At 43.5% G+C, this 227,575-nt stretch overlaps 2 protein-coding genes and 1 pseudogene across 5 annotated transcripts; 2 read left to right on the top strand and 1 right to left on the bottom strand.

Moving 5' to 3' along the window:
• Positions 1–42,593: 42,593 nt before the first annotated feature.
• On the top strand, positions 42,594–207,017 carry RASGRF2 (Ras protein specific guanine nucleotide releasing factor 2; the record flags this gene model as incomplete). Of its 2 annotated transcripts, none has more annotated exons than XM_081132240.1 (27): positions 42,594–42,881; positions 95,176–95,282; positions 104,431–104,578; positions 107,465–107,554; positions 112,175–112,428; positions 113,461–113,540; positions 113,931–114,124; positions 119,366–119,475; positions 120,112–120,230; positions 126,699–126,859; positions 127,711–127,777; positions 128,309–128,445; positions 133,201–133,283; positions 137,533–137,781; positions 138,343–138,605; positions 146,327–146,452; positions 149,001–149,090; positions 175,962–176,068; positions 189,638–189,750; positions 193,572–193,632; positions 193,878–193,981; positions 196,035–196,119; positions 197,827–198,024; positions 199,264–199,343; positions 200,465–200,582; positions 201,078–201,146; positions 202,757–207,017. In XM_081132240.1, the coding sequence occupies 27 exons, from the start codon at positions 42,594–42,596 to the stop codon at positions 202,847–202,849; spliced, it is 3,594 nt and encodes a 1,197-aa protein (XP_080988366.1). In that variant the 3' UTR covers positions 202,850–207,017. The 2 variants fall into 2 exon arrangements, with proteins under 2 accessions (XP_080988366.1, XP_080988365.1); XM_081132239.1 differs by having other exon boundaries at positions 138,343–138,731.
• On the bottom strand, positions 75,867–76,608 carry LOC308554738 (ferritin light chain-like; annotated as a pseudogene). The gene is made up of 2 exons: positions 76,405–76,608; positions 75,867–76,172 (listed from the first exon to the last, which is right to left on the bottom strand). The product of its transcript is annotated as a ferritin light chain-like (transcript).
• A 2,729-nt stretch (positions 207,018–209,746) lies between the features above and the next one.
• On the top strand, positions 209,747–225,902 carry CKMT2 (creatine kinase, mitochondrial 2). Of its 2 annotated transcripts, none has more exons than XM_081131746.1 (10): positions 209,747–210,392; positions 213,916–214,087; positions 215,381–215,579; positions 216,948–217,043; positions 217,516–217,737; positions 219,671–219,756; positions 220,685–220,808; positions 221,009–221,143; positions 222,375–222,500; positions 225,639–225,902. In XM_081131746.1, exons 1-10 carry the CDS (start codon positions 210,260–210,262, stop codon positions 225,756–225,758), a joined length of 1,413 nt encoding a protein of 470 aa, XP_080987872.1. In that variant the 5' UTR covers positions 209,747–210,259; the 3' UTR covers positions 225,759–225,902. The 2 variants fall into 2 exon arrangements, 1 of the variants encoding a protein (XP_080987872.1); XR_013998411.1 differs by having other exon boundaries at positions 210,337–210,392; positions 222,375–222,903; positions 223,184–225,902.
• Positions 225,903–227,575: the final 1,673 nt, after the last annotated feature.

Raw genomic sequence — 227,575 nt, 5'->3', positions numbered from 1 at the left:
AAAGCCCTGGACCCAAGAGAAAGTAGTGTGAGGCAATTCTTGCCTTTCACCACCATGCAGTCTTGAAAAACACATTATAAATTCCCTCATGGAAGCAGTTTCGTGTCTATTAATCTGCTTCCAAAGTGACACGAGGAGCTTCTAAGCTGAAACCCAGTGGGATAAACAAAACAGTTCACCAAAAGGGAAGGGTCAGCGATAAGCCTCTGATGTGAACTGACTACTAACCGGAGCCTTGCATCTTGTGTTCTGGCGTTTGATTTCACTGATTTGGAATTTTATTCGTGGACATAATTGTAAAAAGTAAATGATGCTTAAAGGCTGCCGCTACCAGGCAGCAGTCCCTGCCTCCACCCGTCACTCCGCCCTGTCCCCATCCCGGTCGGAAAGCACCTGCTTTCAATTCTTCTCTCCATTTCTTCCATTTATTTTCCTCTCTCGGTTCATCAACTTGAGTGAGTGTTGACTGACTTTTCATTGTGTCAGGTGGAGTCTTCGGCTTTCCCCTCCTCTGGCGTCCCAGTATAGTTCACATTTTTTACTGTTTCGTTCATATTCCTTGTTTTCACTATTATTGCCGGTAGGTATTGCTTACTCATGAACCAGGTGGGAAGACAAGTGCATTTTGTTTCTTTCACAACATTTTCTGTTTTCTTAAAGGTAATAATGGACTTGTCTTCATTTTTCATTTCATTGCTCTGTTTGCGTCTGTGGTTGAATCTCCCTGTATCTTCCAATAGCTCTGCAAAGCGCCTCTAGACATTGCTCTGTGTGATTGAACCTGCTGGTTCCACCTTTCCCCAGGGGTCATTCCTCCCGAGTCCTCTGTTCTCCTCACCTGACCTGATTACCCCCTAGGCCCCCAGCTGTTGTCCTGAGACCTGCCTTACCACCATCCTAGGAATTCTCTTACCCTCTCTACTGTGCGTTTGATTGCAAGTAACAGAGCACTGGACTCACACTGGTTCAAGCAATATGGATGAATGCAATCTCCCCTTACAGAAACCTCCAAGGAAGAGTAGGCCTCAGCTCCTCTTTGCAGTTCTCCAGGCTCCGACCTCCTACCCTGCTGGCTTCATCATCAGGCCAGTGGCAAGAAGGCAGCAGCCCTTTCAGGCATGGCATCCAGACTTGACAATGTCCAAAGGCAGAGAAGGGATCAGCATCTCCTGTGACTCTGTCTTAGGAGCAAGGGAACTTTTCTCAGATGCTCACTAGCATCTCATCATTGTCCCATCTCATTTTCAGAATTGAATCACATGCTCATTCTTTGAAGTGAGAATGGCAGGGGTGACTTTGATCTGCCTAGACTGTAATCAGGGTCAACTTGTGGAGCTGGGTAATAGAACGCTTCCCTGAGTTAAATGGTCAGGGAGTTAACTCCTTGATAAATCAGGGTTATCTTATGGGTGAAATAGATGCTAATAATGTTATTCTTGGCTGTATCTATGCTTTATCTGTTACTCTGACCTAACTCCTCTGCTGTCTAAATGAGAGGTCATTACATAGCTCATCAGTAAAATGCCCCAGATACTCTTTTGGGTGGTTTCCAAGGTACTATATTTATCTATTTCCCATAACATGGTGGATAAAGCAGTGGACCTGCGAGAAACCTGTGTTTTAGGCCATTCCAGTCTCTAAAATCTTCGACAAGTCACTCACCTCTAAATTTTAATGAATCAATCCTCAAAGTGACTTCAGAATCTATGTGATCAGGACACAACTGCCTGTAGAAGTTTGGCTGTAAAACAGATTTCGTTGTTTCCCTGGAACTGACAGAAATATGAGTTATTACTTTCACTGACTCTAAGCTGTGTCAGATAAGCTTTTCAATGATATCCATTTAAGAAATGGTCATAGCTTATAAGTACAGTTCTTACCAAGAATTTTTATTGTGAGGCTATAAAGAAATGCATTGTTTTTATCATCTTCTGTTCACCTGGTTCTCTCTGCCTCCACATTTCCACTGTACCCATCCCCTCCCTCCCTCCCTCCCTCCCTCCCTCCCTCCCTCCCTCCCTCCCTCCCTCCCTCCCCTCCCCCCCTCCTCCCCCCATCACAGAGGAGTGAAGAACGGGGCAGAAGACAGTCTTGAGGTAGGATGTAACTATAAAAAAGAGTTGCCCCAGGCGATTATGGAAGAGTGGTCACTTTATTTACTTTGATGGTGTGAAAACTACCATAACTAGTACTGAGGTATGTGAATAAGTTATTCAGAACAGTATAATATTTTATATATTTAGCTGTTTGATAGCTATATTAAATGTAAAAAGCATTTTAGAGCTATATGTATTATATGTAAAGAAAAAAAATGTCCTCAGCAAGGCAACGTTTAAATAAGGGGGTTTTGTGGCACTTAGTAGGCTTTCAGGATAGGATGGATGGATTATAAATGGACAGATGGACAGGCAGATGAATGAATCTTTATTTGGAAAGACCAGCATGAGGCTAAATTATAGAAGTGAGTCCAGAGGGAGGGAGATCAGGTAGGACTAGCCCAGTTGGAGTGATAAAGAGAATGCTTGTCTTAAAGATGGGAAGGGTTTGCTTTTCTGCCTGCCTGCTGCTGTTCACTTCACGTTTGGTCTTGTGAGCATTGTAGAGAAGACATCACCCCGGTTGGTAGGCACTGGTCTCGCCATGCTTCTTTCCCTTGTCTGTTCCACCCACTTCCTCACCTGCTCTTTGTGTTCCTTAAGTTTTATTTGGAGGCAAAAGGTATTCTTCGTGCTACGTAATGTAAGTTTTAGTCTCTGTATTCCCGGGGTTCAGCATTCTTTTCACCTCCCATTGCCAGCACCCACCCTTAGGAAGGTGTTATTTGCTTGTTGCTGAATTCTTAGAGGAGGTTAAGGAAAATTCCATTATCTGGCTTCTCTGTTGGGTTCACTCTTTTGATGTTTTAGTTTTTAGCTGATAAAAGAATAATGCACACACATTTATTATCAAATGAAATAATGGAGGAGAAGAGTCTCTTGATAAACTTACAATAAGCATACTAGGGTATCAGAAATCAAGGTAAATCTGGTTCATGTCGGACATTTTTGCAAAACAGTGCAATGAATTACATTGAATTTTATAATAAGAGCTGCATAATCCTGAGGTGCTTTAGGCTCATCAAAGATTAAACTGTATGCAGCATTGTGTTTGTATTATTGTATTTCATTACGTCCCAATTCTTTAAAAGTCTTTCATTCATATCTGTGTACATGTGTGGTGGCCTGGGTTCCCCAGGAAGCTGACGCTGAGATTTGCGTGCCAGAGTTACTGAGGAGTCCTGGCATGATCCACACCTAGGGCAGGACTGGGCAGGGCGGGGCTGTGAGGCAGCCGTAAGGCTTCAGCCAGCCCTGCAGAGCTCTGAGCCTGGGATGGTCCTTCAGAGTTCCCTCAACTTGGGGTGAGGGAGTCAGGCCTTAAACGCGTTATTAGTTATCCATTGTAGCATAGCAAATCACCCCAAAACAGCATCTTAAAATAGCAAACACATATTATCTCCTAATTTCTGTGGGCCAGGAATCCATGGACAGCTGAGCTGACACCTCTACCTCACAATCTCTCACAAGGCTACTAGCAAGGTATTGACTGGGGCAGCAGCCACTTCAGGGCTTGACTAGTGAAATCCACTTCCCAGCCCCCTCACGTGGCTGTTGGCAGGCCCCCAGGCCCTCAGTGGGGACATCATTTTCTTTGGCTGGAGACATCAGTTTCTTTCCATATGGGCCTCTCCATAGAGCTGCCCACAACAGGTCAACTGGCTTCCCTCAGAGCAAGCAAGCAAGAGTGCCCAAGACAGAGGCCACTATCTTTTGTAATCTATTCCCAGAAGTGACATCCCATCATTTTTGCCATATTATATTCTTGGGAAGCAAGTCACTGGGTCCAGCCTGCACTTAAGGAGAGGGAATGACACAGGGCGTGAATACTAGGAGGCAGGGATCTGTGGTGGTCATCTTAGCGGCTGCCTACCAACTGCATAGCAACCAGTCGCTGGATGCAGGCTGCTCCGGACAATGGATCGTGACCTTGGGTGAAGCAGCTCTCCTCAGCGAAGGCAGTTTCTAAAGAGGGCATAGAGCTGAGGGTTGTGGGCCAACAACTTTTCTAACGGAGCAATAAACCCATGAGTCCTAAGTGAGATCTGGGTGGTACTGAACAGCATTCACTTCTGTATGTATTACTCTTGGCTACTAGGATATTTAATAAACCAGAATTTCTCAATCTTATTTAAATTGTGTAACATGGAATAGCTCCTTATCTGTTTTTGTTGTTGTTTTGTTTTCAACTTTCCGGCAGTTGTTACTTTTAAGGTTTAATTATGGAACCAAGATTGCTCTCCTACAAAATACATGGAACTGAGCTCATTTTAAGTTTTGGACCTTTCTATGAACCGGTATACAAATGTACGATCTCCGTATTGAATTACATCCTGTTGATTGATAGCAGCGCTCCTGCCCTGCGTTTAGCACAACACATGCTCAACTGTGTCCCTGAGATTTTTACAGCACTTACAATCTGGCTTCTCATATCTATGTACATTTTGTTTCTAAAGATATGATCTTGCTTGAAGGCTCTACATCCTATTTCCCACACATTTATTATTGCTGCTCAGTTAAATGTCTTCGACACATTTGATAGGCATATTTCTAATTCCTCCTTTAGATTATTTCTTGCAGGGGCCCTAACAGTGACCCCTGGACATGGGAGTCAATATAACCCCCCTTGTTGGTGAAGGATAATTGGTTGCTACACTTCTGAGTCGCTCACACTTGAGCCCTGTGATTCCCCACCTTTTTGGAGTTAGAGTGTGATGTAGTTTGATGAGTCCACCACCCCTCTAGAAATCCTCAAAAATGTTTCAGAACAGATTTAGTTGGAATTCAATCTTTAAATTAAAAAAAGGACAATACTTGTTAAACAGTGTTTCAATAACCTGTGAGACTGTGAATGTTTTATATTCTTTCTAACAAGATTTCAAAGGTAACCTTACTGGCAAGCCAGCAAGAAAAGGAGATGAATCCAGGAGTGTCACGCCCATGCCTGAGGGAGCTGCAGGGACCAGCAGACACTGCTAATGTCCAGGTGGACATTCTGGGCCATGTCTGGCTTGCCCAGGCCAGTGTTGACATTCAGGCAGGTGAGGGTTCCAGGGGCATTATCTCCAGACAGTGGCAGTACATAGTGTCTGGCAGGTGACAGTGTGGAACATTATGAGGTAGATTCTCTAACATGACGGGATGTTAGCCAGCCAGTTTGCAGGAGGTCAGACCTGCTCCAAATTTGGGAGGAGACAAGCACTGCTAACTGTATTTCCAAGTGAGGCTCATTTCCAGTCAGGCTACAGAGCTGTTGAAGAGAAAGTTGTGGCACAGTCCCCATCGTGAAGATGGCACAGATGCCATAGAGACTGGCAGGAAAGATGCAGTCACTTGGGTCCACACTCCACGTACCAAACTTGGACTACAGTTCTGAAGTTAGATATGCATCTTCAAGATACTGAATTTATTTCCTTGGGAGATAAACCCAGAATTGGGATTGCTGGATCATATGGTAGTTCTGTTTTTAATTTTTTGAAGAACCTCCATACTGTTTTTCATAGAGGCTGCACCAATTTACATTCTCACCAGCCCTTTTCTCCACACCCTTGCCAACCCTTGTTATCACTTGTGTTTTCGAGAATAGCCATCCTAACAGGTGTGAAGTGGTATCTCATCGTGGTTTTGATTTGCATTTCTCGGAGGATTATAGTCAGTTTTAGAACATTTTCATGAGGCACCTGTATTCATTAGCAGTCACCCTGCAGTCCTCCCCAGAGGCCCCAGTCCTGGACAGCCACTAATCTGCTTTCTGTCTCTATAGCTTTGCCCGAATTGGACATTTCACATGGATGGAGTCATACAGTACATGGTCTTTCATTTAGCACACTCTTTCCAAGGTTCATCGTCTGGCACGTAACAGGACTTCACCCTTTTTATTATTCAAAGTGATTCCATTTTATGTATGCGCCACACTTTATCCATTTGTCAGCTTATGCACATTTATGGGTTGTTTGTATTTTTTGGCTCTTATGAATAATTCTGCTGTACTGGTTTTTATGTGGCGAGGCACAGGATTTTTGTTAACGCTTCCCCAAGTAATTCCAATGGGCAGTCAGGTTTGTGCACCACTAGTCTCAGTGATTACAAGTGACAACAATGTTTGTCATTGGATCGACAGTTATTTGGTCAATCTCTCCTCTGCTTTATCTGTCACTTAGGACAAAGCATGGCATACCATCGATCCTAATAAACATTTGTTGAAAGAGAAAAGAAAAACCAAACCCTTTCAGATTAAAAACCCGATGAGAAGACTCATCTTTTCATAACTAAGACACCATTTCACTAAGGAATCAAAATTCAACCAGAAGTGTACCATATCCTTAAAAAAAATTTCTTCTGACAATTGGTGTAAGTTTGAGGCTATTATGGTTGTCAATGGCCGTGGAGCTAGTGAAACAATGCCCACGACATGAATTCCAGAGTAAAGACTAGATCAAATCCAGTGTGGCCTACAAATTAGTGTTGACCTTTCCTAAGTTCCAAGATCAATATTAATTACTGCTGTGCTGTGTAACTATAAAAGTGCTATTTAATGTTCCACACCAGGGATATAGGTGGGGAGAGAAATGAACTTGAATTAATGCCACCTGTGGTTTCTAACTTAACTTTATAATTACGGTCTCTTCTTCTGTGGAACACTGTAGTTAGTATATATAGTCATCCTCTACTGTAGTTAGTATATATAGTCATCCTCTACTGTAGTTAGTATATATAGTCATCAGCTGCTTTCCATGGTTTCAGTTACCCATGGTTAACTGCAGCCCGAATATATTAAATGGAATATTCCAGAAATAAACAATTTATAAGTTTTCACTTGTGCGCCCTTCTGAGCAGCCCGCGAGGTCTCTTGCTGCCGTTTCGCGCCCGGGGTGTGAGCCATCCCTTTGTCCAGTGCACACTGCCTGCCTGCCAGGCACGGGGCAGCCGCCTTGGTTGTCACACGGGCTGTACAGGTACTGTGGCCCCAAACCCAAGAGTAGCGATGCTGGCCCTTCGGATATATCAAAGTGAAGCTGTAAAGTGCTTCCTTTAAGTGAGAAGGTGAGTATGTGTAGGAAAAGCATAGTATATATAGGGTTCAGTACAACCCGTGGTTTCAGGCATCCACTGGGGGTACTGGAACGTGTCCCCTTTAAATGAGGGGGACTGCTGTATATGATTCTTGTTAGGTTTGCTATCCCCCTAATGGGGGATATCCATTCTGCTTTGCCTGGGACAGTCCTGATCATAACCCTTCTCCGAGATTCTGTCTGATTCAGTAGGTCCGGTGTGGGGCCCAGGAAACTATTATTTTTCTAAGTAGACTTTTTTCCTAGGGCAGAAAGCAGAGCGAGTTCCTGTATACCCCTTCCCTCACACGCACAGCTCCCCCATTAGCATCCGTCACCGGAGGGGTACGTTAGCTACAATCGGCACCCTACATTGCCACATCGTCACTCAAAGCCCATAGTATATACATTAGGCTTTACTCCTGATCTTATACATACTATGGGTTTGGACAAAAGTGTAATGGCCTGTATCCAAAGTATCATACAGAGTAGTTTTACTGCCCTCAAAGTCCTCTGTGCTCTGTCTACTCATCTCTTCCTCTTCCTCTTCGCTAATGCCTCATAACCAGTGATCTATTTACTGTCTTCCTAGTTCTGCTTTTTCCAGAATGCCATATAGTTGGGATCATGCAGGATGTATCTTTTCCAGATTGGCTTAGTTCACTTAGTAATATGCATTTAGGTTTCCTCTGTGTCTTTTCATGGTACGATAGCGCATTTATTTTTAGCACTGAGTAATATTCCATTCTCCAGATGAATTAAGCTACTATAAATATGTGGGTTTTTGTGTGGATATAGTTTTCAGTTCATTTGGGTAAATACCAAGGCTTGTGATTGCTGGCTCATATGGTAAGAGTATGTTTAGTTTTGTAAGAAACTGCCAAACTGTCCTCTGAAGCGATTGTGCCATTTTTGCATTCACGACAGCAATGAATGAGTGTTTCTGTTGCTCCGCACCCTCGTCAGCATTTGGTATTCTCAGTATTTTGGATTTTGGCCATTCTAACAGGTGTTTTAATTTGCAATTCACCAATGACATATGATGCTGAGCATCTTTTCATAGGCTTTTGGCTATGTGTTTGTCTTCTTTGGGAAGATGTTTATTCGGGCCTTCTGCCCATTATTAAAATTGGGTGGTTCATTTTCTTATTGTTGAATTTTAAGAGTTCTTAGCATATTTTGGACAATGGCCCTTTATCAGATGGGTTTTTTGCAAATATTTTCTCCCAGTCTGTGGCTTATCTTCTCATTCTCTTGACAGCATCTTGCAGAGAAGTTTTTAATTTTAATGAAGGCCAGTTTACCAATCATTTCTTTCATGGATTGGGCCTTTGCTATTGTGTCTAAAAAGGCATTACCTTGCCCATGGTCATCTAGATTTTTCCCTCTGTAAGCGTTTAGGAGATTTATAGTTTTGCATTTTACATTTAGGTCTATGATCCATTCTGAGTTACTGTTTGCAAAGGGTGTAGGGTCTATAGGTTCATTTTTAAAATTTATTTTATTTTTAGAGCAGCTTCTGGTTCACTGCAAAATTGAGCAGAAAGTAGAGAGGAAACTTTATTTTTAAAATGAATATTATAAGTGATCTTGATACAGATAAAGAATCGAGTTTTGAGAAGCATGATCATAATGCCTTCAAATTATTATTCTTCAGAAGCAGCAGTTCTGCAAATAACAGTGGGTCTTTAATTTCTCCAAACTCTTTGGACTTCTTTTTAACAGAATATCAGGCAAAAGCAAGCATTTAAAGTTCATTTTTGTGTTAGGAGATTTAAAGGAATGTCTGTAAAGAACATGCATGATACCTCAAACTGTTCGTAGGTCTCTCCTATCATGATATTTAATAATTCTAAATAATATTCAAAGCAACATATAGCATCATCAGGAAAAGAAGTAATGAAAATATTCCCAGGCACCAACTCTGCGTCATGAACTGAGCACTATAATTTTTCAATGATCAGTAGTAGCTTTGGTATTAGTACACAAGCTAGGTTCTAAAATGTTCTCTTGCTGTAGGTACAAAATCATGAGAGCCTTAGATAGAAGAGAGTTATTGAGGGACCCAGTAGTACTAAGCCTTTCTTTAGGCTCTAAGGACATTCATCTAATTATGGCGTGCCTGATCATTAGTTGAAATATGAGCGGCACTGCATATGATGTGCACACAACTAAAGGCTCCGTGGTTCAGTGTAAAGAGCACTTGACAGAGAGCCAGCAGACCACTTCTGGTGCTGGTTCTGCCATTTCGTACCTTTAAAGAAGTCATATAAAACATTTCTAGTACTCTATATTTTCCTCTGTAAAATTTTAATCAGAATAGTAATAAAAGCCTTGCTTATTTCATAGGATTGGTCTGAGGGTCCCAAGGAAAATGAACAGGAAAGAACTTCATAAACTATAAACTGCTTATGGATATTAAGTAGTTGTTACAAAATGGTAGATTGTAGTTTGGTCCTGATAGAGATGACTAAATAACCCAGGTAAGAAATCATACGATACTGGTATTAAATGTATTATGAACATACTTAGCATTACGTATTTTGGGGAGATTTAATTCAACCTAATTTTGGATAGTCTCTAAAATAATATTAAAACCTCTCCTGCAGAATCAGGAGATTCTAACAGAAAAATCCTCAAGGATTTTTTCCTGGGGTGAGCTCCACGATTCTTTCTTTGCTTAAAATAGGTTGTGACAGTCCTGGAGCCTACTGAAAGCAAATGAAGAGCAGATATGGAATTTCCTTCATTGAGAAAATTCCCAAAATGTGTAGCTCCCCATATTACTCTCCCTTCCCTTTGTCTTCCCCTCGAGAGAGAGACTACTTTATGCTTTTTTCTAATTTCTTATAGTCATGCTTAACATTGCTTGAGTGATCACTGCATGCTAAGTGGTAAGCTTATTACTCATTTAACCATCACAACAACCTCCTGACGTGTTATGTCCATTTTCAAATAAGAAAATAAAAGCTTACAGAGAAGAAAGTAACTAGCCCATGATCATACACAACTGGGCTCTGAGCACTGAATAAAAGTATTCAAACCAAGGCAGTTTGTCTCCAGAGTCCTCATGTTTAACAACAGCACTTGTAAGTAAACATTTTTTAAGGCTTTGAATTTTCCTCTAAATACAGCTATGGGTATAATCCTATAAGTTGTGATGTTTTTATTGTAGTAAATTTCCAAACATGATACAATTGATTTCTTCTTTGATCTAAAGTTGAGACAGTTTTAAAATCATCAGGTAGATGGGATTGTTTTTGCCAAGTTCTTAGTTGCAGGCAACACCTTTCCTTTGCTATTAACAAAGATAATCACTAGATGGTCTAGTACAACTGCTCCAGAGAAACCAGATTACAAGGTGATATCTGCCTGAGGAGCTATGTGGCAGAAGCCTTCTAAGGCTCACATAGATATATCTTCTTGGTGAAAGGCAATCTCATAGAGACCTACTGTCACTTTCAGGGAATGGGAGAAATGCAGGCTTTGGCGTTTCAGCTCTTGTCTAAACGAGAGAATGCTAGAAATGGTTTTAAGTCATGTTGATTGAGCCAGTTTTTAGAATCTTCTGCTGCAGTTATTTATATAGTTTGCAAAACCTAAAATATTTACTATTTTATTGGCCTCTGTATTAAAACCTAGAGAAATTATTTGATTATATTAATAACATCCTCCATATCCTAATTTACAATTATTATTTTAATCATCAGTTATGCTTTACAGATTCTCCATGTAATTGACAAGTTTGTTCAGTTTGTCTAAAACTGAGAAGCATGTTGAGTTGACTATTTTCTTTTTAATTTATGAATTTTTTGTTTTATATACTTTGATGCTCTGTTGTCAAATAAAGGTTTATGACAGCTATATGTCTTCATCCTGGATTATACCCTTTATCATTCTAAGTCATTCACATTATTGCTTTTTGTTTTGAATTCAACTTTGCCTGATATTAACATGCTGAGACCCACTTCCTTTGGATTTGCATTTGCCTGGTCTATCTGTGCCACTCCTTTTATTTGATGAGTCCTAGTGATTTAGGTATGTCTCTTGAAAACAACATATAGTTGTTTTATTCTTAGACCTTTTTTTTTTTGTAATAGATGAGTTTATCTCTTATACAATAACTGATATGTTTGAGCTTCTGAATCTTCCTGTTTTTCTTCCTTTACATATCTTTGTGGATTTTTTCTTTTTCTCCATAAAGTTGCCTTTGCTTTGTTCATCACCCCATTCCCAGTGGTAACTTGTTTTTAGTTGTATTGAGATTGTCTTCATAACTGAAAATGATATGTTTAAACTTTTATTTCTCAATATAATACTACAGAAAATGTTTGGTGCCAGTTCTCTTACACTACCTTTCATCCCCCTTCACCTTTTTTGCCTCTTTTCCTGCTGGTGTATTCTGGAATTTTTCTTAAAGTGTATTATCATTAAATTCATCCTCTTATAGGAAACATTATTTAGCTTTTCTTGAAAAATCATAACAATTATAGTTGTTTGCTTACCCTTACCACACATATTTGTATTTGTTTTGTTGTCTAACTGGAAACTATGCTTATCTCCAGCTTTTTCATACCAGCACTTTCCTGTGAGTTCTGTATTATGATGCATCAGCCTAGATTATATTTTCAACAATATTGGACACAGGACAGGGAAGGGAGCACTGAAAAGGCTTGGAAAATTCAAGTGATAAAACCACAGCCCACTGATGGCAGGTCAGAATGTATGGCCTGAGCCAACAAGGTTGATCAGCAGCTAAAACTACAGAATAAACACTGACCAAAGGACTTTAACAGAACCCAGTGAATTATAATATGTAAAACATTTAGGAATAAAAATTTGCTCAATATACAAAGAATCAGGAAAATCTCAACAACTTGCAAGAAAAGATGGCTCAAATGTTATATTTATCAGACAGTGACTTTAAATCACTATTACAGCTAAGCTCCAAAAATTAAGAGAGAACATTCTTGCCCTGGCCAGTGTGGCTCAGTTGGGAAGGTGTTGTCTCATACACCAAAAAGCTGCTGGTTCAATTTCTGGTTAGGACACATGCCTGGGTTGCAGGCTTGACCCCCAGTAGGGGGCATGCAGGAGGCAGCCAATTGATGTTTTGCTTAAAAAATACATATAAGCTATAAGAAAGAACCATGGGGGTACTGGGGAATGGGGAATTGTTTAATGGGTATAGTTTCAGTGTTGCAAGACGACAAGAGTTCTGAAGATTGGTTGCACGATAATGTAATTAATTAATGATTAATTAATTAAGGTAATTAATACTTCTGATCTGTACGCTTAAAAATGGTTAGGATGGTAAATTTTATGTGTATTTTATCACAGTTTTTTTTTAAAGAATAAAGGAAATTAATATGTACTTACCTGGGAATATATCCATAATATATTCCTAAGTAAAAATAAAACATGTTTCAGACTGGGGGGAGAAATCGAATTGATATGTATGAACTGAAAACTGCAATAGTTGCAATAAAATATTCACTAGATGGGCACAGTTACAGAATGGAATTGACAGGAAAGAGCTAACTTTAAGTTCGATATCAAGATTAATATATGTTACCCAATCGAATAACAGAGAAAAGCGACTGAAAAAACTTATCAGAACTTCATGTACCTGTGGGACAATTTCAAAGATGTACATGCATGTCTTTGGAGCCCCCAGAAGAGAGGAGAGATTGGTGCAGCTAAGTGTTGAAAGAAATAAAAGATGAATTAGCAAAAGACATGACAGGAAGGATTCAAGAAGCTCAGTAGGTCCCAAACAAGATAAACTAAAATAAGCAAACAAACAAAAAGCTGTCCGGATGCATCATAACCAAACTGCTGAAAATTAAAAGTTTTTTGAGAGAGAAAAATATCACATTACATATAGAGGCAACATGATTTTAATGATTATGGATATCTTATCAGAAATCATGGAGGTCAGAAAGCAGTGGAACAAATTTTTTTCAATGATGAAAAAAAAAAAAGAATTATCAACCTGGAATTCTACATTCTGTTAAAATATCCTTCAGGAATGAAGGCAAAATAAAGGCATTCTCAGATGAGGGGAAAATGAGAGAATTTGTTGCCAATACGCCTGCTCTAAAAAAAAAAAAAAAAAAAAATGCTAAAAACAAGTTGTTCAGGCAGAAGGGAAATGACACCAGAGGGAAACTTGAACCTTCAGGAATGAAGGAAGAGCAACAGAAGTAACAAACGTATGGGTAAATATAATACCTTTTACTTCTCCCGAGTTCTTTAAAATATGTATAATGGTTGCAAGCAAACAGAATGGCAGGGTTTTTAGTGATTATAGATGTGGCACATACGATATCTATAACATAAAGTGTGGGATGTAAAGGGACCTATGTGGTTAAAAAGCTTCCTGAATTTTATTTGGAGTGATAAAAGATTAATAAGTAGACTCTAAAAGTTAAGTATGTATATTTTAATCCTTAGAGCAATCATAAAAATATTATACAAAATGTATAGTTTTAAAATCCAAGAGGTAAATTAAAATGGAAAACTCAGAGATATTTAAATAGTTGAAAAGAAACCAGGAAAGGAGAAATAGGAATAAGAAAAGGAGGGGACAAACTGAGAACAAATAATAAAACAGTGGTTCTAGAAACACCAATTAGAGTTTGTCACTTTCTAGAAACACCAATTAGAAGAGTTTGTCACTTTGGTTAAAGAAATTAATAGATTGTCCAGCCATCGTGGTAAAGCAATTGAGCATCAACCTATAATCTAGGAGATCGAGGTTCGATTCCCGGTCAGGGCACATGCCTGGATTTCGGGCTCGATCCCTAGGGGGGCCCAGCAGGAGGCAGCCGATCAATGACTCTCTCTCATCATTGATGTTTCTATCTCTCCCCCTCCCTTCCTCTCTCTGAAAGCAATAAAAATATATTTTAAAAAAATTAATAAATTGCATAATGTTTACACAGGCCTTGATTTAGAATTACTGGGGAAAATGTCTTATGTATGCCCTATTTAAGTTCACCTGGAGTTCTTTAAAGAACAAAGAACTTAATCTATTACTGTTCAAAAAAGTCATTCATGATTTCTGTATAATATGTTGCCATAGAACTTAATCATGAATAAATTAAAATAAGCTCTAAGTGCAAAAAGCTTGGTTTAAATGCTTCTGCCAAACCCTAAGCAGCACAAAAAGCAGTGTTTCCTCCCATAATTGATTACAGAAAAATCACAGTTACATAATTACCCCAGTTCTCCTCCTGAAGATACAGGAGCAGAACGTGAAGGAAAGAATGCTGTGGGAGAGAGTGCTTTGCAAAGACTTTATCAGGCTGTGTCCTGGGAGGGCTAGGATAGAACTTTAGAAGGTGTGGGGTTTGTTCTCAGCATAAACAATCTTCTCAATAATAAAATATTATGCTTTTTTCCAAGTAGGCCATACTTGAACTGTGAAAGATTAGGCTGTTGTGGTTGTGTCAGAACTATCCCTTGAGCCAGCCTAATCCTAGATATAAAGGAGAAGCTGGGGTGTTAGGAAGACAGTTAAAAATCCTTTCTGCACTCCGAAGGGCTCAGAGCCGAGGAGGGAAAAGGGGAGATTGTGCTCAGGAAATGGAATTTTTTATGGGTGTTTTATATTGTTTTTAATTTGGTTGTATTGTTTATTCTATTGTAAAAAAATTACTATAAGGAAAACAAATGCTATTGTGTGTTTAATTGGTTCTTCAGGTGGCTTATCATCATAGGATAAATGGTCAGGTCTGGCTACTGTGCTCTTAATGGCAATAGAAAAATTCAAGCAAGGCTGTAGTTCTACAGAGGGTTAGTGCTGAGTCACGACTGTATGTGACCACGGTGAAGTGAATAATGACTAAATGACGCTCACTTTACTTTTCTGGTGGATCGCGTTGTCATTCAAAGTATTTGTTTCCCTCCTTGAGCTCACCTTCCTGCAGAAGGATTTATTTCCCTGGCTGTTGAGCTCAGATGCAGCCAAATGATTTGCTTTGGGCAATAAATTGTGAGCAGAAGTGACATGTGTCACTTTGGAGTAGAGACACGAAGAACTAGAATTTGTTTCGCCATGTCTTCCTTCCTCTGCTACAAGACCAGCAGCGTTCAGTAGCTGCTCTATGAGCCTGGGTCTGTGAGTAGAGCAGAGTTGTAGCAGATGCGTGATAAACATGTAGCATGAGCAGGAAATAAACTCCGGTTTACTGGGGGCTGTTTGTTCCTGCAGCGTTACTTAGCCTATCCTTACTGTTGCAGGTTTTCATCCACATAACAACAACATCATTAACATTTTGCTTAGTTTTTATTTTTAACCTATATACCCTTTCCCAAAGGCCAGATTTACACAATTTTCTCTGACTTCCTTGATAAGAGAATCCCAACTTCCTTCTAGCTGCAATGTGCTCAACCCCAGCAATGTGCCAAACTAAGTAGTTTGATTAGTCTAAACCAATCATGGCAACTCCATTCCTCCTTGAGAGGAACTGAGCTAAGGATGAGTATGTGACGTAGTTTGGAACCATAAGATTTAAAGGGAATGTGCCAGAGAATTCAGGGGAAATTTTCCTTTCTGAGAAGAACAGCATGCAAAGAGAAAGTAATTTTGTCCATTTTCTTCCACTTTTAGCTTTGAAAGCTGTAAAATAACAGTGTGATGCTTGAAACTGTGACCATGAAGATTCACACCAGTGTGCTGAGAGCAGTGGAGTTGAAGATAGAAAGAGCTGGGGTTCTTGATGACATAATCGAACCACCGAATAAATCTTTGGACTGCCTACCTGGGCTTCTTAGTGAACTACTAATGTCCTTATAGTTTAAGCCATAAGTCCAATTTATCTATTGCTTGCTGCCAAAACCATCCTAACTGATACAACATGTGTGGATGAAGCACTGTTCACTTGGCTTGTTTCACAAGGGGCTCATCTTTTTGGCTGCCCTAGATAGGCCTTGGATTTTTTTAAAGCTACAGTGGAAGTCAAAAGAATTTAGAGGTTTCACTTGATTTAGCCACCCTTGTGCAGCTCTAACCTTAATGAAATCCTCTTTGGTGTATGAACCGAAAGCAGGTCTCATCTCCCTGTGGCCATTTGGTATAGGGTCCTGTTTCTCTAGGTAGTTCTAGAAGCTACCTGGGCTTAGTTTTTCCCCCACAATGGGGAAATAGGATTTTTGACCACCAAACCCCAATATGAGACTTTTCCAACAAAAGATAGTCAAGCAAGAAGAACTACCAAGGCCATTGTTTTGAGCACTCTCTGTACGCTGTATATAAAGTCTGCCTGAAATATCACTGGAGGCAAAAATGATGAAACTGAAGCTGTCCTACTTCAGGAACATAGAGAGAAGGCAAAGTTCTTTGGAAAGACAGCAATGCTGGGGGAAACAAAGGGCAGCAGGAGAACAGGAAGACCAACTATGACACAGATCGACTCCATATAAGGCGTGAGCCTGCAGGAGCTGAGCTGGGCTGTTGAGGACAGGATGTTGTGGGCATCACTCACTCATAGGCCGCCAGGAGTCGGAGCTGACTCAACAGCACGTAACACACGCGGCTGCAACATAAGTGCTTGGGACCTCGTGGCTTAGCCTCAAGGAGTCTTCTGGGTGTCGCTCTGAAGCAAGGATGTGCCTCCACTCCCGGTCACTGTCACGAGCAGCAGCAACCGCCACAGGGTAGGTTGTGGGTTTAGGCAAGAAGGCATCTGAATGCTCAGCGTAAGTTTGGTCTTTTCATAGTTTCTTTGAACATCCTCCATTTTGGCCTTCTGTTATCATCCATTATTTCCAGATGTTCCTTGTTTTTATTCCAGTTTTCTATTTCACAAGCCATGTTTTGCTTTTTTAATCTTTTTCTTATGTCTGTGTTTGTGGATCCTAGAAAAGGTCTCAGAAATGTGATCGTTCTTTAATTTTCCCAAGTATCGTTTTGTTGTTCTCAGAGTGGAGTGTGACTTTTGGACATTATATAAGAATGTTACTTTAATTTCAGGCTCCTGGAAACAGAATTATCTCAACTGTTTTAACACTATTTTCTTTTTATCTCCATTTTACATATATTTCACTTTTGCTAAGAAATGTTTTGATACGTAGTCTCCCTTTTTATTGTCTGTGCTACCATGTACTTATTTTCACCTTCTAAATAAGAGAGAAATCTACGAAACTTGTGCGCTTACTTAAATCAGTCCTGGTAGATATTTTGAAAAATTCCACTAAAAACAGTTCAGTTGCTTTTAAGCTAATACAATTTTTTCTTGAATGGTCCAAATTTATATTCATCTAAATGACTTTCTGTTTTTTATTTGTGTTATCCAATTTTAACTTGCTTCATATAAATTGGATGGTAATTGGCCATATCTGTAGTTTCTCTCCACTTTTTATACTGTATTTTATAGTTAGACTGCCCTTACGTAGGTCAAGTTTTGTTGCTGCTCAGCACCTGTGAGTTCTTAGCATTCTTTCTTAGATTTATGCCTTGAATTAGAAAAGTTTTACAAAAAAAAAAAATGTTCTGCACCATTGTCCCATAAAATTTTCTTTGGATGTACTAACACGCTAAGCTCTTGAGGAGTTAATGGTTATTTCACCTTGTTGATCCAGTGTGATTTTTTTGTTGTTGGAACATTTCCATTCTTCCATCAGCTCACAGAAGCCTTGAAACATCTGTGCTTGGGAGAAGGGTGGTCACGTGGAAGTAAAAAACGCATGTAACTGCTTTGTTGCTGCATATTGTGTGACAAAAATCAGAGGCCCTTGATGTTCCAGACAGCCAATAGCGTACAGTCGGCTTGGTTTCTAACAGTCTGTATATCAGCTGATTATCTGAAATGCATTTCCCCATGGAAACAAGGTTAAGAGGGGCACTCAGGTTGCCAGGTTAATAAATAAAAAGCTCTTTCACCCAGGATATAACTAAAATTCTGTACGTTGCAATGAATAAGAGCAGACTATCGCTATTCTTAAGCAGCCAGAAAAACAATGCAATTAAATAAGAAAGAAGCTTAAAAACATGCACATGTTGAATGCCGATTGTCAAGGAAAACCGCATTTAACTAGATGTAGATGTAGAGGAATACTCTTGTGATAATTCCAACAGGGGCAATGGAAGGATAAATGGCACTAGATTTCTTTATTATATATATGTTTCCCTTTATAATAAACAGCTTGACATAGTTTCAAAATACTCTTCAATAAACATTCTTTTTCAATTTTTATTTATTGATTTATAGGGGGTGGAGAGAGAGAGAGACATCGATTTGTTGTTCCACTGATTTATGCATTTGTTGGTTGATTGTTGTATGTGCCCTGACCAGGGATTGAACCCACAACCTTGGTGTATTGCGACGACCCTCTAACCAACTGAGCTACCTAACTAGGGCCAATGAGCCTTATTTTTTAATTATCAAGTCAAAGATACTGTTAATAAGAAAGTTTTAAGAAGCAAAAATCATGATGGCTTTCTTTTTGCTTGAGATGGTTGTATCGCAGCCACTCTTGATTGAATCGAGCAGGCGTGACTTTAGCCTCCTGTGGGCCTTTCACCGGTGGAACAGATGGGTGTGGATGGGCCTGCTCTAGCTCGGAGGGTGCAGCAGCAGGCACGGAGACAAGGGGCTGTTTGGTGGCTTGTAGCGAGAATGCAGAACCCCTGTGGGAGGGATTTTCCGCTGAAATGTGGAGGGAAGGAAAGCGTGAAGGAGGAGGGGGTGACTGAAGAGTGCGGGGAGAGGGTTCCCTGAGGAGGAATGAATCACCTGGGAACAGAGAGGGCAAGAGGGAGAAGGGAGCCCCAGAGTGCTGGGCGCCCCGGAGAGAAGGAAAGAGAGGGGAGGAGAGAACTGGGGTCACAGTGATGCGCCCAAGCTGAGGGGTGAGCCGTCCACCCCTAACAACTTGTGTGACCTAAGGGGGGACAGTGAGAAGGGGCAGGGGCCAATTTCAGCCCGAGGAAAGCGGAGCGGCCGTTTTGCAGAATGGACGTTAGAAACTACAGGGAGTGAAGCACAGGGAAAGAAGGGCAGGCTGGTTTAGCAGAGATTTTACTCATAAATCCCAGGGATTCAAAGAAGAAATCGTAAGGGATAATGTGAGATATGTCCAGAAGTGTCAATTCAAATCTATTTTTTCACAGTAAAATGCTATTTTATATTTGCGATAAAGCGATAATGTGTGATTAGGAATTGTCAAGTATAGTGGGAGGGACAGTTGGAGAGAGCTAGCTAAGTGACTGGGACCCCAGGAATAGTCAATAAAAAAAGAAGTGGCTCCCCATGCAGGGTGGGTTGGAACCAGCTTACCAACTGATAACTTGCTCACCCCGTTTGCAGCTTCCTATAATTGCATTGATTTTTATTGATATATACTCATTTTCACTTTGAGGAGTTCCTGAGATTTTACAAAATGTATTAAAGTAATGAAGATTCACCCACCCAGCTCCTCCACCCCATCACAGAGTTCCTTCGAAGGGTCAGAGAAGCACAGGGGTTAAGAGCATAGACTCTGGAGTCAGAACATCTGGATTTGGTCCTGACTCAAAGGACACAGTCATTTCCTAGCTGTGTTGTGTGACTTCTGGCCATTTACTTAACTTCTCTGGGCCTCAATTCTTCATATGTAAAATTGCTTAACAGCACCTCGATCATTGGGTTACTTTGGAAATTGAATGGGTTAATGTATGTGACGCTCTTAGAAAAATGTCTGGCTTCAAGCAGTGTTAGTTTTATTTATTTTTATTTTTTATTTTATTTTTTTTGCTTTTAAAAAATTAAATTATTGGGGTGACAGTGGTCAATATGAACATATAGGTTTCAGGTGTGTGTTTCTGTGTAACAAAATCTGTATATTGCTCTGTGTGCCCTCCACCCAAAGTCATATCTTCTCCCGTCACCATATATTTAAGTGTTAGTTTTAAAAAGCAAAATAGAACTTCTCCTCAATTACTTGTATTAAGGAAAACAAGAGTGAGTGTTGCTGCATGCTTGTTAATCTGCCTTCAGAAACATTCTAGTAAATGCTTGTGATGGTGTAAATGACTAGAAGTTGGCTCAGCCCGCCCCTAGCACCGACCGTCAGAGGAGCTCACATCTGGCACATCTGAATCTGGTTCACTTCAGGTCCTTGACTAGGACACAGTTGTTGACTGCACTTTGCTACAGCAATGTTAGGAACTACATACAGAAGTGCTCGTGGCCTTCCTACTTAAAGATGGTGAAGATTTTTATTCGTGTGTGGATGTAGCTGAATTTCTTTTAAGTAGGTCCATGGAAGGGGAAAAAATGCTCAGAACTCTCCCTTTCTTTGGATGCCTTCCTTTTAGCAGAGTTTATCTGGAACAAAAAATGGATTCTCCAGCCAGATATGGCCCCACACAAGCCAGTGATGTAATCGAGTTCATCCTTGGGGCATTTTCCACCTGGGCTTCAACCCCCAATCAGAGCCCTATTGCCACACACACCCTGTAACCACCCTCATCCTCAGCTTTGTCTTAAGGAAAACCTATGTTTGAAATTATTTTAAGTAGGTAAATTTAGAGGCCAAACTTACAGCCCCTTACCTCTGAGAAGCATGCCTGTCTCTTGCTCTTCTCCCATGGAAGGCCTCCCCTACTTCCTCTCTCTAGATAAAATATGCTACCAATTCCAAAGGGATTTTGAGGGGGAAGGTCACCAGTAATGAAGACACCAAATGAAATTTTTTTCATCATAGTTGGGGAAGGAGGAAAAGGTAGAAAAAAAAAAAGCAGTGAAGTAGTGGGGAACCAAAGCAGAAAAGGCATTAGAGAAAGAAAGAGAGTGATTGGGAGTAGAGAAGAAAGTTAGTTGCTTTTGTGGTTGGTGTCACGAGATGGAGGTTGAACATGATAGGATTTAGTAAAGAAGGTTCCACTGGCGGATTTAAGAAGTCAGCATGGAGGGTTACTAAAAACCTTAGTCATCAGCACGCTGAGGAGACAGCATGTTCAATCAGATTGGGGCTGCAGTAGAGATATTGGGTCAGTAGAGGCTATGGCTTAATGGTTGGGCAGGCTCTCACTACTTAAGCCAACGGGGCGAAGGTCAGAACCATGGAAGCTTGGACTCCGGAAAGATGCAAAATAAACCCTAGGTATTGGGAGATAGACTGGTTTATTTTGTTTTTGTTCTGTTTTGTTTGTATATTTTACATTTGTCATTCTTATGATATAAAACATAAGCAGGGTGATTACTTACAAACTGTCCACTCATTCATTCATTCAACAAATATTTACTGAGTCTCGCTATGTATGCCTTAGTGTTCTACAGGCTTGAAACATTTCAGTGATCAAAACATAAAACAATACCTGCCCTTATGTAGCGTGTAGTCTAGATATTGAAATTCCATGAAAATGTCTCCCAACACTATCCTCACCATCGAGACGGCATGTCACTTCTATGTCAATGTAAGTATACGAGTGCTTTTGTATATAAGCCATACAAATACTCTTTGAAGGTTTTTTTGTTTGTTTGTTTTTGACTTTGCCCCTGTCTTATTCTGTCTATATTCAAAACCAACAAGACATTTGTTAAGCACCTACTGTGTGCCAGGCACACTTACTAGTGCTGGAGAATGACAGAGGGATAAGATAAAGCTCTCTGCCCTCAAGAAGCTTACAACCCCCTGGATAAATTTGAAAGGAAAAGACAACAATAATGATAGCTCATATTTTATTGATCAGTTACTGTGCCAAACACAATACTAATTGCTATAGATAAATTATTTTAATTTTTCAACAACTTTATGCAAAAGGTGTTGTTATATTATAGATGAGGAAGCTGATGTGCAAAGAATTTAAGAAACTCATTAAGCCACATAGCTCATAAGGAATCAAGGCAGAATTTAAATCCAAATGTTCCAACTAGTGTCCTTACTATCAGCGACCACACTATATTGTCTACATGTCGTAACAATACCCCATAATAAATGCCACCTATGGCAGAGGGATGCATAAAGTATAGGAGGAACACATGGGAGATACACTTGAATCAAAACGGGTTGGGAAGGGAGGAAATTCAGGAAAGTCACACAGTACAGGTGCCATTGGCTTAGTTTTGAAGAACAAGGGGCAGTGGGTTATGGAGGGTACACAGCAGGGGACACAGCACGCTGGTCTTCCAGGGCCAGGCCCGCTGCAGGTCTGGAGCCGGTCACCTGTCCCCTCTGGTCCTGATTCTAAGTGGGGGACAATGGACTCAAGGAACTAAATGAGGACCAAAGTGTGAGGTTTACCTAATTCCTTCCGAAGTGCAGGGCCGCCTGGCGGAGGTTTGGAAAATACAAATGGAACAGAGAGCATGGGAGATAGGCCCTGCTGCTACTGCATTCCTGTACCCTGTCAAAAGAGTACTGAGATTTCAGTATAGTTTCCGGAAATAAGGTCAGTATTCAATACCAAATACCTTCTAAAGAATCCTCAGCAAAGTATTAGCAAAATAACTTTAAGAATATATAAGAAGGAAAATACAACATGGCCAAGAAAGGTAATGAAGTAATGATGCTGAGCATCTTTTCATGTGCTTATTGGCCATTTGTATAACTTCTTGGGGAAAATGTGTTTTCAAATCCTTTGCCCACTTTTTAATTGGGTTGTCCTTTTATTGTTCTCTGTGTGTGTGTGTGTGTGTGTGTGTGTGTGTGTGTGTGTGTGTGTATATATATATATATATATATTCTGAACACTAAGCCCTTCCAGATACATAATTTTGTATAATGAAGAATTGGGCTGGCCTTTGCCCTAGTTCCTGGGATGTAACCTCTAACCCCTTGGAACTTCCCAATGATAGCAATGTCTTTGTTTTTCATGGTGGGCCCCTCAGACCACACCTGATAGTTTGTGCTAATGAGGTGACTATAGTGGGCTCCTTAAACTAAAATAAACTGGAGCATGTTGATAGGAACCATAGGATCAGATATATCTATTATTAGCTTAGTGAAATTATATTCCTTTTCCAGTTACACGTTCAAGTTTAGAGATATTACAAATTACATTTAACTAACAATGGTTTGCAATTCATAAATATGATGGGTTCACCACAGTTCGTTAATGTTAATTAAACAGGGAGGCCATGGTCTGAGGGGTTCTAATACCTTAGCTGCCTAAATCTAAGCTTGTAGAGTATAAAGGCTTCAAGATTAAGAAACTGAAACCTAAGGACACCAATCACAAGCAGCTGACTAGGCTTTCCCAATAAGGCAAATGCTTAAGCCATAGCCAATCTGATAATTCCCAAGTGTTGCTTCCATCACTTCTCGATAAAATCTTCCTCTAGCTCCTGTTGGTGGAGTGCTCCTAACCACTTCCAGTTTGGCACTGCTTTAAGATTAAAATGGGGTTTTTGCTCAAGACTTTTAATATGCTTCAGTTTATCTTTTAACAGGTCCCCTTTATATCTCAAAGGCAGTTGGGATCATCACTGAGCCTTCTCAATTCAGGCCAAATAACTCAAGCTCTAAAGGCTCTTTCAATTTCTTTAATAATCCTGGTGTCTATTTTTCAATGCTTAGATGATGATATCCTGTTAAATAATAAAGATGGGCTCTAAATTCATGTTATGTAGCAATTCCTTAGTAGCGTATGTTATGAGAGGTAAAATACACCTTTTTCACATAACTGGCATGTTGGTGGGATTATAGGTGCAGTTAGCCAGTAGCATAAGTAGAAAACATGTATACTTGATCTTTTTTTTTTTTTGCTTCTTAGACTTAATATTCAATAGCAGTCAGTTGTCTATAAAAAAAATAAAACTTCTGTTTACATGAGAACAGGACAACTTCACTGAGTTTAGCACATTTCCCACCTGCACTGACATTCGGAGGCATCCTCCTTTCCCTGACGTGCCCTGTTTCTTTTGGTTACCTGACTGACGCAATGATACTGCATTCCGGGTGTAAAGGGAGAAACTGTCAGTTCGGGTGCACAGAGCAGTTTGGAGTGAAGATTACAAAAGATTTGTGTGAATTTGCCAATACTTTGACTTTAATCTTCTTTCCTCTCAAAGATCAATGAAACTAAAATAAAAATACAGCAACAAATTGGCCAAAAGCTAAGTATGGCATTCACTGTTAACATTTCTGAGCGATCCCTGTAGATCTGTGATAATGCAGAGGGGTTTGAGCTTGTTGAAGAACTGTCATTAATGGGACCAGACACTGCTGCGGCTCTCCTGTTTTCAGAGGGCTGGGAAGGTCACAGACATTCAGCCTGTGTGCCTCGGAAGGCAGCCGCCGCCTTTTGAAATAAGAAGGCCAGGCTGGGAGAAACTGGCAAGGAGAGGCTCCCATGACATGACAAGAACATTGGTCCGGGCTTCAAGATGCCCAAGGTGGCCACTGAATTCACTTACATGGAGTAGAAAGGCCCCATTACCGGTGATGCTGCCTCCAACAGAGGACAGATCCTGTCTGGCGTGATGACCAAGATGAAGATGTAGAGAACTCTTGTCATCCATCGAGACAGCCTCCACTGCATCCGGAAATACAACCGCTTCAGGAAGCTTCACCAGAACACATCCAGGCTCCTGTCCCCCTGCTTCTGGGATGTCCAGATTGGCAACATCGTCACAATGGGGGCATGCCCATTCCTGAGCAGACCTTGTGGTCACCAAGGCCACTGGCACCAAGGAGCAATTACAGAAGTTCTAAGATTGGATGCTTGCCCACTCGTCCAAACAAAATTAGTTTTCCATTGGAAAAAAAGAACCCTCTTTTGAACCCTTGTGAACTGTTGGTGGGAATGCAGATTGGTGCAGCCACTATGGAAAATAGTGCGGAGGGTCCTCAAAAAATTAGAAAATGGAACTATCTTATGACCCAGTGATTCCACTTCTGGGCATAATACCCCAAACACAAGAAACCCAAAACAAAGTAAAAAAAAATGCACCCCTATGCTCACTGCAGCATTATTTACAATAGCCAAGCTATGGAAGCAACCCAAGCGTCCATCAATAGACAAGTGGCTAAAAAAGCTGTGGTACATTTACACAATGGAATACTACTCTGCTGTAAAAAAGAAGGAAATCTTACCATTTGCCACAGCATGGATGGACCCTAGAAGGTATTATGCTCAGGGATAAAAGAGAAAGACAAATACCAGATGATTTCACTTACATGTGAAATCTAGAGAACAAAGTAAACAAACAAACAAAATTGAAAGAGACTCATAAATACAGAGACTGGGCTTATGGTTGCCAGATGGGAGGCGGGTTGGGGATCTGGGTGAAAAAGGTGAAGGGATTAAGAAGTACGAAGTGGTAGTTACAGATGGTCCCGGGGATGTAAAGTACAGCATAGGGAATATGGGCAATAATATTGCAATAATTATGTATCATGCCAGGTGGGTACTGGAAATATCAGAACACTGTAAAGTATATGATTGTCTAATCACTATGCTATACACCTGAAACCAATACAAAATAATACTGAAAGTAAACAGTAATTGCAAAATAAATAAAGTTAAAAAGCAGAACCCTTTATTATTAGTCATTCCCAGCTAGGAGAAGATTACCAGTGATTTTTATTCTGCTCATTTTATTTGTGGTACTATATTTGTTTGCTTTTACAATGAGCATCTACTTTTTTGGTGATTTAAAAAAATTATGGTAAAATATACTCGACATCTCTTATAATTAGAAAAAGTAAGTTCCCATTTTAGAATAATTAAAACCTGTATCAATGGAAGACTATCTGCTGTGATTTACATTAAGACAAGTTCAACAGAGGCATAATGGAGTAAACCTAGACATATAGGTTTACTATATGTAAACCGACTTGCAGATGACCCTGAAAAATGGAGCTCTTTCATTCTGTCTGGGAAAGACCATTTGTTTGTTCATTTACATACATGGTCTAATACAGAATTTCATTCAGCGTTTTGGATTCTGGACACTACTTCCTATATTTGATGTTTCCTAATGGTCACAGCCATCAGGTTTCCTGACAATATCTTTTTATTTTTTATGAGGTCTTGACAACTGTATTGTAAAAGAAGGAGTTGCTATAACTTTGATGACATTAGAGCTGTTCACTCAACAAAGATTTACAGTGACACATCTAGGCTATGCAATGGTCTGATTTGCAGAAAGGGACTGTCAGATTCCCAGGTGGCAGTTTGCCTGTCCCAGGGCTGCCCAGTGCCTGTGTTTTTCCCTCTCCTGCCTGAGGCTGGAAGGTCTGAGCACCACTGGACCCGGCGCTGGGGCAGGCCTGGGCCTGGGCCTGGGGCTCCTCTATTAACAGGCGGGTAAGGTGAGAAGGCCACTAACCTTCTTGGAAAGAGGTGATAAGCAGGACATGTGAGAGGACGAATAACAGAGTCATGGGTCATCTCATATATTAATTGTGTGTAAAGTACTTGTGCTAGCTGCTTGGGGATCTACAAAAAATATATATATAAAGAGCAAGTCCTACCCTTCAAGAAACTTAGTCAAGATGGGCATCAAGGATCAGATACATGAGATAAATAGAGACCAGATTTAAATACTAACACTAACGATCCCGGTAGACAGCCTCTGAGTGCAGCTGGTTGACAGGGACACTGCGAAGGTCATCCAGAGGGGAGGGAGCTGTGGGCGGGGGATCTGCAAAAGCTTCACAGAGAGAGGGAACTGGACGGATGGTAGAATTCAGACAGACGGAGGACAGGGATGTCTTGAGAGCAGGCGGGTCAGGACATGTTTTGGTAAAGATGTCAGAGCTTCGTGAGAGGAAGCGCTGGGGTAGGAGTCTATAAAGATGTCAGGAGCCCATCTATGGCTCTTTGTGTAAGTCAAGGGACCTCAGTTTCCTCATTTTCCTGAGAGGGTGGAGCACAGGCTCCTCATACCTTCTGTGATCCTGAGCACTGACCTGGGGATAACAACTCACTCGACAAAAAGGGGATCACTGGCTCGGGTAACAGAGAAGGATGAGAGTGGATGTAGGGAGGCTCTGTTAGGGCCTGTTGCCTCCTGTCCCTTCACCTTGCAGGGCAGGTATGGGCTCCTCCCAGACAACCAGGCTTCCCTCTTAGCTCTTACTGTTCGAGCTGTGCCTCAGTTTCATCCGCTGACAAATGAGGATGACAGTAGCAGCACTTGCCTCCCAGGGAGGTGCTTAGAACAGAGCCCGGTGCCCAGTGAGGACTCAGTAGATAAATGTTAGCCACTTGTCTTACCTCTGCTTGGTTGGCTCCCTCAGGCTCCCACTGCAGAGGCTTCTGCTATACAGAGGAGAAAGTGGCTGCTGGCCCCACACCGCATCTTTGGGACCCAGTCTTATAGGTAGGAGGTGGGGACACTGTGATTGGCTCCCCCTGAGTCATGATGGGAGACAGAGAAGAGTCTGGGATGGGTTGAAGTAGAGTGCTTGGCAGACAAAGAGTGGTCCACTGAAAGCACGTCTGATCTCACAACCGAGGCCATGGAGAAGCAAAGCACATGTTATAGTTAGCAGTTTGGGGGGAGGGTATCCATAGCCCAAGCTTCAGAGGGTCATGCGGAAGTGACAGCAGCAGGAATTCACCCGTGCCTGTCACTCCGCCTCCCTTTCCACTCTACTTCACGGGTATAACCCCATCTCAAAATATTTTGTTTTCACGAAATAAAGGTTGCCTTCTATTTTCCCTGGAGGTATGAATGGAGGGTGCTTCATTGTCAACACAGCAAACATTTATTGAGCCCTACTGCATGAAAAGTGCCAAAGGAAACCAAAGCAGAAAGACAAGGGAAGCGTGGCTCCTGTCCTTACAAGGCTCTTAAATACAGTGAACACAGCACACCAGACTGACTTGGATGCAGTCAGTGTAGCTTGTGAAGAGAACAGCTCAGTGGATCCGAAGATTTTTTTTTAATAGAGGTTGGAGAGTAGAAGACAACTTGGGTTGTCAATTATTTTGCTAAAGATATTTTTTTTAAAAAAAATCTACTATGTATGATTACTATCATTTGATATAAAAAAGGCTATTTTAATTCCTAAAATAGGAAGAGCAAACATTTCAGAATGAAGGACAGGCTTTTACATTTTAATAAACGCAGAGTATTACAAACTTACTACATGGTCCTTATTTTTCTCATTTCACTTTTCATAAACCAATGTATTGAGAACCATGGCCTAAACGGCTCCCTAAACGTCTCCTGCAAGATGGCATATGGCACATTTTGATATTTTAAATAAAAACCTGCTAAATATACAGGGAAGAGCGATTGCATTATTCCACTGCCCAAGCAGGGCCCTGGCAGTTGCTCTAACGGGAACATTCCAGTGGGCCAGGCCTCTGTAGGCAAGGCTCTTGAGGATGGGCTTAGCATGGTGCCACTGATGGAGCTGGAGGTGGCCCAGGAGAGGTCTAGCTGCTTCCTATGAGGACAAGTCAAAGTTAACCAGAGTAGTGTCTGTGACAAAGGACTTTGGAAAACAATTTGTGTTTTTTTTTCTTTTCTTTTTCTTGACCATTGCAACAATTTAGGATGGAAAATGCTCAAGGGATAATGTTACTATGTCAAATGGTAAAATTAGTAATCAAGTTCCAAGGGGGTCTCAATGACTGGAAATCCAAAATCCCCCCACTTCTCAACATCTATTGAACTGTGCTAATTCTAATTAGCAAAACTCCCTTTCCAAACACACTGAAATCCACCCTGCACAAGTATAGTTTCTTTCACATTTTGATTTCAAAGTAATTTCAATATTAATTTTTATTCTTAAAAAACATATTCCTCACCACTAAGACAACTGAATGTATTTTAAAAGTCCCTGTGATCTTTCAAGTTTATTCCCACAGTAATCTGACAAACTGCAGTCACAACACAGGAAATAACACCAAGAAATCATGAGCTGACATTCAGCTCTTTAACTCCAAAAACAGCATCATCAAAATTGAAGGGTGGAGGTTATCATCAGAGTTGGGGCAGTTTTCCTCAGATGCTATTAGAAATAAGGTTTAAGGTATCTCTAGGATATTTCGTTTTCCACGAAAGCAACCTATAATCCACTTCCTTGTTTGCTTTCTCAATTACAGTGCTTGCCAATTTGTATTTGAGATTAAAATAGCACAAACATAGATGTACTCTGAGGGAAAACTTGCTACATTTATCAACAGGAACTAATTTCGTCATAAATAATGACCGCAGCAGCAGGTAACAGCAACTACAACACCCAAAGAGCCACCTAAATAAACTCATTGACAGTTAACGTCACACGACTCATGCAAACAAAAGCTCATGAAAATGTACATGCAACACAGTGTAACAGCTCTCAGGCTTGAGAATTCTGAGGTTTTTCCTCTTCCAGCCCAGGACCTATGGATTTCTGAGGTTTCCTTTTTAATCTCTCTGGTTCACATTGCTTTGTTAATAGAAACATCACAGAATTTATGGACTGGGTCAAGCCCTAGACATTGCTGCTACGTAGAGACCACAATTTTGTAAAACGAATGTGCATTCCAGTCCTAATTTTCACATTCCATTCCAGCTTAAAGGAGAGCAGAACTATCATTTGAATGAAATATGACTATTGAAATCTACAAGAGAAAATGAAACTTACTCCCGTGCCAACTGCCAGGCAATATTTGTGGCTCCAGACGATAGCCTGGGGCCATGCCAGATGGTTTTCCCAGGAAATTGAGCTTGTCCTCAGCATGGGAAATCTCAGTGACTCTATCAAATAGGAAATGCTTTATTGTCCATTATAAAGGAATGAGGGTGGCAATGGCTACAGACTGATTAAAGGAAGGAGGCTGTTAAATAATTGAGACTTCTGCTGATTTCTTGGCATTTTGGCTAAGACCAGGGATTGTGGTCTTAGAATAATAGGGTAGAATTATTATGTGGGTAGAATAATAATAGCTAACTAATGAATACATACTGTGTCCCCAGCGCTGTGCTAAGATTTATATACATCAATCCTTGCAACAAACCTATGATGCCAGTGTCATTATTGTCATCATTCCTACTTACTGATGACGAAACCCGTGGACACATGCGCAGTGGATTCTGAGGTGCCAGCTCATAGTCTTACTTTAATAAGCGGCAGAGCAAAGATTTGAACCCTGATGTGTTTGACTTTAGAGTTGGAGATTGATATTATGCCTAACAGTATCATTGCACCCCCAGCGTTTATATAAAACAGTGCTTCCTCAGGTGTGTTATCTCTGGAGCATTAGGAGACTCTACCATGGTTTGCTTTCCTTGCTCAGATGAAATTTACTGGGGAGCTTCTCTATCTCGCACTTTGCTCCCCAGATCCTTCCTGAGGAGTCTCACCCAGGCTTGTCTTCTTCAGTTCCAATTACATGTGCTCTGGTATCTGCTGACAACAGGATTATGTCCATCGATCATTTAAAAAAATGACTTCAGTAGTGACATTTCTCCTCTGCTGAAAGAGCCTTTTAATTTTCATACTGCTGTGGATGGGCCGCAGCTCAGCTTGACAAAAATTAAAACCTAAAGTCAGCCAAACCCTACAATTCTAATATTATTTGGTCAATTGAATTGCTACATAAATTCTAAAAGGTCATAGGAAGGGCCAGATTGATAATATTGATCAATGTAGGGCCTGGAGCCTGCAGGAGAGGTATGAACAGGGCTCCTTCAAGCTGCCTTTCGTCTCCCTTGAACGTTTCCCCAGCAAAGCTCCTTCTCTTCCATGTGCAAAGTCAGGCTTCTCATCTTTATGTTCTGAGACCCAAGGTTCCTAGGGAACTTTTAAAAGTGCTCTAGAGCCCTGGCTTGTATGGCTCAGTGGTTAGAGTGTCAGCCACCAACCGAAGGGTCTCCGGTTCAGTTCCCGGTCAAGGGCACATACCTTGGTTGTCGGCTTGATCTCCAGCCCAGGTCGGTGCGTGCTGGAGGCAACCAGTGGATGTGTCTCTCTTATGTCAATGCTTCTCTCTCTGTCTCTCCCCCTCCCTTCCACTCTCTCTAAAAGACCAATGGAAAAAATATACTTGGGTGAGGATTTAAAATAATAATAAAGTAAAAGTGCTCTAGAATTAAAAACTGGAATGAAAAGATACTATTAACTATACCTAACGTGCATGGTGCACTTAGTCTCCTGGGCTGAGTATAAGTTATCACTAACTACCCTTTCAAGGAAGCTTTATGATCCTGAGCAGTTGCCTATCTCCCTTGAATCATAGCCAGCAAGTGGCAGAGTTGGGGTTTGAGCTTTGAACTTTGAGCCTTGAACATGGGCTTTTTTCCAGAATCCATGTTTCTAAGTTACCAAATACTTCCTGTACAACGCCTTGCAGCAAAAATAGGTAATAGATCAATCAGTTATTATCACTTCAAAAAGTCTACAATCTGGTTAATAAGATGAAATATAAATATACAAAAGTTAATGACACAGAAAAGCTAAGTGAGAGTTTGCTTAGAATACAAAATTGGTTGTCAAGTAAATTTTACTACTCCTAATTGAAGTAGAAGTTCAGAGGAGGCAGAAGGGGTCTCAAGTTGAGGGTGGGTGGCCTCAGGGTGGAGGTCGGTTTTGTGGGCCCTGCAGGAAGACTGGGTTTACCACAATTCCCAGGAGGGGCCCTCCAGGTGAAAGGGGGGCCAATGCCAGGGTTAGGGCAGGGCAAGTACACACTAGGATGCAGGGGTTGAGGCTGGACTGGGAAGGCTCTTGCAGGACAGATTAAGGGGTTTGACATTATGCCAACAGCATCACATCAACCCCAGTGTTTCCATAAAACAGTGCTGCCGCAGGGGTGTTCTCTCTGAGCATTACTCAGAAGGTTCTGAGCATGAGATGGAAGCATGCAAAATGATTCACTTGCTCAATCGCTCAGGATGGCAACAGGACACTTGGTGATGTTTATCACTTATGTAGCTGCCCAGCATACATTTATAAGTAAAGTTGTAATTGAAATATAACACACATACAGAAAAGTGCACAACCATAAGCGGATAGCTCTTATAATTTTCATAAAGCGAGAAGAACTGTGTAACTGGCAAATGCATCATGATTTAGAAAATTGCTACACCCTAGGAAGCTCTCCCAGTTAGCATCTCCAGAGATTACCACTATTCTGATTTCCATCACCATCCATTAGTTTTGCCTGCACTTTAATTTTGTATAAATGGAACCATATACCACATACTCTTTAGTGTTGGGCTATTTTTCTCAACATAATGTTTTTGACATTTATCTAGACTGCTTCCTGCAGTGTGTTTCATTCATTTCACTGCAGTATATTATTCCATTGTATGAATATACCTCAATCGATGTAGCTGTTCTGATGTTGATGGGCATTTGCGTTGTTTGCAGCTTGGTGTGATCATGAATCCTGCTGCTGTGAACACTCTGTGTGCAGCATATTTTGCAGACCCTTTCCCATGGAGGAGAGTTTCAGGTTATGAGTTCTGCCTTCCCAGAGTGGAAGTCGGAGCTCAATTGCCTGCTTCTCCAGCAGCACTGGCATGTGATCTAGGCTCTGCCAATTAGATGCCCTGACCTGTGACTTCAATTTGAGGGGGAAATTGTGAGGAAGAAGCTGGTGAGGAGTGGTGAGGAGTGGCTGAGACTCTGACCTTCTGGGGGCAGAGTGGCCCTGTAGCTGCCGCCTGTGATGCCAGCACCACATGGACATCAGGCCTCCTGGGAGGTGCCCAGCTAGTGTTCCCATGCCCTGAACTTCAAAGCCTGAATCTTTCACCAGAATTCTTTGCTCCCCTTTATTAAATTCTTATTCTGCTTAAAGGACCAAGGGAGGGTTCTGTCATCCCTGAAGAAGGGAAAGTGTTAGAACAAGGCTGGACAAGCCTCATTCGACCAGTATGGGAACAGGAGCTACAATGCCTCTTTTAGAAATGTGGGCAAACCCCATTGAATGCTTAACAGCATGGATTCTAGAGCCAGTCTTCTGGCTTCAAAATCTTTATCACAAGCTGTGTGACCTTGGGCAAGTTACTCAACCTCTCTGTGCCTTAGTTTCTTCATTGTACAATAGTGATAATTGAGCACAGGTTGTTGTAAGGATTAAATGGGTTAATTTATGAAACAGCATGGCCCAACCCCTGGCACATAGCAAGTGCTACATGTGTTTGCTGCTGTCACTATTATTACCTATGACAGGCCCCTGGGCTCTCTCAGATAAAAGCGTAGTCAGCAGGAAAATGCCAGCGGGAGTAAGTGACTCACTTGAGCAGTGTTATTTGCACAGTGGGAAATTTCCAGGGTGTTTAGTTCAAAAGAATGGAAGGAGGGAACTGTAGTGGTCAAAGAGGGTGGGCAGAGATGGCCTTGACCGACTTGCAAGCCCTACTTCCAGGGTGCTGAAGGCTCCCTTTGCTCCTCATCACTCCCTTCTCTTTATTTCTGCTCCCCTCAAACACTAGTGTCTGTTTTCTCTCTGTGAAATTGAGTGTGTGTGTTCCTCCAGGCCTAGGGTCTTACATTACAATCCGGGGTCCCTACTATTCCACTGAAGCCTGATTCTTTTTTGGTAATTTCTAAACCCACAGAGGGGAGACCTTTGTGAGATGCAGAGGTTTGCACAGCAGATTTTTGCCTCTGAGGCTGGATGCCTCTCATTTTGCAGGGTAGGGTAGGTGGGGCTTGCAGTAGGAAAAGCCTGAGAACATCAGAGACCCCCTTCCTGAGAGCCAGGGAGCTGCACTGCAGGGATTGGCACCAGCAGGGCAAGTCCTGCCACATGGCAAATCTGAGCCAGGGTGCAGGCCTGGGATTTAGGGTTGGAGCGTGTGCTCCCTTCTCTGAGTTCCTCCCTTGGAAGTGGTCCTACTGCTTGCAGATTCAAAGTAGTGATTGAGCGATGAATATAACCCTCTGTGTAGCCAGGACTGTCCCTACTTCAAACATTCGGCCCTGTTTTCCCTACTAGTGAACTCCAGTGTCTTAGCCCGAGTGCCCTGATTTCTGTTTCTGTAAACATGGTCCGCCCAGGTGGGAGTTATCAGTCTGGGAGAGCAGAAGAGGGTAGGTGGTCCTCCCTGAGCCTAACCTGGGGTATGAGCTGCACCAAATCCTGTGGAACAGAAGGGGTAGGGTACATGCTTGGAGAAGCCTGGGGGTGGTCCCCAGAGCCCTCCGTGCCAGCAGGTCTTAGCTCTATACGCCCAGATGCTCCTTTAACTACTGAGACACACATCCCTGGGACCCTGAGGACATTGTGCTGGGTCAGGAGTGTCAAAGACGAGTGCCGCTGAGGCCTTGTCCTGGGGGAATTCACACTCCGAGGAAAGGATTGGACAAGCACACCAAGAGCTACAACAGGAGATAGAAAACAGAAGTACCGTGAAGGCCTGGCTACGGATTGGCACATCTCTTATTTATCTTAAGAATCATGCAATTTTCTCCGAGGCTGCCCTTCACCATCACCTGATTTTGTGCTTAGCTCTGGCGGCACTAATCTTTCCTCATGTGTCACTCAAACCTTGTTACACTGCACGTGACAGACCCCGGCTGAATGTGCAGCCGTCAGTCCTGGCTTCACCCAGAGGTGCAGCACGTCAGCAGCCCCCTGTCGCCCCCACTTCCACCCTTTTTGAAACATGTCTTTCCATTCTGTTTTCTGCAGTGTCGACCTCACCCTATGACTGGCTCTCCTCATGGTTACAGGATAGATGCCACTTGGCTCTCATCCGCATTTCAGTAAAGAGAAAGCCTTAATCTTTGCCCTAGAATTTCAAGCAAGAGCCCTTTTGTTTCCACCATCACCACCACAACTTGTCGGGATTTGATAAATGTTTAATTGACCTCTTCATGATCAGGGTCGCGCAGGCCATCAAGCTGGTTATGGAATAAACTTGTTTCCAGTTTGGGAAAAAGGGGTTGGGAAATTTCGGAGAGCTGGCTGCAAGGTTGTGTTTTGGAGCCCAGGGCTGGAGCGCTCCAGTGCTGGGAACACTGCACTGCCGAGGCACAGTCCTTCCTGGTCTCAGTCATGGGGCAGGAAAGTGGGTGTCTGTCTGCCAGGCTTGGGCTTGCTTACCCTTACACCCATTTCTTGCCTTCCCTCTGCTCTGCATGTGCCTCCCAGGCTCAGGGTGAGTTCAGCCAACAAGAGGCATTGGTTAATTTGAGCAGAGAGAGTGAAGCCAGTTCTCTCTCTCTCAACCCGTCTCTGCCTTGGCTGGTGTCTGTAGCAGTGGCTGAGTCTGCCCCATGGCTTTGGCTTCTGCCAGCCCAGCCCATGCAATTCTAGCTTCTTCCAGGTGACTCCAGGTGCCCAGGAGTTCACCTGCTCCCCTTGTCTGTTCTGCCCACAAGGTGTAGTGACTTCCTTTCCACCCTGAACAATTTGGCTCTTTTGGTCTTCCATCCTGAATTAAGTTCTTTGTATTTAAACTATTTAAATTTTCCTTACTGGGTTCTGCATGACATAAGATCTCCTCATGTCCCCTCTCCAGTTCTATTAAATATATATTTTGCCCAGAATCTAGTATCACACTCCACCTACTTTTCTCTCCCTCCCTCCAATATTCCCTCCTCCTGATCCAGGGCTTTTGCACTGCTCCATTTCTCTTGTTAAGAAGGACTAGAAGCTGGTAAATCCATTCACACAGAGACGTGCACCCTAACTGGGAGTGTGCATTTTCATAAACACAGGGGTGCAGAAATGATGTGTCATAGCGTGAACTCACAGACTGTGGGATTTCTCTTTTTCAGTGTCCGTCTGAGGCCTGCTTTGTTCGCGCACACTGCCACTTCTGCGTTTCATGTAAACCAATGGCATCTCTCTGTCCCCCACAGCATTCGCTGGTCCAGATGTCCCTCCTTGGCCCAAGTGGGGCTTGATGAAGGAATATGCATGAGCACCGAAGTCCATCTCTGCCGCTGGAAAATCAACTCAGAGCACGTGCTTTGCTAGAGGTAGGCACGTAATGTCTTTTTAAAATTTAACAGACATACACATTGTTATTCTTTGTGTATATTTTTACAATCTTTACCAAAGCCTGTACAAACAATAATAATCCACATTTTAAAATTACATTCCCATACTACATGAGAACTAAGCATAGCAGTTATAGAATGTCATTTTATTTGCCTCAGGCAAACATATGCTACTCTGTGTGTGCTTTTTTTTTTTCTACTCTGACACATTTACTGCCTCTGAACATGACAATCTTACCATTTAAAAGAAACTGAAAATTTAGCTGCATGAAGATTTGAGAATAAGCATTAGGTCGTCTGGTAACTTGCCACTCCCACCCTCACATGCTCAGATGGACTTGAACCTTCAATGGGCTTGAAAACAAACCTAGGAAACCAAGAAGTCATGCATTGGCACCAAGGGTAGAGAGATCAGCCTTTCCCATTTGTCAGGGATGGTGGAGTTTCCCAGGATGGAGGACTTTCAGTGCTAAAACCAGGAAAGTCCTGGGCAACCTGGACAAGGTGGTCGGCCTGTGAAGTCCAGATTGCAGGAGAGAGGCAAGCTCCGAACCTCACTGCCAGTGTGCTGCGGCAACCAGGCTTCAGGCAGAAGGAAAGCAGCTCTCTGGCTGTGGAAGTTGACCCCCAGAAAGAAAGCACTTCTTTGATAGGCTGTCCATGGCTGCTGCTTTTGGGCTTTTAGCCCACAGAGCTGTGGGTACAGGTGAAATAACCCAATAGAAGAGAGAAGAATAAGAAAAGAGAGAGCATGGTTACCAGGCTGCTTGCAGTGGACCCTGGCCCTGCAAGCTGCTCTACCTAGCCAGCCCAGGTGAGAGAAAGGTTATGTACAGCTCAGTAGCATATGCCCCAAAGACCTAAGGCAGTGGTTTTTAACCCTGGCTCGCCATTAGAATTACTTCAACACTTTTGAAAATGCATATGCATACACCCTAGACCAATTTGAATTAGAATTTCTGAATGTGGGCACAGTCATTGGTCTTTTTTGTTTTTAAGCTTCTAGGGGATCCTAATATTTAGCTAAGGCTAAAAACCACTGGCCCTGTACACCTGTGTGTATGTGTGTGTGTGTGTGTGTGTGTGTGTGTGTGTGTGTGAGAGAGACAGCTTGTTAATATCTAGACTAACTACCGTCTAGACTAACTGCCCCAATCAGGTTGACTGTAGAGATTTTGCCATCTCAAATTGTTTCCTCATTATTGGGAGGAGGCCACTGTGTGCTTCCTTATGAAAGTTCATGAAAGTCTGTACATGCTCCCCTGCTCTAGACTCCCCATTGGATTGCCAGATGCAGGGGCCTTTGTCTGTTATCCCCTTGAAGCTGGAATCACCTCCTTTCAACTCTGGGCCTCAGTCCTCTCTCAGGCCACTGGGAATGAGGTTGGCAGGAGGAAGCACCACTCACTTTATCAGCCTATCACAGGCATGGAATAGGTCCTGTCTTTAATTTCCTCAGAACAAGGGAGAACTGTGGGTTTGGAGAAAACAAGGAAGGGAGATGTTGACAAGGAGACTAACTCGGGAGTTCCCTGCTAGAGAAAGAGCTTCTCCCTCCTTCCAGTCCAAGCCTTTCCTCTCCAGTACTCGCTTCTCATCATAGGAGTGAATACTGCGCTTCTGAGACAAAACGCCTGCCTTCAGATCCCTTCGCCTTTCCCCCCCAGAATGACAGGAGACATTTGCTTTATATTTCTGAACTGAGGAGCCTGTCCAGTTCTCAAGAAGGTCCAGTTCCTGCACCAAAGGGGAAGCCAAGCCTCCCAACTTCTGGGAGAAATAAAATTGGTATAGTTTTCAAATCACTCCCACAGCCTCCCCCACTCCTTTCCTACTTTTACCCCCAAGGTTTCAAAACTTTTAAACGGTCTAAGCAAGAGCATCAGCTTGTGCCCCCACCATCTGCACCTGCACCCACAGCACAAGGAGAAGCTGAGTCCAGCACCGTGACACACAGCCCCCAAGAGAATTTGCTTGGGGCCTTTGGCGCTCTTGCAGCAGGATAAAGGGATTCCTTGCCTAAGCTGCCAGGTAGCCTCAGTGTACGACAGTTCGGACAGGTCGTGACAGTGACAAGATATGGATTCAAGAGCATATACCCAGTCGTGTGACCTTCACAAGGTCACACCCTCTTTCTTGGAACACTTCCTTCACCAAGCTCCCGGGACACCACACTCTCCGAGCCCTGCCGGCCTCCCTGCTGCTGCGTCCCTTTCTCATCTGCCACCTCCTGCTCTTCCTAACCTCCGAATAGCAGTTTCCCTCGGGGCCTTCTCCTGGACCAGCTTCTCACATGTGATTAGGAACTTTGCAAAACTAGGGATTAGATTCTACACTTGTGGAATCAGTTCCTCCCAACCCTAATAGCTTTGGAAAATTCATATAAAACTTCCCTTCCCTTCCCTTCCCTCCCCACTCCTCCCTCCTTTCTTCCCTTCCTTCGTTTTTTTTGTCAAATTATCTGCATTTTTTTTCCACTGAAGTAGTAATTAGGGTTTCCAGATATGACAGTTAATTGCTAACTTTTTTCTCTTAACTTGCCTAGAAGATGACAAAGAGGACACTTTCACTGTTATCGGTGAGAAATGCTTTGCTGCCCTCCAAAATCAACTTAAACTGGCCCTCTTGGGAAAGAGTCCATGAAATACCAGAGGGGAAAACAATGAATTCACAGAAGAGCTTGTTCCCACCCACTTGGAACAGAGTCCCTTTTACCAACCTGTTTGATCAGCTGGGGCAAAGGCATCCTCATTTACATAACCTCCTGGCCCTTTGTGTTTCAAGGTGGCACCATTCCAGGGGTGCAGCTTCTATATGAATGAAGGAGGCCAAAGGCCCACAAGTGCCCATCAGACTGGATATAGCTTCACGAGATTGTCCAGGGATTTCTCGGCGTTTTCATCTCTTACAATCTTGTGTGGGATGATCTAGTATTTGCAAATGTGTATGCCGTCTTTAACAATTCAATCGCCAAGTGTTAGATTAATTTAGGAAATAGCTGTGCATCATTTGTGTGCCTACTGCATATACATTTCCCTACTGGGTGCTGCAGGGGTTAGGGAGACAGCCCTGCCTTGGAGAAGCAGATGGCCTGGTGAGACGCAGCACCTAAATGTGAAACCCCATTCCTAACAGACCGGACACACCAGGTGGTCTTTTCTCTGTCTTCTACCTCGCTAAAAGTTGTGTTGAGGGCATAACAGATGATCAATAAATAGTTCTCACAGTGAATTTCCATAATTAAAACCCACAATGATTACCAGCAAAATTTAAGGGAAACCAGTTACCTTTTGTCACTGTCAGGGGTCAAATGACAGCCACAACACCTTACAGGGTAGGAAGTGATGACAGATAAGAGACTGAGAAGAATAATTCCTGTGGTTCAAATCAAAAGGACATTTGAGTAGACAGGATGAACAGCACTGAGATGAGCCTCAACACCATAGATACTGCTTATCGGGGAAAAGAATGTGTCACATCTGAAAAAACAAGTGTTTAGAAGGTTTGAATACTCATGTAAAATTGTTTTTGTATGAATTCACACCCTTAATGGTTTCCTCTTAAAACCGGAGCTCATCAGCTAAACAGGTGTCAGCTCACTTCGGATCTCAGAACTGGAGTTTGGCCACAGAAAAAGAAATAAAAGGTCTCCTGGGGCACTTGCCATCTCCCCTGCATCTAGCATCTGGCTCAAAACCTTGTTCTCATTTATGTATTGTCTCCATACTTGTGTCTCCTTTAAAGAACAACCCAGCTGGGTTAAACCCAAATTAGCACAGCACTGTCTCTTACACATTTAAAAATATGTAAAGAGAAAAAACCACTGTTCTCATGCTAATTTCAAATGGCAATTTCCCTATTATATAGTTTTTAATAGTGAGAGGTTTTTGTTTTTTTTTAGGTAAAATGGAAAAACACTCAGCTGCTCAGTGAGGCAGAGTTAAAATATTCTGTAAACACAGCACTTACAAAACAAGCTGAACCCCTGGGCTACCAATTTACGAACATACAAGTAGTGGTACAAGACAGGTGTATTGTCACAGATTCATGGCCCAGAAAAGGATTTTATTATTATTATTTTTAACAATAAGCACTTTATAGCAAACCATTTTATGATAAGTGACTAAGGGGAATAAAGAAAGTGTGTATAGCAGAATCAAATACTGGTTTTCCCTGGGGCTTTCAGAAGCTTTCTCCCACAGCTGCTGGGCACATCATTTCTCTTCCACTTATATTTTATAGTAGGGGGTCTTGTTTCCTGGCTGTATCTGCAAGATTTGTTAATCAAATGAATTCCAGTCCTAGCAAGGGGACAGAGTAAACCTAGGACAGCATGGATTCTGGGGATGGATTCTGCCAGGGGTAGTAAGTCTCCCTTGTTTGGGTATTTTTTTTCCTGGTTGAAAACTCCATGCAGAAATTTTAGCTTCTTTTACCTTAGTCTTGAGAAATGGCTGTTATAGATAACCATAGTTTAATATGAACTAGTGTATGACAGGGCGGAGCCTAGCAAGGTCCATTTGATCAAAGTCTCCTCTGTCCCATTGTTTCAAATGGCCCAACACGTTTGTTTACCAAACATTAACTCTTCTCCCTGTGAGTTGTTTCCCTGACTTTTGAAGTTTCAAAGCACAGTCCTCACCCCCTTTTCCTTAGCTCAGAATAGCATATAAACCTTAGCTGACAAGTTTTCCTGGGTCTTACACTCCTGTGTATTTATTACATATGTACATATGTAATAAATTTGACTATTTTCTATTGTTAATCTGTCTCGTGTCTATTTAACTTTTAGACCAGCCAGAAGAACAGAGAAGGGTAAAAGGAAAATTATTTTCCCTCCCCTCCAGAGCCCACAGCGTCTGATACCTTCCGGGAACGGGGGCAGGGTGGGGTGCACTCATTCTCCTTCATTCTTGTTTTTCTGATTCTCATCCCAGGGTACTTTCCCACTGCTTTTCAGAGAGAGAGACATCGACGTGAGGGACACATGAATTGGTTGCCTCCTGCATGCGCCCCCGGGGAACCGAGCCTGCAACCAAGGCAGGTGCCCTTGACCAGAATGAACTCAAGACCCTTCAGTCTGTGGGCTGATGCTCTAACCACTGTGCATAGCGCCCCAGGCACCCTTCATTCTTGTTTTAAATACAATAGCACAGGTACACAGGGAAAAGTCAAGGTTGCCGTTATGCAAAGCCACCCTGTGACTCCACCCACCACCATGGAGACACATTCAGGGATGAGTGAGTGCGTGGATGTGGCAGACAAGTATGGGGTATGTGCCAGCGGGCTTGGGAAGGGTATGAATCCACAGGAGTATGTGCTCGCATGTCTGTGAGTTCTTGTGCGTATGTATTTGTGTGTGCGAATGCTTTTGTATACCTGTCTGTGTGCTCATGTGTGTATGTGTGTTCGTGTTTATTGTGTTTGTGTATTTGCCTGAGTGTGTGTTTGCCTGTGTGAGTTTGTATGAATTGTGTATGAGTGTGTTGAGTGTGTGTGCAGGTGTCTGTTGTGTGCATGTGTGAGTTTGGGTGTGTGTATGAGTGTGGTTTGTGAGTGTAAATGTGTTTGGGTGAGCATATCAGTGTGCGCATGTGTGTAGTTGCCTGTGTAAGTGTGTTATTTGTATATGGTTTGCACGTTGTGTGTAGGAGTGCACTTTGTGGGTGTATTTGTGTATATGTGAGTGTATACTTACACAATACTGTGTAAGAATTGTGTTTTTGTGAATGTGTGTTTGAGTGTGTTCTGACTAGTGTGTATGTGTATTTTTTGTGTGAGCGTTGTGTGTGTAATTGTGCAAATGTGAGCATTTGTGTGTTGTGGCTGCGCGGTGTTTGAGTGTGCATTTGTGTATATCTGAGTATATATATTTGTCTGTGTGTGTGTGTGTGAGCGCGCGTGGGAGCGGGTGTGTGCCGTCGCCACGCGCCTCCACCTCCCCACGATCCGCCCCACCGGCGCGGGAGCAGAGGCGGCTGGGGCGGGCGGGGGCCGGGCCAGGCCGGGGCAGGGGCCGCGCAGGGGCAGGGCAGGGCAGGGCAGGGCAGGGCAGGGCAGGGCAGGGCAGGGCAGGGCAGGGCAGGGGCAGGGCCGGGCGGGCGAGGGAGGGACTCGCGCGGGGGGAGCCGGCTGCACAGGCGCCGTCGCCGCTCCGACTTCGCCCTTTAAATCGGTCTCCAAGCCGATTACGGCTGATCTCCCACGTGACGTCCTACCTTCTGTCTCCCGGAGCGCGGTGCCCGAAGACAGTCCTCTACAGGCTGCCGCGCGTCGCGCCGCCCCAGCCGGCGGCGGGGGCTCGGGCTCCCGCAACTCCGGGCGGAGCAGCGGGTGGCCGGGGCGCGCTCCCCGACCACTCTCCGCGGGGCGTCGGGGGCTCGCTGGGCTTCGCTTCGCCACGAGGGCGGCAGTCGCGGCGGAGAACGTGCCTGGGCGCAACCCGGCGCCCCTCCGACCCGCGCGGCGCCGCGCCCGGAGGCCAGCGGGGTGCCCTGTGCGCAGCGTCAGGAAAGGGGGCGCCCTTTGCCAGCCTGGACCCCAGCGAGCGAGCTCTGGGGGGCGCCGCCGGCGGATGGCCGCGAGGCAGGGCTGAGCCCCATGCGCCCTCGCCATGCAGAAGAGCGTGCGCTACAACGAGGGGCACGCCCTGTACCTGGCCTTCCTGGCCCGCAAGGAGGGCACCAAGCGCGGCTTCCTGAGCAAGAAGGCGGCCGAGGCGAGCCGCTGGCACGAGAAGTGGTTCATCCTCTATCAGAATGTGCTCTTCTACTTCGAGGGCGAGCAGAGCGGCCGCCCGGCGGGCATGTACCTCCTGGAGGGCTGCAGCTGCGAGCGGGCGCCCGCGCCGCCCAGGGCCGGGGCCGGGCCGGGCGGCTCCCGGGACGCGCTGGACAAGCAGGTACCGCGCGCCCTCCTTCCCCGCCCTCCGCCCGCGGCCGCGGCGCTCCCCAGCCCTTCTGACCCCAGAGGTCCAGGCGGGGCTCGGGGCCCCTGCTCCGGACCGAGCTTCCCCTGCTGCGTTTGCGGCAGGGCGTCTCCACGCGCCTCCGCATCTCCATCCCTCCTCCCCACGCGTGTAACCGCTGGGAATGGGCGCGCGGCTCGACCCTGACAGCGGGGTCGGGGGGCTTTTTAGCGTCATCACTAACCACCCAGTGCTCTGGAGACTTTCGAAAGGATTTAGTGTGGTGACAGGTGTTGACACCTGTTGGATTAGACAGCAAGAGGGAACTAACTTACTGGGGAAAGTTAGGTTCCTCCCTGCCCCAGCTGGAGCGCGTAGGCTCTTTGCCTGCAGGTGCTTGGCTCCCGGTGGTGCAGGGAACCGGCGGGCTCCCGGGGCGCACAGGCGCTTTCTGTTGCCCTTTTCAATCTGTCTTTGTGGTTTACGTCGGTTTACCTTGCTAGCATTTCACATGCTGGGTCTAATTACGAAGGGAAATGTGTATCTAATACCCTCAGGATTAGCACTGGTACCGCGTTCCTGCTATGTTTAAACCTGTGGGTATTTTAAAAAGACCTCTTCCCTGCACTTTTAAATGAGTGCTTTGAAAACTAATGTGACCTTTCTATCCTGGGTAATACTTTTTTTTTAGTTTTGCTATGTACGACTCAGGGAGGGAAAAAGCCCCTCTAGATTTAGTAACTCCTGCAGCCCATTCCTGAAAATGTGAAATTTGTATTTTTTAATACCACCATTTGGTTATTAAAGTTAAAACAGACTAATTTTATATTCCCAAATGTTCTCACTTTGCTTCTGGGTCTTCACCTTGGGAAAAAAAGAGGCGGGTTGTCTTTGCCATTGCGTAAAAACATTTCGCAGCTGAATTTTACCTGCAAGTCAGACTCCAGGCTTCTGCTGCAAACCGCCAGGGGCGGCTGTGGGAGGCGCTAGCGAGGGAACGACCATGAGGTGCCTGCCTGACCCCTGGGGCGCTCAGAACAATGCCTAAAATTAAGACGAATTCAAACTAGATCACCAGAAGTTTGATTTTTTTTTTTTTTTCACTTTGGTTTCACTGTAAATCTTTAACAGACTTAACTAATTAAACTTGTTATAACAACACTTAGAGATCTGAAATTTTAAAAATATGCCCTTTGGTTTTAAGGGCAAGTTGAAAGTCATTTGAAAAGCTGATTTCCAATTTTGTAGATATGCATCCTGGAAATATAAGTTTCAATTTCAGTTCATTCACTTTAGAATTTAAATTGCGAGCAGGAGAAGGGTTTTGAGGAAACATTTTTTTTTCCAAGGTGAGAAAAAAATATATTTTTTCTTTTGGTGAGATTTTATTTAAAGCTATGTCCTCCAAGGCCCCATGAGCCACAGCTAAAAGGCTTTTTAAGTGTTATTATGTCTAAATAAAATAGCATACTTTAAATTACTCTGAATACATAATTACAAACTATGTTTCTCATTGTATTTACACTAATATCAGGAGATAACCTCTTTTATTTATGTATTTTTTTGAGTTGGAGGTGGGGAACTGTTACCTATTGCAATTTATACGGCTGGCTGTTAGTTAGTATTCTTTGAAAACCAACATTTTTCTACTTGGGAAATATTTGAGCACTCATCTTCAGAACGGTTTCTTTTACCCCAAACTTTGTGAAGAAATGTAATCTCCAGATAGTTTGACTTTTATGCCACTTTCTAATGAAAGTCTTAAACAGGTCGTCTTATGCAAACATAATTCTGTTTATCATACAATTTATGAGCATTTCTCAATCATTTTATACATCTCCAAGAGGTTAGAAATGAGAACCTTTTGTGTTTGTAGAAAAACTGAGATAAAGAGAGGCCAAGCCATCCAAATGGATTAGGAGTTGGACTGGGAAATCTGTCAAGTTTTGTCTTTTCTTAGGCATGCTTCTGTGACTTGGGCTAGTTTGGCAGATTGATGCTTTTCTCCACCACTGCCTGTCTAGGTGTGTTTGAAGAATTCAGATGAAACTGTGAAGATAAGAGACAAGAATAACGTCCTATCTTAAATCTTCGCTTTATGCAGTTGGTTCCCTTTCAGTTAATTTGTGTTGCTAATGTGCTCACATCAACTCTCGCATCTAGACGGCAGGACCTTGTGAACCTGGGGAGGCGGAAGGTGGATGTGAGGCACTGAGCAGGGACCACCTCAAGGTTCGCCTTTCCCAGTGTGATTCTGGAGCTTTCCACATAAATATCTCCATCAACCCCAGGAACAAAGTTGAAGGTTAGGGCTTGAAATAGGACTTAGGGAGGCAGCGTGGGTTTCTTCCACCAGGCTTCTATGTGACTTCTTTAGGCATATCTCTTAATGTTTTCTCTATTTTTTTTTTCATCTGTTAATGAAATCTGTTTCTTAATATGTAAAAATTAAGGGTTTAGCTAAGGTGATTTCCAAGTTGCTTTATAATAATGACATCTGTTTCTGAGGTTATGATAGGGTGAGCTTTTTGCTGTGTAGAGGATGTGAAAGATAATTTCACAAGATTTAAAGATTACCAGTCTCCAGTAAAGACTGCGTCTGAGAAGCTGAGGACGAGCAGGTGACCGAAGTGGACATCCAGATGTGCAAACCTCTAGAAACGTCACTGCCTGAGGCAGAGACACATCATTCACAACGGAGAGCAACATATTGTAATGTCGTTGACAGTGACTATAGTTGATATAATTTTTGCTATAAAATACCTCTAATCATTCTTGCCAACTTAAATTCTACTCCTTCAACTAAGATTAAAATGCTAATTAATTGTATTTTTAAGTGAGTTATAAAAAGAAAACACTCCTGGTTCATCTAAAAAATAACTCAAAGTAATTCGATTGACAAAAGAAAACAATTGTCTTTTTAACCACTTTGCCCTCGACTGTTTCCAGTCAAGAAGAAGAAAAACTTTTTCACCTTCCAAATGTGCCTCGGTTGAAGGAATATTTGCATTGCTCTTTTTTTTTTCCATAGTGTCCCAAGCTCTTAGTTCGGTAGGTCTTTGGGAGATTGCAGGGCTCTCTTATCAACCTACCATAGTGGCTACTACTTAGCGGTAGTTATGGTGATACAATCCAAACGAGTTTAGTTAAAAAATTGTAAGTGGTGTTCCTTTTCTCGAAAATGTATGTTGTTGGTACTTCTTTCTACGACAGCTCCGTTTATGGAAAATAAAAATAACGTACCTTTCATTGCAGGTGAAGGTGTTTCAGAAAGAAGGGAATTAGCATTAGTAAGTGCATCCTACGTGCTAGGCCTGGTGTAATCCTCCATGAGCTCATCTGATTTGAACCTCACTTTAGCTCTGAGAGATTAGTAGTATTCCATTTTTGCCTGTGGTAACACTGAGACTCAAAGAGTTCTTGGGAGATAGTAAAAATCCTACTCCAGGTATGAAGACTGAATAATCTTGCTGATTGACCTACTAAGGAGACAATTTAAATACACTGAGCTTCAGGAAATTTCAGATCTGGGTGGGCTGGGATTGAAGTTGTTGTAGGTGAACCAGTTTTCTGTTAATTTTTACATTCCTTTTGGGAGCTGTTTCAAGGGCTGTTGGGATTCCTGAGGAATACGATCGCAGACCATTACATTTTCAAAGAAAAACGGGACTTACTAGTTTACATGGCGCTCATTTTCTTCAGTAGGGATCTTAAAAACATCTGCCCTTCAGGTGGCGGCGCACAGCTCAGTCTGTCTAAGTGGCTGTGTCTGTCTCCCTGCTAGTAGGAGAGACATTTAGGCACAAAACCATCTTTATTCTCATTTTTCAGATAATGTTAAGTGTTCTCTTCAGCCTGCTTTTTGGGGAAAATGTCTCTCCAGTTCTGGAGGTTTAAAGTAGTAGGTGCTTGTCATATTTGTACTGAATTAAACGTGTTGATTTAATGTAGAGGGATGAAAGCGATGTGATTTCCCTGTCACCTCAATGCTAGCCAGTCACTTTAGCCTTCCCTCCTGGACCACAGGCAGAGGATTTTAGTCATCCTATCGAACTGAGCAGAGCTCATGCAGGCCCTGAAACATTTGCAGAGGGTGGGGAGTGTGGGTGGTGGGTTTTCATTCTAGTTCATGGTGTTTAATTGATGTGTAGCCAACTCGGTGTTTTCTTTCCAACCATTGCTTATTGAACACAAATAAAGGAGAAATGGAATAAAATATTTGCTAAGTCTTATAAAAAGTTTTAAAATATACTTTAGGGAAGAAAATGATTTATTACTGGAAGTTTGTAATCATTCTTCCATTTAAACTTAAATGAAGAAAAATAATTTATGAATTAGAAAAATTTAGTGATTTTACTTTTGGCTACAATAAACATTACTATTTATATTATTGTACTTATTAAGAATTCAATATAGAAAAATCCATCTTTGACGTGGCAGATATAGATAAAAATACATTTTTATTGTGACAGTACTTTTCTGTGAGTTTTAATAAGTGAGAGCTAAATGCACTGTTAAATGGTGGAACCTGTTTGTAGTGTGATAACATAATTTTTCCCCTCTTTCAAGAATTAAAAAATATGGACACATACCTTTTATTGGATGATGATATGTCCTAAAGTAAATGTCATAACCAAATGTTTCTGGTTTTAGTGAGCCAATGCTAATAGTTTATTAAAACAATTGTTGAGATCACAGTTTGTTTAAGGCAGGTTATATTTTAAATTTGATTTTGTACATATTTTCCCACAAATTTTACTTCTGTAGTCAATATAGTTTTAATTTTGTGGTATACAAAAATTTAGTCTTTAAGATTATTTTGTAATGAAATAAGCCAGAGCGATAAACAATATGGACTTACTTAGGTCTTAAATCCTAATTTCCAAATTTTAAAGTTCATTTTTCCTATAAGAAAGAGGTATGTGTGTGTTTATTGAGTGTGCTATCTTCTATCATTAAATATTAAACATTTGTTATGCAATTATGTGTTGGAGTGTACAGATTTTTATTTGTATCATTAATATTTCAAGATTTGAGTTGTAAATCCAAACTGTTTACAATTTGAGTAGCTTTGGTTTTTAGGACTAAGGATGTATAATGATTCCATTAAATTAATCGCAGTATAAATTCCTCTCTGAAATTAGCTTACCTTAATTTAAGACTGTATATAGTAAAATCTTAGCTAATATTTAAATAAAACTAGAAATTATATTTATTAGGTATCAATATAACACTATGGTAAATGTTTGGTTATTTTATAACATTTGGCCATTATTTCAAAATTAACCATTATTCCAAAACTATTCATTCATTTCAATTGGTGTAATTTTAAAATATTAGCTGATTGAGAAATTATAAATACATTATTTTGGCTTCACCAAAGGGTATATTTTAGCATTTTTACCCAAGAAATTAAAATATGATTGTGTGTATATTTAGGAGAAAAATAGTAGCAGGTTTTTCTTTTTCTTTTTTTCCTTTCATTTGAGAAAACACTGGTGTCAGTAGGTGGAATGGAGATGCAGAAAGCCATGCTCTCACAGTTTTCCTTTTTACTGGCACTTGAAAAAGGTATGATTCAATGGAAAACAAGGATTCAAATTATTTTTCCTAAACCTCCTCACAGTGAATGCAAAATACCCCAAATATACTCTTAGTGAGATGGAAAAAAAAAATTTGAGTTGATCTGTGTTTACTTAAATTTTTCTTTTCAAGCTGTGAAAGAAGAAGTGAGAAAATTGGGGAGGCCTGTGTAAGCGTAATATACAGCATCAGAGTAGAAGAAGCTAAGGAGAGAATTCTCCTAAGATTGAGAAGATACAAATAAACTTGTGGTAATAAAAGCTACTCTTAAAAATAAAATTTATTGATCCTTTAGTACTGTATTTTCTTTAAATGTAGGCCACAATTTCTTTTATTACCTCTTCCCATACTACCAGTGTGACATTGCTGAGCTGTATGGTGATGGGAACAGCAGGGATCTGAGGGACTTTGGTTACTGTATTTTGCATTCTTTTCAGGATCCTGAAATGTTTTATTTTGTCATTGTCTGATTTAATTTAGACATTGCCTGATTCATTTCCTGAACTGTATTTATGAGCCCATGCCATTTGTGTGACTAATTTAAACAGTGGGTTTAGTGCTGTCAAATAGACTGCTGATTAGAAAGGAGGAGGTTTCTTGGGGTTAGCTCTGTGGGAACAGGGAGCTGGTAGCCTGGGCCAGGCTCATTGTGTCACATCATAACTCCATTACAAGAGAAGTCACGACGAGATAATGCCAGTGATGCATAGGAATAGGAGACTGCTCATATCCAACATGAATTTCCTTTCTTTTAACTTTAAGAATATCAGTTTCCAGTTCAGATGGTAGTATGGTGTATGGTTCAGTTCAGGAATTACACTGTGGGGGTTTCAGTCTTGATGCAGCTACTAAAAGATATATGATGTTGAACAATTTCTCTTTCTTAACCTGGACCCTGACCTGTAAGCTGGGGATCCTGACAGTACCTATATCATCGGGTTGTTGCAAGGCTCGCAGGCAATGGTCCACGTCAACCTCTTACCCTGGGGCCTGGCCCATGAAAAGTCAGCACATTTGCCAGCTGGTGTTTTTATTACTTCTTTCTAATGTAATTCTTCTTTGACTTCTTTTTGTTTTCATTACTAGGGTCACTCAGGAAGTATTTTCCTCCTTTCCTCTTTAAAAAATACTTTTAACACACACAAGCTAGAACAGTTCAGGGAACGCCAATATACCCATCACCCAGCTTCCACAATCAACTTTCTGCTTTCTTTTTGTGTCTGTTTCCTCCACGCATTTTTTGGTTTGTTTTGATTTTCTTTTAGTCTATTTTAAAGCAAGTCCCAGATATCAGATTATTTCTCTCGTAAATAAGGAAGTTTTCCCTTTTTGGCATAGCCCTTGTTTGGCACCGAAGATTGCAGTAGATGTGGCTCTGAAAAGAATGGCCTTGGAAAGAGTTTGTCATGCATTTCTGTTTTAATGTGTGTTATTATAAGGGTTATAGTCTTTTTGTTTCTTTGAAATTATTATAAAGGAAAAAATTTAAGATAGTAGTTGTGAAGACATAAAGGTGGTGGAATTCACTTTTAAACAAGTTCAGGCATATTAAATCCTAAAGGGAAGGAATTAGAAATCAGTTGTTTAACCCTGATCATGGTGTAAAGGTATTTCCATGATTTGTTTTAAGTCACAGGGAAATTAAATGATCAGTGATCTCTGGCCGAGGACTCTTCTTTTCCTTTTCGAAGTCCATTCACCGAACTCTCTCAGCTGCGCAGATGGAACGGTCTTGTTTAGAGTGAAGGACAGAGCTTCTGCCTCTGATGCAATTAACGGTGTCAGGATTTTACATAGTTTTGCAACAGCCAGGACGTCTTCCATAAACCAATGTTTCATCCATCTTTCAAAATCAATTCCGAGAGCCAGCAGCTAGTCAATGTTATTTTAAGGCAATTACTAAGGTTTCATTAATCAAGTGTGTAGTCTGCTTTTTCTGGTGTTGCTAAACCTTTCTAGGGTTAGTCGGTTTCTGTCAGATGATGATTTGCTTAGGCCCTTTTCATCGCAAGGAAGACATACGGACTCAAGTTGTCTTGAATTATGGTAGCCTCTGTGTGTGGTCGGGGAACAGTGGGAATATTATAAAGCAACATAAGGGCGAGTCCCACTCTACTCTTCTCGTGCCCTAGCTAGTCTTTGGATGTTGGCACGGGCTGACCTGTTTTTCAGCATGTTTATACCTTTCTGGTTCCTCGCAGCTTCTGTTTTCTCACAGCTTCTGCTTTCCCTAACTTCAGGCGGCCATGCCCCTCGTGGTACTGAATCGCACTGCTCTATTCTGTTTTAATTCTCACTGCAGCATCTCTTCTTTACTCAGTATATTCAGGCTCATATTCTAATGAAAGTATCTGATTTCTCAGTTCACATTTTGGGGCCAGACAAAACCACCGGTCTCTACCAGCCCAAGGACTGGCTGGCAAAGAGCAGGGGCCATGGATAAGGGTGTTTCATGGAAAGTTTGGTGGGTGTGATAAACATTATTATTGACATGTCTGCATCAAACTAATTAATATTTATAACTATTTATAAATATAGGTACAGTAGTATTTATTCATTCTGAACTACATTCTCTTTCCTCAGTAGCAGTTTTATACCCTCCCCTTATCCATATCAGATCTTTGCATTAATATAATTTCTGTCTTCTGGTCCTGATTAGCCTCCTTTATTACTTAGGGTTCATGGTCATATTTTTCTTTACTTTTTAATATTTTAATATTCAAACATTTGAACATTGTTCTGTTAACAATAAATTAAATATAAAACTATTTTTCGAAGTATAGCATACATGCAGAAAAGTGCACAAATCATAAGCGTGCCACTTGATGAATTTTCATAAAGTAAAAATATTTTTGTAAGCAGCACCCAAATCAAGCAATTGATGTGCTCTTTCCTCCAGAAACTAACCTCTTACCTGTTCGTCCTCACGTCTCCTAACCTCGGGTAGTGCCATCTTTACTTCTAACATTAGTGATTGCTTTGCTCTGTTTTTGAACTTTAGCATGGACTCATGCAGTAGGTACTCTTTTGTGCCAGGCTTCTTCCCCTCAACATCATATTTTTGAGATTCATCCATGTTGTTGGGTGTTGCAGTTCATCCCATTACCTTCCTTTGTGGTATTTCCCTGGATGAGTATACAGCAGTTTCCATAGCCATTCCTTATCTGCTGTTTGATGGACATTTGGATTGTTTCCAGCTTGAGGCTATTACAAACAATATGGCTATGTTTCCATAAATTCTTGTACAAGTCTTTTGTGAACATACATGTATGCATTTCTGTTGAGTATATACCCAGGAATGAAATTGTTGATTCATAGGATATACACGTATTCAGCCTCAATGATTACCGCTAAATGTCTTCCAAAATAGTTATATCAGTTTGTGTTCCCACCAGCAAATTCCTGTTGCTCTACATCCCTGCCAACACTTGGTATCAGTCTCTTCAGTTTTAAACATTCTAATGAGTGTGTAGTAGTATCTCGTTTGGCTTTTATTTTCATTTCTCTGATAATGATGTCGAGCACTGTTTCAAGTACTTATTGACTGTTTGGCTGTTCTCTGTCTCTAAGTGCTTGTTCAGCCTTTTGCCCATTTTTTTTTTTTGAGCTATCTTGTCTTATTGATCCATAGAAGTTTTAATGTTAAGTTTAATTATACAAATTGTCATTTTTGTATGTAAAAAATTATTGAATATCAGAATTTCATATTGTTCATTCTAATATTTATGAAGACATGAGTCTTTTGTCAGTTATATGTATTGCAAATATTTCCTCCTATTCTGGCTTGCCTTTCTACTCCCTTAACGGTGTCTTTTAATGAAGAGAAGTTGAAAACTTTAATGTAGAGTAAGCTACCTTTTTCTTTCTGGCATCTATCTGCCCATGACATGGATGGGAATGGGACAACATCCAAAGGTACTTTTTGTGAAAGGAGCTGGGGCGCTCCCCTGCTGCTCTGTGGTCAAAGCAATCTCATGGATCATAGAAGATGCAGCAGTAAGCAAAACAGAGTCTTCTCTCTTGGTTTGTTACATGGTATGTTTTCCTTTTGGAGGAAGGTTCCAGGGGCAGTTCTAAAAGACAGAAGGTATAATGTTCTTCCTTTCCTCACACTTCCTCAGGTCTGAGGTGTTCTCTCCCCAGCGCTGGTATTGCTCTTCCCCTAGAAATGCAGTTGTAATATGCACCAAAAGACCTGCACAAGAATTTTCATACCATGATTATCCCATTCCAGTAGCTCTAATGTCACCCCCATTTATCGCCTATTTGCACCTACATGTCTCATCCGGAAGGCTCAGGTCCAAGAGGGGCAAGAGCGCTTTTGTAAAACTTAACCAGAATTAAGTTTAAATCCCTGACACCCCCTTTCAGCTATGCTACCACCTGGAGGCTGTGCCTACCAGGCTGGCCTGGGGATGCTGTTAAGAGTGAGAAAAATGCTTAATGCCCAGCGCTGGTCAAGGCAGAATCCTCAGTTTCAAAATTTATCTATATAATGCCCTATAACCCTCGCAGACTTTGTCCAGATCATTGCCCAGGAAGTGGCCAAGAAGGGATGACTCCTTCCTCAGAATACCTGCATTCGGTGATCAAACTGCCTCACTGAAGTGTATGGACCGGGAGGGAGTGAGGGGAGGGAGTGGGACAGTCAGTCCACTGCTGAGTACACAGCTTGGTTTCAGGGGCCACAGCGGCGTGGCTGGAATAGCTAGCCAGTAACCTGAAATATCAGCATGGTGAGGCGGCACTGATGGCCCTGAGAGGGGTGCGAAGGTCTGATGGCAGCCGACCTGCCAGGAGCGGGAACAGCTCGACCCCTTGTGACCTGGTCTCTCCATTGTGAGACAAACGGGTCAACTTTTGTCAAGAGTCGCAGGTCTGCCCTGTGTGGTAGCCTCTGCATTAGATAGAGTCAGGTGCCATCAGCAGCTTCCTTCCAATTGGTTCCAGCAGAACCACCCCTTCCCATGGGCTTCTACACGAGTGTTCCAGAAAGTTCAGTCAGCAGTCGTGGTTTGTCCCTGGGTTCATGTTTCCTAAGAAGGGTCTCTTTAATCTGCCAGTATCTAGTTTTCCAAGTGGCAGACCAAACAGCTATGCCATTGGCAGCAGCCCCCAAGTCTCAGTGTTGCCCCCTGACTGGATCAACTACATGTGCTTTTGCTTCTGTGTAGCTGACACTGAGGCTGAAGAGCCACAGGACCCCAGCGGGTGCCACTGGGTTTCAGCTTAGCCAGACCCCAGTGAGCCAGGCCCAGACATTTAGGGAATCTCTGTGAATTGATGGCCCCATTGAGTCGGTGGCTTTACTGCAAGTAGCTGAGCAGATAAAGTCTCCCCACAAAGGGATGCTTGCTATTTTTTATGCAAGGGTAAGATGCTGCTGAACACAAACTAGCCATGTTCTTGAATATATTTTTCCATTTGACAAGCAAGGTTTGGCCCTTCCTACTTTGTTAGTTCTTGAATCTGAGTTGATTCATCCTAAAATGGGAATTTCTGGCTGGAGAGTTATAAGGTTTCTCTGGGTCAGTTTCAACAGGGACTCAGCAGTAAGCTAATAGTTGCCCGCATATCTTAGAATTTTGTTTGAATGCTGGACAATGTGTATGAAAAATCAAAGAGATAATTGGATGCTCTGCATGATATTTTCCTTCAGGGAGAATTTCCTTTTGCCTTCTCGCAGGTGTTAGCATGGGGTTGTCTTATATTAATCAGTTCTGGGGTTGAGCTGGTGAAAGCTAGGTTTCAGGATTTGTGAGAATTTGTCTATTTCCAGTTAGCCCTAATTTCTAAAGTATAGTCTTTCCGGGGTCTCATCTGTAGTTCTGGGTGTTTACAAATCCCTTTACCTCTTGGTCTCCCCCCAGCTCCACAAGACTGCTAAAAACTCAACACCGTGAGTAAAACAGCTCAACATGCTGCCTCTTAACCGCTGCCTTCCACTTAGCCTCTTGGCTCTCTACCACTTAGAAATCAGCAAATTCCTTGAAAGGAACAACTTCCAAGACTGTCAAACTCACTAATTTACTTCTCGAAGGTGTCTTTACTTCTTAGGTTCTGGCTGTCTTGTGCGCTCACTGATACTTTCAAATGGATTTTTTGGTGTGTATGTTGTGTCCAGCTTTTCTAATTATTAGTGTGTGCATGGCAGGGTGGGGTTGAGGGGGTAAGGGGAGGGTCTGTAACAAGCTATTTGGCTGTTACCACTTAGGAATGAGTGTTAATAGACAAAAAAAATGAGTGAAACTCCTTTCAAACAGTGGAAGAGGTGTTGTGTGTGTTTTTTCCTGGAAATTCATCTGTTAGTTACTTCTAATTCAGTAATGACAAAATACTAATCCTTATTTTATCAATTTAATTCTGAACATCTTTGAATATGGCGCTTTTGGACAAAATAAAGCAAAAATATGATTTTATATTCTTAAAATTTTTACAGATGTTTATCTTTATCCTACTACTGAGTGGTGAGGTATATTTTGAGGTTACTAATGTATAAGTTCCATTTTGTGCTTTACATAGAGGATTTAGTTTAAACTTTCCTTTTAGGTAGTTTCCTCATCTGATGTCTGTCTATCTATCTATCTATCCATTATCTATCTATGTATCTCTCTTCATTGATGAACATCTATCATTTGTCTGTCTAATCTGTCCTCTTAGTTAATGAGCATTTAGTATAAAGCAATCATCTTTCTCCAGGCATAAGTCATCCCTTTCTGGTTAGAAAGTAAAACAAAATAAAAATTAGACTATTCCATCTAGGGTACTAACTTGTTAGATTTTTATGAACATTGTTTTGTATTACACAATTATAAGATCTGCCATTTAGTGAGTGCTGATTTGGGGTTAAAGAGCCAACCACTTTGCATATATTATCTCATTTAATCTTCATGACCACCCTGAGATGAGGGTGTCTTTTGTTTTGTTTTGCAGATGAGGATACTGAGGTTTAGAGTGGTTTAGTAATTAACGTAGGTAAACCTTTATTAAGCAACAATAATAATAGAGCCTGGTTTAGTAACTTAGTATTTGCTGAGCTCGGCCCTTACCTAGGAGCTAGAAATACAGCTTAATCAAATTCAGTTTCCCCTTTTTAACCGAGAGGGGACAGCTCTGTATTATTCAGTCTTCCTCTTCTTCCTCTTGGTACATTTGCAGTTTGAGTGGAAAACTTCCAGTGTGATCTGGCCACCTTCATAAAGCCTATAAGACAAGTTACTGTTTCCACCCCCGATTCATGAAAATAAGTCAACAAAGCAAAGCTATGGGTCCGTATTTATCTAAGGGAAGCATTAGAACCAGCTTATGCAACCTCCATAACCTCTGTGTGCTTGAGCCTGTGCTGAGGGCCTGAGAGTTGGGATGGTAGAGAGTGGGGTTCTGGGGACAGGTCAGTCTGTCTCCAAAGCACTCGATCTTTCTCTCGTTCTGCTCACGTCCTGTGCAGGCTTCCTTCTTGGTGTCTGTCCCGACCAGGAAGGACTCAGCACTGAAGATGCAGGAGACACAGCCCTCCCTGCCATTTCAGACTTGGCTATGCAAGGGCTCATGACTCAGAGAAAACTTCTTTGTGCCTTGATTTATGCCACCACTTTTTGGCCACTAGGTCTAACTAGGTTGTAGTCTTCTCTGATCCAGAGCAGTGAATACTGTTTTCTAAAACATTGGGCAACCGAGAATGATACTTGAAACCTGTTCCATCCATGTAAATGTTACCAAATGAGAAGGGGCATTTATATGTACGCTGTCTTTCTGTTCTGAGCCAAGGTACTTTTTTGTATTTGTTTTGTTGGCAATTTTCACCTGTTGTCTCTGGAACTGTTGAAGCAAAGGGTTGAACAGTAGCATCCTGTGACTGTAGTGCCTTAGCTGTAATTTCCTGCTGTGAACATTATTATGAAAGTTCACTTTCAGCATGCCAGGTGGAGCTGGAAACACCCTCCTTCCTGCTCACCTGCCACGTCCTCGTCTTCTAGCGCTGAAGATGCAATGGCATTTCATCTGGTTCAATGGTGCAGAACGCCCACTATATTGAGGCAAAGTTCTTGAGTTCCAATTTGGGATCCACTGTTAACTGGATTGTCAAGCTTAGTCATTTTCTCATCTGGAAAATGGGCACAATAATTCCTACCTCATAAAAAAAGAGGAAATATTAAATTAATTAATAATCTAAGTGAAAAGTGTCTTGTTAACTAAAATGCTACAAAGATACCATTTTAAGTACTTCACAATTACATTTTTTTCATTTAAATGATGATGATTTAAACAACAGGTCAGTTGAAAGGTTGGTTACCACAGATGTGTATTCTGTTCATTTTTATGGTCTATTTTGAGAACCTGCTAGCTTCTCTGCCCAGTTTGTTAGCATCTTTATGAGTTCAAGTTTAAAAAATTCTATGGAGAATATTTAGTGGATGACAAATTCCTTAAGAAATAGTTGGAAGATTACTTTTACCAAGTGCAGGAAAATATTAAAAGAATAGATCAGTGAATGGGTTTCCCATTGTCATTTAAATCCTTTCTGTTGAATAGGTCTTTCTGACTGTAATAACTATTAAATATATTGAAGTGAGATTAATAAGTAATTTATTCAGAAGGAAAATGTAGCTAAATTGATTTTGTGCTTTAAAAGTTTTCTTTCTTTCTTTCTTTCTTTCTTTCTTTCTTTCTTTCTTTCTTTCTTTCTTTCTTTCTTTCTTTCTTTCTTTCTTTCTTTTTTACAGAGAGTGTTTTAAATGTGTACTGAAAAGTAAATAAATTTTTCTCCCTTTTGGTATTAACTGCCATGTTAACAGAACATTTTTAAAAGCAACTTTTTATTTATAAAAGTAATGTTTCTGGGGATCTACGGTACAGCGTGATAACTCTAGTTAACAATACTGTATTGTATCGTTGAAGTTGCTAAGAGAGTAGATCTTGACCACACACATGCACACACGCGCACACACACGCGCACACACACACCGGCAGTGATGCTCAGTGATGGATTTGCTAACTAAACCTTAACAGAGTAACCATCGCACAGCATACAGTGTATAAAATCATCATGTTCTTCATTAAACTTACACTTTAAACTCAAGCAATGTTATTTGTCAATTTTATCTTAGTAAAGCTGGGGCGGAAAAGGAAGTCAGTGAATGGGTACAGAGAGTGTATAGTTTTTGATTCCACGAGTTATATATAGAAGCGATCGGTTGTTCTGGCACCACTGCAGCCCGAGAAGATGCCAGTCAGACACCTGCATCGTATCCCAGTTTTGTGAAAGAATATCGGAGGCACATTCGGTCGGGGATAAACAATAGAGCTTGTTTGTTTATAAATAATTGAGTGTCAAGACTGAAGTTTGAGATCTTGAATCTGTCCAGGTGTCTCAGACACTAGCTCAAGAACCCAAATAGATCTCTGCCGTAACTAGCATCTAACCTTCCATTTCTATGCGGTTGCAATGGAAATTAAAATAGTAGGTATTATTCATATTTTAAAATTAAATGACGATATGTGTATAATTCTACTTAGCTTTCAAAATGCTTTCATATATTTTATCCATTTGATTTCTTAATAATCTGTTACTTGTGTGTCTTTTACAATTTCTAACTTTTTAAGACATTATTAAAATTTATTCTTTAAAAGGAGTAATGTTTATTGTGTAAAATTTGAAAATCACAAAGAACTATAAAATAAGAACACTGAAATCTGAAATTCCATCCCTCAGAGAAAACTATGTGTTGAACTGTTGGAGGATTTCCTTTAAGGGTTTTGTCTGTGTACGCACATAATAAATACATAGATACCTTTTTAAGGGGGCATACTTGGGATCATATTGTATGTAGAGTTTTGGATCCTGCTTTGTTGTCGTTATTGTTGTTAATGCTCACCTAAGGATATTTTTTCCATTGCTTTTCAGAGTGGAAGAGAGGAAGGGAGAAGAGAGAGAGAAACTTTGATGTGGGAGAGACACAATGCCTGGTTGCTCCTGGTTGCCTCCCTCGCCCTGCTGGGGAATGGGAGGGAACCCGCAACCCAGGTATGCGCCCTTGCCCAGGAATCGAACCCGGGACCCTGCAGCGGGAGGGCTGACACTGTAACCACTGCCCACACTGGCCAGGGCAGGTTCCTACTTTTTAAATGCATCATTATTATCATTTTACTTGCCAGTAAATATTTTTTCAAAAATATATTTAATTACCACACAACATTCTTTCTATTACACAGATATAAAAGAAACATTCTCTTACTGTTGGATATTTGGGTTGCTTTAATATTATAAAGTTTTGCTTTGCTGTTGTAAGTAATGCTGCAGTGAACAGCAGAATGACATTTGTGGGTAAATTGTCAAGGCAGGTGGAGGCACATGCAAAAAAAAGAACAAACAGAAAAGGAGGAAGTGACGCATCTTCTTAACCAGCAGGATGAGGGTGTTTCCTCAACTTCTCCACCTTAATGAAAAACTAGCCTCTCTAATAAATACCCCACTTGCATTGCAAGGTAGTTTGTAACTGGTTGGAAACCCAATGTTAAATGTAAATTTCTGGAATGAAAGTATGGCTTTATCTGTGAATAAAATACAGAAATAAATATGGCCAAACATGGTAATCTAATTTCTGGAAATACAGCTAGACTATGAATGTTTGTCAGTGGAATTTGCTCTCCCTAGGGTTGATGTTTGTTCTGACTATAGTGAGAGTGCTTGGGGCCATGATCAATGGGCTCCATTAGAATGCACAAAGTAGAAATGCCTGATCTGACCATATTCCATTGATTTCAAGTATATTTGGATTATAATGTTTTCCATTTTCTGAAATTCAGATATTTTCGATCATCGTGCACATTTGATTGATGTGCTAGTTCTTAAACCTTTTTACTAACTTTGGTTGCATTTTATAATACCATCTAGAAGCAAAAGTGGTAGCTTCCAGACCGAGACACTTGGCACTTATTTGTGTTTTCAAAACCCTTTGCTGTGTGTGCATTTGCAACACCATAGAGGTGTGTGGATGTCTGTATAGCGTCATGTTCTCAGGGCCTTTGACCTCTGGTAATAATTAATATAAGGACAGGGGAAATCATGATCGTGTGAGGAAGAAAAACTCAGTGCTTGGCTTTCAAAGTGAAAATCTACTTGGAAAAATGGCAGATATTGCTACCAGCTGATCCTTACTGCGATTGGTGTTTATCTTTTCCTGCAGCCCCCTTGGGCCATAAGATCTTCGGTCACTAAAATTCAAGATGCTGCTGCTTCATACAACCACAACATCTTCTATTTTTTTGGCAGTGGGTTTTCATAGTTTTCCATTGTGGTTAGAAAATGGCAAATTTGACTGTTTGGTCATTTTAGCCGTCCTTAAATTTGATTATGTTACCTTTTGTGATTTAAAAAGACCAAAACAGAACAATTAAACCCTCCTGAGTTAGGATACTCATTCTTTCCTACCTTTAATGTTGCTAACAGCTGCCTTGACTCCTTGGGATTATTGTCAGCCTTTCCACTGAAAGTTTGGCCACAGTCAGAACTCCTGAAGGAACGCCACTGAACTGTTTACCCACGTGAGTTTCAGTAAATGGGCTTTTCGTTGAAGATTATTTTAGGATCCCGGAAGGCAGATTTGTTGGGAGATTGTCACTTTGAGTAAGGGAAGAAGGCCCATTGGCTTTGCACCTGGCTGCCTTGCTGGCTGGCGAAGTGGAAGCTTCCAGAGAGCCTCCTCGCCTGCCACATCCCCTGTGACCCCAGTCCCCAGATCCCTCAGGATTGCTGCTAATGACATCCCAGTAAAATCCAGGCAGGCATTTTCTAGATACTTCGTAATCTCTTTTGCACATTTGTCTGAAAGCCACTTAAAATTTTGGAACTGTGTATTTATATATTGACTGTGTTGCTGTAGTCCCAATACACCAACACTAGTTACTTACACAGCTGCTGTTAAGACGTGAAAATCTCCCATTTTAGGTTTTATTAAGACTTGTTGTTATTCTTACTATTATTTGGCTTGCCACTGCTTAATTGATACTGCAACATGGGCCCCAAGTTGTCCAGAACAATCTTGATTTAAAATATTCTCCTCTATAGTTCCATAAGAGCATCTGGGCTTTCAGGACATGGGGTCATGATTTGCTTTGGAAATTATGGTACCTGTACTTCCTGATAGCTTTGAAAACATTAAAAAGTGCTGGTTAGACTCTTAAATGGGATGTTCAGCAGCCTGGGTGGTACCACTGAGATGGAAAGAGACTTTCTTACAATGAGGCGTGCTGCTTCTTGTTGCTGAGGCCTGTGAGTGCACCTTGGGGGGTGTGTGTGTTGTGGTGCTCTAGTAACAAACCTCCTCTTTAGGAGGTATCTCAGACATACTAAAAAGTGGTTTTTTTTAAAGCATCTAGTTTCAATGGGAAAATTGCAATGTATGAAATATCTTTCGAGAGCAACTAAGCATTAACAATGACGTGCGTTCCGAGGGAGGCAGAAGTCTGGCCGTGGCTGAGCCCCTGAGAGTGGAGCAGCACAGCGGCATGGCCCCCGCTAACCCAGCAGGCCGGGCTGGGGTTAGGGCGGCTCTTCGCCTGAAGGTTGCATGCTCACCCCCATCTCCCTCCGGAGCTTTCAGGAGGCCTGGAGGTGCTTCTGTGCCGGGCCCCTGCTCAGAGCCCCGGCGCCCGGCCCTCCTTTACTCACTAAGCAGGTGTGAGACTCGCTGGGCGGCACCGCAGTGAGGCCGAGGGGCGAGCGTTAAGGTGCATCCCGTGCAGGCCTGAAGTCCAGTCCGTGGGGGACATGAGCTGTGCGCTCGGAGGACATCTCTGATGACGTGTGAGGGGGACAAGGACCTGTCTGACTGTGTGTCAGGGAGGCTTGTAGGAACATCCGAGGTCCTGTCCTTGCTCCTTGACGGAGGAACCAAGTTTAGCTGGTAGGAAGAAGGAAGAGCTAAACTCATTTCGGTTTACGTTGGGGACGTTTAGGTTCAAACTGGAAGTAATGTTTGGGCAAGACAGGCAAGGGGGACAAGGCAGACCACATTCATTGGCTTGTGAGTCGTGGGGAGACTTGCAGGGAGGGGAAGGGGGGTGATTTGAAAATGTCAGCTGGCATAGTGTTCCGGGACATGGGAACAAGGAAAGACGGGAGCCTGACGAGGAACCTAGGAATTTGCTTCTATTATGAATAAGGTTTACTGTGAGGGATTTTTCCCGATATCAAACAGGGCTTTACAAAATTAGCTTAGAGCAGAGTTTCTCAGAGTGAGCCACCTGTTATGAGGAATATTCACTTGTGTGCCTTGGTGTTGGCCACTTGTTAAAATGGGTTCACACCAAAAAAGTGTAGGGAAAATCTGAGTTACCCAAAGTGAAGCAAATAGGATTTCTTAGAACCTAACGCAATTTTTTTTGTTACTCTTCTCTTGCTTGATAGTCTATTCTAGAACCAGGTGGGCTGGCACACCAAGCTGCAGAGACCAAGCTGTGGCCCAGGCTCTCCCTCCACCCTGTTCTGTTCCCACTCTGGGCCCCTCTGGTTACCACCAACATGTTGGAGTCTCTGTGGCAAATTCAGGGCATGGAATGATGGAATCTCTGTCTAGGAGTCTCAGTGGCTGAGTCTCCACTTTTCTGGCCACCTGGCCAAGTTGCAATTACCTGGGCCCTCAGGAGGTGACAGGGGCTCTCTGGGATCCAGGTTACAGCAGACCTTTGGACCAGTTGCTCTGTATCCTGAGCATGTCTTCACCTGAGAGCACTTGGGTGCAAAGCCACTCACTACCTGGACGGGCCACCCAGACAAAAGGTGCTATTTAAGTAACTACACAATATCCTTGATTTTGCCTCTTGGCCTGCAAAGCCTCAGATATTTTCTACCTGGCCCTTTACAGAAAAAGTTTGCAGACCTTTGCTCTAGCCTTGTACTGTCCATTATGGTAGCCACCAGCCGCACGTGGCTTTGAGCACTTAGAACAAATTGAAATGTGTTGCTAAGTGTTTACTCTTATACACGTTGGAATTTGAATAAGAAAAAGAACTTAAAATATTAACTTTTAAAAATTTGATTAGATGTTAAAAGGATATTTTGAATACACTGGGTTAAATAAAATGTATTATTAAAACTAATTTTACCTGTTTCTCTTTACCTTTTTCCATGTAGCCACTAGCTAAATTACATACAGGGCTTGCGTCACATTTCTGTCGCATAGTGCTGATTAGAGTATGGCACCCATGTTTTTTGCCCACAGAGCTCTATTTTCAAGGAGCTTCTTGAGTAAACTTAGCTGATATTTCTTGGGGCACAAGTGTCATATTAGCAAATATGACAGAGCCCTACACATACGCTATTTTGAGAGTCTGTGTTTTGTTGACAGCTGAGCTGTAGTTTAATAGATGTAAACTCTTACCTCTAAATAATGTTACATACTTTCCTTTGTGTTTTTCAAATACAGATATGTTTATTATTTTATGTTTTATTTTAAATCACGTATTTTTTATTCTTCTCATTATGTATGTTTTAAAATCTATGAGCTAAATTTTTCCTGTGCTGTAAAAATCATGACTTCATCATGTCTACGCTGATCCAGCAAGTCCACTTGTAGGAGTCTGTCGTAAGGATACAGTAGCATGAGTGTGCAAAAATGTGCATGTGAGGATGCTCATTATAGCATTGCCTTTAATAATGAAAAGCTGGAAATAGCCTCGATGCCAGCTATAATGATTGAGTACTTCAATTATGGAATATCTACACAGTGATATTGCTCATATAATTATGCCAATGAGTTATTAAAGAGTATTTATAAACGATCAGTATTTTAAAGAGAAATATATGAATTTATATTTCCAATATTCTGAAAGAAAACAAGTTCTAACTGTTCATACTGATTCTGTTTGTAGATTTTAGGTTATTTTAATTTTCTTTATGCCTACTTACATGTTCTAGTTTTCTGTAGTTCACTTGTATATCTTATATAATTAATTAGAACAATTGTTTTGCCATTTAATAACTATGCATGAAAGAGCTCCTTGGAAATAATAAAATTCAAAATTCTAAGTGAACATATTTATGTGGCGTGGGAATTCAAAAAGTAGATTTTATTGTTCTATAATAAGAGATATTAGATAAAAAGCATTTCCCCCCAGACTACTCACATGTCATAAACAAGTGGTTCTAATAATAAGGTAAGTAGTCGTTGGTAGGGAGGGAAGAAGTTTGTACTACCTAAAACATAAAGTTCTTATTCAAAAATCTTCCGAGATCCACCCTGGGTTCTCCACGTCACCACAATTGTGATGGCCAGTGATTTTTCCACTAAAATAATTTCCTGAGATTTTCAAATGCTTCGTGGGTAGTTATTTTTAAGTGACCCAGCACAGGAAGGATGTGGAGGGCGTGGAGTACAATGGGAACTCCTGCCAGTTAGCGGAAAACTTGTTTGAAAGTGAACTAAGGCCACCAAAAGTAGTCTGAAGAGATTGCTATGTACAAAGCTAAGTTCTTTAAAAAGACCTTTATATTTATAAAATTACATTTGTTATTAAAAACCTCACAAAAACCTCTGGCCCAGATGTTTTCACACATTTTTTAATATTAAATTTATTGGGTGACATTTGTTAATAAGATCATATAGGTTTCAAGTGTACATTTCTTTGACACATGACCTGTATATTGCATTGTGTGCCCACCGCCCAAAGTCAAATGATCTTCCCTCACCATATATTCGACCCCCTTTACCCTTTACTAACCTCCCACCCCCTTCCCTCTGGTAACCACCATACTGTTGTTTGTGTCTCTAAGTTTCAGTTTTATATCCCACATACGGGTGAAATCATATGGTTCTTAGCTTGAGCTGACTGATTTATTTCGCTTAGCAGAATATTCTCAAGGTCCATCCATGTTCTCACAAATGGCAGTGTTTCATCTTTCCTTATGGCTGGGTCGCATCCCATATTATACGCAACACATCTTTATCCAGTCCTCTATCGAAGGACACTTGTTGTCTCCATGTCTTGGCCACCGGGACACACATTAATTCTATAAATGTAGTAATGGAAAAGAGGATAGCTAGAATTGGGTTATTAAAAAGTCAGCTCTGCCCGGCCGGGCGTGGCTCAGCGGTTGAGCATGGACCTAGGATCCAGGAGATCGCAGTTCGATTCCCAGTCAGGGCACATGCCCGGGTTGCGGGCTCGATCCCCAGTCGGGAACGTGCAGGAGGCAGCCGATCAATGACTCTCCCATCACTGATGTTTCCCTCTCTCCCTCTCCCTTCCTCTCTCTGAAACCAATAAAGACATTAAAAAAAAAAAAGTCAGCTTTCTCATCCACAGGAATAATGGCCAGGAGTCAACGTTATGCAGGCTGTAAGTGCTAGACTAGAAAGAAGTAGGAGATCAGCTCAGATGGAATTCATTTCTTCCTCCCTTTCAAAGACTTGCCCGATGGAACCGGTCCCTTTGCTCCTGCGCCAGTCCCGGGCAGAGGGAGCCTTGCTGCGGCTCCCGGGGAGCCCGCTCAGCCCGGCCGTCGGCGCACACCTGCGCTTCTCCAGGCCCAGCAACTCCGCTTGGGCAGCGAGCTGAGTGGCAGTCAGTCTGTCGGTTCCTGACCAACAGCCGTGTTCCGTAGCCCGCTTTCCTCCAGCGTGGCGACGGGAATGTCCCCCTGTCTCCTCTGTGGGTTCCCCGGCGGTCATCTCTCATCCCTCTCCGTCCAGCCCCAGCGGCGGCCTTCTCGCGGGTCCTCAGCTCCCTGCCTCCGTGTTCTCCGGGTTCCCTCTGTTTCTGCAGCCACCTGCCTTTCCACGCCCCCCTCTACAGGGGGGTGTCGCCCCCGGCTGGCACAGTGGCTTCTGAAACAGTTCCCAGAGGCAGCCCCAGGGCTCTGCAGCTTTCCTGGTGAGCTACAGGCTGTGCTCAGCGCTCTTGGCCTCTGAGAACTACTGGGAAATTCGGCTGCCATCTCCAGGGCCTCACTGTCACTTTTGGAGCAGGAGAGCGCACTCTTGCAGGGCTGGGTGCCTCTTCTCTGTCTCCTTTGCACAGCTCTGGACCCTGTGTTTCTGACTTGTTAGGCTGCTTCAGAGTCTCCCCGATTTCTGTGACACCATCTCTCTGGGGGCGGCCTGCAGACCTCGAGGGCCGACTCCTCCAGCTCAGCCACCTCGGGGCTCTGCTGCTGGCAGCCGGGGTTGGGGAGGCCGCGCCTGGGGTCTGTGAGCTCCCGCTGCAGTCGTTCTAGGCGCTTCTGCTCCTTTTCAGCTTCTCGCTCAGCTCGTTTTACCCATTCAGCCATTGCTTTTCCATGACTGGCGCCTCCACGTCTCCTTCCACTGAGGTCCCAGCAAGCTTCTGGATTGATTGTCTTCTCCACCTGAGCACCAAGTGCTCCGAACACAGACCCAAAACCTCTTTTCCCACCATGAAGTCTGAAGTCTGGGTTCCAAGCTGTAAAGGGCTCCGTGCCACACCGTGTCATTGGTGCTAATGAGTGACCCTTTTCATTTCACAAGGAAGCGTTCCACTGGAACATGCTGATGTTGGCAGTGGCAGTGGAGAGTCTCAGACAGAGCACGGGGTGGAGGCAGCTGGCACTGCCCTGCCCGGGGAGCGGGGCACCAGTCCACACCAGCGCCATTTCACCCAGTCCCAGAAACTGAGATCCCCTGTGTCAAAGCAAAGGTTTCATTGTATCAGGTAAATACAGGGTGTGTGCTTGACCCCAATAGGTCTTTGGATATTGTTGTTGGCATTTTATTTCCATGATGAAAGTCAATGCTAAGAATCAGTTTAACAGTTGAAACTTGGAAAAGTAAGAAAATGACTGTCACCATAGTAGTTGATAGGTGAGCCCCAGCTAGCAAACAGAACTCTACAAATGGGATTTACCTCTAACGTGTACAATATTAAACATTTCATAGACTTGACTACATGTTCTATATCTGAAGTTATATATGTTAGACTATTTATAGCTTCAGCTAAGTTAATGAGAAATGTCACTGGCAATATGTATATTATTAAAAAGTTGATGATAAGTCCTTTAGATTATTAAGACTCTAATGGAGTCAAATGTTACCTTCTGCATCCCAACCAAGTAGTTTGTAATTCTTCTCTGTGCACCTGCCACCTCATACACACCTCTTACAGCCTTGGGATTGTTGTGGCTATTATCTGTGTATTCATCCATCTTCTATTAAACCCTGAGCTTCTTGTCCACCAGAACTGTGCCTGTCTTGCTTTTGTATCCATGACTACCAGTAGCAGACATGTAGTTAGTGCCTCGTAGATGTTCCTGAAAGAAGGAAAATAGGAGAGGAGTGTTTTGGGTGGTAGAGTTATTAATTAGTCCCCATGTTCAAAAGGCAGTAGTCTGAATTGGTCCATGAGGATGCTTTTGGGACACAAGAAAGGTCCAACACTCTCTAACTTAGGAGTTTAAGCTACATTTTGCAGGGAGACATCTGTTAGTATTTGTTAAAGTCCATCCTTTTATAATGCTCATCGCTACTTGAATTCAGACCACCTTACCTCAGCTGAACTTCTAGGTGACCTCCAGGCTTCCTTTCCAATCCATTCTTCACACTGCAATCACATCTACCCCTCTAGATTAGTATAACCGTATTATTTCCTGCTGCTTGTCTCTTACTGGCTCCTTGTAACTGCTAGATAGTCCTGCCCTCTTTGCAGGACACTGGGGCCCTCTGAGATCTGGCCCATTTACTTCCATTCTCCCCACACCTGGGCCCCAGTCGTGCCACACAGAGGTCATCATCATTCTTTAACAGGCCACATGCTTTGCTTTTTTTTTCTGCTTCAAATGCTCTCCCGCTCCCTATACCCATCAGATGGGCTCCCCTTCTACAGAGACCAGCTTTCTGACCCCTCCAGGTGGTCCCTGTCCAGTGCTTATCAGCTCTCTGCTGTACAATGACCTTATGTATTTGTCTTTTGCTTCCTGACATCTACTTTTTCAACTACCATGCTCAAGAAACGGAAGCTCCCATTTACCAAGTGCCAGCTATGTGCCAGGCATTGTGTAGACTTGATTCCCACTGGATCAAGAAATCCTTGAGGGCGGGAACAACAGCTCACCCTGGGCTGGACATCAAGTTGGGCAGGGGTTCTCTAAATAAAACTAATTGGTTGAGTGTAGATATTGTCTGCATTTCTTTAAAATAAACAAGCAAGTAACCCAAGTCATTTGAATTCAACACATTTTATTTCAGCTTCACACAGACAGTTTTTGGAAATAAGTGAGTGGTGGGTGAGTGTGTAGTGATCGCGCTTATTTGCTCTGCTAGTTTGTTTCTGAGCAGATCATTCTGTGCTGGTGGGAGGCAGATCAGGGAGGGAACCCAGGGAGATGGTTTCCACTTAACACTCAGAAGGTTGCCTCGGAACACATAGAGGAAAAGAGAATAAAGCTGGAATAGTGGTAGTTATAAGTATAAAATGTAGATTTCTTGGTTAAAGGAAAACCAATGTGAAATAGTTTGTCACAGTTTCATGTGACTCGAAATACTTGGTGACATGCATTCTGTTCTCCAGCTGCCACCTCCATCATTCCTGTTCCTTTCTGCCTGTTTTTGATCACAGTGTGAAATTTTCTTCTTCCATCACCCTGCCAGTCCAGGCAGTATTTCCTTAGATAGCTACCTTACGGTCACCTCCACGACCCTTCTTGTTATACCTGTCATCTCCCCGTTTATTTCATTCATTCCATATGATCACCTCTACTTAGAAGAAGCTTTGAAACAAATGTAATTTCTGTATATTCTTTTGTCTCTTTAAGGTCCCTGTAGCCAAGGAACATCTTTTTTCTTTTCAATTACTTGGAGTTCTTAGTAACATTCTATGAAGGTTGTTGTCAAATGTTCCACTCTTGTTGAATTAAGTCATTGTTAAATGTTTAACATCTTAGTTAATGGATATATAATGTAGGCCCTGAAGGATACTGTTTGCATTTATTTGAGAGCAATTGAGAGAGAAACATACTGCCTGACTTCAGATACTGATTCTGCAAGATATTAGCAGTCTAACCCCTCTGTGCTTCAGTTTTTCATCTCTTAATAATGCTAAAAGTAACATCTGCCTGAGAGAGGCAGGGATAACTGTGCTGAGAGAAGGCATATGTAAAACGTTTGACAATGTCTGGCACATAATAGATGCTTGATAAATATTAACCATTATATATAGTTTGTATATACAAACAGAGAAAAATAAAACAACAAAATAGATGTAGTTTGTACATATATAATATACCCTAGTGATGGTAAAATGGACTTATTGCAGGCGTTTAAAAAATTAAGGTGACGTGAATTGTGAATTAGAAAGTTGAACATTATTACTGTTATTTTTTAAAAGAAAAACTCCCTTTTTTGTGCTGATACTCAAAATCAGATTAAGTGACACAAAATCAGATTACGTCTGCTGTATAAAGTTTAGCCTAAAGATGCCAGATGTTAAAAGAATTGAGCAAAAACATACTTATGGAAATGTTTTTCATGATTTTGCTCATTTCTGTGCAACCATTTTTAGTTTAGACATTTACTGTAGTGGGGGTTCCATAAAGACTCCTCTGTGTGAAATTCTGTGTTGGAGCAACCTTTATCATCGGAACAACTAATAATGTTGCTGCTGTAGTTTGGAGCTATTACTGTAGACTGGTGACAAAATGTTTTCATAAAGTGCCCCATCGTGTTAGCAAATGCGAACCGGCAGATGGAGGCGGACCATGAGCAGAGCGGTTATCCACGCCCCTCACATGCTGACATGCACAGCTCCATTTGGGAAGCATGGGCTTTATTGTGTTCTTGCATTTGGAAATGTATTCCAGGACTGCCAGCATAATACAGTGTAGTTATACTGTGGCTAATCATGCCATCGGCCAATTTATAAAACTCAATATAATCATATTGTGGTAAAATACAATTGCAATACAAGTTATAATGAGATGAGGGGTGGATGTGCCTTCTGGGAACCATTCCTTCACTTCTAGAATACTATTTATTATTTGTCTGCACTGTTTATGGATTCTGAGATTCTTATGCTTATGTGTTCTCCTTTCCTCTTCTCTCCCACCCCACCTTAAAGGCTGCCAAAGTGGGGAGAACACACGGTTGTGTAGATAGTGTTGCAGACGTTTTTGTGTTGCGGGAGGAGGGGGAGCTATGTCCTCTGGAGGAAGGAGGGCCATATTTTTTTTAGCACAGAGGCGCCTTCCATTCACTAACCTCAGTCTTCCTTCACCCAAAGGAGAGGCCCTTTACTAATTTGACCGCCAGAGGGTTTTTTCCTGCCCAGCTGCAGCCCCATTTTCCAGAGTGCACAAAGGCACACTATGTTGTCTAGTAGTGGCTTGATTTCCAGATTCTGTGGGAAGTAGGTGAGCTCCCTCAGGGCCCCAGTTTCATGGCCAACCCAGAGCGAATTCTTGGAGCCCTGAGAAGCCTCCTGACCACTCTTATAGCCTTGTTGCCCTCGGAAGCAGTGATGGGGTGTGGGGTGCTCCAACCAGAGCCATCAGGACGTGCAGTCTGGGCCAAAGGAGTTCTGAGGTTGGGGCTTCCCGTCTGCTGGGGGCATTTTCTCTTCTCTAGCTGGCTTGCACTGGGAGCTCTTGGTAGTAGTGGCTCTACTTTATTGAGCAGGGCTGTGGGTCTGGGTGAAGGCCTTGTGGGGGCTGGGTTAGAGACTGTGGCTAGTCAGGGTGGTGGTCCTGCGGCCAGTTACAGGCCTGCACTTGTCATGTCCCCCCGCATCCCCAGACGAAGCTCTGAGCTCCCAGGCACTCTGGGCCTGTTTCTTGTTGGTCCTTCCTACTTCCCTGCTAGGTTTTTCCATCTCATGGGTTGACTTGCTGGGTGGCTGGTATGCCCTCATTCTTACGGTCTTTAACCTCTGTTCTGTGGGAATTTCTTGGTATGACTCTGGAAAAGAGCAGAGTGAAAACTGTCATTGTGCATTAGAAGTGCTGACTTCTTAGTGCATGGGTGTTAGCACCGGGGGAGCTGTGTAAGCTCAGGCTAGTGAGTCAGGGGTTTGTAAACCAGACTAGAGAGGAAAGCTATTCACCCCCAGGAATGTCAAAACCTCAATTTCACTTTACTGTTGAGTTCTGAGACCCCTTGTTTCTATCAGTACTTCCTAATTATCTGTTCATTGATAGAATATCAGAACTTCAGGGACAGTAGAACAAGGCTTCCTAACCCTTACAAAGGTCTAAAGATCACCCTGGGGCCTTTGCAAATGCAGACTGTGGTTCAGTATGTCTGGGGCAGGCTTGAGGTTGTGCATTTCTAACAGGTTCAAGAGGACCTATGGGACTTTCTCACCCAATAGAATCTTTTCCACCTTTTCCAGTTTTACCTCAAAGTCTCACCTTACATATCCCTTTATATTTTGTTTTGTTTTATTTTATTAACAGAGCTATTTCTGGTGTGCCTGTTTGCATTTATATCTCTGAGATGTATACTGATACACATTTAAAGAACCTTCTCAACTATTGAATGTGTTCCCAAGATAACGTATACAAAAGAAAAATAACTACTTTTATTTAAAATATGTTTTCCTTTTTGAATTATGTAAACGTGTTCAAATTTTACAGAAATATTTTGAGTAGCTGCAGTTTGCACAGATTCATTACCAGGGGAGGCGTCTTTTAACCTAACAACATGGATACGAATCCTAAGTGCTGCCATGGGTAAATTCACAGGCTGGTGGGCCCGATGCACAGGGAGTGACTCTTGGATGGGATGTCCTGGGAGGGAATTCCCATTAGGATGGTCGTGATATAGGCGGTCTTCCCTATCAGTACCGGCCACATCACTTCCCAGCCTCTCCTGGTCCTGTCACACCCCTCCCCTAACTCCTGTCTTGGACCAGAGAAGTCTTGTTGCTATTAACACAGAGAATAGTGCTCTTTTTTTTTTTAAACCCAGAATTGTTTTTTTAATTCTTACCCAAGAATATGTTTATTGATTTTAGAGAGAGGAAGGGAGAGAGAGGTAGAGGGTTGAGAGAGAAGAGAGAAACACTGATGTGAAACAGAATCGTTGATTGTTGCCTCCTGTGCGTGCCCTGACTGGGGCTCGAAACCCCAACCTTTGTTACACAGGACAATGCTCCAGCCAACTGAGCCACTCAGCCAGGGCGAGAGGAACACTCTGCTCACACACAGAACACACACAGAGAATGAGAGAGAGAGGGAGGGAGGGAGAGATTAAGAGACGGAGACCCTCACTAAAGCCCGTACTGCCCTTGGGGGACCCTGCCCCTCATCCCATTCCAGAGCGCCAGGGCTTTCCCAGGCCTGTCAGAGACATGTCACAGGGAGTTGAGTTTCTTGAGGATTTCTGCAAGTTCACCCAATATAGTCTTACGTCTGTTATACTTTTTTTCCTGGTTCATAAAGTGAACATTACTGTTCTAATTTGCAGAGGAGAATTAGAGGGAGGTACAGCCAGGGTCTACATGTGAAATAGATGAAATTCTTTAACAAATAGGAAGGAATTGGTTCTAGGATAAGCTTAGGGTAAGTTATAAAGGTTATCATCCTAATTTGTGCTTCTTTGTGGTTTTAATGAAGTTTTAAAACATAGATTAAGCTTCACGGGGAAAGATCCATGTTGCTGTTTTCAGGCTTTTTTGAAAGTTTGTTCTGAATAATCCCTGCCTCGTTGCAAGAAAGGATTTGATACAGCCTGTCTTAGTCTGTTTGGGCTTCTATATAAAAAATACCATAGGCTGTGTGGTTTATAAACAGCAGAAATTTATTTCTTACACTTCTGAGGACAGCAATCCAAGTCAGAGCACTAGCCGATTCGGTGTCTGGTCTGGAGGCCCACTCCCTGCCTCATAGATGGGCATCTCTCTGTGTCCTCACTTGTCAGAAGGGGCGAAGGAGCAACCTGGCATCTCTTTCACAGGCACTCATCCCTTTCATGAGGCTGCACCCTCTTGACCTGATCACCTCCCAGAGACCCCACCTCAAAGTATCATCACACTGGGGACTAGGTTTCAACATATGAATGTTTTGTGGACATAAACATTCAGCTGATAGCACAGCCCACAAAAATAAAAAATAAAATAAAATATATGAGGAGGTAGTGTGGAATGAAAAGAAGCTAAAGGTAGGGTCAGCACACAAAACATTTCCTAGAAGGTGCTGTTCACTTGTTAGAAGTGAGCTACAAATTTGGCCAGGAGCATCCAGGCTCCCTGAGCAGTGATAGGGTCCATGGGGGCCCAAAGATTAAGGTGAAGCAGTTTTCCGTGTGCTTAGACTTGGTAAAAAACAAAACACCTCATAAAGAGAATACCATATGTGTAGTGAACTACACTCTGAGCAACATTCCTCAAGTAGATGGTAGAATGTTTTCGGGGGCTATTTTTCAAAAGGTCCTTGGATATAGGCTGATGGCATGTGTATGCATAATTTAGTGAAGACCTTTTGCAAGGGCCCCAAATAATGAAGTCTAAGTATACAGCTCTCTGACTGCCTCCAAGGATAAAATTGCACCGTCTGCAGGATGGATGCTATATTCATTATGCAGTCTTCTGTAAGTATTATTTTGCTCAACTGAACTATCATTTGAAATATGTTCAGGCCAGTTGTTTAAAAAAGGAAGAAAATTTGTGACAAAAGCTCTATAGCAGAAAGTCATCAACTTTAATTTTAGGGAATGTATATCCAAAATAGATTAAATCCCGTGGCTGCTACTGATAGCTCAGTTTCCTACTGTGTATAGTGAGAGGGTTTTAATATATCATCACGGTCCGTTTTGTCTCTAGAGCCTTCTGCCTTACCCAACGTCTTGGAAAGTAAGAGCTGATATTCTCAAACTGGGTAACTGAGGCGCCTTCTATAAAGAGACTACAATGGTGAGGGCAGGGAAATCCTGCCCTAGGGGGCCACCAGGCCCAGTGCAGCGCCCAGGGCTGGGGAGAGTGGGGGGCCTTTGCCACATTCAGGTCTGAAGTCATGAGGGCAGGAGGCAGCTGCAGAAAGTGGAGTTTAGCTTTAGGGAACTGTCTATTTGACAGAAACTATAGAGCGTACACCCTATCCTGGCAGGTAGCTGAGCTGGAGAGTGGCCCCTCAGCGTTCCTCTTTTCCCCTCCTGCCTCCTGATGGGGGCTCCCATGGGCCAACCCCAGTGGAAAGCCAGAGGGTTTGCATACTCCTCAGGCTCCAGGAGCACAGGGCAGGGTGAAGAAGGGGGGGGGGCAGCAAAAGGAAGACAGTCAGCACCTTCCCCAACTTCAAGCTCCTAAACGAGCGCTTTGAATTTTTTCTCAAGGTAGAGAAATTCTGTCCTCGTGTGAGCTTCACGAGAAACCTCCTCGCTGGTTTACTGCTGCAGCTTCAGGGCCGCCCCCGGGCCCTGGTCGCCCGCAGGGTTCGGGGAACAGGGCTGCTGGGCAGCGGAGGAAGGGGCGCCCAGGGCGGGGCAGTGCCAGCCCCAGGCGTGCGCCCCGAGCCGGGAAACGCGCAGACACAGGGAGCTGGCGGCGGTGGGGGGCCTGCGCTCTTAGTGTCCAGTCCTGATGAAACCTGCAAGAGGAGAGTTTTCCGGCTGCAGGGCAAAAAGAAAAGCTTCCTAAATGTTCATCTGCTGTTTTCGTCTTCAGAGCGTTGGAGAAAACACATCTTCTCACCCATCAATCTCCCCGATGAAGACAAGGCGGTGCGACCGCGGCCTTGCCCATGCGACAGGCTCTATGGCCAGGAGCTGCCCTCTTGGCTTCTGCTCACTGACAGGGCGGCTGGAAGCAGAGTCAGCTGTGCCGCGAAGTGCTGTGCTCTGCAATCAAACATGGGGATATACTCTCTTCAGGGAATTATAGTGGGTTTCCCCCAGCTTCTCAATTAGTACATTTTTCAAAAAGTTCAATTGGAGTATAGTTTATATACAGTAAAATTCATCCGTTTGAAATACACACTCCCAGGAGTTTGGGCCCATGTATACAATTGTGCAATCACCACCATAATAAAAATAGAGAACATTTTTATCACCTCCAAAATGGACTTGGGCCCCTTTGTGGTAGACCCTCTTTCTAACTTCCTGCCCCAGGCAGGCTCTGATCTGATTATTTTCAGTGGAGCTTTGCCCAGTGTAGAATTGTATATAAACGGAACCATATATATAGTCTTTACATTTTAGAATCAGCTTTTCAATTTCTACAAAGTCTTCTGGGGTTTTATTATATGTTTGTGTTTATACGTTTACACAAATGAACAATATTTATGGTAAAAATGAATTGTCTTTCCCTTTAGTTCTTCTGGAGGTTTTAATAAATATACAAAGCACTGTTTCTTGACAGTGTCTATTGGCATTATGCAGTGAGAGGTGACGATTTTGCTCGTTACATGACCTCTTCTACCCTTCCACCTCCCTGCCTCTCTTCCCGATAGTTATTAGTCAAATCACTATTTTTATTTCCTCTATTGCTTACCTTTGAACCTTGCTTTTATACCTTAAACTAGCACATTGCAGAAAATAATTACAATTGTTGGACTCAATAGACTATTTTGTATGTAAAATAACTACATAAATCATAAATTTCAGGGATGAGCATATTGTAAAACAGCTCAATTAGATCTCTGAGGTTAGAAACGTATTTTTTGTTAGCATAACAAAGAAAATTCAGAAGGAAATGAAAGTAGACTTGCAAAAAGCTGTGCTTGTTTTCCTTCTTGGTGCATATTAATTCAGCAAACAGAACTAAGAAGGATGTTTTCTCTTTCTAGCAAGAACATGAAATTTAAAAGTGTTAAAAATGAGCTAGCCTACATATAAGTGAAATCATGTGTTTTCTGTCTGACTTATTTCGCTTGGCATGATATTCTCAGGATCCATGCATGTTGCTGCCAGTGGCAGGATCTCATCTTTCCTTACGGCTGAGTAGTGTTCCATTGTGCGTATCGCACCTTATTTGTCCAACCATCTATCGAAGGACACTGGTTGTTTCCATGTCCTGGCCACCATGAATAATGCTGCAATGAACATAGGGGTGCATATATTTTTGTGAATAAATGTTTTCAAATTTTTCAGGTAGATACCCAGAAAAGGGGTTGCTGGGTAATATGGTAGCTCTGTTCTGAATTTTTTGAGGCGTTTTCATACGGTTTTCTGTAGTGGCTGTACTAGTTTACATTCCTACGAGCAGCAAATGAGGGTTCCTTTCTCTCCACGACCTCTCTAACACTTGTTATTACTTGTTGATAACAAGCATTCTAACAAATATGAGGTTGTATCTCATTGTGATTGTTTTGTTTTGTTTGTTTTGTTGCAAAAGGCTTTATTGTTTTCATTTGGTCCAATGCTTGGGAGAGGGCTCCAGGGTGCCTAGTGGTTTCAGGGAGGAGATCAGGCAAAAGCCAGACACCAGGGAAATGCAGAGGAGCCCCTCCAAAGGCTCCTAGTCATGCTTGAGGGTGAGCCTTTGGAAGAGATACTTGCCCAGCCCAGCCTGGGGAGGTGAGTCAGATGTCCCCATCTTCTTTATGAGTTTCACCTGCTCGCCCAGGGCGTGGTTCTCCAGAAAGTGACAGAGATGAGGGTCCGTGCGGGTAGAACCCAGGGCATGCAGGTACAAAAGGGCCTGGTTCAGGTTCTTCTCCAAGGCCATGGTGGCCTCCATGGCATCCTGAATTTTGCCCCACTCACCTTGGGAAGGCTTCAGCACGTTCTGGAAGAGAATGTGGCCACCATGCTGGTTTTGATTCTTTTTTCAAAAACTATATTTTTTACTGACTTTAGAGAGCAAGGAAGGGAGAGGGAGAGAGAAACATGGATATGAGAGAGAAACAAGGATTGGCTGCCTCCTGTATACCCTCTACTGGGGATCGAGCCCCCAGCTGAGGCATGTGTCCTGACCAGGAATCAAACCTACACCTTTTGGTGCATGACTGGATGCTCAACCAACTGAGCCACATCAACCAAGGCTGGTTTTGCACCTTTAAGGGATGTTCAGTGCTCTTGTGCTTCTTTTCTGCCAACTCAAGGAATAAATGGCCCACTCCCTCCAGAGCCACATTGTCACAGAGGAAGTAGAAGCCCAGAGAGAGTTAGGTGTAGGAGGCCCGCATTTGCAGGTTGGCCAGTTGGTTGATGGCAGCCTCCACCTATGAGGAACAATTCTGATGAATTTGGGAGCTCATGGTTGTTGGGCAATAAGGAGTTAAGGTAAAAAAATGGTGTTGGCTGGTCTTGGAGGCTGAAGATGGCTGAGGTGACTCCAAAGGTGATGACTAGAGTAGAGGTTGGAGGGTGCTGGAAGCTGGAAGAAGGGGCATCCCTGGGTCTGTTCCATCCAAACACTGTTGAAGCAAGAGACAGATCAGGGACTGCCAAGGGCACTGTGTTATTATGGCTTTGATTTGCATTTCCCTAACAGCTAGTGAAGTTGAGCATGTTTTCATGTATCTGTTGGCCATTTGTATGTCTTCTTGGAAGAAGGGTCTGCTCAGGTCCTCTGCCTGTTTTTAAATTGGATTGTTTGGTTCAGTGTTGATATAAAACTGAAAGCAACAACTGAACAAAGAAGAAAAACAAACAAAAACTCATAGACACAGATTGCAACATGGTGGTTACCAGAGGGAAGGGGAGTTGGGGAGCAGTAAAGGGTAAAGGGGGTCAAATATATGGCCACGGAAGAAGGTTTGACTTTGGGTGGTGGGCATACAATGCAATATACAGATGATGTATCATAGAATTGAATACTTGAAACTTATATAATTTTATTAACCAATGTCACCCCAATAAATTTAGTTTTAAAAAATAAATAAAATTAATACTTAAAAAGTTAGCTAGCAATAAAGATTTTACAACGAAAGACTCCTTATACTGGCAATTAATTGACTTAAAACATTCTTAGTCAATGTTACAAACACAAAACAAACCACAACAAACTTCTAGAGTAATATTTTTGACACACTCATACTTTCTTTGTACTTCTATAAACAATCATCTTTGAGATGTTAAAAGTGAATTCTGACTGTGGTTTACCTCTAGTTTGAGGACCTATAGGGTGGTGACATTGCACAGCCCAGTGGTGCACCAGTGAGTACTATCACAGTTATTTTATATATTTTTTCACTTACCATTTAAATAGATTGAGCATGTCTAGCAGAGTCAAGGATGCAGGCAGCCTTAGTTCAGCAGCACTGTTCTAAAGAGACTGAGATGATGTTTGTGATCCAACAGGATGTTTTTTCTTTCTCAGTAGTTAGTATCCTTCACTCCTGGGAAATACAATTGTTACCCAGACAATAGCTTCCAGCAACGGCCTTTTTTTATTAGATTTAGGAATTAAGCTATTCTTTATTACATGAGTCTTCTCTAGGATAGTTTTAATCAAGGATAAGATAGTCTGAGCTAATGATGAGTTCGAGTGGTGAGCTACTTGCCCTTTTCAGGTTTGGGTTCACTGCAGGGCCCACAGGCTTCTGGTACACTATTTGGTATCCCTGCAAAGTATGTCCCTGCAGCCTTGGCATATTTTATTCTTTATACACATGAACTCTCGGTTTCTACTGCCATTTTGGGACTCTCTTTGTCTTAGTCTCTAACAAAGTACCATTGCCTGGGTGGCTTATAAACAACAGAAATTTATTTCTTATAGTTCTGGAGGCTGGGAAGTTCAAGATCAAAGCACTAGCAGATTGTCTAGTGAGAGCCTGCCTCCTGGTTCATAGCTGGCCACTCCCATTTATGTAGGGGGTAGTTATCTAATCTGTCTACTCCATTTTCAGGGCCTTTTTCTTCAACACATCTAATTATTTGTATGCTTTTCTTTCCTGCAATTACATCCTGGATTCTGGTTTAGCATTATGTTTTGACCAAAATATTTGCTAAAATAACTAGACAGCATTTAAAATCCATTCATTTGCTACCTGTTTTAAATGATGGATGATGAAAAAAGACCCACCTATAACTGAGGGGTAGTTAAGACACATCTGGACGATAACTTGTGGTGACTTGTTCACTCTTAATATTTTCTGTGGCTCAGAAGATGCAATTTTGTCACTTTGAACAACTAATTATAGACATTAAAATGAAGGGCCTTTGACTAGGACTGGGTAAATTTGCACCTGTGGAAGAGGTAAAAAGTAAAGACATCCTCACTGTACCTATATTTAGTAATGATCTGGATTTTAAAATGTATTTGTACTTGCGGAATGCCAAGATCATGTAAGTAAAAGTGTATATTGTGTAGGCCTGGAAATTTTGTAATTAAGCCTCCATTTTTCAGGATATTACAAGATGGTATCTCACTGGACAGAGTGAAATAGAATATTGGATAATAGGATTATCATGTTCCTGGACAAGAAAATGTCAGCATTATAATATACTTACTGTGGCAGGTTTGGCAAGCTGACAGCAGAACTGGCTTTGGTCATTGAGTTACTTAGGGAAAGAATGCTTTTTAGGGTGTCTTCAAACCCAATGGAAACTGTCAAAGAGAGTCCCTTGAACCCCTTTGTCCAGTGAACATGAATTTAGTCAAAATGATTATTTACCACATGACAGAAGCTATCTTAATTTTTAAAAATATCACAAAAAGTCAGGCAGATTTTTTTTTTAAAATAAAGGAAAAGTAAGTTGGTTTGGATTTAAAGTTTATTCATAACAACAAATAATTTTTAAAGCTTTATTTAGGTATAATTGACCAGGAAAATTGTATAAAAACAATTTGTTTTGATTTCAGGCATCAAAATAGAAATCTATTTTGAAACATACAGCCTGTGCTGAGGCTGAACTACAGACCCACAGAAACAGAATGTCTACCTTTCCTGAATTGTTTTAGGAAAAAGAAGCCTACAGTTTCCTCCCACACTGTGGTGAGCCCAGCCTTTTAACATGCTTGCCCTTGTGTGAGTCTCTGATGAAAGTCCTGGAGATAACAGTCAGGGGCTTTGCCTAAAGAGGTGCTCGTTTAACTTTACACCGATGGTGCTAATAAGGGTGCCAGTCAGTTGCACACATTCCCACCCACTGCGTAAAGATCCCTGCCTGAAAGCAGGGTCCCTGCCACGAAGCTGTTGGTGAAATGAGACCCGGGAATTGGCCCGTGTGCCTCGCGTTCGTGCTCCTGTTGGCAGGCGCGTCTGGTCAGAGCCTAAGAGCGTCTGGGTTCTCTGGGCTGATTTGAGGCCTGTAGCCAGAATAAAGCTCTTGCTTGCGGCTGAACTCTAAACACAATGAGCAGTTTCCTGTTATTTAACGGGGGAGAAAAAAATAATACTCAGCTACAGAGTTTTGGATGCACTTGGGTTACAGTCCTCCTTGATGTGAAAGGCGATAGCGTGTGGCGGTCACTTGCTGCACACCCTTTGCTTTCCAGGCAGTGATCCACCCACTGGTCTCACAGTGCTGTTTACCCACCAGCCAGTCATGGGCTCTCCGTGGGTAAGAAGTAGGGCTCGCTAGGAGGCTATTTTGGTTGTGGTGTCGGGCCATGAGGCTGCACGTCCAATAGCAACGTTCTACCACTGGCTTGTGCATGAGAACCACCAGCATCTAATTACTTGGTCAAACCACCATTTGGAACAGATTCATTTCTTATATCTTAATAACATACCGTTCTTTAAAGCAGGTGGCTCTCTGAACCAAGCCTGGCTTTTTCCATGACATGGAACACCCAACTAGTTCAACTGGTCACTTCATCAGTTGAGATGGTAATGGAGAATTTGCCATCTTAACAGACAGAGGCAGGAGCCCCAGAGCCTGGGCAATGTAACTCATTGTAGTTCTGCAAATATGGAAACGGCGTGCATGCCCTGATTGAAATCATAATCTATGGAGACCATTGTTTTCTCCTCAGTGCGATGTCTTCGGTATTGTTCTTTACCTGGAACAGAAATGCAGTGCACGCTGATATGTCTTTGACATTTGTTTTCAGCTGCATTCATCAGCACAATGAATTTTAGAACATTTTCATTACCTCTAAAAGGAAACCTCTCATCACTTAGCCATCACCACCTAACTCCTCCAATGTCCCCCAGCTCTACGCAATCACTAATTTATTTTCCGTCTCTGTGGATTTGCCTGTTCTGGACATTTTTAATAAATGGAATCCTCTTGTCCTTTGTGATTGGCTTCTTTCACTTAGCAACGTGTTTTCAGGCTTATCCGTACCATAGCATGTATCAGCACTTCGTTCCTTTTTATGACTGAACAATACTCCATTTGGTGGATATACCACATTTTTTTCCCATTCATCAATTGATAGATATTTGGGTTGTTTCCACATTCTGGCTATTACTAACAATGCTGCTGTGCACATGAACATACAAGTGTTTGTGTGGACGTATGTTTTCACTTCCCTTGAGTACATACCCAGGAGTAGAGAGACATTGTATTTTGCAGTGTTTTATCTTTCCTTGGTGCTATAGGAGAGAGCATTCATTAGGAGGAGAGAATTGTGGGTCAGAGTTCCAGGTCTGTCCCTGCCTGGCCATGTGTTAGGAAATTTACTCTGTTTCCTCAGCTGTAGGATAAGGTAGTTTTTATCAGACAATCTTTAAGGTCACTTCCAAGTTAAAAAATTTTCCTTAGTGATAATAAAAAGCTTTCAAGATATGAAGGAAAATATTTCCAGTGAGGTCTAAATAACAAGCCACACCTCACTAAACTCCCTAGACGCTGTTGTGTGTTTTTTTGTTTCCTAATTTGCAAACAACTTGAACTTTACTATGTATTTCGTTAGTTAAATGTTTGTAAAGTTTTCAATAATAATAAAGAAATGCTCCTTTAAAAAATTGGATAAATATAAAACCAAAATTACTTGAACTTGTAATACCGAAAGACATCTAATTTAACATTTTGGTGTCTTTCCTGTCCTTTTTTTCCATAATAAGTTGTTTTGTTGTTTATTGAGCTGTAATCATACTCAGTTCACAGATTTCTTTAGGTCTCCTGTTTTGATTGACCTTCAGACTCTTTTTGATGCTTCTCACTCTGATTGAAAGATCTTTGAGAGAAGAAGTCTTTGGATTTAAATGGCTTTGGGAAAGCCACAGTACTTTTGAAAATGTAAAGGTGTTTCCAAAAGTGTGTCTCAGTTAGAAAGGTTTGTATACAGTAGACAGAGATGATAAGTGAAAATCAGTATCCTCTTACTGGGAGCAGCTAATACATTTTTCTTGTATTTTGACGATTCCGATGCCATCAGAATCATCTGCTTACCCTTTGTCACCACATAATCTGTTCAAAAAGTTTCTGACTGTGGTTTCAAATTGAACCAACCCTTCCCAGAAAACATGCTCCCAAGATTCTTTCCTGTGTTGGCAGAAAGATTGAACTTGAGTTTCCTTTTGCCTAACTGCTGGTTTCAATCTCAACAACTTGAGAGTTTGCACTGCCCCTTCCTGGTCCCTGAGAGCCACTCCGTGCAGCGAGGCAGCCCTTGCTCCCCGACGCTGAAGCCCAGCCCAGGGCACCACGCGCCTGCAGGAAGCTTGGGCCCAGAAAGTTCCCCGGCTGCCATCCCTTCCTGCTGGGCGGGAGTTGGCTGGGCATACACTCCTTTTCTTTCTCTTTTTTTTTTTAGCCCATGCCACCAAATTCAACTTTCTTGTGGTAGTCTTTTGGGTTATAGTAAATACTGTTTTGTATTTATTCAGTCAACATTATGGTGCACCTATTATTTGTCCAGCACAGGGATTAAAGAGATCAAAGTCACATTTCTTGATTTGATAAAATTCTGTACTGTCTACAGAGTCCTTAAAATCTGGCTAGAAAATGTGAAAAACAAAAAAGCGTGAGGACTGTTTTTTTTTAAACCTTGGTTTGAATGAATACAGAGGCTTCCTGCAAAAGGTTATGGGTAGATTCCAGGTTAATCCTTGTAAAAACACAGCTTTCATTATCTCATGGTTCCAGCTCAAGAAAATATAATAAATCACTGTTGCCTATAGGATAAAATTTATTTTATTTTCTAATATAAATGAATTGAATCAACCTTATGTACCTTCTGTCAGGGATTTGGGTTCCTTTTCTCCTTGAGTGCTCTCATCAATGGACTGTGTATGGAAGAAAATCCAATAAAATGAGAGACAAAGGCCAATTTATTAATCTGAGAGCCCCTCACCCCTCAACTATGTGGGAGAAGAGGGAACTGAGTTGTGGGGGGTACGAATGTACCCCTGGGCTTACAGCTCAGGGCATACATCCGGGTGGACTGGGGATGACAGTCATGCCTCCTTAAGCCTGTTTCCTCATCTGTGAAATGGGAATCAATCATGAGGTCATTGGGAGAATTAAATAAGGAAAGGCAGGAGGAATCTTAGTGCAGTGCCTGGCACATGTTAGTTGTTATTATGATGCACAGACAGGTAGGCACGGGCATTACTATCTGCCATCCAGATTAAAGAAGCTCCCCTGAGGGTGTAAACTCCTAGAGAGTAGGGACCGCTCAGCTGCTCATAATTTCCAGTGATAGGATCACATATGGGGCCACCCAGTAGCTGAAACTGTGGTGTGAATGTTGTTCAATAGCTGATTATCATGCCTGTCACATGCAGCCTCATGTCAGCTTTGGCAAACATGTGGAGCAAAGATCCCTAATGAAAATCCAAAAGCAATTTGGAAACACAAACTATTCATAACTTGTGCTCACACTTGAGAATCCCAACCAACAGGATAACTCCAAATTCAAATAAAAAAAGTGATGCACCAAGACGTTTCGAGGAATAACTGAATACCTTCCAAATGTTGAAAAATAGGCACACAAGTTTAAGTAAACTGTACAGTGTTATACAGGCTTTATAAATGTTTGGCACATTTTAAATAACCTGGAAAAATCCATAGGTTATCCTGTGGCTTGAAAAACACTGGAATAGCACTGCGTGTACAGCATGAGCTCAACTGTATTAAAATGGTTTTAGAAGATAGACTGGGTTGAAATACATCAAAATCTAACAGTGGTTGTCTCTTTGGATAATGTTGGGATTATGGATAAATTTCCCTCTCTAATTTTGCTTCTCTATATTTATATGATATGTGTGTATTATTTTCATGGGCCAAATAAATAAACTTTTCATAAGGGGTAAGTAGTGTACATAGGTGGTAGGCAAAAGCTGTGGTATTTGGCTTGTGTTTTCACAATGTAAAGAACATAATCAAATGCATAAAGCGCTAACTGAATTATTTGTTATATATTCCTCAAAGACAAAAGAGAGTGTGGCATGAGCGAAATGAAAGACATGCTGCTTTGGAGAATTCGGGAGAGGTTTAGCTTTTCGAGGATTTTTGGAGAAGCAACAAAAATATAAAGCATTACCTAATGCATGTTCCCGCATATCAGTGTTTTTTTCCAGCCTCATTGTTTGGCACTCTTAGCCATTTGATTGTTGGAGATTTGAGACTGTAATTTTCTTCCTTTTTTAAAAAAATTTATTGAGTTTAGAGAGAGAGAAGAAGGCGGTGGGGGGAGAGAAATATTTGTTGTTCCCACTTATTAATGCATTCATTGATTGATTCCTGTAAGCGCCCTCGCCGGGGATCGAACCTGAAACCTTGATATATCAGGATGACGCTCTAACTAACTGAGCTACCTGCCCAGGGCGAGACTGTCATTTTCTTTTAAACACCTGACAGCTATAAGCGTTCAGCCATCAGCAAATGAGATGAAAATGTATTTTTAATAGTAAAAATCTTTTTAGGGAAAGAGGCCCAGCAAAACCATCAATAATAGATCCTATTCAGGCAACATTCTAAGCTCCTGTCCTAATTCTGCTCCTATGGTGTTTAATAGCCAGGCATGTCCACCAGATGTGCTCCGAGTCCTTTCATTTACATAGATGTCTCCAGCGATTCGTTGTATCTCACTGATAAATCAATGCTTACCAAGCAGCCCTCTCCTTCACATTGCTATGCTTCAGCGCGTTTGTTTGTTTTAAAGCAGCAGAATGTCTAATAGAATTTTTCTCTGTTTACTCTAATGAGCATTTTTCACATCTCTACTGCACACAGTACTATTTATATTTATGTCTTTAAAATGTATGTACTCATTATGGCTAATTTGAAAAAAAAATGCATGAAATGTACGAATAAGAAGATACTGAGGGGCAGCTACTATTAACATTTTGGTATGTTTCCTTTCACTTATTTTTATTAATACGTTTTCACCAATGTTACTAATTCTGTATATTCTCTAGCTTGCTTTTATTGCCTGTTTTATTCATGTTGATACATGTAAAACTCATTCTTCTGAACTACTTGTTCATGAAATGCTGTAGTGTGTTGAGCTAGCCTTTTACTGATAGGTATTTAGATCGTCTCTGTTTTTGCTATTAAAGCTGTATTGCAATGAACATCCCCGTGCGTGCTCTTTGAGAACATGAGTGTTTTTCTAGGAAGTGGAATTACTCAGTGACGGAGTTTGCTTTTACATGTTCTTTATTTAGTATGTGTTTTCAGTATATTTCTTTACCCATTTACAAACACACATTATAAGTAAATAGATGTTACATATATTTATTTTTCTTTTAGAATAAAGTGCTAGTTGCACTATCCCCATCACTTTAAATCTTGCTTCTTGACTTACTGACATAGTATTAACCTCTTTGATGTCATGTGTACAAAACTGGTCCAGGTGGTCTGAAGTTTTACAGCACATGTGCAGATACCTGCAGATAAGACTGTGAATTTGTCTTCTAGCAACCTAACTTTTAAAAACCTTTAAATTTCTAGGTATAAATGCTATATTATAATAATTATTATTTATTTCTTTATTTGTTTTTACAAAACTTGTTTCATCCTAATCCCCAAACTCTGTCTTCCTACGGTGTGCAGCAACTGAAATGTGCTGATGCGTTATTATTACCTGCTCTTACGCTATTGTTTAAAATGAGTAGTAATATTCCTGAAAACATTCTTAAGGAGTATGATTCATAATTAAATTGTTCATAGTGTTCTAGTTCAAATATTCCATAGTTTATTTAACTTGTTTCCTATTATTGGACATTTTATTTTTATTAATGGCTCTATCAACATTCTTGGACATAAGTCTTTGTATGTATTTCAAATTATTTCATTGGTATAGATTCCTATGTAGAAACGGGACTATTTAAAAGTCTATGATACAAATTGCCAGTCATCTGCACAAAGATTGTCATTATTTTTATTTCAATCAACACATTACATTTTCCAACCCTGGATTTTATTTTTAAAAACTGCAATTTGAAAAAAATGGTCTTAATTTATTAATATGCTTTTTAAAAATATTTCCATGTGTTTGTGCCATTTTTTGTTTTATTTTGTTTTTTTTTGTTTGTTTGTTTCTGGGCATGTGAATACTTTGTTCTTTTTCTCACATTTCTATTGTTGATTTAGAAAACTTTTTTCACATTAAGTACATTAATTAATCCTTTTATATTATCCAGTTTTTGCTTCATGAGCATATGCCATTTGGGACATATATGATAATATGATCAGTATTATTAGGGTTTTCATCTTTGAGGCTTGCTCAATGAATTTAAGTGCTAATAATTATTGCTGAGTAGTTAGAACTTAAAATGTAAAAAATGAAACATTTCAAAGGACCCTTTCTGTCACTTTTGTTACATTATTAATCCAGTGCTTCTGATTAAAAACCATCAATGCAATAGTGGTTCCTAGTTAATCTGACAACTGATTATTATTAATATAAACCAGGTTCAATATCATTTTAAAAATTCCCTCTTAAAAGGCACTAATTATTTCTTTACTTAGATGTGTATTTTCTTTTGTCCCTATTTTGGTAAATCGCTATACAATAAATACTGAGATATTGAACAACAAAGTTGGAACAATGGTCTAATTGTTGTTTATATGTATCCTTTATTGCACACCTTAATGGTAAAATTCTAGATTATGCTACAGCTACGAAAGCTTTTTAATGTGGGATCTTAGAGACCATGTGGTTCAGTTTTCCAAGGACAGGAATCCCTTTCTAAATACCGCTGAGAGATGGTCAACTGGCTATGGCATCTCATTCCATTTTTAGAAGAGTCTTCCAAATCTCTGACTCTGATCCATTATTCCTATTTGTGCCTTCTGGAGCCACACAGGATAAATCTAAAGTCCACCGCGTTGTCCATATTTCCCCTGTGCATTGTTTTGCGTTACCATGGCCCCTGTTTGACAGAGCACCTCAAGAATTGTAGCAGAGAGGAGCTCTAACACTTGCTCAAGTCTCTGTGTCAACATGTTCCCTTTGTGAAGTGGGACGAATCACCGTGCTAACAGCATACATTTCATTATACATACTTTTTGCAAAAATGAGACGATGGCTGGCAAATGGAGAATAAATAAAACCATTGACTGAACTGAGAAAGTGATAAAGATGGCATGATATAAAAAGATTTTCGAGGCTTCATTCTTTAGAATCAGTGAAGTTAGAGGTTCCAGATTAGTTCAGGAGAGGCCAGGATAGAATGGACATGGGGGTGGTGATAAAGTAGAGTCACCTCATGTAAGAAAAGACTTTGGCAAATGTAACTGAATTCACAAGTGTGCTCTGAGGCTGACCAGAATGAAATGTCTCTTTCTAAAGATATAAGTAAATGGGAGGGCAAAGGGTGGGGTGAAGCCAATCACATAGATCAGACATCGGTCCCTGTCTAGAGTGGTAATACAAGAGAAAGACAAGAACTTGTTTGAAAGTTTAACAAAACACGGAGAGCAATCATTGCCTTTTCCTGCAAGACAGGGATGGTGCCTTGAGCCCTCATGCACCATGTGCCTCGTGGGAGCTCAGATCCCTTGGTCGATGAAAGTTTCTCTATTCCAATTTTTATAGGAAAACTATCAAAGATTTGAAGAACAACCAAATATATCAAGTTCTTTTAGCCATTCTTAAAATGACAGGTTCTCTGACCCCTTGTCCTTGTCACTTTCCAATGAGCACGATTTAATCTCAGTTCGTTGTGAAATTTGGAAGCCAGACAGAATGTGTTTTCCCTGTTGTGGTAGAAAACCACAGAAGGAGGCAGTTAAACTCTTACTCCTTGAGCTGGATTCTAAGTTAAATTCTTGCTAAATTAAAATCTAAAATATGTTTATTAGAAGAATACAGCTGAGCTAGTTCTTAAAAGCTGATACTGCAGCGTACTGTGGATTTTATGCACACTAATGCTTTGCTTTATTTATAGTTTCAAATTTACAGTCTATGTAGTGGGTTCTGTTGTACAAATCACTCAGCAATCTCTTGCATGTTATTGAAGCTTCAAAATACAGCTCCTCCCTAAGCCTTTGGGAGAATGGGAAATGAAATCTTTTCATCATGAATCTCAAACAACCATGCAAAAAGCCCTCCAGGAACAAAACAACCAACAGATCACCACCACGGCGAAAGCAGTGTGACCTCTTCTTCATTGCCAAGTCCCCAGTGCTGGTTTATAACTTTAGGGGATCCTTTTCTTCTTTCCCCGCACACTTTTATCTGAGGAAAGCAAGGAGGGAAAAAGAATGAATACTCCAATTACCCTGTTTTGCAGATCTGGACCAAGCTCAGGGTCCTAGGCATACCTGAGGTGACTGGTTCCCAGGTGAGATCTGGCAATTCCACCTCCATGGCAACGACAAGACACACTTCATGCTTTTCAAGACACTTTGAAGTGTATTATTGCATGTGATCTTCATCTTGAGGATCAGTGGGAGAGGTAGCCTCATCTTTTTCACTTGGCCCAAGAGCAAACCAAACTGAACACAGAGGAATTTGCCAGAGTTCACAGAGGAGGGAGGAGAATCCTGATGTCCCACCACATAGCCTGGGGCTCCTGCTGAGCCACACTGCTTGCTGCTTGCTCGGGTGCTGGTATGAATCTGTGAAGTTGGCTTGTACTGAGGCAAGTACGCCCATGGCAAGACCTCTGAATCTTGGAGTTGCAAAGGAAGTGAACCAGTAGGAAAGCCAGGATCTTAGAGCTTTGTTCCAAAGAAGGCCTGGAGGAGGTAGTTGGATGATTTGACATATGTTTTAACAATAAAAAATGAGCTTCAACGTATAACCGTAGTTGTAAAATCAGTCTCCTTTAATTTACATAGAATCTTCATTGGAGCTAAAAGTGCCTATGAGAGAGCTATGGTAAGGAAATGATCCCAGTATATAAAAACATTCACTGAAGCAGGAGGGGGGATGTTTTGCCTCCTAGAGACCAAGGGTCAAGGGTATAATCCTTTAGACTTTTCCTCTTCAGTTAGTGCCCCACCAGCTGGCCCAAATGGTGATCAGATGCAATGGGCTGAGAAGTGTCTTGCAAGTAACATTTCAATGACAGAAAGTACAAAGGAATAAAAATGCTGGGTGGAGAAGGGGAGGGAATGGTATCAGGAAACATGATTCCCTGCTATTATGCCCTCCTCACTGTGATTTTCAGTCTGTCTTCTCTTATCTCTCTCTCAGGTGCTGCTGGGCCCTGGCAGCAAATCAGATTTAGAGCGATCCGTCTGTGCCCCCAGGGCTCAGGGAGGGATACTTTCTTCTTACAGAGCGCTGGGCCCCATCAGGAGGTGAACTGATGTCCCCCTGAATGTTAGATAGCTCAGTTGTCAGTTTGGGTGAAGTTAAACTCTTCAGAGTAAAATTTAGTATAAGGGCAGAGAAAACTCAGTTTCATCAATATAGCAAAGTGTTGAAAATGTATTTCACTTCCACTTGACAAGCAGTTACAGAAAGAAGAAAGTGGGCAAAGGAGAAATAGGAAGAGGGAATGAATCACAGGAAGGACAGCAGGAGCCCAGCCTGTACTCCTGCTTTGGAGGTGCACCTAGGCCGGAGGATTGCTGCCGTCGGTTCCCATCTTCCCATCATGAACCCTGGGGGTCTCCCTTCTGACTGGGATGACTGGTCATGGAAACCCATGGGGCTGTTAGGGAAAATGTGGTCTGGGCTACAGGGGGCCCCTGAATAGTGTTCTTCACAGTCCTGGAGACTAGCAAGGCCAGACCCCAAGGCCCAGGTGGGGCTGGAGAGCTCCCCTCCCTTTAGAGCCCTGCGGCCGTCCCAGAGGCACTGTCACCAGGGGCTGCTATGTTATTGTGATCACTAACCCCATGTGTGTAAGTCCCCAAGCCAGGGGCAGTTGAGAAGGCATCTATTTCTTCAGCCAGCCAGCATCTGACTTTCAGGGTTAGGAACCTGACAACCTAAGAGGAGAAGACCCTGGCGAGGTCCTGTGGGGCTTTGCCCGCTCCTCCCAGTCTGGGGCCATGCTGGAAGAAGATTTGAAGGGGATTCTCTGCCTCAGTGGCTGCAGAGAGTGTTGGTTTTAGTTCTCTTAATCTAATACTGAAATATTTTAAGAACATATGTAATAACTAAAAACCCTGTGGTATCATCCAAATAATAATATGCATGGCAAAGCATTTTTCAAGATGTTATTTTTCTGCTGTATGTGTTTAAGGAAACCCACAGTGGGTTTTTTGTTCTTTTTTAATACTCACCTGAGGATATTTTTTCCCATTGCTTTTCAGAGAGTGGAAGGGAGAGAGAAAGATAGAAACATCGATGTGATAGACACACATCAATTAGTTGCCTCCCGCATGGGCCAGGGATCAGGCCTGCCAACAAGGTATGTGCCCTTGGTCAGAATGGAACCTGGACCCTACAGTCTGCAGGCCAATGCTCTAACCACTGAGTGAAACCAGCTAGGGCCCCACAGTGGTTTTTAATCTTCCTCTGAACATCACTTATTTGACTAACATCATTCTCTGGGTATATAAGTAGTCTTATAAAGACCTGGACATAGGCTTGAAAATGAATAAATATTTTTATTATTGATTGTATAGGTACATATATTTATTATAAATGATGCACACAGTAGAAATGGGGAAAGTGAAAATGGTCCTGTAATACCATCCCCCTGCAGTTGCCACTGTTAGCTATAAATTCGTTTCTAACTTGAAGAAGCTTAAGGACAGGGCTTTAAGTGGGCTTGTGTTCTCATATTGAGTTACATTTGCTCTCTGTGAAAAAGCACATAGCATAAACAGCAGCCAACCTATTACAATAAAACCCAGAAAACTGAAAATTCATATAAAGCTACAGTGGATACCAGTGAGACCCTAAACATTGAAATTTCCTAGGTCTGTTCACTGTGTTGTCTTTCTGTCATTTTATAGTCATTGTATGTAAAAGGTAAGAGTCTGGTGAACCTGCCAACGCTTGGTATCTTTCCTTGTTGCCCTTCTAGGGGTGTATGAGATCGTCATGTTCTGGTTTTCCATCTCATGATAAAAAGATTATTTGGTAGCTTGAGAGGTCTTTTTTATCTTTTCTCTGGATGCCTACCTGAATGCAATTATATAGTCATGAAACTGATCATCATGTGTGGTTGTTTAAAGCAAATTTGTTAGGTTAATTATAACTCATATTTTTTTAGCTGATGATCATTTATTCACCAAACATTATTAAGGGCTTTGTGTGTGTCTGGCACAGTGTTAGGATCAAGTGTATCCAAGAGAGACACATGCATGGACAACTCTAAGGCGATGTGAGAAAAGTATACATGGGGTTACTGAAACCCAGAGGAAAGAGGGACTCCTTTTTGCCAGAAGGTACCAGGAAAAGATTCTTGGAGGAATTGACATTTCAGTGATATAGTCATGAAGAGTTTGTAGGTGGAGAAAGACTGAGGATGAAGGAAGAGTGTCAGGACAAAGAGATATACTAAGAGAGAATGGAAGGAACTTTTGTTAAGTGCCTACGGGGGGCCGGCCGCTGCATGTCAGCTAATTCAGTCCCATGGGGTCTCTGTCATTGTCTTCATTTTGTTCATGAGGATATTCAGTCTTAGAAAGGTTACTTGACTTGCCCAAGGTCTCATAGCTTGAGTTCCCACTTGGAGGAACCAGGACTCACACCCAGGCCTGATGGCTCCACAGCTAGTGCTGTCAGTAGCATGAGGCTGAGGAAAGAGCCCGTCCTCTTGGGCGAGGGACAGGCTGATGGGCTGCAGTGCAGCGTGCACAGGAAGAAACAGGCAGAAACAAGGGAAACACTGGCGAAGGGGGCGCGTTTGTGAAGGGCACTGTCAGCCTGCATGAAAGGTGCTCTTAGAGTTTGAAAACACCAGCAAGGGTTTGCAGCAGACAGGGAGCTCAGGTTTATCTTTTAGAAAGGGAGCTCTGGCCACCTAGTTTGGGATGGAGGGAGTTGGGTAAGACTAGAGGTAGGGTCGCAGATTTATCCTCAATACACTTAGATGTGCAAAGAAAGTATTTTTCTAAATTTGACCTGACTTTCTCCTTAAGGTCCCCTCCCCACTTCATAATTAGAAAGGAAAAAAATTGCATTTAGCTGAGGGTAGTAAACTCAGTCTGCTTCAATAATGTAAATGGTCTCTTTTGGTAATTGGTTTTTTCCTCTGCACCTCACTAAGCTGGTGCCTCAGTAGGAGGGGCTCATATGTCCTTGAGACTGTGTGTGTGTATCAGATTTGGGGGTTCCCGCTGGTGCCATCTGGGGTCCGGCGTGGTTCTGGCTCTGCCTCGGGCATCTGCTGGCACCTGTTGCTGAGTGTGGGGCAGCTGTAACTTGTGGTCAGTCAGGGCCCGTTGTCCACTTTGCTTACGTGGTCCCACCTTGGCTCTTGCTGGGGCTGCTTAGCGCCCCCATGTGTCTGATAGTGCCCTTCCTCCCCAGTCCTCCATAGTACACTGGGAATGGCCACACCATTTAGAAGCTAGGGAGGCTCTGGGTAGCTAAACTCAAAACTTAGGCTCTGTCCTTTCCTAACTGCTGTGATGCCAGCTTTATTGATCTACATGGTATGGTCACCACCCAGAAGGTCACCACCCCATGTTGTCATGAGGATGGGGGTGGGGAAAGAGGACAGTCTGTGAGATGACATCTCTAGATCCCCAAAGGGAAAGTGATATAGAAACTCCTAGGCTTTGGGCTTTGTCATCAACCCTTCTATCTCCTAACCCTTTCCTGGGATTTTTACACCGTACGGTCTCTGTCTCCTTTTGCTTTCTGTATCTACCTGGCCATTTCTTCTCCGTACGCTTCTCCTTGTGTTCCCAACTCACTGGGACTTCCCTAGGTCATCCTGTCCTCCTTGAGGGGCCATTAACCTTCCACTTTGGGTTATAATAGCAGCCAAGGTACAAGGAGGGAGAGGGATCAGCTCTAAGATAAAGGAATCTCAGTTGGACAGTGTTTCAAGGCTGTCACATCTGTCATCTGTGATGAAACTGTTGCATAGACTGGGAGAGGGACGGTAAAGCCGGAAGAGAGTCCTAGGAAGGAGCATTGGTGAAACCAAATGTGGGGCTGATGAGAGGGAGAAGTTGAGGGTGACTTTTGTGTTCCCTGTTGGGACAAACTTTTGGGTAAAGATGTACTTGACAGAGAAAAGACAAGAGGAGAAGGAATAGTCCTGAAGGCAAGGGGTTGGAGGGGGAGCATTAGAGGGTGGGAGGGAGGGAAGGAAGGTAATGAGTGAGTGCAGTTTTGGACATGATTGAAATGCTGTCTAGTGGGAGAAATGTGGGGCCCCCACCTGGGAGAGAATCTGCCTGGAGAAACAGATCTAGGAAAAGGTGAGACTATCCAGGAAGAAAAAGAAGAGAAATCACTGTCATTGTAGATGCTGAAGTTAAAGACATAAACAAGGTCACCACTCTATTTTAATTCTTCCTGAACTTCATGGTCACTCAGTACTTTGGGACTTCTCCTAGTCCCTGCAGTGGGGAAGGTCAGAGGACACAGAGTAGGGCCAAGGGTGCCTACTGTGACTTTTGATCCTGGAGGGGACTTCTAAAGCCCCAGGACATATAAATTCTTGGTATATAGGGTTTCTATCAGAGTGTGGCCAGAAGATACAAATAAAACTTTGATGAGTGGCTAAAAATAAATAGTTTTCAGGCACATGCAGAGGCAGTGTTTAATTTTTGTGGTTGAGCTGAGTTTTTCAAATTGAAATCCTGGAAACGTAACATGTACTTCTCGAAAGTTTCCCTCATTGTTATGCCTGAGACATGGCTTAACCTTTGGATGTACTCAGCTAACATAATTGCCTTGCTGTCTTTTAAAGGTGACTTTTAATTGTGTTTCTGAGCAGCAGCTGCTGTTGAGGTGCTGGTTGCAGTCTTTCCATAGGTTGGGCTGGTTCATTAATTGTTTCCTCTCCCTGGCCTGGGCATCTGGGCTTGAGTGGTGGCCAGAAGCTACTGAAATGCCATCACTTATAGGATTGCCCTTTAAGCCACTGATTTGTTGTTTTATTGAATTTCCACTCTTTTTCTCCCAAATTTAAATGGACCTTTATTGAATACAGTGCTAAATTCAATTCTTCCCCTTCTCAGTGGCCTTTCCATCAGGTTATTTCCCCTTAGTCCATAGCATTTAGTCCCCTGGTTGGACGAGAAGTTTAAGAACTAAAGACAGCCTGTCATTTATGGGGCTCGGGCCTGCCGTGGGGCAGTGCCATGGATTATCACAGGCACGACCCAGAGTCCTCCACTGGCTGCTGACTTATGCTCAGGTAACCTGCAAAGTCTCTTAGCCATTTATTTTCTTTTTTGGTAAAATTGTGCTCAAAATTCTTATCTCCAGGATTACTGTCCTGAAGGTTTTTAATTCTTTTGAGTATTTAACTGTCCTACTGAATACACAGAAGTTTGGGCCGGGGGTGGGGGTGGGGGGTGGGGGGGGGAACAACAGGAAGAACCCTGTGTTTGGTCTTTGGCTCTCCCTCTCAGAGCAGCTCTGTGGGGCTGGTTCTTTTCATGCCCTAGGGCAAAGTCTTGGGCAGGCACAATGAATTTTTCTGCTCATTCTCATAATAAAAAATTCTCCAGTCACATTTCCTTCCCAGACAGTCTCAGTTTGGTAATTACTATGTCCAGCCTGAAGTAGACTGGTTTAAAATGCAATATTCCCCGCCCCCCCCCCCCGCCCCGACTCGGATTATAGATTTAGTTTTTCAAATTCCACACACGCAAAACAAACAAACAAAAAACCTATTCCACAAAAAACCTATTTATTGGAATATATTGACATTATAGATTATTTTTAGAGGTGATAAACATATTTTTTAGATTTATTTTTTTTAATATTCCTTTGCTATTTCAAATGCTCTGTTTTTATGATTGTTTCCTGTTCATTGATATTGTACCAAAGTGTAATACATTTTTGGATATTGATTTTATATTCAACAATTTTGCTGGATGTTCTTATTCTAATAGTTTTTCAATGAATTTTTAATATGGATAATGATATTACCTGTGACTATGATTTTTCCTTGCTCCCATTTCTTGTGCCTTTTTTCTTTAATTTTTTTGTGTTGCCCTTCAGACAGAATTGGTAAATATGCGTGGTGATAATTGCCATCATTTCCTTCCTTTTAATTTTAGAGAGGTTGCTTGTAATAGTTCAGGATTAGATAAAAATGTGCATAGTAAATTCCCGGCAGATACCCTCTATCAGGTTCAGAAATTTCACTTTCTACTTCGCAAGGAATTTTAATCCTGTGTTTGTGCAGAATTTTATCAGATATCTTTTCTGCATCTAATGAGATGTTGTGGGTTGACTTGTTGAGGGGTGTTAAGATGCGGCCTCTTCTAGGTACAAAGTCATTGCCAACTGGCCCGGGAGTGATGTTACAATTTGAAATATGATTTGCATAATGCACATGCATTTTGTAAACACATCCCTTTGTAGGGAAATACCATGTTGTTATGCTGTCGTGTCTGAAGAATTAAACTAAATGTTGCTTGTTTGTTTTTCTCTCCAGTATTACTTTACCGTCCTTTTTGGTCACGAAGGTCAGAAGCCACTGGAGCTGCGCTGTGAGGAGCAGCAGGACGGTAAAGAGTGGATGGAGGCCATCCACCAAGCCAGGTATGGGCTCAGTCCCGTGTGTGATGCTGGATGGTCTGGGTCTTTCACTGGAGGCATCACTGTCGGTTTCCCCTTGACACCTCCTCCTTAGTCCCGTGTGAGATGATTCTTTGAGCTTTCTATGGCTATTTTCTAGCTAAAGATGAAAGATAATAGAGTAACCATAACAATGATAGTAGGTCACTTGTGGATTTGTTCCTAGGTACCAGGCACTCTTCTATGTGATTCTCAATTGAGGGATTTATTAAATGTATTGATTCACTTATCCTTTCAATAATCTATGAGAGGGATATCATAATTACCCCTGTGTTTACAGATAAGGAAACTGAGGCCCGGAAGGGTAGTTTACTTGCCTGAGGTCACACAGCTAAGGAGTGGCAGAGCTGGGATCTGGGCCCAGCCGAGCTGACATCTGTAAACCCTGCCCTGTGCGGCCTGATTATCTAGAAATGTGGCACCAGCCTCTATCCAGGGAAACGGAAAAGTGTGACTTTGCTTCCTCCTAAGAAATACCAGGAAGGTGGAAAGGAACACACTTGGCCTAAAAAGGGAACAAGGAATCCAAAAGGAAGACGCAGGCCGACCTCTCTCCTTTATTTTTCATATTCAGTTCCAAAGTCTCGCCTATTTTTTGCTTCAAACAGGTCTCATGCCCACCGATTTTTACCTGTTCCCTCCCTCATCCGGGCTCTCCTCACTGCACAACTCCCTGCTCGTGTCCCGATGTTTCGGTGGCAAAACTCGAGCAGGAGCACACTCTCTTTTTCCTCACCTGGCATGCCCTCCCTGCTCAATGCCATTCACGTTGTGGGCACCCCTCCCTGGAGCCTCCCCCCATCGTGCGCACCGGCCCCCTTCTCCAGGTTGCTGCATCACTTGCATTACTGCATGCGGAATATTTAACAATTAGTTCAATCTAGGTTACTTTTTACATATTTCCTGCGTGTGATTTCTGTTTCCTGAGCTGCATCTTGAGAGTGGGGAAGATGAGGGCACGGTCTTTTCTGATGAAGCAGGGGCTAATCAGACAGCAGGTGATCGGGAACTATTTGCAGGTGGATTATAAAGACAGTGAGAATGTTCTGAGGGAACTTAGACTGACCTTCGAACCCTTGAAACTTTTCCTCTGAAAGTCTCCTCCCGTCCCCTCTTCTTTCTTCTACTATTGTTTATTGAGCTCCTCCTCTGCGGCAGGTGCTTCACGTATTTACCGTTCTTCACTCCTCACAACTATCCAAGAGGGCATTATTACCCCATTTTACAGATGAGAAAACAGACGTTCATGATGATTAAGCAGACTGGCCAAGATCTAACACAAAATTGTTCATCTCCAGAGCCAGGATTTAAACCAAGTCAATCAGACTCAAAACCTTTAATCGATGTGCTGTATTGCACCTCCCTCTATTGTCTCTGTCTTTTCAATTCTTCCCTCTTCCATTTCTTTTTCTCTTCCTTGATTCAGAGATGAAAATGGATTTATATGAGGTCAGGGTTCAGAGTAGAAGGTGCTGTTTTCAAAATATTTCAATTCCTTTTCTTTTCTCTTCTCCAAAATACTTCCCGGAGATGCAGAGGGTTGGTGACTACATGCTGCTCCCGAGGTGGGCCCTGGGGCAGCTTGCTGGCGTCACGACCCAGCCACACTGTTCTGCCATCCTTGCTCTCGGTGGCTCTGTCTGAAGGTTTGGCCCCAGACTTAGGAGTAATGTGGAATGACTCGCTGTAGAAAAAGGCCAGGTCTTCAAAGGTGAAAGAAGCATCAAGCTGGCAAGGTAGAGCCCTTGGGTCATTTCCAGACACAATCTTTGTCACCACTTGCGCTCCCTTCTGTCTGGTAGCTGAAGTGAAGTAAATAATTTAAAACGTGTATTTGCTTATCTTTTTCATTCCAGAAAAACCAGGTACTATTAGTGGCCTAAATGCCTTTATAGTTGCCAGGCAAATATTGTGGTGAACCAGAGTATGAATTACCTTTAAAATGGTAAGATTTCAAGTAATGGATTTTTTCCCTATATCATAAAATGTAGAAAACAAAAAAAGGAAGTGAGTCAGTAACTATCTGGTATTAATTGGCATCTGATCAAAACCAGGGCATGTGCAATCTTGTGAGGAAAAGACTTGAGAAACCACTCTAGTGGTTTAGATAATCGAATGGCAAACATTCTCTTCTCTTTGGATTTGGAGATTTGGTTAATAACTGATCTTTTTTCCTGATGTCCTGACTTTTTGGTCCATTATATTTGCTTTTCCTTTGACTTGAAGCCCAGGATTAGGTTCTTTGATGACTTCCTTTTAATCTGACTATTTTATACCTGAGTACTTTTAACTGTTTTGCATTGAGATGCTTCTTAAATTTTTGTTTTTTCAATCAGGGAAGATGATAACTTTTTCATTTAAGTTTCATTTAGTTAAGTTTTTGATGTAATCTTGGATCTGTGAAATTGATCCCAACTTTGTTAATACATGAGCTGAGCCAGAAAGTTAATGAAACTGATTCAGGGAACTAATTTGTCAGCCATTTTTGCTTTGGGATTGTGCTAATTAAAACGACTGGTTGGTTGACTAAATATTTCACCTTTATAGGACAGTTTGATGGCATTAATTAGGTATTGCTGCCCTTTTAATAGAAAATGTTCAATAATTATGGTTTTATTGATCCCTCTCTTTAAAAGCTTGAGCTTTTGATTAATTAATAACTACTTTGGCCTGAGGTGAGTTCTTATCTGAGCTGACATCCTCCTGCAGATGCTACTTAGAAACAGGGACTGCCCAGAATCCCTCTCTTGGTCACTGCTGTTTTCCTGGGATGGCTTCTCAGCACCAGCCTGGATGTGCTCTCTTTGTGTGTCATGAAAATCACGTTCTTGCTGCTGGCTTTTATACTTAGAGCTGAATCGACTTGCCCCATTTTGCCTTCAGAGGCTCTTTGGGTCATTTTCTGAGATGTAGAGTTGCATTTTTCCCTTAGATCTGGCTCAGGGAAAAATTAAATTCTCATTTGAAGCTTTGACCTGGTTCAAGAAGCTGGTTTTACATTTTTGGGAACACTGACACATTTAAAGATTATTTCATCACATATTACTGGCACCAGTACATGGGAATCTGCTAGTAAACTCAGTCTTGTTTTTGTCTGAATAAGGTGAAGCCAAAGCATTTTAATAGCAATGAAGTCGATGCTTGTTCCATAAGTGGTCTGCTAGCTGGGGATGGAACTTTGGACATTCCCAATGACCTGATATTTCGTCTTTGTTCTCTTGGTCATATCTGTCCACCATGGTTGATTTAGTTGTAGAGATTAGACAATAAAAAAAACTAACCCAGTTGCTCGTGGGTCCCCAGGGCTCATAGGCTGAAAAGACAATGTACACAGCACTTTGTCTCCACATTTCATCTACTGGAACACCGACCAAGCAAAGTCTCAGCAGTGAGAAGGCAGTCCTGGCCTGAAATTGGTCCCAGGTGTATCTCTTCCAAAGCTCTTCCCATTCTCCCTTAAGCATAAGGCCTGAAGGACCAGAGCTGTGACACTTAGGAAGACAAGTGGAAGGTATTCCAGAGATGTGGGGGGTAGTCTTCAAAGGACTTTGTGACCACCTGGATATGGGCAGGATTAGACAAAGGTGGCATCTAACACACCTCTCAGATCTTGGCACCCATCCCAAGGCTCCCACCATGTGGATCAGTCACCCTTTCTCCATGCCCACATCAGGTGCTGGACCCCATGTCAGGTGCTGGACCAGTTTTTAACCTTTTTGCCTGGATTATTGTGGAGCCTCCAACTCGTTTCCCTCACTCCAACCCCAACATTTTTCCTTTCCCATCGCAGCAAACAGTGTGGTCCTGTTAAAAAGTCAGATCTTGCCATGCATTCAATCAAAACTCTGGCATCTTATGCAGGGTGAAAACCTGAGACTATATTAGTCTCCAGAGCCTTTCATGCTTTAGAATCCTGTTCCCTCGTCTACTTTTATTATTTATTCTCTATTTATAAACTTCTAAATATTTACCTTCTGTGCCCTAAATTTAAGCCTTTGTTGATTCTGAAAATTAAAAAATAAGGGGCATTTAGATCATGGTTATACAAATATTGTGTGCCAAACTATCAAGGTTGATGTTTGGTTCCATGGAGAATGAAAAGTAATCAGAGGCAATTGAATATTTTCTTCTTGAAGAAGAATCTTGTATGTGTTCACTTTTCATTTCTTTCTAGCTTCCTTCACTTCCTCTGGCTTGTATTCTTGCATTCTGAGTCATCTTATGTCTTTGTTTTGTGTTTCATTTTGTTGGAAAAACTCATAATTTTTCTCCTGCTGTAAGTGTGGAGGTTACTAAACTGTTTTTGTTTGGAACTGACACTTGGTCTATTGATTGATTACCTGGGGTAGGAATTTAAGTTAAACATATTTTTCCTTCAATTCTCTATTGTGACCCAGCATCCCAAGTTACAGATTGATAAGTATGTCATCTTGATTCTCACTTTCTTTAGATAATCTGTGGTTTCTTGTTGGAAGCTTTTATAATTTTTCTCTGTCCTTAGAGCACTGATATTATACTGGGATGTGTCAGGGTATGAACTATTTTCATTTATTCTGTCTAGACTTTCTTTTATATTCAGACTACACCATATTCAGTTCAGGGAAGGCTTCTTTCATTTTTGATGCTTTTCCCCCCATCACAGCCTATGTTTTTTTCCCTCTGGAAATGTCATAAGATAGCTATTAGACCTCTTGGATCTATACTCCGTGTTGCTCAATTTTTCTTTCATATTTCCAATCTGTTTGTATTTTTGTTCAGTGTTCTTTATCTCTCCAACCAGCTTAGTTTTCAGCCATGTTGGGTTTATTGGTTAGCACATTCACTGACCTGTAATATCTTAATTATCATTTTCTTGTTTCCAAGAACTCCTCTTGTTATCTGATTAATTTTTTTCATATAAGTCCCTTTTTGCCTTATCTGATCTCCTTCCATATCTCTCTGAAGATAATAAACCTCTGTTGCCTGAATTAGCCTTGTATCCTCTAGTGTCTTTCTGTTTGTTCATTTGGGGCTGTATTTACTATCTGTTGCTGCTTAATAATTTATTTCACAGTGCTTGAAATAATAAACAGTTTATTGTCCCCCCCCCCACAGTTTCTGTGGGTCAGGAATACAAGGATGATTTAGTTGCGTGTCTCACGAGGCAACAATCAAGGTGACAGCCAGGTGTGCAGTCTCATCTGAAGGCTCAATGGGGGGCGGATCCACTTCCAAGTTTACTTATGTGGTTGTTGGCTGGATTCACTCCCTTATCAGTTGTTGGATGGAAGCCTCGATTCCTCATCAGCTGTTGGCCAGGGATCTCTGTCAGTTTCTGTCTATGTGAACCTCTCCACAGAGCGGGTCACAGCACAGCACTGACTTCTCTCTGAGCAAACCCACAAGACAGTAGCTAGTGAAGCAAGCAAGATAGAAACCAGAGTCTCCTTGTAAATTAATCTCAGAAGTGCCATCTCATCATTCTTGCTGTATTCTATTCTTTAGAAGTGAGTCACATAGGTCCAGCTCATACTCAAGAGGAAGGGATGACATAAGGACATGAACACTACCAGAAGGTAACCACCACTAAGAAGGCAGCCAGCAAATAAGCTGTTTTAGATGCTGCCCACTGGAGACACCTTGGTTTTGGGGGATTGTTCTTCTCAAGTGTCTAGTGATCTTTGTTCTAATGAAGGACCTTGTGGGTTATTATAGGTACTGTGACTGAGTTTACTTTGAGACTGTGAATGCAGGGTCTGTGTCACATCTGTAGGCTTCCTTTTGGAGTGTGTGGGAAGACAGCAGGAAAACAGGCTGGGACTCCCCCTTGTATAATTCCACACCCTATAGTATGCATGGGTGGAAATTATAACTTGCTGCCAGCCACTAGTTCATGGCAAACATGCTGGGATAGTTTTCCCCTTGACTTAGCTACATTATATGGTAAAGGAAAAGGGATTTTACAGATGAATTACAGTCCTAAACCAGTTGATTTTGAGTTAACTAAAAGGGAGATTTTCCTGTATGGGTCTGATTTAATCAGATGAAAGCCCTCAAAAAGGGACTAGGGCCTTCCCTGAAGTCAGAGATGCTCTCTTGCTGGCCTTGAGGAAGCAAACCACATGAGTTCTATAGCTGCAAGAAAATGATTTTTTCCAACAACCGGAATGAACTTGGAAGTGGGTACTTCTCCATTCAAGCCTCCAGATGAGAATGCACCTTGGCCAACACCCGATTGCAGCTTTGTGAGACCCTGAGCTGAGGATCCAGCTAAACTGAGCCTGGACTCTTGACTCATGGAAGCTATGAGATAATACATAAATGTTGTTTTAAATCACTAAGTTTGTGGTAATTTGTTATACAGTAGAAAATTAATGTAGTGTATTTCCCTCCTGGTCCCTCTCAATGCCTTCTCTTTTTTGGTTGCCCTTTGTGTCTACAGTGAATGTCTGGAGTAAAGCCAAGCTCTTTTCTCACTGAATTCAGCTTCCTCCTTAGGAGTCTTCATTAGGAAGGAGGCCTCTTTCTACGGAGAGCACAGCTTGGGCTGTGAATTGGCATATTACTGAGGCCAGCTATGTCTTTTATTTCTTTATTTTGGGTGTCGGGAAGAGGAGGAGCCTATTTCCCCATGTTCTGAAAGCACTTCAATGAAATACCCTAACTATCATCTCCTTGCCTGTTCCCATTCTTTGTATTTGTAGATTCTGAGCTCGAAGCTTCTCTGTTCACTCTTAGTAGGAACCACACTTATACAAGGGTGGGCAAAAGTAGGTTTACAGTTGTATGTGAAACAATTCTTGTATTATTATTTATTTATTAATTATTGTATTTATTATTATTATTACTACCCTACTTTTGCCCACCTCTGTATGTGTCTGCATGTGCGGATTCCTCTACTCTAATCTTCCCACAACTGTGATTCACTTAGTTTGTCTCTTCATGGAATTTCATGTAGCTTCTGGTCTGGTGATGGCATGTTTCCCTGTTTGATAATGCTGCTATGGTTTCATTCTTCACACAGAAAATGATTTTTGTAGCATTTCAGTGGGACTGTGGAATTGATAGGGGGATGACGTTGGTGATGAGTCTGCATGAATTCAGCCACACATCTGGACTGGGCTCTTTCTTTTTAAAATAAAATAAAAGAATAAAATAAAATATAAAATAAAATAAAATATAAACTAAACTAAACTAAAATAAATAAATAAAAATACTGTTTTGCTACCTAACTCTGATCTAATATATTTGTAATAAATCTGGCATATTTCTGATAAAGTTGATGAGATAGGGCAAATTTTTATTGTATAATTACTTTTCTCATGCTCTATTATTACTCCTTCCCTTAAAAGTTTCCCAAAGCATATTTCTATGAAAACTCTGAAACTCTGCTCTTTTTTTTTTTCCCCTTTTTTTCCCTTCCTCCCACTTATACTTACACAGACTTCCTTTCTGACAATATGTTTTTGTCTAACACTAATAACACACGTGATGTAAATGCAGACGATGATTTAGAATTGTCTTTTAGTTCCAAGTAACGTAAACCCATTTCAAATTAGCTTAGGTTAAAAAAAAGATTTATTGGCTGGAAACGGCAATATCTCACTGAACCTAAGGGTCCAATTATATTCAGATGTCATAGGGTCTGGAACCAGAAACTGGAAGGCTGACAGGAACCCAGGTAGTCATTACCTTTCTGCCTCAGACTTTCTGTCTCTCTTGTCTCTACTTTTCTGAACATCTGCTGTTCTTTTCTCTCTCAGGAGACTCACTTTGTTTTGGTATCGATGTGGCCAACTATGGCTGCCCAACAATGGCAACCTGAGTTTCCAAGTTCATATCATCTCAAGTCAAGCAAATAGATCAGAGGCATAATCTCAGATTCTAAGGAGAAAGGATCTAATTGGTTTAGCCTGGGCCAGTTATCTCCTTTCAGAGCAGTTTAGTGTGGTCATTAAGGGCAGGTTTTGTGGTAAAGACATAGCTGCCAGGGCCCACGTTCCCTAAAGAAGATGTAAGTGGATAGAAGATTGGGCCGATATCTCAAAACAGGTCTGCTGCAGTATTTTTATTTATAACCAGTGTACCATTTCTCACTAGAGAAAGTTTAGCTTGTGGTTAAGACCATGGGCTTAGGGGCAGACAGATCTTGATTGGAATCCCACCCAGCCCTGCCACCTACTAGCTGTGTGACCTCTGTGAGGATCAGATTCTTTCTTTGTACAATTGGGATGATAAAATGGATCCCTTTGGGTTGCTGGGAGGGCGAGAGGAGAGTATACACAGTACTCCCTACACACTCAATAAATAGAAACTATTGTTAATTATTGCTATTATCACACCATTTGGGAAAGATTATGTGAATTGAGCAACATCCATTTTTACCACTCTGAATAGTGCAAGATCTGGAGACAAAATTTAGATGCCACAGACTGGCATAATCAATAAAAATCTCACAGTGAGTTTGCCTTTACCACATTTCGTCAAAGAAATGGACACAGGTTAGATTGCTGGAGTTAGGGCCCAAAGAATCTGCACTTATTTCCAGAATGAAATTTTTGCTTCTGTTGTTTTTGGAAAGAAAGTGCAAGGGTAGTCAGTGGTCTCAAAATCCTAAAGACAGCGAATCAAGGCTGGTGGTTGCTGGTACAGCCATCATAGTTCTTTTCAGCTGGTGCCTGTTCTGATGGTTGTTGCATTTATTCTGCTTGGTGGCAAGTCTCCTCTGATTGGCTAGTGCCTTACCCGGTAAAATATTCTGGATGTCATCCCTGGAAACCAAGTATGTGCCATCAATTCAAATACTTCAGTTTCTTTGTTTAAAAAAGATGTACTATTTTCTTTATAAAACAATAGATTTCCTTTGCAGTTTTCTCACTGATATGGCAAAATTGTGGGTGGCAGCCATAATTAAATGAACTCGACTAAAAAATATGTAAAGTAACAATGATTCAAATTCTTTATAGATAGAGGGTGCCAAATATAATCCAAAAGCTAAGGTTTACATAAAGTAGAGTTAGCCAAGCAAGCTATGTTTATGGCTTTTTTTTTTTTTTTTAATGTAGTGCATGCTTTTCTATATGGCACTGTGATAGAACAATATCTCTATGACTAACTGTAATTTTCTCCCAAGTTATGCAGACATTTTGATCGAGAGGGAAGTGTTAATGCAGAAGTACATTCATCTAGTTCAGATCGTAGAGACAGAAAAAATTGCAGCTAACCAACTACGGCATCAACTCGAAGATCAAGATACAGAAATCGAAAGGCTTAAATCAGAGGTATTTCCCAGTTGATGGATTCTTTCCCATTGTTTCATGTTTACTGTCATCTCCTTATGACCACTTAAGGCCTATCAAGGCAAATTTTTAATCCCAACTTAGTTTCTCTGCTATCAACATGCCGCATGGCCAGGCCTGATCTCCATTAGAAATGAATCTAATGTCTATGTTAAAATTAGGCAAATATGCTTCAATAAAATATCAGGATTATAGGCTATTTTTTTATATCTTTATTGATTTCAGAGAGAGGAAGGACGAGGGAGAGAGATAGAAACATCAATGATGAGGGAGTCATTGATTGGCTGCCTCCTGCATGCCCCTGACTGGGGATCAAGCCCCCACCCCGGGCATGTGCCCTGACCGGGAATCGAACCATGATCTCCTGGATCCTAGGCTGACGCTCAACCGCTGAGCCACGCCTGACTGGGCTAGGCTATTTTTTAAAATTATCTGTGCTCCTGATGTCCTTCATTTGATCAGATATGCAGAGCTGACTATAATATTTAACTGTTTCCAGATGGACTCTTAGGGTAATGGTGACTGAGAATTTGTCATAGATTCCATTAAAGTCCAAAGGACAACTAAGGAAGGACCAAAAAATGAATTTAGAATAACTACTTTTTCTAGATCTAAGGAGTCCAACCTTCTCCCCTTTAGAATTTTGAAAAACACATTTGAATTAAAGTATAAGACATTTGTTAGGGTGCATTTTTCCCTGAAGCTGGGGTTCCTGCATCCCTCTTCTCCCCCCAGCCCTTCAGTGTGAACTTCTCAGGCCCTGTACTCCCAGGTAGTGAGACTGATGCCAGCAGAAGGTGCTCATAGCATCTGCAGCCATGGCAGTGCGCCTGGGTCCTCCCTCTCTCCAAGGTCCTGTATCTATATCCAGAAAGGCACAGAAAGGTATATGTACACCTTTTCTTGCTATCCTGCCATTCCTCGTGGGAAGTGATCAATAGCTAAAGGCTTGAAGAGGAATGTAGAAAATGAGTTTTTTCCCTTCTTTTTGACCAGCAGCGCATTAGCATCTTCTTAGCTTCCAAGAGAAGAACAAGGTAGAAAGAAACCTACTGCTAATTATGTCCTTATTGACAAACAACCCAGGCTCCTCAGCCTTGGTAACTATCACTTTCCCGTCATTGGACAACATTTTCTTCTTCATTTCCTCACGCCTTCCTCTAAGACATCCCCTGTGAATCCCGTGAGGGGTGTCACCTCCTGCTGCATCACCTCCAGCGCGGAGCACGGGCACGAGCTGGTTGCATCTGGGACCTGCTTGCTTCGGTGACGATCAGTTGCAGAGCGTGCTCACCATATCATTAGTGTTGTTAACTTCCCCATTCAACCCTGAAATCTGATATAGTGAAAACAACAACAGAAAACTTAACCAACCTGCATTTTAAAAGACTATATCAGGCACTGTAATTTAAAACAAAATTATTGTGTTCTTTCTTTGCCACAGTAAGCTAGAGCAGATGCTTGTCTGTTAAGCGAAAGAGGTTGGCATTTCCTCTGTAAGAGAAGCTCAGCACCATGCAGTGTTCCCCAATATTTATCTGTGTGTGCGTATCTGTCTGCACTATGTTCTATTTTAGTCTGAATATAGACTGCAGTTAAAAGCTGTCAGTAGCAGGTATATCTCGTGTGGTCTCTTGACAGGAGCCGTAATTTATTTCCTACTCCTTTTATTTTCCCACTTCCTGACCGAATGTGGCAGAGATGTGTATTTGGTGTGGGGATAAAATGTAAAGACAAGACGGGTCAGAGGGAGCAATTATGATCCCTTAGCTCTGTGTTTGCTGTGTAGGTTCTTATGTTTGTAAGAGCCTGCAATTGAGTGGCAGTCCAGTGAATTTTATTACTAAGTGCAGTCGAGAGGCCATCTGGTCTTGAGCTGCCCCTTGCAGGTCATAGAACTGAGCTGGAGATGTAAAGAGATCCCAGGTTGTTTCAATCCTTTTCATGTTTTTACCTTTTCTTGGCTGGCTGGGACCAACACTAGGGCTCTGAAGTTCCCTTTGCAGTTACCGTTTCCCCAAGGAGACCTGTGAGTCTGCTATACTATCTGTACTTGGAAGGCCACAGGTTAATTATTCCCACAGGGGAACCACTAGCTTTGAGCTGAGTGTCACTGAATTTGGAGACCACAGGGCATTCTAGGCAGCTGCCTTCAGGCAAGACGGTTGACATGTCATTCAGCTTCTGAGAAGGCCTGGGCCTGGTCATAGCTGGCAGTCAGGGCTGAGCTTGGGGCCAACATTTCTCCTATCCCAGATCCCAGTTCACATTTCCACAGGCACTTCTTTTGTTTGTTTGTTGTTTGTCTTGTTTTATCTTTATTGTTGAAAGTATTACAAATGTCCCCTTTCCCCCCATTGATCCCCTCCACCCTGCGTGCCCCCTCCAGGCCTTCACCAACTACTGTCTGTGTCCATGGGTTATGTATATATGCATATATGTTCTTAGGTTATTCTCTCCCCCACCCACCCCCTGCCTTCCATCTGAGATCTGTCAGTCCGTTCCGTGCTTCTGTGTCTCTGGATCTATTATGTTCATCCACTTATTTTGTTCATTAGATTCCACATATGAGTAAGACCGTGTGATACTTGTCTTTCTTCTGACTGGCTTATTTCGCTTAGCGTCATACTCTCCAAGTCCCACCGTGCTGCCTGCATTTCTTATAAGCACTTTTGTAGTTACGAAACAAAACAGGCTTGGGGTGAAGTTGATGCTTCCCCTGACGCAGCACCAAAGGCAGAGAGAGTGACTAAAAGCTGGATGTTTCCTGAGGATCTCATAACCTACCTTGTAGACATAACTTCCTATGGGTTATGGCAATAATTCAGTATTTTCCAGGTCATGAAATGGACCTACTTTGTGTTCTAGATTATCGCTCTTAATAAAACAAAGGAACGAATGAGGCCTTACCAAAGCAATCAAGAAGATGAGGACCCAGACATCAAGAAGATTAAAAAGGTAAGACGCTGGGTGTTTTCGGCTGTGGAGGAGCACAGCCACCAGTTATCTGTTCTGTAATAATGTCTTTGCCACCCTGTCCTTGAGCTGATAACCTTGGTGTTTCTGTTCTAATGGCTCCCAGACTTGCCCTCCAGAGTGATCCAGACATGACTACTTTTCTGGAAAAGTTTCAACTTGAGATTTCTTTCCAGTCCTGAGAATCCCCTTTTGGACTCTGTGGGAAGGATGCTAAAACTGGACATTAAGATAGTAGTGTTCTCCAGTTGGGTTAAGTGTTATTTAACCTCCTGATTTTGTACTGCTTCATATTTTGGGGGAGTGTTTTTTTAAATTACATTTCAAAAATATTTTTTTTTAGCCATAGCCTTTAGTGCTTAGTTTTATGAACATGTGAGAAGATTGGGTAAATCACTACATCTGCTCAGATTTCTGGTTTATTACTGTTTCTTTCTTGTTAAACATCCACATAATCAGCAGCTCTTTTCCATCTTACTGTTATTTGTAACTGTACAACTTTTATAATTAACCAGACACTGGCACTCAGTCTAGTCTACTGTGTTTGCTTTATGTCATCTAGATTTTGAGTTCTATAATCTTAATGGTCCTGTTTGAAGCACTTACTCAGCTTTGTTAACATTATGTGGAAAGCCTCACCATTAAAATCTTTATATGTTCCTAATTATTTCTTAATCTTGTTTCTCTGTGCTAAATAATTATTCCCCTTCAGTTGTAAATAAAACTTTAACTAAATAGTGCTTAGAATTTAAAATAGAAATGTTTCTTAGGTCCAAGTTATAACGTTTTTAGTTCTTAAGAAATGAAAAAGTAAAATAACATAATTCCTTACATAGAATTTATAACTTTATAAATTGAATTTGGTTTATGTTATTGTGTTACAAGATTAATATTATTGCCTTTCTTTTAATAGTATGCAGTTACATGTAAGCACAGATATCAGTAAAATACAATTTTCAGTCCAGTTGTTAGAAACTGATCTGTCAGGAAGTAAGTGAACCAGCTTTTGCTCAGCAGGATGTAGCTGTCCAAGTAAATAGAAAAGTTTTCTTTAACACAAAATTCAATTTAGTTGACTTGTAAAACTACTCTGTTAAATGGAAGAATAATGATAAAGTAAATACTTTTTACATTTAATAACTTCCTATTTCTTAGTAGAAATAATTTCTTAAACCTATTTTTAAACTTGTTAAATAGATTTTGAAATTAACTCTATTGTTTTTCTTTTCCAAATCAAACTAATGTCTGTGTGGAAAAAGGGCTGTTTACAAATAAATTAGTTTCTCTATTCTGATCTTGAAAAATATCAACATAATTTTTTAACTTCAAGAGACCAAAAATTGAAATTGGTTATAATTCACAGAAATTTACCATTAGATTTCTTCAAATAATATACATATCATTTCCCCTACATACTTCTATTAAAATATGGTTGATTTTTACTGTTTGGGTAAACCAACTGTATGAATGCCCGTAGGAAATTGATAGTATGCTGTCAACATGAGTACGTAAGCGAGAGAATGTTAAACACTGCAAAAGAAAAGTAGTTGTTTAAATACAGGATAATTTAGACCACGTGAGTGAAATAGTATGGAAAGAATAAAAAGTATAAGAATGTGTGAATAGATAATGATGATACTAAAAAAAGATTTGGTAGTGATTTAATGCTTTCAGTTATATGTAAATTTGCAACCTGCTTTGTTGCTGAATCTGCCACTTAAATATAACAAATCCCAATAAATTATCATACAACCTTTTTATATTTAGAAAGGACCTCAGATATATTTGGTCAATTATTTTATAGATGAGGAAAGGGAGGACCAGAGTTCAAGGTCGCTCACAAGGTTAGTTGCAGAGCCTTTGGGCTAAGGATTATAATATACACCTGTCTGTTTAGTACCCAGCATTTCCCTGGGCACTTAAACGATGGTCAGTAAATACTTGTTGGCTAATACACACAGGCCAGTGCACTTTGTGAGGTGTGCCTATTGTTTTTCAAACCACACCTAGGAATTTAGATCAGTTGTAGAGGCTATCATATTTTCTGAAAAATGGATTTTTAACTATATTTTATGTTTGTTTTCACAAAATAACAACTATTGAAAATTGTTAACATTTATTTTGTCCATGTGGCTGGAAAAAAGAGTCCTTATAGTTAACAAAAAGAAGGTGAAAGAACACCAAGTCTGCTTGTAGCCTTCCACGAAATTTAGTCTACTCATCTATAAAAAAAAAGTTGGATGAGTTCATCTCTAACATTTATTTTTAAACTTAAAGAAAATAGCTTCTCAACAATAACAGAAAATCAAATAACCCAATTTTAAAATGGGCAAAGGACTTGAATAGGCATTTCTCCAAAGATGATATACAATTGGCCATTTGTATATCATTTTTGGAGTAGTCATATACACATGAAAAGATGCTCAACATCACTAAACATCAGAGAATTACAAATTAAAACCACAATTTGATATCATTTCATACCTATTAGGATGGTTACTGTAAAAAAAAAAACCCAAAATTTTAAGTATTGATGAAGATGTGGAGAAATTGAAACTCTTATGCACTGTTGGTGAGATTGTAAAATGATTTACTTGCTATGGAAAACAGCATAGTGGTTCCTTAAATATTAAAAATAGAACTACCACATAATCCAGCAATCCCATTTCTGGGTCCATATCCAAAAGAATTGAAAGCAGGATCTTACAGAGATATCTGTGCTCCCATATTTATTGCAGCATTATTCACACGGGCCAAGAGGTGGAAGCAACTCAAATGTCCACTGAAAGATGAATGGATAAAAAAAGAAAAAGCAGTACACATGTACAATGGAATATCATTCAGCCTTAAAAAGAGAGGAAGTCCTGGTACATGCTACAGCATGGATGAACCTTGAGGACATTATGCTAAGTGAAATAAGCCAGACATAAAAAGACAAATACTGTATGAGTCCACTTGCACGAGGTCTCTAAAGTAGTCAAATTCACAGAAACAGAAAGAATGGTGGTTGTCAAGACCTGAGGGGAGGGGAGAAAGGGGACTTGATGTTTAATGAGTATAGAGTTTCAGTTTTGCAGGATGAAAAAGTTCTAAAGATCTGTTGTGCAGCAATGTGAATATAGGGTGCTGCACAAGTAGGTTTACAGTTGTGAGTCCACAAAACACAGTTTATTCTTGTATTATTATTTATTAATATTGTATTATTTTTCACACAAACAGCTATAAACCTACCTTTGCCCACCCCTGTATACTTAATACTACTGAGCTACACACTTAAAAATGGTTAAGATGATACATTTTATGTCATGACTTTTTTTACTATAGTTTAAAATATTTTCTTAAAGTAGCTGATTTTTTATTGTTAAAGAATAAACCTTTAATTCATTCCTTTCCTGAAATGTTAATAACTATGTAATGTTACCATATTTTATTATACCCTATATACCCATATTGGCAGGCCTAAACACCTTAAGCTTATGGAATGAACTTGTAAAACTGATAAAATTATTATTTTTTAAATCATTTTTTTCTGCTATTTGAAAAAAGCCTGCCATTGTATATTCTAAGGGTGGGACCATTAGCGCACCAATGAAAGAGCAGTGTTTCATGTAGCGCAGGATGGACACCTTTACTAGCAGACTTAAAAAGCTCGTCTCCCAGCTCCCTGAGGTTCTCTTTCTTCTGTTTTCTTTTTTTCCCCTCTCTTCCCCTCCTCTCCTCTCCCCTCCCCTCCCTTACCTTCTTTCTCATTTTTTTCTTGCCTTACCTTTTTCCTTTCCTCCCCCTCCCCTCCCCCTCCCTCTCCCCTTCTCTCCCTCCCCCCCCCTCCCTCTCCCCCTCCCTCCTCCCCCTCCCCTCCCCCTCCCTCTCCCCCTCCCTCCTCCCCCTCCCCTCCCCTCCCTCTCCCCTTCTCTCCCTCCCCTCCCCGTCCCTCCCCCTCCCCTTCTCTCCCTCCCCCCTCGCCCTCCTTCCCCCCTCGCCCTCCTTCCTCCTCCCTCCCCTCCCTCTCCCTCTCCCTCTCCCCCTCCCATTCTCCTCTCCCCTCCCTCTCCCTCTCCCTCTCCCTCTCCCTCTCCCTCTCCCTCTCCCTCTCCCTCTCCCCTCCCTCTCCCTCTCCCTCTCCCTCTCCCTCTCCCTCTCCCTCTCCCTCTCCCTCTCCCCTCCCTCTCCCTCTCCCTCTCCCCCTCCCCTCCCCCTCCCTCTCCCCCTCCCTCCTCCCCCTCCCCTCCCCCTCCCTCTCCCCTTCTCTCCCTCCCCTCCCCGTCCCTCCCCCTCCCCTTCTCTCCCTCCCCCCTCGCCCTCCTTCCCCCCTCGCCCTCCCTCCCCTCCCTCTCCCTCTCCCTCTCCCCCTCCCATTCTCCTCCCCCCTCCCTCTCCCTCTCCCTCTCCCTCTCCCTCTCCCTCTCCCTCTCCCTCTCCCTCTCCCTCTCCCTCTCCCTCTCCCTCTCCCTCTCCCTCTCCCTCTCCCCTCCCCCTCCCTCCCATTCTCCTCTCCCCTCCCCCCTTCCCTCCCCTCCTCTCCCCCTCCCTCCCCCTCCCCCTCCCCCTCCCTCCCTCCCCCTCCCCCTCCCCCTCCCCCCCCTCCCCTCCCCCACGCTGCAGGTTCAGAGCTTCATGCGCGGCTGGCTGTGCCGGCGGAAGTGGAAGACCATCGTGCAGGACTACATCTGCTCCCCGCACGCGGAAAGCATGCGGAAGCGCAACCAGATCGTGTTCGCCATGGTGGAGGCCGAGGCCGAGTACGTCCACCAGCTCTACGTGCTGGTCAACGGCTTCCTGCGGCCCCTGCGGATGGCCGCCAGCTCCAAGAAGCCGCCCATCAGCCACGACGACGTCAGCAGCATTTTCCTCAACAGGTTCGTCCGGCACAAGTCAGAGGGCCCGAGAAGAGCCCGTCTGCAGTTCTGAAAAGCGCTTTTGCTCTACTTTTAAAAGAGTGGTCTTCAACAGTGCACTTTTATGAGTCTGTGATCCTGAAGATAGGACAGCTATTGTTTGTGTTTCATTATCGGTCCAATTTGTCCGTCGCTACCTTGAGTCTTGGCGTGTAGTTTTCTGTTTTTCTTCTCTGTTCGGCGTGTTTTCGCGCCCTCGAGTGGGGGGGTGCGCGTGTTGGGGAAGGTGCCCCCCTCACAAACTGAGCCCCGGGTGATCCCAACGTGTAGACTTTGGAGGTGGAAGGGGCTGCAAAGTGACAGGGAAGAGGGTCGTTAGAGTTGTAGGGTGGAAACAGAAGGGGGCTTGTCCTGAAGACCAAGGCGAGAGGGAATGACAACCAGGTCAGAAAGGCCAAACAAAACCGTAACTGAGAACCGACCGTGGGTTTAATAACTTGGCGCTATTGGTAAATTTGATGGGGGGAGCGGGAGAATCAAAGCCCGACGGAGAGAATGGAGGCACTGGAACTGGAGAGAGGGCGTGGCAAGCTTTCAAAGGAGGGGTGCTGTGAGAAAGGGCAGGGAGACAGGGTGGAACCTGGGGGGAAGCAAAAAGTATGAAAAAGCGCGTGTGTGTGTGTGTGTGTGTGTGTGTGTGTGTGTGTGTTTTAAGATGGGACAAAATCTTGGAGGAGGGGAGTTCAGAGCCCCAAGATGCCAGGGTATTGGAATGTTCTTTGTGTGCACACTGGAGTCATGACAGGAATCATGACAAGAATTCGGGCAGGAGGAGTGCTGGAGAAAAGCCTGGCCGTGAGCTGGGGCTAGGAGCTCAGGTGTTAGAAGAGAGGCTGGGTCTGCAGATGAAGGGGAGCGTAATGAAAAGAAGTCTGATAACATGTGATTAAAAGCTAGGCTTTGCTATGATGAGGAAGGAAGGAGATTTCCCCACGTTGGGTGACAATGGCTTCGCTCAGGGCTAAATTATATTATTTTTGCATTTTTTTGTAGTGAAACAATCATGTTTCTTCATGAGATATTTCATCAAGGACTAAAGGCAAGGATAGCAAACTGGCCTACTTTAATTTTAGGTAAGTGCATGCTTTAGTTTCTCTTACTAGGGCTATAATGAGAGTAAAATCATTTCAACGTTATTCAGCCAGAGCTGTTGAATTTTCCCACTGACTTGTGAGCTGCGTTAGCCATTGGGAATCTGTCTCATTGGCCTTTGGCCCTGCCCTACTACTTACCTTTCCCCTGGCCTGTCATGGTCATTTGGGGCTAGAGTCAGGCTCTGCCCCGGAGAACATTCTGTCCGATCGGTCATTCAGGCATCTGGTCTGGGTCCCCATGCATGTGTGACACCTGGTACTGGGAGGAGCACTCCCTGCCACTCCCGTTGGGTGAACACAGTCTCTCCCCTGTGCCTTAGGTAATTTACTGATCACCAAAAGAAACTGCCATTTTACCTCTTCTTTCAGCTGATCTGTTTGACATTTTGCTCCCTATGCTGAACATTTATCAAGAGTTTGTGCGTAACCACCAGTACAGCCTCCAAGTGCTTGCCAATTGTAAGCAAAACAGAGATTTTGACAAGCTCTTAAAACAGTATGAAGCCAACCCTGCCTGTGAAGGGAGGATGCTAGAAACGTTCTTGACCTATCCAATGTTTCAGGTGAGTCCTCTGGGGTGCATATTGTGAGCCACTGCCCCGGCTCAGTGTTCCCCATGCCTAGTTAGAGCAGAGAGAGAGTGCAGGGATCCCCTGTGAAGAAAGACAACACATATGCATCACCTGACATCTGGAGCTTGACCCTGAGATAAACAAATTTATGCCCCACATTCTCTCTCTGTCTAGTATATGTAAGAAAGCCGGGCATTTTTTAGACAATTACATAAAAAATGATTTTTTTGAAAAGCAGCACAATTTTCTCTTTACCAAAAGATTCCACACAGACCTCTTCCGTGAAGCCTCCTCCTCCGGCATGTTTAAAAATATTATTAGGGTTACAGAAATAGGATGCTGTGCGAATGTTCCAGTGCATGCTGGCTGCGTAGAAGGTTCCTGAGAAGTGGAGCGGACTCTTACGGGGGTGGGAGTTTTTCTGCCCACCCTCCCCACCCTGTCGTACGGCTGCTGAGTCCCCCTTGGCGGGAGCTCTGGAGAGCAAGAGGAGGACCTCCCCGGTCTCAGAGGCTGTGGACACTTAGGAGCCAGAGGCACTGGCCGGATCAGGGACTCTTGGTCCCTCTCAGGATGCTGCAGGGAGGCCGGAGCTTGTCGTGACATTCTTTGTGGGATTAGAACAGCCCAAGGGATCAAGTACACTTATGTCCTTTCCTGTATCTTGGACTTGACCATTAAGAGCTCTTGAGGGAGAATTGCAGAGGCCAAAATGTGAACTGAATTGCCTGTTCTCTTGAGAAGTGTTGATTCTGTTCTTTTGGAAAGGCATCGAGTGTTCCGATGTGGAATTTATGGGGCTTCTGGCCAGCCCTCCAAATTGTCCTGTGGTAAACCGATTCCCCGAATTATGCGTGTTTGGGTTTCTGTGGGGATCTTTGTCCCCCTGAACAGGCATTGCTGACTCTGGCAGATCATTTTCTAGCTTCAGAAAGGAATGTTGGTCTGGTTTGTAATTGTTTGTCTCAAAGTTTGTCAGTCCTGCTTGAAATCCTGGAAGTTGCCATAGAAGTTCAGTAAGGTTTCTAAAAACCAAAAAGATGCATTTGAAATAGCTTAAGTATAGTGAAACTTTTTAATGTTATTGTGCTTTTTCATGGAACTGGATTGTTTGAACTCTGCCTCTCTGAGGAAATGTTTCACAAGGAAAACTTCAAAGCAAAAAAAAGTTTTATTTTTTGGTAACTTTATACAAAATTGTAATTTAAGATTTACTTGCAGTGAAACAAATTTTGTATAATGCAGTGTTCTTCTGAGATTCTATTTGAATTCTGGGCAGTTGCCTCTAGGTTCTGATTAAAATACCCTAAATTGTATCTGCTCAGCAACCCCAACTCAGGTGAATATACAAAGGTAGAGTGTGAAAGACACGTGGAACATTTGGAAAGGTGCCCAGCTCCCTCTCTCACAGCCCACCAATGTCTTTCCAAGTGCTGTTTAATTCTCCCTGGTGGGACTCTCTGCAATGCTGTAAAACGGCAGACTACACTTGCACTGTAGTTGAAGTGTCCAATAGTTGAATGTGGGGCATTGGAAAGGCCTGTGGATTTCTTAATAATGCTGTGGTGCTCTTCCACCACCCTCCCCTCCCTCCCCGTGGAGTTTAAGCCCAGTAACAATGACCTGGCATTTTGATTGACCACAAGTACTTCCCATAATATCAGACAAGGGCCATTGGACTGGGAATCTTTAGGAGACCTGGATGTCTTGCTCATAGCATTGGGGCAAATAATTGAACCAATTTAAATGTCCATTTCTAGATCTCTAAATTGAGGCAGCTGAGTTCTAGTTATCTCCTGAGTACTAGCTCTCTGGCTCTGTGATACTACTTGCACTAGACCGGTTCTGAAAGTTTAGTTGGGTAACTACGTGGTGGTGTAAGCAGCTTGCATTCGTCTAGGACCCCAGCCCTCTCTGCCCCTGCCAAGACTGTGGTGGCCCCAAACCCTAGAATTTAGCTGAAGGATCAGATGTTGAGATTTTCTGGATTCTTCCAGACCAGGGTAACCAAAAGCCTCAGTTTATGAGAGCCATTGCTCTGGGAGAAACCTCAAACTTAGAGAATTTGGCCAGAATTGTTCCAACTGCAAGAAATGGGCAAATTGAAAGAGCATGGAATTGTGCTCTTTATTTATTTGTTTCCCCATAACTATTTGGCCTCCCTGTAACTGGTTTGAATAGACCCAAAGGGGAAATCATCAGTTTGCTGCCCAAGGGCCCTGTGCTTGTTGGTGTCTCTCCCCTGTCTTGTTCCTTTGTTATCTGTCCCTCCTACTTGTCTCTCTGGAGTGACACGTGGAACACTTGGAGGGGGGGTTATTGCTCTTTCCAGAAGTGTAAAGGTTTTTACTACTAGGCCCACATCCATTCTACTCTTGTTCCATTTTTGCTTTTTTACTAATGAGGTGAAATAGTCATGAGGCATTTGCTCTCTCTGCATACATTCTATGTTAGTAGGACTTCCTCCGCGCTCTGGTGTAGGCTGGACACCTTGGGGTGAGGGTGGGCACTTCAGTTTTATGATGTATAGCAACAGTGGAAGAGATGACCCTAGTTCATACTGCCAAGGGGCCTATTTTCAGAGTTATTTTTTTTAGCTTGTATGTGGGACAGAGGTTGGTGTGGAAGCAGAGGCAGGGAGAAAGGTGATTGGCAACTTGTAGCCTGTGTATGTGTAGAAGAGAAAAGTGTCTTATTCTACCTTTTTCTGGGCCCTTTGCCCATTAAGTCAGTTGCTGCTGTTAATGAACTATGTTGAACTATGGAAACATGAAAGAATTTTAGAATTTGGATGATGCAATGAATATATCCTCAATCGAACTATCAGACAAGCAAGTCCAAGTGTTGCCAAGAAATTTATAATGGAAAATAATGCAGTCATTAAAATAATTTTTATTTAGCAAAGACAGTGGCTTGTCTGGGACTGTTTAAATTGACTTCAGCTGCTCATAAATCCATAGGTAAGCCAATCATAAAATCTGCCTCTGACAAGAACGGCACCATTAGATGTTCTCCAGAAAGTAGCCGCCTGGTACTGTAATTGGAGAGCAAGCTAATTAACGTCTCTAAAGTGTTAAGTATTGTTCCACAATTGAAAGCAGAATTATGATTCATCCAGACCAGTAATTTTCAACCAGTGTGGGGCAAGAATTTTTAAAGCATGCAATACCTGACTATTTAGTCAGGGGCACTGATCTCTTTTCCCTTAGATTGTCAAATAAAAAAGAGAGACAACAGTCAACCCAACAATAGTCATCCGGTGTGAATGAACCAAAATTATACCTGTATTTTTGTCAGATAGGTAAAAAATATATTTTTTGGTGTGTTGCAGAATTTTAGTAATTAGTTTATGAGCCATGAGATGAAAAGGGTTGAAAATCTCTGATCTAGACAGTACTTTCTATGATTCTTGGGGTTTTGGAGAACAGATTTATAATCATCTCTTGAATATATAGATGAGCTCTTTGGAGAGCTGTCCACTTCTCTGTAGAACGTTCTTTGCCCACTTTGTGGCAGTTTCAGGCTTGTTTGTGCCTCCTCTAGAAAGTGGAAAGGGCCAGTTGCTAAATTTCAAATCCATCCTCTTGAACCTTAGCCAAGGAGCTTTCTAAAATAGATTGAATTAATGGGGGAGGATCATGAAGGTACTGACTATGCTTAGTTTTGTGGGTTTCCAGTGTATTATAAGTAGTCAGGCTCTCCCACTCCTGCCCTTTTTGTTACGAAAATTGAGTACATTAGCTGGTGATTGCCTGGCTTTCCTTGTAGACTACTAACTTAGAGACAAACTTTTATCAATCATGGGATTATGCAAAAGGGATATTGGAAGGCCTACTTATCCCAGGAGCCTTCCCAGGTGGGCCAGGCCTACAGGCTGTCTTGGTGAGTTTATGGGATGGAGAAGCAGAAAGCCTTCAGATGGAAGGACTCCTTGTTCCCCGTCCTCCTATGACTAGGGAGTCTGAATGCACTGCTGAAAGCTTGACTTAATGACATTCCCTAGGATGTGATCCAGAGCAGGAGCTGCAGATTGATGTCTGCACTGATGACGCTGCCCTCTGTGTTCCGCACATAAATAGGCATCCAGTAAATGTTAGTAAATTCCTCAAAGAAGGCCACCACCTGCAAGGCAGCAAAAGCAAATCTGTGGATAGAGCCACCAACACCTCAGGTCAGAATGCAAGGAGATACCCAAAGCGCCCTGCGAAATTGTTTTACTTTCTTCATTCTCAGAGGTCCTTTCAAGTGCTGAGTGAGACCCCAGTGCTGGAGCTGACTTAGTGGGCTAATGCACTGGTCAGAGCTGGCTTCGTGGCCAGCTCTGCCGTTTACTATGAGGCCACCTTGGGCAAATTACTGACCCTTCCACACTTTGTTTCCTTTACTGTAAAATGGGAAACATTCCTTATGTTGTTGGAGGATTGGATGCACGTGCAAACCTTAAGCACCTGATCCGATCCACAGTGAGCAGCATTATGGTAGCTATTGTTCATGTATGTTATTAAAATTAAATCACGGTCCCTGCTTTCTAAAAAATTTTAGTTTCTAAGCAGTAAAAGTTAAATATGTTGAATCACTGTAACTTGAGTTAAATCTCTGCTATAGTCTATTAAAACCTTCATGGGATTGGTGGAGTTTCTGCCTTTGACAGAATGCAGATAGTCTGTTTATAAACAAAAGAATGAGTAAATAATCTAATCAAGCAATACTTTTTACTGCTAGAAGGATGAGTTGAGGTAAAGCAGAATCAGAATGTAATAAGGGTGAACATATTTTCTCCCAAGTTTTAATCCTTAAAGAGAACATTACAGTAAGATTGTCAATTTTTTTAAAATTTTGTAAACAGACAAATATATATAATGTATAGACTCTACTGACTTGATGATAACTATATCTGTTTCCCTATGAACCAATTTTCAAAAATTATGATTAAGAAGTGTATGATTATATTAAAGATCTAAAGAAACAATTTCTTTATAACATAACATTTTATTACTCTTTTCATGTGTTCCTGGGGAATGTGTGTGTGTATGAGAGAGAGAAAGAGAGAGAAAGTTTGAAGTGTAATTCATTTTAAGTGTTCCAAAATATATTTCTTTAAAAAATATGTTTGTAAAGCAATTAAAACCGTAAGAGTAGAGATGAGCTTGGAAGTGATCATGGCACAGTAGAGAATGCCCAGATATTACTGGTCCTCACCTGTCGCTCACACTGGCCTTTGTTTGCATTTAGATCCCTAGGTATATCATCACGCTTCATGAACTCTTAGCTCATACACCCCATGAACATGTGGAGAGGAAAAGTTTGGAATTTGCTAAATCAAAACTTGAGGAACTGTCCAGGTACGCAGAGAACTTGCAATAAAGGCCTGTTACGGGAAAGCAGCAAGTTATTTTGTGGAAACCTAATTGTATGTCTAGAGAGCAAGAAGCAACACACAATCCAGCTGCTCAGATTCGCCCAAAAGTTTAATGATAGCTCTTGAGAGCAGGTGTACTTTGGTTGAAATTTGAGAATGTTCGCATTTCTTTCAGCATAATAGAAAAATGACTTTTCTTTGCATTTTCGTATTCATATTGGCAGGAAGCTGGAGACTGTATATCTTGGCTTTATCAGTAGCTTTCCAGTGTCTCAAACAGTTATTTATATCTGTGCTCCTATAGCTTATGTGGGATAAATGGTGCAGAGGTCTCTAACTTACTCCGCCTCTGAGAAATGGCATCCTAATTTCAATCCTCAGTGAAAGCTTTTCATAAAATAGTATGTTGCTTTCCTGTTGCATTTACCAGCAGCATTCCCAGGACACTCGTTGATCACTGACCCATCGATCATGTAGAGGCATGATGTACATTGGCCTTGCTTTGGGTCATGGCTTGTAGAAGCCTGGACATCAAGTCAGCTTCCCTCACAGCGCCAGTTACACTGCTGGGCCATACAAAAGTTCATGACAGTGACCCTGCCTGTGTCGTGTCTGCCAGGGTAATGCACGATGAAGTGAGTGACACTGAAAACATAAGGAAGAACCTTGCCATAGAAAGAATGATCGTGGAGGGCTGTGATATTTTGCTGGACACCAGCCAGACCTTCATCCGCCAAGGTAAGTCTTTATTCAGCGGACCCCCATCTGAGCCATCTCTGCTCTTGTTACATTATGACTGGCAGATCCAGGAAAGCATTTTGGAGCAGGTTTGATTTAGCTGTGCGATTAACGCGGTTCATGCAGGATATCCCCATGGTCTTGACTGAGGCTGTGGCTGAGGCCCACCTTTGTGCTGTTTCTTTTCAGGGGCCACAAAAAACAGCAACACAATAATAGTAAAGCAGGAGTGGCACAGTCCATTACGCTCTGACTGGACTCTCCTCCTCAGTGGGCCGGACTTTCTCTGCAGCTCCAAGGAGGACAGATCGGCCTGGCCAACTGGAGTGTCAGTGCCAGGTGGTGACGACATCCAGGCAAAGGTCCAAGAGAAACTTGCATTACTTAAGGCCCTTTCATGTAGCAGTGGGGACAATGTCCGAAGTGAAAACAGCTGTCTCCTGTTCCCATTTTTCATCAGCACTTCTGGAGGCCCCACATGATATGTTTGATTCAACTGGTAGCTCCAGTTACCACGAAATGTCACGCTTGACCCCTGCCACACTTTGGAAATGGCAAAGGCATCTCGTGTGTGATGTGTGCTTTGGTAGCATCTCCCAGTAAATGCAACTTTTGAAGAGTTGAAGGTGTTTGTGCTGGAAACTGTAGAGAAAGAATTGCCTAACGGTGCATGTCCCTCCGCAGCTCTCATTCCAAAGTGCAGAAAGTAAACCACATCCCAAATTACTTTTAAGTGCTGAGATGTTCCGGGGGAGGGAAGCATGCCCAATGGAATTGATTTGAGACAGGATACTGCACACGTTTATCATTTTGAACTTGGTGAGAAGTGGCACAGAAATTTGAGACTAATCTTTAATGTAGTTTCTATTTACAATATGCTAATATTATTTGAAGGTAATTTGCATTTCTGTTGCCTACCAAAATGAACTGCTTAAAATATTGTTTACCCCATCAAACCAAACTTTTGTGCTATGCACATTAATTTTTGCATAGACTACTCCAAAAATTTAGCGCATGCAGTTCTACTTTCCATTATTATTTACAAAGAGAGAAATCACACACGTGTTAAAGTTTGGAAGTATTTTGTAGGAAATGAAGTATATTGTAGGAAATGTTTCTCATTTTTGGCTTTCATAATTAATTCTTTTAAAAATAATAGTGGAGTGTAATGCCAACGCCAGGCCTTCTTAACTTCCCTCCGTCCCTCTGCACAGACCGTGTCTCCGTGGCGGCTCCCGCCTTCCCTGCACACTCCTGCCCTGTGCCCCTAGTGTGTTGTCAGCCAGCCTGGGCACCGGGAATGCCCTTATCCATCCCTTTCGTGCCTCTTAAAGGTCTGCTTTTCCTACCAGGCTCAGCTCAGACACCTTTAAGGAGCCTTTTAAAAATTTCCCCTTCATCTTCCTGTGCCCTCCCCTGCAGCTGGAATGAATTTACCTTCCTTGCCCTCTCCACGGCCCTTTGCTCCTGGTGCTTGTATTTCAGGCTCTTGTGCGTTATAGGTACATGTTTGCACGCCTGTCTCTACCAGGAATTATGACTCTGAAGGGCAATGTTTATGAATTCACCCTTGCCTGGTACGATGCCTTCCATGTTACCTGAATGATGGGCATTGGATTAAATTGAACAGCTGTTGAATTGCAGTTTTGGTTATAAGGTATCTTATTTTGTGTTTTTCTTATGTTTAGAGTTTACTGAAAAATACTAATTGACCTGAGCTTTATAATATGTGAAAATGGAAACTATTGTATTCAATTTCTGAAAAGGCTTTTGATCGAAAAGGATGATTACACTTAAACATTTAATATATTTCCATAAACTTAGACTGTTTTGATTTAAGTTTGTAAAAAGCATTTGTAATGAAAACTACCCGAAGGTTAAACATATTGAATAAGTCATACTTTTTTTCATTGCACCTGGAGGAAGATCAGTCACAAGCCACCTCTCCCTTTAATTCAAGCCCAGATGTTATTCATTGATTGTTTTGTATCACATGTTTAAGGCAATCCTGTCAGCTACTAATATATCTGATATTATTATTGTATTGGTGTTGATGCAATGATTTGCCTTTCAACTGTATTTTTCTGTATTGTTTGGTTTGGTTAGTCTGTTTAGGAATTATTCAATAAAGGTGGTTTTAAAAAATCAGACCTTAATCTGAAAGTAGGAAGTAATCGAATTACAGACAGTTTGGAAAGTTTGCATTCTTTTGCTTTTGTTGTTCCTGTGATCACTTTTACTAAATACTCTTAATAGGCTTTAAAACCCATTGAGGTGTGTGGTGGTGTTTTTTTATTGTTTTAAACTTTGAGGGATTCTATTTTCTATGAAATGGACTATAATTTATCTCTAATTATGTGCTAATATTTTGTGTTATTTACTATTAGGGATGACATAAGGTCTATTTCAGAGTGTGTGTGTATGTGCACACGCGCGTGCAATTTCTACCTTAAATGAATTTTTATTCTGAGGACTGGAAAAAAGAAATCATCTGGATTCTCTGAAAGGCCTTTTCAGAATAAAGGCATTAGCTAATCTTAAATGTCAGTCCATGAGAGTTTAGTAATCTAAGTAAGAGAAGTTTTATTATAAATTGATTCCAATTATTAATAGTTGATGAGTAGGATACAAAGGAGTGTCTTATAGCAGTAGCCTGACGCTGTCATTCATTTTCAAAACTCTATTCAAAGTTTGTTGAACAAATAAATGTATAAGTGTCTGAAGCAATAATAGGAAGACAGTATAGCCATGGCACCGAAGGTCAGATGCTATCTCCTCCACTTTTTTGCTGTGTGATATTGGGCAATTTAATTAACCTCTCTTTGCCTCTCCTCAAGTTGTGGAACCTATCTTTTAGGGTTCTTGTGAAGATTAAAGGAGCTAATGCTCACAAAACAAGTAAACTAGTGCCTGTGAGATTATGATATAAACTTTAAAAACCAAGATCCAAATTTTGGAATGAGTTTGTATTTTCAATAACATGAAATATATGTGAAATATAGTAGAAGATCAAGGCACTCTAAATTGACATTTGTACAAAACCCATTATGCATAGTCAACCTTGTCTTGTGGAAATATGAATTAAGGAAATGAAGTAAAAGTGACTGAATTCAGAGCAAAATGCATTGAGAATGAGTCATGGATTTCTCAGGTACCTTAATCATTCCCACACAAAATCATGTACTTTCAATGTACCAGTGTTCTTTGAAATTGTCCAGCAATACTTACATCTTCTCAAATGCCTAACCCAATGACCTGGAAATTGCTCTTCAGTCTTTTTCACTACTGAGTGGAATTAAGACTGACGAATGTCAGAGGGATGGAGGAGGGCAGGTGGGTGGAGGGGGAGAGATTAACCAGAGAATTTATACGCATCTATGCACAACCCAAGGACACGGACAATGGTGTATTATTTGGCCATAAAAAAACACAAGGAAATCCTGCCATTTTTGACAACATGGATGGACTTGAAGGCATTATACTAAGTGAAATAAGTCAGACAGAGAAGGCAAATACTGTATGATCTCACTTATATGTGGAGTCTAGAAAACAAAACAAAACAAAACAAAAAACAACTGAACTCATAGAAAAAGAGATCAGATTTGTTGTTACAGGGGGCGGAGGGTAGGAGAAGGGTAGTCAAAAGGTGCAAACTTCCAGTTATAAGATGAGTAGTGCTAGGGATGTAATGTACAGCGCAGTGACGTAATTAACACTGCTGTGTGATATATAGGGAAGTTGTTAAGAGAGTACATCCTAAGACTTCTCATCGCAAGGATACCTTTTTTCTCGTCTTTTTATTGTTTCTATATGAGATAATGGATGCTAACGAGCCCTATTACAGTAATCATTTCACAATATATGTAAATCAAACCACTGTGCTGTGTGCCTTAAATTGATATAATGATGTGTGCCAATTGTTTCTCAATAAAACAGCGGGGGGGGGGGGAGTGAAGGAAAAAAAAATAAGAGCATTAGCCAGGCTCGAATGCCACTCTATGGGATTTTAGTGACAAAATAATAGGTTTTGTTTCACGTTGACCCCAGTTATTGAATAGAGATGATAGAGTTGCAAAGGAACGTATCATAGCAATAGTCTGATACTGAAGAATTACTAATTTAATAATAATTATTTCTCTATTTGCATTAACTGGAGAGGAATCTTTAAGTCTCATGGTTGTGTTGAAACATCATGTCAAATGTAAGATGAACTGTGGAAAAAATCCACCTAACATGTTTTTCCAATATAGTTATTTTATAAACTGAACAATAGCGTTGAAATTGCTCACTTATAATTAGGCTGTATAAATTTCTGTCTGTACGTAAAACACAGTCTCCTAGTTGGATATGAGGTGAACAGTTTAGATTAAGCATATTAGTGTGTAGTTGCCAAGGAAACATTTATTTTTTTAACCTCAAAGCTGAAATTCACAGTAATTGCTAATACATAAGTTGACAATGTATTCTATAATTCCTGACTTATGAGATGATTAAAAGCTAGAAGCATTTACCAATGAATATATTATTATTGAGTTTTTATAGCCTTTGTGATACTCTTTCTGAAAATGACTCCCAAACCCACTTGTCCACCAGGATATCGGCCTAAGCCCCAGTCTTTCACTGTGCCCTAACCCATCTGCCTGGATGACTCACCACCACCCCTGCAAAACTAGAACTTACTGCCTTTCCCCATCCATTCCCTTTCCAGGTTTCAGTTTTTACCATGCTGATTCCACTGCCATGTCCTGGCCATGCCACTCTGAGACGCTAAACACTGAGAGCTGTTTAGCCTCTCAGGCCTCAATTTTCCCTCCTGAAAAATGATGGGATGACCCAGGTCCTCCGAAAGATCTCCACCCTGCGAGTCCCATGAGAACAATCCTTCTGCTTCTATTACTTGCTCATCTCCTTCTCTAAGTGTTCTGCCTTGAGCGTTTCCCATCCTTTCTTCACTCTTCAAAGTTAATTACGTGCTGCCTGCTTTCTCTGCCAGTTTGCTCCCACCTTTCTCACCTCCCTCATTCACTCTCCCCTTGCCTGTTTCCTTCAGTGGAATCAAGCCTTCTCCTACCCTCTGTTCCTCAGTCCCACGCCCTCCCCAGAACTGTTCCCATGCTATTCTTGAGGCCCCAGGAGCTGCCCACTCTCTCTGTCAAGCAGCCCCACCTAACACTCATCTAAAAAGATGGAATCTGGGCATGGAAGCTTTGAGCCTTTACCATCCTGTACACCTTTACATCTTTTTTAAAAAGTAGGTGCTATTTGGAATACTCATATGTTAATGTGAACATTTTGTGACCCATAATCATGGTATTACACTTTTGTGTCTATGAAGAATTTACTGCTTTTCTGTCCACTTTAATCTGTGCTCAAAAATAAAAAATAAAAAATCAGGAAACCAAGAAAATGTATGAAGAGGAAAACAGGGCTGCCTGCAATCTCACTTCTTAGAGATGACCACTGTAGCTATTTAAGGGTTCAGTATGCATTAAATGGTTCTCAAGAGGCTGATCTGAGCCTTTCTAAGGCTGTGTTTTTGGGTAGATGATAGAATAAACCAATAGTAGAAACAATACTGGCTCAGGCCATTTCAGAAGTCAGAGGCAAGGTATATGTACGAATCTTAGTACTTTTGAGTTTGATATTTAACTTAGATTGGAATTTTATTTTGTGGGGAGAAGGGAGGTCATTATTAGGGTGAAATTATATAAAGTCTATGCAGAGATTCTCACAAGAAATGGAGGATAGTTTGCTCATAGGAATGCTGTGGTATAGACTTCACGTGGTTTCTTTTCCATTTAGATTGCACAAAGAATTTTTATCACACAATTTAAATGTAACCTGAAAGTGAAGGGATTAAGCAAACAAAAAACACACCAAAAAACCTCATAGACACAGACAAAACAGCATGGTGATTACCAGAGGAGAGGAGGGCTATGGGTGGATAAATGATGGTGGAAGGAGACTGGACTTTGGGTGGTGAACACACAGTGCCATATACAGATGATGTGTTATAGAATTGTACACCTGAAACCTATATACTTTTATTAACCAATGTCACCCTAATAAATTCAATTGAAAAATAAAATAAAATGAAACTAAAATAAAAATAAGTGTAACCTGAAATAGCTGTCCTTTAAAAATAGTCCTTAACTAAACTGTGTTGAATTGTATAATTCGTATATTTTTATAATATACATGTATTGCATATTTTATTTTTTAAATACATAGTAAACGCTATTAATTTCCAGCTTAGAGATGAATAACCAAGTCTAAAGTGTTTTACAAAAATAGTAGGAATTAGTATGACTCTTAAAACACAATGTATTGCTTCTTCTGCTCAGCGTGTAGGGGATTCACTTGTTCCAGTGGTGCATCCAATGACTCTTTGGTGTTTATTGCATCAGGAATGGCTCTCATTTCACAGGATCTTAATTGCTGTGTATTCTTTACTTTTGTGATCACCAGGTTCCCTTATTCAAGTACCTTCCGTTGAGAAGGGGAAACTTAGTAAAGTTCGCCTGGGTTCATTGTCTTTGAAAAAGGAAGGAGAAAGACAATGCTTCTTATTTACAAAGCACTTTTTAATTTGTACAAGAAGTTCAGGAGGAAAGCTGCATCTGCTCAAGGTACTTGTTTTACATGACTATCCCATTGATTTTTCATGCACTTAAATGGCATTCAGGTTAATTTAATTATGACTTTTCCATGCCTGGTATCATAAAACATTGTCACAATTGCACAGGGAGCTAATGTACAGTTACCAACCTTGACATTTACTTTGCTGTCACTTGGATCCAAAATAATAAAAATTTAAATGTGCATTACCATTAGGAAGTGCAATTAAAATCCTAACTTGGACAACTTTATTACTAGTTGATGATTACTGAGCTATAAAAATCTTGTCAAATTATTACAGTGCCTATTTTTGTTAATAAAGCTTTATTGAAACACAGCCAGTCATTTGTTTACGTTATCTGTGGCTGCTTTCATGCTTTTTAGAATGGCAGATTTGAGTAGTTGTGATAGAAATTACTAAAAGAATTACTCTCTGGCCCTTGACAGAAAAGATGTGCCTGTCTACACCTTTCGTTATTAGTGGCTGGAAACACTGTCTAACACCGTGATAATGGCTTTCTACTGCTTCCCCCCCCCCCCCCCCCCGGATGGTGAGCTCAGCCTTTGCTGAGCAACTTCACTTTCCAGGGCCCCTAAGGTGCCATCTAGTCTCCCATAGAATGACTTCCTAAATTTTATAAACATTGGGAGTGAGAGTGGGTTGGGAAAAGAATTGCGAATTTAAATGAGTTCAATTACTTTTACACATGTACATTTAACCCTGGAATCTATAATTCATTATTTATGATGTAGAATTACTGTGCTTTCTTCTGTGGCAACTTGGGTATAAGATTTGCAGATAAGAGCTTCCCAGCCTGTGCTGGATTCTTAGCCTCTTAATGAAAATTTGGCTTCTTTCCAGACAGGTGGGGTTCTCTCTCTAATAGAATGTACCTTGATTGAGGAGCCCGACGCAAGCGATGACGACCGTAAGTCACTTTCTATCCCTTAGAATTATATTAGAATTACAAAGTCCTATGGTTTTTATTTGTTTATAGCTAAGAAGAGCTGCATAAGGAGGCAGTAGAGATGCTGAAAATAAACTCCCTGAAGTCATTTACATATGAAGAATTCTGTTGAGCCGTCTAACCTGTAAACCTTGTTAAACCATCTTTGGGAATTCACATTTTACTGAATTTGTCTCATGAACGTGACCTTTCAGTGTCAGGCAGAGAAGAAAGGAATTAAATTAGAGCCTTAGAACTCTCTAGATGATGGAAATTACAAAACAAAACATGCAATGAGAAGGAGACCAGGATTCTGGTGCTGAGTAACCTACTGACCTCAGCTTTTTTATCTGCTTATGAGCTTAGCAAAGCCTCCCCCATGCTGGAGAAGTACCATATTGCTGAAATGAGATTCTGGACTTGAACACTGATCATATTACTAGAACTACGTGAAAGCAGCTATTACTCGTATTTTGTATTCACATCTAATCGTTTGGTTTATGTGTGCTGAAGCCAAAGGTTCTGGGCAAGTGTTTGGACACCTGGATTTTAAAATAGTGGTGGAGCCTCCTGATGCCGCCCCTTTCACTGTGGTCCTGTTAGCACCTTCCCGCCAGGAGAAGGCCGCCTGGATGAGCGACATAAGTCAGGTAAGATGTGGCCTTTGCCAAAAGTGTTTTTGTTTTTTGTTTTTTAAATTTTTCAACATTAACTTCTGGGGAGGATTTTTAGAGTTAGTTTATTTTTATTAAAAAATTACATCTGGTTGCTGTGAGATGTATTAGCACTATTTATCTTGATACGCTGGAATCGTCGTTTTTGTTTGTTTTTCTTTTTATGGTTAAAATTTACATGAAATGTAGTAATTGCATTTTGGTTCCTGGGCATTTTTGTACAATCTTTAAATGTAATTACTAGTTTTGAGCCGTGTTAAAATATCTCTGTTAATAATAAATTCTCCAATGACCCCCACTGGATTTTTTTTTCTTACCTGTTTTTGAGGTAGGAAAATGGTGAGAGATACAAAATCAGCTAACAAGAGCTATGGTGAGAAATCACAAGTGAAGGAATCACATCACAGAAGAGATACTATCTGTCTTGTGAAATTAGAAAATGGGCTCCTGTATTTCATGTGGAAATAACAGGAAAAAAACTTGCTTACTTTTCCATGATTGGCAATGCCCAACTAGAGAGTTGTTGCATTTATTCAGCATTTGGAAATATGTCAAAATTAGTCATGATTGGACTTCAGCATTTTTATATCCAAGCTCTTGGCTCCATTAACCAATATAGGAGGAAAACGTTTGTGTAAGGAAAATATTAAAAGAAGGCTTGATAATTATCTTTAAAGTTGTTAACTCAAGAAAGGGTGGGCAAATGGAGAAGGTAAATTTAGCCTCATTTTTTCTGAAGAGCTCATAGTAATTTATATATAAGACTCAGGTAAAAATCTGAACTATACAATAGTTCTTTATGGACTTAACTTTTTTCTGAATGACTGAAAACTCAGCAAAAATAGAAAGAGAATAAATGTCAAAAATAATTATTTTTATATGTCAAAGAAATTTTCAGACTTGCTCTCATTTGACCCTAAAAACAGTGTTCTGAAGATAGACAGGAGTATTATTCCCATTTCACAGGTGAGAAACCTGAGATTTGGAAGGCTAAATGTTTGTCCAAAGTTACATAACTGTGTTGAGTCAGGACTCAGATCTAATCCAAGACTTTTATTAGCACCCTAAGCATTCTTTACAAGGATGCTGGATTTTTACTTATAGACACCCACGACTACTTTGATGGTGAATAAATAGCTAGCAGGGAAAGTATGTCTTTTTTGGCTAACAAAGGATTGGAGATGTGGGATCTTCTATATTTGCATAATTACATCCTGGTGGTGACTTATTAATACTTTCATTAACTCTATGCTCTATGAATTAATACTTTAGCTTCTGTTTGTAATGCATCCCTGACCTTATGAAACTCCAAATCATTCACTGATTCTGTGACTGTTTATCATGCCATCACCATGAACTGCCAGCTGTTGTGCAGGTGCCAGGGATATGGTGATGGTCCCTGCTCTCAAGAAGACAGGCAGGCTAGTGAGGAACAAAAGGAAGTAGACAACTTAATGCAACAAAATTTTGCAAGTGTTGAGAAGTCAAGATGAGTAGGAAGAATAGGGAGAAGAGCAGTAGGCAAAGGTGTTTTTCTAGCTGCTTCTATCTTCTGCCTTATGATGTACCGGGGGCTTCATATTGTGTCCTCTAATATATATATTAGAATATATATTTATACATATTTTCTACTACTTTAATGTACCACCTTTCTAGCTTTTTTCAAATATTAGGCATATCATATGGCAGTTTCCCGGTTTTAGCATTAATCTGTGCTATGGAGCTAAACATCTTTGTGCAGGGAGTTGTTTTCCCTTTCAAGGTCCCTGGCTGTGTGTCTTCCGCACAGTAGGGAAGGCTGGTACAGAGCACCTGATCACTTTCGTGGTTTCATAATTCATGACTCAACACACTACCAGAATGCTTCAAGGAATATGTAACTCATCATTTCACTACATCAGCAGCAAGGTATCTATGCAGCTTTCTTGGAAGGCCTGCCAAAGTTGAGTTTTGTTACATTTTCTTGTGTAATGGAAAAGTGGCATTGCTTCCTACTGGTTTTAGCTTAGACTTCCGTAATTATCAATGAGATGAACATTTTCCACTATTTCTATTTCTTGTCAGTTCATGCCAGATGGACAGTTATTCATTTTAGCCATCCTTACGGAACAGGGAAATGAACACTCTTTCAGTTCCTATTCTGAGTATGTTTGCTGTTGGTTTGTCTTTTTATCTTTCATCCTTTATTTTGCTAAACTTTGATATTTTTGTGACTTGATTTGAACCCACCTTGCTGAGCTGTCGTGTTGCACTAATTACACATGGCTATTATTTAAGATAATAAAGAGGTTCCAGAGTATTGACACGATCCCAGTTTCACATAAAGCTCTCTGCACAAAACTTTGGGCTAAGCCAGGCCTCTGTCTCTGAAGCTGTAATTTTTAGAAGTTACAATTGCTTGAATGATTAATTGCACTTTTAGCTGCACCAGTAAGGCCATTATTAACAGTTGGCGCCTCCAACAAAACACACAAGTGGCTAATGTCTTGACCAGTAATTCTTCCCTTTTTTTATCTATTTATAGGAAAAACCTTGAGGCTAGAGATTCGACCATTCATTTCAATATAGTGCATTCATTTGTGCTTATCTTACTGTCATACATTAATGGTGTATTAAACACATTTTTTCCTATAATTATGGGTATTAACTACAATGCAAAATTAAAATTCACCTCTGAGCTTCTTGGTTTGGGCAGATGTGTCAAAATATAGACCTGTATAGACTACTTTGTAGCATGCTGACATGTTTTTTTTCTTAAAATAGCTTCTCTGGAATCAATAGGGAATTTTCTACTTTAACATAAAGGTGAATTAAAAGAAAAAAATTGAATCTGCCCTTTCTTCCCATTACTTAGATATATTAAGAAGGTAAAAAACAAAATGACATAGTAGACAACTGACCTTTGAATAGGTATTGCCTGAAGCAAAACCCTCAAAAAAGCCTGCTGGAGTCTTTCTCAACACTTGACAAGAACCAGCTGCATCACAGTTACTTGGGGCTTTTGTGAACGTACATATTCCCAGGTCCCACCCTAGTCATAGTTACCAGAGTATCCTTGGCCCAGGAATCTGCTTTTCTTGTTCTAGGAATTTCAAGGTTTACTGGAGTTCACGTAAATTCAGTGTTGCCCTTAAAGACATGTGACACCTCACTTACTGTCCTGTATTTCTTGAATGAGTGAACTGAATTCATTTTCCTAGAGCTCAAACTCTTCTCCCAACACTACCAAATACATGCTTATATGATCATGAATATTTACCCCTCTTTCCAATATAGATATTCACACACACACACACACACACACACACACACACACACACTCATCTATAGGTACCCCCTGCTTTTCCAAAGTTCATGTTACATCATTTCACTTTTACAAAAGATCTATAATGTTTCCAGATGCTGTAGTTTAAGGAAGTGAATTGAAGGGGACTTTTAAATATTCCATTTTATTTTCAGAGTTAGCATCCTCTATACCTGGTCGCTGAAGTAATAGCATAAGATATGAGGAAACAACTTTTTCTTTTCTTAAATATTGATTTCAGAGAAAGGAAGGGAGAGGGAGAGAGAGATATAGAAACATCAATGATGAGAGAGTCATTGATGGGCTGCCTCCTGCACGCCCCCGACTGGGGATCAAGGCCGCAACTTGGGCATGTGTCCTGACCGGGAATCGAACCCCAATCTCCTGGATCCTAGGTCGATGCTCAACCGCTGAGCCACGCCCGCCAGGCAAGAAAACAAATTTTTAAGGAAAAACAAGTATGAATGTGCTGATATACTAAATAGACTGAATAGTCAAGTGTTGCCAGCGATCGGAAGTTTCTTGTACGCATGGTTACTTTCATCAGACGCTGGGGCCTAGGGGAAACCCTGAGCGGATGGCCTACGTGAAGTCACTTGGCAATCAGCTCTTCACACCACTTAATTGCAGTCATAAAGCACCCCATGGTGTTCTGGTTACTAGAAGTAATTTCTGATTTTAAATCTTTTTTATTTTGTTTCCAAAGGGAATATGTATAATTCAAAATAAATCCTTCTCTTATCCCAAGTAATTGCAAAGAGGAATTTTAAATTGATAAAGCGTAAATATAAATAAAGAAGACAGAGAAAATTAGCAAAAGTTGCTGAGTGTTCTCTATAAAAAAAAAAAAAAAAAAAGAGAAGAAGATGAACAGGGTTTGCCATGTGCCAGGCACAGGAGAAATAGCACAATGCGTCCTCACCAAACCAACATGGTGCCAATAGAAACTGCTAGAGAGCCTGGTAAAACGTGGGCACTTATTGGCAAAAAACAGGCAGCAGGCACAGGGCTCGCTAGGGAAGGAGAAGGCGATTTCTTCTCAGGAGGGCAGAGGCTGACCAGCAGAGGCAGAGGACGCCCGGCCCCTGCAGAGCGCAGCAGGCCTCTCAGTGCGCGCCGGCCAGGGGGCTGGGCCACGGGGTCGGTCAGAGCCCATGGGGAGCACATTGAAGGAAAGCGTAGCCCTTGTACCTGCCCTCAGGTGCTGGCCAGCTGCACAGTTTTGGTATCTAGACCTTGAGTCTGCTCATCATTGTCTAATGTTTACCTGTCATTGTGTGTGTGTGTGTGTGTGTGTGTGTGAGAGAGAGAGAGAGAGAGAGAGAGATGAGAAACTAAATTGTTTTGTGGCTATAAACAATTCTGGGAATATATGATCTGCCTAGGTTTTCATGTGGGTTGTAATTGTCTATTTTTTAATTTCACAGTGTGTGGACAATATTCGGTGTAATGGCTTAATGACTATAGTGTTTGAAGAGAATTCCAAAGTCACTGTGCCACATATGATTAAGTAAGTGCTATAATACTCTCCCTTGCATTTTATTTAAGATCGAATTGGTAGAAGATGTGAAACCCTGAATAAAATATTGCTTCAGTAGCATTCGGCTTCATATTGTGAATGTTTCTCGACAGCAGTATGATAATTCATGCCATGCCATTACAAATAAGACTATCAAAATGGTTTTTCAGATTTATAGTTTATTGACTCACAGTGCAGGAAAATTGTTTTTCATACTGTTACATATGCCTTCACTCAGGATAAAAACAGAACCTATAGAGATTTTCAAGTTCAGCATAAAAACTTGTGACAGCCAGCTGTGTCCAAGGTCGGAGGGTGGATCAAGGTATGTCAGCTGCTTTTGGCGTCTTCCCAGTGGGTGTGAATATTACTACTCAGATCTGTTGTAGAAATATGGTTAGATTTTGAAGACACCTAATAGGAATCATCTGACTTTTCCATGGAACCATCTACCCACTGCCTCTGTATGGATTTGTCCTAGAGGCGATTGCCCGGGGCTGCCATCCTGTTCTCTCTCTGTTTTCTTAACAAAGCAAATCCTATAATTTAAATTGATCAATAGGGAAACTATAGTTTAAAATGGGAAGCTGTATCAATAGCTATATGCCATAGCTTTCTGTATTAATGCTTTTGTCTCTAGGTACTTTTTTCTTTCCAAATTCAGAAATTATTTTGGTAGTATTTTGAAGCTGACCAAATTATTTCTTACTCTCATTCTCTTGGTTATTTGCATGCCAAATTCTAAGAATAAAATGTATTTTTAAAAGCAGTTCTGTTATATATATATATTTTTAATTTACATAAAACTAAAAAAAGTTTTTCTTCTGTGCCTTTTTATGTGGATTTTTGGGGGTCTGAGCTATTTATGCTAAGGCAATAAATAACATTAACTTTCCTCTTCATAAGTATTAACTATATAATTAGCATCATTCCAAAGGGTACAGATTTCAAAATATTAATTATTATATTAGATGAAGGCAGAGTACATTATACTAGTGCCATAATTACTATAGAAAAATACAAAAGAATGATAGTATTTTAAATTACTAGTTAAATTTAAAAATATTCAGAGTAAGATTATTTTAAAACTGTAGGGCAAAGATTTCTTTAGTGTTCAGTTTTCTAGGTTTTTAGTTTAGTCTAATTCTTTAAAAACCAGATTAGTTAAAAATGTGTGATGCTAAGATTAAAACCAACTATGGAATATTAAGTCAAAAGAACCAAATTATGACTTAGTTTTAAAATTCACATTGTCGGGTTAGAGTTTTCTTACTAATTTTCTACCCATAAGATTCTTATTTTAATATTTCACAATATAATATATATTATTTTTATTTGTTTAAAAAGTACTCTCCTGAAAGTTAGACAGTGTGAAAGCCCCAGCTGCTTTAGAACAAGACTATGTAAGTTGGACATTGAAGCCAAGTTACAAGCTCCTAAACCCCAAAGAAGCTGTATACTCACTATTCATACATTTTGTTGACTTTAAAAATTAATACAGATAAAAACTTTAGTTTTGTGCCTGACTGGTTATGGCTGGCACCCAAATGCATCTTCTGTCCCCTGTAATGGCAGCTTGACCAGTGTTCACGCACTGTCTCCTTTGCATATCTGCCCCCATGCAGATCAAGACTCTCCTGCCTTTGGGTGCAGAGGCGACACCTGAATGAGTAGGAACCATTCTCCCCTAAGGACAGAAACCTGTGTCTTGGCTGTAAGGGTATCTGTTAGAGTCACACGTGTTTTGACGCCATGTGTACTACACTAGATGTATACTCGGTGCAGAGTTTCATGTATTTCATGTATCTCTTGCTTCTGTTTTTCCCTGTCTCACTGAGCCTGATTCTCCTCAATCAGAGAAAAGAGGGTGATTTTGCAATTTCTGTTCCTTATGATAGTCTCCTCGTGGCCCTCTTCTACCCTAAATTCTGTATTCTTGCCTTCCTGTGCACCTCCCTAGCAGTACACTGTGAAGAAAAAAAAAAGGACATTTTGCAGAGTTAAAAGAAAAGTTATCCTATCTTAATCGTGCCTTGTCACTGACATGGCATCACTTTGCAGGCACTCACTTCCTTTTAAAACTTACTAATTATAATAGGTGATATGGATTTGATGTTTTAAGATTGTTTTTTTTTAAGTGTTTACCAAAAAGGAGTTGTTATCATCATAAGAGACTTAAGTAACACATTATATCTTTCTTGAGAGTCCCTGAGGAAATAAAGACCTTGTTCAGTGTAATAAAAGAAAATGAAATAATTTCATAATATTTAATTTCTTTACTTTAAATGAAATGTGATTATGATTTTGAAGGACAGTGGTGTAATTAGTTTTGTTTTAATTTCATGTTGGCTATAACATATTTTTTCCTCCCAGTGTTTTGATTAAAGTAATTATAGTCAAAATAGGCAAATCTCAAAGTATAATTAAAATGCAAAATCTTGAGATTTATTAGGTGAAAATATCCCTCCAAATGGTGTTTTACATTTTATGTATATAGGTTGAGACCTGCTTGCTTTTAATAGTTATTAACCTCAACTTTCCTAGAAAATAGAGTTCTTTGGTAGAAATGGGAGAAAACATGGTCACCTCAGTCAGCCACCTTCAGAAAGTCTGACTTATAAAAGTTTCTAAGGCCTTTTTTACAAATGAGAAAATAAAAACCATAAAAATACAGTTGGTTGAGGATCACATAGTGAGTGGGACAAAGAGCCACGCAGTTTTCAAGAATCTCAAAAGATGTACTTGTGCATTTTCGAGGTCAGTAATGAGACTAAAACCAGCAGCCCGCCCTCGGTCCGTTCCTCAGCGGGGCCCAGCGGCTCATTGAAAATGCCATTCAGGCCCGCAGATGAAGTGCTTCCGCCTGCACTGAGCATCCTTTGGGGTGGGAAGTTTCCAAGAGCGAGCTAAGAAAGCTATTGATTCCTTTTTATCCCAAAGAAAATAAATATACAATTTGAAACCCCTCCGAGTGCTGAAAGGGATAATTGAGGGACTCACAACAAGCCAACTGGCTCTTAGCAAGCAGTCGCCTCACTGAACATCACTGGCCCGGTAGCGTCCCCTTAATCAAGTGGCGAGACCCAGGGCTTCAGTGACCGCCTGTCCCGAGAAGCGCAGTGAAGGCCAGCGGGCATCTCAGGAGGGAATGTGGGGCGCAGGGCGGTCCAGCGACGGCGGGCGTTTCTCTGAGCCCCACTTGGATTCAGCCTCTGCTTCCAAGTTGTTCCTGTTGCCACCTTTGCTTCTCTGCCGGCCTCTCTTGCCTTTTTCGCCAACCCACACGGGCGGCGGAGGGCCCTGATCGCGGCGAAGGCTCCTGAGGGCTGCTGTGTCATTTGTTACTTTTTAAGGGCATTTTTGATATTCTGATTTAAGGGCATAAGCAAAGCCTTTCCTAAATAGGGCTTTTGGCCTCATTTTCCTATTAAAACATGATTGAACTAGAGAGAGAAGGGAAGGGTAGCAGATTCTGCCACCCCAAATATGCCACTTTGTTATATTGATTATTTTGAGAGATAGGAACATGAAAAACAGCAAGTGCTTGGAGGCTTTCTCTAAACTCCTCTTATCTGCCTAAAGACAGATCCTCCAAAGGGAACTTAATTGTCATAAATCCCTTTCCAGAGAGTTTCATCGAGCAGGAATGACTGACCCTTATCACAGGAGAGGAGACTAGAAGTCGACCCCACTCCCAGACAAACTGTCACACACTATTTTATCTCCCATCTCTTTTTCTAAAGACCCATTCATCTGTCCAAAAAATCATTTAAGTTGCCACCATTCCCACCCCCCTTCCCTGTTAAGATGGTGTTTAATCCTGAATCTAAGCCACCTCGGGGAGTTACTCATTTCTCCCTGGGTATCTGCCATGTATCCATGAAGTATCCATGTTAATAAATTGTTTGTTTTTCTCTTGCTAATCTGTCTGTTATTACATTAGACTCAGCCTAGAACTCAGAAGGGTAGAGAAAAAATTATTCTTCCTCCCCTACAGAAGGAATCCACAAAATGAAATGAATGTTACCTTCTCCACAATCAGTTCTGACCCTCCTAAATTATAGTGGCATATTCGATGTTTTCATCGCCCTGCACTGTTGTATGTAATGTGTCGTATCAATCTCTCTTATCAATGAGATGGGAGGCCTGTACACAGTGTGTGTTTACCAACCCTCGAATACTCAGTGGCCGAGAGGAAGCGTGTCCTGGGTTTGCTCTCATGTTCCTGCTTTGTGCATAGGTCAGATGCCCGTCTTCACAAAGATGACATCGACATTTGCTTCAGTAAAACACTCAACTCCTGCAAAGTGCCCCAGATTCGTTACGCCAGCGTGGAGCGCCTCTTGGAGCGGCTGACGGACTTGCGGTTTCTTAGCATCGATTTCCTCAACACCTTTCTGCACACCTATCGTATTTTCACGACCGCAGCTCAGGTGCTGGCGAAGCTCTCGGACATATACAAGAGGCCCTTTACCTCCATCCCTGTCAGGTAGGCCCCACCCTGCGGAGCTGCTTTGAGGGGATTGTCTTGCCTTAGAACTTACCATGTCCCACCAGTAGAAGGGGGTGAGTAGAGGTCACATATAGGTCCTGGGGGAAGAAGGTGAGAACCCTGAAGTCCCCAAGTGGCCTTTACTTGCTCTGTGATTATTTGGAAGCTGACTCCATGATTTGAGGCTTTTCTATTTTATTTGTTTACAGTTGTGCTTATCAAACTTTAATATGCACAAGAATCACCTGGGTGTCTTGTGACATTCATAGGTCTGGAGTGGAGCCTGAGTTCTGCATTTCTAACAAGCTGGCTGGAGACACCAATGCTACTGGTCTTGGACCAGAGTTTAGTAACAGGAGATTAGACGTGGCCTAAAAAGTGTCTGTGTACCTTTGGCAAGTGCATGGAATACAGGCAGCATTGAAAAGAAGGAAATCCAGCCACAAAAGTGAGATGATATTGTGGCCTTTTAATGTAGGGAGCATGTTCTTCAATGACATCAGGGGAATCGTTTCCACTTGGCTACAGTCTGTTAATAGCTTTTGCTCATATTTTCAGATCACTGGAATTGTTTTTTGCTACCAGCCAGAACAGCAGAGGTGAACATTTGGTGGATGGCAAATCCCCACGCCTGTGTCGCAAATTCTCTTCCCCACCACCCCTAGCTGTGTCCAGAACATCCTCCCCAGTGAGGGCCAGAAAGCTGTCCTTGACTTCCCCCTTGAACTCAAGGATAGGCGCGCTGGACCTGACCACCGCCCCGGCGCCCGGCAGCCCCGCCGCCACCCGCAGCCCCGTGGCATCCCCGCCGCCGCACACTGGTAAAGTACCGTTGGATCTTAGCCGAAGCCTTTCTCCTCCAGAACAAAGCCCGGCATCTGTAGAAGAGCATGTAGCTAACCCCCGCGTGGATCTGTGTAACAAGCTAAAGCGAAGTATTCAAAGAGGTATTGTGCAGCCGCACGCCCCGCGCCTGCTGGCCACCTGCTTCCCCACCATTCCCTCTGGAGCCCTAGTTCCCTTTTTTAATGACTCTCCTACTTCTGCATAGAAAGTAGAAAGTACGCAGTGGGTAGTTAGCAGAAAAAATTCCTGTAGTTCCCCCTGGCTTTTGTGGGGAGGAGAGCAAGGTTAGCTCTCTTAACGACCTCTACAGTGCAGGCTAATCGCAGTCAACTGTCCGTGGAAGAGCATTACCTGAGCCGTAGGTGCTTCTGGAAGGTTCTTCGTGGAATGTGATTAAAGCTGGTTGCGTAAAGAGCCTGCCTAGCATGATACTCTGCACAGAGGTAGGTTGTGGGCACTTCCATCGATGAGCCTGGCCCTCTGAGCCTTCATCTCTTGTCTGCCTTAAGCGCCCTTACTGCTTCCAGCTTCCCTGCGAAGGGCGATCTAGCCTGGACGCGTTAAGATGGCTTTTTTAGTTTAGTTACCAGGGCAACACTCCATATTACAAGGGAGATATGGGGGGAAAAATCAAATCTGAGAGTGTTTATTGTCCATGGCAGCCAAAATGGTTCTTAAGAAGGTGGATTAGGTGATTTGTTTTCCTGATTAAATTCTCTAAGGACTTCCTATCATACTTAAGGTACATTCTTCCTGCCAAGGCCTTCAGACCCTGTGGTACTTGGATGCTCTTCCCCTCTCAACCCCCGCTGCTGCCATAGTCCCTCATCTACTAGGCTATAGTCGCATTGAGTTCCTTGTTCTGTCTCAGAAGCGCCTCAGTCATTGCTGCCTCAGGGCCTTTGCATGTGTTCTTCCCTCTGCCTGGACAGTTTTTCCCCATCTAAGCTCTATGAGATTAGCAGCCTTGTCTATCTTGTCCGCCTCTGTCTCTGCTCAGTGCCTTGGCCAGTGCCTGGCAGGTAGGAAATTTTTGTTAAATCAATGAATCAAGCAAAACTCTCAGTGAACTAATCAAGGGTCCTATGGCACATCACCTTACCTTCCTCAGCTTGGTGTGAGGTAGGGGTGGGAGGAGGTGATCCTTGTCACTTTTATAATCCAGTGTTTCTGTGATGTAAACAGAACAGGTTTCACAGCCAAATTAGCAAACAGCTTTATTTTTTGCTGTATAATAACTGATTTACTTACTGATAACAAAATAAAAATTGGGCAATTAAAGCGTCCAAATTTCAAGGAGGATCACCCAGATGGAAGCAGCGACCACTGCTTTTCTACCTGCTTGAAGCTTCTATGTATTTTCTAGCTCAGGGCATTTAAATAAGCTTCCTGAGTGAAGTACTTAATGGAATTTTAACTGGAGTGGTTGTCATCAAGAGTAGCACCCTTTTAAACAAGAAATTCTTTAATTAAATTGACAAGTTAGCAACTAAGGAGGAGGAAAGGAGGAAGATAATTAAAAAGTCATTAGAACAACAAGTTTCAGCAGAGTCGTGATGGGTTCTTCTCGGGAATAATGAGGCAGCACAAGCTGGCAAGTGCATCTGGGGTTCGGGCCAGCTCGGGCGCCTCCACGGACAGAATCACGAGGGAGGCTTGTCTCGGCCCTCCCCTCTGGGCAGAGTGCCCTGCGAAGTACAGGGGCTTCCCAGGTGCGGGAAGCTCTTTCCACGCCTCTATTGGATTGCAGTAAATAGACGAGAAATCTGGAGCTAAGTCTAGGTTCTCGTGTGATTGTGAATTCAGAGAGCTTTGGGAATAAGCATGTGTGAGACATTTGTGCTCCGAGGCTTTGGTTTGATTGCCCCTGGGGCTGGAATGAGAACACAGTAGGTGTGTTCAAGAGTCACTGCTTCACCTTCCTCTCTGTGCCTGTTGCTGTGCTACAGTGTCCACAGTGGTGAATAAGACGGTGCCCTGGCCCCTTATACTCCAGTCATGTGGCGAAGATGGACACCCCCTAACAAGAAGGGCAGGTACTACAGGAGGTGTAGGCAGAGTGCTCTGGAGGCTGAAAGCACCAGGTGATCGCGCCTGGTTGGGCAGAATCAGGACGTGTCACCAACATAAGCCAGTGGGTTGGAGGTGGGTGACCGTATGAGCAAAGGGCTAGTGTTAACCTCAGTGGTGAAAGCCATTTCTGAGAGCAGGAGACATCATTGCTTCTGAAGGGACAGCTTTTGTCCATTTCCAATGTCATGTGTGACTCCGCAGAGCAGACCCTGTCACTAGCCTTCCTAGGGCTTCCCAATATTGAGGAAACTTAAAAAAAACAAACCCAAAAAAGCCACTCTCCTAAAAAATCATTCTTCTTCTCCTTTTCGTTCTTCTTTACCATCTCAGCCATTTTTAAGGGCATGATTCAGTGTCGTGAAGCACAGTCATGCTGTGCTGCGGCTAATCTCCAGGACTACTTCATCTTGCAGAACTGAAACTCTGCCCACTGAGCAGCTCTGCATTACTCTCCCCCCAGCCCCTGGCAACCACCATCTGCTTTCTAAGCAGAAAGTAGCATTTGACTACTGTAGATAACTTAGGTAAATGGACTCATACAGTATCTGTCTTTTTGTGGCTGGCTTATTTCACTTAGCGTAATGTCTCAAGGTTCACCCATGTTGTATCATGGCCAGCAGTTCCCTTTATTTTATGGATGAACATTCCATTGTATATAGACATACATTCCATATTTCCTTTACCTACTCTTCTGACAGACATTGGGTTGCTTCCATCTTTTGCCTATTGTGAATAATGCTGCAGTGAATAAAGGAATGTAAATACGTCTTTGAGATTCTGCTTTCAATTCTTTTGGGTATATACCCAGAAGTAATATTGCTGGATCATATGATAATTCAGTTTTTAATTTTTTGAGGAACCTCCACATTTTTTCCATAGTAGACGCAGCATTTTGTATTCTCATCAATGGTGCACAGGGTTCCAGTTTCTCTGCATCCTTGCCAACACTTAGTATTTTCTGTCCTTTTGATAGTGTCCATCCTCATGGGTATGTGGTGAGAATTTTTCTTCTTTTTTGTGCTTTCTCAGAGATTTTATTTGAATTTGCTCAAGGCCTAGTAGTATTGATATCCAATTTTCTTTAACAGAAAAGCAAAAGAAAAATCTATTTCTTTCTGCATTTTAGTCTAAATACGTGTCACAGTTCTAGAGGTGCTCAGTCAAGCTGCCCATTGCCCACCATAATTAATTCTTTTACTGTAACTCAATAATTTTCAACCTGTGTGCCGCTACACACTGGATGCCACAAGAATTTTTTTTTTTTTCCACAAGAATTTTTAAAACATGCAATAACTGACTATTTAGTCAGGGACCTTTTGTTCCTTTAGATTGTCAAATAAAAAAATGACAACAGCCAACCCAAAATAGCCGCCCAATGTGAGTGAATCAAAATTATACCTATTTTTTGTCATATTGGTAAAATATATATATTTTGGTGTGCCACAGAATTTTAGAAACTAGTTTGTATGTGCCATGAGATGAAAAAAGGTTGAAAATCGCTGCTTTAACTTGTTACACACAGTGTGTGTTTTTTGCTTTAGTCACCAAGTTCCCTAATTCTGGTTTTCAGAGCCCAAGCCCAGAGTGCCTGGTGATGGCCCAATGCCATATCATAAAGCTTGTTTGGCCCACTGTCTAGTGTGATCACTGGTAGGAATCAGGAGTTTTTTCCCTGGAGCAAGTCAGACTCAGGGAGACCAAGATAAATGAGAAAGAACTGGATCAAGCTCTCAGGGAAGGACACTGGCAAAGGCTGCAAAGACCTGTCATTGCAGATGCTGGACAGAGGTGGGACCACTGTGGACACAGCTAGTGGTGACTAGAGAGCTTGTCATGTGGCAGCATTGATCACTTACAACCAAGGGCCTCAGATGGAAAGAGCCCATGGATAACTGTGTGGCAAAAATATTAGGTTTTCTCTTACATTAGAGAAATAGTTAAAGCTTTTCACTGAATTTCCTCAAAACAAATGGTTTGCAGTTAGATTTTCAAGGGTTAGTTTATCCACATGGTTCATGGGTTAGAAATGTCATCTTGCTGTGCCAGGTCCTGGCTAAGTGCAGAGCTCCTGTCACTCAGGGTGATGGGGAAGGTCCCAGATTGTGTCTAGCAAGGCCTATGGCCTGGGTAAAGTGCGTTAGAGCCAGCCTCCACTCCAGAGATGTCAGCAGCCCTGCCCACCCATTCACTCACCCCATTCTCTCTCCTTTTTACCGTGAATGCCCCCAGCATTGTCATTAAGCACTTTGTTCTTGACCACTTCTTTGCATCTCTATTTTTCCCCTTTCTGTGGCAGTCTTCTGGTGACTTTTAATGTATTTACTTCCCATCTTGTTCTTAAAAATATTTAAGGTGGTCATTCAAACAGGCACATGGTACAACTGGATTAAACATGAAACAGACAGGAAATCAGGCAATGAAGAAAAATTGTAGGAGGCCAAGGGTATGGTTAGTGAACAAATGAATACTGTGTGGTCCTCTGTAGTTCCAGAATTGCCCCAATTTTGGTTCTGAATGTAATTAATTACATGATTCCTATTGAAACCTAAGATAGATCGGTGTGCAGGCACATTTTTTGTTTGTTTGTTTGTTTGTTTGTTTGCTACTGAAACTTTAGAACAATTTATTCTGTGGGTCCTTGTCAAGGAAACCCTGCTAATAAGCAGCTTAGAATTAATACTGAGGGCTAGGGAGCTCTTTGGCATTTTTCTGAATGCTGGAACAAAGGAATTATAGCCTTAGTTTTTGTGTGTTTCTTTTTTAAATATATTTTTATTGATTTCAGGGAGAGGAAGGAAGAGAGAGAGAGATAGAAACATCAATGATGAAAGTCATTGATCAGCTGCCTCCTGCATACTCCTCACTGGGGATCAAACCTGAAACCCGGGCATGTGCCTTGACCGGGAATCAAACAGTGACCTCCTGGTTCATGGGTCGATGCTTAACCATGGAGCCACACCAACCGGGCGTACAGCTTTAGTTTTTAATTTTATTTTGCATTAGTATATGGTTAATTTTGGTCATAAATAGTTCTAGGAAAGTTGGGAAGGAAACACTTCTGTGTCAGTCTGACAAGTTCAGAGAGAGTGTGTGTGTGTGTGTGTGTGCGCGTGCAACATCTGTAGAAGCAAAGGGTGCTGCTGTGTCAACCCTACTGTCTAGCCTTAAAAATTCCAATGGGCAAAGAAGGGGGAGACACTGATCATCTGTCTTGAATTTGAAAGATGTTTGCTTGTGCTTTGCATAATGTTAACACTTAAAACAGTTGGCAAACTTGAATAAGAATCCTGTGCCAACAGTTTATACATTTTCTGCTTTTCACTTCAGGATACAGCTCCACACAGGCTCCACTGCATAATGCCAGCTTCACCTATTAGGCCAATGCTGAGGCCAGGGGTCTCTCTCACCGTGGGCCAGCTAGAGAGTTTCAGGGTGCACGCTAGTGACCTTTGTCCAATTTTATGTCATTGCAGTTATAATGCTGTCCTTGCCATAATACCTGGCGAGAAGACTTCAAATTACAGGAAGGGAAGGAAGAGAAATAGGAAATATCCTTAAAAATGTGTGAGACTATGAGCACGTGAGGGGAAAAAACAATGCAATTTTCCCCCTCCCGAACCCAGTCTTTAGCTCTGTTCCATGCTCACCCAAGCATTCATCCATGCCCTCCTTTCTTGCTAGCAGGCAGTCCTACCTTCTTCTATGCTGCATTCTTCTGAAAGGCACAAATATCAGCCCAAGTCACATTCAGATTCCACCCAATGACGGAGTCCCAATGAAGATCAAGAAGAGAGCCCCCGGGCAGGCAGCTCACTGTATTGGGGTCCCTTGCCCAGTCAGCATTCACTTGGGCCTCGGCTGTGCAACCCACTCCAAGCATCGCTTCACGGCCCTCAACACTGGTGTCTGTTTCTGTGTTCTTGGTTTGAACACTGCCTGTCTGTGGGCTGAAAGTGCTCCCAATTTTAGCATTTGTTTGGAACCAGCATCTGCCCACTTGTCCTGTAGACAAAGCTGTTTGCATAGAACTTGATTGAAAGTGAACAGGCCAGAAGGAAATGCTTCTTTGCCCCCACCATGCTGGCATGGTTTCTTCTCTTTATAGGTGTCTACCTGCTGACAGTGTTATTCTTAGCTTTCCTGTTCTTTCAGTGGACATTCGGGGCCTGTCCAGCTCTCTTGCTGGCAAGTTTTTTGGGTCCAGTGTAATTGCTGACTAAATGATTTTCTCATTTGCCTCAGAGGAATGAATGCTTGGGTTGGAACAAGGACATGTATTTGATATTCTGCTTGTTCTTGCCGAGCAGATGCCTTCCATTACTGGATTTTGAGGGAGTTATTTAGAAAATAATAAAACTGACAGCTAAGCACTGATTTTTTTGTTTGCATCCTGCATCGTCGCCAGCTTTGCTGTAATTATGTCATTCAAGGAAAGATTCTAACCGTTTCCCTTCCCTGGCCTTTTTGTGTTTCAAAAGGCAAAATTGTGAACATGTTTCTCAGGGAGTAAATCACATGCAAGTATAAAAATAGCTTTGTATAAAGTCCTTAGGAATTTTGTAAAATGTATGGATGAAATCTTGAATGGAATGGCAAAGGGAGCTGAGCTGAGAGTATTTCTGCCGACAGGGGTCATATAAAATCAGTGGAGGTGACACAGCTTTTATTGGTTAAGAAAAGCCCAAGGAAAAAGAAATGGAAGAATTGTTGGAAATGTATGAAATTTCAGTAGTATTTTTCCTTGAAAGAACACACACATAGTTGTAGTTATACCTGGTTAATAAGCCAGGTGGAAACACCAGAAATAGCCTAAATGTTACCTTAGAATGATGTGTCTTTTATTCACGGGATGTTAGCTGCAGTGAAGAGGCTCAAATTATCTTACAACCTCCCAACTGTTCATTGTAAAATTTCCTCCTGCCTCCTGCTGATCTGCAGCTCTGGGTCAGGGCTATCGAATAGAATTTGCTGGGAGGGTGGAAATGCTAGCCACATGTGGCTACTGAGCACTTGAAATGTGGCTAGTGTAAGTGAGGACCTGAAATATTAATTTAACTTTAGTTAGTTTTAATTTAGATTTATATGACTATATTTGGGTAGTGCTACCATTTTGGACAGTGCAGCTCCAGATCCTTAGGAGTCCCCAACAGCTTCTTGAGAGGCCATATTGATACAGGTGTAAACCAGTTGGCTTAATGGGGCAGCCCAAGCAAAGAAGTAGTGAAGTCCCAATTTTGATCCCAGTCTGATTTACACTCTGGAAAAGTCTCTCTTTCCCCACTCTAAGAAGGCAGAAACATTCTAGAGGGAGGAAACCGGCTGAATTCCTCCCAGTTGTTTCTAACATCTGCTGTTGTGTTGGACAGATGTAGCTACATAGACTCAGCCAGGCTCAGCAGGGTGAGCCCATGTCTATAGGTTGAGAATATCTACATTTTGATTTAGTGTCATCAGCATGCTGCCAGGAGGAATGACTCAATTTCATATTAAACTCCTCTAAAGATCTAGGCTAATAGGACATGCTTATTACCCATAACAAACTTTTGTGTTTCCATGCATGATACTGACAAGAAGCTTTTGAATTCATGGCCTGCTTGCTAAAATTCACGCTGTTTTAATGCAGCAGTCCTAGAGTCTGCACCCGTGGACCGAGCAGGAGTAGAAAGCTCCCCTGCAGTGGACACCACGGAACTTTCACCTTGCAGGTCACCCTCAACTCCTCGGCACCTTCGCTATCGCCAGCCTGGAGGTGAGAGCTCAGAAAGGGACTCAGAAATAAAGAAGTGAAACATCATGTCTACCTTCTGAATCTTTTGTTTGCCTTACTGTCTCTGTTATAGAAATTAATTGTAAGCAGATAATGCCACTATTCAACCATGTAGTGAAAAAATAAGTGGTTAGAGAATATGTCATCAGTATCACCAATATTTATATGACCCCATTATTGTGTTGAGCTTTGCGTGGAGTGAGGTGAATCAAGAAGCCTGTATGAGCTGATTGCTAGTTGGAGAATCTCAGATAAAAACAAGAATCTCAGAATCTTGTTTTACGAAAATGTTCCCAGACTCTGATTCTTTACAGTGCATCAGTATCAAATAGGCTCACCTGGAACACCACAATTTCGGGGGCAAGCTTATTAAGAACAGTATTTCAGCTAAAAACAAGGCATAGCTGCATGGGACCCTAATCATTATTGCTAGTGGCAGAAACCAGTATATTTTCTATAGTCATGAAAATTATAAACTATTACCCATTCATTCATTTTAAAACGTACCGAATATCCTCTAATTGGAGGAAAAACCTTCAGAACAGAAGATAGAAATCTTTTCTCTCTTCATTTCCCCATTGCTCAGATAAATATATCCAAATAAGTTGTTTTTAAAATGTTCCCTTTTTCCTTCTCAGGCCAATTATTTCACGTTGGAAGGGAAAAGGGTGCAATTATGAAACCAGATTCACCCCAAGTAACTGAAGTAAAATGTAAAGACGTGTTTTTGGCTTCGGTACTTACACTTCAAGTAGGGCAGTTCAGCAAAAGATAGAGTAGCGTGCATGGCTCCAAGCAGTCGTTTCATTTATAGCCTTGGCCACACGGTGGAAGCTGTCATCACTGCCATCAGCTCCAAGAGCAGCTAGCCTGGGTCAGGCTGCTGTCTGATTTGCCCTGATGGATGTAGCCTGTGGGACTGTCCTGATCTCAGGCTGCTGTTCAGTTATGAGTCTTGGGTGGTTCTGGTAAATGAAGGTGACAAACCAGACTTTCCTGGCTTGTCATAAGTCAACTATATAATTAGCCAAATCTCTCTACCATTCTTAGAGCCTTGGTTAATCGGGGCCTTCGCAACTTTTTTGACCATTGCTCATGGGACAGATGCCCTTGAGTTCATGGTAACTAGGAAGAGATCAGGGCCAAAGCCCATGGAAGCAAATCAAAACTCTACCAAGAGTTAAATGCTATTCACTTGGTTACTATTATTAGGGCTCTCTTTTTATATATTTATATTCACATATGAAAATTTTAGTTTATATAAGCATTTTGTTTAAATCTTCATCCTGTTTGTGGATTAACTAATTATTTTTGTTTCTTCCTTGCTATGACTAAATCATAGAGACATAGGAATGTAGAAAGAAAGCAAAATTTATAATAATATGGAGGATCCAAATGGAAACAGTGTCACACATTTTCTCACTTCATACCTGAAATTTTGCCTGTTGATCTACTTGCCACCTTGTTTTACATGTCTTTTAAGGCTACTGCTGAAGGAGAGGGTAGAGCTGTTCTGCACTCTCATGTGTGGGAACATGAACCAGCTCTCTGCTTCCCCTCTTATTTATTTATTTATTTTAAGCATGACTATAGAATTGAGGAGCAAACTAATAATAACCCTTCAGGTCACAATCACAGTGACCTATTTTCATGAAAAGCCCAAGGAAGGAAAAACAGTGAGTTTGACATTAACGTTATCAAATGTTGTGTGTAAAATACCTGAGGAGTGAGAGGGATTGCAAAAAGTGCATTTTTTAAAAAAAATTTTGAATGCTTTTGTACTTTTAAAGGTGTTTTGAGAAGAAAATTCTATTGGTAGCAAGATGTAGAATATTTAAAAAATACTTTTTGTATTGAGATATAATTCATATACCATAAACTTCACACTTTTAAAGTATACAATTTAGTGGTTTTTAGTATATTCATAAGGTTGTACAGCCATAACAACTATCTTATTTCAGAACATTTTTGTTCCCCCGCCCCCCCGTACCCATTAGCACTCCTTATTTTTATTTCTCTCCATTTCCTGGCAACCATTAATCTATTTTCTGTCTTTATGGATTTACCTATGCTAGACATTTAATATAAATGGAATCATACAATATGTGACTTTTTGTGACTTTCAAGGAGCATAATGTTTTCAGGGTTCATTCATGTTGTTGTATGTATATACTTCATTCCTTTTTGTGGCTAAGTAATGTTCCATTGTATGGATATACCACAGTTGGTTTACCCGTTCATCAGTTGATGGACATTTAGGGGTTTCTACTTTTTGACTGTTACGAATAAAGCTGCTTTGGGCAGTCATGTATAAGTTTTTGTGTGGACATATGTTTTCATTTCTCTTGGGTGTGCATCTAGAGTGGGCTTGCTGATGTAGAATAGAATCTTATTATTTGCCCATTAATAAGGAAAATACAGAGCATTTGGCCCAATTGTTAATTCATTGCAGAAATGAAAATGAGAATTTCATTATAGAATGTTATCCATCTGCCTCACCATGCTATTTCCATTCTTTTTAAATAACCAGGACAGATGGCTGACAGCTCCCACTGTTCCGTTTCTCCTGCTTCTGCCTTTGCAATCGCCACAGCTGCAGCAGGACACGGGAGTCCACCGGGTGAGTAGGGGCCAGCAACTGAGTACAGTCACAAGGCAATTTATATTAAATCATTGATCTTTGCTGCCAGTCTCATGATATACTTGTTAAGAATGCAGATTGTTAAGAATGCAGATTTAGCCCATCCAGGCGTGGTTCAGCGGTTGAGCATTGACCTAGGATCCAGGAGATCAGGGTTCAATTCCTGGTCAGGGCACATGCCCAGGTTGTGGGTTGCAGCCGATCAATGACTCTCTCATCATTGATGTTTCTCTCTCTCTCTCTCCTCCTCCTTTCCTCCCTCTGAAATCAATAAAGATATGTTTAAAAAAAAAAAAAGAATGCAGATTTGCAGATTCCCATATTGTAATAACTACATATAGCACCAAATAGGTACTAGACTTATCAAGATGCTCACTTTTAAGGTATATAAATGTCTAATCACTATGTTGCACACCTGAAACTAATATAATATTGTTTGTCAACTGTAATTGAAAAATAAATTCAAAAATGAGAATACAGATCCCTAGCTGCCATTCTAAGCCAGTGTGTCTGGCGTGAGACTGTCGTTTAAGTAAGTACCACAGGTGGTCTGTGGGTGACACTTTTGAGGACTTCTGTATAGAGGAGGATGTGTTGTTTCCCCACTGGTGTTTTATGGAGTTCTATAACCTTTTTAACCATATTACCAAGAGTATGCATTTCCTTTTTAGTTGAGTGCAATGCTAAAGGCATCTGCAAGGTGGGAAGGAAGTCTGTGGGGGGGGACTATTGCTTCAGCTGACTCATAATTTATTTCCAGTAGCTCCACAATGCTTTCTGAGTTTCTGTTGGTTAATTTTCAGGGTAAAGCAGGAATGATTAAAAGCGGAGTACCTTAGTAGGTGAAAATCGCACTCATTGTCTCTGTCCTCTGCTGTCACACACAAGGAGAACATTATGTTCAAATAAGCCTATATGTGGTCTCAACAGCCTTCACCTGAACTAACCCAGTGGGTGCCGGTCGGCATCCTTTGTAGAACTGGGGGTGAAGGAGAACCATTGTTCACCTGCCACAATGGAGGCATTTCCAAAGTCTGTGAACTTAGATTCAACCGCAGTAACTAGCGGCTGCTATCAGTGTGAATTCTTTCTGCGCTGAAGTAAGAACAAAGCGGGGTGTTCCCCAGTGCACGTGAACTACCATAGTAGTGATATGTAGTCCATCGGCGTGGGAATATTTGCAGAGTGAACACATTCTGCTCCTTCAGCATTGTTGCCACACCCACTGTGTCAGATGTGGTGAGGCAAATTGGGGTGTTTTCTGTCCCAAACATTTCCAAAACCTCCCCTGCAAAGTCCCACACGCATAACAAAACGGCGCGTAATGGGGATAGTATAGATACTTGGCAATCTGGCTAACTTCTGTCGTTGACTGCATTCTATAATAGTGAGCACTTCTTGGTGAAATAGTAAAGGAGACTTCACTGTGCTTTCAGCAGAGTGAGTTATCGACTGTGATTTGCTAAGAGCTCCTCCTGGCTTTTGCTCTCACAATCTAGTGTCTTTGGGAAAAGTGAAGTTCAGAGCTTCCTCACAAGTTTCATAGACCCTGCCAAATCCAGGCCTTTGTTTTCCTTATTTCTAAAATTGAATAACGTGGCTCCAGACCACGTTACAGGAATGTCATCAGCACTTGAGTACAAGAGGATCAGGCTGCCCTGCACCAGCGACACTGGCGGGGGCCGTCCGCGGTCCGCAGTCCGCCCCCTCGGCCAGCTCGCTGCCGAGAGCTTTCTTCCTGAGGTGTTTCAGCTGCGGGGAGAAGCAGGCGGCGGCGGCAGCACATGCAGAGTCAGGAGGACTTGACTTTTCCGGTTACTTTATTCTCTGGTCCATTAGGCCAGGACAGGCCAGTCAGAAAGCCGTTCCCTGAAGCTCATCCCAACACTGCTGCAGTCTTAGGTGGGAAAAAAGGAGGGGAGTGCTAGATAGTTTGGGTTAGCTCCCAAACTGGACTTTGCGTCCACTCTCTGAATCAGAGGCGCTGCTGACCTGAGTGCGTTCTTGACCCAGAAGAGTTGCAGAGGCGGCGGGAGGGAAGGCTGTGTAAAGAAGTGAACACCTCACACTTCTACCAGTCTTTGCAGGGCCTCCTGTCTGCGTGTGTGGCTGCAATGTGGGCACACCTGGTGGTACAGGCGCCCTGGCCCATAGCAGGAAACAAGGTACCACCTGGCCAAGCCTGCGTGCCGTCTGCCGAGTGGTGGTCCTTGTTTCGGGCTCCTCCTCGGGTGCCTCCTGCTTTAACTCTCTTCCATCTCCATCCCCGTCCTGCTACCCCCATCAAATGCCGCAGGAACCTGGCAGCTGCGGTTGGAACTGTCAATTCACGATCATGCTTTCAAACGTTCACCCCAGACACTGGCATGTTAAGCCATTTCTCTTTAATTATTGCTTCGAAGGTTTTCTTACTGCATTAAATGACTTTCAAATTTAGCAAGGAGGGTGGACAGAAAATTTTCCTTGCGAAGAGGCCAGACAAGATGCTTGTGGCTGGCCCTGAAGGCAGAGAAAGCTGATTTTATTTGTGGAAGGGGACCTGGGATTTTCATGGGATCACCAGCCTGCCCCAAAGCTGTGCCTAATTTCCACATACACTAGAACAGCTTGTGGTTTTTTCTCCCTGGTATCTTTCAGGACCTAGAGCCTGCCCTTTCCGAAGAAGGATGAGTCTCTTCCTTCCACCTTGGCTTGTAGATCAATAGTAGTGCATCTGTTGGCAAGGAAGGAAAGCCTAATTCTGTGGGTACGATTGCAGTCCCAAACCAATTTGTGTTAATGTCACATTGTAAAGATTTAATAGTTTATTCAGTGTTTGCCTTCTGATTCTCAGCCAAGTTACATTAGGCTCACTTATGGATGGATCCAAAATTTATGGGGTCTAGTTCTTATACAGTTTGCCCCAAGGAAAAGAATATAAAATTAAATGCAAACATTTAGGGTACCTCCTAGAATTTTAGAAGAGGCCCCCACACACTGAGAGGCCCTGAAGCTTGAGCCTCATTGACTTCCTGGTAAATTTGCTTATGAGTCCAGATAATTCTCCAAGTCACAGCAGCTACAGGGAATTTTGTTTGTTGGGGAGGGAGGGCAGGGTGGACCAATGGCCATCTGTCAGTAAAACAGCAGCCCTTTTCTGTGGTGGGAGCTTTAATTCTATACAAGATTGAGATAAAGGACAATCGATGGTGCCTTGTGTGCCACCACACTGATTGCATCTGCTTTAAAATAGAAACCAAATGTGTTCTGCATTAAAGTAGAAACTGAAATGCCTGCATTTCAGATAGCTGCTGATCCAGGAAATCTGCAGGTGCAATTTGGATACAGTTGCAACATGAATAGAAATGCAAATCCAACGACTACACGTATCAGGGTCCATCATGGCACTTATTAAACACCTGAAGCTCCAGGATTAATTATAGAGCTTATGAAATGATCTAAAATAAAATATGAAAGTGTGAGGCGGGTTATTTTTATGACAGTAGGAATAATGGCAGTGGAAGTATGACAAGCAGCTCTTGATTATCTGTGAGCAGATTACATGTTTCACCATTCTGTGAAAGTCAGAGTAAATTAGCAAAGTAGAGGAATGGTTGAATGTACTTATAGGAAAATTAATGGCAGAGTTTACAATTGCTTAGAGAAATAGTGAGTTCTCTCTTGGTGATTACTTGTAAAGTAGATAATTCATAATCTGTTTTCTCTTCTGTCAAACCACTCAGATCTGTGCAGACAATAGTAGGTCTGAGCTTGGTGTGAATTGGCCTTGGACCTGTTTTAAAAAATGCTGATACTTGGTCTCACCCCTGGAGATTCTGACGTGATTGGTCTGGGCACATGCTGGGCATCAGGATTTTTTCAAGCTCCCCAGGTGGTGCTCAAGTAAAGCGGAGCTGGGGAACCACTGGACGGATGGAAGAGGTTTATTCCTTCTCTGGTTGCAGCAACTCCAATTTATCTCCTTGAAGCCCTGACCCCAGCAGACTGTCATTTTCTCTTACATAAGAAGGAAAGGCTGGAGGGGGCTGGAGTGGGAGGATGCCCTTCTGCAAAGTGGGTAAGGCTCAGTCCTCCCCCCCCCCTCGCTGGTAGACCTCTGTTATGGAGAAGGCTCTGGGGTGCTCACAAAGGCCCCTTCCCCTTTCCCTGCAAGAGCCATGAAGGTGCTACTCTGCTGTGAGAGCCTGGCGTGCTTCCTGGGGGTGAGGCTCTCAAAAGTGTGTGTGTGGGGGGGCAGTTCTCTAAGAATGAGGCCCTCAGCGGTTCCTCACGCTTGTGCTGGTCCACGTCCAGCCTCTCGCAGTTCCCCAGAATGACCGTGCAAGTGGTGCTGCTAGGTTACGGCTACCGGCTGCTGCGACTGCTGCTCCCGGAAAGCAGATGTTAGCTGTGTCTCTCTGGATATACCCGTCTCTCCAGATTTGGGGGTGCTAATTTGTCCTGTAACCTCAATTTTCTGATATGTCCAAGAAAAGTCATTGATTTTCAGTTTGTCCAGCTTTCTCTTATTGTAAGGACAGATGCGCCAAATTCCATGTTCTTCACATGTGAGAGCTGAGACTGGAAGTCTCAGTGGATGGGATCCATCTAGTGGTTCTGTTGATTCTGCAGGTCAGTGTGGGGAGAAGTGCCCAACTTAACATTCTTCATTCTTTCTATCTATGAGCTTGGAATGTCTCCATTTATTTAGATCTATTCTCATTTCTCTCAGTAATGTTTTGTGTTTTTCAGCATATAAGTCTTGCATTTGTGTTGTTGCATTTATTGCTATGCATCGGGCTCTTTGTTTGTTAGTTTCTTTTCCTACTGCAGGTATCCTAGTTTGGGACATATTTTCCATTGTTTTTTCCAAAATACAAAAACCACTTTTTCATGACTTCATCAAAAAATAGCTAGTTGAAATTCAGGGGGAAGGATGTGTCTAATTTAGATTTTAAAATAAACAGTATTAGCATTGCCATTAATGGAAAATAGAGAGCTTTGGCAAACCACATTTAAATTAACAATGATTTCAAATCTTTTAAACACACACACACACACACACACACACACACACACAGAGAAGTTCTGTCTGAACTGGTGGGAACCTGTAAGGAGTTAGGATGCTCAGGTCAGGTGGTCATTGCATTCTCTCCCTGGGAAGATGCCCCACGACAAGCTAGGCCACGTGGAGCACCTCCTTTGCTCATCACGTCTTTGCCATGCTTCCAAGCAGCCCCAGGTCCTGCTCCAGCTGTCCTGGGCACCTTCTTTCCTGACCGTGTTGCTCTGCCAAGTCCTCTTACTTCGCACTGCCCTTTCCTGGGCTCCACACGGACCATTCGCCTCTGTTGCTATCTCTCCTGGGCAAAGGCTCAGTGTGGCTCATTGTGCTCGTTCACGTCTCAGGTTCACTCACGTTGCTTAATTGCTACTTGATCACGTTACAGTTTCATTCATTTCCGGGCCAGACAGGTAATTGAAGTGGGGGCTAGAGAGCTGTTTCCCTAGGTACGGGGGCAGCCCCTGCTCAGCTCCCCCTGATTTTTGTCACAACAGAATGCAAATTTGGGCTGTCAGATCTGTTTTCTTTCTTTTTAAAAAGAAGATTCAGGAATCTGGATATTTATGTGAAATCTCCTGGTTTTATATTTTGGAAGTGAATTCAGACTTTTTAAAAAATACTGTCCAAGCCAAATACTTCTGTGGACCACACTTGGCGGTGAGACACCAGTACACGACCTCAGACTTACTGTGACCACTCATAGCTGGAGTGTAGGTTGACCCAGGTTAGATTTTCTGAGACATGCCTAAATTTTAGCAATGGGCTCCTGAATCTCCTCAGTGCCCCCTAACTCTTTCCTATGCCTTTGGCTGGGCTGTTTTATAGGAAGTCCGTCTCTTCCTGTCCACTGTGGCTTGACCACTTTTGCTTTCAGGGTAATCTTTTCTCAGATCTGGATGATGCCCCACTGTCACCCCCTCACCGTGGAAAAGGAGAGTGAGGACCGTCTTTCTCCATCCTATTTTATAGATTCTGAAGCACGTGTGAGACCCAGGGTGGTGGAGGGCCTTGCCCAGGTTGTCAGTTACTGTCCACTACCAAATTGCTGCTTTCTTTGCACTGCTGTTGCCTTTTTTACTTCAAAAAGAACAAGATCTTGGGAAACTTGAATTACTTAATTTTCTTACTGACTCTTGATCCTGTCATTGTCTGCAGCACACGCATTTCTTTCCATCTTCTTCCCACATCTGTGCCCACTTGGCATTTCCCTGACAGGTACAGTGGCAGGGTAACTCCAGAGAGACAAGTCCTGGTCAAATTAATAACCTGTGGGTAGATTCTTACTTGGCTTTCAGTTGGCATTTAAAGATATGTGACTTCTTTCACAGGGCTGCAGAAACTAGGACCTTACTACAATGATACAATCTGGTCAGAGGAAGCATTTGTCTCTGTTTTGAGAATTGGATTTAATTTGCAGCAAGATATTGATTACCAGGAATTAACTTAATGTCACATCTGTACCCTATTGTCTGTAGCCTCTTTCAGGACTTGTGAGAACACTCGGCTCTGTTTAAATAGCTCATCTATTTATTGAATGAAGTTATAAGAAAGGCACAGAATATGAGCTGTTTCCAATTCTATTTGACAAGCTGAAATTGTAACTTCAGGCAGGAATCACAAATTGATTTTCTGTTTCAGACTCAGAAGGTTAGTATCGTAGATACTTCATTGCCGTGATTCTCCATGGGGTGTGGGTAGGGTGGAATGAGAACAGCCAGGGACTTCTTATAAAAACCCCCCTGGGGATTTTGAGCCAGAGGCAGGTACTCCAAAAAAGAGAGGTGTTAGTGATGGAAGTGAGTGATACATGTGAATGGTATGGAAAGAAAAATAAAGTTAAGAATCACTACTCTGCTCTCTGCCATCCTCAGAGTGTCTCAGTTTCTCGACCTGTTCTCCATTTCCCGGAGCCCTATGTCCTGGGTAGTCAGGCTGTCTCGCCTGAGTTAGCGATAGCATTGAGAAGCCCAAGGTCAAAACCTTGGCCATGGAGTGTTTCTCATATGGGCCTTCACCGCCCTTTCTTTCTGTGCAACCGGCAGTCCACGTGTCTAAGTTCTTACTCACCTTCCCGTTCCCTGTGTCCTGTTACCTTTTTTCAGAAGGTATGTTCTTACCTTTTGGAGTTCTGCGCTTATTTTAGCCATGCATGTCCTGTTGCCAGGACTGGCTACATCCTTTTGTAGGGCCCAGCGCAATAAGAAAATGCAGGTCTCCCTGTTTAAAAGTTCTTAAAGAATTTCAAGACCAGGACAGCTGAGCATGAAGCCAAGCGCAGGCCCTTCTCAGCATGGGGCGCTAAGCAGCTCACGGACCCCGTGGAGCCAGCTGTGCCTCTTGCAGTCCAGTCAGGAGTCCAGTAGTTTCCTGCTGCCCAGGATGTGCCCTCCAGTGCATTTCCAGGACTTCATCCTGGTTCTGGAGAACGTTCCATGGTGAAGAAGATGCTAATAGAAAACAATCTCCAGTGGGGGGGGGGGGGGGGGAGTAATTAGAAAGAGAAATAAATATCTAAACCCAGGATTCCTGATTCTCTGAAGAGACTACAAAATTTTTAAAAATTACATACAATAAAATACTTTCTGCCTTGGCCAGGTAGCTCAGTTGGTTAGAGCATCATCCCACGATACACCAAGGTTGTGGGTTCTATCCCTGCTCAAGGCACATACAAGAAGCAACCAATGAATGCATAAATGCATGGAAAAACAGATCGATGTTTCTCGCTCCCTTTCTCTCTCTCAAACCAATAAATAAACAATAAATATATATTTTAAAAAATATTTTCAATGATGAGAGAGCATAATCTCTGGTGAGTCAGAAAGACTGTATCTAATGATGACTCAGAATAATCATAAACCAAAAATAATCATCATATAAGACTGAAAAACATTCTGGTTTCCCGGACTTTTTGATTTTTGGAACTTTTATAATCAATAAGGCAATAATAGGCATGTCAGCACTACCAAACACTGAAAATCATTCCTCTGGAGTGATTACTTCCTGAATAAAAGTTAGGAATAGTGGGCAGCCTCACAATATGCAATGAAAAGTGAGGTTTCTCAGGGAATTTTCTATTGGGAGAAACAATGCGTAATAATGTGGTTGCGAAGTCCAGGGACTTTATCTAAAATTAACATGTAGTTTAAACCTACCTTATATTTCAAGATCTCTGAACAGCCCTTCTCTTCCCCCTTTACCTACAGTGCTCTGAATTGAATGGAATGATTTTTCTGCTATTTGAAAGCTGAGAGCAGCCTGATTTTAACACAACTGTTGCTTAGCAATAAGAAGGAACCTAATGGCTCTACTCTCTTCTGCAAACTGAGAGGAGCCTCCCTGTGTAGCTATTGTCTGTCTGTAATGCTGAATTTAAAATTGTAATGATCATTTTAGGGTAAAATTGAAGCTGGCCTATGTGGCATATCATACTTACACTGTCATCTCAGCCACCAGGGGGTTGCACTGTCCCAGTTTAAGGCTCCTTTGCAGAAAAGCTGCTCTCTTGGAGTTATGGGACATTTAGAAAGCAAAGACAAAGCTCTAAGAAGCTAGTAGACCCCTTATTGGTAGGTGGGTTTTTTTATTCCCTATATACTGACTTTGTGATTCTGGGACCGAAAACTTGGTTCTTAAAATATTGTGATTAGAAACTGGGAAAGGGAGGAGCAGGGATTCCAGAGAGATTTTGGGGAGTGGGAGAGGGTGGCAAATCTAGCTGTACTGGCCTCAATACCCACCTCTTTTGGAAAGGCTCCTAGAAACGTTAGCTGCTTAGAATTTTTAAATGCAAGGTCTAAATTCAATTGTTCATCAGAGAGATTGGTTTAGAGATTCAGAAATCTCTGCCTGAATTAAAAGTATTATTCTTTCCCACTCTTCAGACTAAATGATACATGAGTTTATTTGATTTTGTTTAATTGGTTATATAAGCACTCTCAGTACCATACCAGGTGCTGGAGAAAGATAGGAAAGGAACAAGAAGCATCGCCTCCGCTCTCTAAGAGCTGACAAACCAGTTGAAGAGATTAGATGAACAGGGGTAAAGTAGATCTCAAATGATCAAAATGTGTGAACTCCAGGGTACTGATAATAGTTAGCATAATTATTGGCCATGTTCAACTTTGGACTTGAAGACCAAGTGAAAATGTCACATTAGCAAAATAACAAGGCTTCAGTGCGTGGCCCTGAAAGAAAAGGTTAATATAGTTTCAAAGTATTTCATACACTCTTCCAATTAGTAAGCTTTCTCAAGGAGCAGGGGTTTCTTTCTTTTTTTTTTTTTTTCTTTTTTTTAACTTTGAGACAGTTTTTTTCCTCTGGATCTGTAAGTTAGTCTTTATGGGTGCACACTTTGTGGTGTATGTAATAAGCTTAGGAATTTAGCTGGTATTAGAGCTAGTGGAGGCGGCATCTATCATACTGGACTAAATTAATACTTCTAAGATTTCTACACGTGCATCATAATGAGAAATGATGAAAGATTTATACTGAAGCAAATTATATTTCAGTGGCTTCAAAAATGAAGAGCCATAAGCCCACAGAAAACCCAAAATAGACTAGTTGAGATAGAGTAAAATAGTAGTATTATGATGTATTTTTGCATGGATGCATGTTTCTTTTTGGAAAAAAAAAATTTGGCAAATAGTCATGGAGGGCCAAGCACCTCCTTTTTCAGATATGATTGGATCGTAAAGACTCTGAGGCTAGATTTTGAATTATGCGTAGCATTCAAGTGGCAACAGTTCGGATGTTACCTACCTATAATGTTCCTCCTCTTTATAGACTTTTCTTTGTGCTTGCTTCTAATTTTCCAGATTCTGTACACAATTCAGAATTAATTCAAAATAGTAGTCAGAATAAACCTTCTCCTGGCAAATAACATTATACCACCAGAGTCGGTTCTCTTGATTCCTGTGGACTGGGCATAAGACAAAGCATCGTCCCCTCTAGAAGCAGGCACCCAAAGCCAACAGTCTTACCAAGGGCCAGCGTGGCGCACCTGTCTTCCTTACCTCCTTCACTGCAGTGTTAAAGATCTGAAGCGATGCTCTCATTTCTTTTGTTCTGTTTGGGCATTGTGGATTTACGAAGGCCTGACCTTATGCCCTGTGTTTGCAGTACTGCCTCGCACTTTTCAAGCTCCTTCACGAGTGAGGGCCTGTGTGTGCATCACAGCACGCCTGGGAAGTGGGAAGGCCGATGTCATTACCCCCTTTTAATGTACAAAGAGACAGGCTCAGCGAGGTAAAGTGACTTACTCAGGGAAGTTAGAAATTGCAAGGATAGGATCTGAGTCTCTCTGAACAACCAGTGCTCGTTCTATTAAACCAGATTACTTTTATAAGGTGGTATTTCAGTGCCATATGCCTCTGATATTTCAAGGGACAATTGAACGATTAATTGGTGTGCAGTTAATTGGTATCCAATTAACTGGTCTCCAATGATTTAATTGTTGACCACCTTCAAGTGTGAATCTCAACTTCTTCCCCTCAGGTTCCTCACGTCCTGTGTGGGAGGCGGTGTCGAGGACTGCCTTTCATTCCTGTTTCCTCGGCGTGTGTCATAGTTTGGGTTTCATTTCCTAGGGGGCTCAGGCCGAACACCAGAGCATCCCTGAACAGGGGACTGGGATACTGATTGACACTCAAAACTGACATTTTTGGGATTTGAACATTTCCCCGTGTTCTCCTAAACATTTCTTCAGAGAAATATCCCAACAAGTAGAAGAAGTCCCTGGGCTCACCAATCAGCTTTTACTGATTTACTTTTTTGTTTAAAAATCCACCCACAATGTATTTCTTCAAAATGCATTCTGCCATTCAACTGCCTTCAATAGTGACTATAAGATAGAAGCCTCCCATTTTCAAAGATTGACTGGCCTGTTATTTTTAAAATTTGAAACAGCTTTATTAAGATATATTTCATATAGCATACAACTCTCCAATTTAAACATGCAATTCAATGGCTTTTAGTATTACTTGCCATCTCTAGTGGGCTTTCAATCTTAATTTTGAGAACACTCAGGCTGCCTACTGTGGAAAACAATTCATTCGGGATCAGTGATGGACTCTGAGCGTCTGGTCTTTCTCAGACTATATATAGGACATGGGTGGGGAATGGAGTTAAGAGGCCCCCTTGCCTCCTCAGAAGTTAATGGTCCTGAGGATTTGAGCTTCTCTGTGTGTTACTCTGAGAGTGGGAGGAAAGGCTGTGTGCCCCTTCCTGGGGACAGTGCTTGCTGGTGAACTGGCCTCTGATTGCTGGTTCCTGGTGGTCTGACAGTGGGCAAAGAAATTATTCAGGGAGCAGGGGCCAGGAGGGCCTTGGAGAGAATAGGGTGTTGGTGAGGGGAGCTAAAAACAAGTCCCCAGGGAGTCAGCATTAAAAAGTGGCCAAGAGGGTGGATTTGGTGTTGGAGAAACCTGCGAATGAGTTCTGCCACTTGTCTAAGGTGTGTGATCTGGGGCAGCCCCTCGGAGTCTCATTTTTCTCATCTTTAAAGTGAGGGTAATGGCTGAACCTGCCTTATAGAGCTGTAGTGAGGATTAAATGTGATGATCCTTGTGCGGTTCTTAGCTCCGCATTTGAAGCCAATTAAGCCGCCTATGAATATTTCCTGCTGCTGTTATTGACTGTTTCCTCCATATGATTTATCAGCTTCTTGAGAATAGGGGCTGCTGTGTTTACCATTAGCTCTCCAGCCTCTCTCGCTGTGAGATCAGTGTGGAATTGGAAGGAATGCTTTCCTGTCACCATGTATTCTCACTCTCTCCTCCTGCCTCACGTGCGTGCACGTCTGCGTGTGCATGTCTGTGTGTGCATACTAACCCCCCCCCCCCCCGGCTGTTACATGGGCAAGAAGTAGCGAAATAACTGCAAAGGAGTATTAATTATGTGTCATCCTGTGGTCTTTTGATGAAAGGAGTATAGTTTTGGGGGCACTATCAAGAGACCTAGAAATAACTTTGTTAAATGAATCCCTGCTAAAAATAATGGAATTCGCTACAGCAGACTCCTGCGTATACTGAGGCGTTTGGGGGGACAAGAGGCTAGAGGCTCGCCAGCGTGTTTTTAAGGCAGTAATGGTAGCAGATGCTCAGGACTTGCGCTGGATACTAATTCATGCCCATTCGATAGCGATAATGAAATTGGCAGAAAATAACAAGTGGCAGCGAGAATGTGGAGAAACAAAACCCCCATACATTGCTGGTGGAGATGCAAAAGACAGCAGCTACTTTGGAAAACAGCTTCATAGTTTCGTAAAATGTTCAACATAAGCCTAGCACAGGATCCAGCAATTCCGCTCCTGGGTACTAGGCATCTACGCCAGAGAAATGAAGCCATATGTTCACCGAAGGACTCAGACATGAATTTTTATAGCAACATTATTCAGAATAGCCCCAAATTAGAAACAATCTAAATGTCCATCAACAAGTGAATGGGTAAACAAATGTGACACAGTAAAATATTAGTCTGCAGCAAAAAGGAATGAACGACTGATGATGCTACAACGTGAGTGAACTTCAAAACTATTATACTAAGTCAGGTCAGCAGTGTTTCCTTAGAAGATGAGAGTAAATGTTTTAGGCTTGTAGGCTCTGTGACAGCTTCCCAGCTCTGCCCTCGCGGTGCTAACGCAGCAATAGACAATACGTAAAGGATCGGGTGTGATCGTGTGCCAGCAAAACTTTACAAAAACAGGCAGCAGGTAGTTTGAGGACTCCTGGGTGAAGTATAAAAAGCCAAATGTAAAAAAACCCAACACAGTATGATTCCATTTTTATGTAACGTCTAGGAAAAGTAAATCTATAAAGATAGCAGACAGACCCATGACCGCCTGGCTCAGGGTTGGGGACAGGGATTGACTGTGAATTGGCACCAGGGGTATTTTGGGGGTGATGGAAATGTTCTGTAATTGGATGGTGGTTATGATTGCACAGCCCTGTAAATTAAGTATTAGTGATTATACACGAAAATGGGTGAATTTCATGGTAGGTAAGTTGTATCTTAGTTACCTGTTAAAATTATATGTACTTTCATTTATTTTTTTTTCTGTTGTTTTGCTGGCTTACCCATCTCATCCTTATATTATTACTTTTATCTTCAGTGAAAAGCGTATTTTATTAGTGACTCTAGTGTTCAAGCTACGAGCAGGGCTTCGAGTTTTAGAGATGCCTGTAACTTTGACCTCCCCCCTCTAGAGCTAAGGTTGATCTGAGTTAGGTGAGTTCTTTATTTGGACTCCGTCCCACGGATCTGATAAGGAAAACCTTAGTCAGACTCTGAAGGGAGCTTTCTAGCATCATCAGTGCCACAGTATCTGGAACCAAATGTCAGGGACTGTGGTTTTGAAGGTGGGTAATAATGGAGCTTTTCATTGTATGTATTTTCTTCCTGCCTTCTTTAAAAGTTCATGTAATATCGCCCGCCGGGCGTGGCTCAGCGGTTGAGCATTGACCTAGGATCCAGGAGATCGCAGTTTGATTCCCGGTCAGGGCACATGCCCGGGTTGCGGGCTCGATCCCCAGTCGGGGGCGTGCAGGAGGCAACTGATCAATGACTTTCTCATCATTGATGTTTCTATCTCTCTCTCTCTCCCTCTCCCTTCCTCTCTCTGAAATCAATAAAGGTATATTTAAAAAAAAAGAAAAAGTTCATATAATAGCTAACCTGGACTAGAGATGGTTAATTCATCTGATGCTGAATTAACTCGTTTGTGCCTTTTGAAGATCATTCTAAGAAGAGGGCAGTGATGTGTGCCAGTTGTCCGCTGTGATCATTGCATCTCCATCATGTGATCAGAATCTGAGATGGTTCAAGGACTCAACTCAGGTTCTGTCTTGGGATCAGTGCCTAACTGTCCACTGCATCTTACCAAAAGAGCAAGTTAGTAAAGTATAGAACCAATGGCATTTCTGATACATAGGCAAGCTTGCAGAGAACTAAAAATCACCTTGCTGGTGACAGAAGTGATCATACGTGATGGCTGGTGTGCTGGTCTGGTGATTTGGTTTTATTTCCCTCGTCAGAGAGCATTTCCTAGGTGTGGTCATGGAAGAAAACAGTCTTGTCTCTGGGATGGTGTTAGGGAATAAGCTCCAATGAATGACCTCACTGTACGATTGGGATGCTGTTAAATCCTTGCTCTTGGACCTGAGAGTAAGAGCTGGGTCTTAGAGTCTTCAGGGCCAGAGGTGAACGTGGATCCCCTCAGGAGGACATGCTGTTTACCAGTCGCGGGCTTTTACAATACTGGCCGAGCTCACTGAGCATTATCCAGCTGGAGAGGATCTCTCAGGCAAAATATGAAAATTGTTTTGTCCCCAGTGTAGCCTCTCGACCTTGTGTACAAAGATTCCTGTATATGAATTGTGTGCAAATGGCTTGATGCTTTAAATCCTCATAATGAAGGTATTACTAGGAACATTATTGGCACCAATTAAGTCATTGTCAGTATGTCAGCCCTGTATGGATTATCATTTTACATTTAATAGTTCCACTTGTTAGTCAACCTTTTACTCTGAATCTATAGAACGATCTTTTGCAGTGGTTTGGTTTTCATCTAAATGAGCTCAGGTTCTGGCAGGCAAACATAGAGACAAGCTTTTAAAAACTCTCACAGTCTGACTGCCTTCTGATCAGGTGCTAAGAGGGCCTGATTCACCCAGGACTGTCCTCAGGGTGAGAGAGAAACTTCTTTGTGAAATCCCCTTACCTCTACTGTCTACTGGGGTTTCTTTTTTCTTTTCTTCCTTCCTTTCTCCCCCTCCCCCCCTTAGTGAGGGGCAGAGGTGGAAAGCAAGTGTGGTCAGCATGCATATTTACGTAGGAATTAGGCAGGTTTGCTAGAAGGCCAGCTTCAGCTCAGCAAAACCAAAGAGCCTGCAGGTGCAGTGTCTCTGAGTGTGGAAGGTGCTGTTTTAACGGAATGCCGAGGCTTGCTCAGGCGCCGTCTCCCTCATGGGCCTCTAACATATGATGGGAAATGGAGCTCCTGGCTTCTAATTGCAAATATTGGGCATCATGAGCTAATTCCTGGACATCTGACATTGGGCACTTGCCGTCTGCTATCTATAAAAGCTTGGTTGAGGAGAACACAGTAGCTATTTTTGTTGGGAAGAGATTTAAGAGATTTATTATAGGGACTTGGGTACATTGGCTTGAGGCTAGGCTCCCAGGAATCACTTCTGAGGCACCAGGCAGAACTGACCCTCCAGGGGCCTGCTGCCTCTGCTGTCCTGGGTGGGGCACAGTAGGAGATGACTGAGGAAAATGCCGCCTAAGAAGACATTCACTTCCTGCGTCGGCGACCAGGACACTGCGCTGCCTCTGTGGCTGGGACACTGCACTGCCTCTGTGGCTGGGACACTGCACTGCCTCTGTGGCTGGGACACTGCACTGCCTCTGTGGCTGGGACACTGCGCTGCCTCTGTGGCTGGGACACTGCGCTGCCTCTGTGGCTGGGACACTGCGCTGCCTCTGTGGCTGGGACACTGCGCTGCCTCTGTGGCTGGGACACTGCGCTGCCTCTGTGGCTGGGACACTGCGCTGCCTCTGTGGCTGGGACACTGCGCTGCCTCTGTGGGGTGGGACACTGCACTGCCTCTGTGGCTGGGACACTGCGCTGCCTCTGTGGCTGGGACACTGCGCTGCCTCTGTGGCTGGGACACTGCGCTGCCTCTGTGGGGTGGGACACTGCGCTGCCTCTGTGGCTGGGACACTGCGCTGCCTCTGTGGGGTGGGACACTGCGCTCCCTCTGTGGCTGGGACACTGCGCTCCCTCTGTGGCTGGGACACTGCGCTGCCTCTGTGGCTGGGACACTGCGCTGCCTCTGTGGCTGGGACACTGCGCTGCCTCTGTGGCTGGGACACTGCGCTGCCTCTGTGGCTGGGACACTGCACTCCCTCTGTGGCTGGGACACTGCACTCCCTCTGTGGCTGGGACACTGCGCTGCCTCTGTGGCTGGGACACTGCGCTGCCTCTGTGGCTGGGACACTGCACTCCCTCTGTGGCTGGGACACTGCGCTGCCTCTGTGGCTGGGACACTGCGCTGCCTCTGTGGCTGGGACACTGCACTCCCTCTGTGGCTGGGACACTGCGCTGCCTCTGTGGCTGGGACACTGCACTCCCTCTGTGGCTGGGACACTGCACTCCCTCTGTGGCTGGGACACTGCGCTGCCTCTGTGGCTGGGACACTGCGCTGCCTCTGTGGCTGGGACACTGCACTCCCTCTGTGGCTGGGACACTGCGCTCCCTCTGTGGCTGGGACACTGCGCTGCCTCTGTGGCTGGGACACTGCGCTGCCTCTGTGGCTGGGACACTGCGCTGCCTCTGTGGGGTGGGACACTGCGCTGCCTCTGTGGCTGGGACACTGCTCTGCCTCTGTGGCTGGGACACTGCGCTGCCTCTGTGGCTGGGACACTGCGCTGCCTCTGTGGCTGGGACACTGCACTCCCTCTGTGGCTGGGACACTGCACTCCCTCTGTGGCTGGGACACTGCTCTGCCTCTGTGGCTGGGACACTGCGCTGCCTCTGTGGCTGGGACACTGCGCTGCCTCTGTGGCTGGGACACTGCACTCCCTCTGTGGCTGGGACACTGCGCTGCCTCTGTGGCTGGGACACTGCGCTGCCTCTGTGGCTGGGACACTGCGCTCCCTCTGTGGCTGGGACACTGCGCTCCCTCTGTGGCTGGGACACTGCGCTGCCTCTGTGGCTGGGACACTGCGCTGCCTCTGTGGCTGGGACACTGCGCTGCCTCTGTGGGGTGGGACACTGCGCTGCCTCTGTGGCTGGGACACTGCGCTCCCCCTGTGGCTGGGACACTGCACTGCCTCTGTGGCTGGGACACTGCGCTGCCTCTGTGGGGTGGGACACTGCGCTGCCTCTGTGGGGTGGGACACTGCGCTGCCTCTGTGGCTGGGACACTGCGCTGCCTCTGTGGGGTGGGACACTGCGCTGCCTCTGTGGCTGGGACACTGCGCTGCCTCTGTGGCTGGGACACTGCGCTGCCTCTGTGGCTGGGACACTGCACTCCCCCTGTGGCTGGGACACTGCACTGCCTCTGTGGCTGGGACACTGCGCTGCCTCTGTGGCTGGGACACTGCGCTGCCTCTGTGGCTGGGACACTGCGCTGCCTCTGTGGGGTGGGACACTGCGCTGCCTCTGTGGCTGGGACACTGCGCTGCCTCTGTGGGGTGGGACACTGCGCTGCCCCTGTGGCTGGGACACTGCACTCCCCCTGTGGCTGGGACACTGCACTGCCTCTGTGGCTGGGACACTGCGCTGCCTCTGTGGCTGGGACACTGCGCTGCCTCTGTGGCTGGGACACTGCGCTGCCTCTGTGGCTGGGACACTGCACTCCCTCTGTGGGCTGGGACACTGCACTGTAGAAATGGCCACTGCAGTGGCAAATGGCCTTCATCTCACTTTCACCTTCCAGGCCCTGAGCAGAAGCTCTAATATGCATTCTGAACCTGAGAGGCAGGAGTAATGATTTTTAGCTTTTGAACCCTTCAGCTCAAAGTACAGGAAGGAGCCCCTCTCCATCTTCGTCTTTTACATGTAATCAGTTATGCTTATAAAAGAAATTGTGCATTTTTAACCATCTCAGTTTAATACAGATATGACTATATTGGAAGAACATGCAGAAATGAAATAGTCAAATGGGCACATAAAGTGATGTCACAAAATTAAATGCATCTCTGTTGATCTCCGAACTCACTAATTTAAAATATCTTTAGGCAGAACAAATTTTGTGCAATATGTGATCTAGCTACACAAGAAACATGCCATTAGAGGGCTCTTGTGGGACCCCAGTTTCTGTGCCTGTGTGTGTACATCAAGTCTTGTGCTTAGATTAAATGGTGCTTTTTTTCCTTCTGACCTGAGGAAAGTACAGATGTGATGTGTGTCCCAGCTTGTAATGCTGTGTAATTAGAGCGCTAAGCTGCCCAACTGCACCAGGAGGTGTTTACTCATTCTGGAAGTCTTATAAAATGGGGAAATTAGGACCTGTGACTGCTGTGGTCACATGTGTAGTTGATGTGAATGTACCTGGTGACATTGTGCACTGCAAAAACTCTGCTACTCATGAGGTCATTGTGGGGGTTAAATAAGTTGATTTGTGTCCAGTGTTAGGACAGTACTTGCATATGATAAACACTATAAGTGATTGCTGTTATATCATTATTATTTGCTATAAAATGGGATAGCTCTGACTTAAAGGATTGCTGTAAAGGTTAAACGAGTTTGGTCCCTGGTATAAGTAAGCACTGAGTGAATATTATCTATAAATAATAACAATGATAATGTTTTAACTCTTAGAATGATGCTTTCACTGTAGTATATTTCCTAGGCCTTTTAACCCAGAGGCCTCTTACCTCTGAAAAGTAAGATAGAGTTGCTGGCTTGAATTGAGAGAGGCACACCAAGGCCATCTCCATTTCTTCAAGACAGAGCACTTCTCAGCACCGTGCACATTTGCTCCATGGGGTTAGTATACTTGACAGTCTTTCAGTAGAACCTCAAGTGCAAGAAGTTAGTTTACTTTTGGAAAATTATTTTTCTAACCAACATGACTTCACACAACACTTACTCACTGTGTGAATTAAGGTCTCTGCCCTTAAAATCGGGCAAAGTTTAATGAAAAAATAGGTCAACCTTCATAAAAGTTAGGAACCAATATGGTTCATGAATTCATATTTACATTAAACAAATACTTTGGCCTAGTTTGGTAGAAAATATATTTGTAAAAGTATCTGGTAGACTGTTAGATCATTTCTAGACTGTTGAATCATTTCTTGGGAAGTTAAATAGAAAATACTTTCAGAATTTGTGGTTTTGAAAAAGGACTTTGCATATCTCCCCTGATGAATAGTGACAGTAACACAGACTTAGGGAATGGAATTCTTGGGAGCTTCTGCTACCTTCTGGCAGTTGCCTGCCAAGTAGTAAGTGTTGGCCTGATCAGCACATTATGGATTCTGGAGGGAAGGAAGATGAAATTCCTATATGGGAATTGAAGTCCTATGTAGATGACATGAAGGTGTCTGGGTAGGACAAAGAGTAACTTAGAAGCTCTGAAACGCATTTTAAGAATTGTTAGTAGACTATTTGAAAGTTTCAGCATTGAGCATTGACCAGCCATCTTCCACTGAAATGATACAAATGGACTTTATCTGAAATACTCTCTGGATACACACAAGACAGGCGGAGCCCATCCCCAGCCAGGGTGGAGGGTCTTACCTTGTGCAGGATGGTTTCCTGAGGCTGAAGTTTCCACAAACGTGTACAAGCCTCTCTTCTCAGTCCTCAGTTACTAAACTGAAAGCACTTTAATGATACCTCAAGTCTTGTGGTTATAGACCCTGGGGAGGGTGGGATGGGAGGGGAATTGTGATAAATTCCAAGGCTGGGAGCTTCAGGAACCTCCTGACTCAGGAAATACCAAAGTGTTCCAATAAACGGAACCAGCCTGTATTGGTATATTTATCCACAAATAATAAAATGAATAAACAATCTTGGATTTTAAAAAATAAAAACAATTGAACAGATTGACTGAGTCCCCACTGTGTGTAAGACCCTTTGCGTGAAGGGAAATGTAAGCCTAACCCAGTGGTTCAGGCCTAGAGCGGGGGACCTCAAGGCAGGGCCCAGTTTCTTCTAATATGTGGATTTCAATAATGTGAGAACTGCTTCTCCCATCCTGCATCCAATATGTATCATCACTGGAAAGTCCATCTTTCAAAGAATTCTTTGGGAATATTTCCAAGAATTCCCAGTGCAGTTTTCCCTGTCCTTATTGCCTGCTAGTGCTCCCTGAGGCAGATGTCATGTCCTAAGTACATCAAACCCCACCTGCTGGTCCCAGGTGCCTCTGCTGCTAATGCAGAAGCTTTGGCCAGTCCACGGAGATGCTCCTGTGAAGGCTGCTCTCTTAACAGCCACCCCTGGAGCTGGTACAGAGCTCTGCTAACTTGACTGGACCAGTGGCTTCCCTTTCCCTAAGCCCCGGGACTTACTCCAGGACACCAGTTCAGCCTCTTCTTTGCTTCCGGTGACTTGAGTCTTAAGGGCCTCCATCACCCTTCCTACAGTCCGAGCTGATTTTGTCTGTGCCACACAAGCCACCTGCTGCATCTCAGTGTCATTGAGTTGTGGTCTATTTCCACTCAGGGGGCCTTATGTAAACTCATGGATGCAATCAGATGTGTGGAATTGGTGTCACTCAACTACCCCAAGAAGCACCCAGCCCACTGGGCAAGCTGACACTGCCTGCTTACAAATACTCTAAGGATCCCTAGAGTATGACAAGCAAGAAAGACACAGCCTCTGCGGCCACAGGTGAGGGAGTGGCAACCTGAGGAAGGCCTTTGTAATCAGAGGGGAGCGATTCATGGAGACTGAGGTGTCAGAGGCAGGGTGGGAGAAGGGATGGGAGGCAGGTGACTGATGATGCCAGGGAAGCGAGGGTGTTAGACACACAGTGGGAGACGTGAGCTTTGTCCAAGGAAGCACTGAAGAAGGGACTTTAGAGGCATCTAGATAGGTACCTTTTACCAAAGAGGAAACTGATAGACCCTGAGAGATGAAGGGACTTTTCCAAGGTCATTCAATGAGATAAGCCCATTAAACAGTCCCAAGTCCACTATTTCTTCTATCACATCTTGCTGCTCTCTCCAGGCATGAAGGAAGAGGGAGGGTGGAATTGCAGAGAGACTTTGAAGAAAGAGGGACTTAAGGTGTCTCTTGATTGCCCTCATGAGGAAACTGCAATCTTCAAGTCACAGGTGTCACGGAGAGGTGCTGAGAGGAAGGCATGGGATGCTCTGCAGCGTGCACCGTGCTGTGCTGTTTGCAGCACTGTGAGTTGTTTGACGTTACCCTCCGAGGATGAGGATGGACCCCAGGCTGTCAGCATAAGGGACCAGGGGTGAATCATTGATTAGTCAACACTGTTAAACTAATTCCCTGGAGTAGAACTGTACAGTGAGCTGCTCACAGTCAGCCTGACATTTTGGAGAGTCTTTAAACTGCATGTTTCAGTGCACAATCCGATGACAGGGATATTCTCCTCGCTGCACTTCTGTAGTTCCAGAGCAGATACAGAACTTACAATGAAAGGCTGCAGAGCAGCTGCAGGCACGAAGACCTGCATCCCGAGCCTCCGCCTCCGGGCACTGGAGGGAAAGCAGGAGCCAGCCTGGCAAGTTCTGATGGTGCGATCAAAACACAGAGCAGGGAGCAACCGGCACAATAATGGAACATTGGCAGGACCTGACAGACTTGGTATCAGACAGAGTGGAGCCCTGCTCTAGAGAGACCCCCAGAGCTGGCCGCCTGAACTCACTTTATGACTTCAGATCTCAAATCTCTGCCTCTGTTACCACATGGCCTCTTCCCTCCAAGTGTTTGTATCTGTGTCTGTGTCTGAATTCCCCTCTTCTTATGACCACACATCTTATAACAAGTGATTGGATTTAAGGTCCACCTTAATCCAGTTTGCCATCTTAACTTGTTTACATTTGCAAAGACCCTATTTCCAAATAAAGTAACATTGACAGGTTCTGAGTGACATGAATTTTGGGGGACACTATTCAATTCAATACAGACCTCCACATCTGGTCCATCAGCAAGCCTTACCCCCTCTGTTTTGAACAATTCCCATCACTCCTGCCACAACCTTTGTCCAAACCGGCCTCACCTGGATCAGCTGGGTTACTGCCTCATACGTGGTCCACTTTTGTCCATCTGGTCCTCACTACACAAGTCAGCCAGAATATCCTTTCCAAATGTAAGTCAGTTTATATGATTCCCTCGCACAAAACCCTCTGGTGGCCCCCGAATACCAGAGAATAAATCCAGTTCTTTAGAGCTTCTGGGTTGGTGAATGAAGTGAGCACGTGAAGATTTGGGGTGAGTGGTGGGCCTGGGGGGTGTGGAAGCTCCATACACCTTTCCCCACCCCTTGCCCTATGCATCTCTTCCATTTGGCCATTCCTTTTATAATAAACCAGTGATGCAGAAAAAGAGAGAGAAAGAAAAATAATGCAGCTCTTTAACTTGGCTTGAAAGATACTTGGTGATCTTGCTCACCTCCTGGCCCCATTTTCGCTGGGCTCCAGCCACACTGGGCTGCTTTCTGTCCCTCAGTCATGCTGAGCTGTCTCGGGGCCTTTTCATTCACTGTCCTGCTGAAGCACTCTTCCTGCAGATCTTCAGATAACCGTGTCTTTTCCACATTCAGGTCCCATCTCTGCTCAGAGAGGCCCTCCTCACCCAGCCTCTGACTGTGCTCTCTCACATTAGCCCATGTGCCCTCCACATAGCTCTTTTCAATGTCCGAATTTACCCTATGTATCTATGTGGAGATATTAATAGCACTACATTATATCTTTTATTGTTTGACTCCCCCAGTAGAAGGCCAGTTCCTGTGAGCAGCTAATTAATTTTCCTTGTCCACAGCTGTACCCTGGCTCCTACAAAAATTATTGGCACAAAGGTGTTCAATAAATATTTTGTGTCTACTCAAATTTTGTGTTTTGTGGCTTCTACCCTCCCTTCCAAGGTATGTTTCATTTTTAAATGGTTAAATCTAGCATTTTTATATGTTAAAAAGGCTTTGTATAAATTCTTGAATGTTAACAACTGAGGGTCTGTTTTCATAACCTCTCCCCAACCATCTGTAAAAGTCTTTGCTTTCATTTCTTCAGAATATCTTCAATAATTTTGTGGCCATCCCCCACCCCACCCCCAGCACCTGATCCACAGGTGTGGGCTCATTCTCAACTTCTTACACACCCTCCTGGAGAAGACACTGTCATTCCCCCACCCCCACGGGAAAGCATTTCTAGATGTGTGGAGGATTCTGTCAAAACAGATATAGCAGGATTTAAAAATTATTATTATTTTAGTTTGTGAGGAAAACTTACCTAATGGCAAGGATTTGGGTAGCTGAGTCGCATCTTACTCAGAAGAGGTGGGGAGCTGCCTTCAGGGAATTCAAACTCATGTACTGAAAAACCTTTCACCCTTTTTCCCATGGTTGGTTATGAAGTTGAGCAGGAAATTTAAAGTTTGTTGGTGTTTTGAGATTTTTTGTTGGTTTTTGGTGGTCTTCATTTTAACCCATTTCTAGAGCATTCTCTAATTTCCAATGCCTCTTTAGGTTACGACTGGTTTTGCTCTCAGGAAACTCTGACCGAGAGAATTAGACATTTGGTTTTTTAAACGGATTGCTATATTTTAGTTTTCAAACTGGTTCAAGTTGTTGTCTCCCACAGACCTTTGCCACCTCTATTTCTAGCCTATTTGTTTCCTTCTTGCCTCAGCAATTTTCTTGAAAGGTCATTTAACTTGCTTACTCTACTTTCTTCTCACCAACTCTTCAGTCGCCCCCTCCGCTTTGGCAGAAGTCGCCGTGGCCCTCGTATGGGCAGTGTGTTCTTGTTAGATTTCTCCGCCAGCGTAAGGCCTGATGACAGGGATGCGAGGGCTGAGAATTGCACAGCGACAAACAGGGGCGACTGCACTCCCTGCGCCCCGCCTCTTGGGAGTGTGTGGAAGTGGAAGAGCCTGGATGTTAGAACTGGGCAATCTGGACATGAGTCCTGGCTCTGCTTTTACTTTCTGTGACCTTAGGTGATTGTAGAATTTTTCTGAGCCTGTTTTCTCAGCTGTAAAAGCAAGAACTATGTTTTATGGAATTGTGAGAATTAAAAGAAGAAACACAAAGGTTTTCAATAAGTTTTATTTTAAACTCAGTATAAAATCGTTCCTTTAAGAATCTAAGCAGAGCCCAGCTGGTGCAGCTCAGTTGGTTGAGCACTGTCCCCTGCACCAGGAGGTTGCTGGTTCGATTTCTGGTTGGGGCACATGCCCAGGTTGCAGGCTAGATCCCCAGTGGGGGCGTGCAGGAGGCAGCCAGTCGATGCTTCTCTCTCCCTCTCCCTTCCTCTCTCTGAAATAAATAAAAGCATTTTTTTAAAAAGAGAGAGAGAGGAAAAAAAGACAAATCAAAGCAGAGTTCTGAGGACACCCTGCGGCAAGGCATCAGGTTGAGCCATGAGCTGAGTGGTTGGCCTGGTAGGCCCACCTGCACCGTATTGGCGATGGGAGAACACAGTGGGTGTGGGCATGGCTGATTATATGCTTTGGAACCCATAGTCCAATGGCCTGACTCTCTGCCCACTTGCTTAGCACCCTGAGAAAGTACTTGACCCCTCAAAATTCCCATCCTCACCTGTGGGGCGGAGTGGGCCTGCCCACCTCTACTGTGTGCCACGAAACAATACGCTTAACCTGGCATCAAACCTGAGAAATGGGGCCCTTGGCTCTCTTCGGGCTCAGAACCCAGGGCTGCCTTTCTCCATCCACAAACTGCTGGAAGGAGTTCACAGACCCAGGGAACTTCAGGATGCATTCCTGGAGTCTCACCTGAGTATCCTTCTCAAATAGGGATTCTTAGTCAGAAGGGAGTCTGGTGGCCTCCTAGCAAGGATGACCAGCAGTGTAATTCCCCAGTTTAGAGCTCTCCCATTGCCCCAGCTCTCTCAGCATAAATTTGGAAATCTTTAGCAGGACACACAAGCCCTGGTAGAGCTCAGACCCTATGGGAAACGGCAGGACCTGCAGATTCATCCTTTAGGGCCCAGACTCTCTTCCGTCCAAGTGGTTGCCCTTCCCTCTGCTTGATGCACAAGTTAACAAATGGGACAATCACATCGGGGAGTATCGGAAAGGTCCCGGGCCTCACAGAGCACCAACTCCTAATTACCTGCTCAGGCAAGTTTGCAGGTAAGGCCCCCCAAGTTGACTACCCCGTGTTCCCACAGCCATTCTTCTTAGACCCACCTTACTATCAGGATGGTTCTGGATAAAGTCTGCCTCACCACCTGTTAAAAAAAGAGAGAGAGTCTAAGGAGCACATATTTTTTAAAAATCCATAAGAACAATTCAGCTGACAGGTACCGATTTCCTTGAAAGATGAAAGCAAAGGAAAGAGACTGATTTTGCCATTTTCATCTCAAATAGTGATGGACCTGCTAAGCTTCTTTTCCTCTGTCTAGAAGGATGTGTTTTTTCATGTAGTTACAGTTAATTACACTTAGAGAAAAGTCTCAGGTTGACCTGAGTAAGAGGAGAACTTCAACACTGAAAAATATGGACACGCTCATAAAAAGGTTAAAAAAAAGTTGCAAATGTGCCAGAAAGTAGATGGGCTGCATGGTGCTGTGAGATGTGTAATGGGGGATTTGTTCACCTGAGCCAAAGAAGGGCTTATTTGGGGAATCAAAAGAAGAAGAAAGTGGTCTTCACCAAGAACAGATTTGAGGAGGCAAGAGTGGCAGTTAGCCCCTTGGGAAGACTACTGGAGTAGACCAGAGGCGAGCTGCTGGTAGCTCAATTCCAGTTTGGGCTTTGTAGATAGGAAGGCACGGGCAGGTCTGAGATTTATTTAGCAGGTAAAATTATCAGGAAGGAGCAGAGAGATGGGCCAAGAACAATTCCAAAGTTTCAAACTTATCTAACTGGATGGCTGGTGGTGCTCCTTTACTGAGGTAGGAAACCCTGGGAGAGGACAAGGTTTGGCAGAATTCCTTTGGACATACTGAGTTTGAGGTGTTCGAAACATCTAAGAGGAAAATGTCAAGAGGAAGTTGGATATATGGATCCGGAGCTTAGAGAAGGGATCTGGGATGTAAATATATGAGTAATTTGCTTATAGGTGATCACTAGATGAGATTTCTATGGAGAGATGATAGATATCCCTTGGATACAGGGACATGGAGGTTATTGGCGAATTTGATGGCAGCTGTTGTGGTGGTGAGGTGGGGTGGGAAGCTTGGAGTAGGAGATGAGGAAATGGAATCAGTGAGTATAGATAGCTTTCAGGAAGTTTCCCGGTGACGGTATGTAAGGCTTGATTTAATTTTTAAAGGAAATGTATAACTAATGAATGACAGTTAATTATGATTGGAAAAAAGAATCTTTTAAAATAGTAGAAAAATTTTAAAATAGTTTCTTGAGAGTGAAAAGATAGCTAAGATGGAGACATAGGCCAGCACAGAGAAGGCTCAAAAGACACTGAACCAATATTGAATTGTAATAATAGATAATATTTATTGAGCTCTTACTATTGCTTCAGGTGCCATTGTAAATGCTTAACATGTATTAAATAACTTAATCTCCACAACAAGTCTCTGAGGTAGGTGCACTTATTAGCTCACGCACAACATGAGGAAACTGGTCACCAGAGAGGTGACATAACTTGCACGGTAGGAGAACAGGGATTTAATGCAGACAGGCTGCATGTTCATGTTCTTAACGCCTATGCAATACTGCTTCTCAGTATATGGGTGCTCAGTGAAGTATCTGTATCATCTGGAAGTCAAGATATGGGCTCATCCATCTACGAGTATTGAAAATGTTAGTGGTTATATAATCACTTTGGGGCAAAGGTATAAACTAATGCTGACTTATTAGTTAAAATGTCTCAGCTTTATATTATAGAACAAGACAGGCAGAAATGGAAGTGTCATTAGACCAGCTTTAGTTTTACTCAGTGACCCTTAATAAATATGTGCAAATTACTCATTTAATTGCACCTGTCACTCTGGTGGACTCACTTCTGAGGGTATACAGGTAAGTAAGTGGAGTTCACAACAGTCAGAAGCCATTTGCACCTCTGTGCCCAAATGTGTCATTTGTGAGTTTCATTAACCAGTGTCCTAAACTAAGTGACTTTTTCCAGGTCCCTGGGGACTGGTTTTAACTAGAACATGCCTGTGTTTCTTTTCCTCCTCAGGATTTAACAACACCGACAGAATATGCGACAAAGAGTTTATTATCCGTAGAACAGCCACCAACCGAGTGCTGAATGTCCTCCGTCACTGGGTCTCAAAGCACGCACAGGTAATTAACTCAGTGGCCTCATTAATTATTTCCAAGAATTTTTTTTAAATCAACAAGTTTTAAGTCATCACACATACACAATGCCTCCTGATTCTTCGGGGTTCGAGTTTGAAACCTTGAAACTGGAATGTAGGAAGGGAAGAAATAAGAGGACACACATGCAGATCAAGGCAAACGCATGCATGTTGCCACCGTCCACTGTTTCAGATCTACAAATGACCTGACCTGTGGATGCTAGTGCCACTGCAGAGCCACTATACTATGCCACCCTGCAGCACTGCTCACAGGGGCCTCTCTGTAAGTGGAGTTGTGCCAGCTGCAGTGGTGTCCACTAGAGGTAAACAGCAGGTATCCCTGGAGGTAAACAGCAGGTGCTCCTTGGAGGTAAACTCAGGTGCCCCCTGGAGGTAAACAGCAGGTGCCCCCTGGAGGTAAGGAACACCCTGGTACCAGACACTCGGGGAGTGTTTTCTCAGCCTGATTCAGGAGACCTTTTGCCTCATGCTCTTTGGTGTTCTGGATCCCAGCACTCCATTTTTAAATTGGGTCACAGGGACAAGACACCTGTTTGTTACCTATTTGTGCATTTTCAGTGCAAGTTGCAAGTTCATATAATTTATACTCATTTCATAAAATAAAGCAACGCCTCCCCTCCTTTGCCTCATTGGTTCAAGGCATACACTGTGCTTTTCTCGCCCACTGCCAAATAATGGGGGTGGGGTGGGGTGTGCTGCACTATGGCTGGCTGGCTCCCTGCAAGGAGAATTTTGGAGAGAGAGGAGGGGGTCCTGAATGGCTTGGATCAGAACACGTGAAACGTGTAAAATGTGAGCTAGCTAATGAGTAGAGAAAAAGAAAAAAAGGCTGGGGGTTCCAGGTCTTACTTCATCACGTCTCAGAGGCCGCCATGGGTCTGCCATACGGTCCTTGTAGTGATGGTCCATCAGGCAGGGACTCTCGAGGGCCAGGCTCCTGAGGTCCCTGTGGTAGAAGAGTTCACTAATTGGGAAAAGGGGGATCTGGGCCTCACCACCAGTGAGCCCATACAAATTCTTAAAAAGCAATTAAAATTAAAACGGCAAAGGTAGCCCATGAAACAAAGGGTGTAAAAATTTCATCTCACACATTCTTAAATAAAAATTCATCCTCTGTGACCGAATTCCCAGAACCATCCTTAGCTCACTGGAAATGTCTAGTCTTTCTTCTCCGTGATCTCAGGAGTCTTTCTTCTCCGTGATCTCAGGAGCTTCTTATAAATCCCTTTTGCTCATTGCAGATAAAACATAATGAAATTTCTCTGTATCTGACCATCCATCTCATTCCTCTCTGTGTTTTTTGTGGTTTTTTTGACTCAGAGTCTTGACCTCAGTGGCTTCAGAAATGCCAAGGAGCTTCAGTAGACCAGGCTGAGCAGGTGCTGCTCAGTTTCCTTCCCCACCTCAGCTTGGCCTGTGCAACTTCACGCCGAGACTCTCACAGTCACGGTACAAGTCTAGCCCAGGTTTTCCTGGCCTCAGCTCCCCTCCTTTCTTCCCACTCTTCCCTCAGAAAAATTCTAACCTTCCTTCCCCTAGTGGCCCACTTTTCTTTCTCAATCCCCAGTGGCCTCCTTTTCAATTATTTCAAACAGGAATCCCTCACAACTCACACATAACTCTGACAATAGCTAGAAAAGTACCACAAAGGAAAATACAATATGCTGGGGCTATTTTGTTCTTGGTAAAGAGAATTCATAGTTGGGAAGAGATTGGTGTACTGAATCCCTCACTTGTAATCAATTTTCAATAAGGTGTTATCCTCTGATTTGATAGCTGCATTATACATACATACATACAGATAAGGCAGTATTAGGTGAGAGGCATCGAGTCATTGGAATAGACAATGGATTAGCGAGAAGACAAAGGGCCTCTTTATTCAGATTGTATCCCGGTGGCCTTTAGTTCTAACGGAAAAAAGCATCCTAGGTGTTGGCTGCCGATTTGACAGTTCAGGTGCTTTGCAGCTGTTACTTCAGATGTGCTCCCACGTGGGAAAGCATGTCTTCATTTCCAGTTAGAGGGCCACACTGGGAGTCGCAGCCTCAGACCCTCCCTCCACCCAGGGCATATGTGGATGGTACAAATTGTTCAGGTTGTTCAGTCTTTTCTCCTGACATGATTGTTGTATAAAATTTAGACCCTGATGTACCAAAGGAAGCCCTTACCATTCGCTCATTTGTCTGTTGCTTACCCTGCCCGCATGTGTGAGTGGACTTGGGGATCTGTCCTTGGTTTCCGATTGTCCTGGTGTAACCTCCTCATGTTCACCTGTCGCCTTCCTCCTCCCAGTGAGTCCTCCATCACCCTCTCTGTGTGACCACATGACATGCAGGATGGACATTTCTTCTGCTGGCTTCAGTGTCCAGGTTTCCCTTCTTCCCTTTACTGACTTGCTTTTGACCTCCTGGTCATCAGTGGGGCTCCACGGAGGGCAGTTAGAGCAAGTCAAAGAAGGCTCTTGGTAATGGATTGGTTCAACCACTCAGATACAGAGAGCTGGTTCCAGCTCGGGTTCCCGGGGCCACACTGTGTGCCCTCCTCTCACTGACTGGGGACACAGCCTGAACCAGTGAGTGCACAAGAGGTGTGAGTGCACCCCCTGACTCGATGGGCCCTGAGCAAGCTGACCACTGACCACTCTGATGCTCAAAGAAAGAAAACTCAGCTTTATCCAAGTTCATCTAAAGGTATTTACTCCCTTAAAGGTGATGTCTAGCTATGAGATGAGACTGCTGGTCCGAAAACCTGGGCTATAACCAGACTTTGCCAATTAACCCTCCTCACCTTAGCTATCTTTAGTTTTCACATCACAAAAATGAAGGGCTTGAACAAGAGGATTTTTCATTATCTGAGCCACTCTGTGCCAGTCGAGTTCATTTAAGGAAGAATGTAACATTATTGTGGCATCCTGACTATTTTGAATTAGTAGCTTTTAAAAGAATGAGTAGGGAATTGTACTCATTTCAAAAATACAGCCCAACATGGTAACGATTGCAGTTTTCCTCACATGGTAGACTAGCCAGGAACACCACCTTGATCTCCAGAAAACAGAAAAGCCACACTAAAGCAGCAGGGTGTAGACTCATCACCAATAATTAGAGAATCGAGTCTACCACAAAGTATTAGATAGCGTGAATTCACTTCTCATTTCTTACCAAAGGTAACTAATATTGGCAGATACTACCCTGAACTTAATTCAGGAGAAATAAAAAGTTACTGAGATCTGGCAGCCGGTGTGGCTAAGTGGTTAGAGTGTCAGCCTGAGCACTGGAAGGTATCAGGTTCGTGATTCCTGATCAAGGGCACGCACCTTGGTTGCAGGTTCAGTCCCCGGCCCTGGTTGGGGCATGTGCAGGATGCAGCCAATCTATGTGTCTCTCTCACATCCATATTTCTCTCTCTCCACCCCCCCACTCTCTCTCTAAAAAAAAAGTTGCTGAGGTATAGGTGTAGGTTCTCCAGAAAGATAAAATGTCCTTAGATGTTATACTCAACTCCCCCCAAAGAATGTTTTGGGTTTTTTTTCCTGACTCTAAAATTTTTTTACCTGTTAATATATTCTGCCCCGGTTTCTCCTCATTTTGTTGGACTTTTTCACTTGTTACCTTTTATGTTGAAAGTGAAGCCACGAGGCCAGGCTGGTTTCTCCCAGATGCCTACGGATTAGCAAGAGCAGCAGCCCAGGGTTGGGGACCTGTGCCTTTCTTCCAGCTCTGCCGCTCTGTCTTCTCTGGCACCTGAGCTGCCACTTGGCCTCTCTGGGTGTTAATTTTCTCTTCCGAAAATGAGAACTATCCCCCTCTTACCTTCCCCAAGGATGCGGTGAGAGTTAAAGGCTTTGTTAAACTGAAAAGCACAAAAGGCATAGAGTGTAGATATGTGTGACTAACTCCCTCCAGCTCCACATTTCATCTCCTTATAGCCAGCCCGTGCGCTCCTTGCAGACGGGGATTGTCCCGTTTATCTTTGCGTCTCCTTTCCCGGGGGCTGTGTGGGGGGCGAATCCAAGCTAAGGAAGTGTTTGTATAGTCCACCCACTTCTCCAGGGGCTCCTGCTGGGAGGCTTTCTGTGTCATTTGCACGATTCCAGGTGCCAAGGTGTCTGCAGGTTCAGAGCGGCTGAGCTTGTAACCAGACGCTGCTGGGACTGCTTTGTCTTCTGTGCACAGACAGGCGGGGGAGGGATTTGAGGCTGGCTGTAGACAGTTCAGATTGGTGCTCCAGGCTCCATCGAAGGCCTCGCATGTATAATCTATAGCAATTTTGGTTTTCCTGGCTTGTCTTATTGACCAACAAGTTCTGAAAAGATACTCTGTCCACTTATCGGAGGAATTTTACAGACCGTGGAATGGCACTGATAGAGGGCCTGCAGCTGCGTCCGCAGGTTCCAACTCACTTCGTCAGACTCTGGGCACCTTCCGAAGGACAAGTGGCTGGGAGTGAAACAATCACTCATTTTCTTAATTGGGGGCTAAGGGGAATATTTTTAAAGCATGAGATCAGATAAAAATGACCTACTTACATAAAAATCTCCTTCCTAGAGGAGTTTACGGAAGGAAGGTCGCTGCTCCCGTTTCTGTTCTCCCGCCTCCTTCATTCAGTCACTAATAAAGATGGAGCTCCGTGTGCGCCAGACACTGGGGTGGATGCGACAGGAGCCTGGTGCCAGCGACCTCTGACCTCATGGAGCCCCAGCCACTGGAAAAGATGCCCACTAATAGACCTTGTACTTAGTGTAATTACTGTGTGACAGGCTGGTAAATCTGCTTCTGACTGTCTCAGACTTGACGGCAGAGGGCCAAGAGCCTGCACTTCTCTAAGGGAGTTGCTAGGCCACTAAGCAGGACAGACTAAGGGCTCATGAAACCGACCCTGCCAGCAGTTGTGATCACCCACATGGGGGAGGCAGGAGAACGGAATGAGTAAGTGATTTCCAGGGAAAGTTGTCAGTGTAGGTCCCCTACCTCCTAAGGGAAGGGGAGGAGATCTTCTCACTTCAAGCCATGTGAGAGAAGCTTTAAGGAACCGCCCCTCCGCTGTGTGAAGAAAGGTGCTTGCTGGGCCAAAGTGAAGAGAGGTGGGTTCTTGGTAGTGAGTGGCATTCATTCCTGCTTCTGTGAAACAGGTAGATCCTTGAGGAATCTGGTCTGGGTTGCCCTAGATGCCGCTTCTGACTCGAAACAGTGAGCATGTCAGATGCTAAACACGGACAATGTTTTCACTCTCTGTTTATAAATCTTTCCTTAGAAAAGTGTCTTTCCTCCTGGGTATGTTTTGTGTCACTTAAAGAATTTGTCTTTGCTGAAGGTGGGTGTGGGCAGGGCTCCCTCCCTCCTGACAGCCACTGGAGGGTGGTGAGCAGGCTCCCGCGCCAGCCTCCAGGGGGCACCGGCCTGGCAGGCAGGCGTTAGCGCTCACGCTGTCTAAGGCGAAGGGTCAAGAAGCCCCTGCCGTCCTCAGGACCCCAGATATCCCACCTGACAGGTAGATGAAGATGCTACCCCACCGCTCAAGGGACCCCAAGGGACAATGCAGTTCCTGGGGCCCATCCCCTGCCGGAAGTTGCATGTGGGGCGCCAGGAACAAGAAGAGAGAAACTAGTTACAATGTGAGATGCTGGCAGCTATGAAATATTTCTGTTTTTGATGACAAATGTGTTGCCTACCGCTTCAGGCTCGCAGGTGGTTTATAAAATGGGTGGTTTATAAAACGGGCCACACGCTTTGTCACTGTCAGCCTTGTCGGCAGTGCCCATTGCTTCCAGGGGCCCACACTGCTCCCCGCTGACCTCTGTGTACCTGAGCTAAGAAGCCCCAACTGTCCACAGGTACAAACCGGTGCTTGTTCACAAACTCGGCTGTCCCGAGCAGGCAGCCAGAATGAAATCGAGAGCGCGCTGTTTAATTTAATGAGGCCAGCGCCGAGGCTCGGCCGGCTCCTCCTGACTCGGAACGGGCGGTGCTGGCTTTCACGCTGTTGCTTCGGTCCTGCCGTATGATTTTATCAGCTCTGCCCTGTCCTCCTGCCCTCAGAACAGACTGCCCTGGGCACCGCATTTAGTTCCTGGCGAGGACTCGGGCGAGGAGGGAAGGCCGGGAACCCGAACCCACCCAGGTTCCAGCGCTCCCCGCTTTCACCCTCCTCTGCACAACTGGCGAAACAGTCTGTGCGGGCCTCTTACGCACATGCGAACTGTGTGTCGGGTTGCTCTAAAAAATATAAAATGGAAGAAACTATTATCTGAAAAGTATGGGTCCTTTGTTGTCGTCTTTTTCAATCCTGAAGGTAGATTTTCATTTTCCTGCTGTCCTTTGGTCCAGGCAGAACCGAGCAAGAAGGCCCTGGTTCCTTTAGCTCCGTTCCTGTTTTTCCTCGTCTCTTATACACCCTATTGTCACCCCTCACACAGCCCCGAGACTGCACGCTTGTCTGTAAAGTGCCTGGCGAGACGCTTACAACAGGATCAAAGTCAGTGCGAAAGACAATTAAACAAACTTATTTTCAGTTCCCATTAGTTGCCATGACAGAAATTTAGCTTTCCCAGGAGATCTAGTGGGATTCTTAGCCTTTGTGGGTGGGTTTTGTTGCCAGAAAACTCTGAGGCCCCACATGGGATGTTATGGGCACCAGTCGCTTCTTGTGTCCGTCCAAGAGCTTTCCGGTGGACGCGCGAGGGAGCCCTTGTCTTTCCTAAGCCGGATTCTGCGCGCCCGGCGTCACTCTGGGAGCTTGGAAACACTTCTGCGGCCAGTGGCGTTCAGGACCCAGTCCTCAGGCCGCTCCCTGGCCAGCGGCCGGCCGTCACTTTAGAGCAACCTCAGGACCCCACTGGGGCATTGACTGCCCTCTTCAGGCCCCAAAGTTCTGCCTCACCTGTGGCCTTTCTTTTGTGTTCCTCTCCTGCCCACTCTGCTCCCAGATGCCATCACCTGTATCTCCCGATGGCTTTGCGCAGAGCTTTTCCCTGGATGCAGGTCAAAGCTTCCACGTCCAGGACAGTCCTGTCACTCAGCCTCTCCTCGCTGTGGGGAAAGGATGGTGTGCAGGCTGCCCACCAGCTCCTTTACCCGCCTTTTCTCCTCTGATGGCGCAGGGCATGGAGAACAGCTATTACTTTCTATGATTTTCCTAATGCTTCTATTTGAGTTAAACTCAAAGGTCATCTTTTTGGCACGTGGCATTAATTAACTAAGAAAAATTTTTTAAAAATCTGGAAGCAGACACTTTTCAAACTCCCCTTCCACCCTCCAATCTTTGTCATTGTCTTGAAAACTATAATCAATATCAATTAGCTGCCTATTTAGAAACATATGGAAAACACAGCATTTGGGAAAATATTCTCTTTTTTTCTGATAAATTCTTTTTAAACTGACTGATTCTCTTTTGAGGTTTGAAGATGTAAGCTTAGGAGCTGTCTGATTTCAAGGTTGTGGGGCAGTGTCTAAAATTCTTAGAAGTACAGCTGTTCAGGTCTAGAGCCTGAATTCTAGCAAGTCATTCAAATGCAGAGTCATCTGTTAGAAAGTGATCGAGTGGATGGTTTTCTGCACGGTTTTCCGTCTTGTTGAGCTGGTGTCATTCATTGCCATTTTCCTCTGCTCGGTTATTTTTGTTGTAACATATCTTCCACATTTTGCATCGTGCCTTTTCCTAGTAGCCTCCCACTTCACATCTGCTAAAATAATTTCCCAAACTGCCAGTTTAAGAAGAATTAGGTCACTTATTACCACTTGCCTCAAAATCAGATACCCTCCCCATGAACTTTTGTCCATTCATTCAGTGAATGTTTGAGGGCCCACCAGGAGCACCTGTGCTTTCCAAATGTGGGGTTTAATTTGGGGTTCTGTCATATCTGGGTTTACTACCTTTTCCTGGTACATGAGCTCTTACAGGACAGTCAGGTGCACATTTCCTATATGCTCTGTTCCTCTGTGAAGGTTCTAGAACTTGATGAGTAAGCGGTGAAGAGGTGTTGGAAAGTTTAGCATTACTGTGGTATTGCTTCTGAGGGTTTCATTCCAAACTTAATGCCCCTCCTATGTTTTTCAATTAGGCTGTTCTTTCTGAGTGTGAACAAAGAGGCTTTTAACATACTTTTGTAGTTAGGTGATGGGAAATGTTGGAACACCCTGCCTTTCACTTTTCCAGGGAGAAACCCTGATTCAGAACCAAGGTTGCCCAGAGGTGGCGAGAAGGTCAGCAGACCAGAGTTGGTGGCAGGTGGACAAGGCCAATAGGTGCTGTGCAGGGTCCCCCTTGCCAGCTTTTAGCCAGCACAACCTCCCCGGGGGTAGGGTTGCAATGTTGAAGTTCTGAATACAGGTTCACCTCCTTAAGAGAGCTGAAACCCACACTGGTGTGGAGGCTTGTTATTTCCAGTTTATTAAAATGAAGAATCCAGAGGAGGGCGACCTAGAGCTGTCAGGGTTCATTTGCATAGATCTTGGGATGATCACTCTGCATCCTTGCCCAGTTTCCCAGTTGATAAAATGGCCCCAAATGTAACCTAAATCTACACCACAATTTAAATTAAAATTTTCATCTCCTCTAGTCAAAGAAGACAGAAAACAGTAGCGTGCTTTTCATTTTTTGGAAAATCATCTAGTCGAACCCCAGGCACTTAGTTTTGAGCCTACCACATCCTAAATCCCTTCTTTATGAGCCCCTTGCTCCAGGTTTTAAAATTATTTATGTGTTTTTACTCCACTCTGCAGTATTTCCACGTTCCTTTTAGAAACTCTGGCCGCTGTTAAGAATACACTGTACTGATTACGATGAGAAAATTACTCTCATAATTCTCTTTACCCTCAAACTGTGTTTATTGAATCAGATTTCCCAAAGTCCTAGAATTCCCTTGGCCATGCGTGGTGTTTAGTAATGATCACCCTGCTCTCCTGACAGAATGAATGCAATTTCCAAGATGCCTAAACTATCAGCAGGGATCCGTTTGAAAGTGCTGCAGAATCTGATTTATTGAGTCTCGGATGATTTTTCTGTTGTGTGCTCGAGTCTTATTAATGCAGACCTAGCTCTCAGCACCTCTGTCTCGGGTGCTGCCCGGCCGGGTGGGAGGCAGTTCCAGGCCGGGCGCGGTAACCGGCCCTGTCCTGCCCCACGGCCCAGGCCCCGCGGGTCGGGGCAGCCGCTCTCTGAAGTCCGTGCGGTGCGGCCCGCGCGGCCCGGGCTCGGGTCCCGCGTCCACCTGCTCCCTGGGTGACTGGACAAGACCCTGGGACCCTTCCTACCTCGGCCTCCTTGCCGAGGGCGCGGGGATAATAATAACCGTAACCATGCTGCTGCTGAGGGTTAAATGAGAATGAATTACTAAGGCGTCACCCGGCGCGGCGAACCCTCCGCCTTAGGCAGGCGGTGCCCGCGGGGACGACGACGGCCTCACGCACTGAAGCCCGTGAGCAGCGTCCGCCCCGTCTCGGGGCAGCGGCCGCCCCGCAGGCAGCGCCTCGGGAGGGTCCTGGCGCCGCCCTCCGCAGCTGGTTTCCGAGCACTCGTCCCCGCCCGCCGGGGCTCCCCCTGCCGGCTGGGCTCGGACCCGCGCCCCGGCCCCCCGCCGCCGGGCCCGCCCCGCCGCGCCCCCGCCGGCCCTGGGCGCCCCTGGCGGGCCTCCCGGGTTCATGCGCTCACCTCCCCGCGGCCCCCGACTCCTGCGCCCCGCCGCCCCTCCCGCAGAGCGCACGGTCCCCTTTCGGGGACTGACCGTCGGAGCCTCGCGTGTTCTGACCCCCCAACTCTGAAAGGAAGGGGGGGGTCCTGCTTCTCCCTAACCTCCTGCCCCTCGGCCCTGCTTCATAAATGGGAAAACAGAAACTCCTCTGTCGCTGCGGTAACTTCGGCCAATGCCTCGGCCCCCCGGGTGCCGCGGGCTCGCTCGCCCGGGGCGGGAGGCTCTGCGAGGCAGCCTGCAGCCCGCAGCCTCCCCGCGCCGGCGGCTCCTCCCGCACCGGCCGCGGGGTCGGTTCCCAGGGCCGGGCGACCCGGGCAGCCAGGCGGCCCGAGCGCGCCACCTGGCGGACGCCCCGAGCGCTGCCCCCAGGTCTACCTCCTTATGCCTCGTTTCCTACTGCAGCGCCGGGGGAAATTAGCTAAAAATTAGATTCTGGATCATTACAAAATGGCTGTCAGGCAGATTCATGATGAATAATCTACCTCTGGTTGAAATAGTGCAAGTGACTTTTAGCTGCTTCAGATCTCATTTTAGTGGGCAGTAGCCAATATGTTTTCAACAGGGACTTTTGAACGGCCAATTCTGCATTTTACATGCATTGGTTCAAACAGAAAACTTTACATGCTAGGTAGTACATCAGAGGGTTCAGATTTTTTAGTCAGTTTTGGAGGAGCTGTGTTTTGCATGAATTTTTTTTTTTAAAGGCAACATCTTGCTACCCCGAGGGTGATCAGCATCACTCAGGGGCTCCTTAGAAAAGTGGAATCCCGATGCCCATTCCAGACCCGCTGCACCAGAATCTGCGGAGATTTGTGGTCACATGACAGTGTGAGACGTGCAGGTGCAAAGGACTCAGGAGAGCCAGATGCAAGACCCATGTTCTCACCCCCTGCCGCCACCTCCTTACACCTCTCCCCTCAGCCCAGTGGCCCCTGCTGACACAAGATCATGGTGCCTGCCCTGTCTGTCCCTGGGTCAGCTGAGAAAGAATTGAAATTATATGCAGCAAGTTGCTTTGAACACGGTGCAAACCTGTGCAAATGTAAGGGGAAATTACGATTCAGAATTTTTACATTTCGTGCTCAGCCGTCATCAGATAATCTGCTTTACATTAGCTCCCTCAGCTGCAGGGTGAGGATTTGCCTGTATCCATTCGTCATGCTTCAGATAGTGTTTGAGCAGAAGGTGTCAAAAGTCTCTCTCAGGCTAGTCTTCCTACAGCTCAAAATAATAAAATTATATTCTGTTTTTCTTAATAAAACCTTTCAAACAACTCACCTTCCTAGGGTCTCAGAAGCTTTCCCTTGTTGAGCCCAGCATGGGGCACAGTAGGTGCCTAATGATGCTTGTGGATTATACCACCAATGAGCCCTCAGCAAGATCCAAACACTGGCCTGAAGTCTTTCACACTGATCCATTTATGATAATCAGATTATTTATATTATTAGAGACAACATAGCTACAGGAAGACTTGGTCATCTCCCTAATAAATACCAACTATTCATTAAGAAACAGACTCTTAATGGCCTAGAAATCCTTCCGTAGTGCATGCAGATTGAAATAGGTAAGATCATTAACTGTTTACAAACATCACTCCCTTTACCTTGAAATGAGGGAGAGGGGGGGACAAAGAAAAAAACAACAAGGTATTGCTCTCTTCTTGCATACACTTTAAAACAAAAATCAATAGCCAAGAAGCTGTTGGACAATATGAATGAAATTGTAGGAAAACATATTTGAAGGCCTGTGATTCATAAGAGATATTAACATCTGTGTTGCCCGGGCCCCTGTGGCCCCTGTTCCTGAAGAAATGGTACTAATGGTCAAATAGTGAAAGTGAAATAGAAAAAATCATCACATCGTTCTCCACCAAACTGAGGCACAGAAATATTCCATTCTAATTAGGTTAGACTTTGGCACTATCTACATTTTTTGAAATTATGAACCTTTTGTCCCTAATTTACTAAATAGAATAAAAATACGCTTTTTTATTGAATTTATTGCAATTAGTAATGTTCTCTCTAATCCGTTAAAAGAGTTCAGAATGTTAGTGCTTTAAAATTACCTCCCATAAGGTTACAATGTGGGAGGGGAACATATACTCCTGACTGCACTGCAGACGGCCCGCCGAGCGGGACCCTCGGAAGCAGGGCTTGGCGGTGCTCCGCTCACCTCTGACCCCCTGCCGGTGTCCGTGTGCTGCGTTGGTGTTTTATAAGAATGGGTTTAATAAAAGAGTGCAAGAACTACCACTTTACCTTTTTATTTTTTTTTTAACTTTTTACCTTGAAAATTTTCAAATCGAGAAACACCAAAATTTTTTAAAAAGTACACTGACACACATCTAGAGTCACTAGCAGCATGTTTGCCACATTTGTGTTCTTTTGTCTCTCAAATTCCCTCTCTCTACCCGTGCCCCTTCCCCCCACCCCAAAATAAAACAAAATAACAATAAAGACATGCTCTTAAATAGCCTCAGTAAACAATTGAATTGAGGAAAATTTAACATTGATAGAATGCTCTCAACTAGTACATAGTCTTGATTCCATTTTTGCCAGTTGTCCCAGTGCCGCCCTTTATAGCATTTCCCCCCTGATCCCAGATCTAATCCAGGTTCACATGTTGCATTTAACTGTGGTCCCTATGGTGTCCTTTAAACTGGAACAGTGCCTCAGTTTTTCTTTGTCTCTCATGACATTAACATTTTTGAAGAGTGCAGGCCAGTGCTTCCTCAGTGCAAATGTGCATTTGGGGCAAAAATACCAAGAGACCATTCTTCACGGAGCATTCCATTAATAGGCACATGATGTTGTTTTGTTCCATTATTGGTGATGGTAACTCTGATCGCTTGGTTAAGGTGTTGTCTCCAAAGTCTCCCTTTGTAATCAATAAATAATTTCTGGTGTGTGTGTGTGTGTGGAGGGGGGGTGTACTCTGATACTATTAATTGTTTCTCAGTAAATTTAAGCATCCATTCATGACCTTTGCCTGATCCATTATTACTGCTTTGGTCAAAAATTGAGACTTTCTGACTCTTTTATTTCTTTGCATTTATTAGGTGGAATTCCACTATAAAGACTACTTTTTTCTTCCACCCTTTTTATGTATTTATCTATGTACCTATTTGTTTGTGAGCATCAGTAGCAACTTGCAGCTTGTTTTGATTCAGGTGCTTATGGCTCATACCTCTCATTTTCTTTTGATGCTCATATTGTCGCCCTTTGCCCAGTGGGTGTCCCTTTAGTCTCACTCCTGAGTTTGTTTGATGTGGCCCCCATCAGTTTGTGAGCATTATTTATTCTTTAGCCCTTAGCATATTTATATAGAAGTTTCTCATCCAAGTCACTGCCCAAATGGCAAATTTTATTTCTGCAATAAATCTTTTATTGAGCTGTTGCACTGCCCCAGTTATTGATCTCACTCAAGTTCAATGGGAAACCAGACACTAAATCAGTGCTTACAATACAGTCAGTCGTGGTAGAGGGCACCGTGGAGCACCATGACAAAGCTCACCCCGCTGGACCAGCTAAGGAAGGCTCCTGAGAAAATTCTGTCACCTCCTGGACCTGAAGGATGAATGAAAATAAAAGTGGAGAGAAAGCACAGTGTCCCAGGCGAGGGGAGCACACCTATCCTTGAGGAACCCCCATCCCTGGAACGCCTGCCAGAAATACAACACCAGGGCCCCATCCCAAGTCAATAGATCAGGATCTCTGGGGGGAGTCTAAGGCCTGTATATTTTATTTTCCGCACATAGCTTTAGAAAATTTATCACGAGAAATGGTGTCATGTATCATGGAGCTAAACCCTTCAAGACTAAAATTTCAAAAGATCTGTTTTATTTTATAGGATTTTGAACTCAACAATGAACTAAAGATGAACGTCCTAAACTTGCTAGAAGAGGTCCTGAGAGACCCAGACCTCCTCCCCCAAGAAAGGAAAGCCACAGCCAACATCCTGAGGTAAAGGCACTTGCAGCGGCCTGTGAATTCCATCAGTTCGTTTGTGATGTGTTCACAGGAAATAAGACCCTGTCAGGCCAGAGGGATGTGTCCTTGGCTGCTGGGGGCAGCAGGGATTCTGTTCTCTCGGGTGGAGGGTTACCCATCTTCTCTCTCCTGCTGTCTTGGGAAGGCTTCGGACTGGGGGACGTAAGTCGTGTGGGCGTGCGATCGTTGCCGTTTGTGTGGGCAGAAGTGAAGGGAGGAAGAACCAGAAGTGAAGGGAGGAAGCCTGAAGGACTCTCCTGCGAGCCCGGCGGGCACTGGCAGGGGTTTCTTTCCTCGCTCGTGTTCACGAGCCGGCGGCGTTTCCGAGGGAGCCCCGTGCAGCTGGCTGTGGATGCACCACCTGGAGGAGTCATGCGTTTTCTTGGCTCGTCTCACTGGTCCTAGGCCAGGTTTACTGTCAGCATCTCAGGCTGGGGCTTCCACATCACGTAGGTTGTGTAAACCTGGACCCCACACTTCCATGTGATAAAGGCTTGAGCTTTGGTCTGTCCCCCCAGCGTCTAAGAAGGTAACGAGCTTTCTTGTAGCTTCTTGAACTAATGGGTGGATTTTTCCTAGTGCCCTCCACATGGAGGGGGCAGCCATCAGGGGCTTTGTGCAGACATTTCAGCTCTCTGCCTCACTCATGGCTGTCCGGTCTGTCTCTGCCCAGCATCTGTCTGCTCCAGCCTGGTTCTCCGTCACTGTTCTGACTTCTAATTCCCTCTTCACTTGCAACCTTTGAGAAGAGTTCTCTTTTTCTTCCTTTGTTTCTTTGTTACCCAGGATAACAAAGAGTGTGTGGAGGGGAGCCCATTTTTGCTCAGTCCTCCAGGTTGTTAAAAGTCCCTCCCTGATGCAGCAAGGGCAGATTTGGGTCTGTGATGTTTTAACAACTGGCCCGTAAGGCATTCTTAGCCCTGTTAGCTCAAGACCTAATAGCCAGCCCCGTCTTTGGTCTAGGAGTTGTCATGGGTTGAATTATGTCCCCCCTCCCTCAAAATATATTGAAGTCCTACTCCCCATAACTCAAAATGTGACTTTATTTGGAAATAAGACCCTTGCAGATGTAATGAGTTAAGATGAGGTTATACTGGAGTCTGGTGGGCCCCTGATCCAATGTGACTTATAAGAAGACGGCCACCTGAAGACGGAGACGCAGAGAGAAGGCCACGTGAAGATGAGCGGAGATGGGAGTTATGTGGCTGCAAACCCAGGAATGCCCAGGGGCTCACATAAGCCCGGAGGGAGGGGAAGCCCTGCTTGGGAGAGCATAGGAGGCGATGGCCTGGCAGGTCCCAGAGGGGAAGCAGCGGGAGATTAACCATTCACCTCGTGAGGGGTGCGGGGTCCGCCCCAGGCCGCGTGGAGGACACGGCTCCCGGCTGCAGCAGCGAGCCGGCGGCCCAGAGAGCGGCCGCCCCGGCCTGGTGGCTCTTGGCGCTGCTTTTAAGCCCACTGAGTTCTACGATTGAAGGGAAAATTTTCAGTCATGGAACTTGGATGATCCCATCTCCTTTTTCTTTCCTGGTGTTTCATTATAAATGCACAGATATTAGATGGGTCAGACTGACCAGTAGGTGTGAGGACCCTGGAGAGCTTGTGGAAGCTTTGAGGCGGCCGGAGACCAGAAGCAAATTCACCCCCCATGGGCACTGGGCCAGAGCTCCAGGGGCCTTCACATCCGAAAGGAAACATTCGTGAATATGCGTCCCAGTGAACGTGAGTTATAATTGTGAGAAATGAAAACATCGCGTAGAGAAGTGCAGTCCTGACGTTTGAGGTTCCTATGCACCCAGGTCATATAACAGTGATAGGTCAGCGTGAAACAGGTATATAAACGTATTTTACATGAATAAAGCAAAGCAAGAGCTTTCCGTGATGAGCCTCGCAGCCTCACGGGTTACGTCAAGCTTCATTGGCACAGGTAGCTTGTTGCCCTGTTTGTAAATAAAAACCTCTGCTCAAGAATCTTATATTTCTAAAATACCACCCCCTCCAGCGTTGTCTAACTGGATGGCTTCTGAGCCTCTGCAGTGTAGAGTTTTTGTAAACAACTAACATGCCCCAACATGAAAAGAAACAATGACTGACTTCTTGGAATGTCAAGTGGAACGAGTTCAAGTCATGCAAACCTCACAAAGCTCTCAGCAGCATCAGTAGGATCTAGGAAGAGAGAAAATGTTACATAATTTAATGGGACCAGAATGCATTGTGGAACATCAGGGTAAGATCATTGAGGGGAGGAACGTTTGATAGAAGCAAACTAAGTTCTTGGCCATTTCTTTCCAAGGGCAGAATGTAGTCCATCCTCATAAAAAAGGCCTTTTCCATGGGTTCATGCAGTTATGTGGCCACTGAGCTCTCCAGAAACTGAGCCTGCAGTGGAAAGAATGGCATATACTCTAGCAGACAGTCACTTTTATTCCCTACGTGTAGCCCTTCCATGTGACCCAGTAGTCTTTGGAGAAGGAGCTGTGTGCACTCATTTTCTCCCTCACCTGGGTCTGTCCTTTACCCTATGAGGACTGTTTTTTTCTGCTCACAAATGACATGGCTAATTGCTGACAAGGGGACTGCCCCGCCTATGGTCTAGAAGGATTCTGCTCCCCGGTAAACAGCCCAGAGCCTTTGTAACGAAGGAGGAAGACAGAGGAAAGGGAATTGAGTGCTCTGCTGGGCCCTTGAAGAGGTGCCTCCCATAAGCCTGCTTAAGACAAACCAGAGTAACAGGAGAGCACAATTGGAACAAACCTGGCCCAGTTAGTCAGTTTCTTTGTGCTTTTGTTTCCTCATCAGTAACATGCTACTTTGAAGGGACTTCTTATAATACGTGAGATAGTGTATGTCAGATGCTTAGCACACACCTGGCATGGCGTGGGCGTGCAATAACCCATCTCTGTTGATTTTTTATTTTGGAGAATGGTAGTTTTGTTTTAATCAATTCAAAACACAACAGAATGTAACATCATTTCTTTTGAAACCAGCTTCCTCCCGTAGATAGGCTACATGCTTTGGGACTGTTTAAATATTGTGATACTTTTGTTATATGATTGTGCCTTCATTTCAGAAGACTTAAAATCCTTGGCTCAGATGGCAAGTTATATAATCAGTATAATTCTGGACATTGGACTTGGGAGAGACAGGATGTATTACTCCTACTGTGAAACCGGCACCCACTTCAGTGATAATTAACTTCTGTATTTATTCATTCATTCATCACTTATCAGAAAAGAATTCTATTGAGAGGTGAATGACACTGCGTGTGGGGATGCGGCACCTACTCTCAGGAAAGTCCATCTGGGAGGCAGGGGGAGAGTTTACCTGCTGGCTCTGCCTCTCATTGTTCAGAGTTTTGTCGCAGAGGAAGTCCCCTGAGCTTCTGGCCTACACACGAGCAGGGAGGAAGCGGCTCTGCATCTTCAGCCTCAGCAGGGAAGGGCCAGGGCTGGGGAACAGGGGGGCGTGGAGGGGCACTCGGCCTGTTAGAAGCCCTGACGGATGGATCGGATGGATCGGGTACAGCAGGAGGCCCGAGTCACGCTCAGCTCACCCCCAGCTTCCCTGCCACGCTGGGTGTTTTACTTACGACCTCCTAGTAACAAGTGGGCTCTCTGGATGCTCCTGTGCCTTTCTCCCGTGTGTTTTTCTGTCTCCTTCACCGCCTGCCTCCCGCTCAGGCCCAGCCCACAGACCCAAGCCCTGGGCTCTTCCCTGGGGCGCTGATGGGCTTTGCTGTTTCGTTCCTGCCCTGTCTGCTTTCTTTTCATGGGGTATATTTTGGGTTTTTTTAGAGCTCTTTCGCAAGATGACCAAGACGACACTCACCTGAAGTTAGAGGATGTAACTCACGCGGTAAGCTCGCCCGGCTCACCCAGCTCAGTCACCCACCCGCCTCAGAGGCTGCGGGAGGTGGGCCGGCTGCGCGTGGGCTTAGCAGCTGGCCCGTGATGTGCATGTGGCCAGCAGTTCTAAGCTCTCCTTCATCTTCCTCATGGGTAGTCTTGGATGGGCTTTGTGCTTCAGCACCTGCAAGGGCGCATAGGCGCCTCACTCCCGCGGGTGCCTCACCCCCTTCCCCCCTCCCCCATCTCTTGCAGACGGACTGTCTGAAGGCCGAGTGCTTCGAGACCTTGTCAGCCATGGAGCTGGCTGAGCAGATCACGCTCCTGGACCACATCGTTTTCAGAAGCATTCCCTACGAGTGAGTGCTGCCCCGCAGCCCAGGCCCTGTCAGGCGGGCACAGCCGGCTTAGGGCTGGCATCATTCCTGAGCCACATATGTGTGCCCAGGTGTGGGTCTTAATCTTAAAATGGTTTGGTTTCACTGAATGTCTTTTGGTTCCAGTTTATGTTGGAAATGTTGATCTGGAAGTAGTGAGGACTCTCAAGACGGTCACACTTGAGTTTCTGTATGTATGGCGATTACCATAGAATACATTTCTCTTTACTCACACTCTTGCATTACAGCAGCCTCGACACAGCTGTGACTGTGGTTCTTGAATCTCAGTGTGCCTAAAATCACTTGGGAAAGCTGTTAAAAATGTACATTCCTAGGTATCTCTCTCAGAGATTCTGCTTCCAGTAAGTGTGAGGCCCAGGAAACTGTATATTCAGTGAGAGTCCCAGCTAAGTATGGGTGGCCCAAGACTTTGAGGAAGACTGATCTTTGGTAAATGGCTGTAAATTCTGCTACCCACTTGCATAAATCAGCAAGTATTGCTGAGCGTTGAGACCATGGGCTCATCACGCAGCCTTTTGATTTCCTCCTGTGTAGAGTAAGGGGGGCTCCCTAAGCCCCCTCCCGGCTGTCATATTTGGTAGCCCACAAACAAGGCCTTTTTTGGGACCAACGGCAACTGTTGGCACATGTCCTCTCTGAACAAAAAACTAAATTGAAGATAAGGGAGGCACTGGGCAAGAGATATGAACGTGTCATAGATAGTGAAGAGGACATTTGTGAGGATGGAGGGTCAGGCACGGCAGGACAGACGGTCAAGGGATGGTTAGAGGGTAGAGCTACAGCTCTGTTGGAGATGCCTAAGGGGCAGGGACAGAGGGTGCCCCTGCGACTTTTATGTAGTTTATCTTCTTCCCCTGCCCCTCTCCCAGCACTCATAGACCAAGCTAGGAACATGAAAAAAATAAAACAGAAATGTGGCCCGTTGGCCACAGCGAGGAGCCCAGTGGCTGTGTGGGGACTTGCGTGAGAACCACAGTGCCCCTTCCCCTCGCCTCCTGCTGCCCTCCAGCGCAGTGAGGCCTCTGCGGAGGGCGAGAGAGCAAAGCCCAAGCCAAGCCCTGGTGGTGGCCCTTGGCGTGGTGTCTTCCCGGGACCTTCCCCACCTCTCACCCTGCCCCTCCTTGCTGCTGTGAGCATCTACCTATTACTTCCACCCGTGGAACCAGTACACCTTTTGCCCAGCAGCCTTGAAGGATGGGAGCAGTGCCACCAGCAGCAGGGGACGGAGCACCTTGCCCACTCAGTCAGCATTTCTGGATTGAGGATATGCCAGGGTGATTTTATTTCAAGTTATGTTTCGTACCGACTGTATAAAATAATTCCGGTACGCTCCACCTTGATGGCCCCCTGCTTGCTGTGGTCTGGGGGCCTGCTTGCGGGTGCGGTAAAGAGCAGCAGTGCTGTTTGGGAGACGGACCTTCCAGCAGGCTGAGCTCCCGTCGCCGGGAGGGCCTTCGTCGCGCGAGTGGGCTGCGAGGTGTTTGTTTATCGAGCCCTCCCCACAGTGTACTGTTCTGGGCTCCAGAGAGAACAGAGGAGCGTCCTGCCCAGGGAATCACATTTGCCTGGAGACTGTCAGAGCAAAGTCGAAGGGAACATGCTGTTCTTGATTAACATTTTTGTGATGATTGATTTTTTGGACCTTCTGCTAAGGCGTACATTTTTTTAACAAGCTGATCCGGGGAAAATAGTCTTGGTTTCTGAGTTAGTACTTAACCTCTTTATCCCTCTCATGTTGGTCATTGTTTTCCAACTTCAGAGAAGCGTTTCTAATGATCCTAACAGGGACAAAGTTCCAAACATTTATAAGAGAAAGCTGGAAACTAAAAATCTTTTTCCTTTTTGCATGGAGTGGTGAAATGCTAGAGTTGAGCTAAAATTCATTTGCAGTGGTCAGTGGCAGCAGGTGTTGGGCAAGGTTAAGTTTAATGTATATAATACTAATAATTATTCATGCAAATAATTGACTTTTTTTAAAGTTTAATTGTTTTTATATTTTGCTTTGAACTTTCAGAGAGTTTCTTGGGCAGGGTTGGATGAAGCTGGATAAAAACGAAAAGACACCTTACATCATGAAAACCAGCCAGCACTTCAATGATGTGAGTAACCTTGGAAATAAACCCTTGAGTATGTTACGGGAAGATAAATATTGGGGTCTTAAGATTCTTTTTCTAAAATAAAGCTACCCACCTTTAAAAAAGAATGACGTAAGTTAAAGACAAGCTTTAATATCCTCTAAGAGCTCACAGTGATGTTGTAGTTTTCAGTTAACTTCCAGATACAAGAGGTTCACTTCTGATGGTGCCCAAGCCTGGCAAGTGTTCAATAACGCATAGGCTGGTGTTATTATTTTCATCATAATCATTATCACTTCATGGTCACAGATCGACCAATTCTAACAGAAGGAACAGCACAGGTGTCACTGGTCCCTGGTGGTGCTGGTAACATAAGGTTGGGCCGGTGCACCTCCTCCTCATCGTAACTGAACACATTCCAGGGTTAGAAGGGACCTCTCTGAGCATAATTGCAGGACTGTGGTGGCCGTGCACAGCGGTGACCAGTGGTTGGTCCATCTCCTGAGTTGATTTTCTCCAGCAGTAAGATGGATTTGCTTTATACCCACCGACTCATAATTTGTTCTGTTTTAATGGTCTTGGTCCCGAATTAGAACCACAGGTGTCAGAGTGTCTTCAGGCCTTTCCAGGGAAAAGGGCAGGCTCTCTTTGCAGTTACACTAAACTATAATAAAAGGAAAATGACTACCAGGAACCCCATAGGTAAATTAGCAGGTCATTTAGAGCAGTGCCACTGCTGCCTAAAGGACGGGACACATGGCCCGCCCTGAGCCCCTGCTGTGGAAAACAAACTTCCCTGCCTGTGTCATATACACACTGGACTATAATGGACACTGATCGGGTTCGATCCCAAGCTCCACACCCAGGTCTCCACTTCGATGGCCACTGCATTGTGCTCTCAACAGTTTGCAGATGAGCTCACCATCAGCACCCCGACCTGCAAGCCTGCTTCTGCATCTATTCTCTGTTCTCGGTCTCAGGCCATGGCCTCACCGTGTACCCACTGGAAAGAATGTTAGACCCCAACTCCCTCTTTAGCAGTCAGTCCTATTCCACTCTTTTCCTTTCCACATTCTAAGTGTTGAGCTTCTTAAGCCACTTCTTTTTCTCGTGGCTTTTACTGATAGAATTACAGTGCTTAGCCTTGAAACTACAGGCCCTTTTAACTGCCGGTGGGAAAAACTTCAACAAGACAGGAAGGAGAAAACATTCTCTCCTCCCCTTCACTGAAGTGTTTCTGATTTGAGAGTTGATCAGGTTAGAAACGATTTGATTGGGGCAATGTGTTTTCTTTCTCTGTAATAACTGAGGCTTCCTAGAGTGAATGTTTCACACCAACAAGGGGCAAGGAGCATGTGGAGAGGCCCCAAGAAGTGAGACCCATGGTCTGCAAAGGTTGCCATTCCTTGGGCTTAGCTCATTCTATCCACTTCTGCAGTAATTGTTGGAAATGACTCCTTCATCAAGATTCCCCGTGAGCAAAGTCACCTCTTCCCCCGACAGGCTGGTTCTGTACGGTGCCTGTCTTCCCTGTGAGGAGGAACAGCCACTCATCAGTTTGTTATTGTCGCAGACTTTAGTTACTCCAGAAAGGTGTTGTCTGAACATGGACTGTGATCTCCGTGCTCCTCGGCACCCCGCTTTCCTGACTTTCCTGCAGGTAACTCGGGTCTGTGGCCCGCCTGCATTGCTTTGTCTCTTAGCCTGCTCTCGGCTTTCCCGTTGTCTCAGATGAGTAACCTGGTGGCCTCCCAGATCATGAATTATGCAGACGTCAGCTCTCGCGCCAACGCCATTGAGAAGTGGGTGGCAGTGGCTGACATTTGCCGCTGCCTGCACAACTACAACGGTGTGCTGGAGATCACCTCGGCCTTAAACAGAAGCGCCATCTACCGGCTGAAGAAAACCTGGGCCAAGGTGTCCAAGCAGGTGAGCAGCAGCTGCGACACACCCTGCTGCCGGGAGAGCAGGGCCAAGATAAACATTACTAATTAGGAAATAATGAACGGAAACGTTGCCAAAGAAAGGTGCCGAAGTGGGTAATTGCTGTGTTCTTACCACTTGATTGATTCCACTCATGTGCGTTTCTAAACGGTTCATTTAGAAAAGAAAATACAACCCCCAACGTTCATTGGAACACATTTGGGGACAACCTCAAACAGTGTGGTTGACAGTCAAGAGTTGTTTCCTGAGTTATTTAGAGAAGGCACATTGATCTCAAGTGATGGCCAGTGAGCCTTCTTTCTCCCCCAGAGGAAGGGTGCAGATGCCTTAGGGCAAACACCAGGACGAGGGGCCTCCACATGAACCTCTTTCTTTGTTTTTCACGTGTAAATTTAAAGTTTCCGCATGATAGCTTAGATGTGCAGAAATAGAGCTTTCTTAATTTTCTTTTAATTGGACTTAGCTTGCTCGTGCCTAGCACTTTCATTCAGATGACCTGAATCTCAGTTTCCCCCCGCTTTTCCTCCTGGCCTTCTCCAAGGCTGCCGGCGAGTGTTGGGGAGGCTCCTCCGGGCTTGTGGTATAGGGTAGCCTGAGGCCCCTCAGCTTGGGCATCCCAAGGGCTTTTCCCAGCAAGCTGCCTGGAAGTGGGTGTTGTCCAGGGCGGGCCACCATCCCCAAGGGCCACCCTCCCATTCTCCCATGGGCCATGGAACAACAATTCCATTTCTTGGTAAGTATCAGTTGTATTCTTCTAACAAGTTTATGAAAATGATCACACACACAAAAATAAAAAAATTTGGAGTAGAGGATATTGGCAGGTCAATAGCCAATCAGCCAAATATATACTTTGATGATTTGGAAATTAGCACTCAAAGAGATTCATCGTGAACCCCCTGAGTGAGACTTCACCTTTAAAAGTCCCTGTTCAACATCTGCTTTTCAGTCCTTAAGTTCCCGAGCTCCTCACACATTGCCATTTTTCTTTCCCACACATTTCCTCTCTTTTTGGCTGAGTGGTATAGTCACTTTCTCATCTCCACATGTTCTTCTTTTTTTCACATAAAATTTAAACCTAATACCTCATCTTGATACTTTGAAAATCATATCCCATCACAGTAGTCTGCCACTGTGGAAAAGAACTGAGAGCCTTTTGGAAACTCACTCTCTTATCAAACCGTAGGAGTATTTTCGTGACATACTAAGTCATTTGTTTCTTTTTAGACAAAAGCTCTCATGGACAAACTACAGAAGACTGTTTCATCTGAAGGAAGATTTAAAAATCTCAGAGAAACCCTTAAAAAGTATGTCTATCTTTATTAAATTATCCATAATTTATAAATGCATTTAAATAATTGGTGTAGTATATAGATAGTGGCCTACCTCCTACTTTGCTTTACAAAGAAAAACAAATAGGAAACAACTTCCATCATCTATGTATTTTTCTGATTTCCCTTTTCTTTTGGAATACCGTGCACACAGTAGGTGTCATATAGATATACTCACAGTATGCAGAGTATTCCAAAGAAGAAAAATATCACCATAGTAAGTCACACCATGATTTACTATAAAAAGTTCAGGTATTTCTTAAGCTAAGCATAATGATATGCTGTGATTTGTTAAATTTAAATATTCCAGTACCTAGTGATTATTGTTATCTATTTTTGGCCTTTTATTGGTGGACCATTCGCTGCTGCTGAGAAAGAGAGAGGTGAAGAGGAAGGGAAGGGGAAGGGGATGGGGAAGGGGAAGGGGAAGGGGAAGGGGAGGGAAGGGAAGGACTATTCACTGAATACTTACTAAGTTACAGACTCCATGCTCAGTGTTTGATATGTTTTGTTTATGTCTCACAACTAACTAGAGACATAAGTTTCAATGTCTTCATTTTATAAACAAACAAAAAAACAAAGCAGGTCTCACAATAGTGTGCAGTTGTAACACTAATTACATCTATACCTTCTAAAACGTTTAAACGCTAAGTAAAACAGAAAGCAAGTTTTACACGCTCTAATCACATGGATTTTTCCGCCCTGTTCTTTAAGGTTGAGTGTTGGCACTTTAAATAGGCGAGAGCATAGGGCTTCCCTACACGTTTTTACCCCTCAGAGGAGTGTGGCCAGCTGACAGTACTGCAAACAAATGCTGCCCACAGCACGGCTAGCAAATATTTTGTGTTTGTCTATGCGTTACCCTGTTGTTTGAACATGCCATTGTCTCAAACACATAGTAAAGCGTGGGCTGTAATTTTGTACTATAGTCTACTGGGAGGTGATGTATTTAAAACTGCATATCATGAGTGTGCTACTGAAAGCGGAATCGGAAGCCTTTATTCTCAGGAAGCAGCAGAGTTGCTCCCTGTTTAACTGGGGAGGGAGATCGATATGTGTGTAACTGAGCACGAGAACCACGCCCCTTGGTTTTGCAGTTGTAACCCCCCCACCGTTCCTTATCTGGGGATGTACCTGACAGACCTGGCGTTCATTGAAGAAGGGACGCCAAACTTCACTGAGGAAGGCCTTGTCAACTTCTCCAAAATGAGAATGGTAGGTGATAACTTCCTAATCCTCCTGTTTCAGTGCCTTCACTGGCTTATAGAGGAGAGGCTAAGTCATGAAAGCCACTGCTTGCTTTTTAATCTCCAAATGGGCAAGGCGGGGAATTGAGCTCCTAGGAAGACCGTCTAAGGCTGACCAGGGATAGACAGATGCTGGAAGCTTCTTGCTCGACCACCAGGTCCTGAGAACCAAGTTAGAAGCAAGGAGCCCATGGACAGTAGCACCCGGAGCCGGCCTCTCCTGAGCCCGAGGCCACCCAGTGCCTCAGGCCACTCAGGCTGCTGGCCCTCTTGTGAATTCAGGGTCTCCTCAGCGTTTCCTACAGCTCGTTGAAAGGCGAGGACCCTGAGCTGAGGGAATGACCGGGCGGAGCTCCAGGTGCCTCCCTGAGGGCGGGGCTGACTGCTCTGGGACCGGCTCCCAGGAGAATGAGCCGCACCACAGGGAAATACTTTGGCTTTGTTTCTGTTGTTTCTCTGTCAGATATCGCACATCGTCAGAGAGATACGCCAGTTCCAGCAGACTTCCTATCGAATAGACCACCAGCCGAAGGTAATATTGTGGTTGTAAGGGAATTTAATAAGGAAAAAAAATAAATTAATGAATTAGAAACAGCACTAGAGTTGATCAATAATACCAAAAGCTGACTCACAGAAAAGACCAATAAAATAGACAAATCTTTGGCAAGTCTGATGAAGAAAAAAAGAAAGAAGGGCAAAAGACATCAATTTATCATCAAGTCCTATTGATCTGTACATCCTGTATTTCCCTTGAGTCTGTCTACATCACCACCGCCCTGGCCCACGCTACTAATACCCGTCACCTGATCTGCTTGCGTTCACTCTAGAGTGCAAAATCCATTCTACAAATTACAGCCAGAACTCTTTGAAATAAAAAGCAGAATATGTCTGCAACTTGCATAAAATATTTTATTGGTTTCCCGTTGCACTTAGGATTAAGAAAGAAGAACCCTTACTGTGTCTAAGAAGTCTTGCATTACGTAGCCCCTTCTCCTCTTTGACGATTCCTCTCACCTTCTGTTCCCCTTCCCCCTTCCTCTCTCCATCCCAGCCTGCCTTCCTTTCCTTTTCATTTTTTAATTGATGTTATTTTTCAGAATTGTTTTAAGTTTACAGAAAAATTGAGAAAGTAGTACAGAAGATTCCCAGTTTTTCCTGCTATTTCATGGAACTTGACAGACTTATCCTAAAACTGATAAGGAAGTTCAGGTAGGCAAAAAACAGACAAGGCCTTTCTGAAAACTAAGACGAGTAAGGGAGAGCTTTCCTCACTGGATATGGACACGTGACCTAGACTGTAGCTAATGAAATAGGGATACAAATTAAGTGGAGCAGGATAAAGTCTGGGTGCACATTTTATCTTTATGAAAATTAATATGGGATAAAGGAGGCATTTTTTTTAAGTGCCAGAAAGAAATAGACCATTCAGTAAACGGAACAGGAATTTTTGCTCTCCATCTTCCATACCAGTCACAAAAATAAATTCCAGATGAGTTCTTTACCTAAATATAAAAGAAACATTAAATGATTTGAATAAAATATAAGAGAAAATATTTATGATCTTTATATCTGAAAGACCTCCTTAAGCACAGAATACAAAGCTGTAAAAGACAAGCTTGATAAATTTTACCCCATCAAAATTTAAAACTCCTACATGACAAAAGACAATTGTTTAAAAAGTCAAAACACAAGCAGTAGATTAGCTGACAATATTTGTAACATATAAAACAGAGATGGAATAAAAGTATTCCTATAAATCCATAAGAAAAGTATAAACAACTCTAGAAAAATTGGCAAAGCTACGCACAGGTAAGTCTCAGCAGAAGAAACAAAAATGGCCAGTACAGATATGAAAAACGCTCGATTTCACTAGTAAGAAGAAAAAATGCAAATTATAATGAGGCATCATTTTCACCTATCACTATACTATTGTCTGTTTCTCTGGGTTATGCCTGTATGTTCCTTGGCAAATCCTTCATTGATTTTATTTTTTTACATTGAGAATATATTAATACTTTTTCAGTTGTGTGAATTTTTTAAATGTTTAAGAGAATATGTTGAACTGTGTCAGATTCTATTCAGGAAAACGCACATACTGGCGTTCTGACAAAACTGAAAGCTTAGGATTTCCTTTTTCCCCAGGTCACTCAGTACTTGCTCGACAAAGCCCTCATCATAGATGAAGATACGCTGTATGAGCTCTCACTAAAAATTGAACCTCGCCTCCCTGCTTGAAGCTCCAGCCTTGCCTGGCGCGGAGCTTTCCTGGAGGGGGCGGACAGAACTGCAGGCCGTGTCCCCCGTGGGGCCTCGCCGACGGGGACCGAGGCGCAGCCAGCTCTGCTTTGTCCACGGGAGAAGACAGACCGCCACTGGAGTTGTGTCTCCGGCCAGGGAAGCCCAGCTCTTTGGGGTCAGATGCTTCAGGCTTGGGTGGGAAGGTGAAAAGAATGGTGTTTGGTAAAGTTGGTGGCACACTCCGCATAAGAGAATGTAGGTGGGAGGTGTGGTAGCCGCTTTAATGACACAGGTAAGAAGGTCAGTTTCAAACTCTGGCCCGTGTTGGGTCAGAACTTGGGGATGAGGGTCCATGGAAAGGCCGGCGATGCTTCTCTGGCACTTTACTGGCCTGGGGACACCTACCCAGCTTCTCCTAGGGTATAACTGCTTCCCTCCCCTTTCCTCTGTGACAAGCTTCCAGAAGAGCCGAGGCTTCCTTTGCAGGGCTGGGCCGACACATCAGCAGCCTCAGCCTCCAGCATGTGCATGGATTCAGTGCATGGAGGAATCACGGCATGTTCGGACACTGCTTTTTCAGTCTTTAGGCAACAGGAGAGGAAAGACATGATGAAGTCACGTGCATCTGTACATAACATTTCTTTAATTAAAAACTCAGCAGGCTGTACCCCAGAGGATTCCAGGCAGGGGCTGCGTGGGGGGGGCCTTCTTCCTGAGGCAGGTGCAGAGTTTGCACAAAGGTGCCCGCGTACCTCACCAACAGAACTGCGGAGCAAGACAGAGCCCCGGAGCAGCGGGAAGAGTGGGCCTCAGCCTGAGTGAAAGGGCGCGGCGCTCACAGGCCTTCGCCCCTTGCTGGGCTTGTTTCCTTCCCCCCCCTCGCGGTAATGCGGGAATCTATTCCCATGCACACAAACCATTTTTAGGCTCGTATGGACATTGGTTGTATTTTTTAAAAAATCGTTTAGTGAGAATTTCTTTTTAAAACCCACACTTCCACGTGCTGTTGGTAGACAGTTCTTCCCCACCCATCTTTGTTCTTAAATTTTTGTATTTTTGAGTGAAAATATTACATGTGTGTGAAAAATGGGTCCAACCGGTCGACAGCTGTTATATCAGGAAAGCAACTGCCGGGGTTAGTCCTGCTACCCTTCGAGGGGAAAGTGACCTTGCTTTTCCCAGGACTGTTGGTTGTTGAAGAAATAGGGCTCCTCGTGTTTACCCCCTTCTTCTCTTCTCAGGGAGGCCTCTGCTTTAAAAGAAGGAAGAGAAAAAAAATAGAGTTATTGCACCTGATACTTTCACTTAGAGGCATGAAGTGTATTGATGCTGACAGTGAACAAAACTCACCTGTCTGGCTATTTTCCCTCTTTCTTTGCACTTTAATTATGTTGTTAGAGCTAACAGCTGACTAACAAATTCATCCTGCTGGCTCATAAGACCCAGTGGAAACGCCAGCTTTGATAATGTACCATAGAGATGGAGAATGTACATTTTTCCTGCATGGTAAGGGCCGTTTCTGTACATAATTATATAGTGAAATATCAAGTAAGTAAAAGAAAATATTTATAATGTTTGAAGACCATTCCAAAAATATTTTCAATAGCGCATATTAGCCAACAGTGTAGCACTAAACCCAAAGGGGGTTACTTATGGATGCTTTATTTTTCTTTTTAATAAAAAGTTGCCTGTTAGTTCTCTTTAGTTTCAATTAAGAGGTTGAAGCATCTTCATGCATGATACAAAGCATGGGTTGTTTGGATCCTAACAATGCATAACTTGCAATTTACTTCCCAGAGTTCAGAAACTGAGTGCTTGAACTAATATGTCAGTTGCACCAAGCACCTCAAGGTCTTGCAGAAGAAAAGAAAATAAAGATTAACTTTCTTGACTCAAAAACAAAGTCTTGGAAGGTGAATGAAAACCAGGACAATCAGTGAAAGGACCACACACAGTGCTTTCAGGCAAAACAACTCGTAGAAATGTTAAAGCCTTTGATTCTGCCTTGGAGTCTCCAAAGTCTTCCAGAGGGGAGGGGTGGTTGTGTGTGTTCCCTGGAAGTTTGGACCTGTATTTCTCTGACCCCTATGTTCCGGAGCCACTGGAGCCATTCTTATTAAGGAAGAATAGGAGATAGAGGAATTTCCAAGTGCTCCTCCGCTTTTGGTAGGCAGGGTTTCCTCAGAGTGACAAAGCTTTCGAGTTTATTTCCTGCAGAATGTTGGACGCGCCCCCCAGTGGTCAGCCATGGGCACTGTCAGTTGCTATGCTGACCTTGAGCGGTTTATTGAGCTTTGCAAGTTCTTCCAGCTTCCTGGAGTCTGAAGTGGTGCAGGAGCTGCGAGAGAACTCGTCTGCAAGGGAGTTCCTTTTGATGACCTGCACCATTTCTGGGCCAGTGGGGATAGGAATGCGCATTTTAAAAAACCCTCTATTTGGTCAAAGTTAAAATCCCCAAAAGCAATTTGTGATGCTTCTTCCTTGTTAAAGAACCCATCTTCAGCTCTGCAAGCTTGTGCAAATGTATTGTTGGAGCCTCTGCTCCTGGCTGTGGCTGCCCATATTCCATTATATGAGACCCATTTCTAAGAGGAGATGTGAGGTCAGCCTCTAACCACCAAGTAGCAAACACTTTCATTATTGCAAAATTAACCCAGAAAATCAAAAGTAAAATCCAATTTCATGCTTGCAAACGAGTATCTACATTTTGTACTGCCAATGAAATTATCTTGCAGCTTTTAGGGGATGCCATTGGTTATTGACTAAGACATCCAGTTTTGCTACAGGGACAAATCTCTTCTTTAAGCCAATATACTATGTGACAGACGCAGGAATGAAGTAGAATGTTGTCACTTTTCCTTAGTGTTTCTCTAAAGGAATTTAAAGAGGGAATTTTAAACTACTGTTGCAATAGTTTCAAGTGGCTGTCACACAAAGTCCCAGTTGCTGTTTGTTAAATTTCAGTATATCTTAAAATACTATGTAAAAAACAAATGACGCTTATAGATACTGAATAAGAAAAATCCATTATGTTCCAATTTGGAGTGTGTGTGACAATGGACCACATCTTTTCTCTCATGGTAGTATATATGAAATGAGTCCAGCAATGAGTGGACAACTTTTAAATTCTTAACTAAAAAGTGTAACGCAGTAAGAGGGACTATTCTCAATAAAATTAACATTTTTATTTTAAATAAGGATTTTATTTAGCTTTTATCCTTTCTGGAAAAAAATCTTTCCCTTTGTTTTAAAGTATAAGATTTTTTAAAAGTCCAACCTGTAAAGTTTAGCATTTTGACTGCTATTGAAATGGGATAAAATGATAACTATTATTTATGGCTAAAGAATAGAATCAGGCTAATGTCCACATCCGGGAATAAATGAGTAAGATTCCTTTTCTTTTCAGTAAGACAACAGATTGTAAGTTTAAATAATGACTTGATTACAGATGCCACTATTTGAATCCTGGTAATAAGACTTGAGTCAATGAAATCTAATCAACTACCATTTCTTCATTTCTCTTAGTGACTTAAAATTAAGGCTGGGCAGAGCTAAACAGAAAACAAAAAGTAGAAAATCATTTTGTTGCAGATATAAATACATGAATGATTCAGAAAGTTCTTTATCTGGGCTGCCACACAGCATGACATTAACATTAGGGTTGACTGTACTTGATCTCACCTGCTCAAGGAAAGTAATAGTCCTACTTGATGATGCTGAACCACTGTCTTTTACACAACCCATTTCACTTTCCCCTAGAAAGGCAGTTATGAAAGAGCACTGGACTAGGCTTCCCAGCTCCGAGTCCTGGGCCCCCCTCTACACCTACAAGCTGGGACACCTTAGGCCAGTGCTGAAACCTCTCTGAGCCTCAGGTTCCTCGCCTGCTAAATGGAGTTAATAGTAATTTCTGTGCTGCCTACCTCACAGGGCTGTCATGAGGACAAAATGGGTTAGACTATAAATCTTTGTTATTTGTGTGTATGTGTGTGTAATAGACAAACCCATTTGTTACTTTGAGAAGCATATTGTTTGTGTCCAGTTACTTTGGAAATCTGCTGACTTGTCATCCTGACAGAGGGGTTTGTGCTGCGGCCTAACACTTGCCGTGTGAGGTGTGGGCTCTGCCTATATGCAAATTAAACTTCGCCTTTCTTGAATTCTCAAGCGGCTCACTTGTCTCTTCATTTCATTCTTTTTGTATTTTTCTACATTGTCTTCTTCATAGCAGTGAGCTCCTTCGGAAGTTTGGGGGTGGGGGGACGGTTTAGAAGAAGTTCACGTTGCAGGCACTCAAGATCAGAGAATTTGAGAGACCTCGAAAGACATATTAAGGGTCATCTAGTCTTGCTGTTCTCCAGGGCTCACATCTTTCCTGCAACATCCCTGGCCCATGTTTGGCTACCTCCAAGCACACGCAACTCACTACCGCCAGAACAACTCTGTCAACTGGATGCTTGTGAACAGGCTGTGGAGAGAAGAAAAGCTGGGGAGGGGACGCCCAGACCAGCCATCACTAACTCTGATCTTGGACGGGTTCTTGAGCCTTCTGAGGCCAAGATCCTTGTCTACAAAATAAGACTCATATCTGCCCATAGAATCATTGCATTTTTATGTGGAATAATATATATGAAAAAACTTGGTTTTACCAAGTAGATAAAGTTGCCCTTAATATTTAGAGCTGAAAAGATCATGCGGCAGCTGGTGAGCACTAGAGAGAACTGAGAAAAGTAAGAAAGCGGGTCCCTCTCATCCCCTGGGCCCCCTTTTCCAGTTCTGAAATGAGCAGTCAGGCAGGTGGGCATTCAGGAAGCCTGGTTCCTTTCAACGCATTCCTGGGCCATCCTTGCCTGTCAGTCAAGTCTGGGTCCTGCTCTATCCAGGCTCCAGCTGGATTCAGGGACAGAAAAGAAATAAGCCCCAAACAGATTTCCTTTAAAACAAATGATACGCAGTTACATACTTCACGTCTGTTCCTGTACCTGTGGCGAGAGCCAGCCACATGGCTGCACTGGCTGCTCTGAAGAGAGTTGGCAACGAGGAGAGAGAAATAAATGGCACACTACAGGGTCACGTTCGAAGGGCTTTTGGAAATCTGGAACCTCTGCTGTGAATCACATGTAGAGGTTGCCACCCCTATGAACCACCTTCATAATATGCTTGAAGGTCACCAGGCGCCCAAAGAGTGGCACCCCTTAACCATGTCCCAACTTCTCCTGTTCTGACCTTACAAACTTATATAAAATTACACTGTAAGATGAAGGGCCGAGGTGAGGTGTATGGGTGGGTGCCCCAAATGCCCATCAGTAAGGAATGGGGAAAAGAGAAAAAGAAAAAGGGTTATTATTGTAACTGCCATTCTTTAAACTCTACATCTCCGTGCTCTTCAAAAGCCTTATTGTTTTCACCCTGGCTGGGTCGCTAAGTTGGTTGGAGCATCCTCTCGTACACCAAAAGGTTGTGGGTTTGATTCCAGGTCAGAGCTTATACCTGGGTTGTGGGTTTAATCCCACTGTAGGGGTGCGGACTCAGGGTGCGTAGGGGAGGCAACTGATCAATGTTTCTCTCTCTCAATCTGCCCCCCTTCTTCTCTCTCTAAAATCAATAAACATATCTGCAGGTGAGGGTATAAAAAAAAAGCCTTGTTGTTTTCTGGGTCTGGGATCTGGGTTATTTCAAGGTCACTGGATTTATTTCACTTGGTGCCTCAACTGACTTAAAACTGTGTGTGTGCAAAATAACTATTTGGGGAAGAAATAAGCCTAGACTCCCCTCAATCCTGTCCCCTACTTCGACTGGCAGAGCCCAGTCTCCTCAGCAGCTGGTGAGCCCCACAGACCTGCAGTTCGCTGCTCGTCCTGCCAGTAGAGGCCCCGAGGGGCCAGAGCCACCTGGTCCGTGAAGACAGAGTGTGCACACTGGGAACTCTGACTCTTGAGTTTAGAGGATCATGCGACCAGTTTGGTTGGTCCCAATCCCCAATTGTTTTAGTGAAATAATGGAGAAGGACCTACAAAATATGAGTATGTCATATGTAGAAAGGGTAAATATCACTTTGTAAAAATTTCGATTCACTATAGCTAAGTCATCATGATAACATGTATTCACTGAGGTGTGACAAATACATGGCAAAGTGCTTGAATCTTAAGTGTACAGCTTGAGAAGTTTTTACATGTGTGTGTACCCATATAACACTCCCAAATCAGGGAATTTTCCAGCCCCCAGAGGGCCCTTCATGTGCTCTCCCAGAAAGCACCCCTATGCAAAGGGAAAATATATATTTTTGCAATGAATTATATTTAAAAGACTTGGAGCCCTGGCCAGTGTTGCTCAGTGGTTAGCATGTCGGCCAGTGCACTGAAGGGTTCCATTCCCGGTCAAGCACACATGCCTGGGTTGCAGGTTCACTCCCGGTCCCCATCGGGGGGCTCGTGGGGGAGGCAACCAATCGATGTCTCTCTCTCACATTGATGTTTCTCTTTCCCCTTCTCTCCCTCCCACACTCTCTAAAAAAAAAAAAAAATCAATGGAAAAAATATCCTCAGATGAGGATTTCAGAAAAGAAAAAGTAAAAGAAAAAGTAGAATTGGAAACTCTGAAAGAGATCCACTCTAGGGGAAAGGTTATTCCCGGGCTCCAGCCCTGCTCTGTCACCCTTTTGGGCACCAGTTGGGCCCTGAGAAGAAAGGGAAAGGGGTCAGTTGTTGGTGTGCACGTGGTCACAGAAGCTGCCTACGTGACAGTGGCCAGGGGTGGGCAGCTCCCTCTGCAGTGGCAGGGCAGCTGTCCAAAGTCCTGGTGAGTCACTGCTATTTATGGTCAACCTTCCGGTGTGCAGGGCCTGTGTCCCAAGGAGGGCTATTTTTAAGCAGGAATATGGCCTGCTGGCTTTTCTGGTGTGGATAGAGAGTGAGATTGCCCAGCATTCTACTTCAGGGAAACGTGATTGTGATTTACCTGAATCTGGGCCCCAGACAAGTTGGAAGGATGTCCCTAGTCCCTGGCTCAGAGCCCGATTGGCAGCAGGAGAGCGGCAGCTTTAAACATCGCTTCCTCTCAGGCCTCGGCTGGGGTGGGGAGTCATTCTGCAGACCTAACCGTGGCCCCAGGGATGGTGCTCCTGAAGGAAGATAGAAACAAGTCCCCTAACAGGTGTGACAGTTTCCCCAGCAGGCCCTGCCGCCTTGGTGCCAGGTCCTGCAAGATTGGGAAGCCAGTGAGCTGGGCTGCGCCCACCCCCCCCCCCCCCCAGGGCCCTGGGAGAGACAGCTTCCAGGACCAGATTTGGGGGAGGGAAACATTTCAGAGAAAGGGCAGGTGCTAGAAAGAGCACAGGGCTGGGTGGCAGAGAAGTCAGGGGCTGGCCTTCAAGGGCACAGCCGGGACGAGTGTGGCCAGAGGCCCTGGATGGGATTGGCCGCAGGGGCCCCCGCCCCGCCCACGGAGCCTTTTCCAGGCCGGGCCCTGCCAGCCCCCCTTACACACTGCTTGGCTGTGTGCTGGCAGCAGGACTCCGGAGACTCCGGCTCCCGGCTCCAAGGTCAGTGAGACCATGAAACTTGGCTTTATTCCTCCTAAACGGGGCCATTGCTAGAGCTGCTGTGGGGGTCTTGTGAGCAGTGGCCCCAGGGCTGTGGGCTGGGACCACGTGTAGGCACTTTCGTGGTAACTAAAGAAGCCCTGGGCTGAAGCCTCCCTGTCCCCTGTGCACAGGTACAGCTGCAGGGGACAGGTCTGTTCCATGGGACAGCTCTGCAGGAGGTGCGGAACCCCATCAGCACCCTGCTTGCAATGCTTGCTTTTGGATAGAGAATCAGGATTTTTCCTTGATGAAAAAAAATGCCACTAAATGTGGTATTTAGTGCCACTAAATGCCACTAAATGTGGGATGTTAACCTTCAACTTCCTTTCCCTTGTAATTTATAAAGACTAATCGGTTTATTTCTGGGAGCGGTTTTCCTCAGCATGGGAAAACATGCAAGTCAGTGGCTTGGGATATACTACCTGGAAAATGAACTTTGGGCGGCCCAAAGGAACTCATTCCTAATCGGCCCAGTAGCTGGATCCAACTTAAACTGGTTCATATTATTGCTGGAGATTCCTTCTTGTAATTACTAACACCCTAATAATGAGCCACGTACTGTTTCTTCCCCACTGGAGGTAAAAACACCGCGGCATTGGCCTGAGTGTGCTTGGTTGGGTGGCTCTCGGTGAGGGGCTGTCAGCCCCATCCGTGTTTCCTGAGTGGGTGACATCTCTGTTGATGCTCTGGTGAGTGTGGAGAGTCCCATTTGCCAGAACAAGGCAACCCTTCAGCTCTCCTCAGTGCTGACCTTCAGGCCTCCCCGCTCTGTGACCCCCCACAGGGTCAGCTGGGGTCGCTCACCTGAGGAGGCAGTTAGTGCCCCCCCAACCAGGCTACCCTAGTGCAACTGGTGTGCTGTTTCCAGAAGGGGCTTTTTCCTGCCTGCAGCTCTCACACTTCCCATTTCTAGTGTCCTTGGTATGTTCTCTGTTCTCATGGAGAAGAACACAGTCTCCACCGGAACTTGACAGGGGGCTTCCCGACCCAGCTCTTAAAGAGATCTGAGCGTTGATAGGCTGTGTGAGCACCCACTTCCTCCTCTGCATTTACAGGCACCTCCTCCAAAGACCCCAGCCTTCAGAGCTAACCCTTCTGTGGGTTAGGGCACCATCCCAGCAGGGCACATGAGTGCCACATGTTCCTGCAGACTCTGCCAGCTTCAGGATCAAATCACATTCTCCGAGAACGGGCCCCCTCGATTTTTCTAAAGCACCGGCTGAGAGGGTCCAGGAAACTGTGGGTTGGGGGCAGAATAAAGCATGGGGAGTCCTAGGTGTTCAGAGGCAGGAGGGGGACTGGCTCTGAGACAGACTTGGCCCTGGCTTAGAGGCCCTGGGTCTCCATCTCTGCTGCAGCTTAGAGAAGGATCCATTTGTCTTCTCAGAGGAAACCAGGCAGAAGCTTGTGTCAAGCATTCTTGGAGTTCCTGCCCACTGAGTCAGGAATCCCGAAGGGAGCCAGTCTTGAAGGTGACTGCTGGAGGTCACATCTACCCTGCCTGAGAAGCCACAGAGAATCCTAACCTTGGGCAGGGAGGGAGGCCCCCACTCCTTTACAGCATTTCAAGGGACTAGATGTTTCCAAACTCTTATGTTCTTGAAAACAATTTACCCTTAGAGAGGAGTCTGGCAATGTTCCTAATGCCTTCCTCACAAGGAATCCTAGGAAAGGCCTCTGTCTTATAAGTGAAGACTATAAATGGCTCCTGCCTACAACTTTCTATTTGCTGAATAAAGCAGAGATGCCCAAGGGCACCTACTAGGGTGACGGTATATCCAGTGGTGATAAGTAACGTGAATCCTTTGCTCTCTTAGAATGGGAGGAGACAGCCGTTTTCTGCTGGCCTAGGAGCCTGGCAATCGTGGGAATTTGTTCAGAGTGTTCTGTGGACCTGGCCCAACCCTAGATGTCCACTATTTTGGGGTGACTCTCTTAGGATGGAAAGCTGACACGTGGTCCTGCCACTGCTCTCTGGCGCAGAGGAGCTCAGACACATGGACACCGTGTACAGCTGGACCAGGACTAACCCTGAGTCAGCAGAAAGGCACCCACGGTGTTCCTACCCAGGATATTCCGGTCGACCAGGAGGCTCAGAAGTGAGGCAATGACAGACCCAAGGCGCCGCCTTGCAGGATGTCATGGACCCACACAAAACCCTTAGACCAGGACCCAGATTCCCAGTACACTCACCTGCCTGGGGCAGAGAGACATACAGCTCTTGGGCACTCTGACAAAAGGGTGTGATGAAGTGATTCTTGCTTTTTAATGGAGAGGGTGAGTGTAGGAATACAACAGTATCACTGCCTCTGGCTCTCGTCTTGCACCCCAGGTAAAAGTCTCCCTGGCTTGGAGCCCAGGAATTCTGCCAGATTTTAGCCCTGATGCTGTAAACAATGCCTCACACATCAGGAGTCACAGAGGTGTTCCAGGTTAGGGAAACTGAGGCAGACAGCTTCTACAGAGCGAGAGATGACCTCCTTCCCCACCCCTGCAATCCCTAGTTCTGTACAAGGGAAGGAGACAGAAGACAGGAACAAATTTCCTCGGAGGAAGGCAGGCTGGCCCAGAGTCCCTAGCAGGGCTGGCTGTCACATTGGACGCCTGGCATCAGAGTGGAGTGGGCAGAGGTACCCCTGGTATTCGGGCCACTTCAGCAGAAGTCTGAGGACAAGGAAAGAGAACAGGCTTAGAAGGAATATTCTGGGACTCTGGGAGAGTCACATGCTCTGAGGTGATAATCCTATGACTAGGAGCTGCTGTGATAAATGCATTTCTATGGTCTTAGGGGTTTAGCTGAGTGGAGTGATCTGTGGCACTCCTAGGTCCTAATCGACAAAGGTCGTTTCCCTGCTGGGCAGTGGGAGGCTGCCCTTAAGGTGCTGGGCTCTGCAAAAGGCCTGAATCTAGGACCAAAGACAAGCCTGGGTTCAAATCCCAGCTCTTTCAATGTGCTGGCTCTGAGATCTGGAGTCGGTCATGTACCCTCTCTTGAGCCTCAGTTTCCCCATCTGTGGAATAATACCCTCTTGGCAGGATTGTCGCAAAGATTGAAGACAATGTTTGTAATGCCCCTTGCATGGTGTGTGGCTCATGGTAAGAGCTCAATAAATGTTAATTAAAAAAAAAAAGACAGTGAGGTTTGACCGGGTGCGCAGGGATGGAAAGGATCTTCCAGGTAGCCAGAAAGTAGAAATCCTCTGTTTTTTGTTCATTTTTCCCGTATCATATTATTGGAGAAACAGACCTGGGCTTCAGGCAATCTGACATTCGCAATGTCTAAAATCACCCAGACTTTCCCAAGCAATGTGAAGGGGTGTGGGGAAGAGAGAGAGAGGGAGAGGGAGAGGGAGAGAGAGAGAGAGAGAGAACCAGAAGATAGGCTATTGTTCCTGCAATTCCCTCTCATGCCCATTGATCTCCAGGCTTTGGTTCAGGGCCATCCAGGGAAGCTGTTTAACCCAGTTTTTCTGCTTTCCAGACACTCATCCAAGAGGAAGGATGGCCAGTACCTTCTCTAAGTTGCTAACTGGCCGCAATGCTTCTCTGTTGTTTGCTACCTTGGGTACCAGTGCCCTGACCACTGGGTACCTGCTCAACCGGCAGAATGTGCGTGCTGAGGCCCGGGAACAGCACAAGCTATTCCCTGCAAGGTAAGTCCTCTTGGCTTTAAAATAACCCAAGTGCCAGGGAGAAGTATGCTTTCCGCTGCTGGACACTGCCTTGGAGGACAGCTGAGTGGTGAATACAAGGAGGCGTGCCATCGGCATTCCTGCCCAGAGCTTGCCGTCTGGTCGGATAGTGACAATGGTCACGGCTAACGTTTGTTGAGCACTTTTATGTGTGTGAGGCACTATATACGGAGCATCTATTTTATTCACCTTAGCATCCCTTTGAGATGAAACAGAGGCTTAGAAAAATGAAATAGCGCCCAAGTTCACACAACCAGCGCAGCCGAATGCAAACCCTGGGACACTGGTTGCAGACTCATGCCTCACTCCCTGCTACACTGCCTTCTGGAAAATGTGATGCTGCAGCGCTGATTTTAAGGATCAGCTTTAAGGACATTGCAGGTGGGCTGTGGAGGGATGGCTTGCAGATGGACGTGTTTTCTCAGCCCTTGGAACCTGGCCAGGACTGAGACAGCACACACCGGACAGAGCTGGAGTGCCGTGCTGACTCTAAGGGATGCCACACGGCAGGTGGGGACGGAGAGACGGGGAGAACCTGAGAGTTTCTCAGGGACACTTACGGGCTCCTGTGGGAATCGGGGTCTCTGAGGGAATTACCGGCTCCCACCATGCACCTCAGGAATTCCTGAGGCGAGATTGCCAGGTTGAGCTTGTGGTGGTCCCGAACCCCCTATTCTTCAACCAGTTCATGTCCCAGGGTTCATATCTCCATCTTCGCCATTTGATTTCTTTCTATGTATCATCCCAACAGATATTTACTGAATGCCTGTTTCAATAGCCAGACACTGTTCTCAACAAAGCAGAGAGTCACAGAGCTGGCATGGGAGAAAGAGGGTGGATAGATAACTGCATTTCTATGTAGTCCCACCTTTAGGGTTTTAGCGTCTTTGCCACCAGACCTAAGGGGCCAAAATGTGCCTGTTGTATTTTACCAAAACTTCTGGGTTAAAAAAAAGTCTGCATGTGATTTCAATTTATTTTCTAATTATTTTCACTCTGTCTCCTCTTTACATGAACATGAGCCACAGCATGGGGCCGCTGAAGCCAGCATCATGGAACCCAGGTCCCTTCCTCTGGCAGTTCAGGGCCTTTTCTTTTTTAAACCTTGTTTACTTAAGTCATGACTCTTAGCCCAGTGTCCCTGTGCCTAGTGGCTAAAGAGAGCCTGGTGGAAGGCTGGGCAGACACAAAGCCCATTCTTAGGCCCCTTCCTCCAGGGGCTGCTCACTGAAAGCCTGTCCCCTCGGTGCACAGTGCCGACTACCCCGACCTGCGCAAGCACAACAACTGCATGGCCGAGTGCCTCACCCCCTCCATCTACGCCAAGCTCCGCAACAAGGTGACGCCCAAAGGCTACACCCTGGACCAGTGCATCCAGACTGGAGTGGACAACCCCGGCCACCCCTTCATAAAGACTGTGGGCATGGTCGCTGGTGATGAGGAGTCCTACGAGGTAAAGCTATCAGCTGTTGGTTCCCGAGTGAGGGGGAAGGGGAGGCTCTGGGTCCCAGGGTCCTTTTCTCTGTGGGGTCAGCTCTCTGCCGTCTCAGGCAAGGCTTCCTTCCTTACCGGGGAGCCAGCTTCAGCAGAGCATCTGGAATGCTTTCTGGAGTAAGGCGGTCTGCAGCTTCCCGGGGACAAGGCCTCCTTTGCTGTTGCTCTAGGAGCCTCCCACAGAGAAATGAGTCGCATGACACAGCTCTCTGAGACGGTCAGGGGCATGAATTGGTACAGGGGAAAAAGTGAATAAAACATTTTAATTTACTTTATTGGTGATGTGTACTCACCCATCAGACATTAGATGACGTGTTAGTGGCCAGGCTTCACTGGGCCAGGAGGATGGTGTGGTCTGTCTTTAGCCTCAGAATTTCTCATTACACAGCCACGGTAGCCCAGACTCCTGAGGTCAGGACTCTCAGAGAGACCCCACGATCTCCACTTTCTCATCCTCTGAGCAGAAGCACAGGCTGGTCTGCTGCTCGGGGACCACAGGGCAGCTTCTAGGCCTGGCAGATGTCTCCAGCCTGCCTCCCTGAGGCCCGCCCTCCTTGCACCTTCTGTTCCAGGGAGCAGAAGGCAGTTCCCTGGGAAGGGAGAAGGAGCCACCCTGAAGAAGCAGAACTAGCAGCTCCTTCACACACAGCAGTGCCCTGCTCTGGGCTCCCCGTGTCCCAGATTAGAGCTAGCTCCCTGGACCCAACACCCCCACCCCCCACTTCCCGCACCTCCCGCACCTCCCTAAGCCGGCAGGGTGCTCTGTGATGACTTCTCTTAAGGTTCTTTTACCTAAAGGTTGTTCCTGAAGTTTTTCGTTTTAAAAAAATAGATCTTGCACGAGATATTTGGGGCTGGGAAGGCCCTCACAGCATGAGAGGGCCCTGCTCTGCGCTGAAGCTGTACACTTTTCTTCTGGGCAGCCAGGTTTCCACGAACATATTATGTTGTTTAAACTCTAGAAACTGGCCTTCCCTTTTGACTATAGAACTGCTTAGCCTCTGCTCTAGCAGCAAGTTTTATCCCATAAAGGGAAGAACTCCTGCAGAAACCTTCAAATTCTTAAACGCTAGATTTCCTCGTTCAGTCTGATGGCAGTGAGCTTGGCGGAGTCATTAGGGAGGCGGCCAATGACCGAGTCCTGCCTCAAGAGGCTTTGTCTGGTATAAGGTTATCATCGTCGTTCGCACCATCACCACCATCACCATCACCATCAGCAGCAGCATTATTGACCTCTAAGCCACTCTCTCACGCATTAGCTGCACGGTAGTCTTTTAATAGTAGGGAACCAATTGAAGAAGAAACAGGAGCTTCTTTCCTCCTGCAGGTGTTTGCCGACCTTTTTGACCCTGTCATTAAACTCAGGCACAATGGCTACGACCCCAGGGTGATGAAGCACCCCACGGACCTGGATGCATCCAAGGTAGGCTGGGCCTCCTCTGACCCTCCTCTGAAGCTGGCGCTCCCTCCGGGGCCCTGGGTCATGACGATGCCCCTTAAAGTTCAGTGCACCTAGTACAGCGTGCTCCCCCCCCCCCCCCCCCCCCGCCCCCCGGTCAGGGAAGTCCCAAGTCCCTGTTTTCCTTGCCCAGCACCACTAGGTGGTGTGGCGGCGAACCTGAAGCCTTTCCTAAAGCAGTTCCTTTCTCGTAGCACACCTCAGGGGGTGAGGGTTCCAGGCGGCGCTGTGCAGACAGCTCTGCCTTCTCAGCGTCTCTAAAGCCCCTGCGCCCCCGCCCCACGCCCGGATTCCAGCACGTGTCCAGCACGTTAGCTGTGCAAACGTGGCCGGTGCCTGAGGGTCCTTCAGGGGACACTGCCAGTCAGCGGGCCGGGGCTGGGCAGGGCCGGGCCGTGGTCCGAGCTGGCCGCGGTGACCGCGCTCCGCCCCGCAGGTTACCCACGGGATGTTCGACGAGCGCTACGTGCTGTCGTCCCGGGTGCGCACGGGCCGCAGCATCCGCGGGCTGAGCCTGCCGCCCGCCTGCAGCCGCGCCGAGCGCAGGGAGGTGGAGAACGTGGCCATCACGGCGCTGGAGGGCCTCAAGGGCGACCTGGCGGGCCGCTACTACAAGCTGTCCGAGATGACCGAGCAGGACCAGCAGCGGCTCATCGATGTGAGTGGCCCCCGCCCCACCCGGGGCGGCCTGGGGTGGGGCTGAGCCAAGAGCCCGAACCACGCAGGACGCGGTGCGGTCTCTCCCGGAGCTGAGGCCCCTGCCCTGGCTGGGAGCTGGCTGGGGCTTCAGCGTGTTCAGCATAGTGAAGATGAGGCCTTAGAACTTTAGGTCAAGCCACGGAAATACTCGAAGGGTAAAATCTGCAGAGGAAGCTCCTACATGGATTTGGGGGTTGGGGGTCCTTGGGTGGAGATGAGTGGAGGATTCCTCTGTTTGTTGGTAAATAGAAACAATTGGGTGTGGAAACCGTTTGCCCCGAGGATGGTCTCCATTACCACCCCCAAAGAAAGTCGTGGAAACTGGGAAAACCTGGACGGGAAACTGTCCAGGCGGAGGCCGGCCCGACCGGCCTCCGGGATTCCCACTGCCTCCCTGCTCTCCACAGCTTCACTTGAACACCAGAGTAAACCCAAGCCTCTCACCCATTTCCCGCTCCGCAGCTGAAACAGGGTGGCAGTTTCAAAAGTAACTTTTAACTGAAGTCCAAGGAGCAGGAGAAACAATGTTATTTTGGAAGATGCAATGCTACCAAACATGCCTCATTTCTAAACCTGACAGGCAAGCTTCATAGTCTGTGGGCTCAGCCTCCTGGGCTCTGGAGCCATCAGGCCAGTCTGCCCCTTGTCCAGTTACAGAACAAGCCCTCCTGCACCTCCCGTAGCCACTTCTGGTTTCCAGCATAAGGGACACACTGTTTCGTGGGCAGCAACAGCCTACAGGCATGTCCTGGCTCACGTCTCAGACCTCTTCTACTCAGAGATTGAAGAGGACTTCTCTGCCACAGCCTCTTGATTTCTGACTTCAGTGTAGTAAAACCTGGATACATGGTTTCCATATTCATACTCTTACTGCACACACACAAAGAAAAATGTCAGTCACCTCACATTGATTTTGATATGTAGAGTAGCGTATTATAGTTAAAGGCACAAACTTGGGAGTCATACAAGGCTAGGTTTGAACCTAGGTTCTGCCACCTCCTAGCTGTGTGATATTGGGTAGGTTCTCTTTCTGAATCTGTTTTTTTCACCTATAAAATAGAATGATTATACTTGCCTCATAGTGTTGTTGTGAGATGTTTTTAAATATGTTTTTATTGATTTCAGAGAGAGAGGAAGGGAGAGGGAAAGATAGATAGAAACATCCATGGTGAGAGAGTCATTGAGTGGCTGCCTCCTGCACACCCCCTGCTGGGGATCGAGCCCACAACCCCGGCATGTGCCCTGACTAGAATCGAACCGTGATCTCCTGGATCATAGGTCGATGCTCAACCACTGAGCCGTGCTGGCTGGGCCGTTGTTGTGAGATTAAGGAAATAAATTAAAAACACATAGCATAGAGCCCAGCACATAGTATTAAATTAATGCTGTCTATTTTTATTTATAGATCATTATTTTTCATTTCTAATACTTTTTAATGAAAGGAATGATAATAAATGAATCAATAATGTCAGAAATGTAGAGAATGGTGACTGTGTAGAACAGACTTTTCAGGATACCACCCCTTACTGCCCACTCTGCCATTGCACAGGGTTGGTGCTGGTGGGGTTTACACATTCCTTAGTGACAGAGTATTTCCCCCTGAGCTAAGACAGTGGGTTTTGACCTTAGCTGTACATTAGAATCACCTGAAAAGCTTTAAAAAATCCTGACATCCAAGCCACACCTCATAGCAATTGCCAGGATCTCTGGGGCATGGGCATTAGTATTCTTTTTTAAGTTCCCAGGTTATTCTAGTGGGTAGCCAAGGCTGAGAACCACTGCCTGAGAGACCTCAGCCACTATCAGTGAGTTGAAACTTGGACACCTGGCACTTGCAGTTGTGTCTGATCTCATCAGTTTCTCCTTTCTGCTTTGTCCCTTTTGGCCTGCAGGACCACTTTCTGTTTGATAAGCCAGTATCCCCTTTACTAACATGTGCTGGGATGGCCCGTGACTGGCCAGATGCCCGGGGAATCTGGTATGGACACAGCATTTCACATTTACAATGTGTGCAGAGGATCTCCTGCAGGTCGTCTGCTTGTCCTAACCCAAAGTTGCTGTGACGTGCACTTGACAGCATGCCCCGCTTGAGCCAAATGGAGAGAGTATTTAGAAACTGTGTGTGTGTGTGTGTGTGTGTACTTAAGTATTGTGATGTTTCTAAGATGTGTAGGAATGTTTGCTGGCTTGCATGAATTATGCATGAGAAAAAGACAATATTTTTTTTTAAGAAAAAATTAGCTTCATGTTATTTGACCTCACAGAGAATCTGTTTCATTAAAATAAAAGAGCAGAAAATGAAAAATAAATATTCAGGATCTAAGCAAAGTAAGAATGGATATTGAGTGTACATATATTTTATCTTGGCCAACAGTTCTCAGCCCATTTTGATTCTTATACCTTGGTGGGATATTATGACACTACCTGAAAGAGATAAAAGTGTTCCTGAGCAGCTGCTCAGGAGGGTAGATAGGCAAGATCTATACAGCAAACATAGGCAAAATCTTCTGCACCCCACACACCCTAGGCCGCAGGTAAAATCTCTGTGTGTGTGTTTTTTAAGGACAAGATTTTGGTTGACTCTATTAGGAGACAAAATACTCTTATTGGTGTCAAAGTCAAATGTTATCATTGTTGGATTACTGTCAGTCTAGTGTGAGGAATGAGGGAGATTATATTCTTGTTGAGCAAACACATGGCATCTGTAAAGGCTGGAGTTGGCCTTCCCCTTCACTCTGTCATGGTAACAGGATCCCTAGTGCTTGTCCAGGCACAATGGAGAGATCAGGGCTACCTAGGAGATGAGGAAGGGGTGACGGAGCAATCACGCTGCAGAGGCGATGGGAATTTCCCTGTGTTGAAACAAATATAATTAACACTCAGCACCACGTTTCTCTCTTCATCAGGCATAATTATGACAAGACGTTTCTCATCTGGATTAATGAGGAAGACCACACCAGGGTAATCTCTATGGAAAAAGGAGGCAATATGAAAAGAGTCTTTGAGCGATTCTGTCGTGGACTAAAAGAAGTAAGATGTTAGAGATTTCTGAATATTCACTGAAATGAAATATTTTTATTTTTTATTCTTAAAAGAAGACTCTAGTGACTTCCAGGAAGAGGCTAATTTTTTTCTAGGGGCCGCGGCACACACACAGACTTCTCTGTGATGTGTGGGTTGTGCTGGATGAACGGGTGTCTGAGGACCCTGCCGTTTGTTCACTGTCGTAGGTAGAACGCTTAATCCAAGAGCGAGGCTGGGAGTTCATGTGGAACGAACGCCTCGGGTACATTCTCACCTGCCCTTCGAACCTCGGCACAGGACTGCGGGCTGGTGTCCATGTCAAGATCCCAAAGCTCAGCAAGGTAATGTTCTGTAGCCAGCGGCCCTGTTGGGTTCCTTCAGCATCAGCTCAGAGGCGACGGCTTTGTGGAGGGAGGAAATGTCACTGCCCAAATCTTACCCCTTACTTTCTGCACCTACAGCTGAGAATACTGAGAAAGGGTTAAGTTGACCACAAAAGACATTTATATCAGGACAGAAGTTTAAGGGGCTGTAAGAGTGGGCTGTGGCTTCACGAACAAGAAGTTTAACTTCTCCCTTATATAAAAAATCCTGATAGGTAGGCAGGCTGCTCTGCCCCTTGGGGATCCTTCCATCTCTTCCTCTGTCTCTCCTAGTGCAGAGGTTCTCAGACTTGAGACTGCATCACAGTCACCTGGAGGCTTGTAAAAACACAGATTTCTAGGCTCCCCTGCATAATTTGCATGTCTCCCAAGTTTCCAGGGGATGCTGCTGTTGTGGGTCAGGGAACTACGCTTGGAGGGCTGCTGCCTTAGGGCATTGTCCCCTTTGCATGGTAACTGTCAGGCACCAGTTGGAGCTTGTGGGAAGGGGGGAGAGCACGCAGGTGTTTCTGTGGACAGGTTTCAGGTCTAGGCCTGGAAGTAGCACACATCACTCTGCTCAGACTTAGCAAGAACTTAGCCAGTGGCCACTTCCTCGGCTCCGCTGTGGGATGTGGAAGAGGAGCGGAAAAGGATTCTGATGGGCAGTTAGTAATTTCTGCCACAGCAAGTGAATCAAATATTTTAAAACAATTTTAGAACATATCAAAATTCCACTGCTAAAAAAATTATTTGATGTGATTTAACTTCATGGTTTTAATTATATCTGTGATAACTGTTATATAGATGAATAAAAATTCACCAAAGCTGGCATCCAGATGCAAGAAAAGTGGTATAGAAGTTAATAATAATAATATACTTGAAACCTATGTAATTTTATTAACCAATGTCACCCCAATAAATTTAATAAAATTTAAAAAAAAAGAAGTTAACAGTTCTGCAACCTTCTAGATGTGTGACCTTGGGCAAGTGAATTCCTGTGAGCCTTAGTTTCCTCATCTGTGAAATGGGGGTGAAAGCAATACCTACTTCATGGGGTTGTTGTAAGGTTCCAGCAGAGCCCTGGTACATAGGAAATATATGTCTAATAAACATTAACTGTATTATCTCTCATACTTCTTTTCTAAGTGAATGTGCCAATGACTGAATGGCTTCTGCCTTGACAACACTGTGTTCCCCTTTGTCCCAGGACCCGCGCTTTTCTAAGATCCTAGAGAACCTGAGGCTGCAGAAGCGCGGCACCGGCGGTGTGGACACTGCGGCAGTGGCAGACGTGTACGATATTTCCAACATAGACCGAATCGGGCGGTCAGAGGTAACACCTCTCTCACTGTCTGCACCTGAACTAACAACAGCAGCCTAAGAGCACGAGAGGTAGCCCGAGCAGCCTGACCTTAGTCAGAGCCCTGAGCCCTCCCACGGAGTCCCGTCACCTTAGGTTCACTTTGTAGAGCAGCCTGACCTTAGTCAGAGCCCTGAGCCCTCCCACGGAGTCCCGTCACCTTAGGTTCACTCTGTAGAGCAGCCTGACCTTAGTCAGAGCCCTGAGGCCCTCCCACGGAGTCCCTGGTCACCTTAGGTTCACTCTGTAGAGCAGCCTGACCTTAGTCAGAGCCCTGAGCCCTCCCACGGAGTCCCGTCACCTTAGGTTCACTCTGTAGAGCAGCCTGACCTTAGTCAGAGCCCTGAGGCCCTCCCACAGAGTCCCGTCACCTTAGGTTCACTCTGTAGAGCAGCCTGACCTTAGTCAGAGCCCTGAGCCCTCCCACGGAGTCCCGTCACCTTAGGTTCACTCTGTAGAGCAGCCTGACCTTAGTCAGAGCCCTGAGGCCCTCCCACGGAGTCCCTGGTCACCTTAGGTTCACTCTGTAGAGCAGCCTGACCTTAGTCAGAGCCCTGAGCCCTCCCACGGAGTCCCGTCACCTTAGGTTCACTCTGTAGAGCAGCCTGACCTTAGTCAGAGCCCTGAGGCCCTCCCACAGAGTCCCGTCACCGTAGGTTCACTCTGTAGTGCTGTCCTTCCACGAGAAGCAACGGCCCAAAGGTGAGCACAGCGTGGGCTGGGAACCACGGCAAGCAGCCGATTCCCAGCGGGACCGTGGTCGCCAGCGCGGCCCTGGGAGCTGTTCCAGGTCTGCAGCAGCAGGCGCTCTGTTACGCTGCAGGAAGCAGTGCTTGGTCGCTGTGAAGTCAGAGAACACACTAGCTCTCTCTCTGACGGTGGCAGAATAGTGGCACTATCTCAATTCTGAATTTCCTGTGGTGAACGCCACATACTGTCATCCTCACTTAGGCATTTTAAGATACTTGATACTTTCTGAATTAGTGTTTTTGAGGCTAAAGATGTGAAGTATGCACTAGGTACACATAAGATTATTCTCATAAAATAATCATCCTTGGGATTCTGTGAGGACATAGGGTGAAGAGGGTTCATAGCTATGTGCTGGCCCGGAGCGAGGCGAGAGGTGACGCGTGGAGCACGCTTAGGAACATGCAGCTGAGTGCCAGGCCAGCACGGACCTCAGTGCAGTGCACAGCTCACCTGGGTGTGGCCCCATCGAATGTGTCATGCCCCCCATTAGTCAAAGCCTCTTCTTATTTCATACGCCTCTTAATAACTCAGTGGCTGGCTATTCAACCTGGGGGTTATCGGTGCTCTCTTCTCCTTGGCCAGCTTCTGAATATTTCTTTGCTTGTTGGTATCCCTACCAGTAAACTGAGGGAAAGAAAGGAGAAAATACTCAAAACAATTTAATCAGCCTGTGTGCCACCAGCTCTGGTAAAGTGCTTAAGGAAGAAGCAGTTAAAAATGCCACAACTTCTGAAAGTTGCTGAATAATATGTGGTGTAGTAAATAAAGAAAATCTGGGCCTACCCCTACCTGCCTCTAATAGTAACTGGATTTTTATTAATGGAAAGTAAGGTAGTCATTGCTTTGAAAAAAATTTTTATGTCTAACTTAATAGGTGATCATTATAAAAGCTAGAAAAATGCCTAAAAGTATTAAAATTTAACCGAAAAAACCCTGAGATAACCATTGTGAACATTATTCTGAATTGCCTTCCATTCTTACAATTACTCAAAAGGAGGCTTTTTTTTTTTTACAAAAATTGGTATTATAATATATATTTGATATAACACAGCTTTTCCCCAGTGTATTATATCGTGAACATTTTCCTATATTATTCTTCAAAAACATGGTAACAGTCTATTAAAGATAGTCCATTATCTATTTAATATCCCCCTGATTATTTGATGTTTTGTTTGACCATTTCTATACATAGGCCTATTGACAATCTCTTTACATAACCCTTATTGAAACTCTGATTATTTAGTTAGGATAAATTCCTAGGAAAGTAATTCCTGGGTTAAAGATGAGGGGTCCTTGTAACCAAGTTTCCTATCAGTTTTATATCAAGATAGGGTCCCACTGGCAATGAAGGAGAGATAACATCTCACCACACACTCTTCAACACTGGGGTCAGTTGGATGAGTAGAAAATGTGTTTCTTAGCTCAGTAATGACTAACTTTGTGATCCAACCCTCTCGCGGAGCCTCAGTTTATTTTATGCATAAAAAGAGGTGGGCAGGGGACTGGACTCCCTCATGCCTAAGGTATGTTCAGATGTAATACTTGACAATCCCTCCCATCCTTGCTTTTATTCTTGAGTTATATTATGTATTTTAGTGCTGTCTGGAGTTAACCAATTGCTTACTACCTTAGTTTAGGTCTCTACAGGAACAGTGCAAGTAATTTGTTAGGGAGGTGACCCCAGGAAAAAATTCCTATGTAGATGTGCTCTAATTTTTTGAAAAATCAATATTTGTAAACCAAAGTACTAACATTTTTCAAAAATTAGACATTTTAAGTTTATCTTAATATAATTCACAGTTTCTTTTAAATAGCACACTTGTCTGGTATAGTGAAAACATGATTTAATTGCCAAACATTTGATTTTAAACCATTTCTCAGAAAGACATTTGCTATGTAAATTCTAATATCTGAACTACAGGATATTCAGTGCTTGGATAGCCCAGTGAGAGGTCAGAATTCAGATCCAGGCCAAAGAACAACAGAAGGGTGTCATTGTGTAGTTTTACTTTTAGACAAACTGTTATTTTACAGCTGAGACTGATGGGGGGAAAAGTGTCTGAGATGCAAACTGATGGTTTTCATATATAAAAAATGTTCTCACACACAAAGCAGCAACCCTATCTTAATTAAAGAAAGATCAAGAGAAACCCTGTCAAATATCTCTGCTTCTCATCTCTGACAGCGACCACCAGGCATGTCTCCTCCCACAACACTGTAGGGAAATAATGAGAAGGAAGAACTGGTTATCAAGTGTATCTAATGTGGCAAGTTCTCACTGTCCCGGTGTTGTTCCTATTGATTAGTGCATTGCTTCTGTCTTCTACGGAAATTAATCATTCATCTTTTTCACTATCAAAGGTTGAGCTTGTTCAGATAGTCATCGATGGAGTCAATTACTTGGTGGATTGTGAGAAGAGGCTGGAGAGAGGTCAAGATATTAAGGTGCCACCGCCTTTGCCTCAGTTTGGCAAAAAGTGAACTTTCCCCTTCCCAATTTATAAATAATCTGTCTGCTGGTATAACAGACATAAATATATTTCTACTCTGAGAGTTTTTGTAGACTTGGGAAAATGTAATATTGTATGTCCTGTCTATCTTTAGAATAAAACTCTCCTTAATTGCTTTGGTTTCTCTGATTTTTTTTTTTTTTTTAATGTTACTAAGAAGGGCAAATAACATCCAATTACAAGAGCAGGAAACAAAAAATATTTTAAGGTAATGATAAAAATAATATTTGTAAGGCTACTTATACACAAATCTAGAAACCCTCCAACTATCTAGGTGCTACTATACTCAGTCAACCTTTTAACACATCCCTATGGACACCAATGGAAAATAGTGAACTAATATAGTCATTCTCTGGCAAATAGAGCAAGAGGGATTGAGTTCTCTTGAAAGTATTCATTTCTCTTGAAAGAGGCTATTTATTCTGGGCTTGCTCTAACAAGGGAGTCAGCAACCATTACTTGAATTTGGCAGAAACTCCAAGACAGGCATAGGAAAGCTTTATGGTGAAAAAAAGGAAAGGCTTCAAGTGTGCTCTGAGTGGGGTTGTAGGCCCGGGGAAACTGGAGGCAGGCTCACTAGAAGCAGGGTGTCCTATGGAATTGCTTTGGGGAGCATATTCGACATTCTCTGATTGGTCCTAAGTTGGAAGCAGGGGCAAAAATTGGGGAAGCTGGCAGTCAATGACCAAGTCCAATCTCTGGGCTGACTGCTACAGAAACTGTGGTTGACTTTCTGAACTGATTGCTGCAGAAGTTGAAGGTCAGAATTCTGTTATCATGTATGGCCTGACCACTGTCAGTTTATATATTCAGTCTCCAAAAGCAATCCAAAATTTGATGCCTGAAATACTGAAAATGTGTTTAGTATGATTTGAAAGCTGATTTCTTCCCTCAGCATGCAGACCCTCACCTTATCTCAAATCTTGTTATTCTTTGCCATTCAGCCTGTGATGTCTGTAACCCGAAGGGGTGTGATAGAAGAGGTGGGAGCAACTAATCCTGTAACAAGTTATGAAATCACTTCACACAAAAGAACAATATTGTTAGCTTGAATAACAGAAATAAGATCAAGTTCTGAATTCTGTGAGTACGCACAATAGGTGTGCCAGTTAAAATAAATCTGTGCTGTAATGAAAGCATTTGTCTTCCCTCCTGCTATCTTGAAAATAATAAGGTATAAAAAGAATATACTTGTGCTGGTGCTAATAGGCAGCATACTAACTTGTGAGTGACATTGATGTGTGGTAGGAATTTAGAAGAGGAAGACACACCCAATATAATTCAGGACATCATGCTAAAAACCCCGGCTGGGATGGCGTGAAGGGGTGTTTGACAACCAATCCCTAGGGATAAAAGAGAGATCAGGACCTTAGCCCAGCATTATGAGGACAGAGGGTGTCAGAGCCAACCACACTGACTCGACAGCCATATTGCTTGGGTACAAGTCCCAATTCTCCCACTGAGTGACATTATTCAGTCTCTGGGTTCCTCAGTTACCTTTGTATAAAAATGCCTTTCTCATGGGTTGCTGGGCGGATCAACGTAGCTAATATTTGTAAAGTTCCACACATTGTAAGTACTATGTAAGGGTTTGCTGAATAAATAATAAAACAGAGGAATATTATAATATTAAAATGTATCTCTCAATATCCCTTAAAACTACCTTTTAGGGCAAACTAACATACCTGATGGTCCCTTTTCTGAAAGGTCTTACTCATAAAAGTGGTAAAGGAAGGCATATTCATACAACTAAAGAAAATAAGCATAAATAAGCTGAAGAAACTAGAG

The sequence above is a fragment of the Miniopterus schreibersii genome, assembly GCF_964146895.1.
Source record: "Miniopterus schreibersii genome assembly, chromosome: 3".
In the NCBI taxonomy this organism is placed as follows: domain Eukaryota; kingdom Metazoa; phylum Chordata; class Mammalia; order Chiroptera; family Miniopteridae; genus Miniopterus; species Miniopterus schreibersii.
The sequence above is the reverse complement of the archived record's forward strand: the minus strand, read 5'-3'. Positions and strand labels throughout refer to the sequence as shown.

Excerpts from the sequence above, each read along its gene's own strand:
- CKMT2 (XM_081131746.1), top strand. The coding sequence starts at position 210,260 with ATGGGATTGGCCGCAGGGGCCCCCGCCCCGCCCACGGAGCCTTTTCCA. Across the intron at positions 219,757-220,684 it reads CCAGATGCCCGGGGAATCTG|GCATAATTATGACAAGACGT; the intron begins GTATGGACACAG and ends TCTCTTCATCAG. Across the intron at positions 222,501-225,638 it reads ACCGAATCGGGCGGTCAGAG|GTTGAGCTTGTTCAGATAGT; the intron begins GTAACACCTCTC and ends TCACTATCAAAG.